The sequence below is a fragment of the Musca domestica genome, unplaced genomic scaffold (genome assembly GCF_030504385.1).
Source record: "Musca domestica strain aabys unplaced genomic scaffold, Musca_domestica.polishedcontigs.V.1.1 5, whole genome shotgun sequence".
In the NCBI taxonomy this organism is placed as follows: domain Eukaryota; kingdom Metazoa; phylum Arthropoda; class Insecta; order Diptera; family Muscidae; genus Musca; species Musca domestica.
The window spans coordinates 12,271,903-12,533,080 of NW_026712346.1; the positions used below are offsets into that span (position 1 = coordinate 12,271,903).

Here is a 261,178-nt window from a genome sequence, read left to right on the forward strand (position 1 = left end):
TTCTATCTTAATTCGTTTTTACTCTAGCTCGATTACGACAGACGTACGGACGGACAGTGCTAAATTGTTGGGTCTAAAATTATTATTTTGATGAGCTACGTACGGAATGACAAACATAATATAGCCTCCATACTATGTATGGTGGAGGGCATAAAAACTGTATATATGTTTTGAGCATGCCTACATAAGGTTGGCCAGTAAGCCCATCTGACAGCCAAGTTTGCCGTCAAAAGACATATTGTGATTTGAAAATAAAAGAGAGTCATATCACCATAATGCAAAAACTACTAAGTTTATTGTCAGAATCTTGTCAATAGTAGTCTTCTTGGCCGACCTTATGTAGGCCATGTTTTTCACATTACAAGACTACCAATACAAACAATTGTATTTTATGCAACTTTAATATGTTTTAATATAATTAATTGTAATATTCGTGGAAGTTGCGGATGTATTTTTTGTTAAATATCCACTAAGAATGGGTTGAAGTAAACGAGGGTTTTCATTGTTTTCTCTCGATTTTTGACTAAATCACACGTTTCTCGTTTTTCCAGTTAAAGTGACGTACGTACGGACAAACTTTTTAAAATTCTATCTGCGGCATTTTCGCTCTCATTTTGGAGCTCGTTGTTACACCCACTTTAAAAGGTGTTTTTGAGTTGTAGTTCAATTTGCGACTCGTAATTTCTAAAAGAGAGATTTAAAAACTGTCCAATATGAATGATATTCAATCGAAGCTAAAATCAACAATAAAAAATTCAACTTTTCTCATTACTGCTGAAACAAAATTTCAAACATAGTGGAATAATGACATTACCATACTCTTACGTCAAAAAGAGGCCGCAGAACAGAAATTTGATAGATACAAAACCACTGAAAATGCCCTAAGTGCAATCAACGCTATATCTAAATTCAAAAAAGCCGTAAAATGTGCCAAAAATCGCGACAAACGTCGTAAACTGTCAGATTTAAGCCAATTATCTAATTCAAAATCGCTTTTCCGTTATGTAAAGAGCTGTAAATCGGTTTTCGAACCCCAATTTGCTTCTAAATGGAACACTGACAACAACGAAGCCTTCTTACGTCATTTGAGTGAACAGGTTCCCAACAACAGACAAACTATATCCATTTCAATTTATAACAATCAATCTGCAAATTTCTCCATGGAAGAACTAGACAATGTTCTACAGCAAAAAACTAAACCATCTGCAGCTGGTCTGGATGGAATCACTTATGAAATGGTTAATAAACTATCCCAAGATAGTAAGCAGCACCTTTTGAACTCTTTTAATAATCAATGGAAAAACTGTGAGTTTTTTGAAGAATGTAGGAGAATAAAAATTGTTCCCATACCGAAAAAAGGAAAAAAATTAGACATCTGCACAAATTTTCGGCCAATTGCTTTAATATCTGTACTGGCAAAGATTTTAAACCTCATGGTCAAACAAAGGCTCAATGATTTTCTAGATTAACATAATACTCTTCCACCTAGATCTTATGCATACCGCAAACATGTGTCAACTTCAACATGCATTCATGACATACTACACACAATAAACAACTCCAAAGAAAAAAATGACAAGGTGATTGTTCTCTCGATGGATGTATCGAAAGCCTATGAGTGTGTCGATATAAATTACCTGAAGATGATTCTAATAGAAATAAACATTCCACTCCAAATAAGATTATGGATAATCAATTTTCTCTGCAAAAGGACTCTTTGTATGGGAAACTCCACCCTAAATATATACAATGGGATCCCTCAAGGCAGTTGTTTAAGCCCAACACTATTCAACCTATACGCAATAGGCCTCCATGGTTTAGCTGATGAAAACACAAACATTTTCCAATATGCGGATGATTTTCTTTTTCTTTTGGCAAGCCATGACTTTGATAGTGCCAACAATATTTTACAAATCAAAACCAATAACATGGTATCCTTATTAAAAAAACTAAACCTTGACGTCAATGTTGAGAAAACTTCAGTAATGTACGTGGCTAAAGGAGGTCGGAGAAATCCCAACATTTTACTAAATGGAGTCCAAGTAAATGTTGTTAAGTCCATCAAATTTTTAGGGAGACATATTAAAAACAGTCTATCACTCAAGGAGCACTACGAAGAGGTGATGATATCCTGCAGAAATACTGTTAATGCTTTAAAAATGGTCACGGGTCCAAAAAGTGGAATTCATCCCGCAAAAGCTATAAACCTGTCAAAATCACTTATCTTTTCAAAGACCGAATATGCAATCTCATCGATGGCTCACAGACCAATGTATATAAACAAGAAGCTAACAAGCTTTCAAAATCAGTTATTAAGAAAAAATTTGGGACTGGTGCCTCCACTCCAAATGGTATACGCTCTTGCTGGTATGCTACCAACAGATTTAAGAGCTCAACATTTGGCGGCTAAAGAATTGATAAGACTTAACATATACAACTCTTCTCTGTATGAATACTTCACCTCAAATACCTCAAGAAAAACTAGTCTTGGATATGTCTATACAAAGTTTCGCACAATTTTTGAAAATCTCAAAATTGGTTACAATCAACATCCGACCAACAAGGTAGATTTCATGCTGGATATATTTAATACTACCAAAAACAATACACCAACAGAATATTTCAAAGCACACTACTACGAATTAATTAACGACTTCAGATCCGAAGGCGTTTCTATTTGGGCGACCGATGCTGCTGTTTTTAACAACAACACAGGCTGCGCTGTCTGCAATATATCTGCTAATCAAAATTTTGTTTTCAGAATTAATGAAAAACTTTCTTCTCTTACTGGTGAACTATGTGCAATTGAAAAGGCAATTGATTTGATGGTCGAAGACGGTTATTTACAGACAGCAAAAACGCTTGTCTTCTGCTTAAAAACAACACATCTCACAATTTCACTGTGTACAATATTCTAAACAAAATAGTTAATTCGCATTTAAATAAAATCTCGTTTGTTTGGACACCTTCCCATGTCGGTATACCAATCAATGAAACAGCCGATTATTTTGCGAAGCATGCAGCAAATGTTGGTTCACCAATCAACTTCTGTCTGTCGGTCACAGATGCGTCGAAACGCATTGAGTCACTCCTGTGGAATGAGTTTATAGAAAATTACAAGGACATCTCACGGACTAAAGGAACTTACTTCTACCAATTCTTCCCGGCGCCTGCTAAACAGCCCTGGTTCTTTTCATCAAACATGAAACCTGAAAACATAAAGATTGTTAATCGATTGCTCACTGGTCATACTTACACCAAAAATATTTTATATTTCCACAGGATTGGAATTGCTGACTCAAATCTTTGTGAAACCTGCAACGAAATTGAAGATGAAAAACACATAATTTTTTTCTGCAAAAAGCATCAAAATCATAGGAATGACTTTGATTTGTTCAAGAAATTTAATAACTTACCAGAAATCCTGATGTCCAAAAACCAACAAAATATAGATGAATTAATCAACTTTATTGCACTTTGCAAAATTGAAGTTTGATTTTTATTTGTAAATAATCATCATATTTGCTTACAGTTCTTTATTTTTTCCCTTAGTTTTGATTTTTTTTTTCTTGTTTTGATTTCTTATGTATTCCATTCATATCACTACATTCTGTAAACACACATATACTGTAAACAAAAAGAAAACGAAAATAAAAGAGTACTGATACTTTTCAAGTAACCAATAACCGGTCATGGTGAATGGGCACGAAAGTGTTCTAACCACCAACATACTTGACGACGTAGAAGTACAAAAAAAAAAAAAAAAAAAAAAAAAACTGTATTTCTTTCATCCCAAAAACAGTGTGTAACGCTCCATCCACGGTTCCTGATGGATCGTATTCAATTCGGTTCACATCGATTCAGATTTTCATGGTGGACACTGAAATCAGATGCGCATCAGTCAGGATGCTCATACCATTTTTGAAGATAATTTTTGTCCTTATCTATTTCAATTTTTTACTTAAATAATCTCTTTAACAGAACAGTGTGGCTTGTTTGTTCGGGATACCGTAGTATTTTGTTTTTGCAAAATGGTCTGGCTTTATCCCTTTATTGTTGTTTTTATAAAAACAACGTTTGTTTATTAGTGGAGAACGATGGTAATGTTTACCAGGGGGTAAGGCAGGGAATACCTAGGTTTCGGAAAGAGCCACCAATCCTCATCAGTTCCCTTGTTTTTGCCTGGGATATTCTCCCCAGAAGTTATTTTAAAAATAACTTCTATGACAAAAAACATTTTTTACCCAAGTGACGAGATCGTAAGCTCAATAGAAGAGGAACCAAAGAATTAAATAAAACTAAAATTCTCTTGGAAAGTCTTCTAAATCTTACAATCGCACTTATAAACATTTACATCTTTCTCCACTTGTTATGCTTTCGTTCAGCCTGAACGAAGTAGCATAACCATGTAAGTTGGTTTTGTCTGTTACAACAAAAACCCCTTCGTCGACCGTGCCTTGTCTATTAATAGAACAGTGTGGCTTGTTTGTTCGGGATACCGTAGTATTTTGTTTTTGCAAAATGGTCTGGCTTTATCCCTTTATTGTTGTTTTTATAAAAACAACGTTTGTTTATTAGTGATGAGGATTGGTGGCTCTTTCCGAAACCTAGGTATTCCCTGCCTTACCCCCTGGTAAACATTACCATCGTTCTCCACTAATAAACAAACGTTGTTTTTATAAAAACAACAATAAAGGGATAAAGCCAGACCATTTTGCAAAAACAAAATACTACGGTATCCCGAACAAACAAGCCACACTGTTCTATTAATAGACAAGGCACGGTCGACGAAGGGGTTTTTGTTGTAACAGACAAAACCAACTTACATGGTTATGCTACTTCGTTCAGGCTGAACGAAAGCATAACAAGTGGAGAAAGATGTAAATGTTTATAAGTGCGATTGTAAGATTTAGAAGACTTTCCAAGAGAATTTTAGTTTTATTTAATTCTTTGGTTCCTCTTCTATTGAGCTTACGATCTCGTCACTTGGGTAAAAAATGTTTTTTGTTAAGTTATTTTTAAATAACTTCTGGGGAGAATATCCCAGGCAAAAACAAGGGAACTGATGAGGATTGGTGGCTCTTTCCGAAACCTAGGTATTCCCTGCCTTACCCCCTGGTAAACATTACCATCGTTCTCCACTAATAAACAAACGTTGTTTTTATAAAAACAACAATAAAGGGATAAAGCCAGACCATTTTGCAAAAACAAAATAATCTCTTTAACATTAAAAGTCAGATAGATTATATTTGAAAACAACATTCTGTGGATTTAGTATACCCCCAGCCAACCAAGGGTTTATATCATTTGATATAGCATAAAAGTTGGCAGAAAAAAACCGTTTCAGGACATTTAAATTCGGGCTAGAGGTGTCCGTCTGTCTGTGGCATAGTGAAGAAGTAAATACTGAAGGACCTCCGCCACAAAGAGTCAAAATTTTAAAACACCCGAAACCAGTCAGTGAATTTCTTGAAACTAAGTATATTTCACTTTTTCACTAAATCGGAGTTCTGATGTCAATATGGAATTTTTCGACTTCGAAATAGTTATGAGTCTCATAAAATTCAAATAAAATTATTCGATGTTTCTGCCAACGTCACACTTTCACCTCCATTAGATCCAGTGTGAATGTGGAATTCATCAGCACATTCCCTCTGGAAACCCTTAACAATAAACACTCATTTTTCAGTTGTTGGTTGGGCATGTATATCTGAACAAACATCAGTATTTATATCCTTCTAAGGATGTATTTAAAACACCCTATATCTTTAACGTCCAGTGGGTTAATTCTCAATAGTATAAACGCGTTATTGAGGTACCTTAGGATTGAGATACGGATTAGATATGGTTTTTTTTAAACATAATACCAAGCATTGTTGATGAAGCACGAAATAACGCACTACTAACGTAACATGAAAACTTGGTTGTCACTCAAACTGCGTGTACGATATGGATTAAGAATAAATTGTTGATGCAGAACATAATATAATTACATTGTGCAACACAAAAAACAAACAACAGAAAAATCTAGTAAATTATAAAATTAGCCTAATTTGGCCGCGCCGAACCTCTAATGCACTCCATAATTAGGTAAAGAAAAACATTTTATACAAAAGTATCTGGATTCAGTCGTGTTCCATTTGTGTTACAAACTCCAGTAAGATCGGTAGAAGAATGCAGTTAGAATTTCAAAACAAAAATATAGTGGTTGGAGCCGTTATATGGGGTCCATAAAGACGGCAGCCTATATAAACAATGTATTGCAAATCTTAAATAGGAAATTGGACATAATTTCATGGAAAAATGTGACTAGAGTTATCAAAATACCGAATATCGGTCTATATATAACATACCAGACCGTTGTACAGAAACCGTTGGCCAACAGGACAATGTTTTAGCACAAGTTGTAGAACCCATAATAAGGTACAGATAAGGTACAAATACCAAATTTCACACAGATCTATTAGAACATGTGGCTTAAATCGTCAAACTACCGAACATCCGAAGGTACCGTTATATGTGCGCTATAGGAAAACGTAGACCTAGATATTGAATGTTCTGCCACCGGAACTAGAACCCATTACAAATTACAAATACCAATTTTTAGACAAATTGCTGGAAAAATGTGGCTAAAACCATTAATATACTGAATATCAGGAGCAACCATTATATGGGGGCTATCTCACAAGGTGGGCCGGTATATCTCATATATCTATATATATATATATATATACAATATATATATTGTATGGGGTCCGTGACGAATATTTATTTTATATATTTATATTTCACTTTTACATGGTAGGTGTCTTCGGCAATAGGATAGTTAATGTCAAAACAAAGACGGCATGGTCCTTCTTCCAAAGAAGACTCAAAAACTGCGTTTAAATCGGATCATAGCAGCAGTGGGGTAAGACAAAGCTTCAAAATATCGATAATCGGGAGATACCTAATGTAGAGGCTGAAAAACAAATCTACTTAAGTTTACATTTCTGTGCTGAAAAGTTGTAGAATAATCTTTATGTATATAAGAAAGTTGTGCTAGTTACTACGCTTATAACTCAAGAACCGCTGATCTGATTAACGATTCAGACAAATTCTCCCTTGGCAGAAAAGGATATAATCCAAAAAATAAAAATGTGAAATTTAAAATTTTTCGGTTTGACTTTTGGTATGTACATTGTGCATGTTTATTTTGCATTATTTTTATACCCTACACCACATAGTGGTAATTATACCCTACACCACATAGTGGTAAGGGTATTATGTCTTTGTGCATTTGTTTGTAACAAGGAGAAGGAAACGAGATAGACCCATAGTTACCTTTGAGAACCTTCATAGAATCACTTTCTGAGTCGATTTATGCATGTCAGTCCGTCTGTCCGTCCGTCCGTCTGTCCATGTATTCTTGTGAACAAAATGCAGGTCGCATTCATTGTCCGATTGAGATGAAATCCACCAAATGTCCACTATCAGTCCAAATTACCTGAATTTTGGCACACCCAACCGAGTTCGGCCTAGAAGCAAGTATATCAAATTTGGAGAAAATTGGTTCAGATATAGCTATAGCTCCCATATATATCTTTCATCCGATTTGATCTTTAAGTCCCTCACATTCCTACTATGTACTCCACAACCGTGATATTTGGTACCAGGTATTAGATGCAGCACAGAAATAGCTGTTTTAAATTTTATCGAAATCGGTTCAGATTTGGATATAGCTCCCATATATATCTTTATCCGATTTCGGGTTAATTGACCACCAAATGGCCAATATCAGCCCAAATGGCCCGAATTTTGGCACATGTGACCGAGATTAGCCTTAAAACAAATGCAACAAATTTGGAGAAAATCGGTTCAGAAACAGCTATAGCTCCCATATATATGTTTTATCCGATTTGGTGTTTAAGCCTCTCACATTCGTAATATGCACTCCACAAGAATGATATTTGGTACCAGATATAAGATACAGCCCAGAAATAGCTGTTTGTAATTTTATCGAAATCGCTGTATAAACCTTTACGTATAAACCTTTTTACGAGAGCTCTACTAAATATGCATAGTGGTGTAGGGTATCATATAGTCGGCCCCGCCCGACTTTTGAGCTTTCCTTACTGGTTTCATATTGACTTACTATTTTCGAATTTAAATTTGTAGTGTGTTTTTATTTATTTATTTATTTATTTTTTTTTTTTGGAATTCTAATTGGTGTGTAGAGTTTTTTTTGGATAGTATAAAGCGACAACGGACAGAACTGTTATAAATTTTATGTATTTACTAGCTGGCCCAGTCTGCGTTGCCGGCCCGTAGTTTTAGTCTTTAATGCATAGTTTTTAAGGCATAATAATTAACAATTCTGGCTTACATAAGTGGCACAATTTTTAGTATATATTATGACTCGATTAAATAGAAATAATTACTAAAACTAAAATATTAGAGGTTTTAGTTTGAGAGTTAAAAACCTAAATAATATGGCATATATATTAAAAAGTATACATTAACTGTTTATAATAGGCTCATGTAAGTTGGTTCTCTGCCCCAAAGCAGCCTAAACACACATTTTAAGTCAAATCGATTCGAAAATATAATCAAAACCCTCGAAATAGGTAAAATCAGGAGGTACTTTTATATGAGCCCTACTCCGAAACATTGACATTGAAAATTTTCCGCAAAGAGGTCTTCTACCAGAAGCTAGATGCCAAATATGGGCAAAATAAATTGAAAAATGTGGTAATAGCTAAAATTACGGGATACCTTCACATAAGAGTTATAATGAAGCATGGTCCTATACTTATAATTACTTGAAAGAATTTCTTCTTCTTTCTAAAATCGCAAATTACCAACATTTGAAGATTTTGAAAGGGACCAACCTGATACATATTTTGTACAAATGATTCCTCACGTAACCCCTAGGACTGTATCAAATTTAAAACTTTATCGTAACTTTTGCGGAGTATGGGGCAAAATATTTGCGGCCCTTTGTTTATGGTTAAGCTATATAAAATGGACTCTAAAAATGTTAGATCCGGGAACCCCTCTTTTGGGATTTTTCTTTACCAACCGAAGATTTTCCTAATTTCTGTGGCGTAGTGTAATTACTAACGACAGCGCATAGTGCCCGTAATCAAAATTGAAAATTTGGGTATGGCAACCATATAACAGCATGTATACAAAATATGCAAACTTTCTCGATTTTTTCGGCTTTTATCAATAATAATTTTAAATTCCAAAAGGAATTCTGAAACAATTCTACACAAAATTTCATATCATAACAGAGCTGTCAATTTTTTCAGTTCCGCGATTTTTCTCAAAATTTTCTTTTATGACAACGTTTCCACTGTAATTACAAATAACCAAAAGACAATTTGAGTCAAATTAGGCCCTGCCGTTCTCAACTGATGTGTTACTATACTCTTTCAAATTTTTTAAATATAAATTTAAAGTAGGTGTGGCCAGTTCCTTTGACCCCAAACAGATACCTAAGGTTGGAGGGAGAGTCAAGATTACGTCGTAAACTAACTGAGGAATAGATATCCTCATGATTTTGGCAAATATTAGGATTTTAGATAAATCGAAAAACCCGATTTAGGTTTTTCTTTGCATAAAAAACTAAATCGGGGTAGGACGAACATTTAAAAAAACATATGCAAGTAGTTCCAGCCGGTCTCAACTGATTCAATTACCAACGAACAACAATTGGTTTATTTGATATATAGACCGACATTCGGTATTTTGATAATCCTAGTCACATTTACCCACGAAATTATGTCCAAATTGGTATTTAAGACTCGCAATAGATTACAATTTTTGTGGTATAAAATTGTCTATATTGCCCCCATATAACGGCTCCAATCACTATATTGTTTTCTGAAAACTCCAACTGCATTCTCCTACCGATCTTACTGGGGTTTGTAGTTTAAAGTGGAATACGTTTGAATCCAGGTACTTTTGTATAAAAATGTTTTCTTTACCCAGTCGTGGTGGGTATTAGAAGTTCGGCCCCGCCGAAATTAATGCCCTTTTACTTGTTACACGTTAAACTTAAGACTGTTCAGAAAAACTTATTCCTAGTTTTTGAAATGCGATCGAAAATGAAAACGAAATGAATGCAGCCCTAGCAAAGATAGTCCGTTTCATATTTTTTAGGTTCTAGACTCTCGAAATGTTGTAAATGTTGAATTTCTTTCGATTTCAAATGTCAATCCAGTGGGTATTATTTTATGTATACACTATGGAATTGACACTTGGGATCGAGGAGATTTAGTAAATCTAATCATACTTTAGTATGTTTCTAGATTCGGTAGCGAAACATTGTACATGTACGTTTTTGTATAGCCCCCATATAACGGTACCTCCCGATATTCAGTGTCTTGATGATTTTCGCACATTTTGCCACGAATTTGTCTAAAACTTTATTTTTTTGGAGGTCATATTGGGTTTTAGCTCCGGTTCCTCCCGATATTCGATATTTTGATGAATTCTGCCACATTTTTCCACGTTTTTTTCTAAAAGTTGGTAATTATAGTAATAGTTAGTAGTTCCATTCAATTGTTTCAAGTTTGGTATTTTAGAAGATTTGGTAGATGACAATCCTTGAATTGGAATTCATTTATAATCCACAAATGTAATAAACTACTACTGGGTATATAAAGTTTGTCATTCCATTTGTAACACCTCGAAATATACATTTTAGACCCCACAAAGTATATATTCTATTTCAGTCCTTCCGTCTATAGTTCCCATATATTGGTACCTCCCTATTTTCGGTATTTTGGTGATTTTAGCTACATCATTCACCGAATTGGTTTTTTTCAAGTTTCGCATGTGCATATTGTAATGGCTTATGACACAAGTTGCCTATGCAGGTCCACGTTGTCGTATAGACCCTAATATGACGGCTACATTCGCTATTTTTAAGATTTTAACAGAACTTTTAACGGATTTTATTTTTTTGAAAATTGTCAAATTCGTTTCAAATGGTAGAGAGTATTCAAAGTCCTTTTTATTTTTTTTTTTTAAACAACTAGCTAACCCGGACCGCGTCACTGGCCAATAGAATTAGCTTGTAATGCATATTTTTAAGAACCTATTATAAGTTGTAAATGGTTAGCTTTTCTCTTTAAAAAGCCTAAGCAATGTTAGCTTGCAACTAAATTCAATCTACAAATTTGGCTGTTTCCATGTTGATGTTGATGGTGTTACAATAGGTATATACTTGTTCTCATTTAGATATAGCCCTCATATAATATTATCTCCTAATATTTGTTGACTAAATGTGCTCCAGTGTGTCATAGTCCTTAAGTATAGTCCTTTAATACTTATTTCCCATATAACTTGCCGATTTGTGGTATTTTGAAGGCCTCAAAAGCATTTTCGAGGCTATAAATCATTTGTTAAAACAATTACGGAAAGTCTACTTTATGATTTACTTCCTATTCATCAGTACCTCTTTATATTCGTTATATCATCATATTTAATTAAATTTTCAAACCTCAATTGTCAGTATTATAAAGGTCTTGGCAATATTTTTCAAATCAAAAGTAATTTAGAATTCGTAACTTTTAGAAGACCATGTTTGTGAAAAATCCAATTTCAATTAATCTATATCCGTCTGTGTATGTGGCCGTTCGTTAAAATCGCAATAAAGGCGAAATATTTAGGTTAATATTTGAACATCTATACAATATTCCTAGGAAGTTGTAAAGTGAAAAAATGTTACTAAATGCATACTTCAATATTATAAGTCAAATTGAAAAAAATCGCATGCGATAGATTTTATTCTCTTATGATAAGAGGGTATTCTGAATTGACAAAATTTGTCAAAATCGGTTCAGCCATTCTTGAGATATATGCATTCTAGCTAACATCCCCTTCCATTGTATATTTACATTGTATATATTTCCCGATATATATCAGATATATTTACCATCGGCATCTACGTAACGGTCAGAATTGACCTCTTCATCTATTGTGATTTCGCCGGGATTAAAAATATTCGAGGTTTAATGAAAAATTTGACTTTTATTTAACACAAATACTATGGTCTATTTCACCCACTAAATATTACCCGATGACCACCAAAATTCGAAGACTTCTGGCCAGCCCTAAGCTCTAGCCCCATGCTAACTTCCGCGTCGATTGGTCTATAACTGCGACCTGTAGAGCAACTGCAAAATCAGGAAATTTTTCAGTATTTGGTCCATTTCAACCCCTAAATATTATGATCGCATCATAATATCCAAAAGCAATAGGGTTCTATTCTGAGCCTAGCCCCACCTCCATTCTAAATTTCGCGAAGATCGGACCATAATTGACCAAATTAACATGGACAGACGGACGGACGGACATACATAGCTAGATCGACTCAGCTCGGCGAGCTAGGAAGATCCATATATACTTTCCTATGTGGGAAACCAATATTTCGAGGTGTTACATAATTTTTGTCCCAATCAAACTTATAATACCCCCAACACATAGTGTTGTGGGGTATAAAAACATAAAAGATTATTTTTCTATACAAAATGTAGATTTTTCTTAAATAAATGTTGTTATTTATAATTCTATGTGAATGCCGCTAAATCGGCAAAAATGGCAGCCCTGGTCAAGACGAGGAAGAAATCAAGACGATCGAACATTTTTCATTAACGTGAGACATAATTTGGTAGGGAAACAACTGTCACATGATTTGTCTTCATTCTCTAACACTGACCCTACAGTAATCCTTTAATTAGCCAGAAGACTTTAGTGGCTAAAGAAGACACGGCAAAATTTCTAGCCCAGGATTTCCCTTATAACTCTATATCCTATTAACAACTTCTCCACCTTTTCCACCAATCTTTCTTTCCACTTTCTTCGTTCAGGATGGACACACGCGGCAAATGGCAACCGCGCGTCCTTTAACCTAACCTGAAGTCTACAATCCAAAAGTGCAATATGTAATGTACTCAACTTATCTGGAACCGGGCAACGGAAATACGGACGAATTAGTATTGTTAACAATTATTCTTGCCCACAAAATATTTGTAATATTTTGAAAAATAAAAACTTTTGGCGTAAATGCCATCTTTGCACAAAGCAGCAGCCATGGTAAAAAAATACAGGTAGATGTATCAACGCTTGGGAACAATGGTATGTCAAAAATGTTAAGTTTTCATAAATTTCAATAATTTTTCATTCAAAACATTCAAATCCAACATTTGTTTGACAGTTCAACTTCCCTGTGACTTTGTCAATGCGACTACCTGTATTCTTCTACCATGACAGCACCATGTCTTTTTAATCGATATTTTCTGAAAGTGTTGAATTATAATAAGCCATAATAAATGATAAGCCATTTTGACAGATGTGTACTGAGAGGTTATTGGATGGTACTGAGTAAATCTTACGCGAAAAGTAAAAAGACACATTTGGTTGTCTCAGAACTGTAAGAATGTATAACTGTTTAGTACGATAACCGATTTTCCCTTTATAATATCGAAAAGAATTGCAAAACTAGTAGATTCTTGCAGGTTCTGGAGCAGAGGGTTTTCATACCCTCCACCCCAATGCTTATCAAAGTAAAAGTAAATAATGAAAAGAATAGAAAATGTTAACTAAGAATATCAATCTGTTTTAATTAAAATAACCCAAATAGCAAACCCCGTATTATAATCTAATTTGATTGGAAATTGTGACAGAAACCCTCAATATCAGGAGGCATCGCTAAATCGGCTAGCGAACATGAATATATATATACTAGCTGAACCCGGTGGGCTTCGCTACCCCTTTTGATTTTATATGCATTCAAAATTTAATTTACGAATATATATTGGATAAAGAAAAACAAATTTAAAAATTAAATAAAAAAAATATTGCGCTAATTTAATGCGTTAATAAACAAAATCATTACAAAAGCAGTAACATGACATGCATACACGAAGGGTTTGTCCTTTGGATTTATTTATTTCATAGCAAATACCAAGCGTGCAGGAAACTGCAATTTTTTTAATTAGAGTGGCATTTCTATTGCAATTAGTGAATTCGAGATAGCAACATACTTCGCCGTAATAAGCGTATTTCAAATAAATTGTTGTTGTTTTTTTGTTTTAGCCTAAGGCGTTGTGAGTCAATGGTTCTTATTAAAATCATATACCAATCTGATCCGATTTAAATATAATTTAAAAAAAAATACTTTTACACCAAACTCCGCCACACCCTTCATAATTCATTGAAATTGGTGCGTCAAATATGTGAAATCGGCCGAGAATATATATATGGGAGCTATATCCAAATCTTAACTTATTTCCAATTAATTTATCACATTTATTATTATAACCAAATTCCACCACACATTTTGAATTTCATTGGAATCTGTCATATATATCGTGTTTGGTGCATAACCTCAACTGATTTCAATATAATTTGGCAATTTTTGCTGGTGCCAGATTTTGTCTCTCTCGCTTTGGGTGCATCAAATATGTGAAATCGGCTGAGTATGTATATATGGGAGCTATAATCAAATCTAAGCGTATTTGAATATAATTTGTCAAATTTATTTTTGTACCAAATTTAGCCACTCATGCCGAATTTCATTGGAGTCGGAAATACGTATCGTGTTTTGTGCATCAAATATGTGAAATCGGCTGAAAATATATATGGGAGCTATATCCAAATCTGAACCGGTTTTAATATAATTTAACTAATTTATTTTCTAATCAAAATCCCGTAACATATTCCAAATTTCTTTGGAATCGAACATACATATCGTGTATGGTGCATAAAATACATGAAATCGGTAGAAAATATATATGAGAGCTATATCCAAATCTGAACCGATTTTAATTTAATTTGAAAAATGGATATTTGTCTTAATTTCCGCTACACATTCCAAATTTCATTGAAATTAGAGATACATAGCGTGTTTGGTGCATCAAATACATGAAATCGGTGAAAAATATATATGGGAGCTATATCCAAATCTGGACCGGTTTCAATATAATTTGACAAATTTATTTTCGGATTAAATCCGTCACACATTCCAAATTTCATTGGAATCGAACATTCATATTGTGTTTGAGGCATCAAATGAACGAAATCGTTACTTATTTTAAATTTCATTACAATTGGAAATACGTATCGTGTTTGGTCCACCAAATACATGAAATCGGCAGAAAATGTATATGGGAGCTATATCCAAATCTGAACCGATTTCAATATAATTTGGAAAATCAATTTTTTAGATAAAATCTATCACACGTTTCAATTTAATTTCAAATTGGGGATACGTATCGTGTTTGTGCATCAAATATGTGAAATCGGCGGAAAATATATATGGGAGCTATATCCAAATCTGAACCGATTTTAATATAATTAAACTAATTTATTTTCTAATCAAAATCCCGTTACATATTCCAAATTTCTTTGGAATCGAACATACATATCGTGTATGGTGCATAAAATACATGAAATCGGTCGAAAATATATATGAGAGCTATATCCAAATCTGAACCGATTTTAATATAATTTGACAAATGTATATTTGTTTTAATTTCCGCTACACATTCCAAATTTCATTGAAATTAGAGGTACATAGCGTGTTTGGTGCATCAAATACATGAAATCGGTCGAAAATATATATGGGAGCAATATCCAAATCGGAACCGATTTCAATTTAATTTGACAAATTCATTTTGGCTCCCAATTCCGTTACTTATTTTAAATTTCATTACAATTGGAAATAGATGTCGTGTTTGGTCCACCAAATACATGAAATCGGCCGAAAATGTATATGGGAGCTATATCCAAATCTGAACCGATTTCAATATAATTTGGGAAATCAATTTTTTAGATAAAATCTATCACACGTTTCAAATTTCATTGAAATTGGGGATACATAGCGTGTTTGGTGCATCAAATGCTTGAAATCGGCCGAAAATATATATGGGAGCTATATCCAAATCTGAACCGATTTCAATATAATTTGACAAATTTATTTTCGGATTAAATCCCGTCACACATTCCAAATTTCATTGGAATCGAACATTCATATTGTGTTTGAGGCATCAAATGAACGAAGTCGGTCGAAAATATGTATGGGAGCTATATCCAAATCTGAACCGATTGCAATATAATTTGGCAAACTTATTTTTGTTCCAAATTCCGTTACATATTCCAAATTTGGAGACTGTTTGGAGGTACCTCCGATTCTGATGCTATATCGTCTGTTCCAAGTGGAAATTAAAAAATGTATATAGCCTATGTTACTTTCAGGCGATGTTGCAGTATATATGGAAATTTTGAGGAAAATCTATTCAGCGGTTTTCGAGTCCATAAATTACAAACAAACAAACAAACATTCAAACATTTTCCTCTTTTATATATATATATATATATATATATATATATATATATATATATATATATATATATATATATATATATATATATATATATATATATATATATATATATATATATATATATATATATATATATATATATATATATATATATATATATATATATATATATATATATATATATATATATATATATAAAAATCAATTGTTGTTTGTTGGTAACGGAATCAGTTGAATACGGCTGGACCGATTTGCACAATTTTTTGTACAAACGTTCGTCATACCCCGAGTTAGGTTTTTAAAGAAAAAAATATTGACCACGCCCACTTTTACGCCCACTATTTCGATTTATCTAAAATCCTTATATTTGCAAAAATAAAGAAGATATCGGTTTGAGAGTTATTACACGAGATACTGTTGGCTTTCCATCCAACCGTAAGTATTTATTTAGGGGCTGAGGAACGCGCCTACTTTTAAATCTGTCTCTCTATATGTAAAAGAAAGTTATGTTAGTTACTACGCTTATAACATAAAGACCGCCGGTCTGATTTTAACGATTCAGACAAATTCGGAATTGCCTCTTGGCAGAAAAGCATAAAATCCAAAAAAATCGCGTAAAAATGTGAAATTTAGAACATTTGCATTTTGACTTTTAAAATGTACAATAGTAATGTTTTATTTTGCATGATTTTTTTTTCCATTAGTGTTTTTTTTTTTTTTTTTTTTTTTTTTTTTTGGAATTCTAATATGATGTGTAGTTTTTTTGGGTAGTATAAAGCGACAACGGATAAAACTGTTATTTATAGATTTTATGTATTTATTGGGTAATACGAATAATATCATTTCAGAAGAGAATAAGATATGAAAATTCTAAAATCGAGAAAAATCTAAAATTTTTCAATGAAATCGAATTTCAAAATAATAGTACATTCTACAGACAAACTTTAAAAATTTGCCGTAAAAAAATCAGCGAACCAGTTGAAGATTATTTGTCTTTTTTCAATTCTTTCTTTTTTTTTCTATATTGAAGTGTACATTTCTTATTGTTTTCAATTCGATGTTAAATGGCGATCTTTCATGTATAAAATTGGCATCTAGCGAACACATTTATACAAACAAAAATAACCGAAAAAGCGTTATGGGGTTCACTTCAAAAAGTGGACCTGTTTCTTTCATATGACAATAATTCGTCCAATGAGAACTCAAAATGCAAAATACATTGGGACTGCAATCAGTGAAATACCGAATATAAAGGGAAAAGGATTTCTATTTTTTAAGAAATTCTTCCAAAACTTTCACGATACCTTAAATCACTTTTGCAGTTCATGATATGGGCCATAACCCCCGGATAAGGATACAACCCGATTTCAAGTATATCATACATTTTAACCATATTTTCATACTAATTTTGGTAATTTGGGAAGAAACCATCCTTGCAAAAAATGATCACGTTTTGTATAACCATCATATGATTTAAGGAACCGGACATTTGTTTAATCGTTTTTGAATTATACTATGATAAAAGATATGGACATTATGAGGTCTCCAACGCGCAATTTCAATGACAAATACTACTTATTACTTTAAAAACAAGTAAAACAAGTAAGCAAAGGCTACAGTCGAGCGGGGCCGACCGTTGAATACCCTACAACACTATAATAAACGATACAGTTTATATAGCGAGATACTCGAAAGAATTCCACAAGATATTGTGACAAATAATAAAAGAAAACGTTTCGTTCTCTAATTTTCGAATAATTTGCTCATTTTCAATTTATTGGTAGATGTTGTACTTAAATGGTCTTCCTAGATCTGGAACCAATATTTCCCAAAGACCTTTATAATCTCTCAGAAGTGGCAAAAGATTAACATTTATTAATGGTTTTTGACTGAAACGCATCTATATGAGATACAGACATTTGACTATATTCTTCAACGAAATCAGCGTTAACGAAATAGTCAGAAATGCGTCTTTCCTGTATTTGTGAATTCTCCAAAGAGTAACTGGAATGGACATTTTCGTATTTAGACGACAAAAGTTGGCAAACTATTCACACATTGAATATTTTTGGGTGGCCATCCAAAACTGCTTGGCTTTTGCAATGTCCAGTAACCCCCATTCAAATGTGCGTGAGGATCGGGCGATAATAACGACCTGCTGACAATTTTGCAGTTTTTTGGTCCATTTCAACCCCTAAATATATGGCGATCATCTCCAAAAAGAGTAGGCTTCTATTCTGACCCTCATCTTATCCCCATGCAAAATTTCGTAAGGATCGGGCCATAAATGCGATCTGTATATGATATTCTAATATCCTAACTACTTAGTTTTGTTAGCTGTAGAAATATTACTAAATGTTTAATTCAAAATGAAAATATGCCAAAAATATGACAAAATGGAAAAAATATGAGAAAATATTACAAAATCAATATTTTCATCTTTAGAGAGATATTTTTATGCGATTTTTTAGACGTTGTTTCTTTCCTGCCAAGAGGCCATTCTGAATTAATGAGAACTGTCGAAATCAGTTCAGCCGTTCTCGACATATATGAGATCTTTCAAGCATATCTTCTTTGACAGACATATATATCGCACATATTTTGCTATATATTCGATTTTTTGGATCTTAACATCAACGTAAAGATCAGAAGTAACCTTGTCATTGCTTTGTGATTTCGCCGGGATTTAAAATATTCGCGGTTTAATGAAAAATTTTGAATTTTTTCAACAAAACAGATATGGCCTATTTTACCCGCTAAATATCATCCGATGACCACCCAAATTGGTAGGCTTCTTCCCCGCCCTAAACTCTAGCTACATGCGAAATTCCGCGTCGATTGGTCTATAATTGCGACCTGTATAGCTACTGCAAAATCCGACATTTTTTCAGTATTTGGTCCATTTCAACCCCTAAACATTTGGCGATCATCTCCAAAAGAAATAGGGTTCTATTCTGACCCTAGCCCCACCTCCATTCTAAATTTCGTGAAGATCGGGCCATAATTGCGACCTGTAGAGTGATTACAAATTAACATGGACAGACGGACAGACGGACAGACGGACGGACGGACATACATAGCTAGATCGACTCAGCTCGGCGAGCTAGGAAGATCCATATATACTTTCCTATGTGGGAAATCAATATTTCGTGGTGTTACATAATTTTTGGCCCAATCAAACTTATAATACCCCCAACACATAGTGTTGTAGGGTATAAAAATAAGTTCGACCGGGCAGAATTATTACTATCATCCATCTGAGGGAAAAGGAAAAAGTTTTATATAAAGGACGCAAAATAGTAGAGCGAATTCCTTCCAGAAATTCAAGATACCTTTAATAGCTTTGGGAAGTCATGATATGGGTCATAACCCCCGATAACGGAACAACCCGATTTCAAGTATATTCTACATTTTAACCATATTTTTCGTACTAATTTTACCTTATGTTGATAATTAAAAAAAAAAACCACCCTTGCAAGAAATGATCACGTTTTAGTATCACCATCATATGATTTAAGCTATTTTCGGGGTCTTGGACACTTTTTCCATTTTTTGGCCCTTATTTGACATCTTTGTTTGTAAGGGGGAAGAAAACCTCTTCTCATAATTTATTTTTTTTTTTTTATTTATTTTTCGGAAAAGGGCCCATCTTAGTCTTGAGGCTACATTGGGTAAAACACCCTGAGGTAGAAAACCATCTAACAGATAATTATCCCCATATGCATTTATTTAAGTATAGTCCCCACATTAGTATACCCCCAAGTCCACTTTCCCAACCAATGTTTAGTCACAAAAGAAAATTTGGCATTTTATTGAATTTGTAACCCCCAAGAGAATATTGGTTGGGAACGTAGATTTGGGATGTACGTCTATATGAAATAAACTCCGAAATGTCAATCTGGGACTCATTCATTCGGAAATTGTGGCAGAAATACGAAATTAGAAAGTAACACGAGACCGAACATTTCTCTAATCGTCATTGAATTACACTACGATGAAAAATGTGGACATTATTGGATCTCCATCGCACAATTTAAATGACAAAAAATTTATGCCCAAAAGAGTAATTTTTTTGGCTATTCTGACAACATTCTACCTTCAAGTATGAGGTGAACAAATCTAAATACCAAGCAGTACGGGATTTTAAACGTTGGAAATACAAATTTCAAATTGTAGCTCATTTGAATGCTTTTTACGATATCAAAAATTGAGCTGAATTTTCACATGGGGCTATTATAGATGTTCTTTATCATATAGGTATTTAACACTCAAATTAAAGCCTATAGCTGAAAAATAAGATCAGGCTATTCAAAATATCTAAAACCGACGGTAATTATAATTTTTGCCATTAATATTAATTTATATTTAGTCATGGAGTCATTACTCATAATCAAGTCATTACTTATAATCAAAATTGTGACGCCTACACAAGTCAGATCTGTGATTTATTATGCTTTAAAGACTAAAAGTACGGGCCGGCAAAGCGGACCGGGCCAGCTAGTATATATATATATATATATATATATATATATATATATATATATATATATATATATATATATATCTACCTTAATATACCTTCCATTGTGTGGTGGAGGTTATGAACAAGTTTTGTTTTTGCATCTATTATTTTTATACGCTCAGCTACAGAGGGTGTATAAATCAGTCAAATCAGCTGGCGTTTGCTGCTACCTATAAAAATTATACCACAGCATTTTGAAAATTTTCGTATAAAGTGAAAATCCCGTGTACTTTACATGCCACAACAAAAGCAATTGCAAACTAAATGCCCATTTGTTCAATGTGATTTATTACTTTGCCGCCATTAGTAAGATCGGCCGGACCGAACTTTTAATACCCTCCACCATTTGCAACGAATTTGGAAATTTTCAAAAAATAAAATCCTTAAAAAATTCTGTTAAAATTTTAAAAATACCGAATATAGCCGATATATTGGGTTCTATACGACGTGGACATACATAGGCATTGTTTGTCATAAGCCATTACCATATTCAAATTCGAAACATGAAACAAACGGTAAATAATGTAGCTAAAATCATCAAAACATCGTATATAAGGAGGTGCCGTTAAATTGGAGCTGTGCGAAGACCTGGACTAGCATAGACAATTTTCTGTCACAGGCTGTAGCATCCCTTACAAACTTCAAATACCACTTCTCAAACAATTTCGGTGGATATTGTACCTAAAATCGTCAAAATACCGAATATAGGGAGGTACTGATATAAGGGTCCTATACGAAGACATGGACCCGCACAGACAATTTTCTGTCACAGACTGTAGTTCCCATAACGAACTTCAAATACCAAATTTGAAACGATTCCCGTGAATAATGTCGTTAAAATCATCAAAATACCGAATATCGGGAGGTACCGTTATATGGGGGCTATACGAAGACATGGACTTGCACAGACAATTTTCTATCTTAGACTGTAATATTCATTACGAACTTCAAATGCCAATTTTGAAACAATTCCGGTGAATAATGTCGCTAAAATCATCAAAATACCGAATATAGGGAGGTACCGATATATGGGGGCTATACGAAGACGTGGACCTGCACAGACAATCTTCTATCTTATTCGCGCGTGTGGTGTAGGATAAAAGAAAGACAAAATCAAGAAATGAAACAAAGATAAATTAGTATTATTCTAAATATAATTTATGCTTTATTGTGACTCTTTCTTTTCCAACAACAAAATTACGTCTTTTCAAATATGGTGTTGGCGACAGTGGCCGTGTTGGGTTTCTCTTCCGTTTCTAAAAGACAAGTGAACGCAATGATTCTGAGTGACCGCTGAGGGTCCCATGTCTGTCTACAATTACAACTACAACTACTTCCAATGAGAGCAAGTTGAGCCTACCGACAACAACCAATGCCCAGCGACGATCCGCTCACTACGGTCTCCGCCAGGGGAGTTGTAGAGGAGATGCCTGTGCGCCAATCAGCATCCGTGATTGATCGAGCATTGGAAAGTTGTGGTGGAAGGTATCGAACTTATACAGTATCCATTTTGAACTTCCAATACCAAATTTTAAATTACTTCCGGGACAAAGGTCGCTAAAATCATCAAAATACCAAATATCGGGAGGTACCGTTATATGGGGGCTATACGAAGACATGAACTTGCACAAACAATTTTCTATCTTAGGGTGTAGTATCCATTTTGAACTTCAAATACCGAATTTGAAACAATTCCCGTGAATAATGTCGCTAAAATCATCGAAATACCGAATATAGGGAGGTACCGTTATATGGGGGCTATATGAAAACGTGGACCTACATGGCCCATTTACGAACTTAACCTGCCTACTAGAAAAATAAACTTGTGTGCAAAATTTTAGCCATCTATCTCAATTCATTCGAAAGATAGCGTGATTATAGCAGACAGACAGACGGACAGACAGACAGACGGACATCGCTAAATCGACTTAGAATTTTACGCTGATCAAGAATATATATACTTTGTTGGGTCTGACATGAGTATTTCGAGGAGTTACAAACGGAATGACAAAGTTAATATACCCTCCATAGTATGGTGGAGGGTATAAAAAATGCAATTGTGAATTTAATGCTAATTTAGCAAATAGTTTGCACAACTTATTCTTTGTTTACTTTTTATTGTGTGCCGTACGACGTTCTTCGAACTAAACCACAGATTTTCATAAAATATTATTTTGCTGCATAATGTCATTTCTTGAAATGAAAGACTGAATAGCATAGGCGGGCAAGTATGTACGCGGTGTTTGTGTATCTTATTATCTGTTATGATTGAAACATCCATAAACATTTTAACATTACTTTTTAAAGCATTTATGATTGAGTTTTTGTTTAGAAACTATGAAAGAAGTTAAAAATTGGACGCCAGAAAAACAACTATTTCAAAATTCTCTAAAGAATTTCTCTTTTATTATTTTGCACCTCTACTAAAGGGCTGCAAATGCGACATATTTCTCTATTTTTGCCATGGGCAGAAAACGCTCGTCATGTTATGCCCTGTTTGATCAAACGCATAACAGTACGTGACATCCAACCAAATGCTCGATGTCTCGTCATGTCGGTCAGGCTCAAACCCATCGTCATAACAGGCATTGACCAATAAATGAGGATGTTGAATAGTGAGTACAAATGTGTTCTAGTAACAACATGCTACAATTATCAATGAAAATGGGCATTCATGATTGCGATTGCGCTATGAATTATTAGTAATAAATAATAACATTCTGACATTTCCCTAATAAAAAAAATCCATTTGATTTATAATTTTCATTTGATTTATAAAATTGATTTGATTATTGAAGAATACTATCAACTTTTGCTCTGTTCCAGAACTGCAAGCATGTACCAGATATTATCGACAAAATTGCAAAACTCGTAGATTCTTACAGGTTTGGGAACAGAAAGAAAGTTAATTAATAAATTTAATTTAAAATTGATCTAATGTTTTATGATCAGAATTTTATGATTATATTATATGATTATATTCTTGAATCGCGTAAAATTCTAAGTCGATTTAGCGATGTCCGTCCGTCTGTCTGTTGTTATCACGCTATCTTTCGAACGAATTGAAATAGAAGGCTAAAATTCAGTAGGCATGGCCTACATGGGCCATGTAGGTTCAGATTTTCAAATCGGCCCCATATATAAGGACCTCCCGATATTCGGCATTTTGATGATTTTAGCGACATTATTCACCGGAATTGTTTCAAATTTGGTATTTGAGATTCGTAATGGATACTACAGCCTATGCCATGCCTATGTCTGTGCAGGTCCACGTTTTCGTATAGCCCCCATATAACGGCACCTCCCGATATTCGGTATTTTGATGATGTTAGCGACATTATTCACCGGAATTGTTTCAAATTACGTATTTAGAGTTCGTAATGGAAACTACTGTCTGTAACAGAAAATTGTCTATGCAGTTACAGGTCTTCGTATAGGCCCCATATATCAGTACCTCCCTATATTCGGTAGGTACAATACCCACCGAAATTTTTTGAGATGTCGTATTTGAAGTTCGTAATGGATGCTATAGCCTGTGACAGAAAATTGTCTATGCTGGTCCAGGTTTTCGCACAGCTCCGATATAACGGTACCTCCCTATATACGATATTTTGATGATTTTGGCTACATTATTCACCATTTATTTTAAGTTTCGAATTTCAATATGGTAATGGCTTATACAAACAAGGCCTTTGTAGGTCCATGTCGTAAAGACCCCAATATAACGGCTATATTCGGTATTTTTAAAATTTTAACAGAATTTTTTAAGGACTTTATTTTTTGAAAATTTCCAAAATCGTTCGAAATGGTGGATGGTATTCAAAGTTCGGCCCGGCCGAACTTACTGCTTTTTAACATGTTATATTTCTAAATGTGTTTATTGCTTCACAATAACAACGCACACACAAATTCTCCTCTACCGTCGGAGTAACACACACACGCACAAATGACACACCATTATATCGAAGACATGGTTCGCTGTCATCGTCGACATAATGCTTTTCTTGAGAACACCAAGCCACAATCGAACTTTTGACAGTGGCAGACATGAGTCAAAATGAGGGTTGTTGTTGGGTGTCGATGTTGAGCAAATACTTAACACATGATTGGACAGTCAAAGTCAGTGTGTCAAAAAAAACATAATTCATGCAATTCGTCTTGTGGCAGCCTTTAACCTCTACCCAGTGGATAGAGACAATACTCAAAATAATAGGATTTGTTTGTTCGTTTGTTTTTCTTTTTCTCCAAACTTCAAATGCATCAGCCATCCAACTCCAAACATTACATATATACATACTTACTCAAATACCATTGGACGCATAGGCCGTGCGGCCACAAGATATTTATCAAGTGTTTGGTTCGAAACGATTTCCATTCTTTCAGATTGCTTGAGTGGGAAATTTATCAGCACCATTGAAGTGGAGACGTGCATCGGTATTTCGTTTTAAGTCTTTTCAATTTCAATATATTTATTGTGTCGTCAGTGAAAAGTTCTTTTGTTTATTCTCTCGGTTTCGGTAGCAAAGTCGCTATTGTATTTCCAATCGCTGGCATTTGAGGTTATTACCTAAAATATTATACAAGTATTAAAACAAGTGATATGGTGTGTGTGTGTGTGCGTGTTTTAAACAAATTCCGTTCATAATTTCCAAATTGAATCGTTATTGTCGAATACGGTTCATACATAATTAAACTTCCAACACTATTTGTTTAAATATTTAATAATCGAACAATAATCCACTAAACTGAATACCAAGAAAAATAAAATGAAAAGCGGAAGAGATTTTTTTACGTAATTTGATACAGTTATTAACCATAACACATGCCCAGAACGAATATAATGGATAGACATTTCAAAGTTATTATTATTATTATTATTTGACCATATCCACACAATGCTTAAAAATGATAAATGAATGACGAAATAAATCTCTTTTTGGTAGAATTTGATATTTTTCATATTTTATGTTTAGAGCTTACTGAACACTGTTTGTATTGCAAATTTGTTTTTCATTGCAACATTTCGTTGCAAGCTTAACGCATTTCCGTAAATTCCCCGAAGAAGTCATCAAAAAATTGAAACGTTGGGAAAAATGCAATAAAACACAAATCTTGCAATAGCATGCACCAAGCTGAAATCATCAAATAATAATTTTAGTTTACTTCAAAAAATATACTTATACTTATAACTCTTATTAAATAATAAATAAGAGTCTGATTGTCTTCAAATTACACACATTCTAATATTTTACGATCATAAGATCTGGTGTGAAGCTGGCATTCCTCGGTCCACCTGTTCTGGTAACTCCCCCACAAGCTGTCAAAATTTTGACTAGTGCATTAAACGCGAAATTAACATCCGATTTCTTTTAAACGCGGCATATCCTAATATTTCTATCAATGCAAGATCTATTGTGAAGATGAAATATATAGGACCACTCCTTCTGGTACCTCCCCCACAAAGGGTCAACAATTTTCAATAATTATATATCTCATTAAATGCGAATAAGCATCAGATACTCTTCAAATTTATCAAATCCCAACATTTTTGATAACACATGATCTCGTGTGAAGATGGGATATATCGATCCGCTCCTTCTGGAACTCCCACCACAGCGGGTACAAATTTTGAATAATTACACCTCTAATAATTTGCGAAAGAAGCCAGAGATTCTTTTCAAACTTGTTATATCTAAATATCTCTCTCACCGTGAGATCTGATGTGAATGCCTCTCCCACAAAAGACAATAATATTGATTAACAATTATTCGCATAAACTTGGAAATAAACGTTCGATTTTCTTTGAGTTTTGCACTTTTCAGTATTTTTATCAGTATTAGATGAAGTGGAATATCTGACTTATGTCAGATAAGAAATTTTACACAATTGGTCCGCTTCTTTGGGCCAACAGTCTGAAGTAAAAATATATAAACGAACATTTATTTTAGATTGTTGTACGCTCAGCCATATGGCTGCAGAGGGTATATATCATTTCATAGGCAAAAACCTGACTACGGTTAACGGATTTAGACCCTAGGTTTCTTTGGACAAAATTCGTTTCAGGACATATGGAGTCAATCGAGCGATGTCCGTCCGTCCGTCTGTCTGGTTGGCTCGTGTGAACGATAACTCTTGAAGGGAGTATCCAATTTGGTCCAAACTTGGTACATCGTAACATTATTATCAAACTTAGATCGAGTTCGGAGATGGGCTATGTTGGTCCACTCCTTCTGGTACCTCCTCCACAAAAGGTCAAAATTTTCAAAGAAAAAAGTTTACTGCGCAAAAAGGAAAGAGGTAATCCAAGTTTGCTCCAACTTTGCAAATCTTAATATTTGCATCAGTGCTAGGTCAGGTGTCAAAATGAACAATATCGGTGCACTCCATCAAGTACCTTCCCCACAAAGGGTAAAAATGTTGATTAATTAGAACTCTTGTAAAATGTGATGTAAGAATGCGATTGTCTTCAAAATACACACATCTGGTCACACAAGGTCTTGTGTTGAGATGGAATATATCGGCCCACTCCTTCTGGTACCTCCCCTACAAGGGGTAAAAATTTTGAATATTCATGATGCTCATAAAACACAAAGTTACCATCCGAAATAAGCATCCGGTTCCCTTCAAATTACATACATCACAATATTGTTTATTAACCGAAGGTCTGGCGTGAAGATGGGGTATATCGGTCCACTCCTTCTGGTACCACCCCCCGCAAAGTATCAAAAATTTTTCCATGAAGCTCATAAAACGACATACAAAGTTTTGTTGTACAGATTATATATACCTGTGAACCTCTTCTGGTACCGAACTTTTATCTGTCATAACTAGTGAAACAAGTCGGCGATTCTTTACAACTTGCTATATGTAAATATTTCTGTTTAATCTGACATGAATATGTGACTTATATATAACAGGCCTTTTGATGATATCGAGACACTTACGAACTCTCAGAGTAGCAGTTTCCTCTGTATCCACGATATTAGGTGAGTTTTAACACAAATCTGTGATTTTGTACGTACTCTCCACAAAGTAACCTAAAGTTTAGTTTTCTTGGAAACATGGATTGGAATTGTTGGTAAAAAAAAAGCTTTAAGTTTGCCACTTTTCCAGAAAATAGAGCTTGATTTTAAGATGTAAAAGAAGAAAGGAAATAAAGTTGTATCCGTATGGCCAGACAGAGCTCTAATGTTCAATTATTCAATTTGGGGTAAAATCACTTATTTATTATCATTTATGGAAATATCATGCCATTAAGCAGTGAAAGCAAGCAATAAATTGCTCTGGTATTATTTACATGTTACATGCAAATCGAGGGCGGATGGCAGTGAGAGACGAACAGTCGATAAGTTGCCGAACGCAACTCACGTTCTTGCGCTTAGAAATTTCGCTTAAAAAGAACGTTGACTGTCATTGTTGCGTTCAAATTTCAAATAATGCTCGAAGAAGTCAAAACTTTCTGCTCCCTCTCGTACGAATCGGCAGGAGAACGGACAAATGAATAATGAATGAAAAGTTGGAGAGGGAGCTGTTAGGTAAATACCTTAGATTTCTGACCCGGTAGAGGGTACACTAACATACACACACATATATAATAGCATATTGTAATAACAGAGTTGGGGCACACACACGCACAACGCGTTCAGAAATGTCTTGGCAAACAGTCGAACGTGCTTCTTTTTCGAACTTCCGTCAAGAGTGGAGAATGGTTTTTGCCCAACTAGCTTGGGCATTTGGCTAGCGCTTATAAAACGTCTGCTTTTGCCATAAACTTAGTTTAGACTGCTGTTAGTAACGTCTTGTTAACACACGCCTACTTTTTTCTGCATTTAGTTCTTGGCCATTGTTTGCTTTTATCGGTCATTCTTTGTTGGGACTGGGGTTTTTTTTGCTCATCTTTGACGATTGCCAACTATGTATGGGACGTGCAAAATGCAGGTAGCACAGGTAAGTGAAGAGCGGTGGACCACGTTGTGATAAGATTGAGTGATTAATGGAGAATGTGTTAACTTCCCTTTTAGATAAGAACCCTGCTAGTTTTGGCAGCGATATTCTTCTGCCAGTTGACGTTCACACCTGCTGAGGCTTATCCCAGCAGTTGTTTTGAATGTGAAGAGGAGGTCTGGGAGGAAGTTCCATGCGATGAAATTCCATCGAATAGTACGACAATAGTGCCCCCAGCATACACATATCCCACCACTACGTCGTATAGAACCGCAAGGCCCGAGACCTCGACAACTGCAACAACGCCCACCACCACCACCATTAGTACAACCACACCTTATCCCCTTACGACGACGACAACGCCGAGCAATGATCCCTACAAGAAGTGCTATTGTGAGTGTAAAAATGGCTGCAAGGACTTCTGTCGAAAGGTGGTCGTTAATCCACAAAGCAAAAGTCAAATAATCCAGATAACAGAGGTATCTCAGCCCTTGCCACAGGGCCGTCTCGAGTCGACATATTATCACAGTAGCAAATTGGTCCCGCCCGCAAGTGACCCGAAACCTTACCAGCCACCAAGTTATGGGTACCCCAGTAAATATGAAAGTCCACCAAGTGTTCAAGTGCAAAAACCTGTTGCCGAAGTTTACAATTCGGTCCCCTACTATCGGTCTTCGCCAGTTGCTTCCCATGGCTACAACCGTGATTTCAACAGCGCCCACAATGAGAAGAAATACTTGCCCGACCTATCCTACCGAAATAAACACGAAACCTATTACTTCTCGTCCCCAGAAACTGAACTCTCCGATTTGCCATCATATTTCCAGAATTTATACTCGAGAGCAGTTCTCGATCTTGAAGCAGACAATTTCCAGGCGAACACCATACCCAAACTACCAGAATACAGCCAATACCCCTGCCAAGGAACCGGAACATTTTCGTCGCCGGTTCCAGTCGACTCAGTTGCTTATTCTGATAAGTTTTACGATTCACTTTATGGCAACTCCGAATCGTATGCCTATTACGATGACTTCGGGACGATCTCAGAGACGCCACACCATTCGTTGCTGTACAAGTGATGCCAATGCCTTATAATCCCTTAGCTATAGTTTTCTCATATTTATAGAACACTAATTCTAAGTAGTCTGTAATAAATTGTATATAATACGTATTGTTAGCGGAATTAAAAAATGCGATTTTCGACATGTATATATACATACATAGAGATGCTAGGTAGGTATCTCTTGCAATCGTGTTTGTCCCCAGGTCCAGGTAAAGGGTGTCTAATTCATATGCCTAAGTTAATACGACTCCCTCTGATTGTTTTATGGTTTCATCAACACACTCATTTCGTTTAGCATTTTTAGCCATCAGTCAGTGTCCGGTACCGGAAAAAGGAACTAATATTAATTGAATTTTCCGTTTCCAGTACAAATTTCACAGCTCCAACTCTTTGAAAACAATATTTCAATAACTTTTACTACTTTTTGCATTTTTTAACATGAATTTTGCTAAACTATTTTTTTCACTATTTTCTTTACAAAAAAAATCAGAGTTTCAGCTCTTCCAGATCGCTCAGAGCCAAGTAGAAAATATATTGCCTTTTTCAACTTTTTTTTATCTTTTACGATCATGAAAATATTTTCAGCGGACAATTTTGTTTATCGTACCGCAAACTATACAGTGTTCTTGGTCCTCGCAATCGCTCTACAGCTATGCCATATTGAGTGAATTTTAGAATTTTTCGTACACTTATCATTCGAATTTACAAACAACCCTTTGGATTTGTCAAGGACCCTCATTCCAAATCTCAGATTTCCAGCTCTATCCCATCCCCCAATTCCAAATTTTGTACCATTTAGTACTTTTTTAGAGCAAATTTCCAAAACCACCGTAATAATAAATTTTAGATTTCCAACCATATCCCATTCTCATATAAGAGATTTAGTTCTTTTCGTACTTTTTGTGTAACATACTTCCAAGACCACATTCAAATCTCAACCGAACTCACTCACAGTCTCCCCGATATCAACATTCAAAAATTCTAGCTTCATTCATTCACCCAAGCCCGAATTGTAGATAGAATCACTTTCTGAGTCGATTTATGCATGTCAGCCAGGTCGTATTTTTTATATATTTATTGTAGCAATATATATACCGGACCGAGTTTCACCAAATGGTTATTGCTCACCATTACATATATGGTGAGCAATAGCCGTAAAATCGGATGAAGATGTATATCGAAGCTATATAAAAATCTGAACAAGTATCCGATGCCCTGTATCAAATATCATTGTTGTGAAGTGTGCAAAAGTGAGGGACTTTTGCACCAAATCGGATGAAACATATATATGGGAGCTAAAGCTATATCTGAACCGATTTTCAGATATAGCTATAGCTCCCAAATTTGATATACTTCTAGACATGCCAAAATTCATGTCATTTGGCCGGATATTGGCCATTTGGTGAACAATTAACACGAAATCGGTTGAAGGTAGATATGGGACCTATATCTACATTTGAACAGATTCTCACCAATAGGTGAGGGTTCGTTCTTGGGCCAAACAAAAATTGTTTGGAAAATTTCATCTCAAAGGGAAAATAAATGTGACATGATTTTTTCACAAAAACACATGGACAGACGGACTGACATGCATTCATCGACTCATAAAGCGATTCTATGAAGATCCTCAAAAGTAACTACGAGTCTACCTCGCTTCCTTCTCCATGTTATAAACAAATACACAAAGGCATAATACCCTTACCACTATGTGGTGTAGGCTATAAAAACAAGAGCAAGGAACAACAAGTAAGACAACAACAACAACACTAATACTGGCATTAGTTATCATATAGTCGTATCCGCCTTGAGCATGCATTTGATATGTTCGCAATAATGGGTGTTATTTAATTTCAAATGTTTTCTTTTGCTTAAGATTTCTCCATTGGTCCACAACACTGTGTTTGTATGAGGTATTATGTCCTCGACAATATAGACCCATGGTGATAAAAAATCGATCGAATTGCATATGTCGTTTTAGGGGCATGTGAAATATTAAAAATATTCGATATTTGCCAGTTGAAAACTGTTCCATAATAAGGTTCATGGTGGAATTAAATCAAGGTAGGGCTATGAAACCATATGATTTTATATTTTTATGGGGTCAATATGTCCACTTTATTAGTTTATGCGTATGAATTCTTTTCAATAATAAAAGAATTGGGATGTTTTCCAAATGCTTATTGCATCGTACGCATCGACAGAATCTACAGTTTTTTTTTTTTTGCGAAATAAACCTTTAGAGATAGCCAAACAGGTAGACCTCTTTACTTACAATTTTTTCAATGTTAACCTACCTTGTCTTCATTGCCATTTAACCTATCTTGTCTTCATTGTCTTCATAATACGATGCAAGTGTATGTTACTATGGCTGGACAATTCCTGCCGGAAATATCTGGCCAATTACCAGAATTAGCATGCATAAATATTTGTATGTAAACACATCAATATTGGATTGGATTCTTTGCCAAAAAGAACGTCTAAATTATTTCTTCAAAATGCAGTTCAATTGCTACATTCACCCTTTCAGTTTTCAGTAAAGAATGTCTTGTAAATTTCATGTTTTCCGATGTTTATTTAATGTTACCCGCAATAAAATCAAACGAAATTCAACTGCGACAGATACAAAAATGCAATTCAGCTGTAATGCATTATCAAGAGTACATATCAAATGAAACGACATATGTTTTCATTTGCATTCTACTCGAAATACACAAAACAAGAAAATAAACTCACGCGTTTATTGAAAACTGTCATATCAACGCGTGCGAACAATTTTTATGCCATTCGAACCATTCCTTTTACCAACAACCTCTCGTACCTATGTACATGTTCCTTATCTATGTGTTAGACTGATTCACTGCTTTAGCTTGAAATAAGTAATAAAGCAGCTAAGTTCGGTCGGGCCGAACTTTTAATACCGTCCACCATTTGGAAAGAAATTTCAAAATGTTAAGAAGAGGATTTTGTCATAGGATGTAGTACCCGAGCTTTAAATACGAACATCAAATACGAAATTTGAAACAGTTCCGGTGGATAATGTCGCTAAAATCATCAAAACACCGAATGTTGAGAGGTACAGTTATATATGGACTATACGAAAACGTGAACCAGCATGACCCACTTTCGAATTTAACCTGCCTACTGACAAAATACACTTGTGTGAAAAGTTTTAGCCTTGTATCTCAATATGTTCGAAAGAACGGAGAGAAGAACATCGCTAAATCGACTTAGAATTTGACGCTGATCAAGAATATATACTCTGTTGAGTCTGATATGAGTACTTCGAGGAGTTGGAAATTGAATGACAAAGTAATAATATACCCTCCATAGTATGGTGGACGGTATAAAAGTATCAGTGGGTGCGAGGACAGCATTTGATCGACAATATAGGTCAGCTTTGAGCAGCCTGGAACGAAAAAGTACAAACGAAACACACGTTTCCTCTCTCGATTTTCATTTGCCGTTGATTTGACAAGGCCGGAGCGTCTCTCATTGTGAGCAAGGCTGACTTAGTTACACATTTTTCGGAACGTGCCGTTTAGATTGGATCTACATACCGCCGTCTTTACACCAAATCTAATGTCACTACAAGTATTGCAATATGAGAATGCGAAGCGAATTGGACATTTTATGAGAGTTACAATTAATAAACAAGTAAAAAAGCTGTAAGTTAGAGCGAACTTTGAATACCCTTCAGCATTTGGTACAAATTTGGCAATTTGCAAAACACTAAAATCCATTAAATATTCCGTTAAAATCTTAAAAACACCGAATGTAGCCGTATATTAGGGTCTATACGACGACCTGCATGGACCTGCATACGCAACTTTTGTCATGAGCCTGCACAGACAATTTTGTGGCATAGACTGTAGTATCCATTACGAACTTCAAATACAGACCTGCACAGACAATTTTCTGTCATAGGCTGTAGCGACATAGGCTGTCATTACGAACTTCAAATACTAAATTTAAAAGAGTTCCGGTAAATAATGTCGCTAAAATCATCAAAATACCGAATAACGGGGGGAACCGTTATATGGGGGCTATACGAAGACGTGGTTCTACATGGCCCATTTTCTGTCTTATGCTGTAGTATCCATTACGAACTTCGAATACCAAATTTGAAACAATTCCGGTAAATAATGTCACCAAAATCATCCAAATACCGCATATCGGGAGGTACCGTTATGTGGGGGCTATAAGAAGATGTGGACCTACATGGCCCATTTTCAATACCAAAAGTCCTGCAGACATAATACACATTTGAGTAAATTTTTATTAACTTACTTCATTTCGTTCGGAAGCTAGAGTGATTTCCACAGACTGACAGACGGACGGACATTGTTAAATCAACATAGAATTTGATGCTGATCAAGAATATATATACTTTGTGGGGTCTAAAGTGTATATTTCGAGGTGTTACAAACGGAATGACAAATTAAATATACCCTCCATACTATGGTGCAGGGTATAAAAATATTAGACTTTTGTGGGGAAGGTGCCAAACGGAATGGTTCCCTAGATCTAAATTTGAATTATCGGTGAACTATTTTACATTTTTGGAAAATGATAATTTTTCTACATTTTGACTCTTTGTAGGGTTGGTACCAGAAAAGTGGGCCGACATCGGACATTATACCAATGGTTGGTGTTCAAGGATAAGTGAACATGTTTTTATGATAAAAGAGAATAGCGGGGCTACCTAATGTAGATGAGAGGGAGTAGTTAAGCAGGGATCTTCTTAATACAATCCACATTAAACTGGATAAGGAAGTGTGGTGGCGGATCTCCGAATTAGAAATAAAGAATATAGAATTTTCAATTGCTGCATGCGGTATATTAGTGATAGCTTGCGGGATGTAATCTTAACTCAGACTGATAAGCAAGTGCAGAAAGCTTGCTGGCCACATGTGACATAGCTATGCGTGATTATGACCTGTCCCAAAGTTTATAATGGCATGGTGCATAGGCATGTGTGCAGTTGGTATCTATCTCTCTCTTTTACACTTAATACTAGGTTAGGTTAAGTCATATTATTAGAAGTAGTTCTTAAGAAATATTTTTAATAAATAAATTTTGTGTCTTACAAACGCTCATCAAAGGTAGACGTGGTGTCTATTAGATTACTGATCCCGGTTTACAAATGGAAAAATAGTAAATAGCTCATTCATTAAAATGTTTTAAAAGTTAAAAGTTTTTCTACACCCCGCAATACTATGTGTTGAGTATATTACATACAGGTCGCAATTATCGTCCAAACCTCAAAAGTTTTTAAATGCGGATCAGAATTAAAGCCTATTGTTTTTGAAGATGTACATTTAGGGGTTCAAATGGGACAAAAAATTAAAAATTTCCTTATTTTGCAGTCGCTCTACAGGTCGAAAATCGTTACGGAATTTTGAATGAAAAGAGAGTTAAGGACGGCAACGAAGGATGACCATCGGATTATAATTACCTGTAAAATGTATCACAGCTTTCGTGTGAAATTGTTTTGAATATCTGACGCCAGAGTGAGTAAATATTGGGCAAATGTCCCCGATCAAAAAGATAAGGGTAACATCTAGCCAGGGCTTTTAATTTCAAAAGTGAAATCTTCCTTTGCTTACTTTTTTTTATGCCCTACAACACTATGTAACACCTTATTATGTAACACCTCGAAATATTGGTTTCCCACATAGGAAAGTATATATGGATCTTCCTATCTCGCCGAGCTGAGTCGATCTAGCTATGTATGTCCGTCCGTGTGTCTGTCCATGTAAATTTGTAATTATGGCCCGATCATCACGACATTGAAAATGCAGGTGGAGATAAGGTCAGAATAGAACCCTATTGTTTTTACAGATGATCGCATAATATTTAGGGGTTGAAATGGACCAAAAACTGAAAAAATTTCCTGATTTTCCAGTTGCTCTACAGGTCGCAATTATAGACCAATCGAAGCGGAAGTTAGCATGGGTCTAGAGCTTCTTGCTGGACAGAAGCCTTCCAATTTTGATGGTCATCGGGTAATATTTAGAGGGTTAAACAGACCATATCATTTATGTTAAATAAAAGTCAAATTTTCCATTAAACCACCAATATTGTTAATCCCGGCGGAATCACAAATAGACGAACAGGTAAATTCTGACCGTTACGTAGATGCCGATAGTAAATATATCGCATATATAGCGAAAAATATACAAAATTTATATACAGAGGAAGGGCATGTTAGCTAGAATGCTTATATCTCAAAAATGGCTGGACCGATTTTGACAAATTTTGTCAATTCAGAATGCCCTATTGACGTCAAAGAATACAATCTAAAAAATCGCATAAAAAGATGCCAATAATGATGTTAAAATAGATTTTGTAGTATTTTGTGAAATTTCTTTATTTTTTTCATATTTTTTATCGCATGCAATTTTTTCAATTTGACTTATAATATTGAAGTGTATATTTTGTAATACTTTTTCACCTTACAACACAGGTTGGGGTTGTTATATACAGATTGCAATTATCGTCAGACCCTCACAAAAAAATTCTCGAGGGTAGGGTTAGGCTCAGAAGGGCTAGGCCTACTGTTTTCAAAGATGTCCGCAATATATTTAGGGGTTGAAATAGACCAACAACTAAAAAATTTCCTGAATTTGTAGCCGTTAAAAGGTTAGAGTTTGGGACAGCGGTAGAATGGACCACTACTGTTGTGTGAAAAAATACCAACATTACCTACAGGCGATATCCAAAATACACAAATAGCGAACTTCTGGCTTTTTATACCCTCCACCATACTATGGAGGGTATATTAACTTTGTCATTCAGTTTGTAACTCCTCGAAATACTCATGTCAGACCCAGCAAAGTATATATATTCTTGATCAGCGTTAAATTCTAAGTCGATTTAGCCATGTCCGTCTGTCTGTCCGTCTGTCTGTTGTAATCAAGCTATCTTTCGAATGAATTGAGATAGAAGGCTAAAATTTTGCACACACGTTTATTTTTCCAGTAGGCAGGTTAAGTTCTTAAATGGGCCATGTAGGTTCACGTCTTCGTATAGCCCCCATATAACGGTACCTCCCGATATTCGGTATTTTGGTTACTTTAGCGACAGTATTTATTTTAGCGACTACTACAGCCTAAGACAGAAAATTGTCTGTGCAGGTCCACGACTTCATATAGCCCCCATATAACGGTACCTCCCGATATTCGGTATTTTGATGATTTTAACGACATTATTAACAGGAATTGTTTCAAATTCGGTATTTAAAGTTCATGATAGATACTACAGCCTATGACAGGAAATTGTCTATGCAGGTCCACGTCTTCGTATAGCCCCCATATAACGGTACTTCCCAATATTCGGTATTCGGATGATTTTATCGTCATTGTGCACCGGAATTGTTTCAAGGTCTTCGCACAGCTCCGATATAACGGTACCTCCCTATATACGATATTTTGATGATTTTAGCTACATTATTCAACGTTTATTTCAAGTTTTCGAATTTGAATATGGTAATGGCTTATGACAAACAATGCCTATGTAAGTCCACGTCGTATAGACCCCAATAAAACATCTATATTCGGTATTTCTATACCCTCCACCTTGGAGTAACATCCTTAAATATTCGTCGTAGACCCCATAAAGTATATATATTCATAATCAGCATAAAATTCTAAGTCGATTTAACGATGTCCGTCTGTCTGTCTGTAAAAATCACGATACTGCCCACATTATTTGACGTAGATCGCCAAAATTTAGCAGAGCAATTTGTATTGTGTCTAGGATGGTTGGTATTGAAAATGAGATATAAAGGTCCACGTTTTGGTATAGTCCCCATATAACGGTACCTCCCGAAATTCGGTATTTTGATTATTTTTGCCACATTTTTTCACGAATTTGTCTAAATATTGGTTTTGTTGCCCACAATGGGTTCAAGCTCGTGGGTAAATGTGACTCGGTTATCCGAGGGTACCGTTATATGGCGGCTATATCAAAACGTGGACCGATATATCTCATTTTCAATACCAACCATACTAGACACAATACAAATTGTAATGCAAATTTTGAACCTCTACGTCAAATAATGTGGGATGTATCGTGATTTCAACAGACAGACGGACAGACAGATATCGTTAAATCGAATTTAATGCTGATCATGAATATATGTACTTTATGGGGTCTACAACGAATATTTAGGGGTGTTACATACGGAATGACAAAGTTTAATTTTTCAAGGTGGAAGGTGTAGAAATTTCAAGAAAACATTCGAAGAATTTGGTCCGGCAAGATGCGACAGCCAGTGTTGTTTTTCGTTTGTTGTGTGAAAATATCTGAAATTACATTTATGGTTAAAAGTCGTCCCAAATTTCCTAATAAAAATGCAGTAAAATTCGTCGATGTCTAGATCTAGTATTCGAGTGGTATATCATTTTTTCTGCTAATAGGAGTTTGCAATACCAAATTTCATTGAAATGTGCGCAAATGTGCACTCATATGGACAATTTGCTGATATTCCGACGAATGTCGGAAGGTGCCTTTGTATGGGGTCAACACAAAAACTTGGATGCACATTGAAATGATGTTTCCTACATACTGGGAACTCAAACTACCAATTTACAGCAATTTCGGATCAAAACTATGACAAAATGTGGATTTATATAGCCAGTCTCCAATACCGCAACTATATCGAAGTAAAATTTAACTAACCGACTTTATTTCGTTTTCAAACTAGAGTGCTTTCAAAAGAAGAACGGGAATAGCTAAATCGACATAGAATTCTATGCTGATCAAGAATATATATACAGGGTGAGATGAAAAAACTGCAAGCAAACTGCTGTCATTACTAAGCCACTCGCCCGACAGCTGTTAAAATTATTCCAGTGACAGCTAATTATATTGTTTACAAGCGTACAAATGCATTTTGGTGACAATTTTCCAGAAAAAAAGTTATTCGTGGAAATCAATCGTGATAGTTTTTTTTTTGGCTGGAAAACCACAAATAAATCTTTTGTGTCTCGTACAATCGCTCGTTACCGTGATACTGATAGCGTAGCCCGACGTCAAGGAAGTGGACGGAAGAAAACAGCAACATCAGCAGAAATGGTTCGAAAAGTAAGGAAGCGACTTGATCGAATCCCCCGTCGCAGTGACCGAAAAATGGCTCGTGAGCTGAACATATCGCAACATTCCATTCGACAAATATTGAAAAATGAGCTCGGTTATAAAGCCATTGATATGCCAAAAAGTGCAAGAACTTACACCGCAACAGAAAGAAAATTGTCTCAAAAAGGCTAAAGAGTTGCTTCGCTTGGCCGAAAGTGGTGAAATGCCGAATTTGGTGTTCTCCGATGAGAAAACATTCGTTGTCCAGCAGTTTGTAAACAAACAAAATGATCGTGTTTACTTGCCAAAGAGATCAGCTGAAAATGTGCACCGTCGGTTGGCCACCAGAACTCAAGCGCCGGCCATGGTGATGGTGTGGGCCGCCATAAAAGCCGATGGTCGCTCTCCGCTCGTATTAATCGACCGTGGCATCAGAATAAATGCCGAATATTATCGCGAAAATATTCTGGATGGTGTATTAAAGCCTTGGGCTCGCAAACATTTTGGCCGCAGACATTGGACATTCCAAAAGGACTCAGCATCATCACAATCAGCACGCGCCATCCAAGGATAGTTACAAAATGAGGTTGCTCGCTTCATTTCCAGCGCACAATGGCCACCAAAATCTCCGGATACAAATCCGTTGTACTATTGTGTCTGGAGTATTTTGGAAAGCAAGGTCGGCACTAAAAATACCAAAGTGTGGGTCACCTCAAGCAAGCGCTTCGCCGGGAATGGGACAAAATACCGCAGAGCAGTATTCGGGTAGCGTGTTACGGTTTCATTGGCCGTTTAAAGGCCATAATTCGTGCCAAAGTTGACCAATTCGAAGAAATCTGAACTTATTCAAAAATATGATGCTATTTCCGACATTTTTTGCTTTCATTCAATAAAATTTATAAAAAAAAACATGTAAAAATTATGGCGTTTGACTTTGTTGCAGTTTTTTTTATCTCACCCTGTATACTTTGTGGCGTCTAGAATTTCGATGAGTTTCAAACGAAGTGACAGACTTAATATAATACCCTCCATTATTTTGGCCGGAATTCGGAATTCAATAGTCGAACGAGTTATTGCCTTCAAAACACCATAAACTGGCTCTTACCTTTATATGGGTCAAGTACCAAATTTATTAACTTATTTAATAATTTTTTTTTTATTTTTATTTATTTACTGTTTCCTGCACAACAAGATTGAAATCTTTTAAGTTAAAGTGCAGAATTACAAATGTACAACATGTCCGATTTATAATGAGAACTATCAATGTACAATGAAAATTAAACTAAATTATATTGAATATGTTTTAAGAGAATTTGTGAATACATTAAAAGGTTTAATAATAGAAGAATATTAATTATTCGAATGAGTAAAATACGTCATTGAATTTGTATGATTGTTTCACAAGTTTGGATGTATTTATGTCTGTAGTTTGCCCTTAAAGGTATATGCAGTTGCTGATGCTTTGCAATTCATGAGGGAGAGAATTCCAGAGACGTGAGGTAAGCTTCGTCTTGTCAGTGGTACGAGTTTTCCTAATAACGAGCTATACTATTGAAGGTTATGTTAGGTTTTCGTCTACCCTGGGAGTCACAATTTTCAAATAGATCACGTGCATAAATTAATCCAGGCACTTAGTAAATTTTAGCAGAGAGGCATCTAATTTTGAGTGGAGTAAATATTTCAATATTTTGTATCCTAAAAATTTCCCTAGGCATTTATTTATGGTCAAACCGTTAACGCTCGCCCAATTGCTAACTCTGTTTAGATCGTTATTATTAGGGTTATGGATACACTGGCTAACTTCACCAACAGAGCTGCTTACGTGTATATAATGTGAATGATGGTGGCCCTATGTTAGACTCTTGTAGGACTCCTTTTGTAACTGCCAAAAATTTGTACATATCATTAGAAGAATATACAGATTGTGTTCGATTGGAAAGATATAAACTGATTAGGTTTATTAAGGTGCTAGAAAAATGAATGAAGAGTCTGAGTATATGGCAGAGAGTTCACCGATCAACCATTTCGAATGCTTTGGGGTGGTCAAGTAATACAAGAAAACATGCATACCGCGATTTTAAATCAGTTAGTAATGATTCAGGGTGAAGGTATTCTGAAAGCTGTTAAGAATTATTTTCCCAAGGACCTTGGACAAGAATGGTAAAATAGTACTCGGGCGAAACTCCATATCAGGTTTGGGTACATGTACAATTTTTGCATGTTTCCACATGGTTCGAAACGTATAGGTAGACAGGATGGCATTGAATGCATGAGTGAGGTAGGAAGTAATATCCGATTGAACTTGGGATCAATTTCATTCGGGTATTTTCGGGCTGATCTAGTTATTCTTCGATTACTTAACACTTAATTGGAACTTATTGGAATTCCGCCTCCACAGTTTTTTCAATTTTGTTTTTTTTTTTTTTATTTGAATGAATGAATATGAAATGGATGTTTACCGGGTTTGATCAGAAAACGAGAGGTCTTCCATGACCCTCCGTGCTGCTTTGGCCCAATGTAACCCGACGTTGAAACGCTGTATGAAATAAGCTATCAGAAGAGCTTGACGATGAGCAACAGATGATTGAACACTTCTGTACATTTTATAGCAGTCACTACTACGTTAATTCTTCTGATACAAATTTGTAGCAGAAAAATAATTTCGAAATAAGTAATCAACTCAACATGTCATCCAAAATATGAAGGGAACGTTACAAGCCCAAAAGAAAAAGAAATTATACCAAAAAAAAATTAAACTCCAAATGTTTTCGTCCACAAGACCAAAAAAAAAAAAAAAAAAAAAAAACATTTCTCGATACGGTATCTCTAATTGAGAAATACATAAAGATAAATTAATGAAAATAAAAAAGGAATAAATTCTGACAAAATGCGATCGTGCCAGACACAGACACTCATGCCAATAAAAAATGGACAACAAAAAACTACGCCAAACTGTTCCAAATATCGCTGATAACATTTTGGATGACAAAACCAAAAACAAAACTACAAACAAGATTTATTCGACCAGCCCAATACGCAGTGCAAAAGAACCACCCAAACACTAGACAGGTCTTAGACTGCATACGCACGATGGGGCACCTACTCGTGCCTCTGCTAGAACCTGCTGTGGAACAACCAGCAGTCAGTCACTCATATATAAATGTCGACATTTAGTTGGCAAATATCATAGTTCAGCTCAGGAGTTGCAAGCGATACAACCAGTGAAGCACAAAAGTCAATAGGACCAAGCACCACAACAGTCATCCTTGCGGAACACACAAACCCTCATCAGCTAAAATGTTCAAGGTAACTAACAGATCAACGAAACAAATGGACACAACACTCACTTATTTCCAATTCTTTACAGTTATTCTGTCTCCTGATTGTCGCCACCAGTGCTGTGCTTGCCATCGAATACCCATTGGGCCATGGACTGCCCTACCATGCTCCTGCGGCCATAATCAAGCCTGCCCTGATCAAGACAGTGGAAGTTGAAGCGCCGGCGCATTATGACTTTTCGTATTCTGTGCATGACGAACACACCGGCGACATTAAGAGCCAAACCGAATCCCGCAAGGGTGACCAAGTCCATGGCCAATATACTCTGGTTGATGCCGATGGCCTCTTGCGTACCGTAGACTATACTTCGGATGCCCACAATGGCTTCAATGCTATCGTACGACGAGAACCTTTGGGCCACAAGGTTGTCAAAGCCATTGCTCCCGTTGCCAAAGTTCTACCCCTGGCTCACTACCACTAACTGAACTGACGTGATGTGAAGTCAACGAAACATAATGAACGGCCATCTGTCGCGTTGATATCGCTCATGACTGCTAATCGACCGATTATCATCCTGTACAAGACCTTCCAACCAATCTTCCGACACGCTGCCTTGTCATATCTATTGCTAAGCACATACCTTCCATTTATTTGTACTTCTTTCCCATGTATTCTTCTTGATCGAATGCGTTCGCCATACCCATACACCTCGTCCCACTGGCACCCTTGTATATACATATAAACATATATTTTTAATTTGTTTACTTCATCTATGCATAATTAATAGTAATCTAGTTACATACATACATATGATGCATGCGGATACAAGTATAAACGCTAGCCAAAACACAGTCAACACACACACACACTCTTTTAATAAACAAAGGAAATTCGATTAAATAAAATCGAAAACTTGAATACAAATGTAGTTTGAAATAATCATGTCGTGATTGCGTAGCATACTTTAAGGCAGGACAAAATAATAGCTTAACAGAACTGTTCAGAGGTTCTACAATACAATAAACAAAGTTACAGACGAAGAAAAACTCAGAATTATTCGAAGACGATTTTTGGGAAACCTCTTCAGATTTTGTTGCATATTTTTGTTTGACGATGAAGTTTTCGATTCGATAACCATATGCAGTATCTTGTTTATTTGCCGTTTAAACAGTTTGATAGACACTGCGAACTTTTTTTTCATATTTTCCCCTTAATTGTTCTATATTTTTTAAATGTTTAAAAGAGGGACAAATTTTTATGGTAAAGCAATTGGCAATTTAAAAAAAAATAAAATCCGTTAAAAATTCTATTGAAATCTAAAAAAATACCGAATGTAGGGTCTATAAGACGGCATGGACCAGCATAGGCAACTTTTGTTACAAGCTATTACAATATTCAAATGCGAAACTTGAAAAAAATCTGTTTATAATGTAGCTAAAATCATCAAAATACCGAATATAGGGAGGTACCATGGGGGTTATAAAACGTAGACCTGCACAGACAATTTTCTGGCATAGGCTGCAGTATCCATTACGAACTTTAAATACAAAATGTGAAATAATTCCGGTAAATAATGTCGCTAAAATCATCCAAAAGCCGAATATCGGGGGTTCCGTTATATGGGGGCTATACGAAGACGTGGATCCGCACAGACAATTTTCTGTCATAGGCTGTAGTATCCATTACGAACTTCAAAAACCATATTTAAAAAAGTTCCGGTAAATAATGTCGCTAAATCATCAAAATACCGAATATCGGGGGAACCGTTATATGGGGCTATTCGAAGTCGGGGACCTGCACAGACAATTTTCTGTCATAGACTTCAAATACTAAATTTGAAATAGTTCCGGTAAATAATGTCTCTAAAATCATCAAAATACCGTATATCGGGAGGTAACGTCATATGAGGCTATACGAAGACGTGGACCTACATGGCTCATTTTCAATACCAAAAGTCTTGCAGACATAATACAGTTTTGAGTAAAATTTATCAACCTACTTCATTTCGTTCGGAAGCTAGAGTGATTTCCACAGACGGACAGACGGATTTTCGTGATTTTCAAACGGAATGACAAACTTAATATACCCTCCATACTATGGTGGAGGGTATAAAAAAGCAGCTAAGTTCAGCCGGACCGAACTTTTTATACCATCCACCATTTTGAAGAACTTAGAAATATTTCAAATGAAATCCCTTGAAAAATACAGCTCAAATGAAACCCGTTACATTGGGGCCATACGAAGACTTGGTCCTGCATAAGTAATTTTGTGTCATAGGTTGTAGCATGGTAGAAAATATAGGTAGATGCATCAACGCTTGGGAACATTGATATGTCAAAATTTTTAAAATGTTTTGTCAAAAACAAGTAGATTTTTATATGTTTTCTTATACGACGCAAATCGCAGGTTGTAATCTTTGCAAATGTCAATGATTTTTCATTCAAGATTTTCAATTCCAAAATCGGTTTGACATTTCATTGTCCCAGCAGCTGTGTCGATGCGACTACCTGTATTCTTCTACCATGGGTTGTAGTAACGGTTCCGAACTTTATATACGACATTTGAAACACTTCCGGTGAATATTGTCGTAAAAATTATAAAAATGCCGAATATCTGGGGGTACCGTTATTTGGGCGCCATACTAAAACGTGGACCTATTTAGATAATTCTCTTCCAGCGCATTAAGTACTCACAAGGAATTCCTTGTGTGAATTTTCAGAATTGGAATTTTCAAAATACCGAACATCGGGAGGAAACGTTATATGAGGGCTATACGACATCGTGGACCTATACGGGTGAGATGAAAAAACTGCAGCCAACTTCAGACTGCTGTCATTTCTAAGCCACTCGTCCGACAGCAATTAAAATTATTCCAGTGACAGCTCATCATATTGGTGAGAATTTTCCAGAACAAAAGTTATTCGTGGTGGAATTCAAGCTTGATAGTGTGATTTCTTTATATTTGGCTGGAAAACCAAAAGTGGCTACCGTGAGAGCACTACAGCATTTAACTGTCAATAAATCTTTTGTGTCTCGTACCATCGCTCGTTAACGTGATACTGGAACAAGGAAGATGACGGAAGAAAACAGCAACATCAACATGCGACACATAGTTCGAAAAGTAAAGAAACGACTTGATCGAAACCCGCGTCGCTGTGGCCGAAAAATGGTTCGCGAACTGGCTCGTGGTGAACTGCCGAATTTGGTTTTCTCCGATGAGAAAACATTCGTTGTCCAGTAGTTTGTAAACAAACAAAATGATCGTGTTTACTTGCCAAAGAGGTCAGCTGAAAATGTGCATTTTCGGTTGGCCACCAGAACTCAAGCGCCGGCCATGGTGATGGTGTGGGCCGGCATAACAGCCGATAGTAGTCATCAGAATAAATTTTTTATCTCACCCTGTATAGGCAATTCTCTTTCAGGGGTTAAAGTGCTCACAAAAAAACTCCTTGTGTAGAACTTCAGACAATTCCTTTGAAAAAAAATACCGAATGTGTTACGACCGGAATGAGGAACTTAATATACACTCCATACTGTGTGAAGCCAGGAAAGGCCAGCGAAGGAAAATATTAAATAAAACACGAAAACTAATAAAAAAAATTAAATTACAACCTCTTTTTCGAAAACCAAAAAAGAAAATTCCAACAAAAATGACATCATGGTAGAAGAATACAGGTAGTCGCATCGACACAGCTGCTGGGACAATGAACTGTCAAACTGATTTTGGAATTGAAAATGTTGAATGAAAAATTATTGAAATTTGTAAAATTTATTGAAAAATCCTTATTATAACAACCTCCGATTTGCATCGCATAAGAAAACATTTAAATATCTACTTATTTTTGACAAAACATTTTAAAATTTTTGACATATCAATGTTCCCAAGAGTTGACGCATCTACCTATATTCTTCTACCATGGATGACATTAACACAAACATCCGTCACCATGACCCCAAATTCCCAGAGGTTGTAAAAGGCAAAAAGAACATTTACACTATCTAAATCAAGTCGATGGAATCAACTCTCACATCCAGTGAATTTCACTTGACGTACACGCAATGGAATTGACACTTGAAATCCATTGGATTTGTATATGTGTATGGCGTTTTAGCAAATTGTGCTCGCAGTTGGTAGAATTATATTAAACTAGTTGGCCCGGTCCGCGTTGCCGGCCCGTAGTTTTTGTCTATTATGCATATTTGTTAAAGCATAATTATTCACAGATATGACTGATATAAGTGTTCACGTACAGGTCGATTAAAAGTGTTTTAAAATACCTGTACCCATTTTTAAGTCGTAGCAAAATCTTACAGTCAAATGAGCAGTAATTTGGAATTTACTGTATTTTGTATACTCCATAATTGAGGGCTGAATGATCTAAGAATAGCCAAAATTAATTACTTTTTTAAACCCATTAGTACCTTAGATTGTGCATTAGAGTCCTCATAAGCACCCCTAACCATGTCGGTCTGTTTGTCCGCCAAAAGGTGGACTTGAGAGGGTATTATTACATGGAGAAAATTCTAATATGTTGAAATTTTTGTGTAAGATTTTCACTCCCTCATACACATTATTAGCCAAATTCTTTGAAATATGGTAAAATTAGGAGGTACCTTCTTTATATGGGCACTACTCCGAAACATCGACCTACATTGAAAACTTTCTTCTACCCCTTACAATCCAAGATGACAAATAGAGGCCAAATCAAAAATATAGCAGAACAATATAGCATGTCATAGCATTTCGCGTGATTTAAATAAGAAAAAATTGTTTTATCCACCTCATAATTGAGAGCAGAATGATAAGATGGGAATTAATTTTATTTGCCATTTAAATTGTAAGTTGGAGACCCCTTAAAGCCCATATTTTCATCATAGTATAATTCGATGATGATTTAACAAATATTCGGTCCTGTGCTACTTTCTTATATTTGTAATTTGTTCATGTTTCCACAATTTATTTCATATAGATGTACATCCCAAATCCACGTTCCCAACCAATATTCTCTTGGGGGTTACAAATTCAATAGAATACAAAATTTTCTTTTCTGATCACACATTAGATCTGAAAGTAGACTTGGGGATACTCTAATGTGGGGACTTTACTTAAATAAATTCCTATGTGGCAATTATTTGTATGATGGTTCCCTACCCCAGGGTAGCAGAAACTTAATTTTTTAGCCAAATCAATTGATTAATGTGGTCAAGACCAAAATGGGCCCTACTCTGAAAATTTCAAATTTTATGCGAAGAGGTTCTCTACCCCCTTAGAAACAAAGATGCCAAATAAGGGCCAAAATATGAAAAAAGTGGCCAAGACCCCAAAATATCTTAAATCATACGATGGTTATATAAATATTAAATCGGGTTGTTCCCTTATCCGTGAGTTATGATCGATATAAAAACCTGCAAAAGCGATTTAAGGTATTTTGAATGTTTGGGAAGAATTTCTGGAAGGATATAAAACCTTTTCTTGCTAAAAGTCCCTTTCCTTTGTACCTTTTATATTTGGAATTTTACTGATTATTCTCCCAAAAATTTTTGCATTTTGAGTTCTCGTTGGACGGATCATTGTCATATGAAAGAAGTAGGTCCACGCTTTGAAATTAGCCCCATTAGGCTTTTTCGGTCATTTCTGTTTGTTTAAATGTGTTCGCATCTTCCAGCTGAACCACGATGTAGGCCATGCAGTTGAAGGGTAGATGTCAGTTAACACCCTATTTCGATTCGATTTAATTTAAAATTCGATTCCATTGAAATTTTTTTAGATTTTTTCCCGATTTTAGAATTTTTGCAATGAGATCTCTTTTTCATGATTATTTAGCGACTTTGAAGAAGTAATTATCTTTTAACTTTGGTGTGACCGCGTTAAATTATTTCGATATCATCTATTCCGTTTCGCCACCACATAATTTGGTACTACACTTCCATGTGACCCGCCATCAATTTCAGTTCTCAAGAAATTAAGTCAATTAAATAAATTAGTATTAATATTCGAATTCAAAAATAAAATATAAAAAACACTACAAATGTACATTAGAAAAAAGTAAGTCAAAATGGAAAAAAAATCATGCAAAATAAAACATTACTATTGTACATTTCAAAAATCAAAATGAAAATGTTAATATATCACATTTTTATGCGATTTTTTTTGATATTATCCTTTTCGGAGAGGAGACAATTCCGAATTTGTGTGAATCGTTAAAATCAGTCCAGCGGTTCTTAAGTTATAAGCGTAGTAACTAACACAACTTACATTTATATATATAGATTTGTATTTTTTATTTTTTGTATTTGTATTGTATTTTTTTATTTTTGGCGTTACAGGGTTGTAAAGGGTTTGAACCACTGGATTTGAATAAAAATGTTTATATACATTATTTTAAAGTGTAAATCCTCTTAAAATAGGGTAACTATAGAACGCAAAATGTTCATGTAGAAAACGAAACAAATGTTAGAAATATTAAGTTTGAATTGTCCACCATCTCATTTTTCACAGTAGAGTATTATTTTCTTCTCCAAAAGAGTAAACAAAACCTGCAAAAACTTGCAAGCAATCGGCTGATTTGTGATAATAAATCAATTTGTCCGCTATAAAAAGAAATAAAGCACCCAACAATTTAAAATGAACCTAAATTTAATCGTGACTTTCAACATTGTTGTCATTTGTAGATGACCACAAAAATATTATATATTGTCAAAAAGTTACAAGTATTTAAAGATAATAGTTGTAGTAAATAGAAAATCAGTACATCAATACAAAAATGATTAAATTACCCAAATTAAATTCGGTAAGTTTAAATGAAAATTGTCGGTAAAACAGCACGATTTAGGTTTAGATAAACTTAATAGAATATAATGATATGGCAACTCGTTTTTTGACTCGTTTCGTGGGTCGTATGTGATTTACCGTTATACTAAACTAGCTGGCCCGGTCCGCGTTGCCGGCCCGTAGTTTTTGTCTATTATGCATATATTCCCAAGCATAATTATTCACAGATATGACTGATATAAGTGTTCACGTACAGGTCGATTTAATGTGTTTTAAAATACCTGTACCCATTTTTAACCAGTGGGCTTCAATATTTAAACCGTGGGCTTCAACTGTGTGGATGTGCTATACAAATCTATTAAAAAGTATATATCAATCTTATCGCCATATAAGGGATCAAATTAATTTTTAATATGGTAAAAATCGTAGCAAAATCTTCCAGTCAAATGAGCAGTAATTTGGAATTTGCTGTATTTTGTATACTACATAATTGAGGGCTGAATGATTTAAGAATAGCCAAAGTTAATTACTTTTTTAATCCCATTAGCAACTTAGATTGTGCATTAGAGTCCTCATAAGTCCCCCTAACCATGTCAGTCTGTTTGTCCGCCAAAGGTGGACTTGAGAGGGTATTATAACATGGATAAAAATTCTAAAATTTGTAGATATGTTGAAATTTTAGTGTAAGATTTTCACCCCCCTAATACGCATTATTAGCCAAATTCTTTGAAATGTGGTTAAATTAGGAGGTACCTTCTTTATATGGGCACTACTCCGAAACATCGACCTACATTGAAAACTTTCTTCTACCCCTTATAATCCAAGATGACAAATAGAGGCCAAATCAAAAATATAGCAGAACAATATAGCATGTCATAGCATTTCGCGTGATTTAAATAAGTAAAAATAGTTTTATCCACCTCATAATTGCGGGCAGAATGATAAGATGGGAATTAATTTTATTTGCCATTTAAATTGTAAGTTGGAGACCCCTTAAAGTCCATATTTTCATCATAGGATAATTCAATGTCGATTCAACAAATATTCGGTCCCGTACTACTTTATTATATTTGTAATTTGTTCATGTTTTCACAATTTATTCCATATAGATGTACATCCGAAACCTACGTTCCCAACTAATATTCTCTTGGGGGTTACAAATTCAATAGAATGCAAAATTTTCTTTTCTGACCACACATTAGATGTGAAAGTGGACTTGGGGATACTCCAATGTGGGGACTTTACTTAAATAAATTCCTATGTGGCAATTATCTGTATGATGGTTCCCTACCCCAGGGTGGCATAAATAAAAATTTTTAGCCAAATCAATTGATGAATGTGGTCAATACCAATATGGGCCCTACTCTGAAAATTTCAAATTTTATGCGAAGAGGTTATCTACCCCCTTAGAAACAAAAATGTCAAATAAGGGCCAAAAAATGAAAAAAGTGGCCGGCCAAGACCCCAAAAATAACTTAAATCATAGATGGTTATATAAATATGAAATCTGGTTGTTCCCTTATCCGTGAGTTATGATCGATATAAAGTCCTGCAAAAGTGATTTTAGGTATTTTGAATGTTTGGGAAGAATTTCTGGAAGGATATAAAACCTTTTCTTACTAAAAGTCCCATTCGCTCTACTATTTTGCACCTTTTATTTCAATATTGGTATATTACTTATTATTCTCCCAAAGAATTTTGCATTTTGAGCTCTCATTGGACGGATCATTGTCACGCTTTGAAATGAGCCCCATTAAGCTTTTTCGGTCATTTTTGTTTGTTTAAATGTGTTCGCATCTTCCAGCTTCCACGATGTAGGCCCTGGAATTGAAAGGTAGATGTCAGTTAACATCCTATTTCGCACTTATTTAATTTTTTTTAGTGAAAAATTATTCTTTATTTTGTTCAAAAAAAATCCACTGAATTCAATATGATAATACAAATTGAAAAAAAAAAAATTGACAAAAAAAGTATAACAAATTGAAAAAGTCTTCAACTTTTTCGCTGATTTTTTACAGCAAATGTTTTAAGATCCTTCCTTACAAAGTTTGTCAATAGAATGTACTATTACTTTAAAATTCGATTCCATTGAAAATGTTTTTTTGATTTTTGCAATGAGATCTCTTTTTCATGATTTTTCAGCGATTTAGAAAAAGTAATTTTCTTTTAACTTTGGTGTGACCGCGTTAAATTATTTCGATATCATCTATTCCGTTTCGCCACCACATAATTCGCTACTACACTTTCATGTAACCCGCCATCAATTTCAGTTCTCAAGAAATCAAGTCAATTAAATAAATTGGTATAAATATTCGCATTCAAAAATAAAATATAAAAAAACACTACAAATGTACATTAGAAAAAAGTAAGTCAAAATGGAAAAAAATCATGCAAAATAAAACATTACTATTGTACATTTGAAAAGTCAAAATGAAAATGTTAATATATCACATTTTTACGCGATTTTTTTGGATATTATCCTTTTCGGAGAGTAGACAACTCCGAATTTGTGTGAATCGTTAAAATTAATCCAGCGGTTCTTAAGTTATAAGCGTAGTAACTAACACAACTTACATTTATATATATAGATATAAACAAAAATCATAAAACGAAGTTATTAAAAATTTTCAAGTTCAGTGGAGTGTAAAAAGAAAACACCAAAAAACACATTTTTAAAGTTTATATGTATTACTTTTGCAAGTGTGTCGAATTTAAAAAAAGTAAGTATCTCGTCCTCTTCTTCCCATTTTCATTTATTCCTTTATTTTTCAGTGTCAGTACAGGAGCAAATCCGAGAATTTTTTAATATTTGGCTTAGGCATCGTACTCTAAGTACTGCCCAGCGAGAAGTAATTTCGTATTTAGAAGACAAGTTAGGGATAAAACTTAATGAGCAGAAGATAAAAAAAATTCAATGAATATTACTAAAAATAAAAACCAATTGGCAAAAGTGTCACTACATGAGTGAGAGGTTTGAAGAAAAGTTCGGATCGTGGCTAAATTCACCTTTTGTTAGTGTGTGTTGTGTTCTGTAAGTACACAAGTGTTTATCTTCTGTAAGTACATTATGTGATTCTAAATGATTGTGTCGTTTTAGGAACCTTGCACCAGCCGTAGAGGAAGACCTTCGACAGACTTTGATAATTGCTCTGATCGCACCAAAAGGCGAAAAGTGGGTAAACTTTTTTCAAATACAAATCCAAACTTACTGCAAAAGGCTGTAAAAAGAATTTCCGACCCAGCGTCTCAAACATCTATACCGGTAGATAACGCTTTGGCACTTTTTTAGATATGGATTTGTCTTTCAGGTAGTACCAACTTATATAATAATATCAGATAACTGGGAATTTGAAAAATATATATTTATAATATATATAGAAAATATTTTCTTATTGGGTGTCAAGAAAATATGTTTTATAACAAATTTAAATGAAATTAAATACTAATCAAAATACATCAGAGAAAAATCAAGCTTAATTTGGATCTATTCTAACAACAATTTGTGAAAATAATTTTTTTTTCGTTTCAGGATATATGGGAGGTGAATGTGTCCTTTGACATAATTTCATATAACTCACACACAGTTATCAGTAATACATCAGACACAAATCAACCCATATTAGGTTTAATTCCAACAACAATTTTGGAAAATATAGGTTTTTTCATTCCAGCATATATGGGAAGTGAGCGAGTCCTTCGGCCGATTTTTGGAAAAATTCGTTTTTTCCTTTCCTAATTGTATTAGTTATGTGTACCAATTTTCGTTCTTCTACGATAACTCCTTATATCTTTTGCGTATGTTTATAAACATACAAGATTTGTCCACTGCATCGAATAAACACAGTAGGTTAATCCCCAATGGAATATATGTCCTGTTATGAACGCCACTACAGTGAGTTCCCAGACTCGACAGACGCAGCAACATGCAAAACTCATAAACGTCCTGGTGATGGCGGATACTCAGTCATCTTTAATTTTGCACCGTTTCTACGAAGTTTCCAGCTAGTCATTTGGGTCCCTCACTTTTTGCTCGGTATCTTAATGATCTCCCGGATCACATTCGATTCTTTGAAATAATAATTTATGCAGATGATGTGCAGCTTTACTTGCATACAAACTCCCTTAAAAATTCGATTTCTTACAGTACGATTTACATTCCCTTGTGAACTGTTGCAGTGCAAATGGCATGTCTCTTAATCTTAAGAAATGAAAAAATTTGTCCTTATTTAGATCTCAGCCAATACATTCTAGCTCTGTTCCTGTACCTGCAAGAATCTACTAGTTTTGAAATTTTCTTCGATATTATAAAAGGAAAATCGATTATCGTAGCAAAAACTTTTACATTCTTCCGATTCTGGAACAGAACGTCTTACTACTTTATTGGTTCATACAAATTAGAAAATGTTGACCGAGGTCAATAAAGTTATCTAGATCCTAAACTACGTTTTCATGTACACATTGACTCGTGTATTAATAAAGCTAAGTTCTTAATAGAATTCATACAACGCTGGTCTAAAGAATTCGATGATCCATATGGCACCCAAACATTTTTCGTTAGCTTAGTTCGCTCAGTATTAGAATACGAATGCATTCTGTGAAGTAATTTTTACAAATTATATTTAGATAAAATCGAATTAGTTCAAGTTCAATTTAAGATTTTTGCTCTGCGGGCCTTAACTGGAACCGTCAGAGTTTCTTCGGCCTTATGAAAGTCGTTTATTGTTAATCGATCTCCCAACCCTTGAAAGGAGACGGTTTATGCTAAGAGAGTTATTTATTGTCAAATCAATACGCGGTTTGATTGATTCTCCTTTCTTAACTGGCGAAGTTACTTATAATATTTCTTCTCACAGAACTCGCAATTTCAAGCCGTTAAAATTATCACTCGCAAGAACTAATTTCGAAAGCAGTAACTCATTGAGGTAAAATTAAGAAGGTAAAGTCATTTCAAATAAGCATTCCCATCTCTGCATGTTCTGTAATTTACCACGTCAAATTTCACTGCATAAAAACTTGGCTTCCATCTCTGATATGTTTTCTTACAATAGATTTAAAAATATATATTTTGACAATGAGATGTTATCAAACGAATAATTTTGAAACAATTTTAAACATATGTTTGCATGACTTTATCTTCTTGATTCTATCATAGTGATAGAATTTGTTCAAGAAATCCATTTAACTCTATAAAAATGTATTCTGCGCATGTGATTGTATATGTTTACTTATGCATTTGTATTTTAAAAGCGCATTTTATAACAGTAACAGTAGATACCAGCATTTGAACAGTAGTTTTCGTTTTAAATATTATTTTCCTCGTTTTTTGCTTATATTTGTCTATAAATGTAGTACGAGGGCAGTTTTTAGCCTATAAATGAAAGGGAATAGTTAGTTTTTCAAAAATACTTAACAAAAAACGAACAGAGTAAATTTATTTGAAACAAGTAAAATAGCTGTAATTTCGGCTGGGCCGAACTTTGAATACCCTCCACCATTTGTAATGAATTTGGCAGTTCTCAAAAATAATAAAATCCGTTAAAAATTTTGTTAAAATCTGAAAAATACCGAATGTAGCTACTATATTAGGGTCTATACGACGACATGAAACTGCATAGATAACATTTGTCATAAGCCATTACAATATTCAAATGCGAAACTTAAATAAATCGGTAATAATGTCGCTAAAATCATTAAAATACCGAATATCAGTAGGTACCGTTATATGAGGGCTCTACGAAGTAGTGGACCTGCACCGACAATTTTCTGTCTCAGGCTGTAGTATCCATTACGAACTTCAACTACTTCTACTAGACTAGTTTATCTTGCATATTATACATGTAAAATAACATAAAAATAGAAAATAACAAATAAATAGAACATTTTAATTTCATACACTAGAGTTTTCAAAGTTGCAATGCAACCACGTCAAAAAATTCAAACTCCAAATCGTCAGCATTTTCAGTCTCATTTGGTTTATATAAATACTTATAACTAAAAAGCTTTAACATTTCTTTGGTAGGCCCAAAATTTTTGCAGCAAATAGAATATGAAAAATTAAGTATTTATTCTCAAAAGAGCTTCCAACAAATCATACTGCATTTTATTTCTAAGTTTGGTTTTCTACACTAGCATTGCTGGTTGGCACCTTCTATGTAAATCAATCATGCAACTTTTAGCACTTTCAATGAAAATATGAATGTAACTGTTCTACAAATGTACCTTTTTTGTGATCACTGCAACCGAGAATGTGTATGTGTTATAGGCAAACACAGAGTATGGAAAGAGATAACTAGATAGCAAATCCATTTCTTATATCTGGTATAAATTATAACAACTTTGTCTGGTTAGTGGGGAACGTATTTTATTGATGCGTTACGCATGTGTAACATAAATGTAAATATCAAAAAAAAAAGTAAGGTAGTTAAAATTTTTATTGCAAAAAAAATTCTCACAAATTCCGCAATTTTTTAAAAAGATCCCCACTAAATCCTTAAGTCCCCAATTTGAAAAAATATCCCCTTTTTGTTTTATCTTTCAATTCCATGGCAAAATAATATCTTTTATACGCTCCCAGAAATGTACGATTCTTCGAATCATTGATTTTAAAAATATTTTCTTTTTGTTTTTCAAAACATACACAAATCTGGCAGTAGAAAAAATTGTAAAAAGCTGGTAGCCTCGTCTTTTTTAACGGGGTCGCAACTCAAAAAAAAAAAAAAAAAAAACAATAAAGATAACAATATTATGGTGTAGGTTCCAAAGGAACTGTCAAATATTGTCCATTTCGTATCTCTCTTAAGTAAATATGATATAAATAATCCAAACTTTCTTCACTTTATATGAATTATGTGATAATTTTTAGAACATTTAGACCGAAGTATTCCATTTTCATACTTACTTACTTCATCTATTGGTATGGGCAAAATCTAACATTTATATCCATTTTTTTGCGAAAGCATAATATCCATATTCAACCCAGGTTGAGGGAACTATTTCGTTGTAAAGAATCGCTGACTTTTTTCACAAATTATGACAGATAAAAGTTTTAAAAATGTTGATCCTTTGTGGGTGAGATACCAGAAGAGGTTCGCAGATATATAACATCAGATCATGTGTTAGCAAAAATGTTTGTGTGTGTGTGAAAGTTGAAGACAATTGGATGCTTATTTCGCTTTCTTTGAGCGTTTTGTTTGAACCCTATGTGGGGGAGGTACCAGAAGGAATGGTCCGATCATTACAATCTTTAAAACAAATCGTGTCTTCATGGAAATATTGAGATGAACCAAGTCTGAATGGAATGGGATGTCATTTTCGCGTTTTATGAGCTTCATGGGTATTCAAAATTTTGTAGGGGAGATACCAGAAAGAATGGACCGATATATTCCATCTCCACACCAAACCTTAGGTTAATAAAAATATTTGAAGACAATAGAACTCTTATGTCACATTTGATACGAGTTATAATTATTCAAAATGTTTATCCTTTGTGGGGAAGGTACTTGTTGGAGTGGGCCGATATTGTCCATTTTCGCACCTGAGCTAGCACGGATACAAATATTAGGATTTGCAAGGTTGGATCAAAATCGGATTATTCTTTCTCTTTTTGGCCCTATCAAATGATATATACGCTCTGTAGCCATATGGCTGAGGGAATAATAATGAAAGTTCAAAGTAACCGTGCGGTTGGATTTGACAAACTTGTCATTCGCCAGCAAAAATGGAAAAAGTTATTTGATTTGATTTTCATTTACACATTTTTAAATATACCTTGATTTGTATAGGTGAGTTTCATGGTACAATAAAATGTTTAGATAGAGCACCCAGCTGATTCCAATTTTTTTTTTTTTTTTTGTTTTTGGAATTGATAGATTGAACACTTAGGAACATATTCTTGAGAGAACATCCACGCATTTCATTAATCTTTCGCGCTATTTGAATCATTTTAGAAATGAGCAAAAAATATCAAATAAATGAAAACCACTTGTTGCCTATAATTTTGAATAATTCTGACAGGAAGCGGGCATAGTCTCAAAAGGCTATTTCCACACGTAGATTCATAGAAAAGGAAGAACAAGTTGCACGGTTGAAAATAGCGGGTAATCCCCCACGGGATGACTGGATAAAACACAAAACTTTAAACTACACAAGAAAGTTGGCCCTTCTTTAAGTGTTCTGGGCAATACAGTGTGAAATGTAAAAACTGCAACCAAATTCAGACTGCTGTCAATTCTATGTCACTCGTCCGATAGCTGTTAGAATTATTCCAGTGACAGCTCACTATATTGTTTACAAACGTACAAAAGCATTTTGGTAAAAATTTTCCAGAAAAAAAGTTATTCGTGATGGAATCCAAGCGTGATAGTGTGATTTCTTTATATTTGGCTGGAAAGCCACATGTGGCCATAGTTAGAGCATTCCAGCATTTAAATGTGTCTCGTACCATCGCTCCTTACCGTGATACTAGTAGCGTAGCCCGACGTCAAGGAAGTGGACGGAAGAAAAGAGCAACATCAGCAGAAATGGTTCGAAAACCCGCGTCGCAGTGGCCGAAAAATGGCTCATGAGCTGAACATATCGCAATATTCCATTCGGCAAATATTGAAAAATTAGCTCGGGGAAAAGCCTATAAAATTCCAAAAGGTGCAAGAACTTACATTGCAAAAGAGAGAAATTCAGCAAATGAGTCTACCTCTATTGTTTTGCCATGTTCAAAACTATAAATACATACACAAAATAGGCAGAAATCGAGCACTCAGAAACAAAATCGTAGCCTTTCTGCCATGCAAGAATCCATCATTTTCGCAGTTTCAGATATCATAAAGAAAAAATCGGTCAATGTAGTATCCAGTGGGTTAATTTTGTGTGTTTAGATACACCCATGACAGAAGAATACAGGTTGATGCATCAACGCCAAAGAGCATTAATATGTCAAAAAAATTAAATGTTTTTTCAAATATAAGTAGATTTTTATATGTTTCCTTATACTACGTCAGTCGGAGGCTATTAAAATTCGCGTTTTTCAAAAAATTGTACAAATTTAAATAATTTCTAATTCAACATTTTCGATTCCTAAATTGGTTTGACAGTTCATTGTCCCATTGTCCCAGCAGCTGTGTCGACGCTTTTACCTATATTCTTCTACCATGGCTACACCCTTTGGAGGATATAAATGCCGATGTTTGTTTACGTATACATACACAATCAAAAGAGAATGTAAAATATGTCCAAAATGAATTATCAAAAAACCTTTGTTTGTGTTCGAATGAATGCGGAAACATTTGCTAATTTGGAGTGTACCGCAGTAATGCTGTAACCAGTCATTAAGCTAAAAAACCTGATAATTATCTAAAAATCCGGATAATTTTTTATCTAAACGTTTCATTACTTTTAACAACATAAGCACGCCTTGAGACAATACTACAGAGTTGCATTTTTCACATTTCCATCGGAATTAAATATTTTGTAATGTTCTTACCTGACGTTTATACTGGACAGAATCATGGCCCAATTATAAGGTTGACCAGGTGCCAAATCACCGTATTCGAAATCGAGTACTTCGGCATCGTAATGCAGTTTACGCGGATCACCGCAGTCGTTATCGAATTGTTTCTACTCGAAGTTGTACACGATAGGTAGCATGTTGTCGAAAACAAAGTATGTAGTGATTTTTACGCCGAAAACGGTAAGCAGGAAGTTGTTGAGATGTAAATATTATTATATTTGGGCAAAATACATTAAAGAAAATATAATATTACTTGCATTTAGGGAAACGAATCAAAGAAAGGAATGCCCAGTAACCACTTCAAAAAAACTGCAACAAAGTCAATGCAAATAAGAAAGAGGTATTGACTCAATTTATATTGGAGCATCCAGACTTTTAAAATCTATGGATGTAGAATCACTTCCTCTACTTCAGGCAATGGTAAAGGACTGCTTGGGCACAATTATTTTTCCTTAATAATGCCACATTCACTTATCCTCTAAATCCGAAGATTAGGAAAAAAACATGGGATTCATAATATATTTTACGCACATATTTTAAGACACAAAAACAATATAAATTTATCGAAAATATCATATTTTGATCTCAAAAACTCCTTCGCTTCCTGTTTCTTATTACCATATGTTTACAGCAATGCAAAAAAAAAAAGTAGTAGACAAAATAAATTACAATCGAATGCGGTGATCCAAAGACTTACAGCGATAAATTTTCCATAGCACATGCCCTAAATACACCATTATAATTCTGAGACTGTGTGTTAGTAAAGACTTTAAATCTGTCTCCAGTTACATCATAACATTATCAGTTACATCATAACATCATAATATTTAAGTTTATAACGCATGGAGTATAAACAGATGTACTCCATTCAATGCAATATGTCAATGCGCTTTCTACTGCCCAATTCTAGATAAAGAAAATTAAAAAAAAAAAACAATTTCTATTTATTTTTGACATTCTTTGTCTTAATAACAGCAGGTCTACGATCATCAGCCCTAAAATCGGTTTGATCAAGGCAGTTTCTTAAATTACCTTCGCCATACTCACAGATTTCAGCAGAATCGGTGAAATTGTCCTTCAAATATTCAACTTCGGCAAAACCTATTGAATGTTTTTATAACAAATCGTCAAAATCGCCGATGAAACTACCAGCGATCACAATTTAATAGGAATTCTCTTAGGTAAAGGAGATGGCGTTCCCCACCAGACCTTCTGACTGTTTGCAAGTATTAGTCTTCACCAAAGTTGTGTAATTTGCCACTATAAACAAAAACCCACTACGACACTACGACAACCAATAGTAGACTGATACCAAATTCATTTAAAATGTGCGAGGATAAAAGTTGAGGGTCTATAATAATAGGAATTACTTTTTACCCACATAAACATTATAATCATTTATATGGTCCAGATAGGAGGGATTTGAAAGATGTTTGAATGAAGCATTCTTTTCGGCAATCAATTTATTTTCAACCAATTGTTGGTACAGCGAGACAAAAGCGCATAGGTTTGACATTTCTTCCTTTGAGTATCTTTTGTTCCTTAGGTCTCGACTGGTCTTGATTATTTTTTTATTTTTCAAATACTTATGTTTAGAAAATCTTTTCCGGTCATTTTTGAAATAAATGCAACAAAATTTTAATATCTGTTGTAGTTGTGAGGCAAATTCAAAATATGCTGACAGGAAATGTAGCAAACAGCAAATGATAAAAAATGTTGACCTTGCAAAAATTAAAAAATAAGAGAAATTTTAAATTAACGTCTTGAAAATACCGAATATAGGAAGTTACCGTTATTTTAGGGTATATTCGAAGACATGGATCTGCATAGGCAATTTTCTGTCACAGTCCGTATTACTCATTACGAAGTTAAAATACGAATTTAAAACAATTGCGGAAATCAACATATCGAATATAAGGACGTAACGACATTTTGGGGGCTATACGAAGACGATTTTATGTCATAGACTGTAGTACACATTAGGAACTTCACATACGAAATTTAAAACGATTCGGGTTAATAATGTCGCTAAAATCAGCAAAATACCGAATATTGGGATGTGATGTTATATGGGGGCTAAACGAAGACGTGGACCTGCATGAACAATGTCGCTGACATCAGGAAAATATCGAATATCGGGAGGTACCGTTATATGGGGCCTAAACGAAGACCTGTACCTGCGTAGACAATTTTCTGTCATAGATTGAAGTTCCCATTAGGAACTTCAAATACGAAATTTGAAACAATTCCCATGAATAATCTATCTTAAGTCATCAAAATACGGAATATAGGAAAGCACAGTTATATGGGGGGTACTTAACCTAAACGTGGACCTATATAGCCCAAAAGTCCTGACGACAACACACATTTATTACATTTTTAAGCCCATAACTTGATGATGAATGAAATGAATAATCATTGCCGTCAATTATAATTGATTCAGATCCTGTTTTAATTTTTATAAAAACTGAAAGTAAAATGTTTGTTTTGGGATCCAGTTTTAGGAATTACGAATTACAGACATATGTTTGTGGTTTTGTGGTTGCGCCATGACCTTAGTCGCCCAAACGGTCATACAGAGATACATATAAATCGTCTTTATCGGCAACTGGCTGCAGTGTTGACTTCAAATAAGGATTGCATTTACACCTACGCATGCGTGTACCTACGCATATGTACATGCATATGTGTAACTATATGTCACACTTTGTCACCGTCCGTTACATGCAGATGCTTTTCGTCAATGTGTCAGTGGATAAATGTCACACCGCAACATGTCATCATGGAAATTTGAGAAGTGCTTAACGGTGTTCAAAAGTGAGTCACTAGACAATTGATGCAAGAAATATATGTATGTATGCATGTAACATAATGTGTGAAGGGCCGATGTGGCATCATAATCTGTAACATATGCCTATGTATGTATATTTGTGGCATCCAAAGCACTACGCGACGGCGGGGATAGCGATCACAAGTTAGACAATCTAACAACATCTGCGTCTGGCTACGGGCACAATTTGTAACCGAAATAGATCTTTCGATATTGGATATCATTTCCTCTTTGAAGTCAGTTAAAATTGTGACAATTGCATAATTTAGCCACACCAAAGAGATGAATGAACTGACGAACGAACGTCTTCAACGTTGACTGGCTGGCGTTTTTGGCACTGGTTGAATGGGTGGAGCAAGTGGTATATAAGCCCATCCAATGGCCACCAAATGACATTCTACGTCTTGCATTCGTTTCACCAACAACGATTATCAATTCTCCAGCTCCTGTCTCCTCCAAAGAGTAACAATGAAACTGATTGTAAGCAAAATATTCATCCAACTAACGGTTAATCGCTCTTAGACTCATAGAATCCTTCTTTTCCCTACTTCATTCCAGTGCATTTCATTCGTATTGGCTGTGTGCTTGGCAGTAGTTAGCGCTGGTCTTATCGGTCATCCCACTATTGAAATAAATGCCGACAGCCCACCCCACTACGAGTTCCAATACGCTGTGCACGATGCCCACACCGGTGATATAAAGGATCAATTCGAACATCGCCGTGGAGAGTATGTAACTGGTCGCTATTCGCTTGTCGAGCCCGATGGCCAACGTCGCATTGTGGACTATAGCTCTGACCCATTGTTGGGCTTCTCGGCCCAGGTTCGTCGGGAATTGGTGGGTGTTCACGCTGCTGCACCCGTGGTCGAAGAGTGGCCAGCACCTGCCCATCGTCGCTAAACTAGCTGACCATATTACACCTACATTCACACACACACGCTCACACACGATTGCAACTCTATCACAACATCCATAGATAATCGGAATAATTCGTACTTTCGAACATTAACAATAAAATCTTTATTTACATCTCCATATACTAACTATACTCATAAATAATGGTTGCGTTTTCATTTGAGCGCACACTCTCTTTCTCTCTTTTTGTTATCTCCTTCTCTCGGCTCAGCGTCTGTCTTACAATAAATGTACACACACATACATACAACATAAATGGTTTCATATGTTCTAACTTAAATGTATCACAGCAATACTTATTTGACTATTAGTAGAATGTCCACTTCGCAATGGGTGGGCCCGCTCCAAAGGATGGCGCAGATTATCTGCGCCGGGGACGATAGGCATCGTTTGTTGAGCTATTGGACATTGACAATGTTGTGACTTTGTATGGGCGGTTTCAAACTCTCAGGTACCAAGATGATGTCCACCAGCCGGATCCTGGCTTCAGGTTGGCTGCCACATGGCAGAACGCAATGAAGTCCTAAACGTTATTCGAATACTTAAGTTTGGCGCTGTCAGATACCATCCAAGCGGTTAGCTTTTCATCTTCGGTCTTGTTGGTTTCATCCCAGGGGAACGTCGTGTTAGCGTCCATTTGAGCGTTGACCCTGTAAAGGTAAATATGATGCGAACATTATTCAATAAAAAATACAAACTAGTTTCAGAATTTGAAAAAAAAAAAGGACAAGTAAAAGAGCAGCTAAGTTCAGGCGGGGCGAACTTTTAATACCCTCCACCAATGGGAAGGAACTTAAAAAAAATAAAAAAAAGTATCCGTCGAAAAATACCCCTCAAATGAAAACCGTTATATGTGGGCTATACGGGTATAGGCTGTAGTACCCATTACGAACTTTAGATACGAAATTTGAAAAAAGTCCGGTTAATTAATTTATCTGATATCAACCTCTAATGCCCCTAATATCATCAAAGTATCAAAAAAAGGGAGGTGTTGTTATATGGGGGGTATATGAAGACGTGTACCCATTGTACCCATGTAGTACCCATTACGAGCTTTATACACGAAATTTGAAACCATTCAGGTCAAAAATGTTCTTAAAATCATAAAAATAACGAGTATCAAAAGGTATCGTTATATACGAAGATGTGGCCCTGCATACTCAATTTCTTGTTATTGGCTGTAGTAAAAAATGTCGCTAATTTCTTTACGATATCGTGGACCTATATAGACAATTCTTTTCCAGAGGGTGAAGTACTCAGAAAAAAACTCCTTGTGTGGATTTTCAGGAAATTCCATAGAAAAATATGGCTAAAATCCTCAAAATACCGAATATAAGGCGGTAACATTATATGGGGGATATACGATATCGAAGACCTATATAGAAAATTTTCTTTCATGGGTTAAGTTCTCACAAACAACTCCTTGTATAGAATTTCAGACAATTCCATAAAAAAAATGTGGCTAAAATACCGAATATCGGGGGGTACCGTTATAGGTGGGCTATAGGATATCGTGCACCGACGTAGCCCATATTCGAACTCAACCTTAATTGGTTTTGACTCTATCGTGATTAAAACAGACGGACGGAGATGGCTAAATCGTCTTAGAATTTTACGCTGATCAAAAATGTATACTTTGTTAGGTCTAAAATTAATATTTCGATGAATTACACCGGAATAACGAACTTAATATACCCTCCATATGGTGTAGGTATTAAAACAACTCTAATCCGTTTGCTTTGCTAGATTATTCAACAAATCTCAATGCTAAAGTACCATAATAGCGCGGTTATACTATTGAAGATTAACCCACTGGACTTTAAAGATCTAGAGTGTATCATGGTAGAAAAATACAGATAGTCGCATCGACACAGCTGCTGGCATAATGAACTGTCAAACTGATTTTGGAATTGAAAATGTTGAGTGAAAAATTATTGAAATTTGTAAAAGATTGTTGAAAAATGTATATTATAACAACCTCCGATTTGCATCGTATAAGACAACATTTAAAAATCTACTTATTTTTCAGAAAATATTTTAAAATTATGTAAAACTAGCTGGCCCGGTCCGCGTTGCCGGCCCGTAGTTTTTGTCTATTATGCATTTGTCCAAGCATAATTATTCACATGACTGATATAAGTGTTCACGAACAGGTCGATTAAAAGTGTTTTAAAATACCTGTACCAATTTTTAAAGCCGTGGGCTTCAATATTTAAACCGCGGGCTTCAACTGTGTGGATGTGCTATACAAATCTATTAAAAAGTATATATCAATCTTATCCCCATGTAAGGGATCAAATTAATTTTTAATATGGTTAAAATCGTAGCAAAATCTTCCAGTCAAATGAGCAGTATTTTGGAATTTACTGTATTTTGTATACTATATAATTGAGGGCTGAATGATTTAAGAATAGCCAAAAATAATTACTTTTTTAAACCCATTAGCACTTAGATTTTCACCCCCTTATATACATTATTAGCCAAATTTTTTGAAATATGGTAAAATTAGGAGGTACCTTCTTTATATGGGCACTACTCCGAAACATCGACCTACATTGAAAACTTTCTTCTACCCCTTATAATCCAAGATGACAAATAGAGGCCAAATCAAAAATATAGCATGTCATAGCATTCCGCGTGATTTAAATAATTAAAAATAGTTTTATCCACCTCATAATTCGGGCAGAATGATAAGATGGGAATTAATTTTATTTGCCATTTAAATTGTAAGTTGGAGACCCCTTAAAGTCCATATTTTCATCATAGTATAATTCAATGATGATTCAAGAAATATTCGGTCCCGTGCTACTTTCTTATATTTGTAATTTGTTCATGTTTCCAGAATTTATTTCATATATATGTACCAATATTCTCTTGGGGGTTACAAATTCAATAGAAAACAAAATTTTCTTTTCTGACCACACATTAGATGTGAAAGTTGACTTGGGGATACTCCAATGTGGGGACTTTGCTTAAATAAATTCCTATGTGGCAATTATCTGTATGATGGTTCCCTACCCCAGGGTGGCATAAATAAATCAAATCAATTGATGAATATGGTCAAGACCAATATGGGCCATACTCTGAAAATTTCAAATTGTATGCGAAGAGGTTCTCTACCCCCTTAGAAACAAAAATGCCAAATAAGGGCCAAAAAATGAAAAAAGTGGCCAAGACCCCAAAAATAGCTTCAATCAAAGATGGTTATATAAAAATGAAATCGGGTTGTTCCCTTAACCGTGAGTTATGATCGATATAAAGACCTGCAAAAGCGATGTAAGGTATTTTGAATGTTTGGGAAGAATTTCTGGAAGGATATAAAACCTTTTCTTTCTAAAAGTCCCAGCTGAACCATTATGTAGGCCCTGGAGTTGAAGGGTTGATGTCAGTTAACATCCTATTTCGCACTTATTTCATTTTTTTTTAATTGTATATGGTGAAATATTATTCTTTATTTTATTCACAAAAAATCCAATGAATTCAATATGATAATACAAATTGACAAAAAAAAGAATAAAAAATTGAAAAAATCTTTAACTTGTTCGCTGATTTTTTACAGCAATGCAATGAGATCTCTTGTTCATGATTTTTTAGCGATTTTGAAAAAGTAATTATCTTTTAACTTTGGTGTGACCGCGTTAAATTATTTCGATAACATCTATTCCGTTTCGCCACCACATAATTCGGTACTACACTTCCATGTAACCCGCCATCAATTTCAGTTCTCAAGAAATCAAGTCAATTAAATAAATTGGTATTAATATTCGAATTCAAAAATAAAATATAAAAACACAACAAATGTACATTAGAAAAAAGTAAGTCCAAATCATGCAAAATAAAACATTACTATTGTACATTTGAAAAGTCAAAATGAAAATTTTAATATATCACATTTTTACGCGATTTTTTTTTTTTTTTTTTTTTTGATATTATCCTTTTCGGAGAGGAGACAATTCCGAATTTGTGTGAATCGTTAAAGTCAGTCTAGCGGTTCTTAAGTTATAAGCGTAGGAACTAACACAACTTACATTTATATATATAGACTATATTCTTCTGTCATGGTGTGTAAGGTGGAGGGTACAAAAACGTGCGAAAAATGCTCGATAAAAAAGGGTTGTATTGAAGATAAAATAAGATACCTTGGGGTTGGCACACATAACAATAAAAATATGTACATAGTCATTGCGTAATTATATAAAGAAATCTCATATGATATGTAATTTTTTCATCGACAACAGCCAACATTTGAGGTTCTACGGTAAAAATATGATAATATTTATGGCCTGAACAAACCGAAGTCGTAAATACGATAGGATGTTTGGCTTGGATTGTTACCCGGGGCAAAATTATGCTACATTATGATGTGGAATTTAAACATTAAAATTTGCAAAAACTATAATATCGTTTAGGGTCAGAAAATTTCTGACATTCAGTAACCTATTGAAATAGATCGCGGATAGATAAATTATCTTTTAACTTTTACCGATAAATGGACCTGGGGCTCGTTTTTTGTTTTATGAAAAAATGGAACGAAAAATATTTTAATTTGATATTTATTTTCTTTTGCAAAAATGTTCATTTCAAACCTTCGTAGAACAGGAATTGACCCACTGATCAGATTTATTTATGACACGCATTTGTAAAAAGCGAAGAATTATTTCATTCAATCAATGCAATAACAAAAGACGGATTTATTTTTAAATTATTCAAAAAATATATGCCACTGGATTGACATTGCAGTTGTAGTACATTCAAAATTAGGATTGGTAACGATGCATAGAATGAATTTTTCAATTTCCATTTTAGAACTCTTATTCTAAATAGGAGATATATGAAATAAAGTAAGACGATATGAAGCAATGCAGGTTGTGCAGAAAAATATACAATCTTACAAATGAGATTACCTCTTTAATCGTGCCATTGGTTGTAAACATGGCCCAATTATAAGGTCGACCAGAAGGCGACTTTCCAAAAAATACAACTCTACCACCTTTATTATTGTGGCGAAACAATATACAATTCGTCTTGACATTGCGGCGAAATTCTGCTTTGACAATAAATAAATTGTATATATTGTGCATAACGAAAAAATAGGTCTCTCTCAAGATATTTATCTCACAGTTTAAGAGTAGGTCTTGTCGATTTTTGCTTTAATTGTAATAATTGGACCGTCTTGGACTAGAAGTTTAACGATGTCCATCTTTTAAAACAATGGAATGACATCAGTCACAATTTTGAAATAGAGAAGCCAAAAGAAATACAAACAAGTACAAATGCTGTAAGTACGGCCGGGCCGAACTTTGTATACTCTCCACCATTTGGAACGAATTTGGCAATTTTCAAAAAAATAAAATCCGTTAAAAAATTTTGTCAAAATCTTTAAAACACCGAATGTAGCCATTATATTAGGCACTACACGACGACATGAACCTGCATAGGCAACGTTTGTCATAAGCCATTACAATATTCAAATGCGAAACTTGAAAAAAAAAATTCGGTGAATATTCATCAAATCATCAAAATACCGAATATAGGGAGGTACCATTACATGGGGGCTATACCAAAACGTGGACCTACACAGACAATTTTCTGTCTTAGGTTGTAGTATCGATCACGAACTTCAAATACCAAATTTGAAACAATTCCGGTGAATAATGTCGCTAACTTCATCAAAATGCCGAATATCGGCAGGTGCCGTTATATGGGGTCATAGGCAAATTTGAAATATTTGCAGTGAATTTAATGTCGCTTAAATTTCCAAAATACCGAAAATTGGGAGGCACCATTATATGGGGGCTATACCAAAACGTGGACCTACATGACCCATTTTCAATACCAAAAGTCCTGCAGACATAATATACACGTGAGTAAAATTTTATTAACTTATTTCATTTCGTTTGGAAGCTAGAGCAACGGACAGATGGACGGACATCGCTAAATCGACATAGAATTTTATACTGATTAATAATATATATACTTTGTGGGGTCTAAAGTGTATACGATTTCCTATACGACGTCTATCGGATGTTGCTATGATGATATCTTATGTTTCGAGGTGTTACAAACGGAATGACAAACATAATATACACTCCATACTATGGTGGAGGGTGTAAAAAGGGTAGAGAATGCCAGTAGAGATTTGTTTAGAATTCTAATTGGCATACTAGATAGTTAACAAGTATTTTCATATTACCATGACTACATATAGCCCTTAATGAGATGAAGGAACGATTCTGATTCCACGCAGAGATGGAAGAAAGAGTTTGGGTTTGGGGAAACCTTGGACGTCGGCATAGCATGTGCTCGATTGTATATTTTTCTGCACAACCTGCATTGCTTCATATCGTCTTACTTTATTTCATATATCTCCTATTTAGAATAAGAGTTCTAAAATGGAATCCTGTTGAAAAATTCATTCTATGCATCGTTACCAATCCTAATTTTGAATGTACTACTGCTTTGGGGTTCCTCGTGTGGGAAAAGCCCACATACAAATTTAGCACAGCTTTTTGTTTTTTTGTTGTAAGTTACGAGTTTTCCCGTTATTGATTACGAAATATTAAAATACAATTTTGACTTTGTAATGAAATTAATTTGTAATAGAAATTAATTTTTAAAAAGTAAAAAAGCAACCCATTTTTATATCTTCCCCCATTTGGAAAGAAACTTGAAAAGTTCCAAAAAAAAAATCCGAAAACTACCACTTAATGAAAACCGTTATATGGGGACTATTCGAAGACGTGGACCTTCATACGAAATTGTTTGCCACATGTTGTAGTACCCATTAATACGTAATTTGAAACGATTCCGGTGAATAATGTTGCTGAATGGAAGACTTCGGTCGACTATATCTGGTACCACATGTACATTTAAACATTTTCTGATAATTATCACATATCTCATAGAAAGTGAAGGAAGTAGTCGATATAGACCAAACCTGTCCCGTCGCATTATTTATATGGACCTATACGAAATGGACTATATTGCTCCATTCCGTCGCCCATTATTATTCCTCTCTCATAGAAATATTTATTATTTTTGTCTTCACTTAAATAAAGGTTTTTAAAGGATATTTATTTATTTACTAGCTGGCCCAGTCCCCGTTGCCGACCCGTAGTTTTAGTCTTTAATGCCTAGTTTTTAAAGCATAATAATTCACAAATCTGGCTCATATAAGTGGCACAATTTTTGGTACAAATGATGACTCGATTAAATAGAAATAAATACGTCTGTCAAAAAACCTGATCCTTTTTTTTTCAGTAAGAGGTTTTATTTTTAGAGTTTAAAAACCTAAATAATATCGCATATATATTAAAAAGTATACATATATGGTTCTCTACCCCCAAAGTAGCCTAAACACACATTTTAAGTCAAACCGGGAGGTGCTTTTATATGAGGCCTACTTCGAAACATTGACATTGAAAAATTTCCGCGAAGAGGACTTCTACCAGAAGCTACCAGAAGCTAGATGCCAATTGAAAAATGTGACCAAGACCCTGGTAATAGCTAAACCACCGGATACCTTCACATAAGAGTTATAATGAAGCATGGTTCTATACATATAATTATTTAAAAGAATTTGTTTTTCTTTAAAATATCTCAAACTAGTTGGCCCGGTCCGCGTTGCCGGCCCGTAGTTTTTGTCTATTATGCATATTTGTTAAAGCATAATTATTCACAGATATGACTGATATAAGTGTTCACGTACAGGTCGATTAAAAGTGTTTTAAAATACCTGTACCCATTTTTAAGTCGTAGCAAAATCTTACAGTCAAATGAGCAGTAATTTGGAATTTACTGTATTTTGTATACTCCATAATTGAGGGCTGAATGATCTAAGAATAGCCAAAATTAATTACTTTTTTAAACCCATTAGTACCTTAGATTGTGCATTAGAGTCCTCATAAGCACCCCTAACCATGTCGGTCTGTTTGTCCGCCAAAAGGTGGACTTGAGAGGGTATTATTACATGGAGAAAATTCTAATATGTTGAAATTTTTGTGTAAGATTTTCACTCCCTCATACACATTATTAGCCAAATTCTTTGAAATATGGTAAAATTAGGAGGTACCTTCTTTATATGGGCACTACTCCGAAACATCGACCTACATTGAAAACTTTCTTCTACCCCTTACAATCCAAGATGACAAATAGAGGCCAAATCAAAAATATAGCAGAACAATATAGCATGTCATAGCATTTCGCGTGATTTAAATAAGAAAAAATTGTTTTATCCACCTCATAATTGAGAGCAGAATGATAAGATGGGAATTAATTTTATTTGCCATTTAAATTGTAAGTTGGAGACCCCTTAAAGCCCATATTTTCATCATAGTATAATTCGATGATGATTTAACAAATATTCGGTCCTGTGCTACTTTCTTATATTTGTAATTTGTTCATGTTTCCACAATTTATTTCATATAGATGTACATCCCAAATCCACGTTCCCAACCAATATTCTCTTGGGGGTTACAAATTCAATAGAATACAAAATTTTCTTTTCTGATCACACATTAGATCTGAAAGTAGACTTGGGGATACTCTAATGTGGGGACTTTACTTAAATAAATTCCTATGTGGCAATTATTTGTATGATGGTTCCCTACCCCAGGGTAGCAGAAACTTAATTTTTTAGCCAAATCAATTGATTAATGTGGTCAAGACCAAAATGGGCCCTACTCTGAAAATTTCAAATTTTATGCGAAGAGGTTCTCTACCCCCTTAGAAACAAAGATGCCAAATAAGGGCCAAAATATGAAAAAAGTGGCCAAGACCCCAAAATATCTTAAATCATACGATGGTTATATAAATATTAAATCGGGTTGTTCCCTTATCCGTGAGTTATGATCGATATAAAAACCTGCAAAAGCGATTTAAGGTATTTTGAATGTTTGGGAAGAATTTCTGGAAGGATATAAAACCTTTTCTTGCTAAAAGTCCCTTTCCTTTGTACCTTTTATATTTGGAATTTTACTGATTATTCTCCCAAAAATTTTTGCATTTTGAGTTCTCGTTGGACGGATCATTGTCATATGAAAGAAGTAGGTCCACGCTTTGAAATTAGCCCCATTAGGCTTTTTCGGTCATTTCTGTTTGTTTAAATGTGTTCGCATCTTCCAGCTGAACCACGATGTAGGCCATGCAGTTGAAGGGTAGATGTCAGTTAACACCCTATTTCGATTCGATTTAATTTAAAATTCGATTCCATTGAAATTTTTTTAGATTTTTTCCCGATTTTAGAATTTTTGCAATGAGATCTCTTTTTCATGATTATTTAGCGACTTTGAAGAAGTAATTATCTTTTAACTTTGGTGTGACCGCGTTAAATTATTTCGATATCATCTATTCCGTTTCGCCACCACATAATTTGGTACTACACTTCCATGTGACCCGCCATCAATTTCAGTTCTCAAGAAATTAAGTCAATTAAATAAATTAGTATTAATATTCGAATTCAAAAATAAAATATAAAAAACACTACAAATGTACATTAGAAAAAAGTAAGTCAAAATGGAAAAAAAATCATGCAAAATAAAACATTACTATTGTACATTTCAAAAATCAAAATGAAAATGTTAATATATCACATTTTTATGCGATTTTTTTTGATATTATCCTTTTCGGAGAGGAGACAATTCCGAATTTGTGTGAATCGTTAAAATCAGTCCAGCGGTTCTTAAGTTATAAGCGTAGTAACTAACACAACTTACATTTATATATATAGATTACCAACATTTGAGGAATTTGAAAGGGGCTATATCACAATGTAGACCAACCTGACACATATTTTGTACAAATGATTCCTCATGTAACCCCTAGGACTGTATCAAATTTAAAACTTTATCGTTACTTTCGCGGAGTATAGGGCAAAATATTTGCGGTCCTTTGTGTATTGTTAAGGTATATAAAATGGAATCTTTAGATCCGGGAACCCCTCTTTTGTGATTTTTATTTACCAACCAAAAAAATCCTAACCCCAAGATTGTCTACGGCGCAGTGTAATTACTGGCGATAGCACACATTGCCGAGTATATGAATCCTTTTCTTACTAAATTTTCAATTCACTCCGCTATTTTGTATAGTCCGCATACTACAGTGCCTCTGCATATTCGGTATTTTACTGATTGAATTCCTAATGAATTCATTGGACGAATTATTTCCATATCTAATCAAAATTGAAAATTTGGGTATCGCAACAATATATAGCAAAGCATGTATAACAGCATTAAAGCCCAGATTACGTATACTAACTTTGGAACAGATATCTTCATGATTTGGGCAAATATTAGGATTTTCGATAAATCGAAAAAATGGGCGCAAAATTGGGCGTGGTCACTTTTTCTTTGCATAAAAATCTAAATAGGGGTAGAACGTATATTTAAAATAAAAAATATCTAAATAGTTCCAGCCGGCCTCAACTGATTCAACTGCCAACAAACAACAATTGGTTTATATATAGATTAAAAAGTAGGCGTGGTCAGTTCCTCAGCTCCCAAATAAATACTTAGGATTGGAGGGAAAGTCTACAGTATGTCGTGTAATAATTTTAAAACCGATATCTTCATTATTTGGCAAATATATGGATTTTTGATAAATCGAAATAGAGGGCGTAAAAGTAGGCGTAGTCAATATTTTGTTCTTTAAAAACCTAACTTACGAACGTTTGTACTTATGCAAATCGGTTCAGCCGTTCTCAACTGATTCCATTACCAACGAACAACAATTGATTTTTATATATATATAGATTATTTATTATTTTTGATTGACTCAAATTTTGTTCTCTTTTTATACCCTCCACCATAGTATGGAGGGTATATTAAGTTTGTCATTCCGTTTGTAACACCTCGAAATATACATTTTAGACCCCACAAAGTATATATATTCTTGATCAGCATAAAATTCTATGTCGATTTATCAATGTCCGTCCGTCTGTCCGTCTGTCCGTCTGTGGAAATCACTCTAGCTTCCGAACGAAATGAAGTAGGTTGATAAAATTTTACTCAAATGTGTACTATGTCTGCAGGATTTTTGGTATTGAAAATGGGCCATGTAGGTCCACGTCTTCGTATAGCCCCCATATAACGGTACCTAACGATATGCGGCATTTTGATGATTCTAGCGACATTTGTTACTGGAATTGTTTCAAAATTAATATTTAAAGTTCATAATAGATGCTACGGCTTAAGACAGAAAATGGGCTATGTAGGTCCATGTCTTCGTATAGCCCCCATATAACGGTACCTCCCGATATTCGGTATTTTGATCATTTTAGCGACATTATTTACCGGAATTGTTTCAATTTTGGTATTTAAAGTTCGTAATGGATACTACATCCTAAGACAGAAAATGAGCCATTTAGGTCCACGTCTTCGTATAGCCTGCATATAACGGTACCTCCCGATATGCGGTATTTTGATGAGTCTAGCGACATTTGTTACTGGAATTGTTTCAAAATTAATATTTACAGCATAAAACAGAAAATGGGTCATGTAGGTCCACGTCTTCGTATAGCCCCCATGTAACGGTACCCCCCGATATTCGGTATTTTGATCATTTTAGCGACATTATTTACCGGAATTGTTTCAGTTTTAGTATTTGAAGTTCGTAATGAATACTACATCCTAAGACAAAAAATGAGCCATGTAGGTCCACGTCTTCGTATAGCCCCCATATAACGGTACCACCCGATATTCGGTATTTTGATGATTTTAGCGACATTATTTACCGGAATTGTTTCACATTTTGCATTTAAAGTTCATAATGGATGCTACAGCCTATCACAGAAAGTTGTCTGGTCAGGTCCACGCCTTCGTATAGCCCCCATATAACTGTACCCCCCGAACTTCGATATTTTCATGATTTTAGCGACATTATTTACCGGAATTGTTTCAAATTTCGCATTTGAAGTTTGTGAAGTTCGATATTACAGCCTATGACAGAAAATTGCCTGTGCATTATAAACAGATTTTTTTCAAGTTTCGCATTTGAATATTGTAATAGCTTGTGACAGAAGTTGCCTATGCAGGTCCACATAGTCGTATAGACTCTAATATAGGGCTATAGGTATTTTCAAGATTTTAACAGATTTTTAAGGGATTTTATTTTTTTGAAAATTGTTAAATTTGTACTAAATTGTGGAGGGTATTCAAAGTTCGGCTCGGCCGAACTTACAGCTTTTTTACTTGTTTTCTTATTAAGATATGAACATTAAAAAAACACAAATGAATGAATGAACGGAATGCTTACGAAGATCTAACACGATTGGGCTCTGCAGAGACCACTGAGAAAAACAAAACAACAACTGGGAAACAAAATACAAAAACAAATCGGATGAACAATATATATATGGGACATATAGCTATATCTAAACCGATTTTCACCAAATTTGACATACTAGCATCTGGACTCAATTCGGTCGTAAGTGTAAAATTCTATCCCATTTGGGCTAATATTACAATCAATCAAATCAAATTTTGCATACTTATTTTCAGGCCTAATTTCGTCGTATGTGCAAAATTCTATACTATCGGACGAAGATATATATGGGGTCTATTGTGCAAAATTTCATCTGGATCGGGCAATAAATGCGACCTGTACTTTGGACAGACAGACGGACGGACATGCATAAATCGACTCAAAGTGTGATTCTATGCAGATCATCAAAAGGAACTATGGGTCTATCTCGTTTCCCTTTGCCTGTTACAAACAAATGCACAAAGACATAATACCCTGACACCTTGTGGTGTAAGGTAGAAAAACACTGTCTCAAGCCCATAACATACCTAAAATTAGGAAGTACCGTTATATAGGGCCTATATATAAAAATGAAGTTATCTTCACACAATTTTCCGGCAAAATTTCTAAAAATTGGTACTGCCGTTATGTATTGTCCATACATACTAGTAAACATATCTACACAAAATTTAGCAGTGAAAGATTCTGTCAGCTCTGAATTCAAAATGTCATGATATACATTTTTTGGCTTAAAATTGTGATCGAAACATTCAAAATACCGAAAACGGGAAGTAACTCTATATGGAGCCACACTGAAACGTAGACCGATTTGTCCCATTTTGAATACCAAACATTCTAGTGATAATAAAAACGTCTGAACAAAATTTAAAAGTGATAGAATGGTTCCCTAAATTAATCTCAATTTTTGAGGATCTCATCCCACTGTGCGACGTAGGTTCTAATTCTGAGTAATTTGCCTGAGGCATTTTTTTTGTTGTAGAGTTTTTTTCTCTTCAGCTTGTGTAGTAAACATTTGTTATAAAAAATAAAATGAAATAAAAAATAGAGTATCTCTCTCTCTCTCTTTTAATATTATTTACGGAAAACGTACATGATACTTTGCATTTTAAACATATTCTACAGTTTTTACTGAAGACTAGTCGACCGCTCTAGCTATTGGCTTTTGTCATTACATTATGACAGTTGTTGTTAATATGTACATCAGTTTCATCCGACTTTCGGTTCGAATTCGGACCGAACTCGGACATTTTGGTTCGCTGGGTATGTACTTTCAATTAAATTACTACAATGAGACTTGATAATCAATCATACCTTATGGGCCAGAACTGGCAATCGTCTCCCAATTCATTGGGTTGCCGGGATGAATGGTCACTTTACCACACACGCAACACACATACACGCACACATTGAAGTGATGTTGATGGCGAGAATGGGAACAGCGATGAACGGGGGGCAAGCACAGCAACATGAAATACATACACACACATACATACATATATGATAGTTTATGAAATGAATTATGATGCAATGAATAAATGAATGATGAATGAATAAAGGAAACAAGTGGCGAATAAACATCTAAAACAAACAACTACACAATAATGGACGACCGTTACGGTCAATACTTACGGATTTGTAGCAAATGAATCGGTCCGACTCCCGTTGTTCGCCTCGATGCTGCTTAGCACATTCGAGTGTTTGCCCACTGTCAGGGCAGCCGATGTGCGATCCGTTAGATTCTGGTCTGCATACTTTGAATCGCTCAGATCGGAGTCCATGGATAAGTGACCAAAGAGATCTTCCAGCAAAATATTCGACTTGGATGATCTTTGTTTTTTGGCAGAGCTTTTCAGTTTTTTCCTGTGAATAAAATTCATTTCATAATGGAGACTTTGAAGGGATTTAAATTGTTTGGGGATTATTACAGAAATTAATATGTTTGTGTCATTGAAAAATATATCTCCCATTGCCCACTCGTCGACAAGATACCTGTGATCGCTGCATTCATACATTAAGAACACCGGGGACGAATTCTGTCGCTGTTACAATATGCTAAATGGAACCCGGCGATAAAGCTTTGCAATAGTGAAACTTATTAATATAATTCAAATAAAGACCCTACAATTATTCTTAAGGGTTTGTTTTGAATTTGCAATTTGTAGTTTGTAATGAGTACTACCTACTGTGTCAGAATATTATCTGTGAAGGCCAAGTTTGTCTAACCATTCCGAACCAAAAGAGAATGTTGGCTCTAAATTAAAATTCCTTTATTCTCTTTGCTTCCGGCAGAATGCTGCCCGGCCTTATGATTTTTATCCCAATACCAAAACACTGTCCGTATAGGACTTTGAAACTAAGAAGCCTTCAATCTCTAAATTATGGTCCTAATTCGATTAATTTAAAATAGATTCAATTGTCCGTCTTGTCTAATATTTTCGTTCACATATGTCAAACCGATCAAATTTATTACACAGGTTGTTCCTTAAGGCTAGGATACACATCATGTTAGAATCATGGCTCAACCAGAGAGGTTGTTCAATTTCGAAGAAACTAGGAAAAATACAACTCTGTACTATATCCATATTGTGTCTAACAGGCTTGGAAAGCATGCAGTAAATAAATGGTTTAGCTAATATTAAAATTTGTTCACGCAAACTTATAATCTATCTACATATATATAAAAGAAAGTTGTGTTAGTTACTACGCTTATAGCTCAAAAACCGCTGATCTGATTTTAACGATTCACACAAATTCGGAATTGTCTCTTGGCAGAAATAGATAAAATCCAAAAAAAAAATTGCGTAAAAATGTGAAATTCGAAAATTTTCATTTTGACTTTGTACAATAGTAATGTTTTATTTTGCAAATTTTTTTGACTTACTATTTTGGAATGTACATTTGTAGTGTTTTTTTTTTTTTTTTTTGAATTGTAATATGATGTGTAGTCTTTTTTGGTAGAATAAAGCGACGACAATTATTGAGTGGCGGACCTAAATAGATGATGTCAAAATAATTTAACCAAAGTTAAAAGATAATTACTTTTTTCAAAATTGCTAAAAAAAATCAAAAAAGAGCCTATTGCATTGCAAAAACCTCTAAAATCGGGAAAAATAGAGAACATTTTTTTTCAATGGAATCAAATTTCAAAATTATAGTAAGGACCAAACATTGTAAGGACCTTTAAACATTCGCTGTAAAAAACCAGCGAACAAGTTAAAGATTTTTTTTTTTTTCAATTTGTTTATTATTAGTTACTATGCTTATAATTCAAGAACGTTTTGGCGGATTTTCACAATTCATACATCTTCGGAATGGAATCTTGGCAAAAAATTGCGTAAAATATGCCAATAAAAATATAAAAGAAAAAATCCTTTTGGCGTGAAATTTTTTCAATTTTAAAAGTATATAGAAGTGTACATTTTTTATTGCTTTGAATTCTGAATGAATAACATCAAAAACGAAATAGTACGCAATACGATGTTAAATAGCGTCTGAAATTGGCGTTTGGCTTTCAACTCCAGGATCTACATCGTGCTTCAGCTAGAAGATGCGAACAGATTAAAAACAAAAAAAAAACTTGCAAAACGTTATGGGGCTCATTTCAAAACGTGGACCTACCTACTTCTTTCACATGACAATAATCCGTCCAATGAGGACTCAATATGCAAAATTCATTGGGACTGTAATCAGTGAAATACCAAATATAAAGGGCGCAAAAAAGAAGAGGGAAAAGAATTTCTATTCTTTCATAAATTCTTTCTAAACATTCACGATACCTTAAATCACTTTTGCAGTTCATGATATGGGTCATAACCCCCGGGTTATGATACAATCCGATTTCAAGTATATCTTACCATATTTTCATACTAATTTCGGCAAATGTTGGTAATTTGGGAAGAAACAATCCTTGCAAAAACTGATCCCGTTTTGTATAACCATCAAATGATTTAAGGAACCGGACATTTGTTTAATCGTCTTTGAATTGTACTATGATAAAAGATATGGACATTATGGGATCTCCAACGCGCAATTTCAATGACAAATACTAAATATTACTTTAAAAACAAGTAAACCAGTAAGGAAAGCTCAAAAGTCGGGCGGGGCCGACTATATGATACCCTACACCACTATGCATATTTAGTAGAGCTCTCGTAAAAAGGTTTATACAGGGCATTTCAGAGCTCTATGAGATATTTGGTACAAAATCAAAATCTATCTAATTCTATCGTGCATTTTACGAACTATAGTTATCTCTGAACCGGGTTTCTCCAAATTTTACGTATTAGTTTCTAGTTTCGGACTTATGTACGAAAATTCAGGTGATTTGGGCTGATATTGACCATTTAGTGCACATTTAACCCGAAATCGGATGAAGATATATATGTGGGAGCTATATCCAAATCTGAACCGATTTCGATAACATTTAAAACAGCTATTTCTGTGCTCCATCTAATACCTGGTACCAAGTATCACGGTTGTGGAGTGAATATTACGAATGTATGGGACTAAAACACTAAATCGGATGAAACATATATATGGTTGCTATATCTATATCTGAACCGATTTTCACTAAATTTGATATACTTGCTTCTAGGCTGAATTTGGTCCGATGTAATAAAATTCAGTCCATTTGGACTTATATTGGCCATTTGGTGCACAATTAACCCGAAATCGGATGAAGATATATATGGAAGCCATATCCAAATCTGAACCGATTTCGATAAAATTACAAACAGCTATTTCTGGGCTGTATCTTATATCTGGTACCAAATATCATTCTTGTGGAGTGCATATTACGAATGTGAAAGGCTTAAACACCAAATCGGATAAAACATATATATGGGAGCTATAGCTATATCTGAACCGATTTTCTCCAAATTTGTTGTATTTGCTTTAAGGCTAATCTCGGTCACATGTGCCAAAATTCGGGCCATTTGGACTGATATTGGCCATTTGGTGGTCAATTAACCCGAAATCGGATGAAGATATATATGGGAGCTATATCCAAATCTGAACCGATTTCGATAAAATTTAAAACAGCTATTTCTGTGCTCCATCTAATACCTGGTACCAAATATCAAAGATCAAATCGGATGAAAGATATATATGGGAGCTATAGCTATATCTGAACCGATTTTCTCCAAATTTGATATACTTGCTTCTAGGCCGAACTCGGTTGGGTGTGCCCAAATTCAGGTAATTTGGACTGATAGTGGACATTTGGTGCACATTTAACCCGAAATCGGATGAAGATATATATGGGAGCTATATCTAAATTTGATCCGATTCTCACCAATTTCAATAGAGTTCGTCCTTGGGCCAAAAAAGTATTGTTTGGAAAATTTCATCTCAATCGGATAATAAATGCGACCTGCATTTTGTTCACAAGAATACATGGACAGACGGACTGACATGCATAAATCGACTCAGAAAGTGATTCTATGAAGGTTCTCAAAAGTAACTATGGGTCTATCTCGTTTCCTTCTCCATGTTACAAACAAATGCACAAAGACATAATACCCTTACCACTATGTGGTGTAGGGTATAAAAAATAAGTTCGCCGGGCAGAACTATTATTATCATCCACCTTAGGGTAAAGAAAACATTTTTATATAATAGTATCTGAATTCAAGCGTGTTTCACTTTAAACTTCGTATACCAGAAAGACGGTTTGGATAATGCAGTTAACTTATCAAAAAACCATAAAGTGAATGAGGCCGTTATATGGGGCCATACCAAAACGGGAACCTCTGTGAACAATTTTATACTTCAAGAATTGTCATCTATCAAACCTCCTAAAATACCAAATTTGAAACATTTGTGTGACTAGAATTATCGACATACCCAATATCGGTAGGTATCGTTATATATGTTAGACAAATCCGAGGAGAAATGTGGCAAAAATCATGAAAATACCGAATTTCGAGAGATGATCTACGCCAAATGATGTAGGCTGTATCGTAATTTAAACAACCAGACATACTGATGGACAAATCGACATATAATTTATGCTGATTATGAATATATATATATATATGTATATTTTATGGGGTCTATGACGAACATTTATGGATGTTACAAATGAAATGAAAAAGTTAATATACCCTCCAAGTTGGAGGATATAATAAGCATTAAAGACTAAAGGCCGGCAACGCGGACCGGATCAGCTAGTATATATATATATATATATATATATATATATATATATATATATATATACATATATTTGGACTATTGTGTTTGGAGTATTTTGGAAAGCAAGGTTGGGACTAAAAATACCAAAGTGTCGATCACCTCAAGCCGGCGCTTCGCCGGGAATGGGCCAAAATATCGTAGAGCAACATTCGGGCAGCGTGTGACGGTTTAATTGGCCGTTTGAAGGCCATAATTCGTGGCAAAGGTGACCAATTCGAGCAAATCTAAACTTTGTAAAATTTGAAGATAGGGTAAGTGCGCCTAAGTTCGGCATGTCCCAGTATACGGCAGTTTTGAAATTTAAACGCAAATAACTAAAAATAAAATTGACCAGATAATGAAATAATTCCAAAAAAAACTTCAACAGTGTTCTCTGCTCTCTTTCTATAAAAAATAATGAGTTTCGATCCTTCATTACGAGAGAATAACGGTTTTTGTCAGTGAGTATCTTCCAACGCGTGCGATAGTGCTTCTTTGTAAAGAAAAAAATTAGTGGTGGCGTCAACTTAATAATCGATATAAGTACACTAAATTTATTACTTTTGGAATCAGAAATCTATATATATAAAAATCCATTGTTGTTCGTTGGTAATGGAATCAGTTGAAAACGGCTGAACCGATTTTCATAATTTTTTGTACAAACGTTCGTCATGCCCCGAGTTAGGTTTTTAAAGAAAACAAGTAAAAAAGCTGTAAGTTCGGCCGGGCCGAACTTTTAATACCCTCCACCATTTGGTACAAATTTGGCAATTTCCAAAAAAAAATGAAATCCTTTAAAAACTCTGTTGAAATCTTAAAAATACCGAATGCTTATACGACGACGTGAACCAGCATAGACAACTTTTGTTATAAGTTATTACAATATTTAAATGCGAAACTTGAAGAAAAATCTTTTTATAATGTAGCTAAAATCATCAAAATACCGAATATGCACAGAAAATTTTCTGGCATGGGCTGAAGTATCCATTACGAACTTCACATGCGAAATTTGAAACAATCCCGTTAAATAATGTCGCTAAAATCATCAAAATACCGAATATCGGGGGGAACCTTTATATGGGGGCTATATGATGACTTAGGATGTAGTATCCATTACAAACTTTAAATACCAAATTTGAAACGATTCCTATAAACGATGTCGCTAAAATCATCAAAATACCGAATATCGGGGCAAAATTTTAGACTTCTATCTCAATTTGTTCGAAAGATAGCGTGATTACAACAGACAGGCAAACGTACACGGCTAAATCGTCTTAGAATTTTAAGCTGATCAAGAATATATATACTTTGTTGGCAAAATTAATATACCCTCCATAGTATTGTGGAGGGTATAAAAATAATTTTCATAATCAATGATTGGAAGAAAAGAAGGGTGCGAAATAAAGATATTAACCAGTTTTGCCATGGAATTGATAGATTGATATTTATGTTGTTTTACGAAGCTCTTCTATCTATGGTAAAATAAAGAGGTAGAACGGCTTCGTAAAAGTATAGCAATACAGCACGGAGGCACTAAATTATTTAAAATTAGATGCAACAATTGAATGAAATCCCTGATTTTTTTCAGAAGTATGATCCAAACTGTTCAGTCTATTCAACTCCATGGCAAAACTGGTTATTTACTAAATGCGCATGATTTTAAAATTTTTAAATTCAGAGATAGAAGAGAAATATCATCCTTTTAAATAATTGTTCCATCTAACATGTTTGACTATATATTAAACTAGCTGAACCCGGTGCGCTTCGCTACCCTTTTGATCAAAATTTTATTTACGAATATATGTGGGTTAAAAAAAACAAATTTAATAATTAAAAAAAAATTATTGCACTACTTTAATGCGTAAATAACCAAAACCATTAGAAAAGCAGTAACATGACATACATACACAAAGGGTTTGTCCTTCGGATTTATTTATTTCATAGCAAATACCAAGCGTGCAGGAAACTGCAATTTTTTGAAGTTGAGTGGCATTTCTATTGCAATTAGTGAATTCGAGATAGCAACATACTTCGCCGTAATAAGCGTATTTCAAATCAATTGTTGTGTTGTTTTTTAGTGTTAGCCTAAGGCGTTGTGGGTCAATGGTTCTTATTAAAATCATATCCCAATCTGATTCATTGAAATTGGTGCGTCAAATATGTGAAATCGGCCGAGAATATATATATGGGAGCTATATCCAAATCTTAACTTATTTCCAATTAATTTATCACATTTATTATTATAACCAAATTAGACCACACATTCTGAATTTCATTGGAATCGGTCATATATATCGTGTTTGGTGCATAATATGTATGAAATCGGCCGAAATATATATGTTAGCTATATCCAAACCTCCACTGATTTCAATATAATTTAGCAATTTTTTCTAGTCTCTCTCGCTTTGGGTGCATCAAATATGTGAAATCGGCTGAGTATATATGGGAGCTATAATCAAATCTGAGCGTATTTGAATATAATTTGTCAATTTTATTTTTGAAACAAATTTAGCGACTCATGCCGAATTTCATTGGAATCGGAAATACGTATCGTGTTTTGTGCATCAAATATGTGAAATCGGCGGAAAATATATATGGGAGCTATATCCAAATTTTCTAATCAAAATCACGTCACATATTCCAAATTTCTTTGGAATCGAACATACATATCGTGTATGGCGCATAAAATACATGAAATCGGTCGAAAATATATATGAGAGTTATATCCAAATCTGAACCGATTTTAATATAATTTGACAAATGTATATTTGTTTTAATTTCCGTTACACATTCCAAATTTCATTGAAATTAGAGATACATAGCGTGTTTGGTGCATCAAATACATGAAATCGGTCGAAAATATATATGGGAGCTATATCCAAATCTGAACCGATTTCAATTTAATTTGACAAATTCATTTTGGCTCCCAATTCCGTTACTTATTTTAAATTTCATTACAATTGGAAATACATATCGTGTTTGGTCCACCAAATATATGAAATCGGCCGAAAATGTATATGGGAGCTATATCCAAATCTGAACCGATTTCAATATAATTTGACAAATTTATTTTCGGATTTAATTCCGTCACACATTCCAAATTTCATTGGAATCGAACATTCATATTGTGTTTGAGGCACCAAATGAACGAAATCGGTCGAAAATATATATGGGAGCTATATCCAAATCTGAACCGATTACAATATAATTTGGCAAACTTATTTTTGTTCTAAATTCCGTTACGTATTACAAATTTGGAGACTGTATCTTCAACCAATCAATAGATATGTTCATATAAAATCTAAATTTTTGGGAGGTACCTCCGATTCTGATGCTATATTTCCAGTTCCAAGTGGAAATTCAAAAATGTATATATCCTATGTTACTTTCAGGCGATGTTGTAGTATATATGGAAATTTTCAGGAAAATCTATTCAGCGGTTTTCGAGTCCATAAATTACAAACAAACAAACAAACATACAAACATTTTCCTCTTTTATAGATATAGATAGTTCATATTGGCCTCGAATTGTTTTAGTAAAAACAAGTGAAAAGGCAGTAAGTTCGGCCGGGCCGAACTTTGAATACTCCCCACCATTCGGAACGAATTAGAAAATTTTCAAAAAAATAAAATCCTTTGAAAATTCTGTTAAAATCTTTAAAATACCTAACATCGGAAGGTACCGATATATGGGGGAATATACAATATTGTGGACCTATACAGACAAATCTACGTCTTTAAAGTACTCACAATGAACTTCTTGTGTGGAATTTCAGACAATTCCGTTGAAATATGTGGCTAAAATCATCAAAATACCGAATATTGAGGGGTACCGTTATATGGGGGCTAACCGGGTGGGGGGGCTTGTACCGTTATATGGGGGCTATACGATATCATGGACCTATATAGACAATTCTCATTCAGGGGGTAAATTGCTCACAAGAAACTCCTTGTGTAGATTTTCAGACAATTCCGTTGAAATATGTGGCTAAAATCATCAAAATACCGAATATCGGGGGGTACCGTTATATGGGGACTATACGATATCATGGACCTATATAGATAATTCTCATTTAGGGGGTAAATTGCTCACAAGGAACTCCTTGTGTAGATTTTCAGACAATTCCGTTGAAATATGTGGCTAAAATCATCAAAATACCGAATATCGTATGGGAGCTATATGATATCGTGGACCGATATAGTCCATCTTCGAACTTGACCTGCCTGCAGACAAAAGACAGATCTGTGCACAATTTTAGCTTCCTATCTTTATTCGTTTTGACTGTAGCGTGATTATAACATCGTCTTAGAATTTTACGCTGATCAAGAATATATATATACTTTGTTGGGTCTAAAATTATTATTTCGATGAGTTACAAAGGGAATGACAAACTTAATATACCCTCCATTCTATGTATGGTGGAGGGTATAAAAACTAATTAAATCATTGTCCTTATTTTAACAGAATGTTAGAGGCCTTACTACTAAGCTTAAACATATTCATTTGAAATCTTTTGGTTGCGACATCAAAATCTTGGTTTTCACAGAAACCTGGCTAAATCCAGATATTGGTAACACTAAGATTTTGACTGATCAATATCAAATTTATAGAACCGGCAGATTACATAAAAATGTAAGGGGTGTTCTGATAGCTGTTCATAATTCCATTGCTTCTGAGCGTATTATTATAACTACTGACATTGATAAAATAGAATTGGTATCTGTTAAATTAAATTACTAAAGTAGCGTCATTATTTTAACATGCTCTTATATTCCACCTCCACATTCTGATGTAGAAATTTACCTTGGACATGCAGAATTAATAAAACAACTCTCGAAGTTACGAACTTGAAAATATGAATCGATTTGCTTCGCTGACTTTAATTTAGCTCAAATTATACGGGTTTCAAGTGAAAATAAAGTTTATTATGTACCAGTTTCGTCCAATTCTACATTATCCGATACGGATGCTTTCTGGGACACTATTTACGATCAATGTCTACTTCAAATAAATTATATACGAAACATTAAAGATAGAATTCTCGATCTAGTCTTTTAATCATTTGTAAACGTTTCTCTCATCATTTACTGAGCCTGAAGAAAAATATCATCCTAATCTACTTTAAAATTTAGTAATACCGGATAATTCAGTAATAAATCGTTCTGGGATCAAGGAGTGTGCCGTACTTTTATAATACGATAAATAATGCATTCTCAACGTCGGTCACCGACTTTAATGTTAGTGCTGAGGAAGGACCTGCTTGTTCTACTCCTTATCTTAGAAAATTATGGAATATTAAAAGTAAATTATTTAAAAAGTTAAAAAAATGCAAATCTTCATTAAATTATTCCAATTATTCGAAAGCTAGAAGCAACTACAACACTGCGAATTCAAAGTGCTACTCTAACAATTTATCGAAAATGAAAAGAAACTTTAAATTTAATTCAAAAAGAAGAGTCCTATAATTCCCTGGTAGTATGAACTTTGGTAATAAAGAGGCATCCACCTCAGTAGAAATAGCATGCATTTTTCTAATTCTTTTTTATACCCTACACCACAAGCTGGTCAGGGTATTATGTCTTTGTGCATTAGTTTGTAACAGGCAAAAGGAAACGAGGTAGACCCATAGTTCCTTTTGATGATCTGCATAGATTCACATTCTGAGTCGATTTATGCATGTCCGTCCGTCTGTCTGTCTGTCTGTCTGTCTGTCCGTCCGTCTGCCCATGTATTTTTGTAAACAAAGTAAAGTTCGCATTTATTGCCCGATCCAGATGAAATTTTGCACAAATCATTTGTTTGGCCCAAGGACCAACCCTATTGAAATTGGAGATAATCGGTAAAAATTTAGATATAGTTCCCACATATATCTTCGTCCGATTTGCCTTTTATTGTGCACCAAACGTGTAATATCAGCCCGAATAGTATGGAATTTTGCACATACAACCAATGTCGGCCCCGTCCGACTTTAAGACTTTCTTTACTGGTTTTCTACTCTAATTATACTTTTTATTCATATTATTCTTAGAGCATTGAAAAAGTAAACTATTTTCGTTTTATTGTTCTTACTAAGACTGAACGGTTTAACTTCTTTAAAGCACTGCTGCTCCCGAGGTCCGGAAGATGTTCCTGCTAATATCCTAAAGATTTGTGCATACGAACTGTACAAACCACTCACTAATATTTTTAATGATTCTTTAGTTTCAGGATATTTTCCTTTGTTCTGGAGATCGAACTACATAGTAATTTTACATAAGTCTGGTGGTAGGAAGGTGATTGAAAATTATGGGGGAATTGGAAAATTGAGTGCAATCCTTAGGTTCACGTAGAATAACTCATTTTGTTTTAACCATTATGTCTCCTTAGCAACATGGTTTTCTCAAAGATAAGTCGACTTTGATTTCCAACAGTATCATCATGTCAATCATCAATAATGGTTTTCTTCTTATTTACAAGAACGGACATAACATGTATCTTTCAGTCACATAATTTCTAAAACTATTGATGTACATTCTGGTGTTCTTCAAGGTAGTCATTCAGGCCCTTTGCTTTTTGTTCCAAACTTGAAGGATCCTTCATCGGCAATTCAATTTTCTAAAATCATAATGTCTTTTCTAAAATTACAATGCTGGTCTAAGGAATTCGATGATCTGTATATGACTTAACTCTTGTTTGTCAATCCGGTTCGGCCCACATTGGAATATGGTTCTGTATTGTGCTACCCATTTTATAAATGCTATTCAAATAAAATTGAATCTGTCCAAGCACCGCTTAAAACTTATTGATCTCCCAACTTTAGAACAGCGACGTTGAATGATTGGAGCAATATTTCTAATAACACTTTTACGTTGTTCTATTGACTCAAAATTCTTAATCAGTGAAATAAAGTTGAATGTGCCCTCTCGGTCTACTCGTAACTATATCCCTCTTAATCTGCCTCTAGTAAAAACTAATTATGAGCTAAGTAATCCGCTCAGATCATTATGTGAAATATATATCAACCTGTACAATGGTATCTCTGTGTCAGAGCCTACATGTAAATGTAATCAGAAATTCTATACTGCGTCTTCAGCAGTAAATGCAGGTAGTTGGCATATATGTATCTGTGTTGTCCTATTTGATCCTTATGATGCATTTCATGTAGCCGGAGTTTCCTAACTAACCCCCCCCCCCCTAATCCGGATAATGGAATGTATGCTCTCCCTGCATTATGGGGAGGTGGCCTCCTCGGTGTGCAGGGGGGATAAGAGTGGCGTTGGGAACGCTCGTAAAAAAAAACAATAAATACATCCGCAAAGTTGGCAGAAATCGGGCAACTTAGAACCACTGTTATTGTACCATGGTTCAACCATCGTTTTATCATGCATCCGATTAAACTACAAAAAAAGCAAACACCGACGAATTGCGCTCAAATATATATGAATATACAAAAACAGGCCTAAACAAGTTAAGACACAATGAGTTCGGCAGGTTCGAAGTTTTAGTATCATCCGCCATGAGGTAAAGAAAACCTTTCGAAATAAAAGAATCGAGTTTGAATTTTGGATGCCCTTCTATTTTCACCTGTGGAATCGGTTGATCTTCAAGTCTTGAAAATACCGTAAAGTCGATGGTACCGATTTCCTGCTAGAGTAGTAGTTAAAAAAAAAGTGGCTTAAATCATCTGAATACCAAGAGTATTTAGATCCCAACAGAATAATATTCCCCATGTCTGTTTTATTACACCATTCACATTTTGTCGGATTTTCGTTCCGATTGTAACTTATCGAAATAATCTTTCTATATAGTGTAAATATTCTTAATACTAAGACGTTATGCATAGGTGCAACTGAAAAAAATATATTAACCCTTGACGCGATCGATCTAGATATACGTTCATGAAGCTTTGCCCATAGCCATAATTTGTCTGCAATTTTTTGTGAAAGAAAATAGATGATATCCGTTCACGTATTGGTACAATGACACCGTTTGATTTCGGCTATGTCAACTCGGTATGAAATTTCCCTTTTTAGGTATTTTTAAGGGTATCGCTTTATTTTGAGCCAAAATTTTTGTACAATTTGCTATTTAGACTTCTCAATTGCAATATAATAACGTATAACAAATCCATGTTACGATATAGTTCTGATTTTACGGTATCGCCCGATATTCAGAGTTTATAAAACAAATTAACAATCGTGCCGGTATTTAGGATTGTTGTAAACATGGCACAATTAAAGAAGGTAGAACTATGGTACAATTACAGAAGGTAGAACAATTCAATTTTTTTCTTTTGGCGTCCTTATTCTGTCAAAACATATACACATTTTGTGAATGTGTGTGTATTGTTTTGGTTCAAATTTGGTTGCAAAATAAATGCACATTTTCGACGTAAATGGGTAACAAATTGTACAATTTGTGTGATTTAACTGTATTGTCCTACTATTTTAGATTCCATCTCGTGGAATAACCCCGAAATTCCATTCTTGTTTCGCGGGTTTTCCACAACATATAAAAATTTTGTTAAAAATTAAAAATAAACAAAACCAGCTGTTGCATATTTAAAAGTCTATTGACACTACAAGACTCCAGCACAGAGTTGCATTTTTCTAGTCTCTTTGAAGTTGACCAACCTCCAAAATACAATTTTTATTCCTTTGGGTGTATTGTTTAGAATAACATATAGGGTAAGTGCGCCTATGTTCGGCATGTCCCAGTAATCGGCAGTTTTGAAATTTAATCTTAAATAAATAAGAACAGAAAATAATGAAATAATTCCAAAGAAAAACCTCAACAGTGTTCTCTTCTCTCTTTCTGTAAAAAAAAACAATGAGCTCCGGTCATTTATTACGAGAGAATAACGGGTTTCGTCAGTGATTGCCTTCCAAAGCGTGCGATAGTGCTTGTTTGTGAACAAAAAAATGGTGGTGGCGTCAACTTAATAATCGATTTAAGTAAATTAAATTTAATACTTTTGGAATCAGAAACATTTTATAATAGTAAATAACAGTCTAAAGATCATTTTATAACTTAAAAACGTACAATTCAAGCATTTTTCTGTTATATTATTATAGGAACAGAAAAAAAGAGATTTGCCAGTAGTCGGCAGGGGGTGCCGATTACGAGAAAAATATCATTTTTGACCAATTTCACCAAAACTTGAGAAGAGTATTAAAAAATAATCCAAAAACTACTCAAATAAAAAAATAGTTTTGAGTCGACAGTTGCTTTTATCTGTGCCTTTTGACCAACTATCTAAATTAAGTAGGTTTTTTAAATCAGCTATGTGACGTTTTAGATAGCGGTGGTATTTTTGAAACAAAATGTTGGCTATCTAAAGAAAAAAGATCAGATAAGAAAGGTACTTTTTTTTATTTATCTCATTTTTGTTTTAATTGAAAATCCATACGTTACTGAAGGTAACCATACTATTCTTGATTTTCTATCTATATTTGGTTTAGAATGATAATTAAATAAAACACTATTCAAAAACGAAATTAATTTCAAATTCTGGATTAAACTGTGAATTAGTAATATTTGTTTTTTTTTTTGTTTTATACTATTTGAAATTAAAAAATATACATAATAATATTTTTTTTTTACTGAAATACCATATGCCGACTACTGGCAAATAGACATGCCGAGCATTGGAAAATGGTGCCGACTACTGGCAAAAAACTATTATTTAGTAAAATTGCAAATTTTGCCAATTTAATAAACACAAATTCAATTTTTGTTTATTATTTCGAAAAGTAAACAAAATTTGGAATCCAACAACTGTATTTTTCAGCAATTTAAAGATTTCGCTCAGAATATTGAAAGATTGAAAAATTGAAAATCCTAAAAGTGCCGACTACTGGTACACTTACCCTATAATGAATTTGAAATTATTTGAAATTCAGTTGCAACAGAAATGCATATTTCCGACATTAAGTGGCAACAAATTGTATAATTTTGAGATAAAAATAATATTGTTCTTCTATTTTGGACTCAATTTTGTGGAATAACCCCTATCATTTCATTTAGGTTTTGTGGGTTCTCCCTCAAGACTATTGTAGACAAAATCAATTGTTCAATGTCTATTTGACACAATAAGACCCCAGTACGGAGTTGCATTTTCCTAGTTGCTTTGAAACTGAACAACCTTTCTTGTTGAGTCATGGTTGGAAAGCATTTGGACATACATTCAAATCTTATCTTCACCCTTTCACTTGCTTAACTCTTCAACTGTATCCGTTATCATCCCTGTGTGTGTTCTTACCCCAGTATTGTGTCCAATTCATCATCGTTGTCGGCATTTTTCTCGACTACCTCCGAGTCGAATTGTTTGTTTGGCATATTAACTCCCCGATATACAGCCTTATCGGTATCTTTGACCCGCGATCGTGCCGAATAGTCATCGTTGTTACCATAGATTTTGCTACCCATCAAATTGGACTTTCCGTTAGAACTGCTTAGTATGAACTCAGAGGAACCGTTCTGTTGACCCATGGCCACTTTCGAAAACATGTTGTACACTTTGGTCGGCTCGTAGGGGAAGGGGTCCTGTGTGGGTCTGGTGTACACATAGTAACCACCAATTTTGGCAGAGTTTTTGGCATTTTTTGCAGCTGTCTCATACAGAGCGTAGTTGCGTGTTCCGTTCATGTAGATGGTGTTTCCAGTGCGATTGCTGTTGTTGCTGTTCCCACCTCCCACCATCTGGTGTTTGCCACTGTGAAACGACACATTCGGATGATGATGTTGTTGAGTGGCAGCCTGTGCGGGCTTCTGGCTGCTGATTCCGAACAGGTGTGATATGTTACGATTCAAGTATATATCATTTATAGATTCCGTTCGGGCCAAATTATCCGTGCTCTGGTTGAGGTTGCCGGTACTGAGGTATATATTACTAGAGGGTGCCAAAATCGTATTGTATCGGATCGTTTCACTCTTCACCGAAGAACCTTCGTCTGGGGGCTTTGTCTGTTTCGTCGTTATTCGCATCGTGGGGGCGACGGGATGCATCAGGTCGTTTGTGTTCATCGTTAGAAAGCTTATCTTAGGTATTTGTACATGGCTGACATTTTTGGCTTGCTGGACCACGATGTGTCCATTTTTCGAGTTGTTCAGCAAATTGGCCTCTGTTAGATCGTTTCGATTCAGATTGTTGTTTGTGGTATTTTTATTGTTGTTGTTATTGTTATTGTTGCTACGATGTATCATATCCGTTAGCGACTGCAGTTTTTCTTGCACCGGAAGCATATTGCTGGACAGCTGTTGTTGCTGTTGCAGTGTCATTCCTACGTTATTGGCATACTTTGAAGTAAGCTTTATGCTGGCCTTGGTCGCCGCTGCAGGCGATATACGCTTCAGTGCATTGAAATATGGATACTTGAGACTTTGTTGGGCCGTGGGTCTTTTGTCCGGATCGTAGAGCAGCATATCTTCCAATAGGTCTAAACCTGGTTGGCTGCAACGAGTGACAATGGAATTTAAAGGCACCCGGACACAATCCGGATACCGAAAGTGAATGGATGCAGCTAGCCGATATCCCTCAGGCCAGTCATTCTGAAATTATATATTTTACGGAAGATTCCATTACCCATGGTTAGTACTTGAATGAAGTAGTGATTGAGGACATTACCTTGTCGGGTGTTCCTAGAACAGAACAAATTTTATAGAGCTGATCGACCTCACTGCTGCCGGGGAAAAGCGGACGAAAAGTATACAGCTCTGCCATAATACATCCCATAGCCCACATATCGATGGAGCTTCCGTAATTGGTTGAATGCAATAAAACCTCTGGAGCTCTGTACCTGCAAATAACAAAAACAAAAAAAATTAATAATAATTCTTTGTTAGATCTAACGTTCAGGGATACAAATGATTAGGAACCCGTTTTTCCAGCCCAAACACCCATTCACTGTCATCATGGATTTCTAGTAGTGATTCGATAATGAAAGCGTAATACCTAAAACAACTAACAATTAGAATAACATAATTGAAGATATAAGCGCGATTTCGTGCTCTTTTTATACCCTCAGCCATATGGCTACAGAGGGTACATTTGCGAACCACTTCTGGTACCTCACAAACACAAAGTCACAATTTCCATTACTTTTATCTGTCATAACAGAACAACACAGCGACTCTTTACAACTTGCTATATCTAAATATTTCTCTTAAATAAAGTTTTTATACCCTCCACCATACTATGGAGGGTATATTAATTTTGTCATTCCGTTTGTAACTCCTCGAAATATTCATGTCAGACCCAACAAAGTATATATATTCTTGATCAGCGTAAAATTCTAAGACGATTTAGCCATGTCCGTCTGTTTGTCTGTGTGTCTGTCTGTCCGTCTGTCCGTCTGTCTGTCTGTCTGTCTGTCTGTTGTAATCACGCTATCTTTCGAACAAATTGAGATAGAAGGCTAAAATTTTGCACACATGTATTTTTTCCCAGTAGGCAGGTTAAGTTCGTAAATGGGCCATGTAGGTCCAAGTTATCATATAGCCCCCATATAACGGTACCTCCCGATATTCGGTATTTTGATGATTTTAGCGACATTATTTACCGGAATTGTTTCAAATTTGGTATTTGAAGTTCATAATGGATACTTCATCCAAAGTCAAAGAATGAGCCATGTAGGTACCCCCCGGTATTCGGTATTTTAATGATTTTAGCGACGTTGTTTACAGGGATTGTTTCAAATTTCGTATGTGAAGTTCGTAATGGATACTTCAGCCCATGCCAGAAAATTGTCTGTGCAGGTCCACGTCTTCGTATAGCCCCCATATAACGGTACCCCCCATATTCGGTATTTTGACGATTTTAGCTACATTATAAACAGATTTTTCTTCAAGTTTCGCATTTAAATATTGTAATAATTTATGACAAAAGTTGCCTATGCAGGCCCACGTCGTCGTATAAGCATTCGGTATTTTTAAGATTTTAACAGAATTTTTAACGGGTTTTATTTTTTGGAAATTGCCAAATTTGTACCAAATGGTGGAGGGTATTAAAAGTTCGGCCCGGCCGAACTTACAGCTTTTTTACTTGTTCATTTTAATTTTATTCTTTTCGCGGCTTTTCATTATGAAATTTGAAACAATTTCCCCTACTCACCAACGGGTTGAAACATAATCCGTAAACGGTGGTCTAGATCGAATTTCTCTGGCTAATCCGAAATCAGCAATTTTTATCAACTCTGGCCCGGAACAAAGGAGATTTTCTGGCTTAAGATCACGATGGAAAAAACCATGTCGATGCATGAAAGCCAGCCCAGTTAAAACCTAAAAAAGAAACACACACAAAATCCATGTAAATAATTCTCAGCTTGAAAGCATCGTACACAAATAATACCTGGAACAATATACTCTTAAGTGTCGGCTCAGGCAGGTGGGTGTCACGATCTTTTATCATCTGGTATAGGTTCTCCTTCATGTATTCGAATACAAAATACAACGTGTCGTTCTCACGAATCACCTCTTTTAGCTTAACGATATTCGGATGCGATAGCTTCTTCAAGGACTGGATGGTAAAAATGTAATACAAATGAACATGATGTGGCATGGGTTTGAACACTGATGTCTTAATTACCTTCACTTCTCGCAAATTCATCGCCTCCTCCCAGGAATAGTATTTCCGTTTCATTCTCTTGATGGCCACTTTTTCGCCGGTATCTTTTCGTTGACCCAATACCACGGTGCCGTAGGTGCCATCACCCAGTTGGGTCAATGTTATATACCGATTCATGGTGCATTAATATATTCTAAAATAAAAAAAAAAACACCAAAGGATAATTTAGTTAACTTGTAAACATATGGAAAATATGAACATTGCCGACTCAAGTTGACTCAACTGACTCAAAGTACAGCTGTGTCCGAACTGATGTCATCATTATTTTAAAGAGCCATAAGCTACCCTCTAAATTCGATTTTGTTTTTCTTTTGGTGCCCCTACTCTGTCAAAACATAAACAGTTTGTAGAGAATAATTTGAAATTATTTCAAATTTGGAGACAACTGAAATGCATATTTTTTACGTTATCGGGCAACCAAATGTATCATTTTGGGATAAAAACAATGCTGTTTCCAATCTTGTTTTTGGGATTTTTCCCCAATGTAAGAATTTTCTGAAACTACAACAACTTGTCGAATGACACAATAAGACGCCAGTATAGAGTTGCTTTGAAGTTGAACAACCTCTCTTATTGAGCCATGCGCCCAATGTTATCTATATATTCTATTTTAATTATTTTAATTTTTTAACATTACATATAAAGTCGCAATCGGAGGAAAGATATTTGACATATGTCACATTTTTTATGTGTAGAGGTCTAACATGCCATGTGATACATATACGATATCGCAGTTGTGAAATACAGGACAGTGTATGTACTTTGTCGATAACAGAACGACCAATATAGTCTTTTGTTTGTTGTGTGAAAATAAATGAAATGAAAATTGCAATAAAAATACATTTTTAAGGAATAAATATATTTTATAGAATACTACGCGGACTGGGCCAGCGTTGCCGGTCCGTAGTTTTAGTCTTTAATGCATAGTTTTTAAAGCATAATAATTAACAAATCTGTCTCACATAAGTGGCAAAAATTTTTGGTATAAATGACGACTCGATTAAATAGAAATAAATACCTCTTTCAAAAAAACCTGATCTTATTTTTCAGTAAGAGGTTTTAGTTTATTAACAAGTATACATTAACTGTTTATTATATGTCCATGTAAGATGGCTCTCTACCCCCACAGGCCGGAATAAGGAATATGAAGAGGCACTGTAATATGAGGACTATACAAAATAGTGGAGTGAATTGAAAATATAGTAAGAACAGGATTCATGTACTCGGAAAATTCTAAAAAAAAAAATTCTATTTTGCCCTATACTCCGCAAAAGTTACGATAAAGTTTTAAATTTGATACAGTTCTAGGGGTTACATGAGGAATCATTTGTACAAAATATCTATCAGGTTGGTCTACAATGTGATATAGCCCCCCTCAAATGATATAGCCCCTTTCAAATTCCTCAAATGTTGGTAATTTGAGATTTTAGAAAGAAAAACAAATTCTTTCAAATAATTAAAAGTATAGGACCATGCTTCATTATAACTCGTATTTGAAGGTATCCGGTGATTTTAGCTATTACCAGGATCTTGGTCACATTTTTCAATTGATTTTGCCTTTATTTGGCATCTAGCTTCTGGTAGAAGACCTCTTCGCGGAAATTTTTCAATGTTAATGTTTCGTAGTAGCGCTCATATAAAACTACCTTTGATTTTACCTATTTCGTTGGTTTTGATTATATTTTCGAATTGATTTGACTTAAAATGCGTGTTGAGGCTACTTTGGGGGTAGAGAACCATCTTACATGGGCCTATTATAAACAGTTAATGTGTACTTCTTAATATATATGCTATATTATTGAGGTTTTTAACTCTCAAATTGAAACGGGCCAGCAACGCGGACTGGGCCACCTAGTATAGCATATATATTAACCAGTAAAGAAAGTCTTAAAGTCGGGCGGGGCCGAATTTATGATACCCTACACCACTTTCTAATTTAGTAGAGCTCCACATAACAATTAAAAGTGTTTATGGGAGAATTCAATCATACACGCTATGATTATAATTATAATTTAAAGTTCAAAGGACTAAATATGCCGAAGCATTTGTATCTTTTAAATTCGGACTTGTATTGCCCATTTGGTGCACAATTAATTTGTAATCGGATAAAAATATATGTGGGAGCTATATCCAAATCGGAACTGATCTCGATAAAAATGCATTTGATATATTTCCCTGAATATCGTTGTTACGGAGTGCATATTACGACTGCGGAGGACAAAAATAGCAAATCGGATGAACAATATATATGGGATATCTGAACCGCTTTCGATCAAATTTGGCATACTTATTTTCAGGTCCAATCTAATCGTACGTGCAAAATTCCATAATATTCGGACTGATATTACACATTTGACGCACAATAAAAAGCAAATCGGACGAAAATATATATGGGAGCTATATCTAAGTTTAGACCGATTATTCTATGCAGATCATCAAAAGGAACTATGGGTCTATCTCGTTTCCTTTCGCCTGTTACAAACAAATGCACAAAGACATAATACCCTGACCACCTTGTGGTGTAGGGTATAAAAAGTATACATTAACTGTTTATAATATGCCCATGTCAGATGGTTCTCTACCCATTTGGGTATAGCAACCATATAACAGCGTGTATAGAAAATATGCAAACTTTCTCGATTTTCTTCAATTAGAATTTTCAATTCCAAAAGGAATTCTGAAACAATTCTACACAAAATTCCAAATCATAATGTAACAGTCAATTTTTTCAGTTTCGCGATTTTTCTCAAAATTTTCTTTCATGACAACGTTTCCACTGTAATAACAAATAGCCAAAAGAAAATTGGAGTCATATCGGCCCAGCCGTTCTCAACTCATATGTTAATATACTTTTTCAATTTTTTTTACATATAAATTTAAAGAAGTAGGTGTGGCCAGTTCCCATGACCCCAAACAGATATCTAGGATTGAGGGAGGGTTGGAGAGTCAAGTCTCCTTCGTATACTAACTGTGGAAGAGATATCTCCATGATTTTGGCAAATATTAAGATTTTAGATAAATCGAAAAAATGGGCATAAATCGGGGTAGAACGAACATTAAAAAATATCCAAATAGTTCCAACCGGTATCAATTGATTAAATTACCAACGAATAACAATTGGTTTATATACAGATAAAAAGTAGGCGTGGTCAGTTCCTCTGCCCCCAAATAAATACTTAGGATTTAGGTAAAGTCTACAGTATGTCGTGTAAAAATTTTAAAACCGATATCTTCATTATTTGGCAAATATAAGGATTTTAGATAAATCGAAATAGTGGGCGTAGTCATTTTTTTTAGTCATTTTTTGAACGTTTGTACAAAAAATTATGCAAATCGGTTCAGCCGTTCTCAACTGATTCCATTACCAACGAACAACAATTGCTTTTTATATATATATAGAAGAAGTAGATAATATAAAGGGAATTTATGACGTAATCAAAAACTATGCATCATTTGTAAAAAGGCAATTTTTACATACACACGGAAATACATATGGATAATAACCCTGCATGCATTTTGAAGTGAGTTACTCACTCACATCTAAGATGCCAGTAATAAATGCGATAGTATGTACATTTACAATAACAAAAATACTGTTGTCTACTTTCTATCGCCCAGAAGTTACTACCTCGTGGGGTATAAAATAATATGTCGCGTATGTAGACACTTTTTCGTTACTTCCATCGATATCTCTATACCTATAAAAGAGGAGAGTGTTTGTATGTTTGTTTGTTTATAATTTATGGACTCGAAAACCACTGAACAGATTTTTCTGAAAATTTCCAAGTATACTACTACATCGCCTGAAAAAAAAACATAAGCTATATATATTTTTGAAATTCCACTTGGAACTAGAGATATAGCATCAGAATCGGATGTACCTCCCAAAAATTTCGATTTTATATGCACATATCTATTGATCGTTTACAGATATAGTCTCCAAATTTGGACTTTAAAATAAAAATAAATTTCCCAAATTATATTGAAAGCAGTACAGATTTACAATAATATTTTCCGTCGGTTCAGATTGGGAATTGACCCACAACGCCTTTGCAATGGTATTACGGTAAAAGTTGAAAACTACACAAAAATTTAATTGAGGATACTATATTACGGGGAAGTATGTTTCCACCTCGAATTCACTAATTGCAACAGAAAAGCCACTCAACTTCAAATGATTGCAGTTTCCTGCGCATTTGGCATTTGCTATGAAATTAATAAATCCGAAGCGCAAACCCTTCGTGTATGCGGACTTAATTTGGCATGTTCTCATGGTCAGCTGTTTCTGGCATTTTCACGCGTTGGAAGACCGAGCTACTTGTTTGTTTATGCATTAAAGTATTACAATAATTACGTTTTTGAAATTTTTGAGTTTGTTTTATTTTTTTAACCAACAAATATTTGTATATAACATTTTGAATTCATATAAAATCAAGGAAGCGCACCAGGTTCAGCTATTCGTATATAAAATGTTGAATGCATATAATATCAAAAGGGGTAGCGAAGCGCACCGGGTTCAGCTAGTTTTTGCATAAAATCTAAAATGTTGTCAGAATTAAAAAATCCTTGTCAACATCATTCTCCAAACCCCAGCAAATTCTACCTTCTCCTGTTTTTCAGTGGCTGCACACACATGTTTCTCTGTCCACTCTATTCCATTAACCTTGAATATTGTTTATTTTATGTATGAACCAACTAATCGAGTGTTCCTTTCTCTCTCCTTTTGTCTTGTCCAACAATTATTGACTTCGTGAAGTGGCCAAAATTGAAGATATTCTCAACAATGGGAATTAATGTTGTGCCCCTGAAATACAAAGCTAACGAACTATTCATCTAATATTCAGTGAAGGTCAGTGTCGTTGGCCCTTTAATGAAATTGTTTTATTAATTGCGCAGATGGATATAAAATAGACATATTTACCTAGGACGTATTTTCGGTGTGTAATCGGAAACAATAAACAAATGTTTTTAATTTAAAAAAAAAAAAAAAACTATAAAATTGTGATGTAATATATCAAGGATGAGTTATGCTAAATCTATTTAATATAATTGGTCTGCTCAGAACTGCAAGGATTTAAAAGTTTTTTTTTTACAATAACCGATTTTCCCTTCATTAGCTTCTTGTACTGGAACTGGTACTGGAACAGAACAAATGTTGCTGCGTTTTCTGAATTATTTTAACTTTAAAATTTGTTGTTGAAATCAGTTATGTATTGATATTCTTTATATACTTAACGACACCATTAACGACAATTATCGATAACATCAGTTGTTCAATTATACAAAATACCGACGAAATTAAAGTAATCGCTAAAAGACCAGATTTTATGTTTTACTTTTCTTAGCATACTAGAAGAAGCTAACTACAATTTTTATACCCCCCCACCATTTTATGGAGGGAATTTTGTCATTCCTTTTGTAACCCCTCGAAATATTTATAATAGGCCCTTCAGAGCATATATATTCTGCACCAGCGTAAAATTCTAAGACGATCTAGCGATGTCCGTCTGTTGTACTCACGCTATATTCCGAACATAGTTTACCAACAGGCAGGTTAAGTTCGTAAATGGGTCATGTCGGTCCACGTTTTTGTATAACACCCATATAACGGTACCTCCCAATATTCGGTATTTTTATGATTTTAGTGACAGTATTTACCGGAATTATTATTTCAAATTTCATATTTAAAATTTGTAATGGGTACTACAACCTATGACAAAAATGTTTATATGCAAGTCCACGTCTGCGTACAGCCCCATATAACGGTACGATTTTGTCCAAAAATGTTACAATTTATTGCCCATCATCACCGAAAATATGCATTTCTCCTGCAACTGAATTTGAAAAAAAATTCAAATTATTTTTTTTTAAATTAATACACACAAATACAAAATTTGTTTTGAAAGAATAGGGGCACCAAAAAAATTGTATTTGGCAGGTAGCTTTGTTCTACCATCTGTAATTGTGACATGGTACCTACATACATGCAAAATTTGAAAATCTAATCCATAAATACAAAATGTACTTTTTCATGCATTGATTATAGAAATGTACTTTTTTTCATAGAGTTCTTTTTCTACATTTAAGTTTAAATATTCTACATCGAAAAGAACAGAATTTTGGTTCAAACAAAGTTTTCAAGTCAAATTTATTGCTCTGTTTCAGAATCTGCAAGAACTACATAGTTTTTTAATTTTTTTCGATATCATATAAGAAAAATTGGTTATCGAAGTAAAAAGTTGTACATTTTTGCAGTTCTGGAACAAGGCTTATATTTTGTAATTCATCCCTAGATATGAGCGTACAACTTATAAAAAAATTACATTTATTTCCCGGGCAATATATTTTGTCATTTTCACCACATTTATACCCCCTATCAAGGAAGAAAATAATCTAAGACAGACAACTAAATTATTAGCCTTCTAAGTACTGCCTTCTAATTTACTGCAGCCAGGACAGGTACTGAGATCTAATTCTGTTAGAAGATGGTCATCTTGCATTTTCAGTCCAATTGGCATTTGATCCATTACATGAAGTTGTCAGCGTATGTTTTCGTTTTAGTACAAAACCTAAACAGCAGGTATTGAAAGAATTTAGCCGAATCAGCTAGTTATTCTGGAGATTTGACCCCTAAAGACTGGCTTAAAATAAAACGTCGTTTGAGGACTATACAAGAACTAACATCACAGCGAACATTTCCTTAAGATGAGGGGTTTAAAATCTCTATTTATACCCTACACCACAAGGTGGTCAGTGCATTTGTTTGTAACAGGCAAAAGGAAACGAGATAGACCCATAGTTCCTTTTGATGATATGCATAGAATCACATTCTAAGTCGATTTATGCATGTTCGTCCGTCTGTGCGTCCATCCGTCTGTCTGTCCGTCCGTCAGTCTGTCCATGTATTTTTGTAAACAAATTAAAGTTCGCATTTATTGCCCGATCCAGATGAAATTTTGCACAAATCATTTGTTTGGCCCAAGGACGAACCCTATGGAAACGGGTAATATCAGCCCGAATAGTACGGAATTTTTGCACATACCACCAAATTAGGCCTGATAATAAGTATGTCAAATTTGATAGAAATCAGTTCAGATATAGATATAGCTCCCATATATATTGCTCATCCGATTTGATAATTTTTGTCCTCCGTAGCCGTAATATGCACTCTGTAACAACAATATTTGGGGAAATATATCAAATACAGCTCAGAAATACCTTTGCTAATTTTTTTCGAGATCGGTTCAGATTTGGATGTAGTTCCCTTATATATCTTCGTCCGATTTACTTTTTTATTGTGCCCCAGACGTCTAATATTTACCCAAATTGGATGGAATTTGGCATTTACCACCGAATTGAGTCTAGAAGCTAGTATATCAAATTTGGTGAAGACCGATTCAGATATAGCTATAGCTCCCATATATAATGTTCATCCGATTTATTATATTGTTACCAACAGCCATAATATGCACTCCGTAACAACGATATTCAGGGAAATATAGCATTTTCAGATTAAATGAAACCTTTTGCAACCGAAATGAAACTTTTTGCAAATCAAATGAAAGTTTTAGATTTATAGAAGGATAAATAACAAAACATTGTTATTTTTAGTAGGTTTTAAATTAAATCAATTAATTATAACTAATATATAGCAAAAGAGGAATTTTTATTGATTATTAATATCGACATTTATATATTACTAGCTGAACCCGGTGCGCTTCGCTACCCCTTTTGATTTTATATGCATTCAATATTTTATTTACGAATATATGTTGGTTAAAAAAAAAAAACAGTAAGGAAAGCTCAAAAGTCGGGCGCGGCCGACTATATGATACCCTACACCACTATGCATATTTAGTAGAGCTCTCGTAAAAAGGTTTATACAGGGCATTTCACAGCTCTATGAGATATTTGGTACAAAATCAAAATCTATCTAATTCTATCGTGCATTTTACGAACTATAGCTATCTCTGAACCGGGTTTCTCCAAATTTTACGTATTATCTTCTAGACTGGTGAGTTGGGCTGATATTGACCATTTAGTGCACATTTAACCCGAAATCGGATGAAGATATATATGGGAGCTATATCCAAATCTGAACCGATTTCGATAAAATTTAAAACAGCTATTCCTGTGCTCCATCTAATACCTGGTACCAAATATCACGGTTGTGGAGTGAATATTACGAATGTATGGGACTAAAACTCTAAATCGGATGAAACATATATATGGTTGCTATATCTATATCTGAACCGATTTTCACTAAATTTGATATACTTGCTTCTAGGCTGAATTTGGTCCGATGTACTAAAATTCAGTCCATTTGAACTTATATCGGCCATTTGGTGCACAATTAACCCGAAATCGGATGAAGATATATATGGGAGCTATATCCAAATCTGAACCGATTTCGATAAAATTACAAACAGCTATTTCTGGGCTGTATCTTATATCTGGTACCAAATATCATTCTTGTGGAGTGCATATTACGAATGTGAGAGGCTTAAACACCAAATCGGATGAAAGATATATATGGGAGCTATAGCTATATCTGAACCGATTTTCTCCAAATTTGATATACTTGCTTCTAGGCCGAACTCGGTTGGGTGTGCCAAAATTCAGGTAATTTGGACTGATAGTGGACATTTGGTGCACATTTAACCCGAAATCGGATGAATATATATGGGAGCTATAGCTGTTTCTGAACCGATTTTCTCCAAATTTGTTGTATTTGCTTTAAGGCTAATCTCGGTCACATGTGCCAAAATTCGGGCCATTTGGGCTGATATTGGCCATTTGGTGCACATTTAACCCGAAATCGGATGAAGATATATATGGGAGCTATATCTAAATTTGATCCGATTCTCACCAATTTCAATAGGGTTCGTCCTTGGGCCAAAAAAGTATTGTTTGGAAAATTTCATCTCAATCGGATAATAAATGCGACCTGCATTTTGTTCACAAGAATACATGGACAGACGGACGGACGGACGGACGGACGGACGTCTGACATGCATAAATCGACTCAGAAAGTGATTCTATGAAGGTTCTCAAAAGTAACTATGGGTCTATCTCGTTTCCTTCTCCATGTTACAAACAAATGCACAAAGACATAATACCCTTACCACTATGTGGTGTAGGGTATAAAAACATATTTAAAAATTAAAAAAAATTATTGCAAAACTTTAATGCGCAAATAACCAAAACCATTAGAAAAGCAGTAACATGACAGCAGTACATACACGAAGGGTTTGTCCTTCGGATTTATTTATTTCATAGCAAATACCAAGCGTGCAGTAAACTGCAATCTTTTGAAGTTGAGTGGCATTTCTATTTCAATTAGTGAATTCGAGATAGCAACATACTTCGCCGTAATAAGCGTATTTCAAATCAATTGTTGTGTTGTTTTTTAGTGTTAACTTAAGGCGTTGTGGGTCAATGGTTCTTATTAAAATCATATCCCAATCTGATCCGATTTAAATATAATTTTAAAAAAAATACTTTTACACCAAATTCCGCCACACCTTTCATATTTCATTGAAATTGGTGCGTCAAATATGTGAAATCGGCCGAGAATATATATATGGGAGCTATATCCAAATCTTAACTAATTTCCAATTAATTTGTCACATTTATTATTGTAACCAAATTCCGCCACACATTCTGAATTTCATTGGTATCGGTCATATATATCATGTTTGGTGCATAACATATATGAAATCGGCCGAAATATATATGTTAGCTATATCCAAACCTCAACTGATTTCAATGTAATTTGGCAATTTTTTCTGGTGCCAGATTTTGTCTCTCTCGCTTTGGGTGCATCAAATATGTGAAATCGGCTGAGTATATATATGGGAGCTATAATCAAATCAGAGCGTATTTGAATATAATTTGTCAAATTTATTTTTGTACCAAAATTAGCCACTCTTGCCGAATTTCATTGGAATCGGAAATACGTATCGTGTTTTGTGCATCAAATATGTGAAATCGGCGGAAAATGTATATGGGAGCTATATCCAAATCTGAACCGATTTTAATATAATTTGACTAATTTATTTTCTAATCAAAATCCCGTTACATATTCCAAATTTCTTTGGAATCGAACATACATATCGTGTATGGTGCATAAAATACATGAAATCGGTCGAAAATATATATGAGAGCTATATCCAAATCTGAACCGACTTTAATATAATTTGACAAATGTATATTTGTTTTAATTTCCGCTACACATTCCAAATTTCATTGAAATTAGAGATACATAGCGTGTTTGGTGCATCAAATACATGAAATCGGTCGAAAATATATATGGGAGCTATATCCAAATCTCAACCGATTTCAATTTAATTTGACAAATTCATTTTGGCTCCCAATTCCGTTACTTATTTTAAATTTCATTACATTTGGAAATACATATCGTGTTCGGTCCACCAAATACATGAAATCGGCCGAAAATGTATATGGGAGCTATATCTAAATCTGAACCGATTTCAATATAATTTGGGAATTAAATTTTTTAGATAAAATCTATCACAAGTTTCAAATTTCATTGAAATTGGGGATACATAGCGTGTTTGGTGCATCAAATGCTTGAAATCGCCCGAAAATATATATGGGAGCTATATCCAAATCTGAACCGATTTCAATATAATTTGACAAATTTATTTTCGGATTAAATCCCGTCACACATTCCAAATTTCATTGGAATCGAACATTCATATTGTGTTTGAGGCATCAAATGAACGAAATCGGTCGAAAATATATATGGGAGCTATATCCAAATCTGAACCGATTTCAATTTAATTTGACAAATACATTTTGGCTCCCAATTCCGTTACTTATTTTAAATTTCATTACAATTGGAAATACATGTCGTGTTTGATCCACCAAATACATGAAATCGGCGGAAAATGTATATGGGAGCTATATCCAAATCTGAACCGATTACAATATAATTTGGCAAACTTATTTTTGTTCTAAATTCCGTTACGTATTCCAAATTTGGAGACTGTATCTTAAACCAATCAATAGATATGTGCATATAAAATATAAATTTTTGGGAGGTACCTCCGATTCTGATGCTATATCTCCAGTTCCAAGTGGAAATTCAAAAATGTATATAGCCTATGTTACTTTCAGGCGATGTTGCAGTATATATGGAAATTTTCAGGAAAATCTATTCAGCGGTTTTCGAGTCCATAAATTACAAACAAACAAACAAACAAACAAACATACAAACATTTTCCTCTTTTATAGATATAGATTTCTTAAATTGTTAATTATTGTAATGACAAGTGGTTCTTTATTGATTTGATATAAAATATTTCCATATTAATAAATTCCAAATGCTTAACACTAAAAAGAGAAATTGAGACAACTTTTGGCCTATATAGGAATGGAGAGGGCAATTAAGATTTACTGTACTGTTTTATAATTGTAGTATACCTAATAAAGGATTCCCGCTTCGCAGCTTTATTGATTATGGAGATAACGCAGTCTTGCTATGTGAGCTATTGAATGGTTCGCTTGATCGCGTACACAACATGAAACATCTCGGTATCCTGTTCAATACCAAACATTCTAGACACAATATAATGTTGTGCAAATTCCAAATCTCTACATCAAATTTCATCTCAATATCGAGATTTCAATAGACACACAGGTGGACATGATTAAATCAACTTTGATCATGATTGTATATACAAATATTTAGAGGTGTTACAAACAAAATGACAAATTTAATATACCCACCTTTACATGGGAAAGGTTATAAAAAGGTATCTAATTCGGGTCTTTTGGGTGAATGACCTTGAAAAAAACATTTTTAACCTTTCTGCATCTACAAAACTTTAAGAAATAATATTATAAAAACGTAGATATTAATAATCAATACAAATTCCTCTTTAACTATATATTAGTTATAATTAGTTGATTTAATTTTAAACCTACTAAAAATAAAACTTTTTTGTAATTTTTCCTTCAATAAATCTAAAAGTTTCATTTGTTTTGCAAAAAGTTTCATTTCGGTTGCAAAAGGTTTCATTTCCACTGCAAAAGGTTTCATTTCCGCTGCAAAAAGTTTCATTTCAATTGCAAAAGGTTTCATTTAATCTGAAATTGCTATATATCAAATGCAGCTCAGAAATATCTTTGCCAAATTTTATCGAGATCGGTTTCGATTTGGATATAGCTCCCACATATATTTTTATCCGATTTCAAATTAATTGTGCACCTAATGGGCAATACAAGTCCGAATTTAAAAGATACAAATGCTTCGGCATATTTAGTCCTTTGAACTTTAAATTATAATTATAATCATAGCGTGTATGATTGAATTCTCCCATAAACACTTTTAATTGTTATGTGGAGCTCTACTAAATTAGCAAAGTGGTGTAGGGTATCATAAAATCGGCCCCGGCCGACTTTAAGACTTTCTTTACTGGTTTTATATTTATATTTTGTAATGCGCCATTTGTTATGCGTAAATGTTTTCGATATGCAAATAATTTTTATTTCAAAAATGACAAGGTGGATTTCGTTGGAAAATGGGTTGTCTGGGTTGTCATATTTGATTTAACAAATGCCTACTTTTTCGCGTTTAGACCTTTTGGTATAATTTGTAGGTCCCAAGAAGTACGATTTTGAAAATTGAATTCCCAAAAGTTAATACGATTAAAAAATGGAAGACACTACCGAAACTTGAACTTCGTGCAACACATCTTCCAGCGAGACTGATAAAGAAAATAATGGAAATGGTGAAGAATGGGAAAAAGTGTATGCTAGGAGTGATTCAAAATAACCCTGGCTTGGATAGAAAATAACAACAGCAAAGACAAGTTTATAAGAACAGGGGTTAATTCTATAAAGAACTTGGTGCCGGATGCTCGATGGAAGTATGTCAAATTGAAAGATAATCCTGCCGATAATCCTCCTTAGGAACAAGAAGTGCATCTCCAGATAAAATAATTGAGTCCGGTTAGCAGAAGGAGAAAAAAACTGGACGAGTATGCCAGAGAAGGCATGAAGGAGTAAGGCTGGAAATACATAAAGCGCATATTTGGCTGGCTTAAGTCATCGGCTGGCTTCTTCGTAGATGAACAAAGGAGTTTTAGGTTGACCTAGTTCGATTTTGCATGTCAAGTTCGAAGAGGGGCTATATCGGTCCACGATATCGTATAGTCCCCATATAACGGTACCCCCGATATTCAGTATTTAATGCTTTTAGCCACATTTGTCAACGGAATTGTCTGAAATTCTACACCAGGAGTTTCTTGTGAGCAATTTACCCCCTGAATGAGAATTGTCTATATAGGTTCACGATATAGTATATACCCCATATAAAGGTTCCTCCCATATTCGGTATTTTGATAATTTTAACCACACTTTTCAACGGAATCGTCTGAAATTCTACACAAGAAGTTCTTTGTGATTACTTTACCCCAAGACACACATGGGTCTATATAGTTCCACAATATCGTATATCCCCCCATATATCGGCAACTTCAGATTTTAGGTATTTTAAAGGATTTAACAGAATTTTTAATGGGTTATTTATTTTTTTTTTAAATCTTCTAATTCGTTCCAAATGGCGGAGGGTATTCAAAGTTCGGCCCGGCCGAAACAACTGCTTTTTTACTTGTTCGTTATAATTTGACATTAATATGCCTCGCAATGACTTCAAGCTTTTTATGTACTTGCACCTTTAGTTTTACTAACATATGAGACGTCGAAACCAACCAATTTGAGGAAAAAATTATATCCCACGAAGTATATAACGCGAGAAGAAATAACAAATTCAGAGAAGTTAATAATAACAAGTTAAAAAGCAATAACTTCGGCCGGGCCGAACTTTAAATACGTAACGAACTCTAAATACGTAATTTCAAACAATTCTGGTGAATAATGACGCTAAAATCATCAAAATACCGTTATACGGGGACAATACGAAGACGTGGACCTCCACAAACAATTTTCTGCTTTAGGGTGTAGTATCCATTTCGAACTTCAAATACCAAATTTAAAAAAATTCCGGTGAATAATGTCGCTAAAATCATCAAAATACCGAATTTAGGGAGGTACCGCTCTATGGGGCTATACGAAGACGGGGACTTGAACAGACAATTTTCTGTCTTAGGGTGTGGTATCTATTTCGAACTTTAAATACCAAATTTGAAACAATTCCGGTGAATAATGTCGCTAAAATCATCAAAATACCGAATATCGGGAGGTACTGTTATATAGGGGCTCTACGAAAACGTGGACCTATATGGCCCATTTACGAACTTAACCTACCTACTGGAAAAATAAACATGTGTGCAAAATTTTAGCCATCTATCTCAATTCATTCGAAAGATAGCGTGATTACAAAAGACAGACAGACGGATATCGCTAAATCGACTTAGAATTTTACGCTGATCAAGAATATATATACTTTGTTGGGTCTGACATGAGTATTTCGAGGAATTACAAACGGAATTACAAAGTTAATATACCCTCCATAGCATGGTGGAGGGTATAATAAACAAATAGACCGAAGGAGATGGAACAATGAGAGTATGAGGCCGATTACACAGCTCGTTATTAACCATCCGACAATATTCAAATATACAAAAGTCGAAACTGGACTATGTGATTATTGAAGATGCTCATCAAAATACATGGTGGTAATCGACTAACGGGAAGCATAGTAAAAAGGATATTGTGGATAAACAAGTAAAAAAGTATTGGTCGGTTTTGCCGACAGATGTATACCCTCAGCTAATGTTCGATTATTTTAAAATATTTTTACTTCTGTTATGAATTTTCAAACTCTTGACCCTCTATGGAGTGGGTTTGGAAAGAATGGTTCAATATTGTCCATATATAAGAAAATCGAATATTTATACCCAATTTATGGAAAATCATGAATTCCAAATTCATCTCAGGATTCTGGAGGATTCTTTACAAATTGCTATATCTAAATATATGTCTCTCATATATATTTAGATATAGCAATTTGTAAAGAATCGCTAAGTTGTTTCACAATTTATGACAGATAAAAGTATTGAAAATTTTTCCCCTTTGTGGGTGAGGTACCAGAAGGGGATACAAAGCATCTTCACAACAGATCTTGTATTAGCAAAAATGTTTGTATGGGTGAAATTTGAATTTTCAAAATTTTGCAAAAGAAATGGTCCGATCTCTACCATCTTTATAACAGATCTTGTGTTGATGGAAATATTGAAATGTACCATCTCTGGAATGGAATCGAATGTTGATCTTTCGCTTATTATGAACTTCATGGATATTCAAAATTTTGAGCGTTTTTGGGCGAGGTACCAGAAGGAGTGGACCGCCTTACTACCAGATCTTGAGTTCATAAAAATAGTAGGATGTGTGAAAATTGAAGACAACCGGACTCTTATATCATATTTTTTAAGAGTTATAATTATTCAAAATTTTGACCCTTTGTGGGAGAGACACTTGATGGAGTAGACCAATGCTATCCGTTTTGGCACGAGTCCTAAAACTGACGCAAATATTAGAATTTGCAGAATTAGATTATTGCTTCCTTTTCTGTACAGAAAATATTTATTTTGTAAATTTCGACCATTTGTGGGGAAGGTACCAGAAGGGGTGGACCGATATATTCTATCTTATCACCAGACCTTGGGTTAATATAAATATTGGGATGTGTGAAATTTGAAGGCAATCGGACTCTTACATCACATTTTATGAGAGTTGTAATTATTCAAAATGTTGACCATTTGTGGGGGAGGTACTTGATGAAGTGGACCAATATTGTCAATTTTCGCACCTGACCTAACCTGACCTGACGAAAATATTAGGATGTGCAAAGTTGAAGCACAATTGAATTACCCTTTGACGTTCGGTGCAAAAAATATTTTTTTTTTTTGAAAATTTCGACCTTTTGTGGAGGAGGTACCAGAAGGAGTGGACAGATATTGCCCATCTTCGAACTCGATCTAAGTTTGACAAAAATATTACGATGTACCAAGTTTGGACGAAATCGGATACTCCCTTCGAGAGCTTTCGTGCGCACCAGGATTTACTCCAAAGAGACCTAGGGTCTAAAACCATTATTTCGACTAGGCACGTTTTGACTGTATCAAATGATATATACCCTCTGTAGTCATATGGTTGAGGGTATAAAAATTATTGTTTTTGTTGCGACGAATGTATTTGACAAGCTTAGTTACAGAAAATGCGGAGATGGGAATACTCATTTGAAATTACTATACCTTAACATTTCTCACATTCATGCAATTCTGGAACAGTGCAATAGCTCCCGTACTTGTTAGTTCGACTCAACACAGGAGCAATTTCATAAAATAATGTTTTTTAGACGAAACCACATTGGAAGAATCTTCACACTACGAACAATTTTGAACCCAAGCTCTCTATTTGACATAATTCCCGTGTAGCGGTTCTAGCCGATATCAGGTTTATTTTTAAGCTTTAGCTTAATGGGTGGAGCATATTTTCATTGGAATAACTCCTCTATAAAGTAAAGACCCTAATTGTTGGTAATTTGGAGATCCCATATACATTTTCATTGTAACAGAAAAATTATTTAGTTGGTTTGAGCGACCCAACTTGGCAAATTATTCTTTACATTTTTGTCTGACGTTAATGTGGCATTATTTCATGATTTCAATCCAAACAATGATTGTTGTTGAAAAATAGCATATCTTTAAAGCTATCCCGTGCCCTTGTTGGAGTATCGTTCTACTTTTGATGGCATAGGTCCGTAGTACCATAACAACTCAGCATTTAAGTGCCTATGGACATTAATATTTTTTTTCGAATGGATTTTGAATCACTTATACATAGGCCACAATAACTGTGTCATTAATTATTCGGGTCATACAAACATATTTATAAAACAATAGTGTCGTTATCGGGCTCTTAACCCGATGGTCTCATGTGACCTTATTACAGGTATTTATAGACACAAATTGATGCACCATTTGTATGTGTAAATGGTCGCCTAAATGTATGCAACAGTAAACGGATTTCACAAGCAAATTATTGTTTTTTTTTATGCCAACTTCAATTTACGAAATTTAATTTTGAATACACACACACACACATCTGGATATTCTCATTTGGAGCAATACGCATACACAGGCAAGTTTATCAAGTTTATAAATCACAGCCAGTCAATTAACTTGAAATAATTAATTCAAATGTGCCAATGTTCGTTTTCTTTCGATACAAAATCAAAATTCTTCGAAAATAATTGAAATACATTTCATTAATTTGTATTTGTTGCTGCTTTTTGCCATAGAAATACGAATTCAGTTAAATAACAGTAATTAAATTGATGACATCGACGACACAGTTTCACTTACACTTAGCTGAAGGTGAGCCGCACCGAACCACGAACCACTCAAAATAGATGAATTACTTGCTTTTCACCTTCGATGTTTGTTTGTGTGTGTGGTTGTTGTTGTAGATTTTTTTGTCCGAATTTAATTGGTGAAATTATTGATTAAATTTGATAAAATTTCCTCGTTCGTTTGCCTTCTTTCTACGGCACAAGTTTTATGCAAATATTCGGTGTGTAGGTATATTTTCGTTTTCTTGTAAATTCATTGCGTATTTAATTAAAATTGATAATAATTTGTAATTTTATTAGAATTTTTGGCGATTTGAATTTGTTCTTGAAAACAATTCTCTTCGAGGAGAGCTACGTAGAGCACTGATACCACAACAACCGCAAGCGTTACTAGTACGAGCAAAAACGTTGCCAAGACTTTCTGAACGGATCTAGCCATTAGAACAAAATTTCTTTTCCTTGCACACACAGATACACACACGCACACAAATATACGTAGACATGCACCAACGTTTAAACATACCACACAACAAAACTACACAGAGCGGAAGGACCGCTGTCTAAGGACAAAAAACGAACTCTAAATAACAGTCTAGGGTTCGTGCGTGCCACTTCCCACCGGACCTCCAATGAAACCCTCGCGACCGCCTGTTCACCGAGTGAGTAACTCAAAAACTTGTGTCAAATCCTGTAAGGGTAAAAAAATGCACCTGCTCCGCTCCATCAACCGGTTTTACGGCAAATAGAAGTAAACGGCCGCCAACAAACGTCACAATGTCCAAGCAATTCGGGGTGAATATTGCCCATTGTAACCATGGAAACGTCTAACATTTTTAATGAGCTAATTGTCCACGGATCACAAAAGCAGACACAACAAGTATTCGATAATCGTTTCTTTTTTTTAAAGCTGTCAATAAAAATATAAAAAAAGTTAAATTTTATTTTCAGTTCTGGTTAGAAGCTGCAGCAAATTGTTCACAGTCCGTTGTGTTGTTGGTGAAATCAGTGTGCATATTAAGCTGAGAACAGGCATCCGTTCAAAGGTACAGAGATTTTTTACGGTCTGGTGATAAGGTTTCCCTAAAGCGAGATCTTTACAATTGAATATTTTTGAAAATTTATATTTCGACGACTAAAGATTATAAAATGTCAGATATAAGGTTCAATAGTGGAAGGAACATATGGGAAACGCCACCAGTAGGTGTTGGATTTTTTGCGGGAATACTACACTTGAGACTTTTATTTTGAATAACAAAGCTTTTTATATTCTCCACCATTCTATGGAGGGTATATTAGCTTTGTCATTCCGATTGTAACTCCTCGAAATGCTCATGATAGTCCCTATAAAATATGTATATTCTGGATCAGCTAAAAATTCTAAGTTGATTTAGTGACGTTGGACTGTCTGTCTGTCCGTCTATCTGTTGTAATCACGCTACCTTTCTAACGGATTGGGATAGGAGACTAAAATGTAGAACACGTTCGTATGTTGTCAGTAGGCAGGTTAAGTTCGTAAATGGGTCATGTCGGTCCACGTCTTCGTATAGCCCCCATAACGACATTATTCACCTTATCACATTTCGTATTTGAGGTTCATAATGGGTAATACAGCCCATGACAAAAAATTACTCATGCCGGTCCACGTCTTTGTATAGCCCTCATATATAGCGGGTTTCATTTAAGCGGTATATTTTGGATTTTTTTAATTTTCAAGTTTCTTCCAAATTTTGGAGGGTATTAAAAGTTTGGACCGGCCGAACTTAGTTGCTTTTTAACTTGTTCGCTCTAATAATAACTATTTTTGCGGTCTTTAGAGATGAATGGAAATTATTCTCTGTTTTGGTGTTTCGGCCATGCAATTCGCTGAGAGTTGTTGTGACGTTACATACATTTTACATCATTTTTGTATCTCCTCCAGAATGATGAAAGAAAGCCGCAATGACAACGACAAGAATGATACAAATCGCAGCCCGCTGGAAGATATTGTCTACTCTGAGGTAGAACCTGGTATAATAACTAGAGAGATGATAGAGGCAGCCTATTTGGAGGAAGGCTATAAAGGCGAAGAATCAAGACTGCATCGCATCGAACCAGTTGTATACGACCGTATAGCTTCATTACGACTGGATTTCAAAAGTAAAGCCGAATATTTTCTTGATACCCAATTAATCAGGGACTAAATTAGGCATCTGATTTTTTTTTTTTCAGATATATTGCGCATTGACCACTTATGGATGCTGCCAAACCTCACAAAGTTGTCACTGAATTGTAATAAAATCGAAACAATCGAACATCTTGACATGCTCGTGAATCTAAAAGAACTCGATTTAAGTTTCAACTATATAGAGCGCATTGAGAATCTGGAGAAGCTGGTCAATTTGGAAGTATTGTCGCTGTTCAGTAACCTCATAGTAAAAATAGAAAATCTTGATAATCTGGAAAAACTGGTTATACTAAGCATTGGCAATAATCTTATCAGCTCCCCGGAAGGTGTAAGTAATGAAAATATTTTGACATTAAAAATATCCCCTTGGGAATGCTTTGGCCCTCGTTTGCACAAATTGTGATGTGCCGAGTTGGGACTAACATCCTTATGTGTGTTTATAAAGAGAGAAGAAGTAGGCCGATATTGCAAATTTTCGCTCCTTACCTGAGACTGATTCTAATATTTTTGAAAACTTCGATGGGCCACATTTCGTGTGTATCGAATGATAAAACACATATTCCATAGGTAAATGACGTTTTAAGAGATAAATTATAGATGGAAGTCATATAAGAAATATTCTGGATATCTCCCGATATGTATGAAGAGACTTCGAGCCATTTTAGGACTAACTCCAATTCCGAAACATAATACCTATTTTGTATTGGAATTGGGCGTACAACGTTCAATATTCTCTGAACTCCTCAAAGCTTTTGTACTTTTGATCAATGTGGAAAACTATTAAAATTTGTTGGGAAGTCTGATTTATGCAGAATTAACCTAAAATAATATCGAACTCCGCATCTAAAAAATATATAAATATGTTGTAAAGTAGATATATACACATCAAAGTTACAATTTTTCTTTTAAAGTTCTATTGGAAAAGTAAACAAGCATCAGTCGGTTATGTCGACAGATGTATACCCTCCGTCCGTCTGCCTGGCTGGTGCGCGCGATAACTCTCGGTAGAGCTATTATCAAACTTAGATCGAGTTTTGAGATGGACAATATCGGTCCGATCATTCTGGTACACCCACCCCCCCCCCCCCCCCCACAAAAAAAGGTCGAAAAAAAACAATATATTATACTGCACTGAAAGAGAAAGGATAATCCCATTTTGCTCCAAATCCTAATATTTGCATCCGTGCTAGGTTAAGCGAAAATGGACAATATCAGTGCACTCCATCAAGTACTTTTCCCACAAAGCGTCAACATTTTTAATAATTATAGCTCTTATAAAATGTAACGTAATCACAATGTTTTATTAACAAGGTCTGGTGTGAATATGGGATACATCGGCCCACTCCTTCTGGTACCTTCCCTTGGTACTTTTGCCCATACCAATATATTTATCTGTATTAGATGATGTATGAAAATGGAAGACTTCGGTCGACTGCACTGGTACCTTGCGCGCATTTTAACATTTTCTACAAATTATCACATATCTCACATAAAGTGAAGGAAGTAACCAATATAGTCCAAACCTGGCACGTCACAATATTTGTATCATATTTATTTAGGATAATATTGGCCCATTTCTTCAGAACCTACTCCATAGCGTGTCAAAAATTTGAATAAACATAATAGAAGTCAACATATATTTAAATAATCGAACATTGGCCTTTGTGGGGGAGGTACCAGAAGAAAGAGTCTGAATGGAATCGAATGTTAATTTTGCGTTTTATGAGCTTCATGGGTATTCAAAATGTTGACCCATTGTGGGGGAGGTACCAGAAGGAGTGGATCGACATATCCCATCTTCACAGCAGATCTTGTGTTAGTAGAAAAAATGGGATGTGTGAAATATGAAGACAACCGAATGCCTTTTTCCGATTTTATAATCGTTTTTGTTATTCAAAACTTTGAACCTTTATGGGGGAGGTAACAGATTGAATGGTTCGATTTCTACCATCTTTATAGCAGATATTGTGTTAATAGAAATATTGAGATGTGCCATTTCACGTTTAATGAGCTTCGTGGATATTGAAAATGTTGAACCTGGTGGGGGAAGTACCAGAAGGAGTGGACCGATATATTCCATCTTTACACTAGACCTTGGGTTAATAAAAATGTTGTGATGAGTGTTTTTTGAAGACAACCGGACTCTTACATCACATTTTATAAAAGTTATAATTATTCATAATGTTGACCCTTTATGGGGGAGGTACTTGATGGAGTAGCACTTATATATTATATACCGTCTCTAGCCATATGGCTGAGGATATTATAAGGGCTTTTTTGAATTTTGTTCTTTACTCTATAGAAGCTAAAATGTTATAGACCATGGCACAATTACAAAGCTACCCCCAATACAATTTTTATACCCTCTATCATAGTATGGAGGGTATATTAAGTTTGTCATTCCGTTTGTAACACCTCGAAATATGTATTTTACAAAGTGTATATATATATATATATATATATATATATATATATATATATATATATATATATATATATATATATATATCTTTTAAATTTGGTGTTTGAAATAAATACTACAGCCTATGACAGAAAATTGTCTGTGCAGCTACTACATTATTCACCGATTTTTTTAAGTTTCGCATTTGAATATTGTAATATCTTTTGACAAAAGTTACCTGCATGCAGGTCCATGTACCCTAATGTAACAGCAACATTCGGTATTTTTAAGATTTTTACAGAATTTTTAACGGATTTTATTGTTTTTGAGAATTGCTAAATTCGTTCCAAATGGCCACATGACGTTCCAAATGGCCACATGACGTTCCAAATGGTTCGGCCGGCCGAACTTTCAGCTTTTTTACTTTTTTTTTTTTTGGTGTCCTTATTATGTCAAAACATATATACATTTTGTGTATGTATGTGTATTGTTTTTAATAAAAAATACCTACAATAAATTGAAATTATTTAGATTTGGTTGCAAATTAAAAAAACTGAATGGTCTTACTATTTTAGATTCCATCTCGTGGAATAACCCCGATATTCCATTCTTGTTTCTCGGGGTTTTTTCCCAATATAAGAATTTTGTTAAAAAAATAAAAATAAACAAAGCCTACAGTTGCATATTTACAAGTCTATTTGACACTATAAGACTCCAGCTCAGTGTTGCATTTTTCTAGTTTCTTTGGAGTTGAGCAACCATTCTTATTGAGCCATGGTATAGCCCACATTCACAAGAAAGAGATCATTCTTGCTTGCAAATTAAGTTAATAAAATGGCATCCTCCCATCCCCCACTGTAGCAATAATGGAAATCTACAAATTTCCAGCAGCCACACATGAGGCTCATTTAGTCTAGAGCACGAAGATGTAGAGAAAATGAAAAGAAACGACTACCGGCTACTGAGGGCAAACAAGAACTCCGGAAGAGTAAAGAAATACATTACTACAATTTTTACAATTTACAAAAAAAGATAAGCTCCAAACAATGTTTAAATATATTTTCATTTCAATTTACACAATGTTGAAAAATTTTTATTGCCAAGTCACAGTGAAAAACGTCGAGGGCACATGTCTGGTATTAGGTAGCGGTGTTATACTTTACATGGAGCAAATACAGGGTGAGATGAAAAAACTGCAACCAACTTCAGAAGGCTGTCATTTCTAAGCCACTCGTCCGACAGCTGGTTAAATTATTCCAGTGACAGCTCATTATATTGTTTACAATGGAATCTTCCAGAAAAAAATTATTCGTGAAGGAATTCAAGCGTGATAGCGTGATTTCTTTATATTTGGCTGGAAACCCACAAGTGGCTATCGTTGAATAAATCTTTTGAGTCTCGTAGCGTAGCCCGACGTCACGGAAGTGGTCGGAAGAAAACAGCAACATCAGCAGAAATGGTTCGAAAAGTAAAAAAGCAACTTGATCGAATCCCGCGTCACAGTGGCCGAAAAATGGCTCGTGAGCTGAACATATCGCAATATTAAATTTGGCAAATATTGAAAAATGAGCTCGGGGTAAAGCCATTGACATTCCAAAAAGTGCAAGAACCTACACCAGACGAGCTAAATAGTTGCTTCGCTTGGCCAAAGGTGGTGAACAGGCGAATTTGGTTTTCTCCGATTAGAAAACATTCGTTGACCAGCAGTTTGCAAACAAACAAAATCATCGTGTTTACTTGCCAAAGATGTCAGCTGAAAATGTGCACCATCGGTTGGCCACCAGAACTCAAGCGCCGGCCATGGTGATGGTGTGAGCCGCCATAACAGCCGATGGTCGATCTTCACTCGTATTAATCGACCGTGGCATCAAAATAAACGCCGAATATTATACCGAAAATATTCTGAAGGTTGTATTAAAGCCTTGCCTCAATCAGCTCAAGCAAGCGCTTCGCCGGAAATGGGCCAAAATACAGCAGAGCAACATTCGGGCAGCGTGTGACGGTTTCATTGACAGATTGAAGGCCATAATTCGTGCCAAAGGTGAACAATTCTAACAAATCTAAACTTAGTCTAAAATTTGATGCTGTTTCTTTCATTCAATAAAATTAAAAAAAAAAAAGTAAAAAAGTTGTAAGTTTGGCCGGGCCGAACTTTGAATGCCCTCCACCATTAGGTACAAATTTGGCAATTTTCAAAAAAATAAAATCCATGAAAAAAAATTTCTGTTAAAATCTTAAAAATACCGAATGTAGCCGTATATTAGGGTATATACGACGACGTGGACCTGCAAAGGCAACTTTTGTCGTAAGCTATTATAATATTAAAATGCTTAAATTGAAAAAAATATGTTTATAATGTTGCTAAAATAAATAAAATACCGAATATAGGGAGGTACCATACGTGGACCTGCAAAGACTGACATAGGCTGTAGTATCCATTACGAACTTCAAATACCAAATTTGAAACAATTCCGGTAAATAATGTCGCTAAAATCATCAAAATACTGAATATAGGGGCTATACGAAGACGTGGACCTTGAAGACCGATTTTCTGTCTTAGGCTGAATATCCATTTCGAGGTGTTACAAACGGAATGACAAACTTAATATACCCTCCATACTATGGTGGAGGGTATAAAAATGTAAAAAATATGGCGTTTGACTTTGTTGCACTTTTTTATCTCAATCTGTATACTAAAATATTGATGATATTTTAGATTATTTCTAAATTAAAAATTAATATATAAATAATTTAATAAACTGCTTATACATGGTATAATTATTACAGGTAGCAGCAAAACTCACTTGATTTAACTCTAGTATACTACTAGTGTCAAATACGATACGACGTTTTGTGATTTAATTCCATTTCTTGATATACAATAGGTATACACTCTTTGATATAAAATTCCACGGCAGGGCAATGTGAACATATTTGTTGCCTAAAAAAGAAGAATTAGCTGTTATACTTAACAAAACTCCAACGGCAATGGTGCAGAAACTTTTTCGCCGTTAAGCAACAGCGACACCACATTAGATAATATTTATACACGCAGTTTGGTCTCAATTTAAAAGAGATGTTGCTTTTTCACGATTTTCTAAGGATTGATTGATCACTTCCATACGGAGACAAGGTTGCTGCCAGTCAAACGGCATAACGGGTTGTTGACTAGGGCCTTCTTTTTGACGAATTAACTGTCGTGTCACTTGTGCCATCTCAACGTCTGCCAGTTTTTTCGTTTCCATTTTCTTTTGTTTTTCTTTTTTATCTAACGCGTCAACAACTAAATAAAACCACACACCCGAAAGATCCTCCAAACACAGTCAAGAAATATCTAGATTCCATATTTGAGCGAGTTATTTAAAAAACATCAAATGGACAACATTGAAAAGTGCAAAATGTCACAACCCCGAAACTCCCTAACAGATTATATCTCACCTACAATAGAAAGACCTGTTTAAAACATATTTTGTTTAGAGAACTGCACTAAGATTTTGTAGTTAATATATTTAAGAAAATAAAACAACATTTTTATTTTTCAGATCGAACGTTTTCGGTTCCTACCTAATTTGAAAGTCCTTAATCTAGAAGGCAATCCTTTAGCGCAAGAATCGGAATTCTCTCTAAGTGATTATATAGCTGCTATTCTGCCCAAACTAAAGTATTACGAATATGTGGCTATTGGAGACGAACAAAGAGAAAGTGCAAGAAGACGCTTCTAGTAAGTACAAATTGAGGAGTAAAAGTAAGAAAAAAGGTGGAATTGGTCTCATGGTGTACTCTGCATATAGTGTTTCGTGTTTTAATTTCCATTTTTCTTGTATTTTAGGGAAATACGGTTTGTTTTTAGTTTCAATCTTTTTTTATACCATCCACCATAGTATGGAGGGAATATTAAGTTTGTCATTCCGTTAGACCCCACAAAGTAATTCTATGTCGATTTATCAATGTCCGTCCGTCTGTGGAAATCACTCTAGCATCCAACGAAATAAAATAGGTTGATAAAATTTTACTCAAATGTGTATTATGTCTGCAGGACTTTTGGTATTTAAAATGGACCATGTAGGTCCACGTCTTCGTATAGCCCCCATATAACGGTACCCCATGATATTCGGTATTTAAATGATTTTAGCGACATTATTTGCCGGAACGTTTTTCAAAGATGGTATTTGAATTTCATAATGAATAGTACAGCCTATGACAGAAAATTGTTTGTGCAGATCCACGTCTTCGTACAGCCCCCATATAACGGTACCCCCCGATATTCGGTATTTTGATGATTTTAGCGACACTATTTACCGGAATAGTTTCAAATTTGGTATTTGAAGTTCGTAATGGATACTACAGCCTATGACAGAAAATTTTCTGTGCAGATCCACGCCTTCGTATAGCCCCCATATAGCGGTACCCCCGATATTCGGTATTTTGATGATTTTAGCGACATTATTTACCGGAATTGTTTCAAATTTCGCATTTGAAGTTCGTAATAGATACTACAGCCTATGACAGAAAATTGTTTGTTCAGGTCCACGTCTTTGTATAGCCCACATATAACGGTACCCCCGATATTCGGTGTTTTGATGATTTTAGCGACACTATTTACCGGAACTATTTCAAACTTAGAATTTGAAGTTCGTAATGGATACTACAGCCTATGACAGAAAATTGTTTGTGCAGGTCCACGTCTTCGTATAGCCCCCATATCACGGTACCCCACGATATTCGGAATTTTAATGATTTTAGCGACATTATTTTCCGGAATTGTTTAAAATTTCGCATTTGAAGTTTGTAATAGATACTACAGCCTATGACAGATAATTGTCTGTACAGGTCCACGTATTCGTATAGCCCCCATATAACGGTACCCCCCGTTATTCGGTATTTTCATGATTTTAGCGACACTATTTGCCGGAACTATTTCAAACTTAGTATTTGAAGTTCGTAATGAATACCACAGCCTTTGACAAAAAAATTGTTTGTGCAGGTCCACGTCTTCGTATAACCCCCATATAACGGTACCCTCCGATATTCGGTATTTTGACGATTTTAGCGACACTATTTACCGGAATAGTTTCAAATTTGGCATTTGAAGTTCGTAATGAATACTACAGCCTATGACAGAAAATTGTTTGTTCAGGTCCACGTCTTCGTATAGCCCCCATATAACGGTACCCCCGATATTCGGTATTTTGATGATTTTAGCGACACTATTTACCGGAACTATTTCAAACTTAGAATTTGATGTTCGTAATGAATACTACAGCCCTTGACAGAAAATAGTTTGTGCAGGTCCACGTCTTTGTATAGCCCCCATATAACGGTACCCCCCGATATTCGGTATTTTGATGATTTTAGCTACATTATAAAGAGATTTTTTTCAAGTTTCGCATTTGAATATTGTAATAGCTTGTGACAAAAATTGCCTATGCAGGTCCACGTCGTCGTATAGACCCTAATATACGGCTACATTCGGTATTTTTAAGATTTTAGCAGAATTTTTAACGGATTTTATTTTTTGAAAATTCCAAAATTTCTCCATGTTATGTTTCAAATTTTCAGATTGATACACCTAAATGACAAATTCCCATTTGAAACGTTGACGAACTTTTATTAATTGTCTTTCAATTTAATGAAACAAATTTCAAAAAAGTATATTTTTGAAATAGAAACACTTTAGTGGGAATTTTTAAATTAATTTCAATTTTCAAAAACAATTCTACAAATCCTCAAATGCGAATGATTTACTTATAGGCGTGTTCAAAAGATTATTAAGGTCTATACCTATACTTTGTATTGTTGCTATATCACAAGTTTTAACCGATAAATGTATATACCAATATTAACTTTTTAGCCGAGAACTTCGTGAAATAGAGACCAATGAAGAAATGGAGTTACAGGCACGCTCACAAAAGCTAAGAGAAGAGGAGAACGCGAAGAGGTTATCGGTAAGTTTCGTCGAACACTTAAACGAACACCAACTGTACGAATCCTTGTGGAATGGTGACGAGGACGGACGAATTTTAATGATGATTGGAGAAGCTGCTAACGATTTGGCCGAAGAGTATGGCAATGATATATTCGAATTAACCCAAGAGATCTACAAGCTAGGCTTAGAAAAGTACGATGAGCGTCAACGAGAAATTGACAAATTTCATCAAAGTATCGAACAAGGTCATCTCGAAATTCAACAAATGGGTCACAAAATCCTTGAAGATTTCTCGAAATACAAAGACACTTTATTCGAAGAAGCTATTTCTTGCCACAGGATTATCGAAGCACGACTGATGCGTGGCGATGATGCCGAAAATGAAGAAGTCATCAAACAAAGGGACACATTGGATCGTATAACCACGCAGTTCGACGATACGGTCAACAATGTTTGGCAACAACTGATGAGTCAAGAATTGCAGCTACACGAGGCAACCGAAGTAAGTTCGATTTGAAACCATTACCCAGACCATAAAATTTAAAACTATGTAGTGTGATTAATAATTGTTGCGAATATTCGAACGTAATGCGAAATGTCACACTACAGCCTAATATAATACTACAGTCTATGACAGAAAATTGTCTGTGCAGATCCACGTCTTCGTATGGCCCCCATATAACGGCACCTCCCAATATTCGGTATTTTGATAATTTTAGCTACATTATTCACCGATTTTTTTTTCAAGTTTCGCATTTGCAGGGTATTCAAAATTCAGCCCGGCCACACTTACAGCTTTTTTAATGGTTAATGCAATAAACATATTACAACAACCCTTTCCCTGCAATCTTGTTAACTTTTATTTGAATTAGAATAATTTTTTTAACAACTGGGTTGTTGAAGCATTAAAAAATGATTTTTTAAGTCTGCTTGCGTTCTGATCTAACTAAAAATAACTCGATCTAAATTAAAAACAATTCTAGGAAACAACAATAAATTTTCAACGAAAAATGCAAGAAATGATAGCAAAGTTTGTGGAACAAGCTCAAACTCATTTCGGCCAACTGCGTGATGTTGCGGTACATTTCTCGGAGAATCTGAACGAAATTGTTTCCCGTTTCATAGCTACAAAATTGGCAATGCAGGACATAAAGAGCATTCCAGATCCACTTAGAATATGTATCGAAGATCGAGAGGCTATTGGTAATCTGATAGCTGGTATGAAAGATACACATACTCAAAAAATTGATGAACGAGAAGATCGGCTAATACAAAGGAGCAAGGAGTTTGTTGAAAATATGATTTGCGAATTAAACAAGTAAGTATCAAATACCTGGTTAGCTATATAAAAGTGTCATATCTTAGGACCTCTTTCTGTGTGACGCTACGCAAGTGAATGCGAACGAGAATCACATTTCAAATATCTATATATATAAAAATCAATTTTTGTTTGTTGGTAACGGAATCAGTTGGAAACGGCTGGACCGATTTGCATAAATTTTTGTACAAACTTTCGTCATACCCCGAGCTAGGTTTTTAAAGAAAAAATATTGACCACGCCTCCTTTTACGCCCACTATTACGATTTATCTAAAATCTTTATATTTGCCAAAATAGTGAAGATATCGGTTTGAGAATTATTACACGAGATGCTGTTGGCTTTCCATCCAACCCTAAGTACTTATTTAGGGGCTGAGGAACGCGCCTACTTTTAAATCTATCTCTCTATATGTAAAAGATAGTTGTGTTAGTTACTACTCTTATAACATAAAGATCGCCGGTCTGATTTAATTTATAATAATTTTATAATAATAATTAATTAATGATTAATGATAATTTTAATGATTTAGACAAATTCGGAATTGCCTCTTGGCAGAAAAGAATAAAATCCAAAAAAAAAAATCGCGTAAAAATATGAAATTTGAACATTTTCATTTTGACTTTTAAAATACACAATAGTAATGTTTTATATTGCATATTTTTTTCCATTTTGACTTACTATTTTCGAATGTACATTTGTAGTGTTTTTTTGTTTTTTTTTTTTTTTTTTTTTGGAATTCTAATATGAATTGTAGGTTTTTTTTGGGTAGTATAAAGCCACAACGGATAAAACTGTTATTTAATGATTTTATGTACTTATTCGTAATACCCAATAAATACATAAAATCTATAAATAACAATTTTATCCGTTGTCGCTTTATATGAAAATTCTAAAATCGGGAAAAATCGACAATTTTTCAATGGAATCGAATTTCAAAATAATAGTACATTCTACCGACAAACTTCGTAGGGATCTTTAAAAATTTGCAGCAAAAAATCAGCGAACCAGTTGAAGATTCTTTTTCTTTTTTTTTCTATATTGAAGTGTACATTTGTTATTGGATTGAATTCTGAATGAATAATATTAAAAATGAAATAAGGGCGCAATACGATGTTAAATGCTTTCTACTCCAGGACCTACATCGTGCTTCAGCTGGAAGATGCGAACCCATTTAAACAAACAAAAATGACCAAAGAAGCGTTATGGGGTTAATTTCAAAAAGTGGACCTGCTTCTTTCATATGACAATAAATTGTCAAATGAGAACACAACATGCAAAATACATTGGGACTGCAATCAGTCAAATACCGACTATAAAGAACGCAAAATAGAAATTCTACCTAAACATTCAAGATACCTTTAATCGCTTTGCCAGGTCATGATATTGATCATAAAACCTGATAACGGAACAACCCGATTTCAAGTATATTCTACATTTTAACCATATTTTTCGTACTAATTTTAGCTTATGTTGGTAATTTAAGAAGAAACCATCTTTACAAAAAATTATCACGTTTTGGTATCACCATCATATGATTTAAGGTATTTTCGGGGTCCTGGTCACTTTTTTCATTTTTTGGCCCTTATTTGACATCTTTGTTTGTAAGGGGGAAGAAAACCTCTTCTTATAAATTTTTATTTTTCGGAAAAGTGCGCATCTTAGTCTTGAGGCTACCTGGGGTAATAAACCCTGGGGTAGAAAATCATCTTACAGATAATTATCCTCATAGCAATTTATTTAAGTATAGTCCCCACATTAGTATACCCCCAAGTCCACTTTCCCAACCAATGTGTGGTCAGAAAAGAAAATTTGGTATTCTATTTAATTTGTAACCCCCAAGAGAATATTGGTTGGGAACGTAGATTTGGGATGTATGTCTATATGAAATAAACTCCGAAATGTCAATCTGGGACTCATTCAGTCGGAAATTGTGGCAGAAACATGAAAAAAATACGAAATTATAAAGCAACTTTATTGGATCTCCACCGCACAATTTAAATGACAAACAATTAATGCCCATCTTACGGTACTCGGAGCAAAAGAGTATTTTTTTGGCTATTCTGACAACATTCTGCCTTCAAGTATGAGGTGGACAAAACTGAATAACACGCAGTACGGGATTTTAAGTGTTGGAGATACAAATTTCAAATTATAGCTCATTTGAATGCTTTTTACAACATCAAAAATTGAGCTGAATTTTCACATGGGGCTATTATAGATGTTCTTTGTCATATAGGTATTCAACACTTAAATTAAAGCCTATAGCTGATAAATAAGATCTGGCTATTCAAAATATCTAAAACCGACGGTAATTATAATTTTTGCCATGAATATTAATTTATATTTAGTCATGGAGTCATTACTCATAATCAAGTCATTACTTATAATCAAAATTGGAGTAATTATAATGGCGTCATTACTTATAACCAAAATTGTGCCGATATGATGTGTAGTCTTTTTGGGGAGTATAAACGGACAAAACTGTTAATTATCGATTTTATGTATTTTTGTGGAATTATACGAATAATATCATTTCAGAAGATAATAAGCTGAACAAAAATCAATATTTTAATAACTTTTTTAAAATCGAGGTAAAATTAAAAAAAAATTAATGGAATCGAATTTCAAAATAATAGTACATTCAATTGACGAATTTCGTAAGGACCTCTAAGCATTTGCTGTAAAAATCAGCGAACAAGTTGAAGTTTTTTTTCTTTTTTCAATTTGCTTTTTTGTCAATTTTATATATCATATCATATTGAATTCAATCTTTTTTGCGAACAAAATAAAGAATTATTTTCACCATATAAAAGAAAGTATGTCAGTTACTACTCTTATAACTCATGACGGATTTTAAGAGTTCATACAATTTCGGATGGTACGCAATACCATATTAAATGGCGATCTTTCATGCTTAAATTGACATTTAGCTTTCAATTCCATGACCTACATTGTGCTTCGGCTGAAAAACGCGAACACATTTAAACAAACAAAAATGACCGACAAAGCGTTATGAGGCTCAATTCTAAACGTGGACCTACTTCTTCTATGACAATAATCCGTCCCATGAGAACTCAAAATGTAAAATTCATTGTGACTGCATCTGTGAAATACCGAATATAAGTGGTGCAAAATAGTAGAGCGAATTGGACATTTAGTATGAAATGGATTCCTTCCTAACCTTTCAAGATACCTTAAATCGCTCTTGGAGGTTATGATATGGGTCATAACCCCAGGATAAAGGTAAAACCCGATTTCAAATATATTTTACATTTTAAGTATATTTTTTTCATACTAATTTCGACAAATGTTGGTAATTTGAGAAGCAAACCTTGCAAAGAATGATCACGTTTTGGTATAACCATCATATGGTTTAAGCTATTCATTTTTAATTTTTTTTTTGGCCTTTATTTAGCATCTTTGCTTCTAATAAACAAAAAAATTTTAATTTTCGGAGTAGGGCCTATCTTAATCTTGACACGTTCATCAATTGATTTGGCTTAAAAATAGTTTTTAGGCTAGGGTAGAAAACCATCTTATAGATAATTGTCACATAGCCATTTATTTAAGTATAGTCCCCACATTATGGGGTACACATAAGTGGACACAAGTCCACTTTCTTAACCAATGTGTGGTCAGGAAAAAAAATGTTATATTCTATTGAATTTGTAACCCCCAAGAGAACATTAGTTCAGAATTTAGATTTAGGGATGTACGTCTATATGAAATAAACTCCAAATTCTCAAACTGGGACACATTCGGAAATTTTGGAAAACATATAAAAAAATTTAGAATACTTGAAAGCAACACTGGACCGAATTTTTTTTTATCGTCATTGAATTATACTATGATGAAAAATATGGAATTTATGGGGTCTCCAACGCACAATTTAAATGACAAAAATAAATAAATTCCATTCTTACGGTAATGGGTGTAAAAGAGTAATTATCTTTGACTATTCTGAAATTATTCTGCCCTCAATTATGAGGTGGACAAAACTAAATACCACGCAGTACGGTATTCTAAACCTTGGAAATAACAATTCCAAAGTACAGCTAATTTGAAAAGAAAATGTTGACAAGCTCTTTACAATATCAAAATGGAGCTGAGTTTTCACATGGGGCTATTATAGATGTTCTATATCATACAGGTTGTTGAAACTCAAATTAAAGCCCATAGCTGAAAAATAAGAGCAGGCTATTCCAAATATTTAAAACCAACGGTAGATGAACATCTATTATAATTTTTGCCATGAATATTTTTCTATTTAGAAATTACTATGGAATTATTACTTATAATAAAAATTGTGCCACTTACATAACTCAGCTCTGTGATTTATTATGCTTTAAAAAATATACGTTAAAGACTAAAAGTACGGGCCGGCAACGCAGACCGGGCCAGCTAGTATATTTATAATTTTTGAAATATGATTTCGAAAATCGTCATGCAGCTCTGGCGGAAGTATACGTTATGCAAGCCACACACGTTACAACTGCTTGTACAACTGGGAGAGGTTGTATTCAAGATTGTATCGTTTGTGGCCCGGTTGTACGAAGTTGTGTCTCGGTTGTATGAAAAATCAAAATTTTTTGATATTTGACATGTTGTACCAACCGATTGTAATGTTTGTGGGCATGTCGCATACAATTTCATTTTGTGTTTATTTTCAAAGAGGCAACAACATTGTTTCGCACATCAAAACAACACGAAATCCAATCAAATGTGTGATTTTAATGAAAATATAAATAAAATTCAAAAAATGAAAATCAGATATTCAAGGTTAAGCTTTTTAGAAAACATAATTATCTTGACTTCATTCTAACGGCCCACTTCGAGAATAGCATCAAAAAAGAGAAATGCTTTTTTCAGTGGGATCAGTGAAAAATTGGAGTAAAAATAGAACTGTATTACAAAATTAAATACATTTTAAAATGACAAATCTTGGCATTATTATTGAAAAGCAAGGTATTGACTTATTTTAGTGCAGTAATTTGTGTGTTTAGTAGTTGTGTATAATATAGAAGATGTGAGTGATCTGAGTTGCCTTTAAGATTAATTTTGAAAATAAAATTGGATTTCAGGTAAAGTTGTAATTGTTTTCCCCCCTGAATCCTCCAATGTGATTTTTTTCACGCCATTAGTAATGGCGTGCTAATTTAACTTTCAGATTTTGTCAGATTTGTATGTTATGCCTAATATACTGAAGTGACTTAGCTGCAATTTTGTCAGTTCTATGGTGCTAGTGACATAGAATATGTTTTTGTTGTTTGGGATTGATAAGGATATAATTGAGGGGTGTTCAATAATGTTGCAAGCATTGTCTTCTGATTAATACCGAAAAATTTAAGGCCATTGCACTGGAAACTACTAAAGAGTTAACAAATAGATATCCATGGCACTATCTTCCACCCACAGTTCATAAAATTTTAATACATGCACCCGACTTTAGAAATTTGTCATTGTATAGATAAGATAATTATAGGAGGAGGCCGTGGAGTCTAGAAACAAAGATATAAAAAAATTTCGACTAAATCATACCCGAAAAAAGTCTCGTGTTTCAACAAACACAGATCTTATTAACCGTCTTCTTCTGAGCTCTGACCCTTTTATAACGGGACAGCGAACGTTACCAAACAATAACCAGTAAAGAAAGTCTTAAAGCCGACTTCATGTTACCCTACACCACATTGCATATTTAGTAGAGCCTTACATAACAAATAAAGTTTTTAATGGGGAATTTGTAAGAATTAAATCATACCAACTATGATTATAGTGATAATAAAAAGTCCAAAGGAACTAATATATGGAAGGAATATTCTCCTCTGAATCGATTTCTACTAAATTTGTCGAGACATTTGCGCTTTTTTAATTCGGGCTTGTATTATCCATTTGGTGCAGAATTATCTTGAAATCGGATAGATATATATGAGAGCCATATCTAAATCTGAACCGAACTCGATAAAATTTCACAAAGGTATTTCTGAGCTGTATTTGATATATTGCCCCGAATATCGTTACTACGGAGTCCACATTACGGCTATGCAGAGCAAATTCAACAAATCGGATGAACAATATGTATGGGAGCTATATATATATATATATATATATATATATATATATATATATATATATATATATATATATATATATATATATATATATATATATATATATATATATATATATATATATATATATATATATGATGTATTTGCAATGGAATTGCCAATTTAAGTCCACTAGGTTTACCAAATCCGAGGATATTAAATGGATCGCTTTATCACGTACACAATGTAATGCCTTGTTAAAACGTCCCGGTATCATTTTCAATACCAAATATCCTACACACAATACAACCTATTGTGCCAAATGTCATGATTTCAATAGCCAAACAGGACAAAATTTGTTTCATAAGTTGGCTCTTGGGGATATTATAATGTGTTTACATTAAATCAATTGTTGTTCGTTGGTAATGGAATCAGTTGAGAACGACTTGACTGATTTGCATTATTTTTTTGTACAAACGTTCGTCATACGCCGAGTTTGTTTTTTAAAGAAAAAAATATTGACCACGCCTACTTTTACGCCCATTATTTCGATTTATCTAAAATCCTTATATTTGCCAAATAATGAAGATATCGGTTTTAAAATTATTACGCGACATACTGTTGACTTTGCCTCCAATCCTAAGTGTTTATTTGGGGCTAAAGAACTGACCACGCCTACTTTTTAATCTATATATAAACCAATTGTTCTTCGTTGGTATTTGAATCATTTGAGACCAGCTAAAAGTATTTGGATATTTTTTTTTAAATGTTCGTCCTACCACGATTTAGGTTTTTATGCTAAGAAAAAGTGACCACGCCCAATTTTGCGCCCATTTTTTCGATTTATCTAAAATCCTTATATTTTCCAAAATCATGAAGATATCTTTTATACAGTTAGTATACGACGTAATCTTGACTCTCCCTCCAACCCTAGGTATCTGTTTGGGGTCAGAGGAACTGGTCACACCTACTTCTTTAAATCTATATGTAAAAAATTTGAAAAAGTATAGTAACACATCAATTGAGAACGACTAAGCCGATTTGACTCACATTTTCTTTTGGTTATTTGTAATTACAGTGAAAACGTTTTCCTGAGAGAAAATGTTGAGAAAAGTCTCTATAAAAATAACGGAAATGAAAACATTGACTTTTCTATTTTTATATGGAGTTTTGTGTAGAATAGTTTCAAAATGCCTTTTGGAATTGAAAATTCTTATTGAAAAAAAAAACCGAAAATATCGAGAAATTTTGCATATTTTCTATAAATGCCGTTAAATGGTTGCTATACCAATGCTGCTATTTTCAATTTTGATTGAAAAATACTTTTCAAAGCATCAAAACAATAAAATTTTCAACGAACTTTTAAATTGAAGCTATGCCTAATGGGGACCAGTAGTAGCCAGTTGTCGGTATTGATTTCTCAATAACGAAAACTTTAAATGTCAATTTACAGATAATTCGGTAGAAATTGTAACAAAAACATGCAAAAGGACGAATTTTTAGTGGTATTATTATACCTAAACGAATCGGATATATTTTAACTTCCTAGGAATATTGTAGTTTAAAGATTAACCTAAATATTTCGCCTTTATTGCGATTTCAACGAACGAACGGCCGCATACACAATCGGGTATAGTTTAATTGACTGGTAAAAACTAAATACCATGATCTTCTAAAAGTTACGAATTCTTAAATTATTTTTGATTTGGAAAATATTGCTAAGACCTTTATAGTACTGATAACTGAGATTTGAAAACGACGAATATTAGAAGATAATATTATATGAGGGCTATATCTAAATGAGAATAAATATATACCTTTTGTAACATCAATCATCCTAACAATAATATAAAAACCTGTGCAAAGTTTGAAAGACGCATATTAAATTTGTTGACCTCTATCGTAATTGCAGATGGTGAACGAAGAGGCACACGGACATAATTTAATCAATAAAGATTTCTACTCTCAAATATACTTTATGGGGTCCCTAACTTTTATAAATCGATGATACTTTATTTATGATAGTTAAATTATAGTCATATTGCCATCATATTGGATTTCAATTTGGAAATTACTATCGATTCTGAGGTCCAAAACTCCAAGAAATTGATTGAGAACTTAAAATGCAAAATTCATTGGGACTGCAATCAGTGAAATGCCGAATATGAAGAGGCACTGTAATATGCGGGCTATACAAAAAAGTGGAGCGAATTTAAAATTAAGTAAGAAAGGGATTCATATCCTCGGAAAATTCTTCCGAACCTTTAAAAGTAACCTTAACACACATGTAATGCCAAATAAGGCAAAATCGATTGAAAATGTGACCAAGACCATGGCAATAGCTAAAATCCGGGAACCCCTTTTTTTGGGATTTTTATTTACCAGCCGAAAAATTTCCTAGCCCCAAGATTGTCTGCGACTCAGTGTAATTACTGACGATAGCGCACAGTGCCCGTATAACCTTACCTTTTCTTACTCTATTTTCAATTCACTCCACTATTTTATATAGTCCTCTTCATATTCGGTATTTCACTGGTTGAAGTCCCAATGAATTTTACATTTTGAGTTCTCATTGGATGGATTATTTCCATATCTTATCAAAATTGAAAATTTGAGTATGGCAACCATATAACAGCATATATAGAAAATATGCAAATTTTCTCGATTTTTTCGTTTTTTTTTTTTTTCAATAAGAATTTTCAATTCCAAAAGGCATTCTCAAACAATTCTACACAAAATTCCATATCATAATAAAACAGTCAATTTTTTCAGTTCCGCGATTTGTCTCAAAATGTTCTTTCTTGACAACGTTTCCACTGTAATTACAAATAACCAAAACAAACTTTGAGTCAAATCGGCCTAGCCGTTCTCAACTGTTGTGTTACTATATATTTTAAATTTTTTACATATAAATTTAAAGAAGTAGGTGGGCCATTCCTCTGACCCCAAACAGATGGCTAGGGTTGGAGGGAGAGTCAAGATTACGTCGTATACTAACTGTAGAACATATATCTTCATGATTTTGGCAAATATTAAGATTTTAGATAAATCGAAAAAACCTAAATCGGGGTAGGACGAACACTTAAAAAAAATATATCCAAATAGTTCCAGCCGGTCCAATTACCAACGAACAAAAATTGGTTTATAAATAGATTAAAAAGTAGGATTGGCCTGTTCCTCAGCCCCCAAATAAATACTTAGGATTAGAGGGAAGGTCAACAGTATGTCGTGTAATAATTTTTAAAACCTATGTATTCATTATTTGGCAAATATAAGGATTTTAGATAAATCGCAATAGTGGGCGTAAAACTAGGGGTGGTCAATATTTTTAAAAGCCTAACTCGGGGTATGACGAACGTTTGTAAAAAAATTATGGAAATCGGTTCAGCCGTTCTCAACTGATTCCATTACCAACGAACAACAATTGATTTTTATATATATAGATGTACCAGGTCCGTCTACATTGTGATATAGCCCCCCTCAAATGATATAGCGCCTTTCAAATTCCTTAAATGTTGCTAATTTGAGATTTTAGAAATAATACAAATAATTATAAGAATAGGACCATTCTATGGTATACCCCTTATATGAAGATATCCGCTGATTTCAGCTGTTTCCAGTGTCTTGCTCATATTTTTCAATTGATTTTACCTTTATTTGGCGTCTTAGCTTCTAAGGATGCAGAAGACCAGTTTGGGGAAATTTTTCAATGTCAATGTTTCGGAGAAGCGCCCATATAAAAGTACCTCCTCATTTTACCTATTTCGAGGGTTTTGATTATATTTTCGAATCGATTTGTCTTAGGCTGATTTGGGGGTAGAGAACCATTTTACATGGGGCTATTAAAAACAGTTAATATATACTTTTTAATATATGTAATTATTGTTTAGGTTTTTAACTCTCAAAGTTAAACCTCTGGGTGAAACATAGGATCAGGTTTTTTGAAACACTATAAATCGCCCGTTACGTGAACCTGTAATGACATTTTTGCGATGCATATTTAATTATATTTAGTCGAGACATCATTTATATTAAAAATTGTGTCAATTATGTGAGTCAGATCTGTGAATTATTATGCTTTAAAAACTATGCATTAAAGACTAAAACTACGGGCCGGCAACGCGGAACGGGCCAGCTAGTAATATTATAAAAATATAGATATTAATAATCAATAAAAATATAACATATGACCTGTTCCAGGACCTGCAAGAATCAACTAGTTTCGGAATTTTTTCGATAAAATAAAGAACACATCGGTTTCGTGCAATTCTGGAACAGGCCAATAATTAGCATAAATCATTCTGCAACATAAGCATAACAACACAAATATATGGTCTGCTCCAGAACTGCAACAATGTAAAAGTTTTTACTATGATAACCGATTTTCCCATTATGATATCGAAGAACAAAGCAATACACTACTCCGATTATCCAAATCGAATGGAGTTTCATCACATATGTAGCACAGAACGATGAAACCAAGGTAGGGTACTAAAACCAATAGATTTTTAATTTTTTTAAGATGTCAAATTAATTTGTGCACTTGTGTGTTCTTTTCAATAATATGAACATTTTTGAGAAAATATTCAATGTCAGTTGTGATAAAAACGTATGTACGGACATAAATTACCCTTTTCGTAGCGAAATAAATCTAGAAAAAAAAATAATTTGAAAGAAGTGTAGACATTTCTCTTTTTTTATTTATATTCAATTAACACAGTTGCCAAGCCCATAGGGCCGTGGACGGTTCCAAAAACCTCTACACATAACTATTCATTTATTCAATTTTCAAAAACAGTGAAACAAATTGTTTTGTTTATTTGCATTTGATTGATAGTAGTTCTGACATTACAATCCATTGATGCAGATTGTTCAGATATTACAACAATAATTCTTACATTATATTCGAAAAAAAAAAAACATTTAAAAGCCATTGAAAAATAGTCTTGCACTTTCTTGATCACTGAGTGAAAAGAAATAACTGAATAAATCGTACTGACGAACGTAACCAGGAACGAGTTTATTGTTCGAGTAAAGACAGAAATAAATAAAATACTCATTGGCATTGATGATAGCAAAAATTGACCATTAATGTTTCTTTGGCGTTTAATAGGTAATAAAGAGCTTAACATGACAAAAGAATGTATTTAAATAGCTGCCAATATTCTAAAACAAAAACTTGTTATATTGGTTGTACAGATGTGTTGTGATCTTTAACCAGTTGCAATATGAACAAATTTCAAAGAAACACGGTCTCCGCTCTCTTAATAAGTTATTTTTATTATACAAAAATATAATTACTTACATCTTTTTTGCTGAAAATCTAAATAAATTTCTAAATATTTTTTTAGGGATGAACTGGAGAGAAACCGTGCAAAAATTTTGGAAATCAATACCTTTTTAGACCTTGTAACCGAAAACTTACAAAATCTTCAACAGGAAGTTCAAGACGAATTGCAAAACAACGAAAATTAAGAATCATATATTTTTTTTAAATGCCTTTCATATTAAATAAATGCATAAAAAAACTCTAAAAAAAAAACTGTTTTCTTACACAGGTACTTAATAAATGTAAATAATTACTTCGTTTTAGCTTTCAGACTGTCCAAATAAATACCCAGGCCTTTTTGTACACTGGGTTGATTGACAAAAAATAAGAATGCTTCGAGGTCCTGGGCTTTTTCATCTTCCAACTGTTGTAAATCCTTAGACCTAAATTGTTGTTTGGTCATGGCCCGAGCAAAAGGGTTTGTTTTTGCAAAAGTTGCAAAAAATTGTTGGCATTTTTCTATAGCTTCTTCCTTTGATTGTGCCAATTCGTCGACTAATCCAACTTTAAGGGCTTCTTCGCTGCTGAACATTTTGCCCTGTGTCAAAGCCATTTCAGCCACGCGACGGGGCAAAACGTTACAGAAGGTGGCCATAAACCATTTGGGCGCCACAATGCCGAGTTTTGTTTCATTCAGTCCTATTGTAAATTTTGGCAACATAACTCGATATTCACAACTAGTGGCAAGAAGACAGCCTCCTGCTGGAGAGTGACCCTACAATAATATATGAATATGAATGTACCGATTACAAGAGTACAAAGCCATTGCCTACATTTATTGCTGCTGCTGTGGGAACGCTAGATCCATACAAGGCTAGCCATGTATCTTGCAATGTGGTCCAAAACTCCTTAAGTCTATCTTGGTTAGGTTTGTACATTTCCATAATATCCAAACCGGCAGAAAATACGCTACTGGAAGCCTATAAAATATTCATCAGTTACACCGTTCTCCCTTCTACTTAATGCATCCATTACCGAGGTCAAAATTAATCCGCGGCATTTGTTGCCCTCTATTTCATCGATGTCATTTCGAATGTCTCGTAAGAGTTCCAGATTCAAGCCATTAACCGGCAGGCGGTTCATTGTTAAAACAGCAACGCCACTTTTCTCATTTACATCAACAGTAGTTAATTTACCGGTGGACATGCACCGATAAATGTTGTTCTTGGTTGAACCATATCTGGTTAGTAAGTTCTTTGCAGCAGACATAATCATCGCCCTGTTCCTAAAACAATTCCCAATTACTAGTGGACTTTGACCAAATTCACAAGAGCAACAACACTTACATTTTAGCCGTTTGCAAGCAAGAGAGATTTCTATTGTGACGTAAATATCCGCACAATCAAACAAAACAGTTGCTAATGTTGCCAAGTATCAGCGATCTTAATGAGTTAGGGGAAAAGCGAAGATCAATACTCGATCCGTACTATTTGTTGTATAGAAGACCCTGGTTAATAAAAGAGATCAAAGTCTATATGAAGTCACCGGCGGCATAGTGGAGAGAATAGTTTCTGAATTTTACACAGTTTGTCGACTAATTGTTTCAATACAACACACGTGTGTTTGCCATGGCAGAAGAATACAGGTAGATGCATCAACGCTTGGGAGCATTGATATGTCAAAAAAATTTAAATGTATTTTTTCAAATATAAGTAGATTTTTTATACTTTCATATACTACGTCATTCGGAGGCTATTATAATTCGCGTTTTTTCAACAATTTTTACAAATTTAAATAATTTTTCATTCAACATTTTCAATTCCAAAATTGGTTTGACAGTTCATTGTCCAAGCAGCTGTGTCGACGCGTCTACCTATATTCTTCTACCATGTGTGTTTGCCTTTTAAATTTTGAAAAATAATCTCATGGTACAATGAAATAAAGGTAACCTTATTTCAAATTAGCATTCCCAGCTCTGCATTTTCTGTAACACTGCCTTTACACTGTCCAATTTTTAGCTGGCATGTTTATCAATTCTCTTTTAAAATTTCTGCGTAAATCTTCGCGCCTTTACACGGTGGCATTTTATGACATTAGTGCTTGGCATTTTTCTGACATTTTATTTTATTCAGTATTTCGTATAGAGCTGTATTGTTGTGCTAATTGTTTGTAACAGATATTTATAAAGAAGTGATTTAAAATTAAATGTGTGAATCTAAATAAGAAATGATGGAAAATGTTATTGTCGATCTGGTCCACATATTTATAAAAATTATTGACTTTTATTTTATCTTTCTTTTTTTACTTTTTAAAACTTCCAATTAATTTTCATATAATACACTATACAATTCAATCACTAAACACATCACAATAAAAGAAACGCATCAAAAATTACAATAAAGAAACGATATGAAATGTCAAAATCATAAAAAATTCGGAAGAAGCAAAAAGAGAAATGCAAAGAAAATGGCATGTAACCCTGTGCGGTGGCTTATCGTGCCATTTTTTCTTCTATCTACACATTTTACCAACAAAAAAAATGGCATGGTTAAAAAATGTCACCGTGTAAAGGCAGTGTAATTTACCTTGTCACATTTTAAGGCATAAAAAACAATTTCCATCTCTCATTTTGTGTGTATACCATGGCAGAAGAATACAGGTAGATGCATCAACGCTTGGGAGTATTGATATGTCAGAAAAATTTAAATGTTTTTTCAAATATAAGTACATTTTTAAATGTTTTCTTATACGACGTCATTCGGAGGTTATTATAATTCGCGTATATCAACAATTTTTAGAAATTTAAATAATTTATCATTCAACATTTTCAATTCCAAAATTGGTTTGACAGTTCATTGTCCCAGCAGCTGTGTCGATGCGTCTACCTATATTCTTCTACCATGGTGTATACAATAGATTTATGAATATAGATTTTGACAATGAAATGTTGTCAAATGTATTAATTTGAAAAAATTGCAAACATATGATTACATGACTTTACCCAATTTCAATTTTGAAGGAAAGAGAAGAAATTTTATAATGGTGAATATTAGGAAATAGACATCCACGAGAACTATATTTGTACTAACTGCCTCTAGATATTGATAAATGGAATGATTGGGGGTTGTCTTTATGCGTGTGATCCGTGACTACACTTATGTATGCATTTATAAAAATGTTAACTCAATGAAGGTATTGGACTTAGTTGGTCCTCCAATATACGTTTTTTACAATGGTAAAATAAAGAAGGAAAGGCCATTTCCACAAAGCATTTCCATCTTTGCCTTTTCTGTCATTTACATTCTCAAACTTCGCTGCATAGAAAGAAAAAATGTTAACTCAATGAAGGTATTGGACTTAGTTGGTCCTCCAATATACGTTTTTTACAATGGTAAAATAAAGAAGGCAAGGCCATTTCCAAAAAGCATTCCCATCTTTGCCTTTTCTGTCATTTACATTCTCAAACTTCGCTGCATAGAAAGCGTGTTCCCATCACTAATTTGTGTAATGGATTCATAAATATACATTTTGACAATGAGATGTTGTCAAATTATTAATTTTTAAAAAATTGTAAACATATGATTGCATGACTTTACCTTCTTAATTCTACCATGTACAAACCATATAACCAGGTATGTCACAAGAATTAATTCGGTATGAAAGTGATTTTAATTTCGTATTTAGCTTCTTCAGAAAATGTAAATCGCAACATTTTTTCGACTTGAAGCCACTTTGGTTTTTTGCAAGTGAAATTGTATTTTTATGGAAACTTGTGACTTTAAAAAACCCTCATAATACTTTTAAGTATTAAAAAATGTTGTCTTAACGACAAATACACAATTAAATTTACATTTTTAACTTTTTATTCAAAATAATTAGCTAATCTCAATTGACGAAGACAATTGTTAACAAAATTTGCCACATTATGTTTTTCTTGAAAATTGCTTTTTTCTTCAAACAAAAATTATTCATCTTTGAAAAACAAACAATGTGGTATTGCGAATAATGAACCGAAGCAAAGCAAAAACAAAAAATGTATCTAAAAATATGTGAAATATGAAATGCTGTTTAATCAATTTATCAATAATTAATATTTTTGGCGCAGGCACATGAATTCAGCACAAGAAAACATTTTCATCGAGTTTATGGAGAGCCACCAGGACCTAGCGAGGGGCTATGTCAATGGTGATCGAGTGGTTGCCGAAACAAGTTGGTCACAACTTACCGGAAAAAAACTAAATTCCTCGGGACCACCCACCACACATATAAAAAAGAAAAATGCAAAAACTGGTTGCGGAATCATTTTATTTTTTTTACAAACTGCTGGACAACGAATGTTTTCTCATCGAAGAAAACCAAATTCGGCAGTTCACCACTTTCGGCCAAGCGAAGCAGTTCTTTAGCTCTTCTGAGTCTATTTTCTTTCTGTCAATGGCTTTACCCCGAGCTCCTTTTTCAATATTTGCCGAATTGAATGGAGTTCTTTACTTTTCGAACCATTTCTGCTGATGTTGCTGTTTTCTTCGATCCACTTCGGGCTACGCTACCAGTTTCACGGCGACGAGCGATGGTACGAGACACAAAAGATTTATTCACATTTAAATGTTGGAGTGCTCTAACGATAGCCACTTGTGGTTTTCCAGCCAAATATAAAGAAATCACACAATCACGCTTGAATTCCATTAGAAACAACTTTTTTCTTGAAAATTCTCACCAAAATGCTTTTGTACGTTTGCAAACAATAAATTACGCTGTCACTGGAATAATTTTAAGAGCTGTCGGACGAGTAACTTAGAAATGACTGCAGTCTGAAGTTGGTTGCAGTTTTTTCATCTTATCTCATTCATCTCTCGTCATTACGTTATAAAAGTTTTTGTTAATATGTACATCAGAACTTTATAAAAACTTTCTTCCGAATTCGGGCTGGTAAAAATCAGAAATGCGCACGATATTACTCCCACAGCTCTAACATCCCTTTCGGATCTCTAATGGATATATTGCGAATTCGGTCCGACTTCGGTTCGAAATTCGGTTAAAACTTCAGGCTTTCATTCAACCTTTCGGACCGACACCACTCCAACTTTCGGTCAGAAGTCGGACCGAATTCGCATTCAAAATCAGAAGTTTCTTGCTATTTTCCGTTCGAAGCCAAAACGAACTCGGACAGTTTGGTACGCTAAGCATATATACCGTTTTGTATATGTATTGCTGGGAATAATTTTCATATATGCAGCTTTTGACAGAATACATGTTATGAACTCGACATTGTGAAAAATCTTTGACGTTCCGTTTTTCATTTTAAATTTAAACATTTCTATGAAAACTTTCAAAAAATCAAAAATTTGCTGTATTTGTAATTAGTGAATTTGAAGTAACAAGATTCTAGCCGCAAAGTTAAGGTGAGAATACATAAACTGCTGTTTTGCTAATTGGGTTATATTTATACTTGTTAAATCTTCTCTCCTTTGTTCCAGTCAAAAAAGCGTTATATGCATTTTCACCTTAATGTTTTTTAAAATTTAATCAATCTCCCCCTGTAAATAATAATAATAATAAACTCATCTATCATTTTCAAATAATTTTAAAATTATATCCCTCATTTAACTCATTTTCAAAATGGGGGAAATCATGGCACAATTACAGGAGGTAGCACCAAGCTACCTCCTAACTTTTTTTTCTTTTAGTGCCCCTATTCTGTCAAAACATATACACAGGTTGTATATGTGCGTGTATTGTTCAAGAAAGAAAATAATTTGAAACTATTTCAAATTCAGTTGCAACAGATGTACATATTGTCCACATTAATGAGCAACAAAATGTATAATTTTGGGATAAAACAATATTGTCCCCCTATTTTGGATTCAGTTTTGAGGAAAAACCTCAATATACCATTCATATAGTAATATTGTGAAAAAAATGTAAAGTAAGCAAAACCAATTGTTGCATGTTTAAAATTCTATTTGACTCCAGTACAGGTTTGATTTTTTTCTAGTTTTTTTTTTTTTTAAGTTGAGGTTCAGGAAACTTGTTTTAAAGCGCGTTCTGATTGTTTTGAATTTTAAATATCAATGATTGGAAGAATCGTGCATTGTGGAGCGCATTGGAAATATTAACCAGTTTCGCCATGGAATCGAAACATTGAACTGTTTAGGTAATCAAAATTCGCGGTTTTTACTGTATTTTAAAATTGAGAATATATATCAATTATCCTTTTTATTACGTTTATTGGAGAAATCTTCTGACTTTCGGGACAAAACAATGGTTAATGTTGTGAAAAATCTTGTCATTCCATTCAATTTTCGGCAGATTTTCTAAATTTTATAAATTTTTGAAAAGTAGTTTTCGGCATAGTAATGAACATGTGATGAGGTGCGTCGTTTTTTAAGAATCCACATCAGCAATTTAAATGTCATTTTGACATTTTAATTTTACCACTAGATGTCACTCCAGCCATTAATGTGTACTTGGCAATCCTGGTTACACGTCACATCAGTTTTTTGACAGACAATTGCTTTCGTATTTTCATTCGTCGTTTGTCAACTATCATCTGCATAACGCGCTCGCTTTCACTTCGGGCTGTTAGACTGCTGTCGTTAAGCTTAAAAAGTCTGTATTTTTCTGTTCATAACTAAAATAAAATGGGCTCATCCGATAAGAAACAACAGAAAGTTCAATCCTCCGGATTTACCAAGGAAGAAGAGCTGTTACTCCAAGATTTCAGCCGCAATGTGAGCACAAAATCATCGGCACTTTTCTATGGCAATGCCTTCATCATCTCCGCCATCCCCATATGTAAGTATATGACACGTCGACTGGCTAGTGCGGCAGAGTTTTGATTGTTTATTTTTTTCGTAGGGCTTTTCTGGCGTGTCCACAACATGGACTTGTTGTCCAGTGCCATCTTCTTCATTCTTATGACTGGTGCAAGCACCTACCTAATGGCAATGGCCTATAAGAACATTAAATTCCAACTGAAGCACAAGATTGCCGTGCGCCGCGAAGCTGCTGTTACCCGTGAGATTAACCGTCAAATGGGCGACGATAAAAAAGTGACCCGTAAAGAAAAGGAAGAGCGCATCTTGTGGAAAAAGAACGAAGTAGCTGACTATGAGGCCACCACCTATTCCATCTTCTACAACAATGCCCTGTTTTTGGCCATCACCATCTTCATTAGCTTTTTCTTGTTGAAGAACTCTGCTCCTTTGGTGAACTACTTCTTCTCCATTGGCCTGGCTAGTGGAGCCTTGGCACTTTTCTCCACCAGCACGCAATCCAATTAAGCGACGTGTCGATGTAGACTTTAGTTATAAATTTAATATGTAGAGATTATCATGCTGAAGTTCGGTCCTTTTTTTACCCTGTTGCTATTAAATTAAATCATTCATTTTTTGTATTACGAAGCATGTACTTTCATAAGAACGTAATTCCATGTTTTTGCCTGTGGCAAGAACCAAGTGAACTGTACTGAAATATTTCTTCTAAGGAGAACACGAATAAAATGACAAAATCACAAACAAAATAAATTGTTGAGCAATATTCTTCGGTGGAGACAATCGTGAAAGATGTGTAATGATTTAGGTACATTAGATTGTTAAACTGCAGCAAAAAAAGAAGAGGGGAAATTAAGTTAGGCCGGGCGAACCATACCCTCCACCTAAGGGTAAAGGAGACATTAGAACCCATTATGACCCATAAATACCAATTTTGGACATATTCATGGGAAAATGTGCCTATACAAAAATGTGAACCTATACATACTATGTTTCTCCAAAGGAGCTAAAACCCATTAGGACCAACAAATGCCAATTTTTAGACAAATACGTGAAAAAATATGTGGCAAAAATAATCAAAATACCGAATATCGGGAGGCACCGTTGTATGGGGGCTATACCAAAGCGTGGACCTTTACATACACAAACTAGAACCCATTATGACCTACAAATACCAATTTTCAGACAAATCCGTGAAAAATGTAGCAAAAATCATCAAATACCGAATATCGGGATGTACCGTTATATGGGGACTATACCAAACATATCTCATTTTCAATACCAACCATCCTAGACACAATTCAAATTGTTCTGCTAAATTTTGACGCTCTACGTTAAATAATGTGGGCTTTATCGTGGTTTCATCAGACAGACCGACATCGCTAAATCGACTTAGAATTTTATGCTGATTATGAGTATATATACTTTATGGGGTCTACGACGAGTATTTAGGGATGTTACAAACGGAATGACAAAGTTAATATACCCTCCTTTCCAAGGTGGAGGGTATAACAACTCAACTTGCAAGTAAAACGCTCGTCATGTGAATGTGATATAGTGTGTCAGCTAAGTTTAAATTTGGTCAACATTCACAGATATAGGAGGAATTATTTAGATCGAATATTAATCCCAATAAAGGAAGTAATTAAAATTTTTCGGGCGGGTTACTGATATTTTGGAGTGAAAGTCCGGTTAAAACGGCTATGGAGACAGTATCTGTTATTGGAAAACTATATGAAACTAGCTGGCCCGGTCCGCGTTGCCGGCCCGTAGTTTTAGTCTTTAATGCAAATTTTGCATAGCATAATATTTCACAAATCTAGCTCATAAAGGTAGAAATAAATAACTATGGAAGGAGGGCAAAATAATTTCTGAATAGTCAAAGTTAATTACGCTTTTACACCCATTACCATAGCACCTTAAATTGCGCATTAGAGTCCCCAAAAAGTCTATGTTCTTGTTCATAGAAAAATTCAATGACGATTAAGCAATACCCGCGTTGTTGTCCCTCAATCGGTAAACATCACTATAGATCGGCGGGCCTGGGGACTATATGGGGACTGTACCAAAATATTTACGTATGTTGACATTTTTCTGTAAGATGGTTCTCTACTCACAAAGTAGCCTAAATACAGCAAATAATAGCCAAAATAGTTGAAAAATCAGGGATACATTTATATAAGGGTTATACCAAAACGTGACCCAACCAATATTCTCTTGGGGGTTACAAATTCAATAGAAAACAAAATTTTCTTTTCTGACCACCAATTAGATGTGAAAGTGGACTTGGGGATACTCCAATATGGGGACTTTACTTAAATAAATTCCTATGTGGCAATTATCTGTATGGTGGTTCCCTACCCCAGAGTAGCATAAATACAATTATTAACCAAATCAATTAATGAATGTGGTCAAGACCAAAATGGGCCCTACTCTGAAAATTTCAATCTTTATGCGAAAAGGTTCTCTACCTCCTAAGAAACAAAGATGCCAAATAATGGCCAAAATATTTAAAAAGTGACCAAGACACCAAAAATAGCTTAAATCATACGATGGTTATATAAATATGAAATCGGGTTGTACCCTTATCCGTGAGTTATGATCGATATCATGACCTGCAAAAGCGATTTAAGGTATCTTGAATGTTTGGGAAGATTTTCTGGAAGGATAGAAATCCTTTTCTTACTAAGAGTCCCATTCGCTCTACTATTTTCCACCCTTCATATTTGATATTTTTCTGATTGTACATTGGACGGATTATTGTGACAGGAAAGAAGTAGTTCCACGCTTTGAAATGAGCCCCATTAGGCTTTTTCGGTAATTTTTGTTTGTTCAAATGTGTTCACATCTTCCAGCTGAACCACGATGTCGGCCCTGGAGTTGAAAGGTAGATGTCAGTTAACATCTTATTTCCCACTTATTTCATTTTTTGGTGAAAATTTGTATATAGTTAAAAATTATTCTTTATTTTGTTCACAAAAAATTTACTGAATTCAATTAGATAATACAAATTGAAAAAAATTGACAAAAGAAGAATAACACAATGAAAAAATCTTCAACTTGTTCGCTGATTTTTTACAGCAAATGTTTAAAGATCCTTATATAGTTTGTCAATAGAATGTACTTCTATTTTAAAATTCGATTCCATTAAATTATTTCGACATCATCTATTCCGTTTCGCCACCACATAATTCGGTACTACACTTCCATGTAACTCGCCATCAATTTCATTTCTCAAGAAATCAAGTCAATTAAATAAATTGGTATTAATATTTGAATTCCAAAATAAAATATAAAAAACACTACAAATGTACATTAGAAAAAAGTAAGTCAAAATGGAAAAAAAAATCATGCAAAATAAAACATTACTATTGTACATTTCAAAAGTCAAAATGAAAATGTTAGTATATCACATTTTTACGCGATTTTTTTGGATATTATCCTTTTCGGAGAGAAGACAATTCCGAATTTGTATGAATCGTTAAAATCAGTCTAGCGGTTCTTAAGTTATAAGCGTAGTAACTAACACAACTTTCTTTTATATAATAGAGATAGATATAGATTAAAAAGTACTGACAACGACAGTTCCTCAGCCCCAAATAAATACTTAGAGGGGGATGAAAAGTCAACAGTATCTCGTGTAATAATTTTCAAACCGATATCTCCTCTATATTGGCAAATATAAGGATTTTAGATAAATCAAAATTGTGGGCGCAAAAGTGGGCGTGGTCTATATTGTTTTTCTTTAAAAACCTAACTCGGGGTATGACGAAAGTTTTTACAAAAAATTATGCAAATCGGTCCAGCCGTTTTCAACTGATTCCGTTACCAACAAACAACAATTGATTTTAATATATATAGATATATCGAAGTAATTATATCAGTATTTAGCATAGTATTTCGAGAAAATATACAGTTTTTAAATCATAAACTCTAAAAATTGTAAATTACGTTTAAACATGGTCTTTGCAAGCTCGTTTGTCTAGGAAATTGCGTGAAAAAATAAGTAGTCTTCAAATATCTCTTCTTCTCCATGCCGATTAGTGGAACTATGGCATGATTTATCAAAATAATTAGAAGAAAACCCCGGATATACTGAACATGTACAGGGCGAAGAATTCGTGCTTAAATTAACATATCTTGACGACATTTTTTCCAAGCTAAACTTGTATCTGTAAAGTTCAAACGAATCCAATATTTTTGCTGTTAACGATAAAACTCGCGCGTTCACGAAAAAGCTACGTTCTTTATATAAAGGGCACGCTATATCACTTGAAACCCATAAAATTGTTAAGAACCAAGTGCAGCCACAGTTTAACGCATTTTCTGCAATTGTTACACATTTATAATTGAAAACTCGAATTGAATATGAAACTCAATTCTGGGCTAACTACCAACTAACAACTACGTCGACATAAGCAAGTGAAGAGCTCATTGATCTATCGGAAGATATGTCACTAAATAAAATAGTTCTAATCGCGAACAATTAACGAAGTTTTGGCTCTCCGTTCTCGGGAAGTATCCTTGTCTGCTTGATGAAGCTACGAAAGTCTTCCTTCCCTTACTACTTCAAAGCTATGTGAGGCCAGATTTTCGGCTATGGTCAGTGTAAAAACTAAATACCAAAATTTATCGGATGCACTACACTCACTACGACCTAATGTTACAGTTTCCAATTTTGGAAATTAGTCTTTTGAATAAAGAATTAATGGAATTATGTTCATAACACTTTCGAATACTCGAAAACAAACAACTCACGGGCTTGTGCAGAGTTGTCAAAGATGCTATATATTTTTTTATTTTTTTAACTTTTCACTAGTATATTTGTTTTCATCATTTATGTTTTAGGCATCATCATTAACTGGATGAGATTAGTACATGATTTTAATTGTCTTTTTAATATAGTTTTCATTGATCCTCCATTGGTAAGACTTTTAGTTATACAATATTCAAAGCAATTTTTCGAAGAAAGCTGCCAAAATTACGAAAACTAGTAAACAGAATATGAGAAAAGTAAAAGCATGCTGTATATGTGAAAAATGAAAAAATGTCAAAACATTTTGATAATTAAGTTTTTTATTTTTTTTTTTATTAAAGTATAAAATTTAGTTTATTTCATGAAATTCCTTTATTTGTTGCCTTTGTTGTGTTTGCGGCAAACACAACTTAGACGGCGATTAAATATACTAATTGATGATTTTTATTTTGCATTTAAAGTTTTGAGAAATATTTTAAATTTCTTTTAGCGAAGATGATATTTTTTCAAAAACCGGCATTGCTATTTTTTTTTGTAGCGAGTAAACAAATTAGATGTACATTTATCTTCCTGTTTCGGTATAAAACTACGGTTATAGAACAGATACATATATATGTAATAATCATAGCATAAAATATGTTATCGTGTTTAAGAATCATACTTCACATTGTTTTTTTTTAGTATTTGCTTTTCTCATTTTAAATTCAAAAGAAATTTGCAGCAACTAGAATTATACAAGTCCTTATTTATTCTTATTTTTTATCAAAAAATTTATTTCTTGTTTGTTGTAGCTGTTGGTTGGTACGTATTTTCTTAAGAACAAAAATAAAATGAACTTACTACACACAAAATACACGCTCTACTTGTCAAGAGCTGTATTAGTCTTAATGGCAATAACGCATTCTTCGCCGCAAGACTTAAGGACAGTGCACAAAAGATCTTTGCCATTATCGAAGTCGGTTCTCAAGGAATTACCCACGTCACCTTCTGGCAATTTAAGATCTTCTCTGAATTCACCGTTGTCATACATCAAAGTCAAGTATCCGTCATCACTGATATCGATCAATTGATAATCTTCTCTCTTAACATGAGGGACATCCATATTGTGAGTGGAGGGACAGATATCTTCATACTTGTTATTTGTGAAGATATCAATTCCGACCAAATGGACTTTAGCATGACCGTGTTTGCCTGTTTTGGATGTAGACATTTCAACGATTTTACAGGGTCTACCCTTGAGCATTACAAAACCGTTTTTACGCAATGCGAAACATAGCATAGGGAAAGTCTGAGAAGCACCAGAATCTCCGGTTTCGAAGTGATGATCATCAATTTCAGCCACTTTAACAAAGTTCAAGTTTAGACCCTGGTTTCAAAAAGGAATAATATGTGATTTTAACCTTGTCGTAACCAAACCGATATTCGGTATGTTGATAATCAAATTGGGCATTTAAGAAGATTTAGGAGAATACAATTCTTGCAGTATAAAATTGTCTATGAAGGTTCCCCTTTTGGTGTGGCCCCCATACAAAGGCAACTCCCACTTTATGGTTTTTAACAGTTTAACAGCATTATCCAACGGTCATACTGGTATTTGTAGTTTAAAGTGGAACACGTTTGAATTTACATACTTTTATATAAAAATTATGTCTTTACCCAAAGGTACCCATTACCCAAAGGTACCCATTACCCAAAGGTTACCCATTTTCAAGTGGCTAAGGCTAAACATGCATATATTTTTTAACATTTGGCTGGGAAATCAGCGATAACCCACAAATGTAATAAATTATATTTTAGAAATTTGTGAATTGAATATTATTGGCAAGTATTTTATGACCATGAAGAAGCTAACTAATAGCATTTATGCACACGCTAGCCTAAAGCGGCTTAGGAACAAAGGATCGAAAAACATATTTCAAACAGTTAAAGGTGTTTGTGACTCAAAACAGAGTCAGAGTAGATTCTTCTGATCCGTCCTTATCACCTACATATTTAAATGAGTATGGAAAATATAAAAGTCATGCTGGGCTGACAATATGATACCCTACATCACTGTGCATACTTAGTAGAGCTTCTAGTAATAAATAATTATTTGAAATAAATAATGTCAACAATGATCTTTTTGAAAGCCCAATACGGTTTGAAATCGAATGAAATATTTATATATATGGAAGCTTTATATTAATCTGAATCGTTTTACACTTAATTTAAAGAATGGCAACCCTGTTGTGATTCGTGTCAAAAACTTGTGGTGCTCCGTGCCATGGTACAAAGAAGAGAAGGTAGGTCAACTTTGAAAAAATTGCAAGTATAGAGGTCAAAACAATAACAAAATCAAACAACTTGTTGCATTTATTTTGAATAAATAATTGAAAACCGCGAAAACTGAATGAAAGGTCAACACTTCTTTTCAAAACCAGGTTCTATATATCTCTAAAGGATTATTTCGCTACAAAAACTCTAGATTTTGTCGATGCATACGATGAAATAAACATTTTGAAAACATCCGAATTTGAATGTTTTCTGAACAATTTTTTTGTTATTGAAAAGAAAACACATACATAAACAAATAAAGATTACATATTAAGCCAAGAAAATAAAAAAATTGAAATCATTTGGTATCATAGCCCTACCTTGATATCATTGTACCATGCTCCGTGCTTTTGAAAAAAAATATTAATTATATCTTTTATTAAATTAATTAATTTGATAAAAAATGTCTAAAAGCGTTGAATATTGATTTTGCAATTCATAGTGATAATTGGTGTAGTGCTTTAAAGCTTGTTTTGTGTTTAAACTAATATTCAATTTTCAAATTGTGTAGTTTTACATTCTACTCTTTATCCTGTTTCTTTTGTTACATTAGCTAATTAGTTGTTGTAACATATCATCTTGTTTAGTTTGTCATCTCAAAAAGTTGCCAACAATAAAAAAAAAGAAATTAAAGAAAATAAATTAAATAAAAAAATCCAGCTACAGACCTGATCTTTAAAATATAGTTGTAACTTGCATACTTAATATTTTCTTGCATAATTAAAAAAGAAATAATTATAATTAAAATAAATAAAATGTCGTGCCCTTTTGAATTGTGTAATATTGTTGCAGAGGATGAATTGTGTGTTACCTGTTGTTTTTCAATGGCTTGCTGTGCTAGGATTAATGCAAAAGTCGTAGACACAACAAGAAATAATGTTGGTGTTCGTTGGTGTTGTGTGCAATGTAGGAAACTCTCTGCAGATTTTTATAATTTTGTAAAGGATTTGCAGTCGAAATTGACAGCGATAAAAAGCGATCTGCATTTTCAGAAAGTAGATCTTCTTTCAAAATCGTTGTGCCTGAAAATATTTTTGTAGGTCGATTTTAAAAGAATTTTGGCATGCTAATGCTAATTTATTAAATAATTTTTGGAGAGATCTAATAATTTAGCTCATTTGCCTCTAAGACCAGATTCGGTTCCAAAAAACTAAATGACTCATTTTCTATTTGCTATCAGAACGTAAGGGACCTTAATACAAAATTAACCAGTTTATTTACTGATAGCATTGGTTTCTATTATAATGTATTGTTTTTTTTTTCCGAAACTTGGTTAAAAACATCTATATTAAATAGTGAATCAAATATTTATAAAAGATCGTGTTTGTAAAAACACACCACTAATTTTATTGATCTAAATGATTTTCTTGATATAGAATTCATTGGTGTTTCCATTGACATTTATAATCAGCATTTATAACTTTCCTACTTTTTGGAATATTATATATATACCTTTACATAAGTCTGGTAGTCTTACTAATGTGTCAAATTATAGAGGTATTGCAAAACTAAGTGTCATTCCAAAATTGTTCAAAAAATTAATTACTGCAGAAATTTCACTGAAAATTCAATCTATATTGAGGCCATATCAGCATGGTTTTCGTAGTGGTCTTTCAACTACAACAAATCTTATACCATTTACGTCAACAGCAATAAAATGATTTGTTCAGCGTAAACAAACTGATACAATTTATACTGATTTTGTAAAGCTTTTGATAGGGTTAACCATGAGCTCCTAATATATAAATTAAATTATATGGGTTTCAACACAAACTTAGTCAAATGGATATCATCTTACAAGATAGGTCGCAATTAGTTTTGTTTGAAGGGTATCTATCCAAAACGATTAACGTTCCATCGGATGTTCCGCGAGGAAGTCACCTTGGGCCGGTCCTCTTTCTTTTATTTATCAACGATTTACCCAATTCCATAAATTACTCGAAATTGTTAATGTACGCAGATGATGTTAAATTATTCATTTCCCATAATTGTGAGAAACAAGCTAGTTTACTTCAAAACGATTTAGATAGCCTTTTTCAATGGTGCAGGTTAAATTGTATGGAATTAAAGTTAAGCAAATGTAAGCATATGTGCTTCTCCAGATCTTCTTCTCTGATATTGCAATATAATATCGATCTTGGCCTCTTAATGGATGCAAAATTAAATTTTAATAGCCATGTAATAGCAATGGTAAATAAAGCAAATGGGGTTTTAGGTTTTGTCAAACGGTGGGCCAAAGAATTTTATGATCCATATATAACAAAACAGTTATTTACGTCTCTTGTCAGACCTATATTAGAATACGGTTCTGTTGTATGGGGTCCTCAATATGCAATATACTCAGACAAAATAGAATCCGCGCAAAAACAATTTCTGCTATTTGCCTTACGAGGTTTACATTGGAATAGTGATTTTGTTTTGCCTTCCTATGTTAGCAGGCTAAAATTATTTAGATTACCAACACTTAAAAGCAGACGTATTATCTTGAACTCCATGTTTGTACTAATAATAGTATATGGTAATAAACCTTCAGATTTCCTAATCTCATCTATTAGAATTTTACCAATTTAAATTTTTTACCAATTACAAATTTTTATGTACCGATTTTCACCGCAAGAATTATTCAATGGGCGAACCTCTTAGTAAAATGTGTGTTGACTTGAATTCTGTGTACTCTAATGTAGATTTTGGTAAGAGTTTAGAAGTTATTAAATCTAGAATAATTTTATTTTTAAACAATTAAAATACATGTTTTATTATTTGACAAACTAGCTGATGAATTAGATACTGTAGCTGGTTTTTAATTCTCTACTTAAATCGTATGATGCAACACACAACCTAATTAGACAAAATTAGAACGATTGGTGTGTCATTTACAAAAAATTGAGGGAATATGCGTGGGAGCTATATATAAATCTGAACCGATTTCGACCAAAATTGTCAAAAGCATTTCTAAGTGGTAACGGATACCACGTAACTAATATGATTGTTATATAGTTCATATTACGACTCTGAAATTCCTAAATCTCTAATCGAATGAAAGTTAAAGATGTTGTTCTCATCAGAACCAGTACCTAAAAACGAACTTTGGGAGGACGACCTCGTCCCTGTGATGTTTTGCCTCAAAACCATGCTGTTGGCCAATAGTGCAATGCTTCAAAAAACCCGAAATGTTGCTAAATGTATGCAAAGGTCTCTGATCATTTGATACGCACAAAATGTGCTTCAAAAAAAAAAAAAAAAAGGATTGTAGAACCAATGTTTGATTGGTCAAAATTATTTTCAGGACCCTTGTGGCGATTAAGTCCAAATGTAGCACGCGGTTATTTGTTTATCAAACATAGATCAAGTTCAACGATGGCCAATATCCGTCTAACCCTTCCTATTTATTAACCAGGGATATGAGTTAAAATATTGAAGTCACTCAATTCTAAAATTTTAAAAATATGAAATGTAGGATTTTTGTCAGTGAAAAATTGTTCGATAATAAAAGGTAAGTAAAATTTACGCGATGACCTCGAAAAATACGGAAATAATCGAGTGTAATTCGAATGTAATTGACTATGCAAAAGATTGCTGAGAGACACCTGCATAAAAATTTTTCTACAAGATATTACAAAATATTGGGTACACATCCATTCCCATTTTTCCGCCACTAAAAATATTTGTTGTTTTTTTATAACTAAGAACAATGGCATTTTTTTGTCATTCTATTTGTCTACGATGTTTATTGTGCATCGGTATAGTAAGTATTAAGATTATCATTTGTTTTTTGTTTTTGGTATAATTAAAAAAATGCGGTGACGACGTAGACTTGTATTGCCTCTGTTTTTGTTGTTAGAATTTTTGGTATCAATTTAGAAATTCCAAAATAAAAATAGCACTTTCAAGCCAATTTATTAATTTAGTTGAAGGTGAAAAAAAATTGCGGAATTCCAACAAGTTATGCCATCCCAAAAGTGACATCGTTGTCGACGTCGACAAGTAGAATGAGGGTGAATAACTACGGTATCCGAACAAACAAATACTAACCTTATTTAAAAGTGCAGACTGATAAAAATTAAAATATATTCTATTAAATATTGCAACAATCAGTTATGTATGTACGTGCTTATAGCTTAGTCTTAAATGGATTTCGTATTTCTAACATTAAGATAAATGCAAAAATGAACTGGTTTTTGTTTCTGGTTTTTTTTTTTTTTTTTTCTTCTTTTAACAAGACTCAATCAACAAAGCAATTCCTTGGCCGCCTCCAATACATGCAGATCCGATCGAATATTTAAGTTTTTTGCGTCTAAAAATGAGATTCACAATAATATAAAATCGGAGAGAAATTGAAAGAACTTGAAACTTACTGCATTTCATGGGTCAAGTGACCAATAATACGATTACCACTGGCACCCAAGGGATGGCCCAATGCAATGGCACCGCCGTTAACATTCAATTTATTTATATCTAAACCAAGAGCATCAGCACAAGCCAAGGTCTGGGCGGCAAAAGCTTCGTTGATCTGTGAGAGAAAAGAGTGACGTAATTTTGAAGTTTATGAAAAAATTAAGATATTCTTACTTCAACAAGGTCGATGTCGTCCAATTTTTTGCCTGTCAATTTCAAAACGTTATTGATGGCTGAAACTGGACCAATACCCATTATCTCTGGTGGACATCCAACATAAGAATAAGCAACTAAACGGGCTAAAGGTTTCAAGTTATATTCCTTAAGAGCTTCTTCGGAAGCCAATACTACTGCTGAAGCACCATCACAGATTCCCTGCAAACGCAGAAAGTAATTATAAGTTTAGTGCCACACTGCATTTCTAGCTTATTTGTATGAACTTACAGAAGCTGTTCCAGCTGTGACAACACCGTTTTTCTTGAACAAAGATGGCAACTTGGATAGTCCTTCCAATGTGGTTTGAGGTCTGGGATGTTCATCGACAGCGAAATCGACTTCCTTTCCCTTCACCTTCAATTTGAAAGGTGTAATTTCAGCATTAAAAGCACCCTCTTTTTGTGCCTTTTCCCAATTTTTCTGCGAACGCAAAGAGAATTCATCAACGCGCTCCCTTGAAATTTTATATTGGTCCGCCAAATTCTCTGCAGTTAAAGCCATTGGCAATTTGCAGTAAGTGTCGGTAAGACCAGACCATAGGGCGTCTTCCAAATTGTAGTTGGCTCCAAGGGTAGTTCCGAAACGAATGTTACGTGCAATAAACGGAGCTTGTGACATATTTTCCACGCCACCAGTAAGTGCGACCTTAGCACTTCCCATAATAATATCCTGAGCTCCGTTCACAATCGATTGAAAACCAGAACCGCAGAGCCGATTGACACCGAGAGCAGGCTTTTCAATGGGGACGCCGCAAGACAGACTGACATGACGAGGCAAGAATGTACCATCGGTGGAAGATGACTATTCCATAAAAACAAAAAGAAAATGAATTATATTGTATTCAAGTGTTCGTCGTAAAGAGTTTAAAATAATGATATGACAATGGAGAGAAAAAGAGTTGTAAGTTTTTTTTATAATTGCTTTATGCCAGAACCGACAAGGATCTAAATATGTTACTATGATTACCGATTTTCCCTATATGATATCGAAAAATTGCAAATCTAGTAAAGTTCTGAAACAGAATATATACATACATTTTTTGCTCTGTTCCAGAACCTGGAAGAATCTGCTATTTTTGTAAGTTTTTTCGATGACATAAAGGTAAAGCGGGTTATCGTAGTAAAAACTTTTACATTCCTGCCGTTCAGGAACACGGCATTTATATTTGCTCTGAATGTAAAAATGTTAATGTTGTTTTAATATTATTTACAACATTCTAAGATGTAATTCGAATAATTTTGCTCTGTTCCAAAACATGTAAGAATCTACTAGTATCTTGAAAACTTATTATATCGTAAACTAATTATAAAATAATTCTCGCATTCGCCGAAATGAATTTCTGTGTGATATAAATGATAAGAACAAAAAATATCACATGGATATCTATTGTTTGAACTATTGAATTGAATTATTTGAAAATTGCAATCTAATTAAGCTGAAATTAGCATATAAAAACTATTTCGATTGAAATTTTTTCGATATTGGAAACGTATTTATTTCCAATTTGAACTTTTCTATTTGCTATTTGAATTCTTCTATTTGTAAATTAAAACTGCAATACTTCATCTAAATATTACATTTATTTGTTGAAGAAGGCGAAAGCCATTGTTTATTCCGTAAACATAGGTGTAAAGTTTTCTGGAAAGAAAAGTGAGTTGTAAGGTCTGTCTAAATACACAAAAATGTGTAACAAAGGTTCAGCAAAAGCGAGCAATTTGAGAGAGAAATCTATGCAGTTCTGTTACTGAGTATTTTCAAAATACCGCGGAATAAAGTCCTTCTTGCAATCACTTGCAATTCTTCCTCCTTAGATAATGCGTTGATTTATTTTTGTGCAAGCAGTTTAAAATTATTTTTGAAAACTATGCCTTTATTGGAGAACAAAGTCACCAGATGGTTTTTTTTTTTTAAGTTGAGTACAAAACTTTTACTTAGTTTGTTTATATTTATGTTGGACAAATTGTTTTACAAAATCAGCTGATTGCTTGCAGGTTTTTACATGATTTCTGTTGGTTTACAATAAAATTACCCCACCCTCTTGCATGAAAATAAGAAGACAGAATTTTTTGAGGAGAAGACGGTGAAAAAGTGACGTTTTCCTCAGCCAACTCTCTAATTTAGTCATAAAACACACTTTTCTTTTCCGTAAACTTTCGCGCCAGATGTGAAAATAACATTACAAATATTTTTAACTACAATTGTTAAAAATTAAAAACAAAAAACAAATCTGAAATACTTAGTAAAATATTTCGAATAACAATGTAAATGTTCAAACATCAGCAGAAACTCTTCGAACATCGTAGAAATATGGTGTAGTTTATTTCTTACCGTCATAATATGGCCGATAACAACTGTATCAATTTTGTCAGCGCTCACACCAGAGGCAGCAATAGCAGCCTTGGCAGCAGCTGTCTGCAATTGTGTCTGATTAATGTTTTTAAACGCTCCTCCGAATGTACCGAATGCAGTACGTTTTGCAGCTACAATATAAACACCTGAAAATATCAAACATTAGCATTAGACTGTACTATTTTCTTTTACATCAGTCGATTCTGTATGAACATAGGCCTGTTAAAGCATCAGGAAAACAAGTGTATTTGATACCCGTATCAGCAATTTCCAACAAGACAAACTGTGTTAGTACCATTAAACGCCACAATTATTTCACAAAACATACATTAAAACACTATTCCAATATAACTTGCGTTATTAACAATGTTTAAATTTTAATTAGATACTGGTACACAATCTTTCATTCATAATTTTAATTTTTATTTTTTTTTTTTATTATTATTTGATGGTTTGATATTCAATTCTGTAAGTAATTGTTTCTAAATGGCTTTTTGAATGGAGTAATTGAAAATTCTTAGTGAAAATTTGGGAAATTCCGATATTCCGAATAATGTGAATAATTTTTGTTACATTTTGTCATTACTTTAAAGCGTATGGTTTTATTTTAGTTTGACTTTTTATATTGTAATGCACTTCAATCCTAAAACGACCAACGCATCTGCATATACAGAGATAAAAACGTGTGCCAATAATAAAATCAAAGTACTTAAAATCTGCAGGGATTTATACATGGAAACCAGTACACCGAAGTAGTCAGGTACATTTTTAGGTGATTTCTGAACTGCTTGCGCCAAAAATCTTATATTTCCTGTTGGGCCCCTGGAATTGGTGGCGGAAGGTATTGGAGGTCATTCGAGCGGAATGAATGAATGAATTCAAGAATGGTTTGACCATGGCTCGATATGGAAGTTTGCTCAATTTCGAAGAAACTTGGAAAAATTCAACTCTGTACTGGAGCCATTTTGTGTCGAATAGACTTTTAAAAATTCAATTATTATTTTACATTGGCTTTGTTCCAGTATCCGCAAGAATCTGCTATTTTGGCAACTTTCTTCGATATCATAAAGGGAAAATGGGTTATCGTAGTAAAAACTTTTACATTTTTGCAGTTCTGGAACAGACCAATCTTTTCACAGATCCAAAAAACAAATCGGATATTGGTGGAATTAAGATGGTAAAGTCATTTCAAGTAAGCATTCCCATCTTTGCATTTTCTGAAACTGAGCTTGTCAAATACTATCGTTCATATGAGCTGCCACAACAAAAACAGGATTTGTTTAGTTACGTTTATAAACTATTCAAATATTCTATCAATTTTGTGAGAAATGCTTCAACTGAAAGTGGAGACCTGCCGAGTTATAATGTTTAAAAATGTGTATCTGGAATTAAAAATGTGAAGATGAAACAGTTAAATTTTACGCAAAAAATTATGGACAATTTTCAGAATGGAATTAATGGTTGATGTTAATTTTCGTCGATTTAATCATAACCATTTTTCTGATCTGTGTAATGGGACTGAATTAAATTGAGAATTTCTACCGAAGGTCCTATGAATAGCGTGTGTTGGACATACGCCAAAAACACTCAAGGGTAGAAGGGCGGCAACCTAAACGATTATTATTATATTAAGAAAAACTTGAGCTCACGTAGGGGGAATTGAACACATTCCAGAGTAGAAGATTTCTGCTCTCATTTGAAGGCTGGTTATTTAAAAAGTATCAAATTTTAGAAAACAATAACACATATTGTTTGGAAAGATTGAAATATATTGGTTAACTGCATTAAAATAAATCCTAATATTTGCACGAGTATTTGGTGAGGTGTGACAAGGAACAATATAGGCACTCTTCTTCCAGTAATTCCGAAGGTTCACAATTTTGAATAATCATGTCTCTTATAAAAGGGGAAAAAGAGGCCAATTGCCCAATTTTTGTACCAAAAAAGACCTGACATGAAGAACGGATAGACCGGAGCACTCGTGTATCTTCCCCACGGGTCAACGTTTTGAATAACAATGACGCCCATAAAAGGCGAATTGAACAGCACACCTGTCCAATCACAAGATACGCTCTATTCCTTGCTTTGGATAAGCCACCTGCATCTATTGAACATATCAAAACTCTCGTGCAGTTTTGATCATCACCATATAAACACACTGGATTTGTCTTTACATACACCTTTTGGTGTTATCGTTTTAACTACGCAAATTGATACACACACTCATCGTTGTTACCACTCTCAACCAGATGTTCGCGAGTCTAATCACAAGATAGTAACTGCAAAACAATAACGAAAACCACTATCTGAATATAACCTGGCGTTTTGATTCCTAGAAATCGCCATCTTTGCCCTTCAACAAGGGTTTCGTTTCAAAGTTCAAAAAAAAAAAAAAAAAAGAACAGCACACCCTAAAATTTACATCAATACCAGATGTAATGTGGAGATGAGATGCATCGGTCCGCTGCTTCAGGTTCAACATGATATATGATACAAAATGTGGAATAAGAGCTTCATTGTCTTCAAATTTCGCACATCCCAATATTTTTACCAACACTCCCTCTGGTACCTCCACGGTGAACATTTTGTATAATCATAAACCTCAAAAATGCTAAATAATCGTCCTACTTTTTTCAAACTTTGCACACCATAGTGTGTCTGCATACGCAAAATCTGATGTAGCGATGGGATGAAAATTATGCGATGTCTGTCCCAAAAATAATAAGAGCCACATGCTTTGGACCACCATTTACGGTGTTCTTTGGATTTGGGAACAACATAAAAAAATTCCGGCCAGAATCAAATCATGTTTTGCAAAGAAAACATTTTTATTTTGATATTATGTTGGTCAAAATAGTTTTGACAATGAGATGTTGTCAAATGGACAATTTAAAAAAAAAAAATGTAAACATATGATTTCATGACTATCTTTATAATCCTACCATGGATTTTTCCACAAATTGATAAAGACAGACAATAGGACAATATTGTTTTATCATAAAATTATACATTTTGTTGTCCGTCAACGTGAAAATTAAGCATTTCTGCTGGATTTAAAATTGGAATAATTTCAATTCTTTTTCTTGTTTATTCAAAACAATACACACAAATATTCAAAATGTTTACATGTTTTGACAGAAAAGAGAAAAAAATTATTTAGGAGGTAGATTTATTCTACTTTCTGTAATTGCGCTATGGATTTGGCTTTGTTTGCATTCACGTTGGATTGCATTCAGGTGGCACTAAATTAGTGTTCCCATACGAAATGACCTCCAAAATTACCAAATTTATGCTTAGATAGTGCTTTAATATAATGTCAACATAAAATAATACAAAATACTCCTTTATGCCTATATTTTTGTAAATACCATTTTTTGAAACAGGTACTTTCAATCCTTGTTTGTCAAACTACAACCGAATAGCTTACTAAAAGACTTTTTATGATCTACTAAATAAAAATTGGGTTGCTGCTCTAAGATAGTCCTAACTCAGTATATCAAAATAACGGTTTCGTTTTTATGAAATATAATTTTGTTCCTTCGCAATTTTTAAGGTATATTTATTTCCAATTTGCCTGCTATTTTTTTAAATTAAATGTAGTCTACTAGTGTAGTCATAAAATTAAAATTGTTCTAAATACATTTAATTAAATGATAATAATTGACTAATATGTTATGTTGGACCATCATTTTATTGCAAAAGCTTTCGATTGGCCTACTTTACAAGAACTGAGTTACAACAAAAACACTGAAATATATATTTCTTTAGTACCTATCTAACCGATGTATCATATTTTTATGTACTATCTCAAACATCTACAATAAATTAATGCGTATGATTTTCTTCTAATAACCCATATGTAATAATCTCTGTGGGTGAAACTCATATGACGTCCAAAGTTCAATTTAGCCGGTTGAAATAAGTCGAACAAAAGTGAAAAACATAACGTCAACAGCAAAAGAAATCCAACAAAAAAGTCCAAAGTGCAAGCACACCGTATCACAACACATCAACAATAGAGATTTAATATTGAAAATACATGTAGATAGTGAATACAGAATAATAAATATTTTCTAATTCGTGTACTGACCTTTAGTAACAGCCGACATTTCTAATTATTTTTTCGTTTGTACTGATTTTCTGATTTCAAAACGTTATTTCACCGAATACGAAACTTGCGAGTTCGGTGGTTATCAAAATACGTCTACTCTATTTTTATTGGGTAAATGAAATTTGTCAATTTGTGTAGGCCGATTTTACACGACCACCAAACATTTATCAGCTAGATCGGTGGTTTAACAAGAGACCAACACTGCAGATGGAGCACCTTACATGTAAACGTAAGTTATTCAGGGCTGTCAAAGTTGAGACATATGGTTTATTCCTGCATGGTATAATTATTACAAGGTAATTGCAAGTGTTTAGGTTTTGTTGAATGTAGTAGAAGTTTCATGGTAGAAGAATATAGGTAGATGCATGGTACAATGAGTACAAGGTAGGCTAACTTTGAAAAAATTGCAAGTATGGAGGTCTACCTGTTTGGCTTGTAATGTCAGAATTACTATCAAAACAATAAAAAAGCAAACAACTTGTTGCATTGATTTTGAATAAATAATTTAAAACCGCGAAAACGGAATGAAAGGTCAAAATTTATTTTCAAAATCATGTTCTATATATCTCTTATGGTTTATTTCGCGACAAAAAATTTAGATACGTAGCATACGTCGTAATAAGCATTTTGAAAACACCCGAATTTGAATATTTTCTGAACAATTTATTTATTATTGAAAAGAATACACACACATAAACAAATGAAGTTGACATATTAAGCCAGAAAAATAAAAAAATTAAAATCATATGGTAGTTCTGCCCTACCTTGAAATCATTGCACCATGGGTAGATGCATCAACGCTTGGGAACATTGATATGTCAAAATTTCTAAAGTGTTTTATGAAAAATAAATGGGTTTTTTAATTTTTTTATACGACGCATATCAGAGGTTGTTATAATAATAATATTGAATAATTTTTCAACAATTTTTACAAATTTTAATAATTTTTCAATCAAAATTTTCAATACCAAAATCGGTTTGACAGTTTATTGTCCCAGCAGATGTGTCGACTACCTGTATTCTTCTACCATGAGAAGTTTAAATTTTATTTGATTTAAATTTTATAAAATTTATAGAATTGATGGAAAAATTAAATGAATAAATTTAGAAATAACTAGAAAGGGCGTTTGTAAATAAAATGTATTTCTAATTCAAGGAATTATTTTTTATTCAGTGGAAGTGCGTTCTTTAGGTTTTGTTTTTCATTTGTTTGTATTTATATTTTTAGTTTCGTGTGATGTGTGTATTACTTTGTTTGTTACATGACAACAAACATAGAAGGTATAGTCATGGAATCATATGTATATACATTCAAAATAATATATATATATATATGTATATATATATATATATATATATATATATAAATCAGAGATGGGAACCTGTTTTCTCTTTGAATTTCAGATCGCTTAGTTAGGCCATGATATGTTACATTTTCAAATTGGCACATATTTCATCGTCGTCGAAAAAAAATCAGAAAATTGTGATTGTTAACTTCAGTAGCATGGCTCAATCCGAAAGGTTACGCAACTTCAAGAAACTAGGAAAAAACAAATCTGTGCAGTAATAGATTATCTTCACTTTATAGTCCACTTTTGTTATCCCTTACTTTAGGAACAGTGGAGGATAAAGTTCACATTATCAGATTCTCATTATTACATATTTCCTTTAAAGTATATGCATTTCTGTCAAGCTTTTTGTAAAAGTAATTTTTTTCACAATGTCATCTTTATTTTAGGTTGATAATAAACAAAAACAATTTGTAATTAATTTCGTGAAATAAATTACTAATTCAGTTCTTCAATACAAAATAAATGATTTGCATTATCGATTTCTTTATTTAAATATACTTTGCTGTTATTGTCATATTATCAATATAAAATATGACAACATGAATTCAGTAAACTTTACGTTAAAAGATAAAGGGAAGATGTTCTGGCCTTTTGCTTATCGAACAGTTTTTATTTAAATGAGACTTGTAATAACGAAAAACGATTTCTGTGTCCAACAACATCACTTTTTTATCTATCGGAAAGATGTTTATTTTAAACTTTTTATAATGCAATTTTTATATTGCGAAAACCCTCAAACAAAATTAAATCTAAGACAGTAGGATAATACAGTGTTTTTCCCAAAATTGTTCAATATGTCACTCATTAACCTCGAAAACATGTATTTATGTTGCAGATGAAGTTGAGAAAAATTTCAAATTGATTAATTTTTTATTCAAATCAATCCACACACAATTTCGTGATCCCAATTTTTTTTTTTTTTTTTTTTTTTGATTTTGGTTGATTGTTGGATAGGTACCCGTAGTACCTATGTACCAAGGCTGGTTATTTTGGTTATGTGAGTATTACAAAATGAGTAATCATGTTGGTTCACTTTGTGAATATATTGATTGATGATTTGAGAAGAGCGATGACGTATTGGTTTGTTTACAATTCTAAATGTGCTGAGTGGATAAAGTTGCAAAGTTCGTTGATAATATTTTTGGTGAGGTTTTTCAGAAGATCAGGTAAGTTGTTGTAATTGTTGAAAAAATTGAATTCACTTCTCAGGTGGTCATATTTCTTGCATATGAATATTGAATGATTTTCCGTTTCAGGAACACTGCAAACTGGACAGAGATTTGTGTCTGCTGCTTTTATTTGGTGAAGGTATACTTTTGAGTATGTGTGACCAGCAAGTAAGCGATTAATTAGTTTTATTTCTCCAGGTTCTAAGTGCCAATCAGAATGCCAGTGCCTTTTGGGAGGCGATGGAAAAAATTGCGCAAAGTAAGTGCCTTTTGAAATTGATAGTAATCTGTATTTGTTAACCCATTCATTCCATAGGGCATCGTAAATTGTCGAACAGGCGTCTTTGATAGCCAGACTAGATGGAATAACACATCCAACATCAGCGGCTTGCTTAGCAAAGTAATCAGCACGCTCATTTGAGGAGATTCCAACGTGTGATGGGACCCACACCAAGGTAAGATGATTTAAGTTTGAGGAGTTAACTTTTTTGTTGATTATGTTGACTAAGTAATTGTGTGATGTGTTGTTCTTTAGTAGCAAACAGGCATTTTTACTGTCGGTGAAGATTACTGCTTTTTGTATGCCGTCTTCAATCATGAGGTCAACGGCTTTATTAATGGCGTTAAGCTCACCCATCAGGGAGGAACATTTAGAGTTTATTTTGAAAAGAAAGTTTTCATTGGATGAAATGTTGCAGACTCCGCAGCCAGTTTTGTTGCCAATGACCGAGGCATCGGTTGCCCAAACTGATGTTCCATTTGATTTGAATTGGCTGAGATGTTGAAGATATATGCTATTGAAGAACTCTTTAGCTTGTGATTGTTTTGGGGCATTAAACATGTTCATAACAAATGAAACTTTCTCCCCTGGGGATTCGGACGGACATATCATAGTATTGTCAAACACGTTTTTGAATTTGTTGTATATCATACCAAGACTAGATTTATTCGATGGGTTTGACGTGAATTTTTGATATGTTTCCTGTTGAAATATTTTGAATTTTAGAAGCTCTTTGGCGGCAAGGTATTGCGAGCGAAATTCTGGAGGCAGAACAATTGCCAAGGCGTATATTACATGAATAGGTGTTGAAGGCGTTAATCCTAGGCTTTTCCTTAAAATTTGGTTTTGACATGTTTTCAGTTTTTTATTGACATGATTAGGCATGTGTGCCATAGATGAAATAGAGTATTCCAATTTAGAGAAGAGGAGTGATTTTGCCAGATTTATTGATATTTTGGGATGAATTCCACCTTTGAGAGAATTTATCATTTTTAGAGCATTTAAAGTTGTGTTGCAAGACTTGATTACTTCATCGTAATGATTTTTAATAGTCAGACTATTTTTGATGTGTCTTCCTAAAAATTTTATCTTTTCCACTGCGTTTATTAAAGTCCCTTGAAGTGTAATTTTTGGTATTTTTCTAGCACCCTTAGCAATATACATTACCGCTGTTTTATCGATGTTGACTGAAAGATTTAACTTGTTAAGAATACCACAAAATTCATCCATTTTTATCTGAAGGTTATCATTGGCGATATTAAAATCTTTATGTGTTGACAGAATTATAAAGTCATCTGCAAACTGAAATGTTTTCGTATGTTGATTGTTTATGCCATGTAAACCGAGTGTGTATATATTAAAGAGTGTGGGACTTAGACAGCTGCCTTGAGGGAGACCATTGTAAATTTCCAGACTTTCTTTGCCCATGACTAGAGTCCTTTGTTTTAGAAAATTTATGATCCACATGGAAATTTCTTTAGGACAGGAGAGCTCATTTAAAATTCGGAAAAGTAATTCTATTTTGACACACTCATACGCCTTGTTGATGTCTAATGATACAATGATGACTTTATCACCTTGCTCTTTTTGACAGTTAATTGTATGTAACAAATCGTTTATGCACATAGAGGCAGATAGGTTTTTTCTATATGCATATGTGTTTTGTGGATAAATTCTGTTTTGGTCTAGAAAATCCTGAAGTCTTTCCTTCACCATCAGGTTAATAATTTTGGCGAAAACCGATATCAATGCAATTGGCCTGTAGTTTGTAAAGATTTCCAAGTCTTTACCTCTTTTTGGGATAGGAACAATTTTGATTTTCCTCCATTCCATCATAAAATTGCACTTTTTCCACGCATTGTTCATGGCTTTTAGCAAATTTTTTTTGGCCATTTCCGACAAATTGTTGATCATTTCATATGTTACCCCGTCTGTGCCTGCTGCAGATGGTTTCTTCTTTTTGTTTAGAACATTGTTAAATTCATCATAGGAAAAAGAGTCCGGTGTATTGGAACTGGTAAGCGGGAGCAGTATAGGGGAATTATTTGGGACTTGGTCCCCTAGATGTATTAAGAATTGTTTATCATTATCGGAGGACCATTTGGTTTGATAGAGTGTTGTTGAAGAGTTTTTGCATCCTCTAACAAATTTAAAGAGTGATTTTGAATTTGGTTCCCTGTTGAGATCATGAATTCTCGTTTTGAATGCTTTGTTTTTGGCAAATTTAACAGCATTTTGGAAGGCTTTTTTTGCGTTGATGAGATTTGAGGCGTTGATGTTGTTGTTGAACATGTCATACGTCTTTTGTGCTGCAACTTGAAGTCTGTGTGTTTTTTCCACAATGGGATCCCACCACACTTTGGGTGATTTATTGGAATTTATGATGTACGTAGATTTCTTAATTTCATCATCGAAAGTTGCGTGTATTTCATCAAATGAGTCGGTAAAAGTGGTATTATTGAGCGATTTTAACAGTTTCTTTTTAGCTAGAAACTTTTGATTTTTGACCTTACTATTGCCAATACTTATGACTATGGGGTAATGGTGGCTACCCCCAATAGTGTACGGTTGTACTTTCCAAGTGGTATCTAAAGCCGTGTTTGTGAAGGACAGGTCCAGCACAGAACCAGTGTTATCATTGAGACGTTTTTTAAAAGTAAAATGTCCATTATTGAGATGATAGAAGTTAGATGGATCAAAGAAACTTTTTACGATGTTACCTCGATATGAGTCAAAAGAATCGCCATAAAATGTGTGTCTTGCATTAAAATCGCCGCAAATTAGTACATCGGATCGTGATTCAAGAAATGATAGCAGTTTTTCAAGTTCATGTTTTATTTCGCTAGCTTTAATGGAATGAGGGAAATATACAGACGCTATTGTCAAATTGTTTGAGATATTTGTTGTTTGGCAGATAATTATATCCAATGGTGTTTGAAATTTTATTTTTTTGAACTTGATGTTCTTTTTAAAAAGGATGGCAACTCCACCGTAGTTGTCTGTTCTCTTTTTTAACACTATATTATAATTATATATATTTGTGTTGTTTTGAGATTCATCTATGTTGAAAATTTCACTTAAGACACAGATATCTATATTGAATTTCTTTAAATAAAATTCAAGGTAATGCTTGTTCTTATTAAGGCTCTGTATATTATATTGTAAGATATTCATGAATGCTTTTTATAGTTTTAGTTTTGTAAGGAAGAGCTTGATATTGGGATTTCACTGTTTTCATGATCATTGTTTATTTTTTTTATATTTTTTTCAGTACGGGATAAGACTGTTTTTCTGAAGGTTTCTAGGATGTCTAAACCTTCCGCGCAGTTTAAAGAGGTGAGTAGTTGAGACATTTGGTTTGTAAATGCTGACATAGCTTTTTCCAGCTCAGACACTTTAGAGAAGGATGGCTGTTCATACACTGGAACTGAGGGCGTAATAGTAATGGGACTAGCAACCGGATGATTAGATTTGATCCGAGGAGCAGCTACTTTACTGTATTTAATTTTTGTGATCCTTTTGTTTATTTCATCATTAAAATTTATTTTTGATTGATTAGCAGCTTTTTTTAATGGAGGAAAATCTGAATTATACTTCTTATCTGCCAAAATTGCGTAAAAGTTTTGGGTTTCGGGATATTTTTGTATAACTTCTTTCCTACTCAAATTAGAAAGAGTCATAATTGATTTAATACTCCTTTCGGTTTTCCATCTTGGACATATTTTGTCGTCCATAGCGTTGTGATCAACACTATTGCATAAAATGCATTTAGTTAAATCACATACTTCTTTGCATTTAATCGTAGAAAGGCATTCCTTACATTTTTGCTCCTTGCATTGATTTGGGCAAATAATTAACTTGCCACAGTCAAGGCAACGTTTAGTAGACTTGCAACGCACAGCAATGTGACCAAGACGACCACAATTTTTGCACAGACGTACGGGGGGAACATATAGATCGGGTATGACTCTAGTACCACACATAAAAATGTACTGAGGAACACCATCGCATATGATTCCTACTTTTATGGTTTCAGTTTCTTCGATTAAATCATTTTCGTTTTTTCTGGTGAATCGGTAGACCGATATCACATCTATATCATTATTCTCTTCAATAGAATTTTTAATGGTTATACCATCAATTGACTTAGGAACATTTTTGATTACGTAAAATTTTTGGATGAATCTCTCAGGAATTTCGGCTTTCAGGCCAACTTCTTGCAGTCTTTTGTTTTGTGCAAATGAATTTGCCAAATTGCAGTTGTTGAAGGTAAGACGGAAAGTATTGTAGCCAACGTTTTTGCAAACATATGTAGTTGGCATATTAATTTTTTGCAAAAGGACATATAAATGTAGTTCACAGTTTTTCCTCCTGGAACTTATAGGAGTCTCTGACGTGACCATAACGTAAAAAGGCCCTGGATGGTGTTGTGGGTAAAAAGTGTTTGCCTTCATGGCATTATAGTTTGATTCAAACTTTTGGGAAGATTCCGACTCATTGGATGAAGCCTGAGACATATTTGTACTAATAGGTTCACCATCATTGTTTATAAATTTTTTGTTTAGGTTTGCAATTATATTTGCACGGCGTTTGTTGGGGTCCCAAAGTGGTTTTGGTTGGGGTGGCGGATCCCCATCCGCATCCATTTTTGAAGCACTATATATTTAAATGGCTTTTAAATTAGTTTTCAATGAGAAAAAAAAAAGATTTTAAAATGTCGTATATTCAGCAAAACAAAAGTGTGTTTGTGTTCGTTTTGTTGATATGTTTTTGTGTATATGTTGTTTTTGCAACGCAAAGCGAAACGAAAGTAAAAGCGCAGTCTAGCATCAACAGTTGTTGAGTAGCGACTGCCCAATTTTTATTCACCGACAAGCATGTAGAATAATACAGGCAGTCGCATCAAACCAATTTTGGAATTGAAAATTTTCAATGAAAAATTATTGAAATTTGTAAAATGCTTCGTATAAGAAAAAATATAAAAATCTACTAATTTTTGAAAAAAAAAAAAAGAAATTAAAAAATGTTGACATATCAATGTTCACAACTATTAAATATATCTACGTAATTCTCCGCAAAAAATGTTTTGAGCGAACAAAAATGTTGGTTTCTTTTTCCATTCAAATCACTCTCAGAAATGCGATGAAATATGCAATTTTGTTGTTGCAAAATGGTCAGGCTTTTTTCCTAAAAATGAAAGAGTTTATCGAACAATAAATTATGACATTTAAAAATGTAAAAAATAAAAAATAGAAATAAAAGTTTCAGAAAAATGGAAATAATGGTGAAAGTACATGATGTCTTCTCTCTTCTGGGGTACGCAAAAAAGCAGTGCCAGCAGTAGTAAAAATAAATAATTTAAGAGCGGAAAAAATTGTTTATCCGTGGAGTACCAATGCTCATGCTTATATAAATTGCTCTGTTCCAGAAGTGCAAGAATTTAAAAGTTTTTAATACGATAACTGATTTCTCCTTTACGATATCGGAAAAAATATTGCAAAACTTGTAGGTTCTTGCAGATACTGGAACAGAGTATATTGGAGAAATAATAGATATATGTTGCAGAATGTATCTTTGTGTAAGAAATGATTTTTGTTTTTTCTGTATTCATTTGTTTTTGCAATGAAAATGTAAAAAGAAATAAACTACATCAATATATGTCTGCTGTGAAGATTCGCGCCAAAATTGTTGTGATGGATGTTAATGGGAAATTTATATTTAACATTGAATATGTAAATGCATCAAAAGACAATTTTTGTGGATATTGCTTCGAACGCAAATGACTGGCACCATTTTTTATGATAGTGCTATTGGCATTACTAATTATTTCCGACTATGGTTTTGTTGTTCATCGATAATCGATTAATAGTAATCGATGTAATAAGCATCGGATGCTTGCTCTCAGAAAATTGTCTCCGTATAGAATTAAAGCTAAATTCCCGTGTTCAAATGATTTTTTTGGCACAGACTTGAGGGTATTTCGTTTATTTTGTAAATGCAATATCACACAATTTTGTTTACTCCTCGCAAAGTAATAAATTTCCTAATAACTGAAATTAAAAATGTCGGAATCTGATGCAGCCGCAAAGCCAACGGCCAAATCGAGTATTAGCGATTTACGACAGTTTCGCATCAACAAACCCAATGCCGCCATTGGGACAAAGACAGGTAAGTTGTGCAAGGAAAAGTGATATGTTATGGATTGCAAAAAATTATTTCTCTTAAAATGTAGAACGCGTTCCTGGGAAGAAACGTATACAGGTTATGGCAGACAGCGATAGCGACGGTGCGGATGGCAATTCCCCAAAAAAGGCTAAAGTCGAGCTCACAGTAAAAGAAAAAGAAGAGCGTTTCCTAGCTGCTGCGAAAATATCAACGGAATATGATACAATGGTAAGTCCTTTGTCGTTATAAGAACTGTCATCAGCAGAGCGTAATAAATAATAATGTTCAATACGTATGTATGAATGTATGTGTAGGATATTCAAGACGCCTTGGTTCGCAGTAATTGGATTGTGTCTGAGGCTTTAGTTTATTTAAAGCAAAAATGCACTCCTAAGAGTAGAGGCTCGGCAGCTCATGTAGCTGCTACATCCACACCTAAGCAGACCAATGGCAGCGCAAAACATGCATCAAAGCCTAAAAAGGCGGAGCGCTCGGATTCAGAGGCTGAAGATTCTGCTGATGAGGTGTATTCTAAAAGTCAGGTTTACGATAGCGATGATAGTGATACAGAAGGATCCAAAGAAATGACCGGCCAGCGTAAGAAAGTCTTTGAATTTATGAACACTGCCTCTTTGATTGAACTGCAAACAGTAAAGACGTTGTCCGAAAAGAAAGCCAGTTTGATTGTGGAATTGAGACCCTTTAAGGATTGGGCCGATTTGAGGCAGAAGTTGGTTTCAAATAAGGCCCTGTCAGCTGATCTGTTAAATAATGCCCAGGAACTTATAAACAAACAAAACAATGTGGCTAATATATTGGCGAAGTGTAACAAACTGGTGCAACGGCTGGAATCAGCAATAGAGGCAGGGGCTGGTATTGTAGAACAACCAAAAATACTCAATGGAAAATTTAAGTTGGCAGATTATCAACTGATAGGCCTTAATTGGCTTACGGTTATGAACAAACAACAAATGAATGGAATTTTATCCGACGAGATGGGTTTGGGGAAAACAATTCAAGTTATTGCTTTCTTGGCATACCTCAAAGAAAATAATCTATCGAAAGCGGCTCATTTAATTGTTGTACCCTCGTCCACACTTGACAATTGGGCCAGTGAAATAGCCAGATGGTGCCCAAGTTTGGTTGTTGAGAAATATCACGGTTCCCAGGAGGAACGAAGACGAATGAGGATTCGATTTGCCAAAGAGGGTTTCACTGGTTTCGATGTACTCTTGACAACGTATGTATTTTTAAGAAGCAATACATTCATCGATTGTAATGATAATTACCATTTTCTGTTTCTTAAAGATATCACATTGTGTCCAGTACACCCGAAGAACGGAAAATGTTTCGTGTTAGTAAACTTCATTATGTTATTTTTGACGAGGCGCATATGTTGAAGAACATGACCACTCAGCGATATGCCAACCTGATTACAATCAATGCGGAAATGCGGATTCTACTCACCGGCACACCACTTCAAAACAATCTTTTGGAATTGATGTCATTGCTTTGTTTTGTCATGCCAACTTTTTTTGGTAAAAATGTGGAAGACATTAAAAGCTTGTTTGGCAAGGTAAGTTAGGCCATTTAAAAGAGTCGAAAAGTATTACTAGATATATTTCTTAACAACATTATTTACATAATGACGTATAGTTCTACTGACGAGAGCTATATGTCATACATAGAACATTCTTAGACAATTTGATACTATGTACTAAAAATTGAAAATATATTTTCAGAAAAGCAAAGTAGAGAATGGCAATGATGAATTGTCGCAATTTCAAGAGACTCAAGTGGAGAGGGCTAAACGTATTATGAAACCTTTTGTGTTAAGGCGTTTAAAGAAAGATGTACTTAGCCATTTACCGAAAAAGCATACATACATTGTAAGTATCCAAATATATTCCATAGGACATTACCTTCATTACAATTCGAAAGTGAATGCGAAAGAAAACAACATCAATTCCATGAGTGTTTGGGTGTTTTTCTTTATTATTCACTTTTGACTCGCCACTTAGAAAAGACCCTTAGATAAATGAAAATGAGCAAGACTATATTTAATTCATTCATTCATTTTCCTCATAATAAAGTGGTTTCATTTCTAATATTATAGCATGTTTTAGGCTAATATCACATTAGCATGGTATTTAATACGAAAACAGTCGTATTTTTATTGAAGTTTAAGAATAATTACCATCCTCTCTCTCTCTCTCTTATATTTTTTAGAATAAAGTTGCTATGACAGATTCACAAAAACGTTACTACAACGATTTAGTCGAGTACTATTCAAATAATCGTGGAGAAATTTATAGCGGAGATCGGGCTGGTGTATCGATTATGATTGAAATGAGGAAACTTGCTAACCATCCACTTCTGGGCCGTTACTATTTTAGTGATGAAAAGCTACGCGAATTCTCGAAGCGCTTAGCCACAGTGTCTACATACAAGAAAACCAATCCCCAATACATTTTCGAAGAAATGGCTGTTATGTCTGATTTTCAAGTATGGCAACTATGCAACAAACATGTAAGATAGTATCTGTTTTTAAATCATATTCTTTCCGAAATTGCTGATTTTTTATTTTTCTCTATAGGAGCTCGACGATGTAATTATACCTGATCGACTTATTTGTGAGTCTGGTAAATTTAAACATTTGGATTCCCTATTGCCAAAGTTAAAAGAGGAAGGTCATCGAGTTCTAATATTCAGTCAGTTCACAATGATGCTTGATATCGTGGAACGATATCTGGATATACGCAAACACGGCTATTGTCGTCTAGACGGTTCTACGGCCGTGGAGGAACGGCAGGATATGATAAATGACTTTAATGCAGATTCAGATATATTTATATTTCTATTGTCTACGAAGGCAGGTGGTGTAGGCATCAATTTAACCGCTGCCGATACATGTATAATACATGACATTGATTTCAACCCTTACAATGATAAACAAGCTGAAGATCGTTGTCATCGCATGGGTCAAACTAGACCAGTTAGCATTTACCGCTTAATTTCGGAGGGAACTATTGAAGAGGGTATGCTGATGGTGGCGGAAGAAAAATTAAAATTAGAGAAAGATATAACATCAACCGATAAGGGCGAGGTCCAAGAAACAAAATGCGTTGTGAGGCTATTAACAATGGCGCTTGGTCTGGACAAAGAGGAAGAAGAGCGGTTGAATAAATCCATAAACAGCTCCTTAACGTCGCCTTCCAAGTAAAATCTAACACTTACCATACTTATTTCCTACAATGTTGCTAAATTTCAATTGTTTAATATATATTTTTAATTTATTGGTACAAATTAAAGTCCGTCACTAGCTACATTTTGTTCATTGATTTACATTAATGTTAATATAATCTTTTGATAACCCAGGTATCGAAAATATTTCCTCCTCAAATTTTTTTCATGAAACTTAGCATCCATACATCCCTGTTTATAATTTTATACAGATTTTGTTGTGAATGTTTAAACAGCTACTCCCCTGTAGGCTTAATGAAACCCACTACAAAAACTGAATATTCATCTCTATTAAAACATTTCATACGGGATAATTTATCAAATATTTTATTGTAAGAATTGAAAATTCCAATACATTATTAAGGTCAACATTTACTATAAATAAAGATTACAAAAACAATAGATGAAAGCAAATGACATGATTTTGTATATGGCTAAGCTAGAACAAATGTATGCCGATAACCAATCCATGTTTGTGTATGTTTGTGTATGTAACTGCAAGATATATAAAGCGTGCTAGAATATTTTGGCAAAATTGTTTTATTTGTCGTTTAACTTACAGGTAGAGCTTGAGAATTGGTGTAGCAATGTAACGTAACCGGCGTATAAGCTAAATTTCCAAAAAAATGCATTACTGAGATCAAAATGTTATCTGCCATTCCGCTGGCGAAAATTTTAAATTTACATCAGATATTTCAACCCATAGCCGGTGGATAGCTAATTAAAAAGGTCAAATGTGCATATGATAAACCAAATGTGCATTACGTCGATGATGTTTTCCGGAATGCTTCAAAAGTCTACAACTAACACCAATTTTCACAATCATTACTATAAAACTGTACGCAGGCCTAAAATTATTAGTGACATTGTCGGCACATTTTATACCCTCCACCATTCTATGGAGAGTATATTAACTTTGTCATTCCGTATGTAACTCCTCGAAATATTTATAATAGACACTACAAAGTATATTTATACTGCATCGGCGTAAAATTCTAAGACGATCTACCGATGTCCGTCTGTTCTTTCGAACGAATTGAGATAGAAGGCTAAAATGATGAATACATGTATAGTTTACCAGTAGGCAGGTTAAGTTCGTAAATGTCGTCATGTCGGTCCACGTTTTCGTATAGCCCCCATATAACGGTACCTCTCGATATTCGGAATTTTCATAATTTTAGCGACAGTATTTACCGGAATTATTTCAAACTTCATATTTAAAGTTAGTAATGGGTACTACTGCCTATGACAAAAATGTTTGTATGCAGGTCCACGTCTTCATATAACCCCCATATAACGGTACTTCCCGATATTAGGTATTTTCATGATTTGTGCGACATTATTCAACGGAATTGTTTAAAATTTTGGTATTTGAAGTTCGTAATGGGTACTACAGCCTATGACAAAAATTTTTGTAAGCAGTCCACGTCTTCGTATAGTCTTCATATAACAGTTTTCATTTAAGTGGTAGTTTCCCGGAAGTTTTTTGAATTTTTTTTTTCCAAATAGTAGAGGATATTACAATTTCGGCCCGACGAACTTGGATGCTTTTTTACTTGTTAATTTTGCCTTTCGGCTTACCGAAACACGTTAGTAAGCCATTCTGCGTACCTTAGACTTTCTTGGTTAAAAAAAATTGTTTTGCAGCTACACAAGACGCTTTAAAAAGTCAAAATTGTTCGCTACCTTAAATTTAAAAAATTCGATATTTGATTTTTTTCAAATAAAATGGTTATATTTAATATTCAAAGTATAAACTATTTAATTTCCATTTCTTCAAAAAATAATTTTAATTTATTGTGCCAAATTACATACACCGGACAACAACGTGTCATTAGTTCACCCCTGACAAAATTAAGGATATTCAGACATGTCACAAATTCCGAACGTAATGTTTTCAATTCCTTAATATTGTTATATTGTTTATATTTTCTTCAGATCTGATCGATTTGGTTAATTACGAAAATATAATTATTAAGTGAAAATATGGCATCAATGAACGAATGAAAAATCAAAATAACCACATGATTAGAACCATAAAAAAGCAGTAAGTTCGGCCGGGCCGAACTTTGAATACCCTATTTGGAACGGGTTTGGAAATTTTGGAAAAAGATAACATTCGCCAAAAATTCTGTTAACCTACATAGACATTGTTTTTCATAAACCATTACCATATTCAAATTCGAAACTTGAAATAAACAGTGAATAATGTAGCTAAATTCATCAAAATACCGTATATAGGGAGGTACCGTTATATCGGAGCTATACGAAGAAATGGACCTGCATAGATAATTTTCTGTCGCATGCTGTAGCTTCTATTACATACTTCAAATTCCCATTACGAACTCTAATTGCGTAATTTGAAACTACAACGGTGAATAATGACGTTAAATCATCAAAATACCGAATATTGGGAGGTATCGTTATATGGGGGCTACAATTTTCTGTCTTAGGCTGTAATATTCATTTCAAACTTCAAATGCCAAATTTGAAACAATTCCGGTGAATAATATCGCTTAAATCATCAAGATACCGAATATCGGGAGGTACCGTTATATGGGGGCTATACGAAGACGTGGACCTACATGGCCCATTTACGAACTTAACCTGCCTACTAGAAAAATAAACATGTGTGCAAAATTTTAGCCTTCTATCTCTTCTTTCGAAAGATAGCGTGATTACAACAGACAGACAGACAGACGGACATCGTTAAATCGACTTAGAATGTTACGCTGATCAAGAATATATATACTTTTTGGGTCTGACATGTGCATTTCGAGGAGTTACAAACGGAATGACAAAATGAATATACCCTCCATAGTATGGTGGAGGGTATAAAAACTTTGTTTTGGTTTCAATAGTCACTTCCGACTGACAATGAAAAAAATAAGTCTTCCAAGTTCATCGATACCTAGGATATTCCAATTGTCGACAACACTTCGGGTTCTAGCTATTTGTGCTTTCCAAGGTGTTTTTACAAATAAATAATGTTTGTTTAAAGAAAAGAATTAGTTTTCCGCAAAAAATAACTTTATTCGTCAATTGAGAAACTAATTAAAATTAGCGAATTATTTTAAAGAAAAATATAAAAAATCACATTTAATTGTGTATTTGTCATTAAAACAATATTTATTATTATTGTTTTAAGTTTTAAAAAGCATTTTAATGTTAAAACTGTTCAGAAAAACACATATAACCACAAAATCATAAATGTTTATATTGTGAAAAAATAGTATAAGGTAGTGCAAAACGCAGCGAATTTGACAACTGTAATACTAGTCACAAATTCGATATTTTTTTTGCAATTACCAAGAAATATTGGTAACATACAAACGCAGTGTTTTTTATAGTAAAAATTAATTAACAACTTTGTTTCTATCGTTAGGTTTTTAGTTAAATTTCAAAGAGCAATATTTAACAATGTTGCACAATTTTTTATCTTTTAATACTGTTTGGAACCATTTCCGAAAATATCGCCTTACATTATTGAAGATTAATCCTAACATTTACATTTTGTGCTTGTCAGCGCTTTTCGTACCCTTTAAATACGAATTTTAGTAAATCCGCCTAATCTCTAACCATTACATCATCAACGTCATTTTAGAATTCTAGCTCAATTCTTTCGCATTAAGTACTAATGGTACCCTTGTTGTACCCAAAATGTAGTGACGTTTTACAGGCCTATCTTATACCCGTTACGTCTGGTATTAGGTAGCGTTGTTAATTCCAATTTTGTAAAAACTGTAACCAGCGTCAGATAAAATATTCCAACTTTCAGAATTGTAGCTTAACCCGTACACAATTTATTATCTTTTTGTATTAAATTCCAAAAACTTCACGATATATATAGTTTGGCAGCAATAGAGCGAAATGTTAAGATTGTAAGAGCCACACGCATAGTACATAAAGTATTTATTACTTAATAAATTTACTACTTTTCAGTACACATTTTAAGAAACGACCCTGTACCAAATTCTAAATTTAGTACATGCAAAAGTACAATATTTCGTACTTTTTAGCACATTTTTTAGTAAAAACAGCAGCTTATCTGATTCATCGCCCATATGATGATGACCTTCATGCGAAATGTTGATATTCTAGTTCGGAAAAATTAGATACATTCCCATATTTCTATCAACAATAAATCTTAATTAAAGATGAACTTTATCGCCCGACACTTTTTCTCGCCAATCTAATTTCCCTTAGTTTTTTTAAATCATCGACAAATAAGTGTTAAAACATTTATTACACATTTCATTCATGTTAAACCAGTAAAGAAAGTGCAAAAGTCGGGTGGGGCCGACATTATGATACCCTACCGCACCCTACCTTTGCATATTTAGTATAGCTACCCATAACAAATGGGGAATTTGTGAGAATTAAATTACATTTATCATCATGATTATTGTTATAAATTAAAGTCGAAAGAAAAAATATGTATTTGGGATGTATATCCTCCTCTGAATCGATATCTACTAAATTTTGCGGAAGCATTTGCCTCCGAACCCATATTCATCAAAGTCGATCTTAATTGAGCTGATATTACACTTTTTAGACACAATAACCGTGAAATCGAACGAAGATATATATGGGAGCTATATCGAAATCTGAATCGATCTATGAAAATTTAGCAGAGGCAATTCTATGATGTGATTGTGGATAGCATCCTGAGTGAATTCGTTCGAATTTTCCAAAGTATATATTTCCCATTTGCTGCACAATAAACTTGAAATCGAGTTAAGATATATGGGAGCTATATCCAAATATGAACCGATCTCGATAAAATTTGGCACATGTACGGATGTGAAAGACAAAAATAACAAATCGGATGAACAATATACATGGATGCCTGATCCGATTTCGATCAAATTTGACACACTTGTTTCTAGGTTCAATTTGATAATATTACACATTCGGTGCACTGTAAAAGCTATATGTAAATTTTGACCTATTATCTTTAATTTCAATAGGGTTCGGCCTTGAGCTAAACAAATGATTTGGCAATGCTGGTCTAGAAGATGTTCTATCGCAAGCAGCCAATTTATCTTAATTTTTTTTTTTTTTTAACAACAACCAATCAACGTCTATGTATTATTCATTTAATTTTCTTAAAAAAAAGCTTTAATAATTATTTAATAATTATTATTAAATTATACAATTTAATACAACATTCGGGTTAAAAAAGTAAAACTAAATTGCAAAAATGCAATTTTCATTTTCACTTAAACAATCTCTTTTTCTAAAATGAAATGATTCGTTTTATATAAAGAAATGTATATTGATGAAGGTTTTCTCTTAAATTATCTCTTTTTTTCGGCCGGGACTTCAGTGGATGCTCGCTTACACGATTACTCCAGGACCTCTCCCGGAAACGGACATAATTGTAATAAAAACAACTATTTTGGTTGAAATCGAACGGAATGCCCGATTAATTCCGTACCTTGTAATATTTATATCGGGGTCCAGGTTCAGGTGTGGAAGTATATCAATATCAGACTGTTCTTTTTGTGTCTTTACAACAAAAAAATAATATATTGAAATATATATGAGATTAATTGCGATTTTTTGTGTTCACGTGATATCTAGTGTGAATATGGGAAATATTCGGAGTCCACGAATTAGTCCATACTTTGCACATGATGTATATCTGAAAACCAATAATGTTTCTATCACTCTGAAAGAATTCGGAGATGGACAAAATAGGCTCATTCCCTCTAAAATAACGTCTATCCAAAATAAGTAACTTATAAAAATCAAAGAGAGAATCCGATTTCGTTTTTACTTTAATATTGAATCAGCCTTAGGCCAAATAAGAAATGGATAAAATCAGTTATCTTCTTTTGGTATCTCCCCCGAACCAAGAGCCAACATGTTGAATGATTATAAATCTCATAAAATGCAAAATACATCTCCAGTGGTTTATTTTACATCGCGAATCGCAATACATCTACTTGCATAAATAATGAAGTGCGGTTTTTTTTTTGAAAATTATAATTTTTCGTGGACGAATATTGCCCATCTTTAAACTCGAGCAAAGTTGTATTTTAAGATTACCTATGCCAACATTAGATTATTAAACCGACTCGTTACCAATGCTTGTTTAAATCGATTACCTAATGCCAGTTTGTTTTACAGTGTAGTGCTAGCATATTTTGTCTTCAGGTATGTATGTATGTACCCATGTCCCAAAATGGATACATTGCGCGTCGTTTGTTGGTGACCAAGGCTTGACAGTGTTTGCAAAAATAACATAATTGATTTCAATATTTTTTTTTATTTTATTTGAACCCATATTCAATTAATATGTCATTGATAGGTTCTCTGAACTTGACAGACACCGCTCTACAGACAAAGGGATCCCTTGGGGATGGCTCATTAAGGCACATACAGTCTGATCTGAAAGAGACTACTCTTTCCAGGCGGTCATTTAGTTGGGGGTCGCCGAATTAGTAGCTTCTATATTTTTGTCTTTGCTTCTCTCGTTTTGTCTCATTTTATTTTAATAACAGAAACACACCCAGTAAGTGACTAGTTGTTGTTTAATGAGCTTTTTTTGCAACAAACCGCATTAATGGAAATAAAGAGAATTGGAGAGAACAAATGTTGGCAATAAATTGGCTTTTTCTTGAAAAGAGAACGCTGAGAACTGATCATACATACACACACATACACACAATAGATGCGGTTGGTAATGGCTGAGAACTTTACGTTGCTGTGCGATGAGTGTATTTCTTCATAAGAATGCCGATGATTGCAGAGAGCGACGACAACGACGGCGACAACAACAAAGCTGGATAAAAACACACGAATGACTCATGAACGATTACTTCATTCATATGAATTATTATTATTATTATAAAATAGTAAAGAAAGCTACAACGGCAACAGCAACAGTAACAACAATATCCACTAATTGAAACGATAGCTGAATCGCTTGCTGGAGAAGTATTCAAATACCAGAGTACCATCAACATATAATTGTACCTAACTACGTGTATTAAGAACTTGTCGGAAGCTTTTAATAAGCGAGCTAAGAGATTCCTATACAAATTAGCGTACGAATGAATACACAAACATAAATTGCAATACAAACTACATACCTACTTATATACATTTGTACTCTTAGCGACCGATCGAACGAGACCGCGACCGCGCAAGTTGCGAGTGTTTGGGGAAAACAAAGAGAAATGCAAACCAAGTGAGGGAATCGTTGAAAGACAATTTGGCTGTTGAAGCAGTGCGAAACAATTGACAAATTTTCGAATTCAGTCTATCTCTGATCGCCCAATGATTAAATTTAAATATTTTTAAGTACGAACTATCTTGTTCTCAAAACGGAAAATTCATCCAATTAGTCAAACTGTTCCGAATCGCCTTCAAAAGAACAAAAAAAGAAGCAGCAAAACAAAAAAATTCTTTTTGAATAAATATTGAAAAAAAAAAGAAAAATAAACGAACATAAAAATTTTACGAAACGAATTACGTCAAATTGTTATTTGCTTGTTTGTATTTTTATTATTTTCTCGATTGTTAACACAAAAGCGTTCATATGGCTAAAAATAAATAAACGGTAGGCAAGCGGTTTGAAAACGTGAATATCCATTAGTGATAACTCATCGGAAAAGAAAAATATGAACTAAAAATAAACGCAAAGAACTTACCAAGCCCTCCATATACATGCATACATACATACAAACATTGGTATATATTTGCGGTCTATGTGTACACAATATCACAAGAAAATACAAATGTTACAATACCAATCTATATAAATACAAAATCTTGTGATGATTATGATTGAGTATCCACCGAGAAAATATAATATTTTGCAAATTATAATTTATTTGGAATTTAACAAGAAATGCAAGATTAGTCATCATCATTCAATCTTAACGGACAACTTGAATTTGAATTCAAATATATGACCGTGTATCTTTGCATGTTTGTAGATATGTTTGTTACAAACAAACAAACATATGGAGATCTAAAGATCCACAAGTCCATATAAATGTATTAGAAACCTACGTACGTACATACATACGTACATGTTTGTGCATATACATAGATAGAATAGATATATAGGCAGCAGTTTGTTTTCTTCTGTATCACAATTCTATAAATCGCAAAAGTTCTTTTCATATTTAGTCAACAATAAATACAACGACGACGACAACAACAATAACAACAACAACAATACAAGAAAGCAATAGGAAAATATAACATACATATTGCGTACATAGATATTCACATGTACATTCCTGTATGTACTTATGTATGTTTGTATGTATGGCTGTAATAAAAGTGTGAAATAATTTGCTAAATACGTCATCGTGGTGTCATCATTCGAATAGAAAAGAAAAGCCGAAAGCAACGGAAGGAAAAGCGGAAGAAACACAAACGATCTATAGCCAAAAACAATAAGATTGCCACAAATCTTCAACATAATTATCGCCAATAGACGGCCGCAGCGGCAGCGACAACGACACTATCACTCACCACTACAACAAACATTAAGATCTATTTTTGTTATTCTTTAGCAGGCAGATCTGTCGAAGATCCAAACTGACATATACGTAAATAATTCATACATATAGAAAAAAGCTAAAGCTGAAAGAGCAAAAAAAAATAGATATAGAAAACAAAGAGAGCAACTATCCACAATTCACCGATCGAACAGCAGATATTAATTTGCCCCATAGAGACAGCAGCACCATTGCTAGACAACTAAATACACATCCACTACAGGTCCGCCTACATACAGCGGGCAGAACAAAAAAAAAAAAAAGAGAGTCGCCAATAGCTAGGCTCTTTACATTTTTGTACTTAACACTCAAACGAAACGAGCGGAGAGACCAGTGCAATAGCAAGAGAGCTGTGGAAAATTCGCCAACTACATGTCTACATTCGTACATGTATTAAAGTGAGAAAAAATACCTTTTAATCGAACGAATCAACAAAAAACATCAACAACAACAAACAAAAGCAGAAACAATTTCGGCCATATTCACTGAGCGATCAATACGAACGAAGTACTAACTAAGCAAAAAATCATAAACAAAATCAAGAAAAACTCTAGAAAAGCGCGGAAACAAAAAAAAAAAAAAAAACAAAAATTAAACATCTACGACGCCGAAGTATCTACGACGCCAACTGCAAATTTAGCCGACTCATATAACGTTATTGTGTCTGTCCACCCACCGCCTGGGACAACAAAACGGTCGCAGCAGCCGCAACTCCCACAAAGCGAAGATTACAAATTGTTTGCATTAATTTAGCGCGGGAACTCTCTCAAACCCAAGAGATAAGTTGCATCACATCGCAGTGCACGATATCGGCGACTTACAAACAAAAACTCACATTCACGTACTGGCATTGTCTAAACGAATTCACATCAAACCAAGCGTCGACCGGCGAGAAGTGAAAGAAGAGTTTTTCCACCATTCGAACGCAATACAAACGAAACATAATTAATTAAAAAAAAAAACAACGATTCAACACACGCATATACATACACACATACAAAGCGTACGAACTTAAAAATAAAGTAAACTACTTACTATTAATTGAAATTCAAACGTTCTCTGAGCAAATGCCCTTTTTGAGCGAATAGAACTTAAAATTAACCACACAGACGACGATCCGAAGGCAACCATCGACGGCTTAGGATCACAGAAAGAAAGAACTCATCAATCAAGAGCTGTATAGAACCCATAAGAGCAACGACGTCAACGGCAACGACATCAAGGCATCGCAAAGGCCAATCACATTAAGCCGGAAGAAACGCTGAACATACCTACCTACATATGTACATCACATATCCTCACAAAAAAGGTAATCACATATTTTAGCTATTCCACTACTGTTGTCACTCAAATAGAATCGATTTAAGTTAAATAAGTAGTCGATCACCACACATACACACTTTGGTGTGCGTGTGTGTGTGAGTGTGTTTATTCAAACTTAAAATAAAAACATGATTCAATTATTATTCTCAGAGTGGTTTCATGGCAATTCGTTTTGCCAGGGAGCTTGGGCGTATAAGTTATGTTAAAACGTAACATTAAGTATACGTTGCTGAAGATTGCAAAGTTTTAGTTAAATGGAGGCAGAAGATGTGGACCAACGTGGTCGCACACTCTAAAGGGTACAACAACGAAACGATTTGGGCAATGTATAATCATATTTGAAAATAGAAAATCCTAGTGTTGTTAATATGATAAAATCTAACCTAATTTATTAGTGCAAAAATAGAATAGAGACTAAAACTTCGGTTGTTTGGAAATATTCTCCACAGAAAATATTTACGGGCGGAGCTAATCATGTGTAATCATGATTGGACTATTTTAAAAATGAAAATAAATATCGATCGCGCTCGTTCGATTAATCCTTTCATAATCCTTAAACTGAAACAATATTATACGAAAACCTGCGTTGGCCTGAAAATATTATTGTATGTATTACAAATGTATATATACGAGAGTATATATTTATGTTTATCTACGGTATCTGTCAATATGCACAAATGTTATCGGCATAAGCTTATCGCGTAGTTCGTTAATCTGTTTTGGTCCCTTTATATTATGGGAACATCTTTAAAAAATATAGACTTTAATTTAGACCCTTTCCATTCAAATTGTTTTGCGACCATTGGAGTGATTACAAATTGATTTTGTCCTTATGTGGCATCTAGCTTCTGGTAGAAGACTTCTTTGTGGAAATTTTTCAATGTGAATGTTTAAGAGTAGCACTCATATAAAAGTACCTCCTGATTTTACCTATTTCGAGGTTTTGATTAAATTTTCTAATCGGTTTGACTTAAAATGTGTGTTTAGGCTCAAACTAAAACCTCTTACTGAAAAATAGGATCAGGTTTTTTTAAAGACGTATTTATTTCTATTTAATCGAGTCATCAGTTATACAAAAAATTGTGCCACTTATGTGAGCCAGATTTGTGAATTATTATGCTTTCAAAACAATGCTTTAAAGACTAAAACAACGGGGCGGCAACGCGGACTGGGCCAGCTAGTTTTATGTAATGTACGACTTTTTTCAATTTGACTTATTTTATATATACAGATAAAGTATTATTTTTACCATCTGTATATATAAAATAAGGTTATGTTAGTTAAACTACGCTTATAACCCAGAACGGCTGGCCTGATTGTGACAATACCATTTCGGAATGGTCTCTTGGCAGAAAAGTAAAAAATCCAAAAAATCGCTTAAAAATACGCCAATAAAAATGTGAGTTAAAATATTATTGTAATGTGTATTCTTTTTAATTTTTCATATTTCTTCAATTTGACATGTTTTATTGAAGTTTACATTTTTTATACCATCAGCCATATGGCTACAGAGGGTATTTACAATTTGATACGGCCAAAATGTGCCTAGTCGAAATAACGGTTTTTTCTCTTTGGACCAAATCCGTTTTGCCCGTCCGTCTGTCTGGCTGGCTGGTGCGCACGATAACTCTCGAAGGGAGTATCCGATTTGGTCCAAATAAATAATATTTTTGTCAAACTTAGATCGAGTTCGGAGATGGGCAATATCGGTCCACTCCTTCTGGTACCTCCCCCACAAAAGGTCGAATTTTTCAAAAAAAAAATATTTTTCTTTTGAACAGAAAGAGAAAGGATAATCCGATTTTTCTCCAACTTTGCAAATCCTAATATTTTCGTCAGTGCTAGGTCTAGTGCGAATATGGACAGTATCGACCCAATCCTTCTGGTAACTCCCCCACAACATCGACAGACTTATAGGGTTTTGGTACAGCCTCCATATAACGGTACCTCCTGATATTTGCCAATTTAATGATTTTTACACACGGATTTGTCTGAAAATTGGTATTTGTAGGTCATAATGGGTTCTAACTCCTTTGACGTAACATTGCATGTGTAGGTCCACGGTTTGGTATAGCCCCCGTATAACGGTACCTCCCGATATTCGGCATTGTAATGCTCTTTGCCACATTTCTTCTAAAAAGTCACAATGAAACCATCACACGCTACCCGAATGTTGCTCTGCGGTATTTTGGCCCATTCCCGCCGAAGCGCTTGCTTGAGGTGATCGCCATTTTAGTATTTTTCAATGCCAACCTTGCTTTCCAAAATACTCCAGACACATTATTTCAATGGATTGGTATCCAGAGATTTAAGTGGCCATTATGCGTTGGAAAGTAAGCGAGGAACCTCATTTTGTAACCATTCTTGGGTGGCGCGTGCTGAGTCCTGTTGGAATGTTCAAGCTGTTCGGCCAAAATGTTTGCGTGCCCAAGGCTATAATACATCCTCCAGAATATTTTAGCGATAATATTCGACATTTATTCTGATGCCACGGTCGATTAATACGAGAGCGACCATCTGCTCTTATGGCGGCCCACACCATCACCATGGGCGGCGCTTGAGTACTGGTGACCAACCGAAGGTGCACATTTTCAGCTGACCTCTTTGGCAAGTAAACACGATCATTTTGTTTGTTTACAAACTGCCGGATAATGAATGTTTTCTTATCGAAGGAAACCAAATTCGGCAGTTCACCTATTTTGGCCAAGCGGAGCAACTGTTTAGCTCTTTTGAGTCTATTTTCTTTCTGTTGCGGTGTAAGTTCTTGCACTTTTTGGAATTTCAATGGCTTTACCCCGAGCTCATTTTTCAATATTTGCCGAATGGAATATTGCGATATGTTCAGCTCACGAGCCATTTACGTTACCAGTATCACGGTATCAAGCGATGGTGCGAGACACAAACGATTTATTCACATTTAAATGCTAGAGTGCTCTAACGATAGCCAATTGTCGTTTTCCAGCCAAATATAAAGAAATCACACTATCACGATCGATAGTGTACGCTTGTAAACATTACAATGAGCTATCACTGGAATAATTTTAATAGCTGTCGGACGAGTGACTTAGAAATGACAGCGGTCTGAAGTTGGTTGCAATTTTTTCATCTCACTTTGTATATTATTTCTCTTTGTTTGACAAAATTTGAATTTGAGACTCAAAATCTACGATTTTCCCAAAAGTTCTCTTTTTACGATAGTGGGCTTATTTGGTTTGACAGTACAAGGAAAATGCCAAAGAGTGATCCGCTATTTCTCCTCTTCGACATTTATCTATGTTTGATTAAAATCTTACACAGTTATCTTGCGCACCAACCAGACCGACAAAGGTCGGAAGAAAGTCGTATGAATTTATGTTTTAATGCTCCTCTTGTTCAAGTCGTTTCGTGAGGAAATTCATCAAAACTGAAAATGCAAGGATAATATATAATATATTCGGCACAGACATTGGAAAAGGCTCTGAATCTTTTAATCAACACTACGACGATGTATGGAGCTCCGATGTAGCCAGATATAGGTGTTAGTTAATTCGAACATAACATGCAAGTTTTCATAAAAAATGTTCAAATTGGACTTTGGGTCTCTGTGCCCTGTCCGTCCTGGACAGGGTGATTCAAATTCTTTTGTCCCGGCTTAAATTCTGTAAATTTTGAAAAGGCAGGTATAATCTTATGCATTTTTAAAGTTCAGCCTAAATTTGTAACCGATTCAGGTTTTATATTGATATTTGCGGCCCTTAGTAGATTGTATTGCTTTAAAGCCATCATTTTCGGGGTTTAAAGGTTTCAGCAATTGTAATTTGTCATTACGAACCACTTTAGCAGATATCATAGCTAGGTTCTCATACCACTGAACCACATTCTAGGTAAGGTCCAACCATGGTAAAATTAACATGTAAAAAAGTTGTAAGTTCGGTCGGACCGAACTTTGAATACCCTCTACCATTTGGTACAAATTTGGCAATTTTCAAAAAAAAAAAAAAAAAAAATAAATAAATAAATAAATAAAATCCATTAAAAATTCTGTTAAAATCTTAAAAATACCGAATGTAGCCGTATATTAGGGTCTATACGACGACGTGGACGTGCATAGGCAACTTTTGTCATAAGGTATTATAATATTCAGATGCTTAACTTCTTAAAAAATCTGTTTATAATGTAGCTAAAATAAAAAATATAGAGTACAGGGAGGTACAATACGTGGACCTGCATAGACAATTTTCTGGCATAGGCTGTAGTATCCATTACGAACTTCAAATACAAAATTTTAAATAATTCAGGTAAATAATTTCGCTAAAATCATCCAAATAATGAATATCGGCTGTGCTATTTTATGGCTGTGCTATTATATGGGGGCTATACGAAGACGTGGACCTGTACACACAATCTCCTGTCATATGCTGTAGTATCCATTATGAACTTCAAATACTTCAAAGACGTAGATCTGTATGGCCCATTTCATGTCTGAGGCTGTAGTATCCATTATGAACTTCAAATACTAAATTTGAAACAATTCCAGTAAATAATGTCGCTTAAATCATCCAAATAACGAATATCGGGGTACCGTTATACGGGGGCTACACGAAGACGTGGACCTACATAGCCCATTTTCAATACCAAAAGTCCTGTAGACATAATACACATTTGAGTGAATTTTTATCAACTACTTTATTTCGTTCGGAAGCTAGAGTGATTTCCACAGACGGACGGACATTGACAAATCGACATAGAATGTTATGCTAATCAATAGGTCTATAATGTGTATTTCGAGGTGTTACAAACGGAATGACAAACTTAATATACCCTCCATACTATGGTGGAGGGTATAAAAAGGTAAATTCATTTCAAATGAGCATACCCATCTCGGCATTTTCTGTAATTTACCAAATTTCACTGCATAGAAAACAGATTCTCACCTCTGATTTTTTAGGTACAATCATGGTAGAATAAAAGGGTAAGGTAGAGCTAACATCTGATTAAAATTTTTTCTAAGTGTGCCCGACTTCTGCCAATATTGTTTATGCATTTATTGTTTTGAAAAACAAAAACAAAATATTTTCAAAATTAATGATTGGAAGAAACGTAAATTGCGGGATGCACATTAAAGCTATTCGCAAGTGTTGCCATGGAATTGAAAGATCGAACAGTTTAGACCATATTTTTGAAAGAAAATCCAGGCATTTCATTCATTTGAGGAAAAATAGATAATAAATGGAAACAACTTGTTGAATGTAAATTTGACAGGAAGCGGGCATAGCCTCAGGGGTGTATTTCTATAGTTGTACGAAACTGTTCTACCTCCTTATTGTACCATGGGTACAATGAATTCATTTTGGCAATGAGATGTTGCCAAATTAAAAATTTTGAAAAAATTGTAAACATATGATTGCATGACTTGTCCTTCTTAATTCTGCTATGCAAATAATTGCTTGGTAACATACGAATCAGACAATTCTTTAGCCCAACGTTTTATGAATCTCAAAGCCCTATTTGCTTTATTAACCATAGGTAAAATATATTTTAGGATGCATTAAGAGGGCAAAGAATCCCGCGGGTGACAAAATGATCCGGTTCTCATCCTTTTTAAAATTGAAAATTTTATTTCTTTTCATTTTAAATCAAGGCAAGGCAAAGAGAGTCCCATGCGATGTCAATTCGTTCACCAACACAATTGTTTTGAATTTTCTGTCAAAATGCTTTTGGTACAATGTTGGTCTTTTTCAGAACTGCAAGAATGTAAAAATGTTTTCTACGATTACCGATTTTCACTTTACAAAAATAGTAGATTCTTGGAGGTTTGGGAACAGATACTTTATTCGAGCAATCGATGAAATACGCATTTATCTTTGCCAATTCTCATGTTATAACCACTAAAAGTTGCTTGAAAACAGATATTTTAGAAATGAAACTATCAAAATATTTCTCTCGGAAATACTTCAAATATTTTTTTGTTTTTTAATAAACATCCAATCGCAATATAAAGTCTATGCTTAAATAAAATAAAAAGATTTTTCCAAAACCATTTTCACAGAAAATAATTTATTTTTTACAATTGTGTTGATAAACCCGCTTATATCCCTTGCCCTGTTCTAAATCCGTCAAATTTGCAGTGTACTATGGAAATACGTTATTACCATCAAATTGCAATGAATCTAATTGTTCTCTAGACTAGTGGGTTATAAACATCGGGGTCTATTGATGCACTGAGCCGTAATAACAAAGCTATTTTTTCTCTCTCTTTGCCTTTATCAGCCTTTGTTTAACAAGAGGACATTTTCAGTGTGACGAGATCTAAAAAACGTTGTGGCTAAGTCAGCATTAAAATAAAGCTAAAACACATATTATAACGTCAAACGTTAATGCTAGGTTTAAAACATTAAGTTAGGGCGGGCCGAACTTTTAATACCCTCCACCATTGGGTAAAGAAAACATTTTGATATAAAAGTACCTGAATTCAAGCATGTTCCACTTAAGCTACATATACCAGTAAGACCGTTTGAATAATGCATTTAAACTTATCAAAAAACCATCAAGTGAGTGGGGCTGTTATATGGGGGCCATACCAGAACGGGTACTTATATATACAATTTTATATTACAACGATTGTTATCTATTGCGAGTCTTAAATGCCAAATTTAAAAAAGTGGGTAAATGTGACTATGGTTATCCAAAGACCGAATATCGGTGGGTACCGTTATATGTGCGCTTTAGGAAACCATGGACCTAGATATTCAATGTTTTGCCACCGGAGCGAGAACCCATTATGTACTACAAATACCACTTTTTAGACAAACTCGTGGAAAAATGTGGCAAAAATCGTTGTATGGAGGCTATACCAAAACGTGGACCCATATATACCATGTTCCGCCACCGCCACCGGAGCTAGAACCCATTTCGAACTACAAATACTAATTTTTAGACAATTCCGTGGAAAAATATGGGAAAAATCATTCAAATAACGAATATAGGGAGATACCGTTATATGTGGGCTATACGAAATGTGTTGCCGACATTTGAAGCTCTGCGTCAAATAATGTGGACTGTATCGTGATTTCAAAAGACAGACGGACATCGTTAAATCGACTTAGAATTTTATGCTGATTATGAATATATATACATTATGGGGTCTACGACGAATATTCAGGGATGTTACAAACGGAATTACATAGTTAATATACCCTCCTTTCCAAGGTGGAGGGTATAAAAAGGGTTTTGTTAATAATGTGATTACAAATAATCATAAATCAAATAATTATACCCTCAGCCATATGGCTAGAAAGGGTATATACAATTTGATACGGTCAAAATGTGCCTAGTCGAAATAACGGGTTTAGCCCCTATGTCTCTTTGGACCAAATCCGTTTCAGAACATTTGGAGTCGATTCAGCGATGTCCGTCCGTCTGTCTGGCTGGCAGGTTCGCACAATAACTCTCGAAGGGAGTATCTGATTTGGTTCAAACTTGGTATATCGGAGTTCGGAGATGGACAATATCGGTCCACTCCTTCTGGTACCTTTCCCACAAAAGGTCGAAATTTTCGAAAAATATATTGTCTGCACAGAAAAATAAAGGATAATCTAATTTTTCTACAACTTTGCAAATCCTAATATTTGCGTCAGTGCTAGGTCACGTTCGAAAATGGACAATATCGGTCCACTCCATCAAGTACCTCCCCCACAAAGAGTAAAAACTTTTAATAATTACAAGTCTTATAAAATGTGACGTAAGATTCCGATTGTCTTCAAATTTCACATATACCAATGTTTATATTAATCCAAGGTCTGGTGTTAAGATGGAATATATCGGTCCACTCCTTCTGGTCAAAATTTAAAAAAAAAAAATATATATATTTTCTGCACAGAAAAGGAAGCAATAATCCGAAACATTATATGTGTATGTCCACGATTTTGTGTAGCCCCCATAAAACGGTACCTCCCGATATTCGCTATTTCTATGATTTTTGCCAAATTTTTCCGCGGATTTGTATAAACATTGGTATTTGAAGTTCATAATGGGTTCTAGCTCCGGCGACAGAACATTGAAAATTTAGGTCCACCTTTTCCTATCACGCACATGTAACGATACCCACCAATATTTTGTATTTTGATAATCCTAGTCACATTTACCCACGAAATTGTTTCAAATTTGTTATTTTGAAGAAGATTTGGTAGATGAAAATAAAATTGTTTATGGAGGTTCCTGTTTTGCTATGGCCCTCACAAATGGCCTCACCCATTTTATGGTGTTTTATGGAATTTAGATAATTTATGTAAAAATGTTTTTTTTTTTACCCAAAGGTGGGGGGTAATAAAAGTTTTTTTACTTGTTTCTTTTACTAGCCTCTCTGCGACTGCCACACAGGATGTCACACTGAATGTATGATTTGCGACTCACAATTTTTATATCGCCTGGGCTTAATTTCAGGTACAGAACACTACGGCACAGTACAATATTTTTTTTTTCGAACGCTGGGAAAGGGCGAATAAAAGAGAATGATTACTTTCTTCTAGATCATTCCCTGTATTCATAAACTTATTTTGCCATTTTTGCATTTCTTTACTCGAAAATCGTTCCATTCAGAACGAGAAAACTCAAAATTATTTCAAGAGCATTTTGTGGAAAAGATTTTTTACATAAATGTACAACAATATGACGTATTACAATACTTTGTTTATATAAATTATTTTATTATAGCCAAATAATCACCTTTAAATAAAAACTTCATTAAAAAACCACGAAAAATCACATTATATCGCAAAATGTGTGAAGTAATGTGAAAGTTGGACTTTGTGATTCGAGCTCAACACTATCACGATACGATTTTTATAAAATTGAAAAAAATCTTAATCTCTTTGATCGTTCAAATATAAAAAAACATTTCGTAAGCACTTTGCACTGTGCTAATTTTGTTCAACATAGAAGTATTTTTCCAGTCTCCGATGGAAATTTCAAAGTTTGTCTGAATCTACGACATGTCTTCATAAAATAGGAGAACCTTATATATTTATATTAACGACTAATAATAATACGAATATTTTCTATTTTTTAAATATATTTTTCTTCCCTTTCAGGATAACTTACAATACTCTTCGAAATATATCTACGAAAAAACGGAACAAATAATTTAAATATATCTCAAAACAAAAAAGAAAAGAAAACCAAATAACATATACTGTGTATATACGAATCGGAAACGGAACATTATTTGTTTAGTTCTATTATGAAACATTGAATGTGATATTTGAAATTACAATTTTACATCCATTAACAAAAGCAATCGCTCGAAAGAGGACAATTTTTAGCCACATACTTTTTCATAAATACCACACCACACCATAACCAACCCACCCCACTCCAACCAACACACGCATACGTTAGCACATTTGTAAGATCCAATCAATTCAAGGCACTCACCAAAGATCTGCACAGACAAAATGGCTGAAAAGGTCGAACAAAGCCAGCAAATGAACAGCGCTCATAATGAGGGGCGAAAAATTCGCAAATCTCCAGAATTCCAACCCCAGCAACAGGTCATTGTACCGGCCAGTATAACTCGAGAAAGAAGTTTTGTGCGAACCTCCAACCAACAGGTAAGAATTTGCGACACACACCAGGCACCCATTCCTAATCTCAGTGTTTTTTTACAGAATACAAATAAAAGACGTAGCTTGGCGTTTAATATTCAGACCGGCAGTACCAACCAGGGTGGACAATTGAGAAGCAAGCCGACAATGGACATTTACAGACCTCCGAGTAAGTTAAGGCACAACTATTTTTGCTGTCGAACATTTGCGTATTTCCTAACAACTCTGATGCCTCGGTGAAACGCGATTATATTTGGCTTTGTCACTCTGTAACAAAATCTCAGATAAGGATATAACGAGTTAAATGACAGTATTAAAAAAGTATTCCTTATTTTGTTATATTATATAGAGTGTAAAAGTTAATTAATGTGATGATATTTTACTGGGCTCTTGAATAGAAAATACACAAGAGGTCTCCATAGAGTTATAGTCTCATGATAAAAAACATTGACACGTGGTCTCTGTCGTTCCCACTTTAAACCGACCGAGTAACAGTTTGAAGTATGACTGATTTAAGTTAGTTTCTAAATATTTCCCTTTTTTGGGTTTGAAATATAGACGGTGAGACGAGGGGAAAGTGGAGATTTGCACACTATGGGTAAAACGGTCATCTGACGTTTACGTTTAGCAGCGAACACGAATTGTCAATTTACAGAAAAGTGACTAGAAATCCTTTGTGGGTTACTATGAAATTGAGAGATAGCTCAAGAAATCAATATTCAATAGTTTCAGAAAAAACAATTTGGAACCACTGTGCGTCATTTATATCCTAAAACAAAAAAGCCACAAATCAGACGGCACCTTTATGTAGGGACTATACCAAAGACTTAAAAATGACAAACTTAAAATAGTTTCCATACTATAGTGGAGGGCATAAATTGCCTTCGGATGTAGATAAAAAAAAGTGTAACTCATAGTAAAAACTGAATAAAAAATAAATCAAATGACAAAAAGCCGTAGCAACAAATATAAACAAGTCAAAAAGTAGCTAAGTTTGGCCGGACTGAACTTTTTATACCATCCACCATTTGGAAGAAACTTGAAAAATGTCCAAAAAATTCTGTCGAAAAATACTCCTCAAATGAAACAATTCTGGTGAATAATATCGCAAAAATCATGAAATTACCGAATATCTGGGGGTACCGTTATATGGACGCTATTCTAAAACGTGGACCTATTTAGACGATTCTCTTCTAGGGGGTAAAGTACTCAGAAGGAACCCCTTATATCGATTTTACAACAATTACATAATTGGCTGAAATCACCAAAATACCGAATATTGTGGGGGTTGCCGTTATATGGAAGGTATACGATGCCGTGGTCAATTCTCTGCCAGGCGGTAAAGTGCTCATAAATAACTCCTTGTGTGGATTTTCATACAATTCCATTGACAAATGTGGCTAAATTCATCAAAATACCGAATATTGGAAGTTGCCGTTATATGGGGGATATACGATATCGTGGACCGATATAGTCCATCTTCGAATTTGACGTGCCTGCAGTCCAAAAACAGATTAGATTTAGCTTCCTATCTTTATTCGTTTTGACTGTAGCGTGATTACAACAGACGAACGGGGCTGAATCGTCTTAGAATTTTACGCTGTTCAAGAATATATATACTTTGTTTTGTCTAAAATAGTATTTCGATGAGTTACAAACGGAATGACGAACATAATATACCCTCCATACTATGTAGGGGGGGGGGCATAAAAATACTTTTAAGATATATTATTGCACTTAATGCTCTTCCTACGGACACTTGATAGAATTTTTTCTTTAGATGGCAGATTTTTCAGTAGTTGCATGTGTCGCACACAAAACTCACGCACAACCGGTAAAATGGGTGATCGCAATTAATCGCGAACGTTCGTTAATTGACGATGATTTCAATGGCCAACGCAATGAACGGTCGCGCTCGTTTGTAACGGGTGTGCGAATATTCATTCGTCTGGTAAAGAATTTATCGCCTTAAAATACAATTGCAATATGAGCTCAAGTGAGAAGATCGTATTTTTAATAGTTCGCACGCGAATTTTTAGACACCCGGGTTGTAACCACGAACGAATTTAGATAGAAGGCCAGCATATTGCACATATGTATATTTTGTCAGTAGGCAAATGGGTCATGTCGGTCAACGTTTTCGTATAGCCCCCTATGACGGTACCTCCCGATATCCGTTATTTCGGAGTAGTTTAAAATTCAAAACATAAAGATGTAGAGCATTGTCTGTAACCACGGAAGTGTTTCAAATTTGATATTCACTATAGATCCCGACCACAGTAGCGTACAATTGTCTATGTCTTTCGTTTCACTATATGAAAGTACCTTCCCATACTCAGTCTTGTCTATGTAGGTTCAGGTTTGTTTGTATAGCTCCTCCTCCTACCTTATGATATTTTTAGTTTTTAATTTCGCATTCTCCAATCCATTTTACTAGCATTTACAGTATAAAATGGAACTGGGCTCCAATTCTCCAATTCTATGAAAGTGTGAAATGAAAACTTTTATAAAGGAAAGAAATGTCAAATGAAAAATTTTATTAAGAAAATATTTATCATTTCATATTTTTATAGAACAATAATCCAGCCCCTGGTTCGAATATTCATTCTCGATGCTGTTATTTTTAAAGTTTTTTATACCCTCCACCTTGGAAAGGAGGGTTTCTAACATCCTTAAATATTCGTCGTAGACCCCATAAAGTGTATATATTCATAATCAGCATAAAATTCTTAGTCCGTCTGTCTGTCTGTCACGATACAGCCCACATTATTTGACGTAGAGCGCCAAAATTTAGCAGAGAAATTTGTATTGTGTCTAGGATGGTTGGTATTGGTTGGTATACCCGATATTCGGTATTTTGATGATTAATGCACATTTTTTCACTGATTTGTTTGAAAATTGTATTTGTTGGTCATAACGGGTCCCTGTACGTGTGGCAAAACATGGCATGAAAAGGTCCACGTTTTGGTATAGCCCCCATATAAAGGTACCTCCCGATATTCGGTATTTTGATTATTTTTGCCACATTTTTTCACGGATTTGTCTACAAATTGGTATTTGTTGGTCATAATGGGTTCCAGCTCCGGTGGCGAAACATTGCATGTATGGGTCCACGCTTTGGTATAGCCCCCATATAACGGTACCTCCCAATATTCGGTATTTTGGTGATTTTTGACACATTTTTTCACGAATTTCTCTGAAAATTGGTAGTTGCAGATTATAATGGGTCCCAGTTCGTGTGGCAAGTCATTGAAATTATAGGTCCATGTTTTGATATAGCCCCCATATAATGGTACCTCCCGATATTCGGTAATTTGGTGATTTTTGCCACATTTTTTCACGGATTTGTCTGAAAATAGGTATTTCTAGGTCATAATGGGTTCTACCTCCTTTGGCGAAACATTGCATGTGTAGGTCCACGATTTGGTAGTGCCCCCATATAACGGCACCTCCCGATATTCGGCATTTTAATGGTTTATGCCACATTTCTTCTAATGTTTCCTTTACCCTAAGGTGGAGGGTATTAAAAGTTTGGCCCGGCCGAACTTAATGTTTTTTACTTGTTTTTTTCTTTCATTGTGGAGGTTATTAACATTTCAGTCCGGTTGAACTATACGTTTTTTTACTTGCTATAAGTTGTGAAAACCGAAAGACCTGTTTAAATATGACAATATCTGGTCCAGATAATTTATAAACTTAGACAAATCTCCTTATAAGGTATTTTTGTACTTCTCAAAAACTGTGGTATTGAAGTGTGTTCGAAATTCGATTTGTTCAAAGTGATATCCTTAAAAAGTCATTCGCCACACCTTCGCAGCAAAAATTCACTAAAGAAACTAGGATTTCAGATTCATGTTGTGTTTGAAAGGAAATGCGATTTATGAAACTCGAAATTATGTTCATAATGTACTCAAGTCCATTTAGAATAATACAAAAATTAAAGATATATTGTTTTTGATATCATGGCCTGCATTCATTTCGCTTCAAATGCCGCAGCACATCCCTCTGAAAAGCATTGAACATTATTATTTTCTTTTACAAAATTGTTAAATCTATTTTCTTCTCTTTTTTTCCTTCTCGTTCCATATCCATTTACCCTTTCTTTTATTTGTTCTCTCGATATTAAATATTGCCAACCGATACAATGCGTGCAAATATTATCTATTTTCATTGTAATGTGTACACGTGTGTTTGCGCCTTTGCATGTGTGCGTGTGTGTATATGTTATCCTATTATGTCCATCGATCGTCCTTTTATGGTTTCGATATTTCACATTTTCGCATACACATTCGTATGTGTATGTATGCACAGATGTCCGTAGTGTCAGTGCCTGCGGTCAAACCTTTACACCAGCAGCAACAGCCACACCCACACCCACACCCACAACTATCGATCAATTGAGCAATTGGTAATTAGAACCATATAATGTTGTGTTGAATCTCTTGTCTTTTACTTACAGAGCTGAACTATAATCTGCAACATTCTTCCAGTTCATCCATGGTCTTTCCCAACTCACCAACCGGCTTACAACAACAAATGCAATATGTGGCTGCCAATAACGCCATGGTAAATAGGCGTCAGGCAGGACTCTCTGTGGGAAGTATGCCCTTGGGCACACTTAATCCCAAGGCGCACCCAATGGCCACAACAGGCCATCGCCCCATTTTGGTAACTCACTCGCATCCAATGCAAATGGGCCATATGCCTCAACAGGTGCCCCTGATTAATTCCCCATCCAGTGGCAATATACTGCATGTAAGTGATGTGGTCTTTTTCTATTGATGACAGACAACCGCATCCCTAATTCAAACTTGTATTTTACAGCAAGCAACGGCAAATCGCGTCAAATTCGCCCCAGAACCACAGAAAATGCACCACAACAAGGGCCAAATGAATATGGTGCAGATGAACAACAACATCAATCAAAGTTATAAGCAGCAGATGAATCCCATGGCGCCCTATATTATGGGCAACAATCAAATGTCAAATGGACCCATGGATCCCTATGTAACCATGAATATTTCGCCATTACAGCGTTCGAAATCCTTGTCGTCGGCTGATGCTTTGACACGCGGCATTGCTGGCCTCGGTCTTGGCTTGGGCAATGAGGTCACCGATATCGGCCCATTTCCCCCCGAAATTCAGGGTCTCATCGATACCGCCCTGGAAGATCCCAACAAATTGAATTCTCGCAGTCTTATGGAGTTGACTTCTCACTTCATTAAACGGGCTGTGGAGGGGCGTCGGTTCGCATTGCCCATTGCTCGACTCTGTCTGAATATTATTGCCAAGGAACAGAAAGAGACATTCTTGGAAGCGTTGCTGAATACATGTCGTCAATGGTATCAAGAAAGAGAAAAGGTACGCTATGATCAGGTTCTATGTTATTTTCGTTAAGGGATTACAAATGACTACACATTTTTGCATGGTATAGATGGAAGAAACTGTATGAGGCATGTCTTCGGTAGTTGTCAATGTTTTATCAATCCTATCAACATAGGTATCAAATGAAAGGTCTCAACAAGTAGAATAGAATTTACTTTGCAAAACTGAAATCTACGATGACCGCCGTTATTAAATGGCTGATAATAATTTTTTATCAATCCCATTAATATGGGTATCAAATAAAAGGGCTTGACAAGAAGAATACAGTGCACTAAACCTAGCTATTGGAAATTCGGAGAGCAAGAAAATAGTAAATAATTTCCTCACAGTCTGCGGGTCAACTGCCTAACAACGAATTAAACGATTCTTCTATCGCACATTAAATCGATAATTTGTAGAGAATTGACGTGCCCCACGGTTTTGTTTTAGTCTAACCCTATATATATGTTCATAATTACCACGACTGTATCTATTTTACTTTATTTTATTTTTTTCTTTTGGTTTTTAGTAAATTTATCTTTAACATTGCAATGTATGTTTAACAAAAAACCGTTTAACTTAAAAAGTTTTTTACCTATTTTTTAAGTAGAGCTCAAAACCTTTTCACACTTACCAAAATGTAAACATTTTCTAAATGCCATGCGCTCAAAAGTCGCCACTATATTTATGTGGATTGGCATGATTTTGTGCAAATTTATGTGTTCGATAAAGCAATTGTTTGTAACAACTTGTACAAATTATTGCCATGGTCGGTCCGAACTTTTAATACCCTCCACTATTTAGTACAAATTTGACAATTTCAAAAAAAAAAAAAAAATAAAATCCGTTAAAAATTCTGTTAAAATCGTAAAAATACCGAATGCCTATACGACGACGTGGACCTGCATAGGCAACTTTTGTCATAAGTTATTACAATATTTTAATGCGAAACTTGAAGAAAAATCTGTTTATAATGTAGCTAAGATCATCAACACACCGAATATACGGGGTACCGTTATATGGGGGCTATACGAAGACGTGGACCTACACAGACAATTTTCTGGCATGGGCTGAAGTATCCATTACGAACTTCACATGCGAAATTTGAAACAATCCCGGTATATAATGTCGCTAAAATCATCAAAATACCGAATATCGGAGGTACGGTATATGGGGGCTATACGAAGACGTTTACCTACATGGCCCATTTTCTGTTTTATGCTGCAGCATCTATTACGAACTTCAAATGCCAACTTTGAAACGATTCCGGTAAATAATGTCGCTAAAATCATCAAAATACCCAACATCGGGGGGTATGGTATATGGGGGCTATATGAAGACGTGGACCTACATGGCCCATTTTCTGTTTTATGCTGCAGTATCTATTACGAACTTCAAATACCAAATTTGGAACGATTCCGTTAAATAATGTCGCTAAAATCATCAAAATACCGAATATCGGGGGGTACCGTTATATAGGGGCTAAACGAAGACGTAGACCTACACAGATTATTTTCTGTCTTAGGCTGTAGAATACATTACGAACTTCAAATGCCAAATTTGAAACAATTCCGGTGAATAATGTCGCTAAAATCATCAAAATACCGAATATCGGAAGGTACCGTTATATGGGGGCTATATGATACCTTGGACCTACATGGCCCATTTACGAACTTAACCTGCCTACTGGCAAAAAAAATATACATGTGTGCAAAATTTTAGCCTTCTATCTCAATTTGTTCGAAAGATAGCGTGATTACAACAGACAGACACACAGACAGACAGACGGACATGGCTACATCGTCTTAGAATTTTACGCTGATCAAGAATATATGTACTTTGTTGGGTCTGACATGAGTATTTTGAGGAGTTACAAACGGAACGACAAAATTAATATACCCTCCATAGTATGGTGGAGGGTATAAAAAAAATATAGACAACGAAATGCTCTCACCGTTTATCTTCGAAAAAAATCGAATCAGCAGATGTCGTCTATATCGTTTCAGGGGTTTGAGTGAGAATATTAAAGTCACTCAGTTCTAAAACGTTAAAAATATGAAAAACTGTAGAACATTTGTCAGTTGAAAATTGTTCCATAATAAAAGAAATGGGAAAAGTACGTGATGACATCAAATATTCCGGAATAATCAAGTGAAATTCTTGAAAAACGATCAAATGTGTTTTCGAAGTCGAGTGGGTTGAACGCGTAAATCAGCATGTTGACTATGCAAAACATGATGAGAGCCACCTGGATAAAAATACAAAACTAACCTTTCGTTATCTATGTCTTCATTTGTCTATGCGAACACTCTCAAGTAAATGAGAATCACACTCACTTCTTGCCTTTCCCAAAAATCATAATAACAAATACATGACTCTTGTAGAGAGTAATATGTGGTTATATGTAGTTAAGCCAATTGGGGAATACACCAGACTTAAGCAAACGCAGTTTATAAGTTTAATAAGCTGATTTTCAATCTACGGTGGTGTGGCCGTGGTAAACAATTTTAATGATTTGAAACTTTAAATTACCTATATACCCTATATTTTTCAACACAACAGAAATTCTTAATATTATTATAGCATCAAATAGAAATTCTCTAGAATTTTGAAATTCTAGCCTTCAAGAAATTTCCAACACATTTACAGTAAAAATATATTTAATTATATGTTTTTAACAGCACAGGGTTGCCCATATTCCACGGACCCATCTGGCAACGCCATAACTTTTGACAGAGATGTCACATCGCTTAATGACATACCGCGTTTGAAGCGTCAGTCCAAGCAGATTTTTACCATGAACCAATATACGCCACGCGAGCGCTCTGAAATAGTTGAAATTTACGTTCAACAGAAGAAGTCAATTGTGAAAACTCAACGTGCTTTTAAAACATTAAAAAATGTGAGAAGTGCGCCTTCTAAGGGACCGTAAATAAGCAAAATTGCCGTTTTTACGCCACTGAAAATCCTCAGGAGATTCAAGAAGTGCCTCTTCATAACGAAAAAGTCACAGTTTGGTGCGGCGTTAGTGCGAAAACGGTCATTGGGCCGTTTTTCTTCCAAAATGAAAATGGCCATGCTGTTACCATCAATCAGGAGCGTTATCGCGACATGATGACCAATTTTGTGATGCCAATAATTCGTCGAAAGTGTATGAGGCAGTTCTGGTTTCAACAAGACGGCGCTCCACCGCACACAAGTCGCATAACAAAACATGGGTCCGTCGAATATGGGCAACCCTGTATGTTATGGGGAACTAATAAAAAATATTTATGTTTCGAAACAAATTCCTAATTTTGGATGCAGAACATGTTGAACCGAAATTACGGGTGGCAGCAAACTCCAGCTGAAAGCGGGCATAGCCTTAGGAATACAGCTCTAAGGCTATGCCTGCTTTCTGTCAGACTAATTCAAAATTCATATTTTTCCTGATTTTTTAATTGAGTTGAATAGCCCGAAAAATGAATAAAATGTCTGGATTTTCTCTCAAAAATATGATCCAAACCGTTCAATCTTCCATTTCAACTGGTTTATAGATTTAATGTCAAATTCCATTCCATTTGGGCTAATATTATACGTTTGGTGCACAATAAAAGGGAAATCAGAGGAAGATATATATGGGAGCTATATCTAAATGTTGACCGATTATCTCCATGACATTTGCAAAATTTTATTTGGATTGGGTCATAAATGCGACATGTACTAAATGTCTATCCCGATTCCTTTTGCCTGTTACAACCAATGGCACAAAGACATAATACCCTGACCACCTTGTGGTTTAGGGTATAAACAGGCTGCTATATTTTACAAAACAAAAACAGTGGATGTGGATTTTTTTTTTTCAAGGTAAAGTAACAGCGACCTATATTTCCCTAAAGCTGCAAAATGTAGAATACTTTATGTATATATGCAGTTTGTTTACAATTTGAAAGGGGTGTTTCTTTTTCCACGACTTGAAATGTTGAGAGATTTGGACCAACAGTTAACAACTATACATTCAGGGAAATGATATGAAGGCACTGAAATTAAATATTTTAAGAACCATCCTTCTGCATTTTAAACTTAAAAATCCCAATTCCAAAAATGTATATTTTTAAAATTAAAATAATTTATTGAAAAATTAATTGTTTTTTTTTACATAATGGTAGAAATAAGAAGGCACAGCACACATATGTTTACATTTTTTTTTTCAAATTTATGCATTTGACGACAACTCGTTGTCAAAATCTATATTCATAAATCCATTGTGTACACACAAAACCAGAGATGGGAACTGTTTTTTATGCATTACAATTTGACAAGGTAAATAACAGAAAATGCTGAGCTGGGAATTCATAATGAATCATTCATGAATCCTCAAAACACCTTCGAAGTTCATGAGATCTGTACGATAACTTTTTTGGAAAACAATTAATTAGTAACTACTGCTAAGAGACATATACATACATTTATTGAGCGAAATTAAGTAAAACAAGTAAAATAGTATCAGTTGGTTTTGCCGACAGATTTATACCCCCAGCCTTGAGTTATGAACGTGGACTACTTCTGGTCGACTACTTCTTGTACTTTATATGAGATATGTGCACATTTTCGGAAAATGGAAATATGCATCAGGCAACAGATATAGCGGACCGAAGTATTCCATTTTCATACTTCATCTAACACAGATAAAATATATTGGTATGTGCAAAATTTGTAGGAAATCGAACATTCGTATCCAATTTTAAGCGAAATCATAAATTCCGACAAAATTCAGAATACTGGTTAAGAGAAATATTTAGATATAGCAAGTTGAAAAGAATCGCTGACTTGTTTCGCAAGTTATGACAGTTATAAGTTGGCCGATGTATATCAGGTACCAGAAGGAGTGGCCGATGTATTCCATCTTGGCACCGGACTTTGGGTTAATAAAATTATTGGGATGTGTGAAATTTAAAGACAATCGGTCTCTTACATCATCCAAGTCTGAATAGAATCGGATGTTAATTTTGCGTTTTATGAGTTTCATGGATACTCAAAATTTTGACCCTTTGTGGGGGAGGTACCAGAAGGAATGGACCGATATATCCCATCTTCACACCAGATCTTGAGTTAGTAGAAATAATGGGCCGTGTGTAATATGAAGAGAACCGGATGTTTATTTCGGATTCTTTGCTCGTTTTGATTATTAAAAGCGTAGGTCCTTTGTGTGGGAGGTACCAGAACGAGTGGTTCGAACCATCTTTATAAAAGATCTTGCGTTTATGAAAATATTGAGATGTGCCAAGTCTGAATGGAATCGGATGTTAATTTAGTGTTTGAAGAGCTTGATGGATATTAAAAATTTCGACCTTTTGTGGGGGAGGTACTTGATGGCGTGAACCGATATTATCCATTTTTGCCCCTGACCTAGAACTGACGTAAATATCAAGTTGGAACAAAATCGGATTATCGATTCTCTTTCTGTGCAGAAAATACATATTTTTTTGAAAATCTCGATCATTTGTGTGGGAGGTACCAGAAGGAGTGGACCGATATTGTCCATTTTCACACTTGACCTAGTACTGACGCAAATATTAAGATTTGCAAAGTTTGAGTAAAATCGGATTATCGTTTCTCTTTCTGTGCAAAAAAAAAAAAAAATTTTAAATTTCGACCATTGCTGCGGGAGGTACCAGAAGGAGTGGACCGATATATTCCATCTTAGCATCAGAACTTGGGTTAACATAAATATTGGGATGTGTGAAATTTGAAGACAATCGGACTCTTACATCACATTTTATAATAGTTGTAATTATTCAAAATTTTGACCATCTGTGGAGGAGGTACTTGATGGAGTGGGCCTATATTGTCCATTTTCACCCTTGACCTAATACTGACGCAAATTTTAAGATTTGCAAAGTTGGACCAAATTCGGATTATCGTTTCTCATTCTGTACAAAAAATAAATATTTTGAAAATTTCGACCTTTTGTGGGGGACGTACCAGAAGGAGTGGACCGATATTGTCCATCTCCGAACTCGATTTAAGTTTGACAAAAATATTACGATGTACCAAGTTTGCACTAAATCGGATATTCCCTTCGAGAGTTATCAGCACTTTTTATTTTTAAGCCCAAATAAATGAAACCATAATAATTAAATGTATTTTGTTTACTTCAAATATATTGTCAGCTATCTTTTTGTACAATTTCGCTAAGAAAAGATGATTTATTCTAATAAAAATTTAATTTTTGTCTATGAAGGCCCTCAACAATCCACATTCTTAAGAAAAGTACAATAAAGACGTCGAAACAGTTTAACTAAACAAAAATATTATATTTTAATGAATTAATTTATTATTATTATTAATTATTCTTACAAAAAAAAATTGGTATGCCGATAGTTGGAAAATGCTATACCGACAATTGGCAAGTGGTGCCGACTACTGGCAAAAAAGCATTGTTTTAATAAAACTACAAATTTATGAAATTTAATAAAAAGTTATTAAAACTTTATTTATTATTGCCAAAACTATACAAAATTTCGAATCTGAATAAATTAACTTTGTAATAATTGAAAAGTTCCACTCAGAATGGTGGGCGATCAAAAACGCGAAAATCCTAAAAGTGCCGACTACTGGTACACTTACCCTACCCTCTGTAGCCATATGCCTGAGGGAATAAAAATTATTATTATCAGTAAAGTTATGAAATGATGAACATAGAATTTTTTCTCGGTATCGCTACCTTCCCCCTACCTGCTCACATTTAGTGGAATTTTGAGTTACGAACATCACCCATTTACTTTCAAATTCAAATATTAATTGATTGTCATTAACAATAAATAACAAAGGGAACAAGTGAATGAAATATTGATACAGCGCTGTGATTAATCTATTTCGAAATACCAAATTATAGACGTCAATATTATTAGTTTAGTCTTCTTTTTATGTTCAAAACTATAGAACGTTTACAATTAACCGGATTTAGCCAACCCATTGGAATTGGAATTGTAATGCATATACGGCAAATAAATCCTCATCAACTTGTAATGTAATCATGCCCTTAAGCTAATCTAAAAATCTTGTTTTTTTCTTTTTTTTATTTCATAGCTTCTATTCACTATCCAAGGAATGAAGTCGCCATCACGGGCTCGCTTCACAGCTTTCATGGCATTTCTAACCGAAATGTTTTGTCAATTAAAGCGCCGTCAACTCCAGCTGAGCACGCAATGTGAGGGCGCACCACCACCATTGGTTCTCCTGACACTCTTGTCCAAATGTTGTGAAGATTGCGTTAAGCCTCCAGTTAGATCCCTATCGGAGGTAAATTGTAATAAAACCACATTGCAACGGCACAGTTGTATTCTTAATCTTACCGTTTCAGATTGAATGCTTGTTCTACGTTCTGACATGCATTGGACAAGATTTGGAAATGCAATTGCCGCAACAATTGGAGTTGCTGCTGTCGATGATACGTGACGCTTTTTTGAATGCCAGTGATTCGGCTCCAGCTATTCGACGAACCCTGTTGCAATTGATCGAGTTGCAGGCATCACACTGGCAATTGCCCGGCAATACGGTGCTCTATTATTACCCGTCGACCAAATAGGATGTGTCGCATATATCCGGGTCAATGTTTATAAAACCAAATTACTGATATCCGTTATTTGTTATTGTAGACTTTACTCACCTTTACACATCTACATCAACATTTACACTTTTCATATACAACACACACCCACATACATATGCCAACACACATACATATATCGAAGTAAAGAAATAGAAATACTGCATTTAATGCATTGATATGATGCCTACCTATGTTTTGTCGGAGCAATTGTCCTCCATTGAAAAGCCTGCAGCAGTATGAGTGCATATTCATAACTAATATTATATCCAAGTTATTAATGTTTAATTTTTGCTTCTCAGTTTACTAACCCAATGACATTATAATGCCACGAATATCCGTGCGTAATTCACTATTACTATTACTATGTTATTATATAGTTTATGTAGCATCTTAATATGATATTTATACATACATAAATACATACAAACATATTTATATCAAACCACAAGAATATCCTATTTGAGGCAAACGCAAATGCAACCCCCCCTACAAAAAGCATTGAAGCATTTTTGAGCTCAAAACTGTTTTGTTCACAACATTTTGTAGAGAAAATCAGAAGAAATGGAGATAAAAAAGAACTTACTAATCCAAATTATATTATTTTTAATAAAATGAAGAAACAAAAGAAAAAAAAAACAACAACAATCTAATACTAGTCAACAAATATATTTTTAAATAAAATTGATTTTAAATATAATAACAACTATAAACTTACAAACAACAATACGATAATTTTGTTTAAAAAAACGGTAAATGAAGAACATGTTACAGCCGATATGGTCCGAACAACGCTGAGAAATATTGAGGCTATACTTTAAAAATCATGTTGCCGAATGTATGGGAAAAGAAAAGTGCCGTCCGCACTGTATGTAAACAGGAAAAGTTGTTTTTTGTTAATTTTTTTATTTAATTTCATTAGGAGTTGTGCTAATTGTGGCAACGCCAATAAATTCAAATTCTATCACAAATTTGAAAAATAAAATTGAAAAATGTAGAGAAAATATATGAAGATCCTGCAAGATCCGCAAATAACTTCCCCGTCATACACATGCAGTTTTGGTGAGATTCTGCAATAAACGGCCAATCCTATCATTTTGTATTTATACCCTACACCACATAGTGGTAAGGGTATAGGAAACGAGATAGACCCATAGTTCCTTTTGGTGATCAGCATAGAATCACATTTTGAGTCGATTTATGCATGTCCGTCCGTCTGTCGGTCTGTCCATGTACTTTGTAGTTCGCATTTGTTATTCGATTGAGATGAAATTTTACACAAGTCATTTGCTTGGCCCAAGGACGAACCCTATTGAAATTGAAGATATATATATATATTACGGGTGCGGGGGACAAAAATAAAAAATCGGTTAAACAATATATATGGGAGCTATAGCTATATCTGAACAGATTTCGATTAAATTTGGCATACATTTTTTCAGACCTATTTTGGCTGATATTACACATTTGGTGCACAAAAAAGCAAATCGGACGAATATATATATATATATATATATATATATATATATATATATATATATATATATATATATATGCCAAATTTAATCGAAATCAGTTCAGATATAGCTATAGCTCCCATATATATTGTTTAACCGATTTTTTATTTTTGTCCCCCGCACCCGTAATATGCACTCTATAACTACAATACTTGGGGAAATATATCGAATACAGGTCAGAAATAACTTTGCTAAATTTTATCCAGATCGGGACAGATTTGGATATAGCTCTCATATATAATTTCGTCCGATTTGCTTTTTATTGTGCACCAAACGTGTAATATTAGACCAAATGGGATGGAATGTGGCACTTGCGACCGGATTTAGTCTAGAAGCTAGTACATCTAATTTCGTGAAGATCGGTTCAGATATAACCATAGCTCACATAGAAATCGTTCATCCGATTTGTTATATTTGTTCCCCACAGCCGTACACTGAAAGAAAAAGCTTCATACTATAAATGAAATCCTACGTTCCGTTAACGAAATTTGTTATTGATTTTGAACCAACGTAGAGGTTCATTGAATAAATGAAAAAAGTTCCATTGAGTTTCATTAATGTAAAATTAATGAACTTGTTTATTAATATAATGAAGATTCTTCCTTGATTCAGTGAAATTTGTCGTTGTGCATTTGTTTGTAACAGGTAGGAATACGCGAGATAAACCCTACTTTTTGGATGTTCTTTATAAAATCACGTTATGAGTCGGTTTATACATGTTAGCAAGTCTGACCGTCTGCCCATGTATTTTTATGAACAAAATGCAGATCGCCTTTATTGTCCAATTGATATAATTTTCGATGTATCATCTGTTTGGTCTAAGAACTAACTCCATTACCTAACGTTTCATCCATTTCATAAAACTGCTTCATAAAATTGGAGCACAAATTTAAATATAACAATTATCACAAATTTCCCACTAATTTAGTTGCGTATTTGTTTGTATAAGACAGCGCTATTTTGTATAATATCTTTCTATATTCACATTTTTTACTGAATTTTGTAAAAGTAAGTAGTTTCGTAACATTAATATATTCAATGGAACCAAAAATCATTGAATTTAAAAGCAACGTAAGTTTTCATTGCATGAACAAAAAAATTATTATATTAATGTAGCTTTTCATTGCATCAATGAAAAAAAATTAACGAAACCGGTTCATTGATAAAACGAAGCATTTTTCTTTCAGTGCACTCCGTAACAACGATATTCAGGGTCATATATCAAATACTGCTCAGAAATATCTATGCCAAATTTTATCGAGATCGGTTCAGATTTGTATATAGCTCCCATATATATCTTTATCCGATTTCAAGTTAATTGTGCACCAAATGAACAATACAAGCCCCAATTGAAAAGATACAAATTCTTCGGCAAAATTATAATCATAGTTTGCATGATTTAATTATTCCACAAAACTTTTAATTGTTATGTGAAGCTCTAATAAATATCCAAAGTGGTGTAGGGTATCATAAAGTCAGCCCCGCCCGACTTTAAGTCTTTCTTTTTCGTTACATAAACCAAAAATACAAGGCGAAAAAGCTTTATTGTGTTTGTCACTCACAGAAACAAACCTGCACTACAAAAACCCAAAATATATTTTCTTTCGCTAAAATTACAAACGAAAGGAAACAAGAATGTTGCAAAAACAGGCTGTAAGTTGTTATGTTATTTTTTTATTGTTAGCCTACTTAGCTAGATTCCGTCACACATTCCAAGCTTCATTGAAATTTGACATACATAGCGTGTTCGGAAAGAGCCACCAATCCTCATCAGTTCCCTTGTTTTTTGCCTGGGATATTCTCCCCGAGGTAATTTTAAAATAACTCCTATGACAAAAAACCTTTTTACCCAAGTGACAAGATCGTAGCTCAATAGAAGAGGATCCAAATAATTATATAAAACTAAAAAAAAACTAATTCTTTGAAAAATCTTCTAAATCTTACAACCGCCCTTATCAACATTTACATCTTTCTCCACTTGTTATGCTTTCGTTTTACCTCAACGAAAAAACATAACAATGTAAGTTGGTTTTGTCTGGTACAAAAAAAAAAAAATTTTTCCTCATTTCTGCCAAATTTCGTAAATTGCTCCCAATTTCATTGGAATCTGTCATACTTATCGTGTTTGATGCATAATATACATGTATCGGCCGAAAATATATATGGGGGCTATATCCAAATCAGAAATTTATGTTTGTTTCAAATTTCGTTACCCATTCTTAATTTCATTGAAATTAGAGATACATAGCGTGTTTGGTGCAACAAACACATGAAATCGGCCGAAATTATATGGGAGCTATATCCAAATCAGAACCGAATTAAACATAATTTGACAAATACATTTTTAGGCCAAACTCCATCTTACATTCCAAATTTCATTGCAATTGGGGGGTGTTTGGTGCATCAAATACAGGAAATCGTCCGAAAATATATATATGGGAGCTTTATCCAAGTCTGCACCGATTTCAATATAATTTGGCACCTAAATATTTTGACCAATTCCATTACACATTGCAATTGTTATTGAAATTTGACATACACAGCGTGTTTGATGCATCTAATACAGGAAATCGTCCGAAAATATATATGGGAGCTTTCTCCGATTTCAATATAATTCGGCATTAATTTGGCAAACTTATTTTTGTTCCAAATTGCGTAGCACATTCCAAATTTAGAGACTGTGTCTATAATCGATCAATAGATATGTGCATATAAAATCTAAATGTTTGGGAGGTACATCCGATTCTGATGCTTTATCTCCAGATCGAAGTGGCATTTCATACATAGCCTATATAACTTTCGGGCCATTTTGCAGTATATATGGAAAATTTCCGAAAAATCCTTTTAGCGGCTTTTGAGTCCATTAGTTACAAACAAAAATCAATCAAATATACAAACATTTTCATCTTTTATAGATATAGAAACGTGCCGGAGTTGGACTATACCGACCTTCACCTCATATGAGATATGTGATAATTTTTGGAAACTGTCAAAATAGGCGTGAGGTAAAAGATATATTGGACCAAATCATTCCACTTATGCTTACTTCGCATTTTAGGAGAGATATACATATTCAACATTTTGACCCTTTGTGAGGGAGGTACAAGAACGAATGGTCCGACATGATCCATCTTCACAACAGATCTTGTATTGATAGAAATATTGTGATATTCCCAGTTTGAAAAGGATGCAAATTTCGCGTTTTGGAGGAAGCACGAGTGGAGAAATAGTGGGATGTGTAAAATTTTAAGGCAATCGGACTCTTATTTTAAATTTTATAAGATTTATAATTATTCGAAATTATGACCTTTTTTGGGCGTGGTACTTGACGGAGTGGTTCGTCCATTTTCACACCTGACCTAGCACTGTGAATAATATTGGGATTTGCAAAGTTAGAAAGAACAGGATGATAATTTCTCATTCTTAACGGAAAAATATTTTCTTTGAAAATTTTGACCTTTTGTAGGAGAGGCACTAGAAGAAGTGGACAGATTTTTCCTATCTAAGTTTGACAATAATATTACGATGTACCAAGTTTTGAACCAAATAGGATGCTCCCTTCGAGAGTTATTATGCGCACCAGCCAGCCAGACGGACATCCCTAGATCGAGTCCAAATGTCCTGCAAAGGATTTGGTCCAAAGAAACATTGGGTCTAAAACCGTTATTTCGATGAGGCACATTTTGGCCATATCATCAAATGATATATAGACATATGACGACAGAGGGTATAAAAATATGGTAATAAAAGTATATATCGCAAGGCATCGGAGACTGGCTGTATGCAGGTAACAGTGAAAAATTGACAACTGTCAAAAAGCTGCATAAAATTTAATGTCGTTTTGGCCATATCCGTCCGTCTGTGTAATTCACATTAGCTCCGAACAAAATGAAGCATGTTAATAAAATGTTGCTCATATGTATTTGTGGTCCGTGGAATTGGGTCACATAGATTCATTTTTATGTTATGATTTGCAAGCGAATTCGCTGTAAATTGAGAATATTCTCAGTATGTACTGAACATCCTCGCAAATAATTGTCCATATAGATACAGGTTTTGGTGTAGACCTCATATAACTGTAACTTCCAATGTTTCGTATTTCGATTATATGTCTCATTTTTTCACGTCTTCGCATAGCCCACATTGTTTAATGAAATTATTTCACATTTGTTATTTGTGATTCACAATGGATACCATTAGAAATTGCCATTACAACTCCCGGTTCCCATATAGACCGATATAAAGATCATATTATCATTTGAAATTTGGTATAACAGAAAAAATATACCGCTGGAATACTAGATATTAGCACTTATAGACATATTTTCAAACGGTTCGGCCCGATTCTGGACTTGTTATATTTTCTAACTTTGAAATAATTTCAAATTATTTTCATTCAAAACCATTCATGCATACACACTAACAAAATGTGTATATGTTTTGACAGAATTAAGTAGGTAGCTTTGTTCTAACTCCTGTGATTATGTATTACCATGACATAATCACATTTTGATTATAACTGAATTTGAATATTTTCACAACAATTTTCATATAATTGAAAAGAGTACACACATGCACAAATTAATCCAACATGTATCAATTTGATATGTCAAAAAATTCTTGTAATTTGAATTCGCCTTCATTTACACATAAGAAAATTGTTGCATGATTTCAAGCTTTAACAATGCTATTGATAGAAAATAGAGATTTTACGTTTTTATAGAGCATGAGGGAAAAAGTGTATATTCAACATATCGTAGGCATAGGTAATATGGAGATCTAAAATTCGTGGATATTTGAAATAAGTGAAGCAGGGAATCAATTTCATATAGGAGATAAACCGATACACGGAATTTCATCATCTTATTTGTACGGGCTTCAACAGTGAAAGGTGAATGATTCCAAATCTTAATTCAATATTTTGATTGGAAAAACAATTTGCCCCAAATTTTGTACTTCAAATCAATTCGCTCTAACTACAACTTTGACATATCAAGTTTCCAAAAAAGTTGCTTTGTTGTAATTTTCGCCTATGTTGCTACCTGGTATTTCTACCATGGTTTGAGCGATTTGAAAATTTTGATAAGGCAACTGAGAGTTAATCGAGAAAATTGGTGTAAGTCTACGTTTTTACGCTCTATCAGAGCACGGATATTGTTAAACATTTTCCATGATTCTGCTGAAAATACGACTAAAACGTTAGCTGAAACGTAGCTACACCAAAATGATCCTTAGTTGACATTATTTTAAGACATAAGAATCGAACTCCTAGATGTCCTCATAAAACAATTAACATTATATGGCTTGAATATTTTAAACAAATGACCAGAGTGAAATCGAAGTACGATTTTATTTAGGATTCCATATCCATTAGCCACACACAAGTTTCTACCAATACAAAGACCCTAGAATCCTGGATAGAATTCAACAATCTCCAAAGACTTTCTTTGAATTTTTATGTGAATCGCACAAATCGAGTTGAGTAGTTTGCCAAAATTGTGATTGCACCAAATATGCCTTATTTGGAGGGTAACTAGCCGCAATTAGATTTGTTTTTTGTCCGGGCGGCCAGAATTTTGTCACAAAGCCGAAACCAAATTTCACAACACACATCACAACGACCATTGATAACTGATCTACAAGAGAGATATGTAAAATAAGTTTACAATGAGCTTAAGATATCCATGCACATTAGTACCTGGGGAAGTCGAATAACATTTTTCCCACATTTATATCCGATTTGGAGATTGCTTACTATGATAAAAATGATACGCACAACGTTGATAGAGTTAACTAAAATCTTCTATGACAATTCGCAAAATCTTACAAGTTCTATGCAAAACTAAAATGTTTACAATTTCAATAAAAGAAAACAAAATTGTTTGTATTTCAAAATGTAATTTTCTGATTGGTGCAAACCAATTTGCCTCAAATTTTATATGTCAAGTAAATTCGCTTTGCTTATAAATTTGACATATCAAGTTTCCAAAAAAGTTGCTTTGTTGTAATATTCGCCTATGTTGCTACCTGGTATTTCTACCATGCTCCTGTGATTATGTATTCCCATGACATAATCACATTTTGATTACAACTGAATTTGAATATTTTCACAACAATTTTCATATAATTGAAAAGAGTACACACATGCACAAATTAATCCAACATGTTAAGCCAGGCAATCAAAAAAAATGAAATAAAATCGATTGGAAGCAGTGCCCATGGCACAATTACAGAAGGTAGAATAAAGCTAAGCCCTAAATACAATTTTTTTCTTTTGGTGCTCTTATTCTGTCAAAACACATACACATTTTGAATAAAAAAACAATAATTTTAAATTATTTCACATGTGATCCAACTGTATTGTCCTACAATTTAAGATTCAATCTTGTGGAATAAGCCTAAAATTCCATTCTTGTTTCGCGGGTGTTCCTCAACATAAGAGTTTTGTTGAAAAAAAAAAATAAATAAATTGAAAATAAACAAAACCAACTGTTGCATATTTAAAAGACTATTTGGTATAATAAAACTCCAGCTTAGAATTGCATTTTATAGTTTCTTTGAAGTTGAGCAACCATCCTTATTGAGCCATTGATTTGTAGATGCCACGTTATCATTCATGATGGAAGTCAATGCTGCCAGTCAATTTATGGAATTATCTTGAAAAAAATATATTCAGACACCGTACTTTCGCTCCGTTTTACGTTTTACGTTTTTTTTTTTTTTTTTTTTTTTTTCAAAAAATATCACTTATGTGGGCTATACGAAGACATGGACCTGCATAGACAATTTTCTGGCATGGGTTGAAGGACTCATTACGAGCTTTATACTTTAAATACGAAATTTTAAACAATTCCGGTCTAAAAAGGTCGCTAAAATCGTCAAAATACCGAATATCGGGGGTATTGTTATATGGGGACCATACGATATCGTGGACCGATATAGCCCACCTCCGAACTTGACCTGCCTGTATACAAAAGACTAATCAAGAATACTTTGTTAGGTCTAAAATTATTATTTGGAAGAGTTACAAACGGAATGACGAACTTAATATACCCTCCATGTTATGTATGGTGGAGGACAGAAAAAACGAAGATGTTTGCCTAGAATTGATTTGACACTGCCTAGTTAGTGTTCACACTATGAGATTTGAGATGCCACAATGACAATGGCTTAAAATATAAACTGATATTATTGAACATAATAACTCCCAAGACTACAGTCCCCAGTGTTAACTATGACGTGAATTTCAAAGCTTTTAACCGCGATTTAGTCAACAACATTCAAGGCGATATGTCGTTCTCCTATAAATTCCAGCCGAATTGAAAAATGTAAAAAATTTCATAAAAATAAGGAATATCAGGATGTTAACTCATTTGCAACCATGCCAACCATCCTAGACACAATACAAACTATTGTGCTAAATTTTAAAACTCTATGTCAAATCATGGGGGCTGATAGAAAGATGGACACCATTAAATCAACATAGAATTGTATGCTGTTCATGAATATATATACTTTATGGGATCTAAGAAGGATATTTAGAGATGTCACAAACGGAATGACAAATTTAAAAGGTGGAAAATAAATAAGATCGCTCAATATTAAATGTATAATGTAACAGAGGAATTACATTGAAATAAAGGGTGTCCCAACTGGAACACAATTTTCAAAACTTAAATAAAACACATATACTAAAAAAAGTCTTATAACTTTATTATATTGTAAAGTAGGCATGATGTGGTTATGTATGGCAAGATATCGTGCAGATAGTCGCCGCGACTTTGCTGGCACAGACGCCTGTATGACATGTGGCGCTGTTTTGTTTATACCACATGTCATCCACATTAATTTCTTCAATACTAGGTAAGAACAAGTAAAAAAGCTGTAAGTTCGGCCAGGCCGAAATATGAATACCCTCCACCACTTGGAACGAATTTGGCAATTCTCAAAAACAATAAAATCCGTTAAAAATTCTGTTAAAATCTTAGAAATACCGAATGTAGCTGTTATATTATGGTCAATACAACGACATGGACCTGCATAGATAACTTTTGTCATAAGCCATTACAATATTCAAATGCGAAACTTAGAAAAAAAGTCGGTGAATTTCGAAACAATTCCGGTAAATAGTGTCGCTAAAATCATCAAAATACCGCATATCGGGAGGTACCGTTATAATGGGGCTATATGAAGACGTGAACCTATATGGCCCATTTTCAATACATTTGTGGGGTCTAAAATATGTTACAAACGGAATGATAAACCTAATATACCCTCCATACTATGGTGGAGGGTATAAAAAACTGGTTATCATTTCACGATACCGAACATCATTGACTGTTTTCGATTGACCAGCCTAATTTTTATAAATAAAAGTTCAGTGATTCCTTCGGCCCAAAAACCACGCTACATAGCGACAAGTTGAAAATGCACTTGCTTCTCGTGAATTTCTCAAGGATTTTTTTTGAAATGTTTTTTGTTTTTTTTCAAAAATAAATATATTTTTATATGTTTTGTTATACGATGTTAATCGGAGATTATTATGATACTCATTTTTCAACAATTTTTACGAATTTTAATAACTTTTCATTCAAATTTTTAAATTTCAAATTTTGTGCGATTACGATGCGACTGTATTCTTTTACCATCGCTTGTACCTCCTACTAGCAAACAATAACAATTGTTCAAATGTCAAACAATGACACTTCGGATGGCGCCAAATTTAAAAATTGCGTCCTACTTGGGAGACCCTTTACATTTAACCGATGATTTTCTATTTTAAATATTACTTCTATTCATTTTCATATTTTATAAAGAACCAACACTGATTTCAAATTTAAAATGTTGCGATATAAAATAAAAGTAAATATTTTTAGAAATAATCTTCTGCATTATATATTTAATGATCCAAATTCAAAAAATTTACATTTTTGAAATTAAAATAATTTATTGAAAACTAATTGTTTTCTATACATTTTTGGACATACTATATAACAGTGACACTTGTATTACGTACAAAAACAAATTTTTATGTGGTTGTTGTTACGTTTGTTGTACAATAACACTGTAACCTGTATTATTGTACCGTGATTTAAGCTGGGAATACATAAAGCGCTTATTTGGCTGGCTTAAGTCATCGGCTGGCTTCTTCGGAAATGAACAAAGGAGCCTAGGGCCAAAATCGAACTAGGTCAACCTAAAACTCCTTTGTTCATTTACGAAGAAGCCAGCCGATGACTTAAGCCAGCCAAATATGCCCTTTATGTATTTCCAGCCTTATTTCGTGGATTACAGTATGTTTACATATAAACGTGTTAAACTACTGGACTTGGATTAAAATTCACATATCCATTGCCTAAGATTCAAATAAATCCTCTTAAAGTAAAAAAGTTCTAACATAAACGTGTCATTAGATAGAACCAACATTGAACCCACCCTAAATCAGCCCTGCTCAAAACCCGAAAAATGACCGGAATAAGAGATAATTAAAATTCTGTACTTCTTTATAGTTACGAGTCCATTGAATTGTTTTTAAATATGAATGTTTGACGAAATAATTTATAAAGTAAATGGATCAAAAATATTTGTATAAATAATGACTTAACACTGTTTTGTTCTTGATTTAAATAAGCAAAGAGTGATTTGACTGAAAAGAGATATTTTTTCTTGAGCAGCGCTGCCCTAAATTAATAGCAGACATTAGGTGTGTCTGGTTACTTTTCTTGCAGGAATTGTCCAGCAACTTCATTCAGAAAGAGTAAGGTAGTTTTATTCTCTTTTGCAAAAAGCTGTAAACAGACGGAATCACTCCAAAAACTCGCAGGCAATCAGCTGGTTTGTCAAAACAAAGCAAATAGTGTGTCATAAACAGAGATTAATCATGCAGAAATTAAAAATAAGCCAAAAAAACAAAACAATTGGGTTTGCGATTTCCAACATAAATATGTTTTTAAATCCGTATTGTCCATATATGAATCACCGGAAGGTGAAGAAGAAGAGTTGCAAGTGATTCGAGAAGAAATTTGTTCTGCAAGAATTTGCAAACTCTCAGTGAATGAACTATTCTCTCAAATCGCTATCTTTTGCAGATATTTTATGTCAACAGGCGGTAACCAGACACACCTATTATTAAATCAACATTGCAGACTTTAAAAAAAATTTTATAGCGTTTTGGTTCACTTTTCAGTAGTTTGTGAAAATCGTGTTTTGTGGACGCTTGGAAAAATGTCATTGAAACTAAGTTTAGTTAATGGTATAGACATTGTGATCGAAGTTTTCCCTTACTAAAAAGGTACGTGAATAAAAATTTCACATTGATTCAATTTTCAATCAATTCAATTTTAAATTCAAAGAGAAGTCAATATTAATTCACCATTTATTTGATATTTGTTCAACGCCGAACAATGTAAATGTAATTTGTTTCCATATTAAAACTTAGCATTTTAAAATCAATATTGCTCATTGCTTCAAAAGAAGAATTTTCTACATTGCTTGACTTGACAGTATCATTCATTATCATCTTGATTCGACATAGGTTTTCTTGATTTTAAGTTGTTTTTTTTTCTCTGGTTGTATATATTTTTATGGATATTAGATGACCTCAGCATCACTATAACCTACATAGGTGTAACCTTCTTCAATTTCGTCGAGAGCACATACAGATAAAAAAATTAAAAAAAATATCCATGTTTTAGCCAAGTAATTCCAAATTATTTGACAAAAAGCCCTTACCTGAGATAAACATAACTCATTTTGTGAAAAACGCTAGAGTAACTTATTTTACCGATTCTTAATGACAATAATATAATCCTACATACCTAAAAATAAACAAACTATATCCAGAAAATAACAAAAAGTACTATTTATTCGAAATAAGAAAAAATATTTGCTTTTAGGGGATTAATTCATTTTTTGGATATATACAATTTACTTTAAAGCCAAAATTTGTTTCCGTGAAAGCTGAAAATTAAAACTTCTACCTTTGGGCAGATGCAAAGTCGTCCGGAAGAAACCAGACTCTTTGACAAATTGCTATTTTAGTAAAAAGCATCGAGTGAGCTTTATGACCTCAGTGGTCAATATTTTGTGCATTTTTGACATTGGACGTTTTGTGGGGTAACTGTTAAACAGTCGGCAGGACGACATTATTAAACAAATCGCTTTTGTTATCGCACTAATTTACTGAACAGACTATATAATATGGAGGAAATTTCAGACATTGTTGGTCTAAATTTGTTAGGACTTCCTCAACAAAACCATCACACCAAGATAGCATAGCAATGGATTTCCACAAATAATAAAAATAAAAAGTTAAGAAAATAGCACATTATTAAACAAAACCAGACCAATCTAAACGCAAAACTCGAGTCTACTCAAAACGGTAATGGCTCGATCATCAGGAAACCGAAACCGAAACACAAACATAAATTAATTGCGAACGGAACCAATGCCTGTACTAGCTCATGGACATAGGCTCACACATTTGCTTAGGCTTTTCTTTTAAACGCTGTGCTAATTTTATTTCATCGCCACGCACACCACCAATGCCGATAAATTGGTTGATATAAACACTAGTCCTAAATAGATTCGCTGGTGTTGTTGAGGAAGCAGCAGATTCATTCAAGCATAAGGTGCCGGGATGGGCACAGTTTGTTATTGACTTTTATCATCGAACGTCATATAGAGATGTCGAGTCAGAAATTAAAATTAAACCAATAAGGAAAGAAAAAAGTCGGGAGATGCCGGCTTTATGATACCCAGCACTACTTTAACTATTTTATAAAGTCTCGTGTAGCAAATAAGCGTTCATATTGGCAATTTTAAATTTGAAATAGGTCAAAACTAGTCTATAGAAGCTAGATCTTAATCGATTTCCATCAAACTTGACTGAGGTAAATTTAGGTTATCGAGCCAAATATCGATGCTATGGAGTGCATATTATGACTTTCAGAATACCTAGATACAAAATCGGATGAAACTACTTTCTTTTTTTCTTTGACAAAAAGTAGCGTCCTTGATATATTATTGACATCAAATTAGAGAGAAATATATATGAGAGACAAATCCAAATCTGAACCGATCTCGACAAAACTTTGGGAAAGGTATTTTAGGATGTACCCAATATCTTGTACCGGAAATCCTTGTTATGGAGTGTATTATACAGATTTGGTTGAATTAGATAGAAAATCGGCTGATATATATATATATATATATATATATATATATATATATATATATATATATATATATATATATATATATACTAGCTGGCCCGGTCCGCGTTGCCGGCCCGTAGTTTTTGTCTATTATGCATATATTCCCAAGCATAATTATTCACAGATATGACTGATATAAGTGTTCACGTACAGGTCGATTTAAAGTGTTTTAAAATACCTGTACCCATTTTTAACCAGTGGGCTTCAATATTTAAACCGTGGGCTTCAACTGTGTGGATGTGCTATACAAATCTATTAAAAAGTATATATCAATCTTATCGCCATATAAGGGATCAAATTAATTTTTAATATGGTAAAAATCGTAGCAAAATCTTCCAGTCAAATGAGCAGTAATTTGGAATTTGCTGTATTTTGTATACTACATAATTGAGGGCTGAATGATTTAAGAATAGCCAAAGTTAATTACTTTTTTAATCCCATTAGCAACTTAGATTGTGCATTAGAGTCCTCATAAGTCCCCCTAACCATGTCAGTCTGTTTGTCCGCCAAAGGTGGACTTGAGAGGGTATTATAACATGGATAAAAATTCTAAAATTTGTAGATATGTTGAAATTTTAGTGTAAGATTTTCACACCCCTAATACGCATTATTAGCCAAATTCTTTGAAATGTGGTTAAATTAGGAGGTACCTTCTTTATATGGGCACTACTCCGAAACATCGACCTACATTGAAAACTTTCTTCTACCCCTTATAATCCAAGATGACAAATAGAGGCCAAATCGAAAATATAGCAGAACAATATAGCATGTCATAGCATTTCGCGTGATTTAAATAAGTAAAAATAGTTTTATCCACCTCATAATTGAGGGCAGAATGATAAGATGGGAATTAATTTTATTTGCCATTTAAATTGTAAGTTGGAGACCCCTTAAAGTCCATATTTTAATCATAGGATAATTCAATGATGATTAAACAAATATTCGGTCCCGTGCTACTTTCTTATATTTGTAATTTGTTCATGTTTCCACAATTTATTTCATATGGATGCACATCCCAAATCTACGTTCCCAACCAATATTCTCTTGGGGGTTAAAAATTCAATAGAATACAAAATTTTCTTTTCTGACCACACATTAGATGTGAAAGTGGACTTGGGGATACTCCAATGTGGGGACTTTACTTAAATAAATTCCTATGTGGCAATTATCTGTATGATGGTTCCCTACCCCAGGGTGGCATAAATAAAATTTTTTAGCCAAATCAATTGATGAATGTGGTCAATACCAATATGGGCCCTACTCTGAAAATTTCAAATTTTATGCGAAGAGGTTATCTACCCCCTTAGAAACAAAAATGTCAAATAAGGGCCAAAAAATGAAAAAAGTGGCCGGCCAAGACCCCAAAAATAACTTAAATCATAGATGGTTATATAAATATGAAATCGGGTTGTTCCCTTATCCATGAGTTATGATCGATATAATGACCTGCAAAAGTGATTTTAGGTATTTTGAATGTTTGGGAAGAATTTCTGGAAGGATATAAAACCTTTTCTTACTAAAAGTCCCATTCGCTCTACTATTTTGCACCTTTTATTTCAATATTGGTATATTACTTATTATTCTCCCAAAGAATTTTGCATTTTGAGCTCTCATTGGACGGATCATTGTCACGCTTTGAAATGAGCCCCATTAAGCTTTTTCGGTCATTTTTGTTTGTTTAAACGTGTTCGCATCTTCCAGCTAACCCACGATGTAGGCCCTGGAGTTGAAAGGTAGATGTCAGTTAACATCCTATTTCGCACTTATTCAATTTTTTTAGTGAAAAATTATTAAAAATTATTTTGTTCACAAAAAAAAAATTGACAAAAAAAAGAATAACAAATTGAAAAAGTCTTCAACTTTTTCGCTGATTTTTTACAGCAAATGTTTTAAGATCCTTCCTTACAAAGTTTGTCAATAGAATGTACTATTACTTTAAAATTCGATTCCATTGAAAATGTTTTTTTTTTGATTTTTGCAATGAGATCTCTTTTTCATGATTTTTCAGCGATTCAGAAAAAGTAATTATCTTTTAACTTTGGTGTGACCGCGTTAAATTATTTCGATATCATCTATTCCGTTTCGCCACCACATAATTCGCTACTACACTTCCATGTAATCCGCCATCAATTTCAGTTCTCAAGAAATCAAGTCAATTAAATAAATTGGTATAAACATTCGAATTCAAAAATAAAATATAAAAAAACACTACAAATGTACATTAGAAAAAAGTAAGTCAAAATGGAAAAAATCATGCAAAATAAAACATTACTATTGTACATTTGAAAAGTCAAAATGAAAATGTTAATATATCACAATGTTTTGGATATTATCCTTTTCGGAGAGTAGACAACTCCGAATTTGTGTGAATCGTTAAAATTAATCCAGCGGTTATAAGCGTAGTAACTAACACAACTTACATTTATATATATATATAATATATATATATATATATATATATATATATATATATATATATATATATATATATATATATATATATATATATATATATATATACTTCAAATCGAACGAATATATACATAGGAGCTTGGCTACATCTGAAGCGATTTTCACAAAATTGTTTATTCTCGTTTTTTGGATGAATTAGGTCATATGTGCCAAAATCCTTTCTATTAGGCCTAATATTAACCATTTGGTGCATAATAAACGTAAAATCGGACATAGATATATATGGGAGCCGATCTCGATAAAATGTTGGCATAGGTATTTCTGAGATGTATCTGATATCTGGCACCAAATACCACAGTTGTGAAGTGCTATTACGAATGTTGGGAACTTTAACCCCAAAACGGATGAAACATATATATGGGAGCTATTGCTATATCTGAACCGATTCTCACCAAATTTTAAGTACATGTTTCCGTTATTAATTCGATCAGGTGTTCCAAAATCAAATAATACATATATGGCGCACAATAGAATTGAAACCGGGCGAAAATACTTATGAGAGCTATATCTAAATCTGAACCGATATTCACCAACATTGACAAACATACTTCTGGACCTAACCTGGCCATGTCTGCTAAAATTAATTTGATTCGGACTGATATTGCGCATTTGGTGCACAATACTTATAAAATCGGACGACACAATATATGGGAGTTATATCCAAATCTGATCCGATTACCAATAGCGTTCGTCTTTGGGCCAAACAAAGCAGTTGTGTACTTTGTTTACAAAAATACATGGACAGGCGGGCGGACATGCATAAATTGATTCAGAATGTAATTCAATGACTGATCAACAAAAGATCATCGCTTCCTTCTCCATGTTACAAACAAATGCAAAAAGACATAATACCCTGTACCACAGTGTGGTGTCGGGTATAAAAAGAATCGCAATCCAAATAACAACCACGCGTTTCAAAATACAAGTACAACATTCATCTGTGTGAGAGAGAGAGGGAGAGAGAGATTAAATAATAATTTTTGAGCCCGAAATAATTATGAAGAGTTCTAGTATACCGTACTGGTCGGTCTATCTCTTCTCTCAAGAGAAACTAGGTCGTTCAATTAGTTTCTACATAAATGTCTATTGGTTGTATTAAGAATTGTGTATGATATTCAGCATTCGTAGTTTTCATTGTCCCGTAAATGCTGCAGCAATATTTCCATCAACATTTCTTCAACACTTTAAGCTTTAACTGTCCCACAGGTTCTTATGTTTGAATGTGTTTAACTACGCTCTTGTCAGTGTGTCATATATGAGCCTATTGCTTCCCCAGATGACAGACATATTTCCTTTTTTTCGTCATTATGTATAGACTTTTCGGTCTAGTCCGGTTATAAGCGATCGAAAGGAATGGTTATAAAATAAGGAATATTCGCAAATGCGTAATTTAGTTGTCGGCGTGCAGGGCGTTACTAGGGTGTACATTTTCGATCTTGCGCTTTAGTACCTAAGTAAGGGTAGTGTCTATTTTATCTCCATTTTCATCTGCAGCAAATATCTTTGTAATCGGTAATTTGGAATGAGTTATTTGGAATTATGACAATCTTTACTAGAAAATATGTAATACATTGGGGAAAGGATCCGCATAGAGAAGCTAAGGTAGATGTCTGAAACAGTCCTCTGTCTCTGGCTGTAAGATCGCATCATTTGGTGACCCAAGTCCATTGGTCCATTTGTCTAGTCCTTTTTTTTTTTTGTCTGGCCAAGTAGTAAATCTATCCAAGGAACTTGAATGAATTGTTAAAAAATCCGACTTGGAATCACTGATTTCTAAATTACGAGCTTATATAACATTTTGGTTTTATTTTTTCTTTATTTCGCAAATTTTAATGTACGTTGTTTGTAATTACAATCTGTATTGCATCTTTTCTTTAACAGACACATACATACAAACGCACACACACACACAAGTGTATGTGATAGGTCTTTTTTGTATTACAATGCTGCGGCACGCGATCTGATCAGCGACTTTCAACGAAGGTGGAAACTAACAGGTCCCAGCCCAAAGTGAATAGCTTTACCTTGCACTTGATCAACACACACACACACCCACACACACATAATCAGTGGTAATTACTCAAATAATAAAATCAACCAATCTCTCGAGGGGCCACAACGTCTGAGCGACGATGGGTATGATACGCTTTAAATGAAATCCAAAAGATATTTGACGCAAAATTAATTGTTCTACATTTATGCCGCAACATATTCGAATATGCTTGGGCCGGCGCGAATCGGTACCCCTCCATACATGAACGCTTTGAAAAATGAGAGTTGAAAGCATGTGAAGCGAAAAGGAGGAAACCAAAATGCCTAAATGCCTGCAATAGTTATAAATATAGAGTCATATCCATGCACAACGGCAGTCTAAACTAAACACCTCTTAAATTTGGTGCATTTCGGAGGCACAACCAAGGATTACTTCAGACGGAATACAAATTCAGTTTTAGAACGTCATCATTGTATCTGATTCGAAACAAGGATACCATGACACAACTGGTGAGCTGTTCAATATTTCTTTTCGGAAGTGTTGTGAGTTGGCAAAAGGAAAAGTGTGATCGAAATAGATTGTGCGGCGAAATCAAATCCGAGCATTTAGGAAATTAGCAGGTGTCATTTTCATTACAAATATGGACAGTTGAAGTGAAAAGTGGTAACTGAAATCGAATTGATCAAATTTTCCAATAGCCATATGTTGAGTGGTCAATATGCATACACAAGTATAAGCAAAATAGCATTGGTGATATGTAAATGTGATAAATTCCGCAGTTTGTTGGGGGTCATAACAAAATATGCCAGATTTATACCTTAAAATCTACCGACTATTTTCAACACACAAAATAAAAAACATTGTTGAACTGTCAATGTAATTTTGCACGATCGAAGTAATTGGGTAGCATTGATATAAATCCATGTGGTTCAATTACCTGCATACTGTGGTGAAGAATGTCGACCGAGTACGTTGGATTTTAGGCAACGCTATAAGAACCATTTATTAAAATGAATCTTGACCTACTTAGCCTAGTCACAGACAAATGAAAATATAGACCAGCTATGAGCAGCGTCGTACGAAAAGGCACACATATTCTCTCTCCACCTGGATCAAAAGACAAAACTAACTTTTTTTTATAAAAACAACAATAAAGGGATTAAGCCTGACCATTTTGCAACAAACAAGCCTACGGCCTAGTGCGTAAGAGAAAGAGAGGGAGAAAATGGTGTATGAATAGGTCACCCGGGAGGCGATCTAATAAAAATGTTGTCAATTGCATGGCATACTAGGGTGTTTTTTAAGCCCGATAGAACTTGAAATTGTAAAGAATAAAACAAAAAATTAAATTTAAAATTTTTTATTTTCAATTTAAATTTTTTTATTCGAAAGATCAATACGTGACATTAACATTTGAATATATGGGCACCGCGGGTCTTCTTGACGAAGTGCATTCTGGACTTTCAATTTTTGGCAACTTTTTCGAGCACTGCTGGCCGTATGTCACGAATAACACGAACAATTCTGGCCTCCAAGGCGTCAATTATTGCTGGTTTATTAGCATAAACCAGTAACTTCACGTAGCCCCACAGGAAATAATCGAGAGGTGTCAAATCGCACGACCTTGAAGGCTAATTGACAGGTCCACTTCTCGAAATCAACTTATCACCAAATTTTCATTTCAATAAGTCGATGGTTGCGTTCGCAGTATGGCACGTAGCGCCATCCTGTTGAAACCACATCTCCTCCGGATCAATGTCATCCATATTTTTAAACAAAAAAAGCATTGATCATGGTGCGGTAACGATCCCCATTGACCTTAAAGCGAGCTCCGGCCTCATTTTTGAAGAAATAAGGTCCGATGATGCCACCAGCGTGAAAACCGCACCATAGGGTGCATTTTTCTGGATGCAATGGAGTCTGTAGGGTCTCTTGTGAATTGGTCTTACTCCATATGCGGCAATTTTGCTTATAAACAATCCCGTTAAGCCAAAAATGCGCCCCATCGCTGAACACAATTTTGCCATAAAACAACGGGTCATTTGCCAACTGCTCTAGAGCTAGATTTTCAAAGTAAATTTGGATAATTTCGTAGCGATGTTCAAGCGTTAGTCTATTCATGATGATTTGTCAGAGTATACTGAAACAAAGAAAAAAGTTTCATCAAAATTTAATTTTTTGTGTTACTTTTTACAATTAAAAGTTCTATCTAGCTTAAAAAATACCCGGATCATATTTAAAAGCATCTGGACCTTTCTATCAAATTTATGGGAAAAGAAGAAATTATCATCACCTATTAGATAGTATTTATTGAGCTGATTACCATATTAAAATTTTGTTGGATTTGTAACAGCTTATTCGTATATTAGTAAAAGAGCATATCTGATTTATGTTGAATCAGCAAAAAAGAAGTGCACCGATGTATTCCATTTTCTGTACCAATGATTCTGGCTGTAAACCAAAAATCTCTTACAAATTTTAAATATCTATCTTGTTGCGAAATATATCCCAAGCTATAGGATTTTCATTTAAATATGGTCAAAACTTCTTATAAAGGCCCCAACAAAGTTTGGTCTTAAAACCCGAAGCTCCTTCGGGACTATTTTTCTACAAACGAGTTCTACTAACAGCCTGTTTTTGTAAAAAAAGTTACTTTCACTCGAATTGTTCGTATTCAAACTTATTCGTTTTAATATGGGTTTTTATAAAAATTTTAAAAACTCTCGTCCATTTCCGAAAATCTTTGATATATGAGGGTTTCCATGACCATTATTTTGTTGATTTTATTAGGAGTTGTGCTAATGGTGGCAACCCGAATAAATTCAAAATTTATGACAAATTTGTAAAATAAAATTGAAAAATCTCAAAAAAACATTTAAAGAATATGGTCCTACACATACAATTTTGGCGAGATTCTGCCAATTTCTGTTTAAAAGTATGGGTCTCCTCCTATCGTTTTTTTTTTTCTGACATATTCGTTTGTATTTTTTCGTTACAAAAACCAAAAAACCAAGGGGGAAAAGCTTTATTGTGTTTGTCATTCACGGAAAAAACATGCACTACAAAAACCCAAAATATATTTTCTTTCGCAAAAATTCCAAACGAAAGGCTGTAAGTCCACATGGAATTTTCAATAACCCAAACAGTTATTTTGATGATTTTAGCTACATTATTTGAATATTGTAATTTTTATTGTTTTATTGTTTTTGAGAATTGCCAAATTCGTTCCAAATGGTGGAGGATATTTAAAGTTCGGCCCGGCCGAACTTAAAGCTTTTTTACTTGTTTTCTATTAATTTTTATTCATATTTTCGGTCATTTGGTTCAAAACATGGAAACAAAAATAAGAATTTTGGAATCATGTTACTATGGATTCGTAATTCTGATGGCTAGATTTAGTTACGACGTTGATCGATTACACCAAATTCAATTTAAATTTCGGCAATTAACGAAATTTATCGGTATCTTAGGGACGAAAATGAAAACTGAGGTCTGAATGAGTAATTATATGCTTATAAATAGTGTAAAAAATGTATAGTAGCTCTGCAAATGAGAGCGGCTGGCCCGATTTGACTTGAAATTTCCTTCAGTTGTCTCTAATTGCAGTGAGAAGGTTTCTATGAAATAACATTTTTGAGAACCCTTTAAAAAAGTCGTGACATTAGGAAAATCAAAGTTTTTTTTTTTTGAAACTCGAAAATTTGCATGTTATCGCATGCTTTGGTCGATGTAGGTGGGAAAATACGTTCTGAATGTTGGCAAAAATGTAGACTTGAATAGTGATGCTTTCGAATACGAATTTGTGACTGTACTATAAAGCATAGAAGCTTCAATTAGAAACCCCTGTCTTGAAATGAAATGGCCTATTTCGTCACATCCATCTTAGCCATTGTATTCGTTTCTCCACAATAATACAGTTCCAGTAAAATTCATCTTGTTGAATGCACAAAAACATAACGGAAGCTGTCAAATGTCGTCATTCGGAGCCGTAATTTTTGGTATTAACTTAACATCGTGACACCTTCTATTAATTTTCTTAACATTTTTTAAAAATTATTTTAGAAAAAAACATTTTTTTACTTATCCAAAGTGTTGTCGGTTTGTTCATGTACAAATCTGAAACAAAACAAGTAAAAAAGCAGTAAGTTCGGCCGGAAATAAAAATAATCCGTTAACTTAATCTTAAGAATACAGAATGTAGGGAGTAACCGTTATATTGGGGTCTATATGAAAATGTGGATGTGCAAAAGCAATTTTTTATAGGCCATTACAATATTCAAATACGAAACTTCCGTTGCATAATGTCGCACAAACATACAAAATAGCGAATATAAGGAGGTACCGTTATATGGGGGCTATACGAATAAATGGACCTGCATAGTCAGTTTTCTGTCACTGGTTGTAGTACCCATTAGCAACTTCAAATACGAAATTTGAAACACTTCCGGTGAATAAAAATAATCAAAATACCGAATATGGGGAGGTACCGTTATAAGGGTGCTACACGAAGATCTGGGCCTGCATAGCCAATTTTCTGTCCCAAGCTGTAGGACCCATTACAAAATTTGAAACAATTCCGGTCAACAATGTCGCTAAAATCATAAAAATATCGAATATTGGGAGGTAGAGTCATAGGGAAGCTATATCTTAACGTTGACCTATATAGCCCATTTTCAATACCAAAAGTCCTGCAGACCAAACACACATCTGAGTAAAATCTTATCAACCTACTTCAATTCGTTCGAAGGTTGGAGTGATTTCCACAGAATTACATATACTAAGTCAGTAACAGATATCCTCTTTTAGATCCCAGCACTTACGAGGCAAATTTTCAAATGCTTTAATCAATTGCGAGGTCTGTTGAATAAAAAAAATAAATTTTTAAGGGTTGTTAGATAACGTCGATTATATGTCGGTACTTATTTCATTATGTTATTTTTAATATGGAACAAGTTAAAAAGCAGTAAGTTCGGCAGGATCGAACTTTGAATACCCTCCACCATTTGGAACGAATTTGGAAATTTTCAAAAAATAGAATCCTTAAAAAATTTTATATTGGAGCTGTGCGAAGACCTGGACCAGAATAGACAATTTTCTGTCACAGGCTATAGCATCCATTACGAACGTCAAATACGACATCTCAAACAATTTCCGTGGGTATTGTACCTAAACTCGTCAAAATACCGAATTAAGGGAGATACTGATATATGGGGCCTATACGAAGACCTGGACATGCTTAAAGACTGGACAAAATGCATAATGGAAAAATAGTTAATGTGAAAAATATATAGATATATATGCTCACAATAGTGACAAGTTAGCATAAAAATTATATTTATAGAGCAATTTTAAGAATAAAATTTTCTGTAAACCAAAAATTTGAATTAAAAATTGCATTTCACTGACGTTTGAATATTGCATTTGCTGTTAAAACAACTTAACATTGGTGATTATGTTGTTATGATATCGTAACAACAGAGGTATTTACACCATGTGACAATATTTTGACTCTGTCTTGTCCCATATTTATACTTCTATGTCTTTGAACAATCATCAAAATACCGAATATTGGGAGGTACTGTTATTGGGGGCTATACGAAGACGTAAACTTGCACAGATAATTTTCTGTCATAGGCTGTAGTATCCATTTCGAACTTTAAATACCAAAGTTGAAATAATGTCGCTAAAATCATTAAAATACCGAATATCGGGAGGTACCGTTATATGGGGGCTATATGAAAACGTGGACCTACATGGCCCAGTTACGAACCTAACCTGCCTACTGGAAAAATAAACACGTGTGCAAAATTGTAGCCTTCTATCTCAAATCGTTCGAAACTGACTAAATCGACTTAGAATTTTTCGCTGATCAAGAATATATATACTTTGTTGGGTCTGACATGAGTATTTCGAGGAGTTACAAACGGAATGACAAAGTTAATATACCCTCCATAGTATGGTGGAGTGTATAAAAAATTATGTCTTTTAGGTTGATTCGATCCATAATAACAAGAATAGAAGCAATGTAAAAGCCGAGCAGATCTAATCGTTTGCCCAGAACCCGTAACGAAAGTGGTAGAAATGAGAACAGAGTAGTAAAATAGTACTACCATTCGTACATTCCAATACCTCTACTAACACAAGATCTGGAATGAAAAACTGACAGCACCATGCCCTCGTAAAGGCGAAATGAATATCCGAATCTTTTCAAAGTTGTCACATTCGTATATTTCTAACAACACAAGATCTAGTGTGCAGATGGGCGGAATCGGTCCACTTCTTCCGGACCTCCCCCACAAAATGTCAACATTTTGAATAATCATATATTTTATAAAATGTGAGATAAGAGTCCCATTATATTCCAATTTCTTATTTATCTCCTCGATGTGGTGTAAGTTTGCACCGTTTCCTATTGTTTCGTCGCTGTATTTCCAACGTAAGTGTTGGTCTTTCTATTCTTGAGCAGAGACATCTCTGGGATGAAAATAAAAGACACGTCTTTTTTGGAATATTATGCAGTCTCTCGGCTGAGGAACCCGAATAATTGTAAATTATTAGTCACAGAAGAGTACTTTTGTTGACATAGCCATACAATCTTTCAGCATTCAGGAGATACAATTGATAGCATTGTGTAATTGGTAAAACTTGTTCTTCTTACAGCAATTGGGCATTCCGGTGCTGCTGGTTGTACTGTTATTTGGAAGTATTACTTTTGCCAGGACAGGAAGGGCGGATGATACCGAGGAAAACGAATACTCAATACATCACCACAACTATGAGGAACAACAGTCGGAATCGACCAGTCCCGATCTGCATGCACAAGAATCGGGTAAAGTCGAGTTTAAGATTCATCCCGACCCGAACAGCAATATAGAGCCCGGCAAAAGGGGCTCACACAAACATGGACACACAGCCATACTGAAGCCCATCAATCGCCGCAAGAAACACATCCTGCTAAAGGTTCAGCCAAGACACAAGAAGCCCATCCATAATTCCCAGCCAGCTCAGCAAAATACTCAACCAGATGAGGTCAAGGTCTTCCATACATACGAAGAGACGCACGAGCACATTATCGAAAAGGACGAAGAACAACTTGCCGGTCCCCAAGCTGATACTCAAACGCCAGAGGCTACCGAACAATTAGAAATTCAAGCGGAACAACAATTTTCCGATCCAATAACTCAAGAAACTCAACATTTCCACTCTGAGGAGGAAAAACACGAGAAGCACAAAAAAATTAAAGTTAAACACCATCATCACCACCACCATCACAATCACATCAAGGAGATTATAAAGAAAATTCCCGAACCATACCCCGTGGAGAAAATCGTCCACGTACCCGTCGAGAAGTTAGTTGAAAAAGTCGTGCATGTCCCCAAGCCGTATCCGGTGGAAAAAATCATTAAAGTGCCGGTTGAGAAACTGGTTCATGTCCCTAAGCCATATGCCGTGGAGAAAATTGTAGAGAAAAAGGTTCCATATCCGGTAGAAAAAATCGTGGAAAAAATTGTCCACGTGCCTGTAGAAAAAATTGTGGAAAAAATAATCCACATCCCAAAACCGTATCCGGTGGAGCGAATTGTGGAGAAGATTGTTCACGTACCCGTCGAAAAGATCGTGGAGAAGAAGGTCCCATATCCGGTGGAAAAAGTTGTCCACGTGCCCGTCGAGAAGGTGGTGGAGAAAATCGTACACGTTCCCAAACCGTATGCCGTTGAGAAAATCGTCAATAAGCTGGTAGCTGTGCCCAAGCCCTATGCCGTTGTCAAACCCGTTCCTTACCCAGTCGAAGTAAAAGTTCCAATACATGTTGAGAAACCAGTTCCATATGAGGTGGAAAAATACGTGCCGGCTCCGTATAGAGTTGAGGTCGAGAAAAAGGTTCCAGTGTACATACACTCAAAGGAGCCCTACAAGTTTGAGCGTTCCCAGCACTCGGACCACACCAAGAACAATGACGACGATTTTATTGATCACGAACACAAGGGTCTGGAACAGCATAGTCAAGAAATTGAGTCATACAGTCAACACTCGCACGACCTGTCTGTGTTTCCCTCAAACCATAAGCCGAGATTAAGCAAACTGCAAAGTGAAGAAACTCAGGAAACCCAGCAGCAAACCAGACAGGCTCAAGCGATTCGTGGCGAGCTAATACGCCAACAGCAGCATCAACAACAGCAACAAGCTCAATTCCAGCAACAGCAACAAGCTCAATTCCAACAACAGCAACAAGCTCAATATCATCAACAGCAACAAAGTCAATACCAACAGCAGCAACAAACTCAATTTCAACAACAACATCAACAAATCCAGGGTCAGCTACGTTCCCAGGAGCCCGCGACCCAAGAGAGCCAAAACATTGAAGTATCCATACCGCCAAAGACAAATCCCAAATTTCACATCAACGTTGAGGAGACCGCTGAAACGGCTAACCAGTCGCCAGCGTCGGATATGCAAACACAGGCGTCGACCAATTCGCTACAAATGGTAACGCGGATTCAACAAATCGCCCTGCCCTTCCACTTCCTTCAATACCACCACGTGCCGTTTCAACAACCTCTCGGTTTCTCCTTGACGCCCAACAAGAAATAAGGCAATACTCATCACCGAGAAAACAATGATGCGTTTAGTTTAGGGATAGTTTAGACGATAAGTTTAATTTAAAACAATATAATTTAGTTTAAATCGATTTTACATCGTGAATTGTTAATAAAAAGCAATAAGTTTAAATATCTCCAAATCCATATGTGATCTATTAATTTTTATCTACACAGCGAATCAAATGTCGGTGCTCCGACAAGTGTGCTCAAACTCTGAAGTTTTGTCAGGCACGTTTAGCCGACGTATTTCCGAATTCTGTGTGATTTATCCGAGGGGGTTTCTCTTGTTTTTTTTTTTTCGCTTATTTCTCTTTGAAGAGGTTTGCTATGATTTTCTTGAATAATAAGTAAAAACATATCAGTCAAATAAATTTTAGACCCCACAAAGTATGTATATGTATATTATTGATCAGCATAAAATTCTATGTCGGTTTAACGATGTCCGTCAGTTTGTCTGTTTTGTTCGTTTGTGGAAATCACTCTGGCTTCCGAACGAAGTAGGTTGAAATTTTACTGACATGTGTTTGGTCTGCAGGACTTTTGGTATTGAAAATAGGTCCACATTTTGGTATTGCCCCCATATAAATGTACCTCCCTATACTCAGTATTTTGATGATTTAAGCGACATTATTCACCGGAATTGTTTCAACATTCGTATTTGTAGTTCGTAATGGATGCTACAGCCTATGACAGGAGATTGCATATGCAGGTCCACGTTCTCGTATAGCCCCCATATAACGGTACTTCCCTATATTCGGTATTTTTGCGACATTTTTCACCAGAATTCTTTCAAGTTTCGTATTTCAATATTGTAATGGCCTATGACAAAAATTGCCCTGCATATCCACATCTTCGTATAGAATCGGATCGGAATATAACGGTAACCCTATACAGTAACCAACTTCAGACTGCTGTCATTTCTAAGCCACTCGTCACGACGGCTGTTAAAATTATTCCAGTGACAGTTCAATATATTGCTAACAAGCGTACAAAAGCATTTTGGTAAGAATTTTTCAGAAAAAAAACTTTTTTGTAATGGAATTCAAGCGTGATAGTGTGATTTCTTTATAATTGGCTGGAAACCCACAAGTGGCTATCGTTAGAGCACTCCAGAATTTAAACGTGAATAAATCTTTTGTGTCTCGCACCATCGCTCGTTACCGTGATACTGGTAGCGTAGCCCGACGTCAAGGAAGTGGACGGAAGAAAACAGCAACATCAGCAGAAATGGTTCGAAAAGTGAAGAAGCGACTTGATCGAAACCCGCTTCGCAGTGGCCGAAAAATGGCTCGTGAGCTGAACATATCGCAATATTCCATTCGGCAAATATTGAAAAATGAGCTCGGGGTAAAATTAAATTAAAAAATTCTGGCGTTTGACTTTGTTGTAGTTTCTTATCTCACCCTGAATTTTGTTCCTATATTATTATTATTATCACTATTATTATTTTTATTTTTCTTAATTTACAAATTCCTCCCAAAAAAACAATATATACAAAAATAAAATAAAGCCTTCTTGTGTCAAATAGTCTTGTAAACATACAACAATTTATTAATTGAATAATAGGTTTCTCTCCACAAAATTGAATCTAAGATATAGGGATAGATCGCCTCGGTGATCTAGTTGATTCATGTGTCCGCCAACCCGTCTAATCATGTTAATTTGTAATGACCATGGCAGAAGAATACAGGTAGATGCATCAATGCTTGGGAGCATTGATATGTCAAAAAAATTTAAATGTTTTTTCAAATACAAGTGGATTTTTATATGTTTTTTTATACTACGTCATTCGGAGGCTACTATAATTCGCGTTTTTCAACAATTTTTACAAATTTAAATAATTTTTATTCAACATGATCCTACAGTTTGCAATTATGGGCGATCTTCACGAACCTTTCGATAGCTCCCTTATGCAAGCCCCACACGATACAACTGGTTGTACAACTTGGAGAGTACTCAAATTTTGTGTTTTGGTCAAAAACGATACAACTTAAGTTGTGTTCCAGAGCCTATAAATTAGTACTGATTCTGCTACAACGCGTTCCCGTACTCCAAAAACTAGCAAAACTTGCAGCCAAGGTAGATCTAACAGGTAACCGCATCGGCGAATTGCTACAACAAAGCAACTTTTGTGGTCCCCTCAAATGTCAAAATTGGCATCTAAGGCGAAAAACATAGATTCGCCATGACATTTAAAAGTTGCGGCAAATTTGTTTCAACCAATCAGAAACGAGGTGTTTGTTTACATTTTATTTTCTGTCCCTCTCGTCGTAAACGAACGTCGCAATAAAAGTTTTTATTGTAAAACAAATAAGAGTAAAATAAGTATTAATTGTAGTATTGCGATATTTTTTAAACAAAGAAACTTATAATGACTATATTTTACTGGTTTAAACCGAAAGTTTTCCGGAACTGCAAATGACAAGAGTCTAATTCTTGCACTACTTCCCGTGATGTGCTTTGGGAATCTTAGATGTTGAGGCTAACTTAATTCTTAAAGCTGCACTCCATTCTAACCTCCTTCCTTCATGTTCTTTAAATTTTTTACTGGTTTCACTCTTAACTTACTCTTAAATTATTTGAAATATTATAAAAAGGTACTTTTAGGGAAGACAACATAAACAAATTTGTTGTTGCATTCATTTAGGGCGAATTCTTCATTACAACAATTCGTTTTGACATTTAATGGTGCCGTCAGCTGGGCTGATGCGATTACCTAGTACATCTACCTTGCTTGCAGCTCTCTCGAGAAAAAATGGCGCTGAGCGGTGCACATTTCTGCTTGTTTTAGCTACATGAATTTGACCGAGCAGAAATGTGCATATTGTAAATTTGACATTCAATTGGCAGGGCTAACAAGGTTGGAAAATGTATTGATACATTTCAATGTTCGCGCGTCACAATAAAAATAATGAAAACATCAACTTAAAAACTAATATTTGTAGTGCAAAAAACAAAAAGAGAAAATATGGAGCAACTGATGTATTCACTTTTGGATGATTGCAGCAGTGAAGAGGACTGGCTGAATGAGGAATCAGATTATTAATTATTATTATAGATTATTAATTTTAACTTATCGTCTTCAATACTATTTTTTTTTAAATTTTGGCGTCCATTTCAGTAAGGTTTCACCAGTCCGGTTTAGACTGTTTACTTTTGGAATTTTGGATTTTGCCATTTTATTGCATTTCTGCTAATTTTCCGTTCCCTTATTTTTTGAGCACAGCTAAATGAGAATGACATTTCGAACTGTTCTCTCTTCTGCTAGTTTTACTACTAAAAAGTAATGGAACACAACTTTAGTGTACAACTTCACTTTTCGTAGAGTTTATTTGAGTTAAGATGACACCGAAAATAATTCATTCTCTATAATTGACACAATTGCTTTTATTTATAATTAATTTTTGAAATGCCATTTTATAAATTGAAATTCCTTTTTATATATAAATTAGAATCACACATTTGATTGGATTTCGTATTGTTTTGATGTGCGAAACAATGGTGTTGCCTCTTCAAAAATAAACACAAAATTAAATTGTATGCGGCATGCCCACAAACATTACAATCGGTTGGTACAACATGCCAAATATCAAAAAATTTTGATTTTTTGTACAACCGAGAAACAACTTCGTACAACCGGGCCACAAACGATACAATCTTGAATACAACCTATCCAGATTGTACAACCAGTTTGTAGCGTGTGTTGATGCTTATTTGAAATGACTTTATCTTCTTAATTCTACCATGTTTTATCCCTTACTAGAATCAAGAAGGTAAAGTCATGTAATTGTATGGTTACAATTTTTTCATTTGACAACGACTCATTGTCAAAATATATATTTATAAATCCATTGTAAATACACAAATCAGAGGTGAGAACATATTTTTATGCAGTGAAATTTGACAAGATAATTTACAGAAAATGCAGCGATGGGTATGCTTATTTGAAATAACTTTACCTTCTTAATTTTACCAGGGTTTTATCCCAAAATTATAAATTTTTGTCCGATAATTTTTAAACGTGTTTCCGCAATTGTGCTTGTTATCTTTTGCGAGTTTTAAATTCCAAATTTGTGGAGGGTATAAAGGTTCGGCCCGACCAAACATATCCCGTTTTTTATTTGTGTAGTATTTTATATTTGTCACAAAAAGGGTAAATTTGGTCGATACACTAGTTGTAATTTCCATATTTTTTGAAATAATTCAAAATTATATCCAACAAGTTGTTTTCATTTGATGTTTTTGTTCATGTTTAAAATGAGTCAAATAGCTCGAAAGATGATTGAAATGCCTGGATGTTCTCTCAAAAATATTATCCTAAGTGTTCAATCTTTCAATTCCGTGGTAAATCTGGTTAATATCATTAGTGCGCGCCCCGCAATTTAAGTTTCTTCCAATCATTGATTTTGAAAATATTTTGTTTTTATACCCTCCACCATACTAAGGAGGGTATATTAACTTTGTCATTCCGTTTGTAACTCCTCGAAATACTCATGTCAGACCCAATAACGTATATATATTCTTGATCAGCATAAAATTCTAAGTCGATTTAGCCATGTCCGTCTGTCTGTTGTAATCACGCTATCTTTCGAACGAGTTGAGATAGAAAACTAAAATTTTGCACACGTGTTTATTTTTCCAGTAGGCACGTTAAGTCCAAGTAAGGTCCACGTTTTCATATAGCCCCCATATAACGGTACCTCCCAAAACTCGGTATTTTGATAATTTTAGCGCCATTATTCACCGAAATTGTTTCAACTTTGGTATTTGAAGTTCGAAATGAATACTACAGCCTATGACAGAAAATTATCTGGCAGGTCCACGTCTTCATATAGCCCCCATGTAACGGTACCTCCCTAGATTCGGTATTTTGATGACATTAGCGACATTATTCATCGGAATTGTTTCAAATTTGGTATTTGAGATTCGTAATGGATTCTACAGCCTATGACAGAAAATTTTCTGTGCAGGTCCACGTCTGCGTATAGCCCCCATATAACGGTACCTCCCAAAATTCGGTATTTTGATGATTTTAGCGCCATTATTCACCGAAATTGTTTCAAATTACGTATTTAGAGTTCGTAAAGGGAACTACAGTCTGTAACAGAAAAATGTCTATGCAGGTCCAGGTCTTCGTATATCCCCCATATTACAGTACCTCCCAAAATTCGGTATTTTGATGATTTTAGCGCCATTATTCACCGGAATTGTTTCAAATTACGTATTTTGAGTTCGTAATGGGAACTAAAGTCTAAGACAGAAAAATGTCTATGCAGGTCCAGGTCTTCGTATAGGCCCCATATATCAGTACCTCCCTATATTCGGTATTTTGACGAGTTTAGATACAATACCCACCGAAATTGTTTGAGATATCATATTTGACGTTAGTAATGGATGCTATAGCCTGCGACAGAAAATTGTCTATGCTGGTCCAGGTCTTCGTATAGGCCCCATATAACGGTACCTCCCTATATACGATATTTTGATGATTTTAGCTACATTATTCACCGTTTATTTCAAGTTTCGAATTTGAATATGGTAATGGCTTATGACGAACAATGCCAATGTAGGTCCCCGTCGTATAGACCCCAATATAACGGCAATATTCGGTATTTTTAAAATTTAACAGAATTTTTTAGGGATTTTATTTATTTTTTTTAATTTCCAAATGGTGGAGGGTATTCAAAGTTTGGCCCGGTCGAACTTAAGCTGGGAATACATAAAGCGCTTATGTGGCTGGCTTAAGTCATCGGCTGGCTTCTTCGGAAATGAACAAAGGAGTCTAGGGCCAAAATCGAACTAGGTCAACCTAAAACTCCTTTGTTCATCTACGAAGAAGCCAGCCAGATAAGCCCTTTATGTATTTCACCCTTTACTGCTTTTTAACTTTTTATACCCTCCACCATACTATGGAGGGTATATTAACTTTGTCATTCTGTTTGTAACTCCTCGAAATACTCATGTCAGACCCAACAAAGTATATATATTCTTGATCAGCTTGATCTGCCGTCTGTCTGTTGTAATCACGCTATCTTTCGAATGAATTGAGATAGATAGCTAAAATTTTTGCACATATATTTATTTTTCCAGTAGGCAGGTTAAATTCGTAAATGGGCCATGTAGGTCCACGTTTTCATATAGCCCCCATATAACGGTACCTCCCTATATTCGGTATTTTGATGATTTTACCGACATTATTCACTGGAATTGTTTCAAATTCGTTATTTGAAGTTCGAAATGGATGCTACACCCTAACACAGAAAATTATCTGTAATTCTTCGTATATTATCTGGCTGGCTTAAGTCATCGGCTCACTTCTTCGGAAATGAACAAAGGAGCCTAGGGCCAAAATCGAACTAGGTCAACCTAAAACTCCTTTGTTCATTTACGAAGAAGCCAGCCGATGACTTAAGCAAGCCAAATATGCGCTTTATGTATTTCCAGCCTAAATCCATGCATGGTAGAAGAAAACAGGTAGTCGCATCGATACAGCTGCTGGGATAAAAGTCTGTCAAACTGATTTTGGAATTGAAATTTTTGATTGAAAAATTATTGAAATTTGTAAAGCAATAACAAATGCAACAAGTTGTTGTTTTATTTGATTATCTCCATTCTCCATCATCCAAAAACGGAAACATTTGTTCCTCACAAAAACTGTAATATAAATTTAATATCAACAGAATTTCCATTAAGTTCGTCATTCCGTTTGTAACTCATCGAAATAATCATTTTAGACCCAACAAAGTATATATATTCTTGATCAGCGTAAAATTCTAAGACGATTTAGCCCTGTCCGTCCGTCTGTCCGTCTGTTATAATCACGCTACAGTCTAAACGAATTAAGATAGGAAGCTAAAATTTTGCACAGATCTCTCTTTTGTCTGCAGGCAGGTCAAGTTCGAAGATGGGCTATATCGGTCCACGATATCGTATAGCCCCCATATAACGGTACCCCCGATATTCGGTATTTTGATGATGTTAGCCACAATTTTCAATGGAATTGTCTGAAAATCCACACAAGTAGTTCCTTGTGGGTACTTTATACCTCGGCAGAGAATTATCTATATAGGTCCACAATATCGTATAGCCCCCATATAACGGTACTCCCCGATATTCGGTATTTTGATGATTTTACCTACATTTTTCAACGGAATTGTCTGAAAATCCACACAAGTAGTTCCTTGTGGGTACTTTATACCTCGGCAGAGAATTATCTATATAGGTCCACAATATCGTATAGCCTCCATATAACGGTACCCCCGGTATTCGGCATTTTGATGATTTTAGCCACATTTTTCAATGGAATTGTCTTAAAATCCACACAAGTAGTTCCTTGTGAGTAATTTACCCCCTGAGAGAGAATTTTCTATACAGGTCCACGATATCGTACATCCCCCATATAACGGTACCCCCCGATATTCGGTATTTTGATGATTTTACCCACATTTTTCAACGGAATTGTCTGAAAATCCACACAAGGAGTACCTTGTGGGTACTTTATACCTCGGCAGAGAATTATCTATATAGGTCCACAATATCGTATAGCCCCCATATAACGGTACTCCCCGATATTCGGTATTTTGATGATTTTACCCACATTTTTCAACGGAATTGTCTGAAAATCCACACAAGGAGTTCCTTGTGGGTACTTTATACCTCGGCAGAGAATTGTCCATACAGGTCCACGATATCGTATAGCCCCCATGTAACGGTACCCCCACGGTATTCGGTATTTTGATGATTTTTGCCACATTTTTCAATGGAATTGTCTGAAATTCCACAAAAGGAGTCCCTTGTGGGCATTTTTCCTCCTCAAAAAGAATTATCTATATAGGTCCACGATATCGTATATCCCCCATATAACGGTACCCCCCGATATTCGGTATTTTGATGATTTTACCTACATTTTTCAACGGAATTGTCTGAAAATCCACACAAGGAGTTCCTTGTGGGTACTTTATACCTCGGCAGAGAATTGTCCATACAGGTCCACAATATCGTATAGCCCCCATGTAACGGTACCCCCACGGTATTCGGTATTTTGATGATTTTTGCCACATTTTTCAATGGAATTGTCTGAAATTCCACAAAAGGATTCCCTTGTGGGTATTTTTCCTCCTCAAAAAGAATTATCTATATAGGTCCACGATATCGTATATCCCCCATATAACGGTACCCCCCGATATTCGGTATTTTGATGATGTTAGCCACATTTTTCAACGGAATTGTCTGAAAATCCACACAAGGAGTTCCTTGTGGGTACTTTATACCTCGGCAGAGAATCATCTATATAGGTCCACAATATCGTATAGCCCCCATATAACGGTACTCCCCTATATTCGGTATTTTGATGATTTTAGCCACTTTTTCCAATGGAATTATCTGAAAATCCATACAAGGAGTTCCTTGTGAGTACTTTACACGCAGACATAGATTTGTCTTTATAGGTCCACAATATCGTATATCCCCCCATATATCGGCACCTTCCTATATTAGATATTTTAAAGATTTTAAAAGAATTTTTATTGGATTTAATTTTTTTGAACATTTTCTAATTCGTTCCAAATGGTGGAGGGTATTCAAAGTTCGGCCCGGCCGAACTTACTGCTTTTTTACTTGTTTTTAAATTATATTGTTTATTACTTAATTCAGTACACAAACATACAAAAACTACATATATGTTAAGACTTTACACTACAACCATGGTACAATAAAAAGGTAAGGGTGAAAATACGTAAAGCGCTTATTTGGCTGGCTTAAGTCATCGGCTGGTAGATGAACAAAGGAGTTTTAGGTTGGCTTAGCTCGATTTTGGCCCTAGGCTCCTTTGTTAATTTCCGAAGGAACCAGCCAGATAAGCGCTTTATGTATTTCCAGCCTAAGCGTGCCCGACTTCTGCCAATTTTGTGTATGTGTTTGTTGTTTTTTAAAAATAAAAACAGAATATTTTCAAAATCAATGATTGAAAGAAACTTAAATTGCGGGGCGCGTTTTAAAAATATTAACGAGATTTGCCATGGAATTGAGAGATTGAACACTTAGGATCGTATTTTTGAGAGAACACCCAGGTATTTCATTTATCTTTCGCGTTATTTGACTCATTTTAAAAATGGACAAAAATATCAAATATATGAAAACAACTTGTTGCCTATAATTTTGAATAATTCTGACATGAAGCGGGCATAGCCTCAGGGCTGTATTTCTGTAGTTTTACGAACCTGTTCTACCTCCTTATTGTACCATGACTACAACCAAATGTCCTACTTGTCTTCATTCTGGTATGAATTTATGTACACAATTTCCTGTTCCGTTCCAGAAATGCAATAATGTACAAGTTTTAAGGTGAGAATACACAAAACACTTTTTGACTGACTTAAGTCATCGGCTGACTTCTTCGTAGAGGAACAAAGGAGTTTTAGGTTGACTTAATTCGATTTTGGCCTTACGCTCCTTTATTCTTTTCCGAAGAAGCCAGCCGATGATTTAAGCCAGTCAAAAAAAAGCGTTTTATGTATTCTCACCTTTACTATGGTAACTGAATTTCTCATGGTAGAAGAATACAGGTAGAACATTGATATGTCAAAATGTTTAAAATGTTTTGACAAAAAAAGTAGATTTTTCTATGTTTTTAACTCTGGGGAGTGGGGATAATGGCTTCGACAGCGGTAGCGACAACAAAACTCCCTAGAGTTATTATGTGAGTGAGATGATGTGTAGGTGAGAGATGAGGTGAGGTGCGCGTGATTCACGCGTGAGTTATGTATAATGACCCCATAGATATTTTTTTAAAGAAATAAACTCCAACTTTTGTAAAGTTGTTGCTTAAGCATTTTTATAAGGTCAATCACTTTTGTTAATTAACTTTCAATATTAATTTTGCTAACATTGGATTTTTATCAGTATATTAACATTTATGGCATTACAGCCAATCACAATGCATTCTTATAATAATTTGCCAATTCTGCATTAAATGACAGTCTACTAAATTTAGGGCATATTAACCAATCAAAAACACATTTTTTATAAATTGCTAATTTTGCATGGTTTACTGAAAATTATAATAAATTAAATAATAAAAATGCTTACACAACAGCTAAGAAGAATATTATAAATAGCAATGTAAAATTCGATTTAGAGTAGTCAGTGTTTAATTCGCGATCTATATTCAAATAAACGGTTTTTAAAAGTAAATTAAAAACAAATAAACTTTTTTTTAACAAGTGAACTAAGTGAAATATAAAAGTGGCGCAGTCGGTAGGATCCTTATAAAAATAAGGATCCAGTGAAACGAACTTAAATGTGGAGTGCACTTTAAAGTTGCTCATGTGAAAATTAAAGGGCACTACTAAAATTACATAAAGTATTAGTGCAGTGAACCGTCACATAGTACAATAAAAAGGACACCACATTAAATCAAAACTGAGTTCACAAAGGAAAAAGAAAAAAAAAGTATTTGACAGACGGTGGGTGGAAAACCAGGCTCAAGACATCAACGTAGTCCTAGCGGAGATTGCTAGAAAGGATGAACAAATAGAAAGACTTAGAAGTGCCTACATCGAACTACAACAAAGCTCACAACAACACACTAGTACCAGAGAATCCATATTAAAGACAATAATTCATATTCCAATCTTTACTGGAAGTGGTGAAATAACAGTCAACAGCATCGGGTATTTGCTTTCAAATATTAACAATGAAGACATGAAGAAGAAAGCAGTGAGATTAATATTCTATAAAATAATACAAGGACAGACCAAGAACACAATTATAAACATCCCGGAACCAGACAATTGGGAACTTATTAAAGAAATTTTAAGATTGAGATATAGACCATCGGTGGAACCTCATCATATATTCAGAATGATTGCAAATCTGAAAGTGAACAACGAAAGTGAACTAATTAATAGAAATTCAAAACATTAAATATAAGTCTGATGAATTAATTATATACTATAAAAATGGCCATTACATTGACTTATCAAATATTGACAATTTATTAGTTAATACGATAAAGGAAATTACGCAGGGAACGCTTCTACACAAAATTTTTGAGAATACATGCATAGGGATGAATACAGAAAAAATAAATGTAATAAATATAATAACAATTATAGTCCTCATAAAAATAAAAATGAGAGAAACAATTATAATCAAATAAATAGAGGACAAAGAAATAATTTTAAGAGAAATAGTAACTTTCATTACAATAATAACACCCGAAATTTGTACGGACTACCTTATAGTCCACGAATCGATTATAGCCAAAATAGGAACCAAAATAACAAATCAGGGAATTTCCAAAGATACAGAAATCAGAATAATAACAATTCAGGAAATTTTCAGCGGTTATCACAGGTAGGACACCCAGGGCCATATTCCGGTCAATTTCGCAGGAATCAACCTTGACAAGACCACGGCGAACCAATGGAAATTGATAACATAGAAGCAAAGGATTCAACAATTTTAAATAAGGACAATAATAAGCAAAATAAAGAAGATGAAGTAAATCAATATGAAATAATAGAGGACAATAAACAAAATGAAAGACAGAATTTATTAAGAATAATTTATTTCTAAATACAACATTAGAAATTTGACTTATGATAAAATTAACAATAAAAAATAAAGACTATGTAGCATTGATAGATACAGGAGCAAGTATAAGTATAATTGATGAAAACATAAATGAATTTAAAAAGTATAAATTGCAAGAAGTTATTCAATTTAGCACCATACATGGAATAGGAAAGATAAAATATGAAATATTAACAGATATAGCAGATCAATTTAATATTAAAGAAAGAAAAATTAAGAGGAAAGCGACACCACTTACAGGACGAAGGTATAACGTTATAATAGGTATAGATTTACTCAACTCATTTAATATGGTACATGGTAAAATTTCTTTCAACAATCTAACAACAAATTTTATTATAAATCCGTATAAAAATATTCAAATATGTATGTTAGAAGCATCAGATTTAGACTGGAGAACTAGGACATTTAAATACCAAAGAATTGGAAAAAAGTTACAAAAATCATAGACAGATTTAAAATCTTTTTCTTTAAAGAAGGGTATGTATTGACAAGTACCATGGATGTATAACATGAAATTAGAACAACTACAGATGAACACATAAAAGCTAAACTATACAGATACCCACCAGAACATGAACAAGAAGTGAGTAGAGAAATAAAAGAAATGGAAGATCAGGGAATAATTAGGAAAAACAGTTCCATTAATTGAAGTACCAAAGAAAGTAGATAATTCTGGAGAAAGAAAATATAGAATTGTAGTGAATTATAGAAAATTAAATGAAATGACAATTGATAATAGTTTTCCATTACCCAACATTGATTCAATTTTAGATAAATTGGGACGAGCACAATATTTTACAACTCTTGACTTAGCAAAGGGATATCATCAAATATTAATAAGAGAAGAAGATAGGGAAAATTCAGCTTTTGTAACACCTCATGGACTATATGAATTTATTGGGATTCCTTTTGGTTTAAAAAATTCTCTAGCAACATTTCAAAGGTTGATGAACGAAACTTTACGTGATTATATAAATAAAACTTGTGTAGTATATCTAGACGACATTCTCATATTTAGTACCTCACTGAAAGAACATGTTAAAGCAATATCACATATATTTTAAACCTTAGAGAAAGCTAATTTAAAAATTCAAATAGATAAATGTAATTTCATGAAAATGGAAACTTTTAGGACATATTTTAACAAAGCACGGATTGATATTGTATTATTGTACCATGTTTGTCTACGAAATAAACAAGGACGTATAAATGAGTAGTGGACAAAATGTAACGAAGGGATAAAAAAGGACCCGTGAGGAAATTTTAAATTAAATAAATCACAATTACTTTGAAAATATACTTTGCCGCCCGCTTTGCAACATCCTGCTGTTGCAAAATTATGAAAAAGGATATATATGTGTACATTTTTTTTTATTTTTCTTTTTTTTTTTCATTTTTTCAAAAACATTTTATAAGATAAACAAAATTTTTGTCCGTAGAGCAAGGATCGTCAAGTGGCTCGTAGAGACCAGATCCGTTAACTTTTTTTTGTATCAAATGACTCGTAGAGTCCAGTGACGAGGGCTCGTAGAGCCAAAGGCAATTGAAGATTGCCCCTCACTTCTTTTAAATATTGCATGGGCCCGATATTACCCAGCCAAAAATGGTGAGCTGGGCCCATGGGAAAGAGGGACTCGCATAGGTCTAAGGCTTCATTATTTTGTGGTAAACTTTAGGGCCTAGAACCATGCTGACCGCTGCAGCCTCATTAAACCGAGGATCGGCTAACTGCAGGCCAGAAAAATGTTCTTTAAGGCCCGCGGACACAGTCTCCGAAGGAGAAATCAGGTACCCCAAATCGATCACTCGCGCCGACACTGAAAGGCGTTGCGTGCTATCATAAGATAAGGCGACGGAAAACTGGTAGAGAGAACTCCAGAGAGAACCAATGTTTGCGCTTTCGGAGCTTCTTGGGCGGCCTAAGATGCTTGTAAGTACTTGGATAGGGAGCTCTGGACGGAGTCCGATTGTTGGAAAAAGGTTGGTGGAGCAATGTGTGGTGTTGCTGGTTGCAGATTTTGCAACAAAGCCGACTGTGGCAATCTCGCAGATAATGCGTTGGCGATAGACAGTTACCGCAGCATTTCTGCAGGTCGACTGTTCGCAACCTTCTTTCAATGCGCATCACATTGAACTCCTTGCAGTACCGTAGATGATGCTTGCCGCCGCAGTGAACACATGCCTTGTTCGAGTCCCGGTTATTTCGACAGGGTGCCGAAGGGTGTGGCGAGACCCCTGTTTCTCCTGAAGGACTTTCAGGGACCGCCGTAGGCAGATTTTTTGTTTCCTCCGAGTGAGGTGCAGTTTCCGGAGGCTCTGTTGCAGTTGACTCATCGGAGATGGGGACAGCAGCTCCCGTTCCTCATCGGACATGGGGATGTCGTCCTCATAGTTAGGGAGTGTTTCAGACATCTTGCCTAAATGTTCCATCTTCTGTGAAAAATAGAGAAGATGCAATAACACAACGATGAGGAGAACAAATATTACTTGGCCAGAATGACAAACAAAAACCGTATGGGGTTTTAAATTGTCATAATCTGGTAAATCGCTACGCGTTCGCGGCCATTAATAATAATTTTTCATTTCACAAAAAAGCATAGAGGATACAAATACGAATCGAAAAACTTGGACTATGACAATTATGGTAGCGCAATTAGTTTAACAATTGGCCGTCGGATAGTGCCATTTTCCGTATGGATATCTGCGACTAGTACTCGACCATCAGAACCCGGGTGCACCGCTATAATCCGTCGTAATTTCCACGAAGTGGGAGGAAGATTTTCATGCCTGACTACAACTAAGTCGCCTTTTTGAAGATCGCGTTGCGGAAACTTCCATTTGTAACTTTTGTGCAAGCTCTTCAAATACTCATCCTTCCACCGTAGGCAGAGTTGATGAGTGAGAGATTTAAGTTTCCGAAACCGATTTACCAGATGCAAAGGCGCTTCGTCAATTACTGGCGCCGGAGGAGCAAGGATTGGGGTTCCAATGAGAAAATGTCCTGGTGTTAGTGCTACTAAATCTTGAGGGTTGTCATTTATGGGACATAAAGAACGTGAATTTAAACATGCTTCGATTCTGGAAAGAATCGTAGAAAGTTCTTCAAACATCAATTTAAAGTTCTTAGCTTGCTTACAAAAATGCAACTTAAAACTTTTTACAGCGGCCTCCCATAGACCACCCATATGGGGGGCGCCAGCGGGAATAAATTGCCATGAAAGTTCCTGATACTGCAGTGTGGAACACAAGTTAGTACGACTTTCACGGAGAACTATTTTAAAGTCATTTTCGATTTCCCTAGAAGCTCCAACGAAATTGGTGCCATTATCAGAGAAAATTGTTTTTGGACAACCACGTCTGGAGATAAAGCGATGAAAGGCTGCTAAAAATGTTGCCGTAGACAAATCAGAAGTAGCCTCAAGATGTATTGCTTTCGTAGAAAAGCAAACAAAAACACAGACGTAAGCTTTAGTGATTTTAGAATGCGGCCTTAAACGATTTAAGGTCGAAGGGACCTGCAAAATCAACACCGGTAGTGGGGAATGGTCTAGATAATACCGTTCTCTCCGGAGGAAGAGCAGCCATTATCTGAGAGCAAGACCGTTTTTTGTCCAAGAAACATGTTTTACTTTTAGTAATGGTGGTTTTAATTAGTGATGTGAGTCGTGGGACCCAATATTCAATTCTAATGATGCGTAACATCAGTTGATTTTCACCGTGGATGGAAAGAACATGTATGAATTGAAGTAGTAAGTGCGTGGAACGACTTTGGCGAGGCAGAATAATGGGATGCCTTTCTGTGTAAGACAGAGTAGGTGATTGCGACAAGCGTCCATTAAGCTTAATTACCCCCTGAATTCATCCCGAAATGGATTTAAGGGTAAAAGAGAACTCTTTGCATTAAGGGAACCTTATCTGACAAAGACTGGTACACATCTGCAAATTGGACTTTTTGAGATAAAACAGCCAGACATAATCTAACCGCTTTTATCTCGGAACTGGTAAGGGCCTTCTCATTGTAAATGTATCGACCTCTATGAGCAGGATGAGTCCGGTGAAAAAATCTAAAAACAAAGGCGAGGGCTCGAAGAGCCCTATCTAACGAAGAGAAATTTTCCAACAATAATTATTAAAGAAAGAGGCATGAGTCTTGACAGCACGCATTTCAATTTCGGTGTCAAGAAGAGGAAAATTGGATAAATTCCAATGAGAACTATTTTGGCGTAGCCAATGTGGTCCATGCCACCAAAGATTAGAGGAGGTGAGCTCGGAAGGCGTAACCCCCTGGCTGCCTGAATCAGCGGGATTATCTTCAGAGCGCACGTGATGCCAATTACCAACGTCTGTTATCTCCTGAATTTTGCTAACACGGTTGGCAGCAAATGTCGTCCACGTAGATGGAGTTTTGTTGAGCCAGGAGAGGACGATCGTAGAATCAGTCCAACAATAAATTTTTTGAAATGAAATGTCAATTTCATCTATAATATTTTTTAATAATTTGGAGGCCAGAACGGCTGCGCAAAGTTCCAATCGTGGTAAGGAAATTGTCTTTAGGGGGCTACCTTAGTTTTGCAGGTCAGGAGGTGAGTATAAATGTCTTTATTCGGCATTATAATCCGAATATATATCACCCCCGCGTATGCCTTTTCTGAGGCATCAGAAAAGACATGAAGTTCGGCGGAACAACTTGGCGTATAATGGACCCACCGAGGAACTTGAATGGAATTCACATCCTGGTAGCAATCCACAAAATCTTGCCAATCACGTTCTGTCGTGGACAGAAGTGCATCATCCCAGCTGATTTTATCTGTCCAGATCTTCTGCATAACTATTTTAGCTGTCACAATTACTGGGCCTAACCAACCTAAAGGATCGAACAGTTTGGCAATAGTGGACAAAGTTTCTCGTTTTGTATAGTGGGCTTTTGTGGGGAGAGCATTCACACAAAAGTAAAACCAATCAAGCTGAGCATTCCAACACGGTTGGCAACAAATGTCATCCACGTAGATGGACTTTTGTTGAGCCAGGAGAGGACGATCGTAGAATCAGTCCAACAATATTTTTTTTGAAATGAAATGTCAATTTCATCTATAATATTTTTTAATATTTTGGAGACCAAAACGGCTGCTCAAAGTTCCAACCATGGTAAGGAAATTGTCTTTAGGGGGCTACCTTAGTTTTGCAGGTCAGGAGGTGAGTATAAACGTCTTTATTCGGCGTTATAATCCGAATATATATCACCACCGCGTATGCCTTTTCTGAGGCATCAGAAAAGACATGAAGTTCGGCGGAACAACTTGGCGTATAATGAACCCACCGAGGAACTTGAATGGAATTCACATCCTGGTAGCAATCCACAAAATTTTGCCAATCACGTTCTGTCGTGGACAGAAGTGCATCATCCCAGCCGATTTTATCTGTCCAGATCTTCTGCATAACTATTTTAGCTGTCACAATTACGGGGCCTAACCAACCTAAAGGATCGAACAGTTTGGCAATAGCGGACAAAGTTTCTCGTTTTGTATAGTAGGCTTTTGTGGGGAGAGCATTCACACTAAAGTAAAACAAATCAAGCTGAGCATTCCAACGTATACCTAACGGCTTGGAACTGCTAGCTTCCACAAAGGAAAGAACAAATTTAGCGGACGAAAGAGCAGATCTTAATTGATCGCGAGAATTTAAAGCTGTACGCAAGTCATGATATCCTGTTATCACGTCGTCGACGTACATGCACCTACATAGTATGTGTGCAGCGACATCTGTGTGATGTCGCAGTTATTTACAAATTTAAATAATCTCCACCTAAGAATGAGGAATACTAAGTCTAATTGCAGAGTGTGACCGACATGTAAAATATCATCAAGACTTTTCCCGTTGGAAGTTTTATTCGAGGCGTTGAAAACCACTCGAAGCTTGGTAGTCTGCTTGTCGGGATTTATTACTGGATGGTGGGGGAGGTAACAAACCGTAGAGTTTGTTGACGCGGCAACTATTGGCCTCAAATGGTCCAAATCTAAATATTCATTGACCACTTGGTCGTAGACTACCTTGATTTGTGGCTTTTGAAGAAGATATGCCTCATTCCGAAGAAATTGTCGTAAACAATTGTTTCGGGAAAATTCTAAGTTTGTCTGTCCAACTAACTCTGTCTTGAGGGGAAGGCTGGCCACGTACCACGTTTATAATTTGCCTCACAAAACTGGAGGGCGACAAAATTTGACGTTTAGGAACTTTCTCCATTTCCCAAAAACGAAGAAGAACCTTGTTAAGGTTTTCTTCGTCATATATACTGACTTTAAGGGAAAAGACTAATAGATGTTGAGGGGGAATAGAACCAGTAATGATCCAACCATGGTACAATGAAGAGAAGGTAGGCCAACTTTGAAAAATTGCAAGTGTAGAGGTCTACCTGTTTGGCTTGTAATGTCAGAATTAGTATCAAAATAATAAAAAATCAAACAACTTGTTGCATTTCTTTTGAATAAATAATTGAAAAAAACGCGATAACTGAATGAAAGGTCAACACTTCTTTTCAAAATCATGTACTATATATCTCTAAAGGATTATTTCGCTACAAAAACTCTAGATTTTGTCGATGCATACGTTGAAATAAACATTTTGAAAACACCCGAATTTGAATATTTTCTGAACAATTATTTTGTTATTGAAAAGAAAACACATACATAGACAAATAAAGATGACACATTAAGCCAAGAAAATAAAAAAATTAAAATCATATGGTATCATAGCCCTACCTTGATATCATTGTACCATGGATCCAACCAAAGACCGTATTTTGTACTATTAGGGACCCTAATATATTAGTGTGAATTCCCTGTAGCAGAATCTTCGAATAAAGATCTGCTCCCAGCAAAAGGTCAACAGGGCGGCTGTTGACCAAATTTGAATCAGCCAAATGTAGATTTGGCAAACGAGAAACGAAGTCGCTATTGACGGAAAAGGAAGGCAGATTGCCAGAGATGGTAAGGTAAAATCAGTGCAGTAGTTTCCATTGAAGGCGAAGCATCCAATGGAGAACTTATACAAATTGAACACAACTTGCGCGACGTAGTCGAAACTGCCTGATTAATACCAGAAATGGTAGCGACAGTTGTGGTGAAGGCGATGCCTAGTCTGTGCTGTAAGCGATCTGTAATAAAAGAAGCTTCTGAAGCAGGATCAATTAATGCTCTGGCAGGGTACGTGGTACCCTGGTGAACGATGTTCACTATTGCCGTGCCTAATAGGACATTTCGACATTGAGCGGTATGAAATACCTATCTATTAGAAGAGCTGGAAGATAGACCTGAAGAAGTGGAAAGTTGATTGGACAAAGCTACGTTCCTGACTTCAGAAGTTGCTACAGTTGCAGACGTTCAATTATCTCTATGTAATAGAGTGTGATGTCTTTTATTACATTTACTACAATTGTATGGACTACTGCACTGGTTGACTAAATTTTTAGGAGACAGACAATTTAAACAACAATCATGTCGCCTAATGATGTTAATTATTTCAGGAACTGAATGTTTTAGAAATTTCTGGCATGCTCTGATATGATGCATTTGTCGTGGACATAGAATGTATGTTTTATTGGGGGTGCTCGGATTGGCCTAGATGACGAAGGTGAATTACGAGGCGTAAAAGTAGGGGATCGGTTCGTGCCAGCATTCGTGAAATGTGAACGAACTTTTTTACTACTTTGAGGTTTGACGTTGTAAATGCCTCTAATGTCACGAAAACAGGTAAGAGTTTGGATGCGTTCTGTAAGAAACTTATCCAAATCTTCCCAGGAAGACAAAACAGATTTATTTTTGATATTTTATTCCCAAAGTGTGACGCTATTTTTGGGGAGCCATTGAAGACATATGAACACTAGAATAGGGTCCCAGCCTTCAGTAGACCCGTCATAATTTAACATGGCCGAAATACACCCATTTATGCCTCTTTGCAATTTCTTTAAACCTACACTGGTTTCACCGTCTAATACTGGTAGGTCAAATAAAAGCTTAAGTTGGTGGTTCACCAAAATACGTGGATTGTTATACGTTTTTTTTAGAGCTTTCCCCGCAAGACCAAAATTTTTGTGGGTAAATGAAAACTTAGCCACTATGTCATGGGCGTCGCCACTGGTCTTATTGTTTAAATGACATAGACGTTCAATGTCACTAATGCCAGTATTGTTAATGTACACTGCCGAGAATAAGTCTCTAAATGTAGGCCAGGAAAGATCCGTCTCGAAGGAACAATGTTTGCGTTGCAAAATGAAAGAAAAAGAAAATAAAACACAATATTTAGAATTTTATTTCAATGCAGTCTTCGACTGATATTTTATTGAATAATTGTTCGTGAAACAATTAAAATTACCTTTTTACAGGATGTTTGGGTTTTGATGATTTTCGGTCGTGAACCAATGAGCGAGTAATCTTAGCGAATTAAAAAAAGCTAAGATGTCGTAAAGCGGGGTTTAAAAGCTACTCGTTACATTTTGTTACTACATTTGTCTTTGTCTACGAAATAAACAAAGACGTATAAATGAGTAGTGGACAAAATGAAACGAAGGGATAAAAAAGGACCCGTAAGGAAATTTTAAATTAAATAAATCACAATTACTTTGAAAATATATAGACAGAAACCTTTTTCTACTAAGAATGAAATTATCCATGTAGATACATATGTAATGAAAGGATTTCACTTTTTGACAGTAATCGATAAATTTTCTAAATTTGGCGCAGCTTATCCATTGAATGACAGAAATACTATAACTATTACAGAAAAATTAGAGGAACATTTCACTAGAATAGTAAACCAAAGAAAATAGCAGCGGACAATGAATTCAATTCTATTAGACTAAAATAATTTCTACAAAATGAAAACATAGCTTTACATCTTACTAAACCCAATAGCCATACAGGAAATGCGGATGTAGAACGTCTACATAATACAATAGCAGAAAAATTTAGAATTTTATATAAACTAAATAAAGAAACACCAGTAAAACAAATTATCCAGAAAGCAGTTAGGAATTATAATAAAAGATATCATTCAACTACAATATATTCACCTAAAGAGATTCAACAGGATGAAATCGATGAGAATAACAAAAGCAATTGACAAACTTAACAAGTCTAGAGAAGAATATACCGAAAATAGATAAGAAGGTTATATCAAAAATTACAAGGCTCTTAGGCACAAAGAACAACCCAAATAGAATCAAAATTAGATAACATTCACCTTTGTAACATCAAACGACCATTCAAATTGCAGGTTTGGATAATATTGATGATAATGATCCTGATAACAACAGCGACCCAAGCAACAATGACGACGAGGCATCTGATTGAACAATTGAACAATTTAGAGCGTAGAACAAATGACAGAAAACATAATTTTATCAAAAATCAGAAATAAGGAAATGTTACAATTAGAATTAATATAAATTAAAAGTAAACTAATGATTCTAATTCCAAGACCACGAGACGAGGACTAATAAATGGAGTAGGAAAATTATCAAAGTGGTTATTTGGCACAATGGATGACGAAGACAGACAAACTATACAGAATAAATTATTCAATATTAATGATATGAGAAAACAATAACCAACAAATTATTATAAATGACTTTTTTAACTTGACGTTGACTCATTTGAAAACAGTAATAAATCATGATCGTATACTTATAGAAAGAGAATTAAATTCGATAAATAAATATTTAAATGAGGAAAATAAAAAAACAGCTTTTCTAGAACAGTTAACCAATACTCAACTTATAAAAAATAAATTGGAACAAATTCAGGACAATATAATATCTGCTAAATATGGTTTAGTACATCCCAGCATTCTGACAACTGATGAAATAACGAAGTACGAAATTGACTATCATAAAATTAAATACATACAGACAGGGACAGCAAAAAAATAATAAAAATGCTTACACAACAGCTAATAAGAATATTCTAAATATCAAAACAATTTTTGGCGGTTCAGCTACCATAATCTTAGGGTATAGGTCAGCGCCAAGTAGCAAATCTATAGGATTGTCATCGAAAGAATCCGCTAATTCAGGAGATCAGGAATTCAAGTCTTTAAATTACAAGTAGATGGTGACGAGAACAACTTTCCTTTGACCTTAGGCAACACTAACGCTTCTGTTTCCACAATTCTAGATGCGTTTTTAGGGGGAGACAACTTAAGAGAACAGACTTCTATCGGCGATGTAGATTTAGATTTGGCGCTCAATATCGGATAGACGTGAATTTTGTACAAAAAATGTTGCAAAAAAAGTCGCGAAAGGTGGGCCAGACATAAAATCACCAGCAAAGACTTCGATATCAATAGGTGGTACTACGAAACAACGACTATCGAAGGGTGGATTGGAGCAACTATTATTGGGAGAAGATTTGGAGAAAACATCAACGGGTGGAGAAACAGACTGCACAGGAACCGATAAGATAGGTTCGCTTGAAAGCAAGCCTGAAAGTGGTGTCACATTAAGTGAAATAGTGGAGTTTTCAGGAGGTAAGGACTGAGGAGCCCCAGCAGGGGAACAATTATCACTGATTGGAGATTGTAGGCGGTCAAGGTGCTTTTTTATGTTGGTCAAACACCAATGGTATGCAATAAATGCATTATCGTATTCATCCTCAACAACATCAAAATGGTCAGCCTGTGCAGTCCCGGATGCCGTGAGGTAGTTTTTACAATCAGTGTAAGTGTTCAGAACCTTTTCCCAAAATTCCCGAATTTCCGAAAGACGAAATTCGAGACTATAAACCGTGAACTTCGTGGCATCAATATGTTCGAAAAATTTTACACTCCGCAGAACAATATAAGCGGCCCTAGAAAAACGTGTGAGCGAAGTGATCGACATTTGGTTAATATATTTATAACAAAAAACAGTGCAAACTATATGCAGAAGAAATAAAATTCGAACAAATGTTGCTAAAGTCCAAAAAAATAAGAAATTTTCACAAATAAAAACCTCCAAATACTTCAAGAAATTATAGATGTTGAAGTTATAGCAGTGTTAAATAAGAGAAAATTTAAGAAAAACTTTTCCCATGTGAAGAATTTTACTAAAATTGCTCCAATATCAACAGATTAAAAAATAAATGATTGATTTGGCGATGCAAATTGTATGGTATTTTTCCAAAATTTATGTCAAATTTCTAACAATTTTTAGATGAGTATGATATTTTTTCAAAGATTTACAAAAATCCTGCAAAATTAGGTATCTCTACAAAATACTTGAAAATGGTAAATACCGAAACCCTACTGAGAGTCCAAATATTACAAACAACTATTAAATAATTTTCCCAAACAATTACAAGAATAGCCACAAAACGAAAAGTTTTAACGAATGTATTTTGCTGAAATTTGAGCAAAGAATGCCGAATATAGGGTGAATTTGTTCAAAAATTCCAAAAACCCCACTACCACTTGATAATATTTTAATAAATTATCAAAAAATAGTTTCTAAAATGAATTGCAAAAATTCACAATTTTTACTGTTTTACCCCGCTGTGCCAAACCAACAACGCATATCGCACAAAGAGGAATAAAACTCAAGCGACGTCGGCAGAGAAATGACTATGCGTAAGCAGCTACGCACCCACACAACAAGCGACGCCACAAACGATCCAACAGTGAAAGTTGGAGATCAAAACAATTTGTTGTTATTTTTACTGTATATCAAACCAACGCTAACGCAAGCCACACATGATACAACCGTTGTTACAACTTAGAGGGTAGCAAAGTTCTATGCTTCGGCCACAAACGATACAACGTTGTGTGCAACCTCCTTGTACAACTTCACTTTTCATAGATTTTATTCAAGTTAAGATGGCACCGGAAAAAATTCATGTTCAATAATTGGCTCAATAGCCTTTATTTCATATTAATTTTTTAAATTCCATTTTATAAATTAAAATTCAATTTTATATGTACATTAAAATCACACATTTGATTGGATTTCGTGTTGTTTTGATGTGCGAAGCAATGGTGTTGCCTCTTCGTAAATAAACACAAAATGAAATTGTATGCGACATGCCCATTAACTCTACAATCGATTGGTACAAAAATTGGTATCAAAAATTTTTGATTTTTCGTAAAACCGAGACACAACTTTGTACAACCGGGCCACAAGTTCAAATTGTACAACCAGTTGTATCGCGTGTGTCATCTTAACACAAATAAGCTCTACGAAAAGTAAATGTGTACAAAGAATTTGTACACTAAGTAGTATAGTTTGTGACAAAAACATACAATTTGAGAACTCTCCAAGTTGTACAACCAGTTGTATAGTGTGTGGCAACAGGTAACCGCATCGGCGAATCGCTACAACAAAGCAACTTTTGTGGTCCCCTCAAATGTCAAAATTGGCATCTAAGGCGAAAAACACAGATTCGCCATGACATTTAAAGGTTGCGGCAAATTTTTTTCAACCAATCAGAAACGAGGTGTTTGTTTACATTTTATTTTGTGTGCCTCTCGTCGTAAACGAACGTCGCAATAAAAGTTTTTATTGTAAAACAAATAAGAGTGAAATAAGTATTAATTGTAGTATTGCGATATTTTTTAAACCAAGAAAATTATAATGACTAAATTTAACTGGTTTAAACCGAAAGTTTTCCGGAACTGCAAATGACAAGAGTCGAATTCTTGCACTATTTCCCGTGATGTGCTTTGGGAATCTTAGATGTTGAGGCTAACTTTATTCTTAAAGCTGCACTCCATTATAACCTTCTTCCTTCATTTTCTTTTAATTTTTTTACTGGTTTCACTCTTAACTTGCTCTTAAATTATTTGAAATATTATAAAAAGGTATTTTTATGGAAGACAACATAAACAAATTTGTTGTTGCATTCATTTAGGGCGAATTCTTCATTACAACAATTTGTTTTGACATTTAATGGTGCCGTCAGCTGGGCTGATGCGATTACCTAGTACATCTACCTTGTTGTGTGGCTTGCATTATGGTTGTCGTCGGCGTCGCAAAATGAAGTCGAGGCGACAATAATGATATTTGGGTTGTCGTTTTTTGTCGATAGCGACAAGTAAAGTAAACTTTATTAGAGTCTTCTTCTTTTTCATTGGTAAATGTATGTACAAATCGAATGGTTAACATGTTTAACTTAGAACTATAGTCGTCTTGTTCTATTATACAGCGAAGTCGTAAAGATATGCTACTTAGCGTAATATGAGAATGTATTATTTATTTCATGCCAGGTGAAAAGAGAAAATGAAGCTTGCTCCCGGCCTCCGCTGATACGAGCAGAACTTTGACGTCTGCAGTAATAATAAGTAATCAAAACAAACTAAATAACAAAGTGGTCTGTTAAAACAGTGTCGAACAGAGGGTATAAAAATGATAGTTTTTTAATATAATTGTATGCTTAATGTATAGTTTATCACAGTTAATCGAATGCTCAAAGAGCTTTTTTTGTATAGTAAAATAACTTTATTACAGATAAATCACATATAATATAACGGATAATACTAATCGAGTGCTCAGTGAGCTTATATATGGAAGCAATTTAATGGAACCTTATATGGTATGTAAAGTTGCTATATAGTATACAATGTAAAATAAGAATAAACTTAGTTATCTATCCTCTGTGACAGCCAGAAGCGATTTTTTTGTAAAATTGTGGCAAGTTGTGGTCAAGAAGGCTTTCAAGCGTTTTGTTCAAGATTCTTACAGATGATAAATAGGAGGATTGTGACCAGGAAATTTCTTTTTCAATTTCATAAATTTCATTCATCACATAGTTTTCATGCGTGGCAAGTTTTTCGATGAATGTTAATTGTTGGCGTTGGGCATTTTCACAAAGAGGAACAACATTTGACGCAGTATATATGTGGGTGTTTGAGTATCGTTTATGTTCATTCATGAAATTTTTGTTGATACATTTCCTTATAATTTTTCTTTCCAGGACTTCCAATTCTTTGGCCACTGTTGGGGAAATAGAGAACCAGATCGGAAATCCATAGAGCAAAATAGGACGGATTGCTACCTTGTAGAGTTTTGTTTTTTGAGGTAGGTGTTTATTGTTTAACACATATGCAAATCTTGCTAAACGCCTTTTCCTTTTTGCATGATTGAGCGGGCATGGAAATTAAATTTCATTAAGTTGTTGAATTGGATGCCGAGATATTTGAAAGAGGTTCTGAATGGTATGTTTACGCCATACAAGGACAGTTGTAGTGATTTGCTCTCTGGGACAACGTACCATGGGCATTTTCCGGAGGCGTTACGTATGCAGATTGCAACAAACTTCGCTGCGTTTATTTGGCTACCCCACTTTTTGTAGTAGCTGTTAATGTTCTGAAGGTGATTTTTTGCGTTATTTAATGCAATTGACGGTGATGTGTGATGCGCATAAATGAGGCAATCATAGGCGTATAAAATTGCTTTTGAATTTTGACTGATGTGAGGGAAGTCGTGAAGGAATAGATTGAACAGAAATGGTGCCAAAATACTGCTTTGTGGGACTCCGCTATTTACTTCTCTCGGAGGTGACGATGCGTCATTTATATGGACGGAAAACGTTCTTGATGTGAAGAAACTTTTCATCATTTTTATTAAGTATGGGTCAATGCCAATTTCTATTAACTTGTAAATAATTCCGACCTGACATATTGAGTCAAATGCTCTTTGAATGTCTAACGATATTGCCACGGTACACATTTTGTTCCGCAAATTAGAAGTGATATCGTTATGAAACTTGAGAAGAGCATGTTGGGTGGAATGTCCAGGTTTAAGATCAAATTGGTAGACAGAGGTCGGATCTATTGTGAGTTCATTCAAAATTGTTTCTTTCAGGACTAACTCGAAGATTTTCCCAATGTTGGACAACAACGAAATTGGCCGAAAGTCATCAACAAACGCAGCATTGATTTGGGCACGATTCCATTGTATTGGAAAATACCCATTGTTGATGCAATTGTTGAACAGACAAATGAAAAATCTTACTGCTGTGTCCGGAAATTTTTTAATTATAAAGTTTGATATACCATCGGATCCACAAGATCTTTTTGAATTGGTAGTAGCAATAACACTCTTTACTTTTTCAGGAGTAGTAAAATGATGGGAGTCGGGATTGTTCAGGACACTGAATTCGTCATGTAAGGTGTTGTGACGTCAATACACGATGAAACCCTGGAATTCAGATCGTGAACTGGATGTAGAGGCAATTTCTCTAGGAAAATTGAAGAATAAAATGACTGGAACTTATTTGCAATTTCAGCGCTGTTTGTAATAATACTGTCGCCGTGTTGAAGTTTTTGACAAAAAGATGAGTTTGTTTTTCTAGTAAATTGGGAAATTTTTTTGAAAGCTGATGGTCCGGGTTTGATTTTTTTCAGCTTGTTGCTAAATATGTTGGCAGATTCTATTTTTATGAGCTCCTTTATTAGTTTTTAAGTAATTGAACTTGTTTTGAGAGAATTATGTACTCACGATTGATTCTGTTTCCTGTACGGTGGAAATTTTTTTCAGTTCTTTCTGCCATTGTTGTTTGACTTTAAGAAAGTTTTTAGTTCTTTCGGAAAGAAGGAATTTTCCGTCTTTTATGAATATTCTTTCTGAATGAAAGCTGTGAATGCTGTTAAATTCATTGTTGAAGTTCTCGATGATCATTTCAATATAATTGTTTTCGAGGTTTTTATTTGTCGGTGGCATAATTTGTTGTGTTATTGTCTCCAAATTTCTACGAAAATCATACCAGTTTGTATTTTTGTAAGATGTGAAGAATTTTGGTTGCTTCAGAACTAGATTGGATGTTTCAAAGGAAGTTTTATTGGAAAATGATCCGAAAAGATCGGCAGCAAAGATATGTGGTAGTTTTGAATTCCATGGTTTATTAGATGTGGGCTGATTAAGAAATGGTCCAAGAAAGATGGTCCATTTGGGTACGACGGCGAGGTATCACAAAGCTGAGTGACATCTAAGGAGTTGTTGCTTAGCCACGAATTGAAAACTTTACCATTTGAGTTTTCGTTCAAATCACCCCATACAGGATTTTGGCAGTTAAGGTCACCACCGATGATAAATCCATCAAAAGGAGTTCAGAATTCCAGAAGTTTATTTAGATCTGCTTCGAGTCTGTTGACAGGATAACTGCAAGGTATATATACCGTGCCAATCAAGAACATTTTAGGTCCGTTGTTTGAAGAAGAAGTTTGTATTCGAGTAAAAGTTATGTCATTTTTCACTATCACTACTGTTACAATAGGTGAGTTGTCGTATATAAATTTGTATTCGTCTAATTTGACGTAACGGTTCCTTCGAAGGTGGCATTCTTGAACAAGAGCAAAGTCAATTTTTTCGCTGTGCAGAATATTTTTCAGCTCTATTTGACGACTCGCTTCAACAAGTGAGCGAACATTGAATGTTAGGAATTTTATGAGCCTATGGTCCATAATTAGTCCTAACTTTTTCCATGGTAAGTATCGGGCGAATTTATAACTTTTTTGACGTTGTTTTGCGTAATGTTTTTAATTTCTATATCTTTAGCAGTTCTTTTCTTTTTGGCAGCTATGTATTGTCTGTATGCTGGACAGCCTCTATAGTTTGCGGGATGTCCTGATTTGTTGCAATTTACGCAAAAGGGTTCTGAGGTGTCAGATTTCTTACGCTGACATTCTCCTGGGAGGTGAACATCGCGGCACATTACGCATTTATATGGTGTGTTGCAGTTCCTGGATATGTGACCGTAGGCTTGACATCTACGACATTGTGGATCGCCTTCTTTCTTTTTGGGGTTTTCCCAGGAGATGGATTGGTTTTGTAGGCCACGTATATGGGAGACTTCTCCGAAAGTTTTGCCTGGCAATAATGTTACCAGGAAAAGACCCGTGTCGGTGTTCATTTTTATTGACCTCGGCGTTTTAAATTTCGTTACGTTTGCCACTGTATTTGGAACAAGTATATCGAGATCCTCTTTAATTTTTTCTGAATCTGTGTTTGGATACAGGTCTCTTATCATTAGTGGGACTTGTTTAAGCTCCTTTGGTGTAAATGAGTAGGAGTGTACGTTTTAGGCCTTAAGTATAACCATCATTGAGGCGTGTACTTTCGGGTCTGCAAAGTAGATTTTGCTTTTTGTCCTGTTAACGTTTTTTATTTAAAACGAAGATTCTGGGACGGATTTACGTAAAGTTTCCACTAGGGCATTTATATCCACGTTAAATACAAAAATTGGAGGACACCAGGTTTTCTTGGTCTTTGGCTCAACAACACTGTGATTTTGAGGTTTTTGATTACTGTCATATTAATTTGGCAATTCAATGTTGATGTCTGCAAGGGCTCCTAGAATTCCAAATCTATTGTCGTCTTGCATGTTATGTTTCAATAACTGGTTATTTAAATTAGAAATGTCTTCGTTTATGGGGGACAGTACGCTTTCCAGTCTTTGCCTTTTGCGCTCATTTTGTTTTGTTTGCAATTTTGTTGTTGCCAACGCTGGTAAGGGATGATCAAGTGTAGTTGCAACTAATTCTGTAACATCAAGGTCCATATCTGTAAGAGTTTCAGGCACCTCCATTGCAAATAAATGCAAGTTTAGATGCCTGGGCCACAATTTATTGTTACAAAGTTTACTAGACTGAATTTATTTTATTATTATCTTTTATTGGAGCGAAAATCGGTACGTCTTACAAGTTGTGGGGTTCACTTAAGATAGCGACAAATGATTGCTATTATCAAGGTAGATCTAACAGGTAACCGCATCGGCGAATTGCTACAACAAAGCAACTTTTGTGGTACTCTCAAATGTCAAAATTGGCATCTAAGGCGAAAAACATAGATTCGCCATGACATTTACAGGTTGCGGCAAATTTGTTTCAACCAATCAGAAACAAGGTGTTTGTTTACATTTTATTTTGTGCGCCTCTCGTCGTAAACGAACGTCGCAATTTATATTCAATAGAAAATATAGAAAAAATGGTTTTAAAGAAAAAAAAACATAGCAGCAATATCGTTCTATGCTAAATCATAGAATTTGTATTTGTCAAATTGTATTGAAATCGTTTCAAATTTGGATAAAGTTTCTATATGTACATTCGTCCGATTTTATGTAGTTGATGTATTTGAGAACAATCTTTAAGAATGTCCTGTATGTCAGAAAACCCCAATTTTACCAATAAATAAACAGTGTTATTAAAATGTATTGACGAATATTTATTCATTTTTAAAAAAGTTTTTATTGTAAAACAAATAAGAGTAAAATAAGTATTAATTGTAGTATTGTATATTATATATATTTTTTCAACCAAGAAACTTATAATGACTATATTTTACTCGTTTTAAACCGAAAGGATATTAATTCAAGGCACATTTAAAAAAGGCCTATATGCCGCAGTTCCTGAACTGCAAATGACAAGAGTCGAATTCTTGCACTACTTCCCGTGATGTGCTTTGGATTAAAATGGTCCATACAAATCTTAGATGTTGGGGCTTACTTAATTCCTCAAGCTGCACTCCATTCTAACCTCCTTCCTTCATCTTTAGGAACACTAAATAGTGTTAAATTT

The 261,178-nt window shown here is 34.5% G+C and overlaps 14 protein-coding genes and 2 long non-coding RNA genes across 31 annotated transcripts; 8 read left to right on the forward strand and 8 right to left on the reverse strand.

Annotated features, from left to right (window-relative positions):
- Window positions 1-2,896: 2,896 nt before the first annotated feature.
- LOC131804941 (uncharacterized) lies at window positions 2,897-3,431 on the reverse strand. The gene is made up of 3 exons (XR_009343394.1): window positions 3,417-3,431; window positions 3,149-3,315; window positions 2,897-3,091 (listed from the first exon to the last, which is right to left on the reverse strand). It is a non-coding gene; the product is annotated as an uncharacterized LOC131804941 (long non-coding RNA).
- A 25,312-nt stretch (window positions 3,432-28,743) lies between these two features.
- Window positions 28,744-29,977, forward strand: LOC131805020 (uncharacterized). The gene is made up of 2 exons (XM_059128247.1): window positions 28,744-28,806; window positions 28,881-29,977. Exons 1-2 carry the CDS (start codon window positions 28,774-28,776, stop codon window positions 29,880-29,882), a joined length of 1,035 nt encoding a protein of 344 aa, XP_058984230.1. The 5' UTR covers window positions 28,744-28,773; the 3' UTR covers window positions 29,883-29,977.
- Window positions 29,978-42,241: 12,264 nt separating this feature from the next.
- On the forward strand, window positions 42,242-43,081 carry LOC101898730 (cuticle protein). The gene is made up of 2 exons (XM_005187284.3): window positions 42,242-42,250; window positions 42,312-43,081. The coding sequence occupies exons 1-2, from the start codon at window positions 42,242-42,244 to the stop codon at window positions 42,702-42,704; spliced, it is 402 nt and encodes a 133-aa protein (XP_005187341.1). The 3' UTR covers window positions 42,705-43,081.
- Window positions 43,082-61,736: 18,655 nt separating this feature from the next.
- On the forward strand, window positions 61,737-62,252 carry LOC101898894 (cuticle protein 7). Its single transcript, XM_005187285.4, has 2 exons — window positions 61,737-61,807; window positions 61,886-62,252. Exons 1-2 carry the CDS (start codon window positions 61,796-61,798, stop codon window positions 62,225-62,227), a joined length of 354 nt encoding a protein of 117 aa, XP_005187342.1. The 5' UTR covers window positions 61,737-61,795; the 3' UTR covers window positions 62,228-62,252.
- A 110-nt stretch (window positions 62,253-62,362) lies between these two features.
- Window positions 62,363-111,990, reverse strand: LOC101899596 (serine/threonine-protein kinase dyf-5). Of its 2 annotated transcripts, XM_005187289.3 has the most exons (8): window positions 111,636-111,828; window positions 94,240-94,411; window positions 94,003-94,170; window positions 93,766-93,932; window positions 92,281-92,452; window positions 90,916-92,204; window positions 76,130-76,360; window positions 62,369-62,892 (listed from the first exon to the last, which is right to left on the reverse strand). In XM_005187289.3, exons 2-8 carry the CDS (start codon window positions 94,393-94,395, stop codon window positions 62,766-62,768), a joined length of 2,310 nt encoding a protein of 769 aa, XP_005187346.2. In that variant the 5' UTR covers window positions 94,396-94,411; window positions 111,636-111,828; the 3' UTR covers window positions 62,369-62,765. The 2 variants fall into 2 exon arrangements, with proteins under 2 accessions (XP_058984360.1, XP_005187346.2); XM_059128377.1 differs by lacking the exon at window positions 76,130-76,360 and having other exon boundaries at window positions 62,363-62,892; window positions 111,636-111,990.
- Window positions 111,991-112,362: 372 nt separating this feature from the next.
- LOC101899756 (dynein regulatory complex subunit 3) lies at window positions 112,363-134,971 on the forward strand. Of its 3 annotated transcripts, XM_059128378.1 has the most exons (8): window positions 112,363-112,499; window positions 112,571-112,665; window positions 113,541-113,758; window positions 113,831-114,114; window positions 119,730-119,908; window positions 122,039-122,615; window positions 123,097-123,431; window positions 134,832-134,971. In XM_059128378.1, exons 3-8 carry the CDS (start codon window positions 113,542-113,544, stop codon window positions 134,953-134,955), a joined length of 1,716 nt encoding a protein of 571 aa, XP_058984361.1. In that variant the 5' UTR covers window positions 112,363-112,499; window positions 112,571-112,665; window position 113,541; the 3' UTR covers window positions 134,956-134,971. The 3 variants fall into 3 exon arrangements, with proteins under 3 accessions (XP_058984361.1, XP_058984363.1, XP_058984362.1); XM_059128380.1 differs by lacking the exons at window positions 112,363-112,499; window positions 123,097-123,431; window positions 134,832-134,971 and adding exons at window positions 122,723-122,814; window positions 122,876-123,084 and having other exon boundaries at window positions 112,508-112,665; XM_059128379.1 differs by lacking the exons at window positions 112,363-112,499; window positions 123,097-123,431; window positions 134,832-134,971 and adding an exon at window positions 122,723-123,084 and having other exon boundaries at window positions 112,508-112,665.
- On the reverse strand, window positions 134,935-136,256 carry LOC131805123 (enoyl-CoA delta isomerase 1, mitochondrial-like). 2 transcript variants are annotated; one of them, XM_059128382.1, is made up of 4 exons: window positions 136,096-136,256; window positions 135,785-136,028; window positions 135,583-135,729; window positions 134,935-135,524 (listed from the first exon to the last, which is right to left on the reverse strand). In XM_059128382.1, coding segments are annotated over exons 1-4 (858 nt in total). In that variant the 5' UTR covers window positions 136,098-136,256; the 3' UTR covers window positions 134,935-135,059. The 2 variants fall into 2 exon arrangements, with proteins under 2 accessions (XP_058984365.1, XP_058984364.1); XM_059128381.1 differs by having other exon boundaries at window positions 135,785-136,034.
- Window positions 136,257-141,255: 4,999 nt separating this feature from the next.
- On the forward strand, window positions 141,256-142,272 carry LOC101898970 (translocon-associated protein subunit gamma). The gene is made up of 2 exons (XM_005188227.4): window positions 141,256-141,541; window positions 141,605-142,272. Exons 1-2 carry the CDS (start codon window positions 141,388-141,390, stop codon window positions 142,027-142,029), a joined length of 579 nt encoding a protein of 192 aa, XP_005188284.2. The 5' UTR covers window positions 141,256-141,387; the 3' UTR covers window positions 142,030-142,272.
- Window positions 142,273-147,000: 4,728 nt separating this feature from the next.
- On the reverse strand, window positions 147,001-147,706 carry LOC101899144 (eukaryotic translation initiation factor 5A-like). Its single transcript, XM_005188228.4, has one exon. The coding sequence runs from the start codon at window positions 147,552-147,554 to the stop codon at window positions 147,135-147,137; it is 420 nt and encodes a 139-aa protein (XP_005188285.2). The 5' UTR covers window positions 147,555-147,706; the 3' UTR covers window positions 147,001-147,134.
- Window positions 147,707-152,621: 4,915 nt separating this feature from the next.
- On the reverse strand, window positions 152,622-159,801 carry LOC101899318 (3-ketoacyl-CoA thiolase, mitochondrial). 2 transcript variants are annotated; one of them, XM_059128058.1, is made up of 7 exons: window positions 159,639-159,801; window positions 155,528-155,694; window positions 153,428-154,000; window positions 153,158-153,358; window positions 152,944-153,098; window positions 152,793-152,882; window positions 152,622-152,737 (listed from the first exon to the last, which is right to left on the reverse strand). In XM_059128058.1, exons 1-6 carry the CDS (start codon window positions 159,655-159,657, stop codon window positions 152,801-152,803), a joined length of 1,197 nt encoding a protein of 398 aa, XP_058984041.1. In that variant the 5' UTR covers window positions 159,658-159,801; the 3' UTR covers window positions 152,622-152,737; window positions 152,793-152,800. The 2 variants fall into 2 exon arrangements, with proteins under 2 accessions (XP_058984041.1, XP_005188286.1); XM_005188229.4 differs by having other exon boundaries at window positions 152,622-152,882.
- A 2,591-nt stretch (window positions 159,802-162,392) lies between these two features.
- On the reverse strand, window positions 162,393-163,021 carry LOC131804935 (uncharacterized). The gene is made up of 2 exons (XM_059128166.1): window positions 162,482-163,021; window positions 162,393-162,407 (listed from the first exon to the last, which is right to left on the reverse strand). The coding sequence occupies exons 1-2, from the start codon at window positions 163,019-163,021 to the stop codon at window positions 162,393-162,395; spliced, it is 555 nt and encodes a 184-aa protein (XP_058984149.1).
- A 3,115-nt stretch (window positions 163,022-166,136) lies between these two features.
- Window positions 166,137-167,106, reverse strand: LOC131804936 (uncharacterized). Its single transcript, XM_059128167.1, has 2 exons — window positions 166,281-167,106; window positions 166,137-166,210 (listed from the first exon to the last, which is right to left on the reverse strand). Exons 1-2 carry the CDS (start codon window positions 167,104-167,106, stop codon window positions 166,137-166,139), a joined length of 900 nt encoding a protein of 299 aa, XP_058984150.1.
- Window positions 167,107-168,317: 1,211 nt separating this feature from the next.
- Window positions 168,318-172,285, forward strand: LOC101899494 (SWI/SNF-related matrix-associated actin-dependent regulator of chromatin subfamily A containing DEAD/H box 1 homolog). Its single transcript, XM_005188230.4, has 7 exons — window positions 168,318-168,628; window positions 168,693-168,853; window positions 168,940-169,865; window positions 169,934-170,201; window positions 170,368-170,514; window positions 170,855-171,154; window positions 171,222-172,285. Exons 1-7 carry the CDS (start codon window positions 168,523-168,525, stop codon window positions 171,846-171,848), a joined length of 2,535 nt encoding a protein of 844 aa, XP_005188287.2. The 5' UTR covers window positions 168,318-168,522; the 3' UTR covers window positions 171,849-172,285.
- Window positions 172,286-179,062: 6,777 nt separating this feature from the next.
- On the forward strand, window positions 179,063-204,976 carry LOC101899653 (uncharacterized). Of its 10 annotated transcripts, none has more exons than XM_020038466.2 (9): window positions 179,063-179,179; window positions 180,406-181,699; window positions 190,782-191,300; window positions 191,358-191,463; window positions 195,606-195,702; window positions 195,785-196,049; window positions 196,119-196,655; window positions 203,730-203,942; window positions 204,004-204,976. In XM_020038466.2, the coding sequence occupies exons 3-9, from the start codon at window positions 191,145-191,147 to the stop codon at window positions 204,226-204,228; spliced, it is 1,599 nt and encodes a 532-aa protein (XP_019894025.1). In that variant the 5' UTR covers window positions 179,063-179,179; window positions 180,406-181,699; window positions 190,782-191,144; the 3' UTR covers window positions 204,229-204,976. The 10 variants fall into 10 exon arrangements, with proteins under 10 accessions (XP_019894025.1, XP_019894017.1, XP_058984188.1 ...); XM_020038458.2 differs by having other exon boundaries at window positions 179,092-179,438; window positions 180,014-181,699; XM_059128205.1 differs by having other exon boundaries at window positions 179,094-179,438; window positions 179,998-181,699.
- Window positions 204,977-205,804: 828 nt separating this feature from the next.
- On the forward strand, window positions 205,805-231,421 carry LOC131800376 (titin). 2 transcript variants are annotated; one of them, XM_059128208.1, is made up of 3 exons: window positions 215,183-216,057; window positions 222,335-222,955; window positions 229,107-231,419. In XM_059128208.1, exons 2-3 carry the CDS (start codon window positions 222,944-222,946, stop codon window positions 231,036-231,038), a joined length of 1,944 nt encoding a protein of 647 aa, XP_058984191.1. In that variant the 5' UTR covers window positions 215,183-216,057; window positions 222,335-222,943; the 3' UTR covers window positions 231,039-231,419. The 2 variants fall into 2 exon arrangements, with proteins under 2 accessions (XP_058984190.1, XP_058984191.1); XM_059128207.1 differs by lacking the exons at window positions 215,183-216,057; window positions 222,335-222,955 and adding an exon at window positions 205,805-208,771 and having other exon boundaries at window positions 229,107-231,421.
- LOC131804969 (uncharacterized) lies at window positions 211,098-214,604 on the reverse strand. The gene is made up of 2 exons (XR_009343436.1): window positions 211,465-214,604; window positions 211,098-211,402 (listed from the first exon to the last, which is right to left on the reverse strand). It is a non-coding gene; the product is annotated as an uncharacterized LOC131804969 (long non-coding RNA).
- Window positions 231,422-261,178: the final 29,757 nt, after the last annotated feature.

Bases quoted from the DNA above. Each gene is read 5' to 3' on its own strand.
- LOC131805020 (XM_059128247.1), top strand. From the start codon at position 28,774: ATGTATGGGACGTGCAAAATGCAGGTAGCACAG. The intron at 28,807-28,880 runs GTAAGTGAAGAG...CTTCCCTTTTAG, and splicing joins GCAAAATGCAGGTAGCACAG to ATAAGAACCCTGCTAGTTTT.
- LOC101899596 (XM_005187289.3), bottom strand. From the start codon at position 94,395: ATGAATCGGTATATAACATTGACCCAACTGGGTGATGGCACCTACGGC. The intron at 92,453-93,765 runs GTGAGTAGGGGA...TGTTATTTGCAG, and splicing joins GATTATGTTTCAACCCGTTG to GTACAGAGCTCCAGAGGTTT. The intron at 76,361-90,915 runs GTAAGAACACAC...TTTTATTCACAG, and splicing joins GAATTGGACACAATACTGGG to GAAAAAACTGAAAAGCTCTG.
- LOC101899756 (XM_059128378.1), top strand. From the start codon at position 113,542: ATGATGAAAGAAAGCCGCAATGACAACGACAAGAATGATACAAATCGC. The intron at 122,616-123,096 runs GTAAGTTCGATT...AAACAATTCTAG, and splicing joins AGCTACACGAGGCAACCGAA to GAAACAACAATAAATTTTCA. The intron at 123,432-134,831 runs GTAAGTATCAAA...ATATTTTTTTAG, and splicing joins ATGATTTGCGAATTAAACAA to GGATGAACTGGAGAGAAACC.
- LOC131805123 (XM_059128381.1), bottom strand. The intron at 135,730-135,784 runs GTAATGGATGCA...AATATTTTATAG, and splicing joins GCGGATTAATTTTGACCTCG to GCTTCCAGTAGCGTATTTTC. The intron at 135,525-135,582 runs GTAGGCAATGGC...ATATTATTGTAG, and splicing joins CCACAGCAGCAGCAATAAAT to GGTCACTCTCCAGCAGGAGG.
- LOC101898970 (XM_005188227.4), top strand. From the start codon at position 141,388: ATGGGCTCATCCGATAAGAAACAACAGAAAGTTCAATCCTCCGGATTT. The intron at 141,542-141,604 runs GTAAGTATATGA...TTTTTTTCGTAG, and splicing joins CATCTCCGCCATCCCCATAT to GGCTTTTCTGGCGTGTCCAC.
- LOC101899144 (XM_005188228.4), bottom strand. From the start codon at position 147,554: ATGCTATGTTTCGCATTGCGTAAAAACGGTTTTGTAATGCTCAAGGGT.
- LOC101899318 (XM_059128058.1), bottom strand. The intron at 154,001-155,527 runs GTAAGAAATAAA...TTTATGGAATAG, and splicing joins TTATCGGCCATATTATGACG to TCATCTTCCACCGATGGTAC. The intron at 152,883-152,943 runs GTAAGTTTCAAG...TCTCATTTTTAG, and splicing joins CACTTGACCCATGAAATGCA to ACGCAAAAAACTTAAATATT.
- LOC131804935 (XM_059128166.1), bottom strand. From the start codon at position 163,021: ATGTTTAATGCCCCAAAACAATCACAAGCTAAAGAGTTCTTCAATAGC.
- LOC131804936 (XM_059128167.1), bottom strand. From the start codon at position 167,106: ATGGATGCGGATGGGGATCCGCCACCCCAACCAAAACCACTTTGGGAC. The intron at 166,211-166,280 runs GTAAGGAATGCC...TTTATGCAATAG, and splicing joins TCAATGCAAGGAGCAAAAAT to TGTTGATCACAACGCTATGG.
- LOC101899494 (XM_005188230.4), top strand. From the start codon at position 168,523: ATGTCGGAATCTGATGCAGCCGCAAAGCCAACGGCCAAATCGAGTATT. The intron at 169,866-169,933 runs GTATGTATTTTT...TGTTTCTTAAAG, and splicing joins TTCGATGTACTCTTGACAAC to ATATCACATTGTGTCCAGTA. The intron at 170,202-170,367 runs GTAAGTTAGGCC...ATATATTTTCAG, and splicing joins TTAAAAGCTTGTTTGGCAAG to AAAAGCAAAGTAGAGAATGG.
- LOC101899653 (XM_020038466.2), top strand. From the start codon at position 191,145: ATGGCTGAAAAGGTCGAACAAAGCCAGCAAATGAACAGCGCTCATAAT. The intron at 196,656-203,729 runs GTACGCTATGAT...TTTATTTCATAG, and splicing joins GGTATCAAGAAAGAGAAAAG to CTTCTATTCACTATCCAAGG. The intron at 203,943-204,003 runs GTAAATTGTAAT...TTACCGTTTCAG, and splicing joins CAGTTAGATCCCTATCGGAG to ATTGAATGCTTGTTCTACGT.
- LOC131800376 (XM_059128207.1), top strand. From the start codon at position 208,727: ATGAGATATGTGATAATTTTTGGAAACTGTCAAAATAGGCGTGAG. The intron at 208,772-229,106 runs GTAAAAGATATA...TTCTTCTTACAG, and splicing joins ACTGTCAAAATAGGCGTGAG to CAATTGGGCATTCCGGTGCT.